We start from the raw sequence: 236,398 nt of genomic DNA, 5'->3' as shown, positions 1-236,398 counted from the left end.
GAGTAGTATCGTAGAGCACCATCTCCCCATTTTATAGATGAGGAAAACGAGGCTCAGAGAGGTGTAGTGACTCACCCGGTTCACACAGCTGGGGAGGAGCAGGGCTGGGTTTGAACCCGGGAAGCCTGTCTCCAGCACCCATGCCCGCTGCTCACTGGTCCACGGGCCAGCCTGGTGAAGCTTTGCTTGCGCATCTTTCAATCTTGCTCAGTGACAGAGAGACGTCTGCTTGCAGCTGGTAAAAGCAGGAAGCTGTCCTCGGGCCTTGCTCCCAAGAGGGCTGGAGTGAGGTGAGGAGGGAAGGCAGCTGGCCCAGGCCGTGTCCTGTCACGGCCACTTAATGAGCTTAACTGATAACCGCAGGCTCAGGCAGGGTGCCAGCTGCGCCCGTCCATTTGGCCAGGCTTCCTGGCCTCGAACCATCTGCTGGGGGAGGGTGGCAGTGGGGCCAAGGGAGGGCCCTGAGGATCCCCAGTTGTTTGAGAGAATAGCAGGCAATCATGACACAGCTGTGTGACCTTGGACAACTTCTTTGACCTCTCTGTGCGTCCTTCTCTTGTTTGTAAACTAGAGGTGAGCATGGCAACGTTGGAAGATGCTACAGGGACGCAGCAAGATGCTGGGGGCAGCGGCCTTCAGTTCAGAGACTCCCTGGGGCATAGTAGGCACTCAGGCAAATTTCCACCCCCTCCCTCTTTGGAAGGTCTCAAGAAAAACAATCCCAGACCCAGGACCCTTGAATAAAGCAGAAAAAGGCTGCCGTGGTAGGGTGGAGACAGACTCTCATCTGGCTGGCACTAACTGAGGGGGTGACCTTGATCCCACGGCTCTCTGGGCCTCAGTCTTCTCATCTGCAAAATGGTACGGTGCTGGTCTCCACATCACAGGAATGTAGCGGGGAGTCCGTGAAATGGTGCCCACCAAGCGATCGGTACAGAGCCAGGCATTCAGTTGGTGCTAAATAATGTTGCCGACACTACGGTGGTTCGGGAGGGCTGGATCTGCTGATCCCGCATGACCTTAGGACAGTCACCTACATTCTCAGGGCCTCTGTTTTCTCATTTGTAAAACTATCTGACCCAAGGTCCGCTCCCTGCCTCCTCGCCCCGCCCCCCCCCCCCCCCCCCCCCCCGCCCCCGGCTCTGCTGTTCCTGGATGTCAGCAACTGTTGATTCCCGCCTCCTCTGAAGCCCATCTGATTTGTATCAGTGGGCAGGGGGCGAAGCCCCGGTAGCCTGGGGGAGGGGCTGAAGGCAGGGGCGGGAATTGTGTGTCTGATTCCCAAGGGGAGCGAGGCCCCCGGTTTCCAGTGGCCACATGGTCCGGCCCACGGCTAATGCTTGGCTGTTCTCGCTGTGGGGCTGGGGCAGGAAGGGACCAGACTTCTCCGGGGCCCCAGCAAGGCCTGGGTCTGGGTTCTCCAGGGAGTGGGGCTGAGCGGGCCCCGAGTGGAGGCAGGGCCCGGGGGTGGGCGGGCAGGTTTATTGCAGCCATTCCTCTCCCCCTGCAGCGCCTGCTTTCTAATGAAATTTTACGGCAGGTGGAAATGATACGACTCCGCCAGCCCTAAAAGCACTTCTATTTATTCATTAAAGATATTTATATACTGAGCAGCTCTCTCTGCCGGCCCCACCCGACTCTGGTTGGGCCGTGAAGTTGGTCCCAGCCCTCGGTGCTGGGCAAAGGCTCCTGGGGCAGGGGCCCCTCTCTGCACGGTGACCCATTGCTCTACCTCAGTGTGTCCCAGATCTCGTCTCTAACAGACCACTTCCTCCTGGTCCAGGGCACCGGCACCGCCTCCCTGGGTGCCTGCACCAGCCTCCTCCTGGGGTCCCTGCTGACACGCTGTTGTTGTCCACGAGCCCTCCACCAAGCAAAGGGATCTTTTCAAAATCAGATCACATTCCTTCTTTGCCAAAATTGCTCCGCGGTCCTCAGGGCCCTGCAAGATCGGGCCCCTGCCCACCTCTCTGGCCCTCTCCCCCGGCAGCCCCTGCCTCACCCCTGGGTCCAGCCACCATGGCCTCTTCTGGCTATTCTCTGGAGAATGATGGTGCTCCCTCTGCCTCAAAACCTTTGCATCCGTGCCTCTGCTTAGACTCTCTTTCCAGCTTGCTCGGGCCACCGGGCTCCTTGATGGCGTTCAGAGCTTAGCTCAAAAGCACTTCATCAAAGAGGACTTCTCAGACCACCCAGTGGTCCCCATTGCTAGTCTGTGCGTGGTGTTTGCTCTTTCATAACACCCGGTACTCAGCCTGTGCATTTGTTTACGTGTTTAGTGTCTTCCGGTCTGTCCCACGAGGATGGAAGCTCCTTGAGGCCAGGGACTATGTCTGTCTTGTTCCCTACATAGATTATGGTGGGTGTTTAGTCAATGATGGGGTGGGGGGGGGGGGAGTGGCGAATGATCACCTGGGTACCCTGAGCTGGCTGCCGCTGTGGATTTCCACAGGCTGACGTCTCAGAGACCCTCTCATTCAGTCCTGGAATGAAGGAGAGCCGAGACTCCAAGAGGGGGAGGGGCCAGGCTCTTGTCTCATGGAGGCTGCACCAGGGGGCTCAACGTCCTGCCCTTCTGTTCCCGAGCATTTCCAGGAGCCGGAGCCAGGCTAGAGCCTTCCTCGGCTGTGGCCAGACCTTGGCCCTGGCTTCCGCAGACCCACCTCTGGTGGCTTTTCCCATCTGTTCCCTGGAGCTTCAGAGCAAAGCCGCTTGTCGGCAAAGCGTCTCTGGAGGCCTCCCACGGCCTTCCCGCTGCCTTAGACCCGGTGGCCTGGCTCATTGAGCAGCTACTACCACCGTATCTGGGGCCTGGGTACCCCCTGGAACAAACTTGCGAGGCCGGATCTTGCTGCAGGGGTCAGGGTCGGTTTCCCCAGCATCTGAGGACTGGGAGAGCCTGGAGGAAGTCGAGGAACAAGCTCTGTGACCGGACAGGAGCCCAAGCTCCCAGAAAGCACAAGGAAGCAACACGCACGTGGCTCAGCTGGGTTCTGCCACAGCCAGGAGCTCACTGAACCTGTGCCCTGCTGACCCCAGGGTCGTCGGGGCATCCCCAAAGTTCCCGTGTTTTATCCGGCCCCCGCCCCTTTGCCTGTGCACTTCCCTCTGCCTCGAATGACTTTCTACCTCTTGTGTTTTGAGACTCACGGCCATCCTAAGACCCCCGTGGATGCCACTCAAGGTACAGATAATGGTGCAGTGTCCGGTCTTTCCTGATCCCTCCTGCCATGTTTGGGGCCCCGCTCTGTCCCTCATGTCTTTTGAAGCTCACCACTGCTTCCTTTGTGACGCCCTGTTGGGCGACCGTGGGGAGTTAACACTGACTTTCAGCCTGGGGTGTGTGCCCCCCACGCCCCGCACGGGGCCCGTCACAGAGCAGGTGCGCAGCAGACATGCCCTGGGAGATAACTGGAAGGAGGCAGTGACACCTAACACGGGTTGGGGGGGTGGAGAGGGAGGGGTTCAAGCTCAGTGGACAGGTGGAGGCGGGTAGATGGGGAAGGTGAGCAAGGACCCTCACTATACAAGCTGCTTAAAGGCGGCTCCTCCTCCCCATTACTGCAGAGAGAAAGCCTAACCTTCCAGAAGTTTCTTGGACTTCCCTCTTCCCACGGTAGAGCAGCCAGGGCCACGTTCACACGGCTGCCCATCCCCAGCCAGCAGACCTGCGCCGGGGCCCCCACGCAGGCGAGCACTGCAGCACCTGTTCCGATGTGGGCGTGAGGAGCTCAAGGAGCAGGGCGAGCACCCTCTCTATGGAGAGGAAGAGAGAGAGAGAGAGGGAGAGCGAGAGGGAGAGCGAGATGGGGCTTCAGTCAGGAGACTGTCAATGGGCGGCTTCTCTGGGGCTTCCTGCACAGCCGCGCTGAAGGCTTCTGCTTCCGGTGCATTCTGCGTGGACAGGGCGGCTTCCCAGCCACCCGCAGCCACCTCCCCAGCCCCGCTTGAGCCCCTTCTCTGCCAGTCGGTTGGGACACCGTGCAGCTCCGGGGTCAGGAGCGTGGGCCTCGGAACCAGCTTGCTTACGTTCCCGGCCCAGCTCTGTCACTTTGTGAGCCACTGACCCTGTCATTCCGGGTCTGTGAAATGAGGCTGATGATAAAAGTACCCCGCCCCTGAGGAACTGAGGGTTGGATGAGCTAATTCGAGCGAAGTACTGAGCTCATAGAAAGAGCCGGATGAGTATTAGCCGATACACGGCACACACGCGATAAATCCATTCTTCTGAAACACTAAATGACTTCGCTCGGAAGAGAAAGGCAGATGAAGACAACAAACACTGTTGCCGTCGGAGGGGCAGAGACACGAGGGCTGACGCTGCGTGGGGGAGGGTGCGGGGCGGCGCGCGCACACGCGGGCCACGGAGGGCGGGCGGCGTGGCGATACGCATCACGGTGGAAAATGCACATTCTGACTTCGCAATTCTGCTTGGGAATTTAAAGGCACACACGTGCGGAACCACGTTCTCTGCAAGGACGTCCACTGCAGCACTGTCTTAGCCAAAGATCGGAGACACCTAAACGTCCGTGCACGTGGTTAAATTCGGCAGGGCCATGAGGGTGGCGGGGGGCGGGGGGGTGCTGTGTGCTTTTGGTGGCTGCAGAGCGAAAAGCAAGGTGCAGGGCAGAGAACAGGCTATGCTACCCTCTGTATTAAGTACGTTCACTCACTTGAAAACACGTCCCCGAAAGGATATTCTAGCTATTTAGCAGGGGGTGGCCTCCGGGGAGGGGCGCTGGGGGCCAGGGGGTGCAGCTGGCTGATTCACACCCCGGATACCCTTACGGACCTTCTGAAGTTTATACCGAGGGCACGTGTCACCTTATCAAGGAAAAGGTGGCTGGAGATCACTTGCCTTTTCCTCAGCACAGAAAGACGGGAAGGCCCACCGCTGAGGCACCAACCACTTTGTGTGAGTACCACGGAGGAAGGCAGATTGAAAAATGTGGCTCTGCTCTTACCTCTACTGTTGGGTAAGGAAATCTAATCAAGAAGTTTTTGCCTTGAGGAAAGTGAGTCCCGTCTCCCTGTTGACACTACATTGATGCTCTTGGTAATGACAGAAGATGCCACCTGGGCACCGGCGCTGCTGTGGGGGTGACTGAAAGGTGGCTCCCAGCTTCCCTGACAAAGCACTTCCCCCCGCAGATAAAGGAGGAATGCGGCCTGCATGCAAATCTCTTTAAATTACACATGGCCCATCTTGCTGCCACTGAATTCAGGCGTGCTAACCACTAAAAGAGAGCAGCAAGCTGTGAAGGAAGAGGTATGTGAAATCCTCACTTCCGTCGTGAAGAAATTCTGGCTAATTTTGCTTAAGGGCTACCTTATTGCCATGTTTCGATAGGAAAGGGCGTTTTGTCCTGCTGGGACGCGAGGATCAAGTTCAGAACCGCAGGGCCAGGGTGGCCTTTACTGGAAGCCCGAGAAGTCCTTCTGGAGGGGTAGGGCTGCTTGGTGAGGCAGACAGGGTCTCAGCCTCAGCAGAGGGAAGAGGCAGGACCACACCCCAGGAGCCAATGGGTTGGCAAGGTCAGTGATGAGGCTCTTCACCTTGTTTTCATTCAAAGCTTTTCTTACTTAGCCTTGGGTGGTGGGTTGTTAAGATCAGAAAGTAGAGGGTCAAGAGGGCTCCTCATCCCGTCTCCTTGACCCCTGCACCCCTGAACTATAACCGCTTCTGAATCCTAAGGGGTTATATACCTCTTGTTCCCCACAAGCCCTCCTGTCACCAGACTGATGGAGGGGGACCATGTCCCCATTTGTAAGGTGAAAGCAGTTCAAACTTGCTGTTAGCAGAGGGACTTGTCTAACAAGACCTCAGGAGGCACCCCCCCATACAGGAAGCAAGGGGGAGAGGAGCGACCGTAGGTGAAGCAGTGTGAGTGGCCCAGAGCCATACGCACCCTCCCTTCTTCTTAAAAAAATTTTTTTTAATGTTTGCTTATTTTTGAGAGAGAGGGAGAGAGAGAGAGAATGCGAGAGGGGGAGGGGCAGGGAGAGGGAGAAAGAATCCGAGGCACGCTCCAGGCTCTGAGCTGTCGGCACAGAGACCGATGCAGGGCTGGAACCCACGAACCACGAGATCACGATCCGAGCCGAAGTCGGACGCTTAGCTGACTGAGCCCCCCAGGTTCCACCCCCTTCTATGCTGGCGGCTGATGTGCTTGTGGGAAACCTGGAGCTTCGGGAGAAGGCGGCTGGAAACCGCTGGACAGAACTGCTCTGGATGGACGACCAGGTAACCGCGGCTGCCCCCTGGGAAAGGGAGGCCCAGGGGTCGTGAGATGGGAGAGGAGACTCTTCCCTGCAAAGCTTTTCGTTAGATTTGGAACTTCTGTACCACGTACGAGCAATACCTGGCTGAGAACAAACACAATTTGAGAAACAAAGGAAAGCTGAAGGACTAATGCTCCCTGAAGTACCATCCTTAGCTCAGAAAGCCCATGATTCTGTAGTTTATACCCGGACGTGCTCTATTCTCCGAATCCATCCCACCGCATGCCGCCAGCGGGATGAAGAGTGCCGTCCGTCAGTGATCGTGGTGGTCTCCCAGACAGAGCCTGGTGGCGGGGAGGGCACGGACTGCGGGCTCAGGCAGACCCTGCTCTGAACGTAGGTGCTGCTGCTCACTGGCCACAGGGTCCTGCACACGCTCCTCACCCTCTCTGGGACCGCGTCTCGGCTTCGGTAAACTGGGGATAACGACGTGGCCCACGGTAAGAGACCGGATGCGCAGCAAGTGGCACACAGCAGGTGTCCGATTCACAGTAGCCGCCACCGTTAGAGAGAAAGGAAATGAAAAGAACCCAGACGCCTAAACCCGACAGGAGCCTGTAGGGCAAGGCCGGTTCTGCGCTAGGACCTGCGGTCGCCACCCGCCACCTCTCAGGTGGGACACCCGCCTCACGGTAAGGACGGACGCACCGCGTGTCACCCCGCCAGGCTGGCGGGGGTCGTCTCGCTCGACGCTCTACCGCCTGCCCGGCGCCGTCTTGTTCGGAGCCCTCTCAGGCGGCCGCCTGCAAGGGCGGCCGCGTTTCCCCTGGCATATGCCCGCTCTGGCCGTCGGTGCTAGCCACAGGCCCCGGCAGGGTGTGCCGCCCTGGGCCGGACCCTTCGGTTTAGCGAAATACTGCTTTTCTGAGCTGGTTGTTCCCCCTCCTCCTCCTCCTCCCTCGTGAGGACTCTACTCTGTGTGACAGACTAAAACACGCTGACGGACCGCTGACTTCCGCAGAGGAGGCCGGTTTTCTCACAACCCCCGAGAAACGGGTGAAATGGCGATTCTGAAGCCCCAGCCGTGTGAGGAAGAACAAAAGGAGCCAGCATCGCTTAGATGGCTTCGTTCATCCTCCCGGCGCCAGATGGGCAGAGCCGCCCCTACTGCGCGGACGGAGGCAGGCAGAGTCGGGCATCCGAGCTGCCACAGCCGCCGGCGGACCCGAGGCCTGTTTGCTCTCCGGAAGCGGTGCTCAGTCCGATGCGCCGAACGGCCCGCCCGGGAGCTTAAAACCACACCGGCATTTGGGCCACACCCGAGATTCCGATTCCCTCGTTTTGGGCGGGGGGGGGGGGGGCGGGACGAGGACATTTGTTCAGGCTCCCCTCCCAACCGGTGGTGCTGGCGTGTGGCCGGGCTTCCAAATGCTGCTGCAGGGGCTGTGCTCCCCGAGGCTGGCCCCACTGTGCCCCGGAAGCCTCCCCACGGGCGCTTCTGCACGAGCCACGTGCCTGGCATTACCCGTCACTCTTCGTGTCAGGGTCGGCAGCCCCACAGCGGTCCCCGGTCCACGCGCCTCCCCCGCCCCCAGCTTCCCAGCTTCAGGCTGGCGGCCTCACGGCGGCCACGCAGTCGCTTTATGCTGACCCGCTTTATCCCTGATCTGCTCTCCGAGCCTCAGTCCCCTCACTGGCAGAGTGAGGCCAACCACTGACCTTCCTCAGCTGTGTCCCATGACGGCTGCTGGAAAGTGCCGGGTGAACGGCACCGGCATACCGCTCTGCTACAAAAAATGCCAGTCAGGGCTACCAAAACTAGCTTTAATTCGTCCAAAAGTCACATTGAGCTGTGTAAAAACTTTCTGGGAGGGAGGCCCAGAGAGAGTCCATGCTGCCCCCCATGGGGCCGAGGGGTCTCTAGAAGTTCTCCAGCAAGCCCAGGATGCGCTTTTGCTCGTTCTCCCGGAACTCCGGGCTCCGGCCGTCCCCGATGTTCTCCGCGTACTCTGGGGAGACAAAGGCAGCGTTAGGCATGGATCCATGGATCCGAGGGGTGCGCTCCGTCGTGGCTGGGCCCCTCCGCACCCCTCCCTAGATCCCGGCTCCTGCCGAGGCACGTGCTGTTCTAATGCCTCTAACGGCCGCCACAGGGGCACCTTGGCCAAACTCATCGGTCTTGTGTTCGAGGTGATGAGTGAACCCAAGTCACCTTTGCCGACTCCCAGTCCTCCCCGGCCACACCCTTTACTCACTCACGTGGTCACTCAGTGCACAGGCAGCAGATGCCTGCGTGGCCAGCGTTTGTCAGAGCGTGGGCCCTGACCAGCGGCAGCACCATGGAGGAACTTGTCAGAAACGCAGATCTGGGGGCCAACCGAGACCTACTTGGTAGCCCCAGCAGAGTCCGTCTGAACAAGCTGTCCAGGTAATGATAACGCACACAAGTCTGAGAACCACGATTTGAGGCAATGGGGATAAAGTAATGATCAAAATACACGAAGATCTCTGCTCTCTAGTGGGGGAAACAGCCCACAAGTAAGCGACAGAGGGTGGCTGTCAGAAGGCCTCACGGAGATTTGATCGGAGACCTGAAACAAATTCATGTGGGCACGTCTGGGAGCGAGCGGCAAAGAGGCTCCGAGCGGGGAGCTCACCCGGCCCGGTGGGGAGTGAGTGTGGCGGTCCCTGTGGCCGGAGCTCGGCAGCGGGGACAGGAAGGGGCAGGCACAGGCCACAGGGCCTTGGGGGCCGCTGCAAGGACTCCGGCCCTCCCCCCCCCCCCGTGACCAGGGCTGTGGGAGGGCTGTAAGCAAAGGAGTGACGGCTCACTCCAGCTGCTGTGTGGGAGATGCCCCGAAGGGCACAAGGGCAGAAGGGGAGATGCGATTTGATGGTGGCTGGGACCAAGAAGGTCACAGAGGGGGTGAGAAGTCTTCCGATTTTACATGCATTCTGAAGGTGATCCAGCAGGACTCACAGACAGGCTGGAGGCAGGGTGCTAGAGAGACATGTAGATACCCACATCACCAAGAGGTATGACAGAGTAGTGAAGGATGAGGGGAGCAGGCGCTGCACCGAGGGGGGGGTCAAGGTACAGTCCCCGGACATGAGCTCAAACAGCTGGGGGTTTCAGGTAAATGGGCTGGTGGGACAAAGAAGGATCTCGAGGTGCGCCTCCCACGCCTCCGGTGGGAGAAAACAGCCAGTGCCAGAGAGGGCCCCACCCCTGGGAGAGGTGGGTTTCAGTCAGAGCGGGAAGGCAAGGAAAATACTCCAAGAAGGAGGAGGATACAAGGATGACAGTGAGGACAGATGTCCAGAGAACACAATCAGAGCGTCAGACCCGTTACCCCAGCTCTCTATTTCGTGTTCAAAAGTATCCCCTCAAATTACACAGTCACCCTGGTTTTAGGAGGAGGGGGGCTACGAGGCAGAAACGATGTAGAACTTAGGGACTGGGGCGCGGGGCATGGATGGGCTTCCTGTAGTGACCCGGGTCCAGGAGCAGGGACACAGAATGTGGAGGAAGGGAGGACAGCACTCTTCTTGCCCGCAGACCCACGGCGGGGAGGGGGTGTGACGTGGTGGGCTGGGTTTGGACCCGTCTCTGGCGCACCATCCTAAGTGACCTTGGGGGTGTCCTCTGAAAACGTAGGGAAGGTACTTGGCAAATAACCGAAATTCGAGGCACACTCGTTCCTTCCCCGAGCCTCCTTGGCTCTAGCCAGCAATGTCACACGTGGAACCCCACGCACCCCTGCAGGCCCATCTTAAGAGGCATCTCCTCCGCGAAGCCTGCCCGGTCATCTCCTCCTCCGGCTCCTGTCCTCGGGCCAGGGTCCCCATCACGGGCCTGACTTCTGGACCACCCTGCACTTGCTCTCCTCTCCCTCTAGGTGGGGAGTTCCAGGAAGGCAGAGGCGTGTGTGTGTCTTACTTTTAGCTAAACGCCCAGCAGAGTCTGCCGTCCGTGTGGTGCGGTAAAGCGGCTCTCAGAGCAGGTGGATCAGGGTGACGGCCTGCATCCCTGCCCCGCTCCCTGCTCCCCAGACTGGGCAGTTTCAGGTAGAATAGACAACTCTGGGCAAGAAGCTTTTACATAATAAAACATCTGCTGATCCAAATCAGACAAAGACTGGGGAGAGACAAGAGAGTGTGCAACCCCTCCCCTGCTCCCCCCCACTCCCCCCCCCCCGCTGGGGAATAATTCTGCTCCTGCCACTTCTTCATTTTTCCTCCTTCCTCTTTATTACTTTGGACATGTGCCGGAAAACGGGATTTGGGATTCAGACATGTGCCAGCTGTGTGTCTCCCCCTGGAAATCATCCTCTTCCGTTAGATGCATCCATCACCTCCACTAGCAAATGGTTGTGATGCCTTCTATTAAGGCCTCTTAAAGAGAGGGCTGGGGTGACGGGAGAGCAGGATCTGGGCTGCGGAGACAGCTACGGGGCTTTACATAAATGCTATCTCTTACTCACGTGTGAATGATCTAGTCGCTGCCCCAGGAGAGACAGAAGTGACCATTACAGCATTTAATACCCCCAGAGGCATGGTCTGGAAGCAGGAGTCTTAATGGATTGAACTAACACTTTGCTCTCCTAATGTATTCTCAGACCCAGGAGGGAGGGAAGCGGAGAAACAGTCTGACCCTCTGGGGCAGTGATTTTCCAAGTCAAGCCAGCTTCCCTGTAGGGACCTAATCTCTTTCTAGAGACCCACACGGTAAAGGAAACCAAAGTCTGTATCAGCGCCCTTGCTGATACAGGCCTTGGAAAGCACACAAGCCACCGCAGCGCACAGAGCACCCCTCAGACGGCCGGCCTCCCGTCACTCTCTGTGGGGAAGGACGAAACCACCGGAGTAGCTGTTCCCTAGAAACGGGCTGTGAACAGTGCAGGTGCAGCGTGTCTCCCACACAGCATGTGCCGGGCAAGGACGTCCGGCGGCTCGCCTGATCTTTGCGGCCATCCCGCAGGGATGGAAGCCATCTCTGTTTGCAGACAAGGAAACTGAGGCGTGTTAGAGAACTGGGGCAACCGCCCCAAGTCCGGGACAGCAGGGAAGCTGAAATTCAACCCAAAACGTGTGTGAAAAAGGCACCTAAAAGAGCTGGGGGGAGCCAGTTCCCAAAGTGGCATCCTCTCACCTAAGCAACATCCCACCCTGCTGCTCCCCATCCTCTGGGGGAAACACTGCTCTGTGAGTACTCCAAAGCAGTCCAGCCCCACAGGGCTTCTGGCTACAAAGTCCTCCTAAGGGTACGTCTCTAGACGCCACGTCCCGTGGGAAAGGGCCTCACTGGCCCCAGATGTGGAGCGGGTCAGAATGTCAGAACTGCAGAGCTCTCAGAAATGTAGGACAACTCTGAAGGGCAGGTGACCAGCCAGGGTCCCACAGCAAGCCAGCCACGGAGCCAGGCCCGGAGCCAGGTCTGCCGAGGCCCTCATGTTCCTCCACTGCCACTGGCAGCCGGCAGCGGCTGTGCCCTGCGCCCTCTGCCCCTTACCCCTGCTCCTTCTTTGTTTCCAGAGGAGAATCCTATTTGGAGCAAATCTGGGTGGTGCCAGCTACCTCTGGTTATTATAGCTGCCGCAGCAGTTTATAAATATTGAACAGATTCCTCCCAGAGGTCTTGGGGAAGAGTTCTCTTTGCGTGTGTGCGTGTGTGTGTGTGTGTGTGTGTGTGTGTGTGTGTGTGTCTAAGAGGGGAAGAGTGAGTACGGGAAAAAGATGCTAGATGGAGGGGGAACTATGAGTGGCGGGAGAATGGGAGAGAAGAGGGTGAGTCGGCTGGGGAGAGTGAGAAAGAGGGTGCACACCTCAACTCCATTCTCCACTTCCCCAGCATTTTCAAATGTTCTTATAATAAAGGCTTTGATGGAGCTCAAAAACAGGCAGCAGTGCTGAACGCATAAATATTAAAGCAAACTTCAGACAGCAGGTTTACTCTTCAGACATGGAATACAAGCTGTTCTGTTTATGTTAAGAGGGAGAGGGAGGGGCCTGGGCTGGCGGATGGGGATAAGTGTCTTCAGGACAGGGACCTGGGCCGTGCTCACAAGCCTGCTTCAGACCCCTGAACCCTAAGCTTTAACTGCTCATCTTTTAAAAAATGCAGGACGAAGAGGGAAGGGGAGGGAAGAAGGATACCCAGAATATTTTCACACTGAAAACTCTGGAAGACACAGACATCACCACAGACGAGGACCTGGGAAAGGAAACTCCATGTCTAACACCTTCCTTAATGACAACGATGAACTTGGAAGGTCTGATGCCACGCTTCCCTAGGAGAAGAACACTTATCTGCAGCAACGGGACATCAGGGGTTTCATTAAAATGAAACCCATTTAAAGGAGAAAGAAACATATCCTTTGCTCATCATGTGAACAGGGTCATCTGGTTGGAAAAGTGTCCCCCGCCACCAGGCCCTGAGGAGTCTGGTCTGGGTGCTGGTCCACCGGCTTTCCTGCCCGCCCCCGAGTCCAGGCTGCTGCGAGCTCCAGGTCAAAGGATCAGGCCAAGGAAGTTGGAAGGAAGGAGCCTCCATTTGCTGAGCACGTACTCTGTCCCAGGCACCTGACTGTAGTTCAACTTCAGCCTTCCCGAGGGACAATAGTCACTTCAGGTTTGTTTTTCACAGAGAGGAAACAGGCTCAAACGTATTATCTACTAACTTACCCAAAGTTACACAGACAGAATCATGCCGGTCTGTGTGTCTCAGATCTATTTATCGCTGGAAGGGCTCACACACTGATGGCAACAGTAAAGGTAGCTAATGTTTATCAAGCACGTACTATGTGCCAGCCCCACGTCCGCACTACGCGTACGGTACCTCTCCTGATCCACACAGAACCTTTTGAGGCAGGTTATCTCCATCTCACAGACGAAGGACTGTGGCTTGGAAAAAGTAAGTAGCTGCCGAAGGTTAAATGCAGGCCTCTCTCCAGGATTCTCTCCTGACTCCAAACGCCCTAGTGGTCATAGTAGCCATGACCTGGTACAAGTCACACACACACCCACATGTCATCAAAAGAGAAATCCTGCCAGCTTCTGCAGTTTCAAAATCGCAGACAACGCTCAGGCTACCGAGAGCCCCAAATCAAATGGAAATACATGTTTAGGAGCTTCTAGAGGAGATTTCAAGCCATAAAGAACAAAAGCAAATCAAAGGGCCAGGAGCCAATTTCTGAAAGCATTTTGAAGTCTTGGGCTCCGTCTTTCTGCCACCAATGAAAGAGTTTTTGAGTCAGGAATCCTCTGAGCTCTCCCCGGCACAGCAGCCCAGCAGCCACGTGGTCCTCCGGCAACTTTCATCAGTGACTATGACACTGAAGAGACCTGGCCCGCAGCTTCCACGGTAACCCTTGGCACAAGTATTTATACTAAAAGGTACTTCCGGGTTACAGTTCCTAGGCCGCATCCAAGGAGATGCCTGTGCGATGATGGACACCCGCATCTGCCCACAGAGGGCCTTCACGTGCTTCCACAAGCCACCTTCTTGGCCAGTCAGCTTCATAGGGACATAAAGTACAAGGGTGGCTACCAGGGACTGGGGGGAGGAGAGTATGGGGAGTGAGGGTGTACAGAGTTTCAGTTTTGCAAGATGGAAATTAATTCTGTGGACAGACGGTGGTGATGGTCGCAATGGTAAATCTGACCAATACTTTACCACTACCACCAAAAAAAAAAAAAAAAAAAAAAAAAAAAAGTGCCTCCTCTGTGCAGCCTCTCTGGATCTTTAGGCTCCTTTTAAGGTGCAGCAGCATTAACTGTGCCTTCGTGATTCACACTCTGTCTTAGCACGGACTTCATTCTGCTTTGTGTAGTGATTAGTTTCTTCACCTGTGATAGGACTGTGTGCCCCTGGGGAAAGGCCCTACTAAGGGTCTCATTCATCTCAGGAGCCCACCCAGTGCCCTGTGACGCCAAGCAGGTGCTCTATAAAGGCAGCCGCCCTAAATTTTCTTTTTAAAAGATGGTAAGACTGCATCAGGCAATCCACAACGTTAGAGGTTTTCTTTCTGCCAAATGGAAAACCGACTGTGTATAGTTCTGAGTTTCGATCCAGTCTCCAACATCACTAGCGACTCGGGTAATGTCCCTTAACCTCCGTAAGCCTTGGTTTTCTTATCTGTAAAATGGAGATTGTAATCCTGCTTCCTAGGACAGTTGTGAGAACCAGAGAAGATACACGAAAAGCCTGGCACACAGGAGTACAGAGGACGTGCTTGGGGGCAACCACTCTACCTACTGTGGTCCTGGATTTCTGGAACAGCACAAAGAAGCCAGAAGCACTACCTCAGCGCGTGCCCCCAGGAAGCATTAACTGAGCCCCTGCTCTGCACTGGTCACGGGCCAGGCACAAGACGAAAGGCAGGAAGACTGTCACCGCCCAGGCAGAGTACATGGTGTGGCCTGCCCTTCTTCAGCAAGGAGACCATCATCTCCTATGTGGGCACCACAGTCCTCGGGCCCGGAACCGCTGCCAGCTCCAGGCAAGGCTGGACTTTGGGAGCGCCGAGTAAGCAGTCTGCAGAAAGAGGGACTTTAATGAGCCATCAATTATTCCCAGCTCTCTTGGCACCCCCAATAGAAAAGGAGGGAGGAAAATCATGAGAAAGGGACTGAGATACAAGGGGAAAAGTCCCCTGCTGGGCTTGCCTCATCAGCGTTTTCCTGAGACCTCAAGGGATACATCAGCTGTCATCCTGCCAGCAAAACTTAGGAAATATGTAGGCCATAAAATCAAAGAAAAAGCTTGCATCTAATTAGTATGTTAAAAAAAAAGGAAGCAACCCAAACTGAAAAACAAAATTAAAATCAAAGAGGACAGACTGATGAGCTGGTTTTCTCTACGAGGCTTTGTTTTTTTCATGCTTTTTGATGGAGTGAAGGGTGGAGGAAGAAGGGGGAGGGAGTGAAGGCCTTTGAGGGAGGGCTTGAGCAGAGCCTAGCCGCCACTCCCCGTGGTAGCCTGACCCCTTTCCGACCTCAACACTACCCTGGGTGCTCTACGGGGAGGCAGGCCACAGGGCTCAGGTCTAACACCCAACACCACAGGCCGGAGGGCTTCCCGAAGAGGGAGCGAGCCAGGGCGGGGGCACGCAGGTGGAACTGGGGTCAAGAATCCTTTACTCTTAACCTTCCATCTGGAGAGAACAGGGATTTGGTTTTCTCAAGTGGTCAGTGTCCTGTGAGAGCCTCTTTGACCTGGGCAGGGGCGCCCTAAGTATCCCCTCTATATTCCTTACACAAGTCACCGATGTCCTGTCTTACCCCTGGGCCTCTGCTTTCTCTGCCTGGGATGTGCCTGTCCCTCTAGGACACAGTCCCAGTCCTGGGGAGGAGCCTGTCCCTCCGTGGGATTCCACAGTAAGGCCTGGGACTCCAGTACTGCTCCTTACCACCCCGTTAGCACACCGTTCGCAACTTCAACTAGCACTTACCACGTTATAATTAGTTTCGCGTAGCTCTCCCCACCAGACTGTGAACGCCTCAAAGATGCAGCCCTTGCTTATTCTTTGCACCTCTAGTCCTGAACACAGAGCCCGGCACCCAGCAGTGCCACCGAGTAGCTGTTGGAGCGTGTGTTTCATTCGGCTTGAATTATGGCTGGTCACCTATGCGTCTACGTTCCCTCGAAGACTATAAACTCCATGAGGGCAGGTGCTCTGTGACACGGCAGCAGAGTATCTAGCACCGTGCTTAGCCTTGAGGAAAGTGTCGGCAAACATTAGCCAAATGAAATGTGCCCCGGGGTAGGGCCGAATTCGACTGTATGTAAAATATTCACTGGGTTCCCATCACGCGCCCCACATTGCTCTGGGTGCTGAGGAGACACGGGTGAACGGGCCAGACAATGTCCCTACGTCACAGAGCTTCCATTTTAACGTAGGAGACACACAAAGCGAGTAAACAAAGACATAAATAAAAACAATTACAGACTGTGATAAGGGCTAGAGAGGAAATAAACTGGGTGCTCTGATGGGAAGGAACAGATGGAGAGGACGGCGCGGATTCAAGATGGTGTGGGGAGGCAGCCCAATTTGCCCCCCCCCCCCCCCCCCCCCCACCGCGGGGCTGGGCCACGGAGGGAGGACTGAGGGCTGGCCTGGGGCTGTGGCGGAAGAAAGCAACAGAGGAGAGGACCAAGGGTGGCGGAAGTGAAAGTGGCATCTGTGCAGGCCGCTCAATCAGCGAAACTCCACTCGGCACCCTGTGCGTACACGAGGCATCGGGGGGGCTGGACTTGGATCCCGGGGAGGCAGAGGCTGGCTCGCGAGGCTGGCCACTCCGGATAACCTCAGGTATACGTGTTAGGGTTTCACAAAGAAAAACACCCACCTACTACGTGTCAGTACCCGTTAAAAACACCTTTTCTTCCTCAGAAGATCCCTGTTTTGATTACAGGGATGGAGGTGCAGGGAGGAGCCTAAGCGTAAGAGAGGAGAGCAGAGAGCAATAAAAAGTTCTAATTGAACAAGTGGGCGTTAAAAGTAAATGCCATTTAAAAGCTGGAGCTGCAAATCACCACAGCTACACCTTAGGGAGGAGGCGGCGGGACATGCTGAGCAGTAATTCATGCGAACGAGACGCTGAGAAGGAGCACCCGGGATGCCACTGCGGAAGGCAGGATGCTGGGCTCGGTTCATGAACGGCTTTTCCTCTTTCTCTGGGAGAGAAAACAATAGATTCCAGTACCTCAAATTCTCCACCTGCAAAGTAGACACGATGGCCCCATGGGGCGGCTGGGCTAAACATGGGGTTTCCAGCTCCCACATCTGAGTCGTCCTCGTCTCAGCCTCCAAGACCCAGCTCGATGCCACTTTCACAAGACTTCCGTAGGACTTGAGCCAGGCCTCACTTATTATAATGACGATGACAATTATCATCACCGTATTTCATAATACTCATAATAGCTGACATTTACAGAGGACTTACTGAGGGTCAGACATTTTCAATCTATCATCTTTTTTCATCTTCTCACTCATCCTATGAGGTCACAGAGCAACTGGGTATCTCACCTGAGGTAACACAGTAAGGAAGAGAGCCAGGATTCAGTTCCGGGAGCCGGATCCCAGAGACCATGGCTCCTAACTTCTCTTCACTTTATTACATGTACCATTTATCCTCACCTTTCATCTCCCACCTGTAATGGGAGTTATAGGCCACCACAGGCAACACCCTTGAGTAAATCTAGCCTAATCCCTCACCTTGGAAATGGGCAGAACGAGGGCCGGAGAGGGAAAGTAAAAATCTGCCCGCAGCTACCAGCCCATCCGGGCTCTCCCTGAACTCTGTCATTATCAGTTCCTCGAAGCCTGATACGGGCCTCTACTGCCATGCGTGTAAGTCGGGGCTAAGTGGCCGGCGGGCGCGGCTGCACCCGAGTCCAGTTCGGGTACCCTTGTGATTGGGAACCTGCCCAGCAAAGGAGGCCTGGGGAGCCACTCCAGCTGAGCGAGGTCCCAAAGATGGAAGGGCATCGGAGGCACTGACTCCCTGGGGTAGGTGAGGGAAGCAGGGATGCTCACCTGACAAGAGCACTATCTGAGAGCCGAGCGCTAGACCGGACGCGGTCACGTCGTATCTCCTGAGCCTTTGCAAAATTTCTTCTAAGTCACATTCGCACAGCTGGGGAAGGCAGAGCCAAGGCGGGAAGGCAGCTATGCTCTTTCTGCTCCCCCACAGTACCTAAGCCTCACATCCTTCTGTCCTGCCTAATTCCGGGTATTTCCTGTTACTTCCTTGTTTTCTTTCTCCCAAGAAAGCAATTTCCTTCCACGGCACACAGTTTGGAAGTGGGAGTTTTTGTTTCGTGTTTTGTCTTATTTCTTTTTAATTTTTAACAAATGTTTCTGAGCACTGCTGTCTCTGATTTGTGAAGCATCTTTTAAATCCTGGAAGTGAAGGGTCAGAGGTACAGAACGCGCAGGCTAGTCTTCGGTATCCTGACAAAGACGACCTGGACACACGGGGAACACGACGGCACACCTAAGCCTGCAGTGCCGAGAATGCTGTGCACCAAAATCCAGGGGTAACGACAGAGACTCAAGAAGTAAGCATCACCTAGTTCTCCCAGAGCCCCAGACACAAGCAGCACCCAACTCACCCTTGATGATGTGCCTGACGATCTTGATGGAGCTCCCTCGCATGTTCAGGATCTGGTGAACCCTCTGGCGAATCTATGAGGAAGGGGAAGAGAGGGGAGAGAAAGGAAAAGCACCGTTTGTCCCTGCAGACGCCGGCATACATCGTGTAGCAAGTAAGCACCTCACGCCCACCCCTGAAGAAGAGGGCCCCCCCCCCGCCCCGCCCCCGGGAGTACAGGGAGCCAAGGAGAGTGAATCGGCTTCTTTCTTGGAGTCTCTGCCCCGGGAGGGGGCCAGGAGGGAGGCAGGCTCAGCCAGGCCCGGGCACGGCAGGCCCTCCTACCTGGGGCACACTGGCGTTGCAGATCTCCGCCATGATGTAGCAGATGTGCTGAAGGACAAAGAGCCCCGCGTCCAAGCGCCGGAGGTAGAACTCGTCCTCCGTGTCGTTGTCTATGATCTCCCCACGCCGGACCATGTCCTGGAAATGAATGAGCATTTGGGAATAAAAGCCGGACGGTGAACAGGGATAGACGGCAGGCTTGTAACATATAAAAGAACAACGGCAACAACAGAAGACCATTCTGCCTCGGATGTGTCTCCTCCTCCTCCCCCACTATATCCTAAAGTACCCTTCTTATGTCTTCATTTTTAATGGACTGGAGACCCAGGGGGTCAGGTTAAAGCCCAGTATTTTCTGTGCAATGAGTCAAGGCCAAAATGATCTCATCCACATATTCAACCTTAAAAACAAACAAACAAACAAGCTGACGGGGACACAAATCTCAGCTGTGTATCTGCTTCCACTCATTCTTTCCTTTGTGGTTCCGGCCTCTGCAAATCACCCCCAGAAGATGTACAGAACTCTCTTTCCCTTCCCAGTCAGGTGAAACTCGGGAGGAGAGGCCCTTTCTCCACAACTCCGTCTTGCTACCCTGGTGACACTGATGTCACAGCCACCCTCACGTGCACGTCCCTCACGCCGCGCCAGTAGCCAAACGCTGCCGCCCCTTCCGCTCCGCTCACGAGTGGGCACTCCCCCAGGCCAAGTCCCAAGGAGTGACAGGAGTCTCTTTCCTCACCCGCGGCAACCCCAGACCTAGCAGATTCGCTGTCCCCAAATCTATTCCTCTCCAGTGGATATTTTTTTTCTCTTTTTTGAACAGCTTTATTGAGATACAACGCACAACCCATACAATCTGCCCATTTAAAGTGTACAATCTGCTGGCTTTTAGTATATTCAGAGCTGTGCAACCATTGCAATTGCTGCGGGACATTTTCATCACCACCGCCCCTAACCCCCCCAACTGGTGGATTATTAACACCTCTGCCCACAGAGTTCCTCTCCCCACCTCAGGGCCTTTGCCGTCTTCCTTCCCTGGGATTCCTGGCTATCTCTGAAGCCAGCACTGTCTTACGCGCCCTCTACCACAAAGCCTTTCCTGATTATTCGAGGCTAGCCACTGCTCCTCTCCGAGTTCCCGAGAGCACCTCAACACGCCTCTCCCTGACACGACCTCTTCTCACACATCACGCTCACACTCATTTGCACCATCACCTCCCTCTGTTGATAACTCCCACCTGCAGCTCCCTCCGTCTCATGAGGGTGGACCATGAACTCTGGGAAAGCAGGGACTGAATTCTGTCTTCATGTCCCCGCTCAGTAAACATCCACGCGGTGAATGAAAGGGAAAAGACATCTCTGTTTTGGGCTGTCAGCTCTCAGGAGTAAGAACTGGGTGAGGGACTCATTCTGCGCGACTGGCAGACTGGTTTGAGAAGACAGGTGCTTGATACATGCTTTTGATGACAACAATCCATTTCTTAATTCCGTCAGTAGTTTTATGGCCATAGTTCCCTCTGACAACTCAGGCTCCTGTCACTGACAGAAGCCCTTGGGACCCCGCTTTCCACTCTCCCAAACTTGAAGGACTTACCACTTGGTTATCAATCTCCAACAAGATCCTTCAGAGACTATTTAGACGCAGATAATGCACTCCTTTATTTGCCCAAGGGGCCGGCCTGTAGCAACACAAGGCTACTTTTCATCTCCCTCCTAAAGGCCTCTGTCTGAGGCAAAGGAGGGCTATGCTGTCTGGCAAATCACCACCACTAATTCCTAGCTTCATTTAGTAGCAAATTCCTCGGTAATCTGGTAATAGTGTTAATGTTCACGAGGTAGTCATGGAGCACTGGACTGATGTCCAAGGAGTTTAAAAATAGAAGGGTCTCTTTAGTTTCTCATTTACTCATAATCATAACTTCCTGCTCCAGAACGCCTAAGTGTTCAGCAGCTGGGGACACAGGAAGCAAAATTACTCCTGACTTCCACTCAAGCAAAAAGCATTTGCTGCTAATACTTTACATTTCTGTAATGCTGTAGAGTTTAAAGTGTTATTATATATATGGTCCTTACTACCAAATTTAAAGAGAGCAGGGAAGGGATTATTAATCCCATTGTACAAATTAGAATCCAAGGCACACAGAGGTTAAGTAGGTTGCTCATAATTACATAATTACCGGTTACTAGAATATGGACTCCCTGGGGACAGGAATCCTGTCTGAATCACCTCTGAGGTAGAAATGATTAACATAATGCCAAGCGTTCAGATCCCAGCCCAGCTAAGCGCCCAGTGGCAAGGATGCCAATCTAAGCATTAGGCAGAAGAAGAGTAAAAACGGAGGTAAAGGGGAGGCCCTGGTCTTCTTGGTCACGGACAAGTAGGCTGTCTGGGGAGGTCACAGAGGCACAGGAAATGACCAGAAAGTAAAGGCATATGTTGCACGCTCAAGTTACAAACAATTACAAGTGGCAGGTGCCTATCAGGGTTGGTTAAGATGGGAGGGAGTCTGGGGAGAAGTGACTTCTGGGTAAGGTTTCAAGGTTCACGAGAGGGACAGCAGAATGAAGGCCTAAGGATGACGGCCTTCCGGGGATCTGAGGCCTTACGCTGTTCATGCTCTCTGCTCGCCAGCCCCCCCACTCTCCTCTTCATGCATAGCACAGACTGGCCTGCCCTCCACTTTCTGGCTTCTTCATCTCTGCTTGTAATGTTGGTACTTTCCCCACCACTCAAACACTATCATAATATATTCAAAGTCTAAAACGTGATATTCCTTTCAAAAGTTTTCTTGGCATCTTTGAAAACTTTTTCCAGCTTGAAAAGTTTTCCAACTAGATACTAGCATTTTTCAGTCTGTCAAACCCCTAAGACTTGGATTTATACCTCTTTTATGGCACCTCCCGTGACCTGCCTTGAACAGTTTTTCAGATGGGTGCCTCTTTCCTGTGTAGGCGCCTTGAAAGCAAGTGGTGAGTTTTACTCTTCTTTGTATCCTAGAAAGCACCTTGCATGGCACTTTGGGCACAGAAGGCTCTTAGAAAGCATCTGTCAGGATCGAAAGAAATGCAGGTAAAAGTTCAGTGCTGTTTAATGAGCTGTGTGTGCTAAGATTCTTGTGGACAGGGAAACAGGGAAACATCAGGGAGTCGTGAGGGCCGGGACCTTGGAGGGCCAGCTGGTGGGAGGCCGGAATGCTGGCCAGAGAGGTGGGACACAATGGGCTGCAGGCCACACTGTGCAGGAAAATGTAACGAGACTGCACAACACCTGTATGATGGACACGCTGGCTTAGAGCCCCGAGAGGCAAGCAGAACACACGGCTGGGAAGCCAGAGTATCAGCGGCCTGTGTGAGGAGGAGATCAGATGGAGGGGAGGAGAGGAGAGAAGAGGTGACGAAACTTCTAGAGGTTTGCAAACATGGAAACTGGGAGTGGAACACATTTCATTCATCTACCTGATCAGGATTTCCTGAACACCAACTCATGGGCCAGGTATCGTATGGTGTGCTGGGGGTGGGTGGCAAAGATAAATAAAGTGGTCTACATAATCAAGGAGATTACGGCTTCATGATGTTGACAAATATGAACAAATTATTAATTTTTAAAAATGCAGTAACGACTATTATCATGGACCTCTCAAATTGTACCAAGTGCCTTGGGAACCCAGGAGAAGGACACGCCACGTCTGGGGGGTCAAAAGACTTCGAAGGAGATGTCCACTTGAGGTGGATTCTGAAAGGTGCCTGACACGCTGGAAAGGATATTCTAAGCAGGTTGAGTAATAGCATGGATCGAGGCCTAGAAAAGTCAACCTGGCGAGCATGAGGCAGAGCAACAGTGGAGTATCCGTATCACTAAAAGAAAGGTTAGAAAGGAGTAAGGGAGTGTGTTTTTTTGCTTATTAGATCCTAGCTATCGGCAGATGGTATTGTTTTTGATTGATTGCTATACACGAGGCATCGTGTGAGGCAGTCTGAATAAAAACCACTGCAGCCACCATCTATCCACCTAGGGCGAGCAGCGAGTGCTTACCGAGGGCTTGTTATGTGTCAGACAGAGGTCTAAGTGCTTTTAAATTCCTGGAAGGCAGGGCTCACTACCCTTATTTTAGATCAGTAAATGGACTTGGCAGAGCAGCCTCCCCAAGGCTAGTGGGGGGCAGAACCGGGATTCAGACCCAAGTAGGTGTTCTTTTCATACGACCATGTTTGTGTGGGTACAGATTTCTGAGTTGTCAGAGAGAACAAAGGAAGATGCTAGGTAAGAGTGGTAGAAAGGCTCAAGAATGGAACTCAGCAAAATGAGGCTTCTTCATTTAGGTCTGAAGAGCCCTGGTGCTTTCTCCTTTTTCATACTCTTCCCCACAATCTGATCTTCTTTTAACCGGTTAAGGCAGGTACATACTGTACCTTCCCGTTTCTCTAAATACTGTCATCCAGAAAGGACGGACCCAAGAGGGCAATGCCAAACCCCATTTTTTCGTCTTTCCTTAGAACTTCAAGACTCTGACAACGTTCAATTCAACATTCTACTTTTAGATATACGGCCAGATGATTTGAAAGTGAAAATTTCAAATGTAGATCTGAGATACGACTTTAGCTCATCTCCAAGAAAGGCATCGCCATCGCTGCGTTGAACATGCACAAAGATGAAACAGAGATTGGCTTCTAAGATGAAGTCTCTGCCCTGACAGTTTTAGAAGCATCATAGAAACCAGCCAGCAGAGAAGGTGACTGCTGTCAGGATAGCACCTTATCTAGCCTGTTACAACTCTGTGGCAGGAATATTTACTGCTGAATGGATTCAGGGAAGTTGAACACAAACGTGTACTCTGTGTTTAAAGGGAAATAAAGGGAGGAGGATGATTATGTATCATTCTGATGGAAACTAAGAAAGTGTGGCTACAGTTCTTTTAGGAACATCTTCTTAAGTTTTGGTCTGTCTTCAGAAGTAGGATCATAGATCACCTTAATTATCAACGGATTACTGAATCTCTGGCTCCTTTTCTGGGATTCCAAAACACAAGATAAAAAACTGATGTGGAGATAAGGACGTAGAACTAACCTCTGAACGACTCTCAGGGTGTCTGAGACTCTAAAACGGCTGCCCGTGTGACACAGCTCGTGACCGTTTGGCTAGGATTCAGTCTCCGAAGTAATGTGAAAGTAATATAAACATTCGAGGAATGAAAAAAGCCATCATCACGAGCTTCTCTCCACCCTATTATTTCCCTCACAGAAGGTTCCGGAAGAACTGAAGGAGTCTGATTTAGAACACTCTGATGGGTATGTACTTGTGGGCACACAAGTAGCACACTTGCTTCACTGCCTGGCGGTAGGGAGGGAATGACTTATGCCCAAATGACCAGTAAGACATGCTTCAAAGCCAAGCAGATAAAGAAGAGGGTGAAGCTAGCTGGCCCCTGCAGAGATTAAACCTGCAGCTCCGAGTCCTTAGCACATGGGTGCTAAACTTAGTACATGGGTACAACAGGCCACAAATACCTCATTCTAAAAAAAGATACCCAAGCTCTCTTGCCTTCTTTCCCTTTTAAGAGACACTCTGACATTATAAGAAGCATTTAATTAGACACTGGGACTTCTCTGAATTGTGATGTATAAATTCTACAAACACGTTCCTCGGCCAAAGCAGGACAGAGCACTATACAAAAAAGATCGGATCCCACTAACACTAACTTACCAGCGTCCTTACACAAGTCATCTAACTTTTCGTGTCTCAGTATCCTTGCCTGGAAACGAGAAGCCTGCACTGGATCAGGGAGGGAAATAGGTTTTCTTCAGAGCGTCCCCTCTAGCTCACTGCAATGGCTCTCAAGTACTACATGGAAAAGGGCTGTGAGGCCAACTGGAGCTTGTGGGGCAAGAGCACTGAGATCAGTTGTCTATGTCTGTGCTGACTGCTGGACGGGGAGAGGCAGTGGGCCTTCTTCTGGCTGCCCTCATCTGGTGCTCTAGAAAGTTCCTTTTAGCTTAGATAACGTGTGGCAAATCTAGCAGTGAGCCACCTCCACAACCAGATGTGATGGATTTCTGCTTGTATCTGGGTATATATACGGACAGACTGAAGCTACTGACTAACGTGCTCCCAGACAGAAGAGCCACGGTCAGAAACGCCTCAAGCAGGAGACATGAACTGTCACCTTGATGGACACAATGGTCGGCACTGACGATCAGCTGATCCTCTCACAATAAATTAAACTTCCCTGCAACAAAGAGACAAGCCCCGGATCTGCTGTTCCATTAGATAGGCCATCCTAAAACAATCTGGACACGTAAATCGAGTGCTCTTCAAATGGCAATATGACTAATAGGGATTAAAGAGAAATCCCCCAAACCCACTAACTTCCTTCAGTAAACGTATCTTACTTTAAAAATTTTCAGGGGCACCTGGGTGGCTCAATCAGTGAAGCATCCGACTCTTGATTTTGGCCCAGGTCATTCATGGTTTGATCTATGAGTTTGAGTCCCACGTTGGGTTCCCCACCTACATTGTGGAGCCTGTTTAGGATTCTCTCTCTCTCTCTCTCTCTCTCTCTCTCTCTCTCTCTCTCTCCCCCTCTTTCTCTGTCCCTCCCCTGCATGTACTGTCTCTGTCTCAAAAAAAATTTGTCAGAGTGCAAATCTATCGGTACTTTAAACTGTATCTGAAATGAGGCAGGAGAGTTAAGTTAAAATTTAAAGGAAGTCTTTCACAAATTCATTCATTCAACTCTCACCTCTGAGGAGAGAGAAGGTGATTGTCTTCTTTGTGAAGCAATGACAACTCAACATCCACATAAGCGCTTTTTACCTTTGAAAGCAGGGTATCTTCATTAACCTCACTTGCCGTTTGTGCCCTGTGTTGGGCACGCACATTTCAAATATCATTTTCAGATTTCACAGATGGAAAAATGGAGACAGATGTCAAATGACTGTCACTGAGTTTCGGTTAAAGACTCTGGTGGAAGGTGATTTCCTCATCCAAGACCTTTTTCTATTTGTCTCATCCCTCTGGTGATGGAGGCGGGAGGCAACAAACGGGTAACGACAATAGCAATATTTCCAGAGGCCTCACTGTGTGCGAGGCACCGGGCTAAGCACTCCATGGATTTCTTATCTTTTCCTCAAAAGCAAGCACCCCAGGAGGCAGGAACTTTGACTATGTCCACCTTTCAGACGGGAAACAGAGGCTTAAGGAAGTGATATATCTCCTAAGGCCACAAAGCTCATGGCCGAGTAGGAGTTGGAGACAGGATAAAACCCACGGAAGTTTGGCTCCAAGCCTGTGATTACTTTCATAGCTCAAAGAAGGAAAAAGTCTTTGTTTTATAGACCTTTTCCAGTATCAGCATACGAACAAATAGATAGGATTTTTTTTTCTTGATGCCTTATCTAGGGACTGATGCAAACCAGCAGCATTAAATATAAGGTCATCTGGTTTCCTGGGCCTGTCTTTTCCTTGTAAATTGAAGAAATTTTTTTAAAAAAGAGGACAGGGGCAGGGGGGCAGGAAGAATTTATAGTTGGCCGGCAAATTCCACATGCAGTTTGGGGGAGTTGGGGGGAAAAAAAAGACACTCTGAAAGGTTTTGTGTGGTTCATTCCATGAGAGAGGGCTAGAATAAAAACTTAGATGGTAATTCAGTGAATGGCGCATTAAAAGTAGAACAGATTGCAATTCGCAGCAGCATAAGCCTGTTTGGGGGCTGCTAAAATAAACAGATTCGTCTCCAAAGATACACAAGGAGGTGGTGCGTGTGGTGTCAAGGTGTCGTTTCTGCAGGCCTGTGCGTTGTCCCTCCCCTCCCCCAGCCACATCCTCACTTTAAATGGTAATCTGTCGTCAGGAGCACTACCAAATCACGACCTTTCCGCGCGCCTCTCTCTCTCTCAGCAGGCAAGTCGCAAGCCTCCAAATGAGCATGTGGATGCCATTTCTAATCTGCCCCTGACAGGCAGCGAGCTGCCCCTCACTGATGGAAGGAGACAGTCATAAAAGAAGCTGCTACGAAGCCAGTAAGAATCCCTCTTGCCTTAATAAGAGGGGACGTGACTCAGAGCCCCGACGGGTCACAGTTACTGTCTGTAGTCGTGGGCAAGAACTGCCCCACCATTTAGAAAAGTCCCATTTCTTTTTTTCTTAAAAAGCAAGGGGGAGAGTTTAAGCCATGGGAGAGACAGGTAAGTGGAGACGTGTGGTGGGGGGAGGGGGGTTGTGCACAAACAGCGGCAAATAAAACCCCCTTCTAAGAGCTTCTAAAAAAGGGCAGGCTGTTACAGGAGGAACCTAGACATTGCCAGTCATTTTTAGCCAGGGAAACCGAGGCTGGAGAATTAATAGAAGGGATTTTTTTTTTTTTTTTTTTTTTTTTTTTTTGAGAACACATAACTAACTGACACCAGCTCTGACAAGAATCCAAGGATCTCAGGCCAGAGCTTTGCCCACACAGCAGAAACAGACTATGTGTTAGGCCAGCCCAGCATATAAGCATAGGACTGGTTTCTACAAATAATCTCGTTAATCTTCAAAGTGACCCTCTGGTAAAAGTGCCATGAAACTTAAAACATGCATAGGGCAAGTCATTCCCCAAAAAACAGAGTTCACTTGTGGCTAAGCTGAGATTTAACCTTGGGCCATATGACCTCAGGATTCATGTTCCTTCCACATTACCATGATGCCTCCATGACTGGTGTGCCTTCAATTTCTAAATGTACTGAAAAAGCAAAACAAAACAAAAAATACTCATGATCGCTCATTTGAATTTTGACAACATTTAAGCCAGCCTTGAGAGAACCGAGAGCTTCCCTGATAGCAGATACAAGAACACAAGGCCAGAGAAGAACAATCCTGTTGGGGGTGCTGAGAAAGTAAGATGGGTCCCTGCTTGTGAAGACTTAACTTTAGAGGGAGACAGTGACGAGTATACAGGCCAAAAAACACTTACAATAACAGCTACCACTTACGGCGTACTTCCTCGTGCCAGAAACTATTCTAAGTGATTTAAACGTATTAGTTTATTTCATCTTCCCTGCAACCCTTCAAGATACGTATGATTATTCCCCTCCTTTTCCTGATGAGGAAACTGAAGCAGAGGCCAGATGTGGGTCTGTGTGGTGCAGGCTGGAGCGCACAGGGGGCCCTGAGGGCCCTGGGGGCCCCGGTGGGGCCAGGAGGGCAGGGGAGGCTTTCTGCAGGAACCTGCTCAGCAACTCTGAGCAGCATGCTTGGCACACAGGACACATTCAACCTGCATTTACAGACTGGCTTTTCTGCCAAAGCTCTTAAGGATACGGAGGAATAAGCCCATTGCAGGGAAGGGGTGTGAGGAAGACGGCATGGAGAGGAATTCTGGGCAAACAGCAGAAGGCTGGAGGAAGCAAAGGTTACGCAGGCGCAAGCGGTACAGAACGGCGTTTGCACATCCCAAGGGGAAGGGCGGTGAGGGAGGGCTGCAGCTGGGCGGCAGGCAGGGCCCGGGAGGAGTTTAGAGCACAGCCTGCAGGTAATGCAGAGCCAGCGTGTCCTGGGTCTGGGTGGAGGAGTGCCGTAATGTGCTGTAATTTTAGGAAAATCTCTGGTTACTGTGCAGGGAATGAATCGGAGAGGACGGACCTCTGCAGGGAGACTGGCTGGTGAGGAGGGTGCGGCACTAACACGGGAGGAAAAGATGCTGGCTGTCCGAGTGTGAGTAGCGGTGGTGAGGACAGGGGAGCACGAAGAGCCTGGACAGAGGGTGGAGGTAAAACTATACCAGATGGACGCGCGGTGGGAGGAGGAGGAGAGGAAGGAGGAAGAGGATGATGCCCAGGTTTCGACCTGGTTAAACTGGTGAGTGGCCCCGGCACGGCGGGGGGCGGGGGGCGGGGGGAGGATGATACACAGTTAGGGCCACAGACTGGGCTCTGGACTCACTGAGCCACAAAGCCTACAGGTGATGTCCTGTGCGAGTGGCTGTGAGAGTCTGCAGACACTTGGGGAGTCACCAGCGCATGGCTCTGATCTTACCAGGCCCGCATCAAGCCTGTGAGGATGGCAGGGGGGAGCCCACAATCCCACTGAAACCGGGGGTCAGGGAAGATGAGAAAAGCCAGAGTGCGCAAGCCCACACCGCGAGGCAAGTGGCAGGGGCACAGGACCAGAACTGAGCCCCTCTGACTTCCTTTCCGGGGGTAGGGAGAAAGGCGGACTGATTGGGAAGGGGGCAGGCAGGGGGCCACAGAGGATGAGCAGGCATATGGCTAAGTCTGTGGGTGTCTAAGCGACAGGAAAAAGCACCAGGACACGGCCTCCCCCACCATCACGGGCTTCTACCGTCGGCTGTGTTCTGGCAAATTCATGGACCGAACATTCATGGAGAAAGTTTTGGGAACTGGTTTAAACAACAGCCGAGAGGAACTCTTAGCAATATTCTCCTTTTTTAAGGATGTCCCGGAAGCTTGCAGCACAGTTAGCATAAGAATCAACGGCGGTCTCCGACTTATCCTGTCTATATCCTTACCCAGTGCTCTAGGACCACGTACCCCACGCATGCATTCCTGTCCTCTACCCACTTCTGTACAAAACCTTAAATGAGTTTCAAATGCTAAAGAAATAGCCCAAGTCTGTTTCAGACATCAAGTCCTGTGGATACTGTTTCATCACAAGGAGTCCATCTTTCTCTTTCCAGGATAAAGCCTAGAATGATTTAACTGTGGCAAAATTAGCATGCAATTTGTAAGTCATTACAGTGCAAAGTATGTGGTGAGAACACTTTATTGAATAAACCTGCTGAGTATAATTTTCCCAGGAACTAAAAAAGGGAAACCTCTCTCCAAGGCTCTCCTCCCTCTTTTAAAATCCCTGCCAGTACCTATATAATTATGTCTCACTTCTGACAGTCAGGAGCCAGGCGTCTCTGTACATTTAACCAACAGAAGCCAGAAGGAACCAACGAGAAGTCAAGACAACTTTCCAACACCAGGGATCTCGGTATTTTCTGGGCTTTGTGTTGTTGGGGGAGTCAGGTGAAATCTGCTGAGACAAGCATCCTGAATATTTACAGATCATGGAGAACTGCTGCTCACCAGAAGAGTCTAAGAACTGCATGCCCTTTAAAAGTTCAGGTCAAATCTTGTAACCAGGAGCCCCGAGGGCAAGTCCAGATACACTGTGGCCCTGGAATCAAACAGTCGCAGAACAAAACATGGAAGCAGCGTGTCACTGTGCCCGACATGGAAGTCTTTGACAGTCACAAATCACTGCAGGAATGCGATTCGAACTGAATTTGTGTGGAATTACCAGGTTGTCCTGTAGACTCTTAAGTAGGAGGATTTCACCTTGTTGAACTCTGCCACAGTAGGCCACAGAATCTACACGGATGTCCTCAGATAAGTTTGATGATGGGACCAATTATAACCATTTATGTATTTTTGAGAGAGAGACAGAGAGAGAGAGGGAGGGAGAGAGAAAGCAAGCGAGCATCCAAATAGGGGAGGGGCAGTGAGAGAGGGGGCAGATCATGTCAAGTGGGCTCTGGGCTGGCACCAGAAAGCCTGACATGAGGCTCGAACTCACGAACCGTGAGATCATAACTTGAGCCAAAGTCGGACACTCAACTGACTGAACCACCCAGGATGATGGGGCTAATTATAGAGCAAAGAAAAATTAGGGTTAAAAATGAGAGTCAAGAAAAAGAAAATGAGAGTTACGGAATAATGTAGAAAAAACCTAGGACCCTCAATTTTCCTTCATACCCAAGGACAAATGTTAATTGCATCTCAGGAGCAACGGTCCTTCGTTTACTGCATGTCGGTCACTATGTAAGACCTGAGAATATGCTGAACGAGAGAGACTACAACACCAGAGACACAGTAAACAAATAACTTATGACAGGCTGTGAAGAGGCACCGGGGATGGGGGTGCTGCTTACATACGGTGATCACTGAAAACCTGTCTGAGGAGGTAACATTCAGGCTGAGACCTGAAGGTGGAGGGAAGCACCACACGAGAAGAGCCAGGACGGAGGGGAGAAGCAAATGCAAAGGCTGTGGGGCAGGAAGGAGTGCACAGTGGCAGGAGAGGACCTTAACAAAATGGGGAGCACCCCGATCGTGCAAAATCTCGCCGCGCTAGGAGAGTCGGAAAATGTGAGTGCACGTAGGGGCGATGGGGATGCAAACAGGCCTTAAAGAGACGACGGAAGATTGTCTGGCCACCGGCTATGTGCCAAACCCTGTGAATCAGCTTTCAGCTTTCGCCAGATCGCTCCTTTTGTAATTCCCCTAAGTACACAGGTTGGGACACACACCTTGAAAAGAAAACAGCACCGAGGAAGAAAATAAGGCAGGGAACTTAAGCTGTGTGTCCAGTCAGAAACAAGAAAGAAGTCGGGCTCTAAAGCCCATGCTCCCCCTTCTCATCCTGGGCTCCTGTGGTTTAACTTACCACTCACCCCCCACTGGCTTCCCGCTGCCCCTCCGCTGCTCCTGTTTCTCTTTAGTTGGATATGCCTGACACGTCTCCCATCTTTTCAAGTGCGGCTCAAGTCTTGCCTCATGCGCAGAACAGCTGAGGGTGCCCCTAGGCGCAGCCGACTGCTCCCCGCTCCCCGGGGGCCTCCGGCCCTCGCCAGCAGCGCCGCCCCTGGGGCCCCTTCTTCCACTGGCATCTCTGACTCTCACCCCTGCCGGCGGCTAGCCCAGTGCTTCGCACAGAGCAGGCGTCTGAGAAGTATTTGCCCAACAACTGGATTCTCTCCAGTGAATCTGGGTCAATTGCAAACCACGGCCATTTGCACTGTGCCCAAGGAAGTCTGAAGTTTGCAGTGAAGAAGGGGGCTCTGAGACACTAAAAATGTCAATACCTGACCCCCAGTATATGGGTCAATACCTGACCCTGTTATCTAAGGTCTTTTTTGTTGCAGACTTGGCGAAGTGTGTGAGATATTTATTCATTACTGATCTAACGGTCAATGTCATCAAATGCCTGAGAAATAAGCATTCAATTCGAGTCAACAAATATTTGCTGAGTTCCCAACGGGTGTAGGACATCCAAGTTTAATGGAGACGGGGTGGGGTGAGGCAGCAAATTGCTCATGACTTAAGAGAGAAGACTGCATGCGGGAGAGGTGAAAAGGAGGTCGTTTTGTTCCGAGCCACCGTCCACCTGCGAGGCGGCTGCATCTGCCAGGATGGAGCTGGAGTGCTGGCAGAGAGCGCTGCTCACGCATGCATCCTTCGCCCCCCCCACCCTGCCCTGTCTCTCTGCGCAGCACCGAGGCTGCTGGGCACTAATGGCCTTGGAATGTTTGCCAGTGCCCAGCAAAACGGCCTTGGCATCAAGGAGACAGAGGTCTGTCAGGGAATGGCAGGGGCCCCGGTGCCCGTGGCACACAGAAGCTCGGTGAATGCCGGGGCAGAGTGGCTGCAGCAATTACTCTCCGTCGGTGCTAATCAATTTCACACCCTCTTCGATGCTGATAACAGATAATCTGGTGGGAAGCAGGCCAAGTTTCCCACCGGCCGCGAGCAGGCTGCCCCCCCTCACGCCCAGCAGCTTACTCGGTCTCCATCGGCAAAACGTCTACTCCAGCTTCCCCTCAAATGACGTAGATGACGGTGCCAACTTTGGTCTGGCAGGGGGACTCCTTCTGGGACAGATGGCAAGGGGGATGCCCTCAGGAAAAGGACTGCCCGACTAACTTAAAAGTTGACAAGAACTGCAAAGGAAGCTAGGAGCACCAAGCAGGGGCCACGGTTCCTCCAAATTCAGCAAGGTGCTTTACATACTTTATGCTTAGTGTTATAACAACCCCAAGAGGGAAGTGTTATTTCCATTTTACAGATGAGAAAACCGGAGTTTAGAGACGTCAGCTCATCTGTCTGAGGTCTCAGAGCCAGGACGTGGCAGAGCTGGGATTCAAACTCGGGGTCCTGCGACTCCCCACTCACCAACCTTTTCTCCGAGGCCGCTGCTCCTCTGTATTCGGGACAGTTCGGTCACTGATCAGCCTCTCACTCTGCTTGTCCTCCACCCCGCTGCTGAAAACTGGCAGGGTCCCTAGAGGATGTTCACTTGAACCTGAGGCACTACTTTAAGCAGAGGAGGACCTGAGAGGTCACCTCTGCTGCTACATTTCAGTTAGGGAACGGGCTACATGAAGCATGGTTTGACGAGCCACGGCCAGGCAGGGACTGAGAGGCGGTGCTTGCCTAAAATTCCAGGTCTCTAGACTCCCAGGTGCTCTCTCTCTCCCTGAAAACTTCCTCTAGCAGATAACACGGGTCTTCAGCCAGAGCTGGAGTTCTAACTGTCTCATGGCTGTGTCCCTCCAAAAGTCCAGGGAAATTTCAGTTTGTTTCTAATTATCATTCAGATGAAGAAAAAGAAGCCATCACTCTGGCACTTAAATAGTCACTAAGCGGCCCTCCTCATAAGTTACCGGAAAGGGAAGAAAAGACGGAAAAGGAAACCTCAATCAAAGGACAAAATAAAGGCAGTGGGAGGGTGGAACGAAGCAACTGCGTGCGTAACATGCTGGCATCTGAAGTCCAGCCTCAGAATTCAGTCCCGGCCTTTTATCTTGCAGTAGCATCAGCGTATAAACGAAGAATGTCCCAGGCAGTCAATTCAATCAATCAACAAACATCTGAGGACTTACTAGGTTTAGGCAAATCACAAGAATGATAACCACAGCTATCTGTCCACTGGCATTCATAAATGGAGGTGCATATTTTGTAAAAAGGGAGGGGTAGATACGAGGGGTGAAGAGAAACAGGACAGACAACAGGGTCACCGTCTCCCCTCCAAGCTCTCGCTCTGGCCTGAGGCCTAGCTTGAGGGCAAATGCTAGTGTAAGTCCCTGTGCACACGGCCCGCCCCGCAGCCGGACTGTCCCAACACGATGGGACCAGGCGCTGAAACTGACTCTCCCACCAGTGAGGGTCAAAAGCCTCAAGTGCGCTTTAAGGCAAGAAGAATGAAAAGAGAATGGAGTGATACGGCAAATCAAGATCACAAGGAAAATGAAGTCTATTACAGACTTTGAAAAAAGCAAGGAAAGGATCCTCTTGCAATGTGACCAAAGACTGAGGAATGTCTCGCAGGGGTGAGAATACAGATCGACATTAAACAACAGACAAGAGTCTCTGCCCCAGTGAAGGAGACAGATGAGAAAGACAGAGGCCAGAGATGGCAGAGAACAAAACGGAATCAGGTGGAAAGTACGGAAGGCAGGACACCAGCACAGCAAACACAGTCCCTCAAGACAAAAACCTAACAAATTTCATTTTCAGCAGCTGCCAGCGGAAGAAATTAGGGTCGGTCCTCTGGAACCTGCTATGCAGGCTCCGCTGCGGTGCCTCTGAGTCTCCCTTCTCCGGGTCTCCACTTTTTCATCTGGATTCAGTGACCTCAGACTTCCTTTCCAGTTCTTGTCCCCTGAGATCACCCTTCCCTCGGGTGCTCCCCTTACGACTACAGCAGCCAGCAGGAGTTTGAACTAAGACAGACTCTGCCAGCTCGGCCAACGTGGTACCAAGTCACAGTCCTGCACTTTGCTCGTGTCAGGGGTACTCGTGCTATCACCCAGACCCTCAGGTCAGACAGGGATCCCTCCTCCGAAAGCACTTCCACTCCTATTAGAAGAGCGGTTATAACCACTGGCAGACGGTCATCCGCTCCATGCTAACACCAGGCTAGGTGGCATGGGGGGGTAGGTGGCACCTGTGCCCTTGCCTGTCCTGCGGGGAGAGAGAAGGTACAAAGAGACCCGAACGGCATGCAAGTCAACAGCCGGCAAAAGACAGGCAGGGATACGTACATGCTTCTCCCCTTCAATCTTCTTGTCGGCCACCTGCATTGCGTCCAGGTATTTAAAATGCAGCTCCATCAGTCTGTCAACCTGAAAGAGAGATGTTTCAGACATGAGTGAGAAGGAAAAAGCACACCAAGGCAAGAGAACAGTGGAGCCCCTCCCAACAGGAGGCCCCTCTACCGCTTGCTTCCGACGTCGGCTACGAGCTCTGCGTAGGAAACCAGCAGGAATGGACGGAAGAGCCAGGGCAGAGCGAGCAGACCCCTGGGGCGGATGCAGTCTGAATGCAGGCCTAGTCCCACAGAGAGGCTGCGTTTCCAGCTTGGCCAGGGCTCCCGCGAATTCAAGTTGTTAAATATAAATAAATAAATAAGAATTCAAGTCCCTTCTTGCAAAGAGAAGGAGCTTGAAGTTACATACTTGATATTCACTTAGAACTTTACAGAAATTTTTTTCCAACTGAAACCTTTCATGTTCGGATTCTACCCCAGAGCTGATCTTTTTTTAAAAAGGTCTGCGTAAAATCTCTTTAGTTGCTTTCGAGTCAGAAGAGAGTACAAGAAAAAAAAACTCTTTCAGCAACTTAAAAAAAGGCCCTGACTTTTGCTCAGCGATAACTTAAAAATCAGTTTTCAACTTAGCAAAAGTCATGCTTCAAACATGGCCTGAGGAACACTCAGTGGGTTTGAAAAAGTTTCATTTTTGCCTAAGACTTCCAAAAGACTGAACAAACACTGTGAAACCAGCCTAGACTTCTAACCTCTCTCTTTACTAGGCTGGCACAGCCACGGCTCTTGGCAACCCTGGTATTTACTCAAGAGCTTACAGTGGTTAACAGCAGATGGTGCTTCAACACGGCATCAGAGTCCAGGAGGACTGTGCCCAAACCCTCTCTGGATAATACCGACGCCCCCAAGATCTTGTATATTTCAGTTTACCGAATATTTTCGTGTCCATTATTTCCTTACACCTTACAAAAACCTGAGAATGTGGGCAGGAAAGACAGACAGTGACCCTAATTTTAAAGATGAAGAAACTGAGGCACAGATGTTAAATGTCACCAGGGTGACATGACTGCTAAGGTGTTCTACGCCTGACTTTACGATGGCCTCTTCCCCATGCTATGCTGCCAGTGAGGCTGGAAAAACTGGTCAGAGAGACAGTCATAAACCTCTCTCCGAAGTACAACAAACTTTCAGCCTTACCTGGCAGTGGGAAGGAACGAGATTATTGCATGTAATCAAAGGGACTTTCGTCCTTAATGTCATGCATCTAGAATGATCTAACTTGTGACTAGTGAGTGGTGGGATCATCGTTGAGAGTGATCGTGGGCAAATGACATGACTCTAAGCATCGGCTGCTTCTTCTGCAGATGTGAACAATACCTACACAAAGGGTAAACCACACGGTGTTGTGAGAATATAAGGGACAATATATTGTCCCACAAGAATGTAAGGGACCTGCTGAGTCACCCAATCCACAGGAATCATTAAATAGACGGTGGGTCCTATCACTGTTAAAAATCTTTTTTTGGTATGGCACACTAGATAACAACATAATATCTACCTAATCTCATTTACGTGATCATTCCCATGTTCCACAGTCCCTCTAAGGACAGGCTCAACCCTTTCCTTATGTCCACAACGGAGCCTTCATTTCCATCACCACCACCTAGTAAGGACTCATTTAATCTTCCTCTCATTGACTCTTCCTCAAGATGGGAATTAATGTGTCCATCCTACAGATAGGGAAAATGAGGCTCAGAGTGGCACACATCTTGAAAAGAGCAAAACCAGGTTCAAATCCAGATGTCGGAATCCAGAGGCTATGTTCTTAATCGCTTTGCCATGCTGTGCAACCCTTAACCCAAATGCTATTACAACCCACTCTGCCTGGGTCTAAAAATCTTCCTAAGGTGCTGGTTGCTGCCACCCTAAGGGGTTACTGTGCCCAGACGGATGTATCTGGAGATGACAGGCAGAGTCACCAGAACAACCTCTAAGACCCAAAGCAATGCTGGAGAAGGTATTTTAGGGCAGGAGCTCAGCTCAGCACTCCTTTTGCCCTGACGGCCCTGGGCCCCTCCTTACCGCGTAGCAGGCACCCACCTTCTCACTGTCATTTTCAGTGAATTTATTCAGAAGCCGGGTTCGCTGCTGTCCTCTCAGGTTCCGCAGAAGGGAAGCCAGGATCGAACAGACGTGCTCTGGGTTGGGAAGGAGAAAAGAGAACATGCTGTGATCAGAGCAGTAATTATTACCTCTCTCCAAGCCTGCCCTGGTTCTATTGGAGGAGGAGTAAGTAGGCCTCCCTGACTGCCGCTATTGATTAATAAGACAAGAACCTAAACTGTGTCATTGCAAACCTGAACTGATCTTCACATACTGCACAAGAAACATATTCAAAAGCGATGATATCCTCAAGGACAACTTGAGCAAGTGAATCAAAACTAAGTTAGAATTTCTAGTCTGCCTGGAATTAATTGATTTTTATTGTCCACAACAGAACCTTAAACTAATCTCCCATTTGCAGAAATAACCTGTGAACAGAGTATGAATATCAGCTTTGAGATGAGTATATAAAGAACAAGTAAAATGTATTCTATCATATTCTCAAATTACCTTATACTCTTCCCAAGTAAACATCCCAGAATTAAGCAAGAAATATGATAGGGTTCCAGGGTCGCCACTTCTGGTGCAACTAAAACTCCCTACTTCAAGTTCGAAAGCAGCTGGACAGTAAGTACTTCAAAATGGTGACAATGCTTTTTGAGTTCACATAACCCACAGGCTTCTATTATGAGCTACTATTTTTCTACCTTGGGAAGAAGAGGGTAATTGAAGGGTATATTATAGGCTTTAGCTGTGAAGAGATTCTTTTCTTTAAAAAGAATTTTTTAAAATCAAGAATAATGACCTTGAAAAGGAGGCAGCAGAAGTCTAGTCGTGGAGAAATGGCAGAGTGAAGTTTATTCTGAAATAATGCCCACCGTGTGGGCAACAAATATTCTATTTGGAGAGGGACTAAGAACATCTTCACAGGTCAGACTTCCCTTGAATTCTCAGAAAGTCACTTGACTATTCATTAAAGCCACAGGTCGGCAATTACCATAGCACAGATTGAGTCTGTTTTTTCCTCACGTATGTCAGAAGTGTTCCTGCCTCTTCACGTCCTTGATTTCTCTCTTCTTAAAACATTTATTTAAAAAGAGAGAGAGAGAGAGAGAGAGAGAGCGAGCACGCACACGCCCAAGCGCATGAAGGGGAGGGGCAGAGAGAGAGGCAGAGAAACAATCCCAAGCAGGCTCCGTGCTGTCAGCACAGAGCAATGTGGGCTCGATCTCATGAACCTTGAGAAATCAAGAGTTGGACGCTTAACTGAGCTACCCAGGCGCCCCTATGTCCCCAATCTCTTAATGCTGGAGTAGGTTGGCATTCTATCTTCCACCTACCTTCACTTCCCTGGGAAGCCCCATGCTAGTCCCACGGCTTTTAAAACCACTTACAACGCGGGTCTGTGGGCCAGTCTTGTTCTCTGAACACAGACTCACGTGTCTGCCTTTCTACCTGCTTTCTGCACGTGGTTGTCAACAGCTCCTTTAAACCGAATACGTCCCAAATCAAACTCCCGATCTGCCTCCTCAGATCTGTTCCCCGCGGTCTTTTCCACCTAGTTAATGGCAACCAGGTTCTCCAGTTCCTCAAGCCAAAAACAGTGGAGATGTCCCTTATTCTCTCTCTCTTTTCTCACAGGTCCCATAGGAAAGAAACCTTGTCCGCTTTCTCTTCACATCATACCTAGAATCCCACCTCTTCTTTCTGCTGCCCCCACTGTGGCTACTTTGGTCCAAATCACCCTCATCCCTGGATGGAATACTCAACAGCCTACTTGTGGGGGTCTCTCTGCTTCCACTCTTGCCCCCCCCCCCCCCGCCCTGGCCTAATCTCCATAGAGCAGTCAGAATGATCCTTTAGGTTAAAACCCAAAGTCAGATCCCCTCATTCCTCTGTATAAAACCCTCTGATGGCCCCCAACTCACTCAGACTAAACACTGCTTCTAATGTCAGGCACACTCCTACTCTGGAGCCTCTGTGCCTGCTGTCTCCTCTACCCAAAATGCTCTTCACCAGATTATCTGCACGGCTCAGTCTTCACACCCAGTTTAATTCAGCTGTGATCTTCTCAGTGAGGCTTCTCCTTGACTCCCCTACTCAAAAAACACTTGTTGGCACAGCTAGTTAACTGGTGAAACAGGCAGAACTCAAACTTCAGCTTACTCATTCAGTCATTCACTGACCACTTGCTGGTCTTTGGGCCTGGCAAACGCTTGGTGCTCATGGCCCCCAAACAATCAACACATTATCCCTAACCTTGAGGAGCTCCTTGTCTAGTGGGGAAAACAAAACAATAATTACAGTACAGTGTGACAAGTTCCATCGCTGAGGTAGGCACAGGGGACGTGGGGAGCACAGATAAGGGATATCTGACCTAAAAGGATTACCAGTGGAGGTAACTAACAACTGAAAATCTTTAAAAAGCCCAAAACAACAGCCATGGCTGACAACCAGGTAGAGAAGAGGAGAGAGCACTGCAGGCAGAAGGAACAATATATGCAAAGGCCATGTCATATCCACATGGAAGAGGGGAGGCCAGTTAGGTGGCAGAGGTTGGATCATGAAGAAAAGTGGCAAGAATCTACTCACGAATTTTAAGCTGGGGAGGACAAGACTAAATTGGGAGTTTTGACCAACCCTTAGCAGCTAGTCCTTTTAGAGATGAAGATTAGGAAAATGTTTCTCTTTCCTGATGAATTTATTGTGCTTATCAGGGTTCCCTCTTTGCCTTGGCTGCTGGGAAGCTCAAAGATGAATTTATGCTCAACTATAGGAAACAATTTCTTTTACCGCCTTATTAGTGATTCCCTCCATGCTCCACCAATGGATTTTAAAACAAAAGTAATGGACGCACATGGTAAAAACCAGACTATACACAAAGGTATAAAATGTATTCAACAAATATTTATTGAACACCTAATATTTGTCTTTTCACAAACTCCTCTCACTACCCTTTTCCTCTTCCCAAGGGGAAGAAAACCTATAGGTAGGTATCTTGTGTACATTTTCAGAGGAGAGGAAAAAAAAAAATTATACCTTTCTATATCAGCACATATTTAGTTTTTTTCTAATGGCCATCTAGAATTCCACTGACATTATTTATCATAATTTAGTGCCTCACCCAATCATTAATACTTCAGGTGGTTTCCAGTTTTCGGTTGTTTGTTTGTTTTTGCTATTAGAAACAATGAAGCAATAAACATCCATGTGCACATATTCTGGCAAGTATACTTTAATTTCTGGTAAGGAATACACTTTTGCACGTGTGCAAATTCCTAAGAGTGGAATTGGGGGAGTCAAAAGCTATTTGCATGTGTCAAAAGACACTGACAAATTATTTGCCAAAAAGGTTGTACCAATTCTATGTCCACTCTCAGTGTATACACACACACACACACACACACACACACACACACACACGGATAATGGAAGCAGAATTACATATATATTATAAAAGAGTATCTGTTTTCCTATATCCTCGCTCAGATTGGATACTATCCAACTTAAAAATTATGACAACATGGAAGGTGAAAAATGGGATCTTTTTTGATTAGCATGTTTTTGTTCTTGTTACGCACAAGGTTGAGCACCTTTTCTGATATTTACTGACCCCCTGTATTGCTTTATGGGTGAACTGCCTGGCCTTATCCTTTGCCAATTTGATTCCTACAAGCTGTCTGTAAATGAAGAGCATTATCCTTTTGTCATGTATGTTGCAAATATTTCCCCCAGTCTGAATTTGTGTTTTGACAAATTCTTATTCAAACCTAAGGTTTAGTACCACCAGACCGTCCGCTGTAAGTGGCTTCAAATACCTAGTGGCAAGAAGTAGGGTACAATAATAATTGCCACCTATTGTGTATCTATGACAGTAGGCTGATTTGAGTCTGTACACAATTTTCTCATTGAATCATCACTACTAAGCTGTGAGAAAGGTACTATTCTCATCTTGTAAATGTAGAATCCAAGGCTCAGAGAGGTTAGTTAACTGACTTAAGGTACATGTCCTTCAGTCAGTGGTGGGAACTTAGGTTTGAACCTAAGATGCCTGACTGTAAACAGTAAGCTTCCCTCCTATGTTGTTATATGCTTCCCACATATAAAAGGTAAACATCAAAGCTTTTATAGATGAAAGATAAAACAGACCAGAAACTAAACCATGCAAAGCCTGACAATGTACTTCATGTGGCGCTCATTGTGTCCAAAAGATTGGCACTATGTAAATGTGGATTTAAAAAAAACTCTACAGTTTTAATGAGAGGAAAACGAAGCAAAAGGCCATATGGAGTAAGACATGAATAACAACCCCTCTTTCCTCTCTTTTACTGAATTACTCTTTCCAGAAGCGGTTTCTACCAGATTCCAAATAAAGAAGAGACTTTGGGTTTTCAGCAGCTCTGCAGATACTGAACCAGAACTTCTCAATTTTCCCTTTGACTCTTGCTGATTGAATGGACGGGAAAGAGCTACAAGAGACCATTCTCTGTATACCTGAGCAAGGCGGGGGGTGGGGTGCTGGCGGAACGGTGAGGTATCAGGAGCTGTAATTTTCAAAGAGGGAAATGTAATACACAGAATAATCTTTTTGGCACTAGGTCATATTAGCATGCATTCCTATAGCTCATCCCAGCCTGGAGCAGGAGAGATCTTGATGAACTGCAGGGGTATATACTAAGAACAAATGGCATTTACCTATTTGTTTGGGATTCTAAGTAAAGAACAGGTTGTCAATTTCAGGAGACCTGAAGCTGCTTATGTACCTTCCATCTCTCCGGGCGCTGTGGCTGGCTGGTGCCTGCCAGACAGGAAAACACTTCAGCCACCTCAAGTTTTACACTTTCTTTCCCTCCCTCCCTCTCTCTCTCTCTCTCTCTCTCTCTCTCTCTCTCTCTCATACACACACACACACACACACACACACACACACACACACACACACACACACACAGAGTTTCATTAGCCCCTAATAAATGTAGCTTCCCTAGGAACAGATTTCAGCCCAACGTGGTGTCAATTTTTCATGCACCAAGAAGATGGGGAGAGCTGCTGGCACAGAGAGCAGGGGAGATAACAGGTTTATCTGCTGGCCAGCACCGCTCAGCTGCTCTGTCATTTCGACAGGATAAAATGGAGGCGAAGGATGGCTATGGAGCTGTCAACGCAGATGGGGTGGATGTGGGGACTCCCACTGTAGAAAACAACCTCTAAGGCAGGGCCCAGGGAGAACAGAACACACACACACATATTAAAGGGATCCACAAGGCTCCCGAGGGGAGAGGCCAAGCATATCTACATTTTCAAGTCACTAAGTAGGAAGGTTGGGGTCTTAGTGGAGTATTAGAGAGCTAGTACTGAAATTGTGCCAGTGTGAGCCCCTGCCTGCCAGTGCCCTGCTCAACAGTCAGACAACTGCCAGCCTCAGACCCTAATTAGTGAAACTGCCTAGAGGGGTGGTCCTGGGCCCTCTTCCTTAGTTCAAATCTCTTTAAGGGACTTTCAAGGGTGATTAGACACAATGGGTTAGACCCCTCGGTATCTGCAAGAGGACTAAAAGTTTGATTCTCTAGGGTCAGTTAGGATTCTGTAATTTTCAGAGCCGGAAGAAGAATCAGAAATCTTTGTTTCAACTCCACTGGAATTTCAAGTATAGAAGCAGTAACCCTGATATGGGATGTGATTTGCTTCGGATCAAAAGTACCTTTGTGGGCCACTCGAATCTAGATGTGCAGTTTATCTTCTTTTAAAATCATGACAGAAACTTTTAAGAATCTGATGAACCCTATGTATGCCATCTTTTGCAAAATATCTACACAAATGTAACATCTCCATGGAATTTCAGCGTGTTCCCATCTCTCAAGGATGGCTCCTTGGCTAAGAACCCATGACCTAGTATATCCAGATCAGAGGTCTTTCCAGAATGGCACAAACCACACCGTGGCAGTCACTCCAACTAGCCTCCCACAGTGTTCACTGTTTTTGTAAAGAATGGGATGGGTAACATTTCCCATCGTCATTCTTAAAAAAGGGTGGTCCAAATCCCAAGCGGTTAAAACAACACCTCTCTCTGTGAGGAGAGCTATTTACCCACAGACAGGCCCATTAACAACCAGGCTGACCAGTGGTCCACCGCTGAGAAAGACACATGGATACACCAAGAAGTCCAACTCCTGGACCCTGTTCCAGAAAGGCCAACAAGTAAATTAACTAATTAACTTTATGCGGGGCTTTTAGGATCAGACAGACTTGGATTTGAATCCTGATGCTGGCACTCACTAGCTGGTTAAACTAAACCATGGGCACACTGTTTAATCACTAAGTCTCAGCTTTCCTGTTTGTAAAGTGGGGTTATCCCCTCCATCTATTAAATCCATTATGCCAAGCGAGCTAGGTACATAATAGGCACCCAACAGACATCCACTTGAGAGTTGCTGTCTTGAAGAAGAATCTCAGAGGAGATTCTCACCCATGCACTTGTCATAGATCACCACCTAGCCCCTTCCACACCACATCCTGATCACATGCCTACCACCGAACATGTTTCAGTCTGCCTGCACCATCCTCATCGGCCTGTGCTGAGAAAAACAGAGACTCAGGTGGCCCGACGTTCTTAGCTGGTAGGGTTATCTCCTATAACTCAAGATTTGTTCTGACCCTAAAATGGAGTAAGGCCAACCTCACTCAGACTCTTTAATCCTACGATAGATGAAAATAAAGTTCTTATGTGCGACTACCCATAAAGCCAAATAATAGAAGTTCTGGGAGACTTGCGGACAGCCCTAGCAAGCTGAAGGACACGGCGTCCATAAGCAGGGAGGGTCCTACTTTTTAATAAAAATAAATGTAGTCGGCCTGGGTAATCATTCACCTTTTGCTCTTGCTGCAGAACTGAAAACACAGCACGTGGTCTGTAGAGGGAATGAAAAACACCCTCTCTTTTAGGAGTTTTGTAACCACAGGACAATTAATAACAGGGCACGAAGTGGTGCCCACACCAGTGATTCCTTTTCGCAGACTTCTGAGTACCTACTACTATGTGCCAGGCAACGTACGAAGTGCTGGCACTACGGAGGTCAAAAGACACTCCATTCCAGAGGAGCTCACTGCCCTGCGAGCAAGGCTAAGAAACAGACAGCTACAATCGAGTACACAGTTAACTGGCACGTGTGGAACATGCGTAGCACTATGTGAAGCGCCCTAATTTAGTTGGGGATGGGGTAGGAAAGAGGAGGAAATGTAAGGAAGGGTTGGCTGTATAGATCGAGACAAGAGGAAAACATTGTTCTCAGGGACCCCTGGGAGTGACACAGGGCTGTAGTGTTATGCTGGCAAGTGAATGGTCGTGCAAGTTTTCTGTGATAAAGTTGGTAGAGAGACAGTGGCTAGGATTTGGGATTCTATGGGCACATTTAGTTCTTACAATGCAGATCTAGACTGTGTTCCTGAAGTCAAGGATAAATGGACTGTGCTCCATTAACAGGTCTCTCAAGGTGGGGAACGGGGGAAGAAGGTGACAAGGAACACAGCAATAATCCCGAAACGACTTCCTTATCCTTCTGTGCCAAGAGATTTCAGAGGTGTCCTACTTGCATCTCTTGAAGTTTGGGTTCCGTGCGTCACGGGAAGATTACATTCACCGAAAAGGAAGAAGAGGCACTGGTAAGCAGAGCTGGGCCGCAGGAGGCGGCCTCCAGGGGTCTTAGACACCAGAACTGACACGGATTCATTCATTTATTCATAAAATAGAATCCTACAATGTATAAGATACAGTGTTTGAAGACAAAGACAATCAGACACTGATCCTTCCCTCCAGGTGCTTGTGGTCTCTTATGTCTAAAATTACTTGATAGAAAGTGATAGTGCATGAAAAAGAGGCAGAAACTACTGAGGAGGCAAATCCTCCCCTAGCCAGGGTATCTGGGAAGACTGGTGGGCAAGATACTACTGCGCTGAGCCTAGGAGAAGAGAAGAAAGCAAGAAAAGAGCCTTGAAGGGAGAAGGGGGCAATGGGAATAAGGGCATGTCAAGCAGATGGAGAAGCATGAATCGAAGACATCAGGCTGGAATGCACATGGTATGGACAGAGAACTGGGAAGGGATCCAGTGGCAGAGGGATGGGAGGATGAAAGGTGAGGAGGTTGGAAAGGTGGGGGGGGGAGGGGAGGGGAGGGGGCGGATAGTGCAGACCATGGATAAATACAAATGCTGATCAATATCCTCACAGCCTGGCATTTAAATACTGGCCCAGCCTGGCTGGTTGGACAATGAATTCAGGGTCCCTCTGCCCACCCAGCTTCAGAGTCTGCACCTGCCTTCCAGTGGTCCAAATGGTTAAGAAAGATATGGGTCAGCCAGAGCTCTATACTTAGGATGGAAACAGTCCCTGTACCTCAACCATCAGGCCCATGTCTTGGCAAGATCTTGCAGGGCCACTTTAGAATTCAAGGCCATGCGGCTGAGCTCTTTGTTTCCATGGAACATCTAAGGCCATTAGCTCTTTTGTTTTAAGGAGATCATACGAAGTGTTCTTCTCTCATTTCTAAAATTAAAACCATCTCTGTTTTATTGCCCATCCTTGCTCCCCACCTCCCCCTGAACTTCCCCAGACAGACAGACATCCTGCTTTCTGGTAAGATTCTCGATGCAAACAGGATGTTTAAAATACCCTAATTAAACCGTCTTGACTTCAGCAGTGGTGTGTTGGAGTACAGATTAATCTGTTTCATGCCTGGCACTAGCAGCTGAAGTAGCAGGAGGCCCTGTCAAATCAAGCCACAACATTACATTCCTCTGCCTTTATTATTATTTTTTCCCTTTTTGCATTTCATTGTAATGGACATCTGCCTAGCAGGGGACGTGGGAACCCAAGAAGAGTCACGCGTGTGTGCTCAGCCACTCTGGTGGAATATTGATGCAAGTCAAATCACTCTTCTCAAGACAGATGGATCTGTGTTAGCATCTATATATAGCGCCTTTAAACACACATACAAAATACATATATTCCTATTTTTCACACACATTCACTGAATCCTGAATACGTGGCAGGCGCTGGGCTGGAGACTGGGGACTTAAAGCAGCAGTATTTGTTACAGACCTACTGTGTGCCTCTGTGTGCTTCGCATGCATTCCTTCACTTCATTCTCACAGCAAACCTATGAAACACGTGCGTTACTCTTCCCATTTTATAGATAAGAAACTAGAGACTCAGCCAGGAAAAGAAGTTTGCCTCCCAGGGTTTCACAGCTAGGAAGTGACCTAATTAGTTCCACTATAATAAAACTTGATTATTTTCCTCCTGAGTTAAAAATACCCAGCAAGCATATTTAAACAGCATTCAACCTCACTAGTACTGCCGATAAAGCCATGAGGTAGTTTCATTTGATGAGCTTTTCAAAATACTTGATGTCTGGAAGGCTGTGGGGAGGTGGGCTCTGCTAGACTGCTGGCCACACGGGTACCGGGGATGCAGTATTGAAACCACTTTGCTGTATGGATCTCCCCGACAATGGTAAGCTCCTCAAAAGTGGGGCCCACGTCTTATTCATCTGTCTACCTTCAGCATCTAGTCTTGTGCCAGGAAAATTCAACTAATACTGAATATGACATCCTGTGAAAACACCATGGTTTAAGAGTTAGCTGTCAGAGATACACATGCATAAAAAAGGAGTAACTGACTCCCTGAGAGGGTCTGGATGAATGAAGGAATCTTCAGAGTCTCCTCTTTAGAATGAGGAGAAATTTATCAGAGAGACAGAGGGGGAATGTCATTCTAAACAATACACAAGAGATTAAAGATACAGAGATACGGGGCACCTGGGTGGTTCAGCCGGTTGAGCGTCTGTCTCTTGATTTCAGTTCAGGTCATGATCCCAGGGTCATGGGATCGAGCCCTGCTGAGCTTGGAGCCTGTTTAAGATGCTCGTTCTCTCTGTCCTCCCTTGCTCCGCGCCCCCCACTCATGTGCACATGCATGCTCTCTCTCTCTCAAAAAATAGAGAGAGAAAAGAAAAAAAGGCATAGGGATACGAAGGAACACAACCAGGAGAGGCTGCAGGGAGTGGGTGACGAGATGTAGGACGAGGCGAGAGAAGCAAGAACGTTGCACACTTTCAACTAAAGAGTCAGGACTCTATCCCATTGGACTTATAGAACACATGATGGAGAGGAAGCAACCTGGTCAAATTTGTGTTCCAGAAGATCATTCTGGAAGATTTCTTGAAATGTACAGTGGAGGAGAAACAGGACCATATTCAGATTGTTACAGAAACATCTGAAAGAAACACAGCATTGGGTCTAACAGTTACGTCTCCTTTAGTAAAAACTGAAACAGTTAATGATTTTTCAGAAAGAAGCCCAGTTTCCTTGCCGCCTTCTCAGGGGAAGTAAAGTGTGACCTAAAGAATACCAGAATAGAGGTAAGAGACAGGGATTTCAGTCCAAACTTTGTTTTTTGTTGTTGTTGCTTTTAATGTTTGTTTTTGAGAGAGAAACAGAGACAGAGACAGAGACGAACACGAGCAGGGGAGGGGCAGAGAGAGAGAGGGAGACAGAGAATCCCAAGCAGGCTCCGCACCGTCAGCACAGAGCCCGATGCGATGCGTGGCTTGAACTCATGAGCGGTGAGATCATGACCTGAGCTGAAGTTGAATGCTTAACCGACTGAGCTACCCAGGCGTCCCTTCTAATCCAAACTTTGAAAAAAAATCTTCTATATGGCTCTGAATAGGTCTCTTCTCCACCTACTCTCTGGGCCTTGATATCCTTGTTTGTAAAAGGAGAAAAGTGGCTTTATACGGTCCTCCCTTAATTGAATTACAAGATTCTATCAAAAAGGGATGTGAACAACTAGCAAGTGACCCAGAGATTCCACTCCTAGATATTCCCTCAAGAGACAATGAAAATACATGACCGCAAAAAGACTTGTACACGAGACATTCTACAAAAACAATGTTCACAGCATTGTTTTAATGGCTATAATGGCCACAAACTTGAGATTGTTTGTCAACAAGAAAAATGGAAAAATACACCCACATCATGGAATATTACACAGCTCCAAAAAAGGACAAGGCATTGATGCACTCGACAACATGGGCGAATCTCAAAAACAGTATGCTTAGTGAACGCTTTATCCCCAAAGCGTTTCTGGGTAGTGATAATGTTCTGCACCTTACAAGAGTATGTATTTGTCCAAATCGCCAAATGGGGCACTTGAGATGTGTGCATTTCACTGTGCGATTTTACATTATTTTTAAAAATTGAAGTCAAGGCTAATGATATTCCTCCCAAAGTGTTCATGGTGAAGCGTACTGATGACTGCAACTTAGTTCCCGCATCAAAAAAATAAAATGGACAGATGAGATGGATGGAAGTGACAAAGCAAATACAGTGAAATGTTAACTAGAGAGTCTAGTGGTGGGTATGTGAGCACTGTACAGTTCTTCCAACTTTCCTGTAGGTTTGCAAATTTCCTTAAGAAAATATTAGGAGGAAGAGGCAAGAAAAAAAAGGGAGAAATGAGCACTTGGAATATAAATGATGAGATTCCTAAAGGTTATTTTTCCAAAAAGTAGTTTTTAATATGTCTGTTGTTTGAAATTTTGAATGCATTTTCCATTGAAATAGGCCCACTGAAACCCATTTAACCTGAAATATAGCCAAAATTAATTCAGTATTCTCATTTTTCAGTTGCGATGAGATTCCACAAACATTGCCTAATCACCTACTGAGTGCAAAGCAATATGATAGGTGTTGCTTTTGGTTGATTTATTTTCTCTTTCCCATGGGATTTCCCCCCCTCCTTTCAGAGTCTGAGCACCACTATGGATTTAAAAAAGTGTTTAAGTGCTAGCTTAACTAATTTACAGCCTTGAGTTTGTGGGAAAATATGCCTTGCAGCAAGAAAGGGATATATATGTTCAAAAAATACTTCTTTCTGCTACACAACTATCCTCCAAGGGCTCAGAGTGAAAAGAACAGAATGAACTGGTAGCTAATATTCCCTCCCAGGGTTTGAGCTGAAGGCATGAAGCTCCCTAGGTCAAGTGTTCGTGTATCAGGGAAGGCCCATACCTCAGATGGGTTGAAGGAGAGGTCCACGAAGCTTTAAGTGTCTGCTGAGTGCATGCACAACCATCTCCAGCGGCAAATGACTCCGATCCTTAGTTTTCTGTGGTTCCTACACAATGTGCTTGGTCAGTGAAACCAACCCCATCACTCTGGTGGCAGCAGTGTGGGTTGGGCAACGATGCGGGGGGCCACCGTGGAGAATGAGCTGGCCACCACTGACTTCAGGAACTCTGAGAAGGCCTAGACAAACTTTGCCCGAGAGAGATGTTCTCTCTACACCAAGTGGCAGCATCCTGACTACTTAAGACTGCCAGTTACCTGCCCATTTCCTCCTCTTATTTCTTCCTAATGATTGGACCCATATCTATTTGGTAAATATACCTGGCTTAAAAAAACAAAAACAAAAACACCCAAACTACAGCTTCCCTTATAGCTAGGTATGACCACGTGGCTCACTGGGGTCAAGACTCAAGATAAACTGCTATCTGGAACTTCTAGGAGGGGATATGTCCTCTTCAGCCCTGCCCCCCTCCTGTTTTTGCTTTCCTGCTGTTTGGAATCCAGACCATAGTAACTGGAACTCCGGTAACCACGGAGACCATGAGGCAATCTTGAAAATAGAAGCCAGGCACACTGATATGTGCTTGGGGGCACATTCACAAGCAAACAAATACCCCTGGTCCTGTGATGACAATGGCAGAACAGAACGACAGAAGGGACCTGGGTTTCTGATGACATCTTGAAGCTGCCAATCCAGACTTCTGGTCTTGTTTTATGTGAGTTCTGTGTGTTCTATTTTATTTAAACCATATTATTTCCAGTCTCTGTTACTAGCAATCAGCTGCATTTCCTAACCGATAACACTAATCCAGTAAATTCTTCTCTAGGAAGTCCAAAGATACATTGTGTCCCAGAGTTCAGGTATTCACTCCAAGAAAATGGGCTGTTCAGCCTCGCCTGCTTTTGGAACCAGCCACACATCCCAGTGGGGAAAGTCCTAGAACCAGGAGGAACTGCTAGTAAAAAGTATAGTCGTTTCGTTTTACCTCACTATCTTGAAGGGTCTAAACGCTTTTCCGTTATATTCTGCAGAACCTGGCTGGAAGGATTAACTTAGCTGGGTTTTTTTGTTCTATTTTTTGTTTTTTAATTATCAGCCCTCATCCTTGTAACGACAGAAATAAATGCCTGGTGTTTCAGAACCTCTGTTTTCTCTCTGTATTGCCACCAATACTTAGGTTAGTAACACCCACTCGTGGCAGTACTCTGAAGAACTGCTATGAGATGGCCCAGATGCAGGGTTTCTGACTCACCAGACTGATACCTCTAGTGACCCCCTTTGATGAAGACAGCTGAATGTCAGGCGTGGCTGGTTACGGCTTACTTTTTTGCAGCGTATCACTTTTAGGAGTATTGCATCTAAATTAATTTAAACTGATTTTGTGGCCTACAAGCTCTCTTGGGGTTTGAAAAGGACATGACACAGTTACCATGGTCTCCCTACCCACATCCAACAAAACACATTAAAAAAAAACAACAACTTGACCGTGAGTTTGAGCCCCGCGTCGGGCTCTGGGCTGATGGCTCGGAGCCTGGAGCCTGTTTCCGATTCTGTGTCTCCCTCTCTCTCTGCCCCTCCCCCGTTCATGCTCTGTCTCTCTCTGTCCCAAAAATAAATAAATAAAAAAAAAAACGTTGGAAAAAAAAAAATTAAAAAAAAGAACAAAAAAACAACTTGAGATCTTTAGATCCTAAAATAAAGATGATCCCGCTGAATATCTGTACTGATTTAATTTTTTTAAAGAGTCCTTCTCAATAGTTAGCTCACTATATTTTCAGATGGTGCTGAAAATCTAGAGGCGCACAGCCTGACCCACCACCACCAGGCTCGGATATACCTGGGGCTGAGCATGGGAGCCAGAATCCCCCCCACATTCTCCCCTCTCCATGACCTCTCCACTATTCCAATTCCCACTTTCCAAGAATCCACCTGCCGAGACACAGCAGAGCTGATCATCACGGCCCCAAAGCAAGGGCGGTGTTTTTACACTCCTCTGAATGCCATCCTTGGATGACTGCTTTAGATTAGAAATTCAGTTTAGAAAAGAAAAGAAAAAGAAGAGCCTGTTTCCAGGACCTTCGGGGAATGATCTAAACCTACCTCTTCACTCCTTTCATGTTGCTCACCAGGCCTGCCTTTGCACTCTTCCAGCAGCCCCGGGCTCCTCCTCCCATTCTGCCCACCGTTAGCAGCCGGGTCCTCCTTCACGCTCCTGCAGCCCCCGCCAACCGCTGAGCTCCACACACTCTTCCTCCCCACTTCAGGGCTTCAGCTGATTTCCACAGAAACCAGGAAACCCTGCTTGCAGACCCAAGACGGCCTTATGTTCATCTTCTTGAAGTCTGACTTCTTAACCCCGCTCCCATCAGCCAAGAACACAGCACAGCGAAAGGACAGAACTCAGCGCTGCTTAACACAGTTCTTCCGTTTCCAGTTTGAGGCTAAGGAACTTAACTGTTCTACAATCTTGCACACACAGAACCACTGCAAAAACATGCAGTGACCTCTGTGAAAACGCTTGCCGATCATATTCTAACAGGATTAGACTTATCATAGGGAGGAGATAAAGGAAGCTGGTTAGTCCTAAAAAAACACTGCATTTGTGAACAACAACTCCATGCTCTGTTTTACTAACAGGAAATAATCAACAACTGGCAAATATATGAAGTACTCTGCCATCATCACTTTCTCACATGCTAACCTTCCTGTACACCCGGTGCAGCCATTTCATTGTTGTACAAATAAAGAATGAGGGGCCTGAGATCTATGTGCCTTTCCCAGTGGGCCTTTCTCAAGAGGAAAGAAGTACTTATTAGTGTTATGTACCCGGTTACTGTGCTCGCTGCTTTACATACTCTTTCTCACTTAACACTCATGACCACCCTTAGAGTGAATTATTCTCCCCATTTTACAGATGAGAAAAAAATAAGGCCCGGAGGGGTTATGTGCCTTACCCAAGTTCTCAGAGCTAGCGAGAGCCAGAGACCGATCTGACCCCCAAGGCCAGCTTTCTTTCCATTGCCCCAAATCTGCCTTTGTAGTGGTGAACTAAACTTACCAGCACCCAAATTTCCAGAGTACTTCTTAGCAAACGCAGTTGTGAGAAATAAGCAGAGAGCCCATTTTGAACAAAGCTACAAACGGAAACACCAATGTCCCTTTGCTTTACATAAGACAGATGGCTCCTGGCAAAAACTGACTTCAAAGTAATTTCTGTGAAACAAATCCTACTTGTTTACCACTGTGGATCCCAAGACACATTCCCAAAGAGAGAATTCCCTAGCCTGCTTCATCATGAATGTGTGGTGAAGGCAAATGATGAGCAGCCTCGGTGGATACTGGTCATGGCCACAAATCAGCAGAAGTGTGTCCCCGCTGGTCGTGGTATTCCAGAACTCCCCCCGGCCTTACCACGTGACCTTCCCTACTCAGTGAGACACCCCCCGCAGGACCACAGGAGTTCTCCCTGCTCCTGGGGAGCCTCTGGCATCACCCTGGTAGCCCTGAGTAACCACGTGTGGTAGAGTGGGACACCCACTGGCACAGAGACAGGAAAATATTTTATTCTCCAGCGCGATACTCATAAGCACAGTAATAATCAGAGTGGCAAACTTCCTGTCTGGGACTCAGCTTCCCCAACTGTCTTTTGAATAGTCCCTTCAACGCTCACATCTACAAAATTCTTCTCTTTCTCTAGGCCAAAGGTTCTCCGTGGAGGGGTGGGGTGAGAGAAAGACTGCACTGTCTGAGGCATTTTGCAAGTTTTATGTGCGCGTGCTTGTGACAACTGAGGGGTCCTACTGGCACCTACTGGGTAGAGGCCAAGAATGGTGCCGAACATCCTACGAGGCACAGGACAGCCTCCCACCACAAAGAGTTATCCAGTCCAGAGTGTCAACAGTGCCAAGGCTGAGAATCCCCTCAATCTAAGCTACTTCTGACATCTATTAGGATGAGGTTAACCTACCAACGGATCCCAATGCTATCATATATATTCTAGCGAGAAAAATGCCTAAATCCAAGGCTCTCATTCATATAAGTTACTAATTTTGTAAATTACAAATTCCCATATAAGGTGAAATTATACAATACCTAGTGTTACCTTGAAACATTCCTGGAAAGGGGTGCCTGGGGGGCTCAGTCGGTTAAGTGTATGACTCTTGATTTTGACCCAGATCATGATCTCACAGTCGTGAGAGAGAGCCTTGCATTGGGCTTTGCACTAAGCAGCATGGAGCCTGCTTAGGATTCTCTCCCTCCCTCTCCCTCTGCCCCTCCCCTGCTTGTGCTCACATGTGCATACATGCTCGCTCTCTCAGGGAAGAGAAAAAAAAAAATTCCAGGGGAAAAAAGAGGGGCAAGGAAACAAGGTTGGCAAATGTTAATTGCAGAAGTTGGGTGATGGGTATATAAAGTTCAATGTATAATTTTCTCTACCTTGTATTTTTGAAATCTTTCATAATATAATCTTTCTTTCTTCCTTTTTCTTTCTTTCTTTTCTTTCTTTCTTTCTTTCTTTTCTTTCTTTTTCTTTCTTCCTTTCCCTTCCCTCCTTCCTTCCTTCCTTCTCTTTCGTTTCCTTCCTTCCTTCCTTCCTTCCTTCCTTCCTTCCTTCCTTCCTTCCTTCAAGTAAGCTCCACAAAGTAAGCTCCACAGTCAACATGGGGCTTGAACTCATGACTCTGAGATCAAGAGTCCCATGCTGACTGCTCAGTAGACTGAGTCTACTGAGTGAGCCAGCCAGGCATCCCTGAAATCTTTTATAATAAAAAATATTTTGTTCTTCCGAATGAGTTTTTATCCAAAGGGATATAGAAGATAAAAGGGATTCCTCCCTGCCCCCCTCAGCCCCTCAGCATAAGACACAGTCCGTGCCCTGGCAGAGCTCACAAATGAGTGGAAACAAGTCAGCCAACGACTGCCACACACAAGGAATGATACTGGGAGCATAAGAAAGGGATCAGTCTAAACACAAATGTGGAAAATCGGGGCAAGCTTCAAAGAAGAAGCAGAATTGGGAGAAATTCCAAAGAATAAGCTACCTGTCTCACAGAGAAGGGAGTACAGGAGTAGCTCAGTCAAAGAAAAAGCATCAAGTATCAACACATGGAGGACAAGACATGGAGCAGCTACCACAGTTCAGGCTGGAGATAAGTGACGTCACCAAATAAACTCCAAAGACACAGGGAGGTCTGCCTTGAGGATACCAAAAGTGGGATTAAGAGAGAAGAATCTACAAAAGGTCTAGAAAAGTGAAATAAATTTAGTAGATTTACAGATGACAGCCAAAGAAGATAGCGGTACGTGGACTATGGCTCCTTTCTTTCTCAGTTTTTGAAGGTTTTAGGCACATATAAATAAGAGCTATGATACTGTGACTAGGAGTGTCTGCTTGAGCTGCTTTAGAGGCTGTCCTGGTCCAGGTCCTCTGCCCTCTTGTCACCCCAACTAGTCTTGACAAATATAGCCAGCAGTCCGGCTCACTGTGCTTAGACTCTCACCCTAAGACCACAACACTGAATGCCTGCTTTTTCCAGAGCCCCACATCGCATTCTCTGGTGCCTCTGAATGTGCTGTTCCCCCCGCCTAAAAGCTCTTCCCTTTCTTGTCCACCTGGGACATTCCTACTCACTTTCAATCTTCCTAACCTCTTCAAGGAAGATTTCCAAGTAGACTGGAAGCCTAGTCCTTCCTTCAGTGCTTCCAACTTGCAACTTATACCTACCCCCCTACCCCCCGCCTTTATAACCTCTACTGTATCACAATCATTACGCGCATGTGTTCTCCCCACCACAGGTGAGTACCTCCAGGGCAGGGAGCCTGCAGTGGTTCATGTGTGTCTAAGCATGTCTGGCACCATTAGGTATTCACCAATATTGCTGAAGAACTGAAGAGTGAATGAACTCCCAGGAGATGGCAGCTGAGGTTCCCTTTGGGCCACCTTCCAGGCAAAGGTTTTCAGAGTTCCTAAAGGACAACTAGTTCCAGGTGAACACCTTCGGGTGAGCCTCCAAAGCCATCAGGCTATGCTCGGATGTGGACATCTCTCATCTTAAAGCTTAATCCTGAACTTATTACTTGTGAAATGCCTTCTGCAGCCTGGGACTTTAGACAGAGATAAGACATGCTGGGAATACGTATTTCCAGATGCACTTGTTAAATAAAGCAGCCCCCACCCCAGGTAAGTCAGAAGGAGAAGGGAAGAGTGTAGAGGGTGCTTTCAGGCAACAGGCTTGAGCAATGGAAACCCGAGCAAGGCAAAAAGGGCCCACAGCGAGCCCTGAGCTGACGCAGGCTCACTGAACCACACGCCCCAACCAATGAATGGGCTACTTACAACTGGGCACAAATACCAAAAAAGGGGGAAATTCCGCACGTCCCCATCCTCACTTACCCTGTCCTATAACTATAGCCCCTCACTGCTGCCTCCTGGCAGACAGTCTCTCCTTTACTGTCCTGCCCACTGTTCCCTCGCAGTATATTTAGTAAACTTTCTCTTTTACAGCCTGTCCCGCCGGCCCCCACCCAATTAAGCCCCACAAAGATGGCTAACATTTGTCAAGCACCTACTTACTACATGCCACAATCAGAGAGGCAGATAATACCCCATTTTATGGATCCCTGCTACTCAAAAGTGTAGTCAGAGGACCATCAGTAGCAGCATCCCCTGGGAGCTGGTAAGAAATACATGATTTCAGCCCTCACCCCAGACCAACTGAAAGCAGAATCCGCATTTTAAAAGATCCCCAGGTGATTCGTCTGCAGTATAAATCCTGAGGAGCACTGTTAAAGATGAGGAATGTGGGATCAATGAAGGTAATTAATATGCTAAGGTAATGTGTGATACTGTGATTTATAATAAGATACATATATTTGGTCTTTGCCCCCCTTTCTGTCACAGAACTCCTGAACTCTTGGAATTTTCCAAGTGAAGCGACAGCCATAAAGGTATCTTTTGTTAATTAGGTAACTTCCAGTGTGCCAAAGGACGAAGGCTGGTTGCCAGGAAAACCAACACGTGATTAGCCGGTTGTAATTTTCAGTCCCACCCCCAGATCTCCTGGGAGGGAAGAGGGGCCACTGGTTGAATCAGTCTCTAAGGGCCAATGATTGAATCCAGCACGACTGTACCATGAAGCCTCCCTAAACGCCCGAAAGGACAGGGTTTGGAGAACTTCCGGGCTGGTGAACTCACGGAGGCGCTGGGAGAGTGGCGGCTGGAGAGGGCACCGCGACCCTTCCCCTACCCCTTCCCCGCCTCCTGCAGCTTTTCCATCTGGCAGTTCCTGACTCATCCTTTGATAATTAACTGGTAACCTAGTAAGTACAATGTTCCTCTGAGTTTTGTGAACTGTTTTAACAAATTCACCGAACCTCAGGAGGGGGTCTTGGGAACCTGTGATTTTATAGCCACTTGGTCACAAGTACAGGTAATAACGTAGGCTTGCAAATTGCATCTGAAGAGGGGGGTGGTCTTGTACGACTGAGCCCCCGACCTGTGGAGTCTGAAGCTATCTGTGGGTAGAGAGTGTCGAAATTGCGCTGAATTCTTGGGGGTCTCCAAGAATTGCTTGTTGCCCTGGGGAACCCCCCCTTCACCACACTGGAAACTGCATCTCAAACACCAAATTTAGTTACACAACTAGTGTAAGCTGGGACTTGAACTCAAGTCTGCATGTTCTTTCTATAAGGCTGTGCTTTTCCTACTATTCTGCTATTAAGAACCATGCCAAGTTTACAGTCCAAAAAAACACTTCTAGGGGCGCCCCGGGGGGGCTCAGTCAGTTAAGCCTCGGACTCCTGATTTCAGCTTCAGGTCATGATTTCACAGTCATGAGATACAGCCCTATATTGGGCTCTGTGCTGACAGCACTGAGCCTGCTTCGGATTCTCTCCCTCTGCCCCTCCCCCACTTGCACTCAGTATGCACTCTCTTAAAATAAATGAACTTAAAATATGTAACTTAATATAGAGAAAAAACTGTATTATAACGAGGTTCATTATTTCAAAAATTTAGGTTAAAGTCATAAAAAAACCTCACATCCCACATTACCAAATACACCTGCCCCTAAAACAAAACAAAATAAAACTAACAAACAAAAAAAAAGAAATTCACATCCCATGTACCAAATACAAAAAAACTTGGTAACAGACCTTTCTGCCCTGCCCTGCCCGTATTATAACTTTTCCTATTTTATTTTTAGAAATAACTAAAGTTGCTGGATTGTTGCTTTGGTGATTAGAAGTCATTTAGCTTTCTGGTTTTCAGATGTCTCTGTGGGCAGCTGAGGTGCAGAATCAAGAACGTGGGCTCTGGGTTCCAGCAGACTCTGATTTTAAACCATGTGCCTGATTTGAAAAAGCACTTAACTTCTTTGGGGCTGTTTCCTCAGTAACAGAACAGGCTAATGGTACCCAACACGGGGCTGATGGGAGGAGTACTGACATCACACATACACGGGAACACAGCAGATACTCCATTAAGTATGACCCTGCTGCGGCCATCTTCGGCAGCGGTAACCTCACACTAGCTGACACGTCTCAGGAGAATCAGCCTGTTACAAAGGCTAGCAAACATTGCTATTCCACAAGTTTGCCAGCCAGAAGGCGTACTTAACAGAGACATGATTTATTAGTAATCAATACGTTTAAGAAAGTTGTAGGCATATTTTTCAGCGATTATCAAAACGATACGCTTGATTTATTTTATGGTAACCCTGCAGCAAATAGGGAACAAATTAACAATCCTTTTCTTCTATTTTGGAACCAGGGACAAGGGAGAAAAGTGTTAAAAGGAAAAAATGTAAGGCACGTAGGAGACCAGGGAAAGACCATGTAATACCCACCATCACACACTATTCACGGCTTAATTTTATGGTATACAAAGCACTTCCCCCATACGTTATCTTATCCGGTTCTCACACACTGAAATGTTATTGCTTCCTTCTTAAAGCTGGGGAAACTGAGGTGCAGAGGGGGGCAAATGACTTAACCCAAGTCACAGGGCCTGAGCCTGCGTTACAGAAGAAACACAAATCCAAATCTCCCGAACCCAGCCCAGGGCCCCTTTCTAATAGGCTACTTAAGGGATTTAAAGTTACTATGCTCACAGAGGCACTCGGCTGTAGAAAATCGCCCCCATGATGCTTCACGGCAAGACTCACCAGCCCCATCCCCAGCAGTGATCTTCCCCGCCAACACTCCTATCTTTTAATAGACCCACACCTAAAAGAGAAAAGAGCTGCTACTCCAGGACCTCATACCTGAGAATAATTTCTGTTTGGGGATCCTTTGTTTGGCTACCAGAAAAGAATGTTCGACATCTTTCCAACCTCCTTCTTATGCTAATTACAGCTCATCAGCATCTGGACACCCACAAGCAAAATCAATCTGACTATAAAAGCCAAAGACATTTTCTTACCATAAAAAAACAAAACAAAACAAACAACAACAACAACAAAAACCAAGCAAGAATGCAACATGATTAAATACACAGAGCATTTCCCCAGCAACCTGCAAGCTGCTGCATATCAAAATCACAACCAGTAACACAGGAGTCCGGAAGGTGGACACTAACAAACATCTCACACGTGTAATTATATTCTTCAGGAGCAGTGAAATGTATACAAGTTTATTTTCAGTTTATCCCCTTCCACATTATACCTACTGCTGGGTGCCAACATGTCTAACACATTCAAATAGTCACACATTAAAAACAAAATACCATTTGAAAGGCCTCTCGACCGCCCCTTACACTGTAGCCAAGTGAACTCAGATGCCGTTAGCCTTCAGTCTGCACCTCATTTCCTCACCAACCTGAAGTCCCAGCAGTTCACCATCCTTGGAAGAGCCACACTCACCACAAAGCACAGCTTACCTTTCCAAACGATCACCTCTACAACCTGATCACGTAACCTGAAATCTAGCCTGCCTTCTACAAATACAGTCTAGCTTCCTAACTATATTAAAAGACTCACCCTGACAAATATGCCCAAATATGCCAAGACCGAGTAAAAACAGGTTACAAAATAGCATATACACCATGATTCCATTTATGCAAACTTATATACACATACACACCGCCCTTCCCCTCACACGGATGTTTGAATGGATGGTGTCCATGATGTGTCCAGTAATTAACTCTGGGTGGTGAGACTGGGGTGATTTTTACTTTCCCTCCACCTTTTCCACGATGCATGAATTTTCTACGTCAGGTTATTTTATTCATACTCCAAAACAACAACAAAGCCATTTTTAACAAGCCTCCCCCTGAGACCTACCACGTCAAGAATCTTCTCCTGGCACAGAGAGAAAGCGAAGAGGATGCTTATCTACGCTTGTACTCCGAACATCCCGGCCAGGGGTTCTCAGCACTAGCTGAGCAACAGGCGCTGGGGCTTTTTAAAAAATACAGATGCTCCAAGTCCCAGTCCTCAAAAATTCTGCAAGTGGGGCCCAGGCATGTGTATTTTGTTAAAGCTCTTTGAGTGATACTGATCAGAGGGGGTCAAAAACTACAGATTTATGTCTCATTCTCAAAAGGGGCCCAACAGGAGGAGCAAATAGACTGGAGCTGAGTCAAGTGTCTAAAGGCAGGCAACTTCAAGGTAAGCAGTCGGGAATGCTGAGGAACAGAAACTGAAGGCTTAAGCTGTGCTGAGCTTCAGGTCTGAGAGGCCACGAGGAGAGAGGAGGCTATCGTTATGGAGAGAACACTCAAAGTTAGAAGCCAGGAAGAGGGGAGTAAAGTGTGGCCGGGCAAAACGTTGGGGACCAAGAGACGGAGGTTATTTATGCAGTACTGGGGGCAGGACTACTGAGGACTTACAGAAACGGAACAGGAAAAGACAGCGAGCAGTTTAAGTGAGGCCTGCTACTACAGGTGAGCAGCCCTGATTCATGTTTGAAAGAAGGAGCAGAGCACTGCTTACTCATGACTCAATTTTCAGAAGCCACAGAAAAATCCTAGTAAAGGCCATGTACTAGCTTTGAGATTCTTCAAGACAACTTCTGTAAGCCTCAGTGTTCCCACCTGTAAAATGTGGCTAATAGCACACGTTTCATAGGGTTATTGTGGGCACAAGGTAAAATGAGACAATGAATGTAAAAACCTTCCAGAGTACTCAAAACAAGACTTGCCCCCAAATGATAACATTAAGAAGCACATCCAATAAAGATGATATGTTGAATTTTAATAAACCAGGGCCCACAGTTGCTGCCTGGACCCCAAGTTACTTCCTCATCTTGGGACCACCTAAAAATGCCGGAGAAATAGCCTAAAAAGGTTTGGCTCTGTCCCCACTGTTGCTTCTACATTCCTGGTATTTGTCTTACTTCTATAAAGGAGATGCATTGCATACTCAACTATTTCTATAAAATTTAATCAAGATTATAAATGAAAACTAACAGAGTTATACTGACAAAATAATAAATGTACTGGTGGAAAATTCTACATCCAAAGTAAGAATTCAGCTAATACTGCCAACTAAAAAACCAAGTTTCTACCTGGCAAAATGCAAACCACAAAAAAAAAACCAGGAGTGATTAAATGCTTCTCCTTCATCCTCTCCACTCAGGCCCTCAATAGCAAAACTGAATTTGTGCCAAATTAGCTGAGATAGTCAAAATAACTCAAATTACTACCATATCTATGAGCTGTAAAACTTTGGGAGAGTCTGTTTCTTAGTATAACAGAATAAAATGAGAACAACAATACCTACCAACATCAACGAATGCTCATTACCGTGTGCCAGCTACTGTCCTGAGCCTTGTACAGAGATTAGCTAAGTCAGGCCTCACAACAGCTCTGAAGGATGCTTCACGGTCTGGCTTCTGCTTAACCACCTAATCTCCAGTTCTAGGTGCTTCTCACCGAGGGCTGGTGCCAGACTGCCCTTGGAGGGTACTCCTGGGAAGGCTGATGAAAATACAGCTCTGCCGACATTATGCAGACCGGTGGAACCCGAAAGTCTGAGAAGGTGCCCCCAGGAGATTACATCTTAAACAAGGTTCCAGATGATTCTTCTCGGCAGCTAGGTTTAAGGCTCTCTGCAATCTGTCCCTTCCAACTTTTATTTTATACACGCTACTTTTCTCACTTGACATTCCTTCACCTGGCTAGCTCCTACCCAAGGTTGGCTCAAGAGCCACGTACCTGAGGCGGAGCGGTTTCTGATCTCCACTCGTTCCCTCACCACCCAGGACAGATGGGAAGCCCCTGCTCCCTGCTCCCACGGTGCCTCACGCTTGCCTCACCTTTTACCCTGTCATATAAATACAGGTTTCTAGGTCTCCCCCCTGGCTGAGCTGGGAGCTTGTTCACTTTCCCTCCACAGCACCAAGTCTGGCACAAAGCAAGGGCTAGTGGTTTGTTAACAAAAGAATGAACGAAGCCTCACTGACCTACCTTTAGGGCTCTTATCCATAGAAACAGACCCTCTACATGTGAGCCAAACTGAAATAGAAGGGTCCGGTACCTCATTCGAGAGGTGGTGTATTTTACCAGGGCTAGCATAATCAGGATTCTAACTGAGGGTCCAGGTTAATAGGCCATTGTGATAAACAGTGGCTGTCCTACCTCTTTGGTAGCTCTTTTTATGACCCAGCCTGTCCACACATGTAGTCCCTATCCACAACTGGGCTTCACCCACAAAAGCTAACTAATTGGCATCCTACATGTATACATGAAAACTGCAAGAGGCAGAGATGACTGTTTTTGAAAGGAGACTATGCAGTAGCTATATTATCATTTATGAAACTGTCACATGCCAGGCTAGGTAGGATGCTCATGGTCATCATTCTTCACACCATTCTCTGAGAAAGGTTTTATCAGGCTTGTTGATTGAAGAGGAACTCAAAATCCAAAGAGGATAACTTGCTCAGGGCTACCTGCTAGTTTGGGGGTGGAGCTGGGATTTGAAGCCAGGTCTTTTTGCCTCCAAAGACAATCCTCCCTCCCCTGCTCTGTGCTGCCTCTGGATGTCAACCAGAAGACCACTGGAGCCACCTTGGTGTGGGCTGGGAAGGAGCTTTGGAAGAAGACTTGGGCTCAAATTCTGCTTTTGTCATTTACTTACTAAAGGCATTTGATAATTAAACTCTAAGACTCATCTCTAAAAAGAAGATTAAAATGCCTAATTCATAAAGTATGTACACGTGTAAAGCCCCGAGTCTATCAGTAGATGCCCAATAAATGTGAGCTGGCCATGAGCCTATATTCCCTCTTCCTCCCCACAAAAGAGCAGTTTCTGGATGGCAAATAAATCTTGTTTCACGGTCTTCCTCGCCGGCAAACAAGTATGTTGTGCTCTAGTTGGGAAAGGCCTGTGGGTAAATCCTTAATATGACTGGAACCAGTTAGCAAACCAGATGTGCAACACACAAAATCATCCCCTCGAGCCTGATGAGAAGAACCCAAACACATTGCTTATTTCAGCATCCCCACATTTTGTCATCTGAGGTCAGGAATGAGACAAGCAGCTGGAGGGAGAGAAAAGGAATTGATCCAGAAACTGTTCAATTATGAGGTTTCCAAATAGCAACAAAAACAACAGCAAGACATTTCCATCCTTGTTTAACATAAAGTGCCTGTTAGTACATGACTTAATGCTATCCTTAAAATTAAATACCGTTTGCTCTTCACTTGCTCATTGTTCTGACCACTATAAGCAACCCTTTGTAATTTTCAAGCTTGGGGAACACAAAAAGGCGGGGGGGATCTTTGACTTCTCTGTTTACAGACGATATGGAGACGTGGGGACATGGGGCTCCTGGTATGTCCTCTCTGGGGCAGGTTTTTGTCTTACATTCCACATAGGATTGACATGCTTACAGTCTACCTCTACGAATGGCAGATTCGGGGAGGGACAACATTTCTTTAGGAAGATACTTTAAGAAAAGGGACATAAGCAGGAAACCCATCTTCACCCCAGCCACTAATATTAAGGAAGCAGACACTGCTGAGCACTTGATCTGTATTATTTCATATAATATTTCATATTTCATATAATTTCATAATCCTCTCACAGCACCCTTATGAGATAGATTCCAGTATCATCCCAATTTCACAATTGAGGAAATACAGGGTCAGAGAGGTTAAGCAGCTTTCCTGAAGTCACACAGCTAGTAAATGACAAGACTGAGATACCAACATAAGTCCGGTCTTAATCCAAAGCCCATATTCTTAATCACTCACATCACAATAACTAGCTATATATGCCTCAGCGCCCACTGTCCCCTCTGCCACTCCCCTTACTGGTGTAAGAAAGAAATACTATGTATCTTTCAAGGAACACTCAAATGCCATCGCTTCTCTCTCTTTTTTTAAAATTTAAATTTTAGTTAACATATAGTGCAATATTGGTTTTGGGAGTAGAATTCAGTGATTACCATCTCTTCTCTTAAGCGTTCCCAGAATCCCTAGAATGCGTCTTCCTCTAGGCTTCTACAACCTCGAGTGTAACAAGTATTAGTACAGTATAATGTCCGGGGTCCTTATGAAAATAATAATCTAGAATAAGCTAACATTTCTCAAGCACCTGCACTATGGCAGACCTGCATAAGCCAGCCCATCTCACAGTGGTAGTTCTCACACTAACCCAAGGAGGTCGGCATTAACCCTATTCTCACAGATGAATAAGCAAATATGTTTTTATTTTTTTAAGTTTATTTATTTATTTATTTTGAGAGAGAAAGAGAGAGAGAATGAGAATTGGGGGGGGGGGGGCAGAGAGAGAGGGGAAAAGAGGATCCCAAGCAGGCTCCATGCTGTCAACACAGAGTCCAACACGAGGCTCGAACTCATGAACCATGAGATCATGACCTGAGTCGAAATCAAGAGTCGTATGCTTAACCTACTGAGACACCAAGGTGCCCTGCAAATATGTTTTAAACACTACTATGGGACAGAGGCTGAGTGGCCTTGGGGGAGAACCATAAATTGGTTAACATGGGAAGAATCCTTTGAGTTCTGCAATGCTCTGAACTACTGGTATATGCCTCAATCCTGTTGATGGCTAATGCTACACTGGTGTTAAATAAATTCATTTATTCATTCAACCAATATACACTAAGCACCTCCCATGAGCGAGCCCCGTGACAGGCACTAAAAATGACTAGACATGATCTCATGGCGTCATTTTGCCATTTGCTCCTAATTGCTTGTACCATTCGAAAGGATAAGTAAGAGTCCCCACCATCACAATGACCTGTCCTGGGGCAAAGCACCAAGATTAGAACCAAGGGCTTCTGATCTAGTTTCTCATTTCACCAGCAAAGCAACCCAGAGAAGAGCAAGCTAGCCTAGATCCAGAAGAGCAAATACCGATGGCATGACTTCGTGAAATGAGTGTGAGATTTGTGATCAGAAGCCGAGGTCTGTCTTAGTTTAGACACTTACCCATTATAAGACTTGAAGTCATGATTTCCTTGAGTCTTATAATTTCCTCATTTTCAGAATGAGAAATAACACCAACCTTCGTGGGGCAGCTGTTAAGACTCAAACGTGTTCAGATGTGTAGACACTCCTACAGATGCTGGATATAGGTAGTAACAAACTGGAAGGCTAAAATCCCAGTGCCTCTGTTTTAGACTATGCCCTCATCTCCCTTCCACCAGAAGTGCCTTCCTCACTAAGCATTCCTGTTCTCCTGTTCCCTTTAATAATGAAGTAATTCTTGTTTGGTATGTTTTTGTACTTGCTGAGATGATTTTTTGGTAAATACATGTGCAATTGCTTTGCTCCCCAGGATTATTTCCCCCTTCTGTAAACTGTAAATTTACAGTTGAGGACTGAGGGTGTCTTTCTCACTTGGGTGGTGGCACGCAAGATAGACTCTGAGAGGACAGGAGGGCTGAAAGTCTAAGGCAGAGAGACTTATTGAGGCTGCAGTGATAGCTAGCAGAGGTGATGAGGGCAGAATCAGCGGAACCAGAACTGAATAAGGCAGAGTTTATAGGACTTATGATCAATTACATGTGGGGACTATGAGAGTTAAGTATGGCGCATGGATCTCTGCCTTGGGTGGCAGGGTGGAAGGTGGTGCCGTGACCATTACTGGGACAAGAAAAGGAGAAGAGCCTTGGGCAATGGAAGGACTGAGTATGGGTTTGAATGAGCTGAGATGGCCTGTCTGATGGAGTTGTCTGCTGGTTAATTAGCTGGGCAGACTAGAGCTTGGGAGAGACGTTGAAGATTTGGGGATCAACGGCAAAAAGATGTAGGTTAAAGCCGTAGAAAGTAGTTGAAATCAAGGAGAGTATGTACAGCAAAACACAGACACACACACAGACACAGACACACACACAGACACACACACAGACACACACACACACACACACACACACTGGGGGAAGACACCACCGATCCACGCAAAAATGAACACCTGAGGGACAGGGACAAGCCACGGAAAAGGATGAGATGAACACCAGGGAAGAGCAGCCTCCCTCAGGATTTTGCTCCTGTCTTTGTTAAATTTTGAACATAGCAGGAGCCCCGATACAAAGCGGCCTCGAACGATGCCATGTCATTGCCATGGCCTACCATGGAGGCATTAAAAATGTGTCTTTTTCACTGACGCTGGCCAAACTCCATTGTCCTCTGACCAGAGGAAAAGTTTCGCCATTCCCCTCTTCCAGCGCCGGCAGGTGGCAGGAGCCCTGGTCCGCCTTTCCTCGCTAGTTGGGAGTCCGAGAAGCACCAGGCCACCACACACTTCCTGATGTGTGGGGTCCACCAGCGTCACTTACAATTCTTTGCAGATGACAGAAAAGTATTCTTTAAAGCACTGACCTGTTAGCAAGCGCTGTCGCTTTTGACGAGGTAGAACGTGTGCCTCTGCCCAGCACGCACACCACACACCTACACACTGCTTCGCAGCTCACCCCCTTAGAGCTCCTAACAGCCTCCAGGGGAAGCATGTTAAAACAGCGCAATTAACTAGAACTGCTACAAACTCAATAGCTCACCTACCTAATGAAGCAATACAAGGGAAATTGGACCTATTTTAATAAGAATTTTAAAAGAGACAAGAAGTAAAGGTCAAATGCCATTTCTGGATCCCAGCTCTTTTCTTCTTCCCTCCCACTCCGAAGCAGTTAATATCAAGGAGACTACGCATGCCGTACTAATCCTTATAAAACCAAGGGGGCAGCCAATCATGCTATTATACCCAAGGGCAAATTTTTTCTTTCCAACCCAACCCCCCAAGCTAAGTGCCTCCCCTGATCTATTTCTGAAGGTTTTATTATGCAAACCTGAAAGGATTTCAATTACAATAATTCTTGTCCTTCTCCAGCCCAACTCACAGAAGCGGAACTAAATTACCAGCAATTCTAGGGCTTAACGGTGGTTTTGCTTCTTCCCTCCTCTCTAGAGTCACCTTAATCTAGAGATTCTCCTCTCTCAGCCCCTTCCGTCAGCTTGGGGAACACAGCTGGTTTTATGCCACCCACTATGGAGCACATCCTGATGCCGGACAGGCTCATCACGAGTCCCCTTGCCCAGTAAAATCCACTCCTCCTCACTCTCCGTACCTGCCCCAGCCAGGTGTCAGGTCAGCCTGGCTTCCCACTGACCTCTTAGGAGGATGGGTGCGTGGACCAAGGCAGAACCGGAGACAGGTTTGGTAGAGGTGAGAACTTAAACTCCTTAATAACAAGCCTACGCTATCCTGGGGTCTACGCTAAGTCTATGTGTGTCACCTCACCTGACCCTCACAACCACCCCATGTGGTAGGTCTAGTATTTCACAGACAGGGCAACGAAGGCTCAGAGAGTTTAGAAAGGTCACGTGGGTGATAGGCAGTGGCTCCATCTGTACCACACCAGGCTCTGCTGCTGCCCTAAGAGTCTGGGGAGGTGCTGAGAGGTGCCAAGTGAGGAGACTGGACCAGGATGAGTTACAGCAGTTAACGCTCATATGTGACAAGTCCCTGGGGTTTGACCATAAAGGGAAGAGTGCAGGGCAGCCCTCCAGCGGATTTCCAGCCTGTAGTGCTTAATTAGAGGAGTTGCCGGATTACCAAAAGAAGCTTGTCATAGGGTGGCCTCACTTATATAAGGACGTTCTATCCATAACACGTGTTAATGTTAAAAATAAAACTGTCAGTTTTTCACCAGAAAAAATGGGTTTACCCGGGAATAGAGAATTGCAATTCAAGTCATTCAAGCTACGGCAAAACTATAGGCGAGTCCAGAGAACAAAGGAGAGGAACGCTCTTTTATGGGGGTAGAGGGGGTTCTGAGGGGCTGTTATAAACCAAAAGTCCACCAGAATAAAATGGGACTTTGAAGTGTAGTGGCTTTTCACTGACTGGGCTGTTGCTGGGCAAGGAGAAAATCTTTCTTCCTCCCGCTGGGGTAGTCACAACGTACAGGCTTCTTCCTGTGGGGAGTGCAAGATAGGTCTCTTCCTGTTGGGGTCTCAGCTGAGGAGGACTGATGGGGGTGTGAGAGCTCCCCCTTCTGGCCTCCTCACTCCATTTTAAAGGAGGTTTCCTTTATTTGATTTCAGACGTGGCTCTTAAGGGCATGCATGGCACTACAGGGGGGCTTCTGCCATAATTTCAAAACCAATGAAACAAAGCAAAACCGTGGCTAGCAACCCGTTTGTTTTTACTTCCAAACAAGGTGGGTGAAAGACCACTCACCAGGTGTATGACTGACCATCAACCTGCTGAAGTTAACTGTGCTGACTTCCACCTTGCCGGGTTCTAAGGTAAGCAGAGCCCCAAACTCCATGTTTGTTCTTAGGGATCAGTCCTTTAGAGAAGTGGTTGTTCATTCATGCGGGCAGTAAACATCTACTGCGCATCCACCACACGCTGAGCACCGGGCTGAGCCCTGGCACCCAGAGCTGACAAGGCCAATGGTTCCATAATCTTAGGGCTATGAAGGCAAAGTCCTAGGACCAAGACTCCATGCAGTAGGAGGCTCGGTTCCAGTCTCGGGGCTCATCAAATGCTTCCCCGAGAAAAGGTGACATCAAAACTAAGGACCTGAAGGGTGACTAAAAGGTATCCAGGCAGGCAGGCCAGAGAAAACAGTTGCGGAGGGAAGAGGACAGTAGAAGCCTGGGGGCAAGAATGAGCTGGGCCTGGCGGTCTGAGGCTGCTGTGCTCTAGCTGACCACACAGACCCGGTCCACTTGCATTGGGAGGGCCGGCACAGGGACAAGAGCCCGGAGGACAGGACAGGACAAAGAGCTTGCACGATGTGCCCCTGTCCTGCTCCGCCTCCGTTCTCACACTCGCATCAAGGCTCGAGGGCCAGTGTGCCAAGCGCAGCGGCAGCTGGCAGGGGCGGGAGGGGCCGGGAGGGGGCCCAGGCCTGCATTTTCTCCCCGGGACTCACTTCTTCCCTCTGGGTGCTGGTGTATTCAGAAAGCAGAGTTCATCCTCACCAGCCATTACAGTCCAAACATGCCTTCCAGGAGCTGTCTTACCAAGCCATTGCCCTCGCTAATATAATGTTATCAAATTTCTAATGCGGGTACTCTAAAGCAAATGTACTGTCACCGGCACGCCACTGGGCACATTTTTCCGAAGGAAAACAGCTGCTCACTGAATCTGTCGCTTTTCCTCTCCTCAGTACCATGCACACAGAGCAAGAGCCTGCTAAGGGCTCTTCTCCCACCCCTTCTTCAAGCATGCTCAAGATGCAGCATCAGGTGTCTCCACAGAAGCCAGCAGGTCAGCCACAGCACAGTTCCTGAGGAGCTTCCTGGATCACAGGACAAAGCCCTGACAACTAGAGCCTGTGCCTCAGAATCTTACGCCACAGACAGACGAGCTTCCGGCTCACTAGTCTGCTTTCCTCATTTTATAGACCAGAAGGGAAAATGCAGTCCAGAGAAGTTAAGTAAAAGGTCTGAAGTCACACAGCCAGTGAGCTGTAGAAGCACGGGCCGGTTCCTATCTAAAAAACCAGATCTACTACGCGGGTTGTGAGGCCTAAACAAGAGAGCCCTCACACAGCAGTGCCAGAAACGTGGGAGGTGTTCAACGAATGGTGACTGACTGCAAAACTTTGTCTCTTAGATCTCCGGAACAACCCACTCCCCCTCTCCCGGGGCCTCATTCTGCTGACTTCCCATGGAGGAAAGAAAACAGACTGGCAGCGGGGTTAACGTGTTCACAGCTGGTGTTTGGCCAACAACTGACAGGAGGTGAGCCAAACTCCCTCCTGGTTCTCAGATCTCTAGTCCCGTTCCCTGCCCTGCCAGATCCACTCCCGCCAGACTTTCTGTTGTCTCTGGAGAGCTGATGTGATCAGAGAAGACACCGCTGCGGCTGGAAGTGACCACTGAAGGGACTCGTGTCACCTTCCCTTTAGCCACTCCGAGTTGGAAGGGACTGCGCAAAGTCCACTTGAGAAGGGACAGACAGGGACTCGCAAGCTTTCTAGCCGGGAGGGTGAGGAGTACAAAAGATCCCGTAGTCAGTCACCACAAATCTACCAATCGCTGACAAAAAAATCCCCCAGACCACAGGACAAGTGTTAACTTCCGACAAGACAACTAAATTGGCCAATCAGCTCCGGTTTTGCTCTTCTCTCACCCACACCAGCTCCTCTGCCCCCTCCCAGCCCCCTCCCCACACTTTAAAACAACCATCCAACCATGTAAATTCCCCAGTGTAAGTGTCTGTTAGTCTCCAGCAGAACTGTCAATGCTCATAAATTCCTGGCCTTCCAGATTGCACTGCGGCTATTTACTGGGGGGAGGGATGCAGCAGCCACTAGACAATAGCAGGAAGAGATTGGCCGAGCAGTAACTACTCTGGTTACAGCATCGCAATTCATGGCAGCATTTTGCTGGGAGTGTGCATCATCAGGGAGGAGAAACATAAAAAGGGGAACCTGGGCTGTAAATAGTTTATTTCGGCAATTCCTGATGTTGGCTGAATCATACTTTAATACAGAAATACATGAAAGCACCACTCTGGCGGTGACATGTGTTGCCACCTCATTACTCTTTTCAAAAGGGTCTTCCATCAGAGAGACACCTCGCTACAAATTATAGTGAAGAAAACAAAACCCTCACGCCCAGACTTATTAATAGGCCAGAAGGAAATGGAACCGCTAGGATTTAAGGAAGCAGAGAACCCATGCAACAGAGGCCACGGGTGATCTGGGGTCTCTGGGTTGTGTTTCCATGCAGAGAAAATAGGACGAAAAGAAAAAGCTAGCGCTCTTCTGCCTACGAGTCCGCTCCTCGACTGCACGTCTCAGCGTTTCACAGTAGCTCTCACTTCCCCCGTTCCTTAGGTGCATCCTAACGCACCGGAAGTAGGCTGACTTCTCCAGGGCACCCTACCTTCGTGCTCCTTCTCGGTGGTTCCCACTTTCTTGATCTTCCTGGGAGATTTCATAAAGAGGGGAAAGATGGTCCGTAAGCCAAGAATATCAACGAACTTATGACAATTGTCTGTACCCTCGGGTCCGATCATGGCATGGTCCAGCACTTTCAGGGCACTGCTCCGGGAGATCTTCTTTTCTCTGGGAACAAAAGAGGTTTCACATAAGGCATGGGGATGTTCTAGTCTCAGAAAAAAAGGGGGTGGGGGGCGGATATACTGCAGTACCCATTATAAAGGGGGAAAAAAGAAAGAAAGAAAAAAACAAAACAACTTGCATGTCCACCAATGAGAAAATTATTGCATAATGGTAGATCTACACAGAATATTACACACTTGTTAATAATTAGGAAAGTCTATAATAGAATGAACGAGTTCTTATGGTCAGAATGATAAGCACAAAAGGTAATATTCAAAATTCTATATGAGGCATTACCTCAATTATGTGAGAAATATGCATTAAAAAAGACTAGAAAGACATAGATCAAAATGCTAACAGAGGTTATTTCAGGGTGGTGGGATTATGAATCACATTATTCCTTTTTCTTTTTTTTAACAGCTTTATCAAAATGTACTTCACCTACCATACAATTCACCTATTTAAAATGCACAATTCATTGAATTTTAGTATATTCACAGATACGTGCAACTATCACTACAGTCAATTAAAGAACATTTTTATTATCCCGACAAGAAATCCCCTACTCTTTAGCTGTCACCCCCCTACTCTCCCCATCCCACCCTAGCAACCACTGACCTACATTCTGTCTCTACGGTTTTGCCTATTCTGGACATTTCAAGTAAATGGTATCGTACAATAGGTGGCCTTTTGTAACTGGCTTCTTTCCCTCAGCACGACGTTTTCAAGATTCATCCGTGCTCTAGTGTGTGTCAGTATTTCATTCTTTTCTGTAGCTGAATAGTCCATTGCATGGATACGCCACAATTTGTCTATCTGTTCATCCACTGATGAACATTTGATGTGTTTATACCTTTTGGCTATTATGAATAGCGCTGCTAAAATAGTCATGTACAAGTTTTTGAGTGGACATATGTTTCATTACACTTGAGTGCATGTAAACCAAGCAGCAGAGTTGCTGGGGCATATGGTTAACTCTACGTTTAACTTTCTGAGGAACCATCAGACTTATTTCCACACTGGCTACACCATTTGACATTCCCACCAGCAGTGTGTAAATGTTCTGACTTCTCCACATCCTCACCAACACTCGTCAGCTGACTTGATGGTGCCAGCCATCCTCATTGGGTGAGAGATGGTACCTCACTGTGGTTTTAATTTCCGTTTCCCTGATAACTAATGCTGTCAGCATCTTTTCATGTGCTTACTCGGAATTTGTGTACCTTCTTCAGAGAAATGTCTATTCAGATCCTGTGGCCATTTTAAAATTAGCTTAATTATCTTTATTATTTAGTTGCAAGAGCTCTTTGTTCTGGAGATACAAGTCCCTTAACAGATATATGATTCGTAAATATTTTCTTTTTTCTAGGGGCTGCCTTTTCAACTTTCTTGATGGTATCCTCCGAAGGACACAGGTTTTCAATTTTGAGGATGTCGAACTTACCTGTTTTGTTGTTGTTGCCTGCACTTTTGGTGTCAGAGCTGATTCGATAGCATGAGGATTTATACCTATGTTTGCATTTAAGGGTTTAATAGTTTAAGTTCTGATATTTAGTTCTTTGACTCGTTTTCTGTTAATTTTTGTATGTAGTGTGAAGTAATGATACAACTTCATCTGCATGTGGACATCCAATGGTGCCAGCACCATTTGTTGAAGACTATTCTTTCCCCGTTCCAGGTTTTTGGCATTCTTATTGCAAATCAGCTGACCCCAGACACAGTTTTATTTTTGGATTCCGAATTATATTCTGTCAATTTATGTCAGTAACACACTGTCTTGATTACCACTGCTTTGTAGTAAGTTTTAAAATTGGGAATCCTACATTGTTCTTATCTCAAGACTGTTTGGCTATTCTCGGTCCCTTGCGATCAACTCCATATGAATGTAAGGATCAGCTTATCAATTTCTACAATGATGTCAGCTGGCATTTTGATAGGGATTGTGCTGAATCCATATAACTTTTGGGGGAGTACTGCAATCTTTCATTTCTTAGCTCTTCCTTAATTCCTTTCAACAATGTTTTGTAGTTTTCAGGGTATAAATTTTGCACGCACTTCTCTTGTTAAATTTATTCCTAGGTATCATACTCTTGATGCTATTGTAAATGGAAGTATCTTCACAGTTTCACTTTCAGATTGCTCATTGCGAGTGTACAACTGATTTTTGTAAATTAATCTTTATATTATCCTGCAACCTTGCTGAACTCACTTATTAGTCCTGATAATTTTTTGGTGGATTCTTTAGGATTGTCTACAGACAAGAGAACATCCTTTGTAAACAGAGAGAGTTTTACTTCCTCCTTTCCAATCTGGATGCCTTTTATTTCATTTCCTTGCCTAATTGCCCTGGCTAGAACCTCCAGTACAATGTTGAATGTAAGTGGTGAAGTGGTGTCTTGTTGCTGATCTTAGGGGGAAAGCATCCAGTCTTTTAGCATTCACTGTGATGTTAGCTGTGGATTTTTTGTAGCTGCTCTATATCAAAGGTTGGAGAAATTCCCTTGTATTCCTAGTTTAGGTATTTTTATCATGAAAGATGTTGGGTTTTGTCAAATGCTTTTTGCATCTTATTATTCCCTTTCCTGTTTTTCGTGTTTCTTTAATTTAAAAAAAAAAATTTTTTTTTTTAACGTTTATTCATTTTTGAGAGACAGAGAGAGACAGAGCATGAGCAGGGAAGGGGCAGAGAGAGACGGAAACACAGAATCCAAAGCAGGCTCCAGGCTCTGAGCTGTCATAACAGAGCCTGATGCGGGACTAGAACTCACGGACCACGAGATCACAACCTGAGCCAAAGTCGGACGCTCAACCGACTGAGCCACCCAGGCGCCCCATGTTTTTCGTGTTTCTTAATTAACATGCATTACTTTGAGAATTACAAAAGTTAAATTATTTTCAAGAAAAAAATACAAGTGATTTTCCCCCTCAAGTCCAAAGGTCATAAAATAATTATGCCACTGTCTACTGCTCTTGCAAATAGTTCTCTAAGGAGTATAATTTTCTATAACCTTCCAGTGTTTTCTTTAACACTCTATGAGATAGAGAGGAACAAGTCAGTCATTTCATATCTTGGTAATCAACCAAGTAAATCAACCAACCAATCCAATATTCAATATTTACTGAGCACTTACTCAGTACTGTGGAAGACACAAGAGAAAAACAAAAATTAAGACATGGCTTCTGCTTTCAAAAACATGTAAATCTATTTAGGGAGACTAAATTAATATGAAATAATCAGGCAAAAGTATAAGTTTGCAAATAACCTTTTCCCCATTCGATCTACAAACATTTATTGGATACCTCTCATGTGACTACGATAGACCAAGTCTCAGTCCTCATGGAGCTTACACTCTTACTGCAGGAGACATACGGAAAATCGAGGCACTTGATAGTGTTAGGTGTGATGGAAATAATGCAATGTAAAAGAATGAATGAATGGAGAGGATATTTTGAGTTAGGTCACTGCAGAAAGCCTCTTTAGGGGTAACATTTATATTGAGATCTGAGTGTTGACATGAATTGGTCTGGAACATTTTAGGGGCAAAACATTAAAGGCAGAAGGAACAACAGGTGCAAAATCCCTAAGGTGGAAATGGGCCGGCATGGTCAGAGAACAGACAGAAGACTGGCATTTTTGAAGCATAAAGGAACAGTATTCCTAGCTTAGATCTGAGGGGAAAACATGGGCCATATCAAAGGCCATGCCACCTTGTCTTGTATGGCACAATAAGGCCTCCAAGTAAAGAACTGGTTCTAGGAGTTAAGCAGATCAAATTCAATCATGTTTGTTCTGAGACTATTATGTGTTAGTTACTTTAGAGGGAGAGAGAGATTAGGTACATCTGGGGGAGTATAGGAAAAAACAGATATATATGTAAATATTTGAAAGCAGGTGAAAAAGTAAGACGGGTGACTGTGGGTTACTCCTAGTAAAGCCTGGAGAAGAAAGTCCATCAGCTTGAGGAGAAAACAAGGGTAAAAATTTTTCAAAATTATATTTTGAAGAATATGGACAATTCAGTCATATTTTTAGGGTGTCAAGAAGCCAATGGTGATGAGGATACTAAAGATATAAAAGGGGAGAATGGACAGATGGAGCAAGGTCACTGTCAGGCAAGAGGAGGCAAGGCCTGACCAAAAAGGGCCCAAAGCCCTTCACCCAGTTTCTCACCTGAAAGCCAAAGAAAAGAAATTGGAAATAACCTCCCTTAAAGGAATCGGAAATAACTTCTCGTTGATAGCCTTTTGCAGAGGAAACACTATTAAGACATCGCATTATTTAAGTGCTAAAGATGACGAGGCACGCTTATCCTAGGTCAGACTAGCCAGCCCAAATTGGGTCCTGATGAGTTAAGAAAAGGAGAAGAGGTAAAAAGCTTGTTGACAGAGCCCCTTGGTGCTGGCCCATCCTGGCTTACCTGAGGCTGTTCCATTTCTAGCATTGAACGTACCACAGCCTGGGAAACCTCTCAGTCCCAGGCAAACCAAGACAGCTAGACATCTTACTTGGTGCCTACCTCAAAAGACCAAGGATGTACTGTGAATACAGTACCTTTATTCCCTACCTTTATTCCCCTGGCCACAGAATTAATCAAAACAACCCACAGATACTCACAAGTGACATTCAACACAACTACTGAGTTTAAAAGAAAAAAAATGGCTACCACTGAGCACGTGCCTTCACGCAGCGGGCACGACACTAGCTGCCAGGAAGTATACACTCCCTGTCTTTAAGCAATGTAAGGACAGTTACATAAAAGTAATTTCAAAAGCCCAAAGCAATAGAAACTAAGTCCAAGGAGGTGAAAGGTGGAGATAATTAACTTTATCTGGGAGAAGTCAGTGAAGGTGTCAAATGGACAGTAACATCTGAACGGAGTCTGAAGAACGAGCATCTGCCAGGCAGAGAAGGGCGTGCGGCGCCACCGGGGGCAGTGTGCGTAAAGAGCATGCGCGAAGGTACGGTAGGCAGTACGAGTGCGCCACGTAGGGGACCAGAGGTAGCTGTGAATGACCTGGGTTGGAAAAGGACGAAGGGGAGGCAGGCGGAGGTCGTGACAGGCCCTAGATGTGCTGCCGGGCCCCTGGGCTCCATGCCATAGATGTTGAGAAGCCATGAGATGTCGAAAACGAGGACACTGGATGGATACACTCTAGCAAGCTTACTCTGGCAGCAGTGTGATGAAGGGACTGGAGCGACAGAGCTTGGAGGCAGGGAGGTCAGTCAGGAGCCCACGACAAGCTAAGTGAAAAATGACAAAGAGCTCTGAGTACCATAAAAAAGGCACGTTTGTGAGACATGAAATCTTAAGTATCAGGAGCAGAGTAAGCAAGGTTCCAAATTCAGCAGGAAAGGGTTTTCTGCATCAAGCTAAGTCTATCAGGAAACGAGACAAATAATATATTTGTTTTCACTGTAGCTGGACTTAAGCACCCTACTTTACAAACTGAATCTGCAAAGGTCATGACTAGGGCAGATAATGATGTGAGCAGAAATTAGGAAACTGAGATATAACATCCTCATTGTTCAGTCACTCAGGAAAAGGCCTCTCGAAATGAATGATGGTCATGTTCCAGGGCACCTTCAGTTACCACGCAGCATACATTTAAACCATTTCACAAATAACACAGAATTGGTGGAAATACTAAAGGTAAAAAACTCTGATTCAGCCAAGCCTCGCTCTTTTTTCCTGCCTAAGCAAATTCAACAAACAAAAGATTTAAAAAGTAAAAGCCTTCTTCACATAGGCAGTGTGAGACACGTTTAAAGGGGGCAGTAATTGCATATTGATCACCATTTAGGCAAGCTGCATGGAGGTGAACTTTGGAATATTCATTGGGCTTAAGTTCAGGCTTTTAGCAATCAATAGCTGTTTGGCCTGACTTTCTTGGGTTGACTTTATTTGAAATATTTATTCTACTGGAGGACAAGTAGTTTATCTTAGTCTTGTCTGGGTTCATCAGGTTGTCGATCACGCCACGACCAAAGTGAAGGTTAGCCTCTGTAAAAGTGGGTGGTTGTGGGAAATGACAGAGTCATCTACGCTCCTCATTCTGCCAAAGTGAAGCTTCTGATGAGGAGGAAGGGATGGGGAGAGGGAAGTTTCCACTGTTGTTTTAATTAGCTTGTTCTTCTTCATTATACAAGAACGCTTTTGCAATGAACATTCATTCTGAGTATACTTTTTTCTGTTCATTTATTCTTTCATCAGATATTTCTGGGGTGCCTAACAGGCGCCAGATAGAAGTTGAGGACACAGAGGCAGGCCCAGCTCATGTTTGTGAGGCACTCAGTTCACAGGTGACACAGATAGGCAGACAACGGGTATACTGAGAAAAAGCCAAGCACCACAGTGGAGGTTTTATTCTACAAAATAGAATACGAATGCGGGAAGGAGGGCTGACTGTGTCTGAGTGGGGGAGGCCTCACAAAGGAGATGATGCCTGAACCGAGCCTCACTGGATGTCCTTCCCAGACACGCAAAAAGGGAGAGGGGATTTCAAGCAGCAGGAAACAACAGCACGCGCAAAGACACGAGTAAGCATGGACCATTCGGAGAAGCGGGGCATGGTGTGGCTGCAGTACAAACAGCAAGAGGGGCGGCAGCAAAATGTGTGTTAGATTACACTTGCCTCACTGGATCGGGAGGGATTCGGTGTGGGATTCGGTGTGGCGGGGCGGGCACAGAAGAAAGGGGGGAAACACACCACAGGCAGAGATGGGTAAAAAGGGCAAAGTACTAACAGACTAGGAGGGAAAAGGACTGAATTCAGATTGAACCTGAGGTACCTGTGAAGCATGGCAGTGATGTCCAGCTCAAACTTACAGGTCTGAAGTCCAGGAATGATATTAAAAATAGGGGGAAATGTGGAAGAATTATTAAATCTATGGGCAGTGTCTAAAGCCATGGCATGAATAAGACTACCCGGAAAGGGTGCAGATAAAAGGGATCCAACCTTGGAGGAAAGTTACTTGCAGGACAAGTAAAAGAGTTGTGAACTCCACTCCCTCCCTAACCAAGAGACTGATGAATGGGGGGGAAAAAAGAGAGGTGACAGGCAGTCTTTAAAAGATACTGTGAACCACAAACTAATCCCGCAAGAAACTTGGATAATGCCATATGACATCACTATTATTCGCTTTACAATACACATGCTAAAGTTCACTTCCTTTTAGCTCCCAAAATAGAAGATCACTTTCCAGGATCCAGGATTTCTATGAATTAGACCGTGAGATCAAGGTAACTAAATTCATAGTTGCTCTCAAACTATAGTGCCAAAGAACTGGTGCTCTGGGAGATGCTGAGATATTCTACCACTAAAATAGAATAAGGGTGGTCTTCTATGTTCTGGACACAGTCTTTACAATTTTCCATTTCAGTTCCCATCCGTTTTTCATAAACTGCTGGTACCAATCACTGCTTGACTGCCTGTGCCAGAAAACAAAACAAATATGTGGGAAACAGAGGTTAAGATTTTGGTTTGTAGCACTATGGTGGGCCAGTTATGCAGAGAAACCACTCACAGCAGAGCTGACGGTAAAGTAAGATGAACAATCAATGACCAAAACCTAGGGCTCTAAAGAGCACAGGCTGACAAACTTTCGGGAAAGGGCCAGACAGAAAATACTATAGGTTTCATGGGCCATTATGGTTTCTGTAGCATCTTTTTCTGGGTGTTTGTGTGTGTCTAAAAATATATACGACACTTTAAAGATATGAAAACCATTCTTAGCTTGCTGGTCACAGAAAAACAGACCTCAGCCAGATTTGTTCCACAGGCCTTAGTTGCCAACCCCCAATAAAGAGGGTCAACAAAGCTCAAATCTGGTTCTTCAAAAAGATGAGTAAAATCGACAAAACTGTGGCAAGAGTGATCAAAAAAAAAAAAAAAAAAAGAGAGAGAGAGAGAGAGAGAAAAGGCACACACACAAAAAACAATAACAGGAATGAACTAAAGGGGAAAAAACTACAGGTACAGCAGCTATTAAGACAACAGAAGGAAAAACTGCATGCCAAAAACTTGGAAAACAGGTGAAATGGACAAACTCCTAGAAAAATATGAATTCCCCCAAATGACTCAACAAAGTAAGAAAACCTGAATGGGTCTATAAGCATTCAGAAAACTGAATCAGTCGTTTAAATCTTCTCTCAAAGAAAACTTAAAGTCCAGAAGCAATCACTATCAAGTTCTACCAAACATTCAAGAGGGAAATAATTCCAGTATTACTTAAACTCCTACAGAACACAGAAAAATAAGGAACATTATTCAGCTCATTTAATAAAGCTCAAACAAACAAAAAACAACCTCTGACACCAAAACCTTCCTGAGAGTAAACTTACAGGCCAATCTCACTCAGGTATAGATATAAAATTCCTAAATAAAATACAGAATCCTAGAGAACATTAAAAAAAGATGGGCCTCTTCCAGGAATGCAAGGTTAGTTCAACATCAGAAAACCCATTCATTTTCCCTCTATTAGCATTAAAAAAACCATCTCAATAAATGCAGAAAAAGCATTTGATAAAACTGATTGATCAGTTATATAAGATCTGTGACATCAGAAAGAGAATAAATTTCCTTAATCTGATAAATGCGATTCCCCCCAAAACTCAAAACAAACATTATACTCAATAAAATATATTCCTTTTAACAGCAGGAGTAAGACAAGTTTACCCTTGATCACTGCTCCTTCCTATTCAACACTGCATTAGAAGTCATAGCTAGTAATTTTTTAAAAAAGTGTTTATTTACTTTTGAGAGAGAGAGAGAGGAAAATAGAGAGAGACGCAGGGCTCAAACTCACAAACTGTGAGATCATGGCCTGAGCCGAAATCAAAAGTTGGACGCTTAACCCACCGAGCCACTCAGGCACCCCATAGCTATTAAAATTTAAACATACACACACACACACACACACACACACACTAAAATGAAATGTGATAGAAAATAATCTTGTTCCCACCTATTAACTTTCTACTCCCTAAAAGAGGTAAACAGCCAGAGGTTTGCTACTAAAGGTTTAACAACTAGCTCCCCAGGAAAAAAGTGCTGATTTGTTGTATTTTCCTACTTACATGGTATAAATACTCCCACCATAGCTGATTTCAAGTTACCAATGCGATACCACTAAACATGGTATTGGAAAGAGAGATGTATAGTCAGCTTTCATGACCTTATATGAGCTAACTCAAACATATCACTGCTTATACATCCCTCCGCCCACTATAGACATCAAGGTTGGCCATGTGACTTTGTGGCCAATAAAATGTAAGTGTAAGTAACATATGTGCCTTTAGAGGAGAAGTTTTAAGATTTATTGCATTAGTCAGTCTTTCCTCTCTGCCACAAGAAAGTCACGTCCCACTGAACACTGTTCCTTTAGCATGAATCCCAAAATAAAGACGTGAAGCAGAGCTTCAGATGGCCAGGGATGGATGTATCGGGAGTGAAAAGTAAACATCTGTCACTGAAAGTCCTTGAGGCTTCACAGTTGTTACTGCAACAAAATTGGACTGATACGTGACATAGCAAAGTTGCTTAAGGTAAGATCAATATGTAAAAGTTAATTGTATTACTGTCCACTAGCACTAAATAGTATGAAACTGTACGTTAGAGAGTATTTTTTAAAATATATAATATGCTCTTGCCTTCCACTTTGGGCCAAGATGGAGTAACAGGGACTAAATTTATATCTCCTCTCACGCCCAAAACAAAGGACGAAACGTAAAACAACGGTTTTTGGACACTTGACATCAGGTAGCACCAAGACAGTGATTCCTGAGACAGGGAAACACATGCCATGAGCCCAACTAGCTGCTTGGAGAGTTTCCAGGCCTCCAAGCAGGGAGGAGACATAGTGCAGAGGAGGGCAGCCCGATGAAGGGGAGTTCATAGGGCAGAGTACCAGACCAAGAGCTGCACAGGGGTCTGCAGAGGGCCCTCTCTGAGTCCTCAGTTGAGTACTTACTAGAAATGCATGTGAGGAAACTAACCAAGGCTGCGGGAAGGAACCACCTAGAAGAAGAAGGGGCAAACAATGCCCAGAACTCACCGAGGGCCAGGAATAGTTTGGGTTCCCAACAGCTGGAGTGAAAAAACTTTCTGAATTCACGGTGCATCAGGTAGAGCACTAAGGAGGGCACGGTTTCAGTCCTTCAGTCCTGAGACAAAATCAGCCACAGACTAAAGGCTAGTCCGGTCCCACCTAACAGAGCTTAAGAGTAGGCCTCCCGGGGCGCCTGGGTGGCGCAGTCGGTTAAGCGTCCGACTTCGGCCAGGTCACGATCTCGCGGTCCGTGAGTTCGAGCCCCGCGTCGGGCTCTGGGCTGATGGCTCGGAGCCTGGAGCCTGTTTCTGATGCTGTGTCTCCCTCTCTCTCTGCCCCTCCCCCGTTCATGCTCTGTTTCTCTCTGTCCCAAAAATAAATAAAAAACGTTGAAAAAAAAAAATTAAAAAAAAAAAAAAAGAGTAGGCCTCCGAAGGAGCAAACTACTCCCAGTAACTTACCTGTATCCTAGAACAAAGCTCAAAAATATTTATAAGGAGACACACCCACACACCCAGCATCCAATGAGGTAAAAGTCACAATATCTTAATTTCAGAAAACAATTAACAGGCATTTAAAGAGGCAGGAAAATATTAACCATAAAGAGGAGAAAAATAATAAAAATAACAGTGATGACAGAATCAGAAGACAAGGGCATTAAAAGTTATTATAACTATACTTGATTTAGTCAAGGTAGAAAAAAGCTTCAGTATGCTAACTAGAAACAGGGAAGATATCTAGAGAAGAAAAATACAATGTCTGGTGAAAAATACATGGGATGAGAATAAGTGCAGAAGAAAAGAGTGAGCTTGAATACATAACAATAGAAACTACCTAAAATAAAACACGGAAAGAAAAAACAGACTGGAAAAAATTAATAGATTACTAGGGAATTGTGGTTGGATAACTTTAAACAGCCTGATATACATGTAACTGGAGTTTCTGAAAGGAGGATGGGGCAGAAAAAAAAATATCTGAAAATACAATGATTGAAAGATTTCCACATTTGATGAAAACAATACACCCACAGATCCAAGAAGAACCCAAACACAAGAGATAGGAAGAAAACTACATCCAGGTACATCATAACCAAACTATTCAAAATCAGGGAGAAAAGATCCTAGAAACATCCAGAAAAAAGGGACACGTTACATCCAGAAGAACTAATACATAAGGATGACAGCAGACGTCTCACTGCAAACCAAGCAATCCAGCAGACAGTGAAGCAACACTCTTAAGAGAATTGAAAGAACTCCTACCTCCCCACCCAGTAACAAAGAATGCTATACCTGCTGAAGATATCATTTAAAGGAGAAGGCAAATATTTTTTCAGACATACCCAAGTTGACAAAAGTCATCACCAACAGACCAGCAGTACAAGATGTGTTGAAGGAAATCGTTTGGGAAGAAAGAAACTGATACCAGATGGAAATCTGGATCTACAGAAGAATGAAGAACACTGGCAATGGCTAATATGTTCATAAAAGTAAAATACTTTTTTCTTACTTTAAAAAAATCTCTTTGAAACATGATTGATTATTTATGGGGCACCTGGGTGGCTCACAAGGTTAAGCGTCCAACTCTTTTTTTTTTTTTAATTTTTTTTTTTTTTTAACGTTTATTTATTTTTGAGACAGAGAGACAGAGCATGAACGGGGGTGGGTCAGAGAGAGGGAGACACAGAATCTGAAATAGGCTCCAGGCTCTGAGCTATCAGCACAGAGCCCGACGCGGGGCTCGAACTCACGGATAAGCGTCCAACTCTTGATTTCAGCTTGGGTCATGATCTCTTGGTTTGTGAGATCAGGCCCCACATTGGGCTCTGGGGTGTCAGTGCTTGGGATTCTCTCTCTCCCTCTCTCTACCCCTCCCCTACTTTTGTGTGTGTGTGCATGTGCATGTGCATGTGCGTGCTCTCTGTCAAAAAAATAAACATTAAAAAAACATAATTGATTATTTAAACAAAAGATAAACAATACGTATTAGAATTTATAACATATGTAGAAGTAAAATATATGACAACAAAAACATAAAAACCAGGAGGGAGAAATGAAAGTTTACTGTTGCAACGTCCTTACACTACAGATGAAACAGTATACACTACTTGAAGATGGACTGTGATAAGATGTATACCATCAATTTGAAAACAACCACTAAAAAAGCAAAGAGAAAGAGCTAAGAAGCCACCTAAGAAAATAACATGGGATAAAAAATGTTAACCTAAAAGAAGGCAGATGAAGCAAAAATGGGACCAAAAAAGAGATGAGAAAAATAGAACAACCTGCAAGAGGGTAGATCTAAACTCAATCAGAAACCACCATATCAAGGGTCACATTAAATGTAAATGGCATAAACATTTCAATTAAATGGCAGCAATTCTTATGGGGTTAATAAAGAAGACTCCAATGTATAATGCTCACAAAAACCCCTACATCTTAAATATAAAGACACAGGGGTGTCTGTCTGGATAGCTCAGGCGGTTAAATGACTGACTCTTGATTCAGGCTTAGGTCATGATCTCATGGTTTGTCAGTTTGAGCCCTGCATCGGGATCTGTGCTGTCAGTGTAGAGCCTGTCAGGGATTCTCTGTCTCCCTCTCACTCTGCCCTTCCCCTGCTTTCTCTCTCTCTCTCTCAAAATAAATATATTTTAAAAATATAAATAAAAAAATAAATATAAAGACACACAGGCTTGCAGATGGCTATCTTCTCACCATATCCTCATAGGGCCATTTTCTCTGTGCGCACACCCTCCTGATGTTGTCCCTTCCTCTTCTCATAAGATCACCAGTTCTACTGGATTAGGGGCCTACTCTTATGACCCTATTTAACCTTAATTACCATCTTAGGGCCACCTTGGGAATTTGGGCATCAACATATGAACAGGGGAGGGGACAAAATTTATTTCATGATAGATGGTAAAAGATATACTATGCTTATATGAATTAAAAGAAAGTTGTGGTGGCTATATTAATATCAAACAAAGTAGATTTCAGATCAAATAATATTATCAGGGATAAAGAGAGTCATTTCATTATGATAAAAGAGTCAATTAAGCAAAACAGCATATACTCCTAAATGTTTAACCACCTAAAAGAATTTCAAAATACATAAAGCAAAAACTGATGAAACTCAAAGGAGAAACAGACATACTCACAACTATAGTCAGAGGTTTCAACACCCCTTTTAATAACTGATAAAATAAGTAGACAGAAAATATTTAAGGATATAGAAGACTTGAACATGACCATTAACTTAACCTGACATTTACAGAACATTCTTTTCAAGTGCACAGGAATATTTAACAATACAGACTGTATTCTGGGCCAAAAACCAGTCTTAATAAATTTAAAAGGGTTCAAATCATATAAAGTATGTTCTCTGACCACAATGGTATTAAAGTAGAAATAAAGAACAGAAAGATATGTGAGAAATCCCCAAATATTTGGAAACTAAATAACACACTTCTAAGTAATTCATGGGTTAAGGATGAAATCAAAAGAGAAATCAAAGTATTTTGAACTGAAAATACAATATATCAAAATGTGGGGGCACCTGGGTGGCTCAGTCAGTTAAGCATCTGACTCTCAACTTTGGCTCAGGTCATGATCTCACAGTTGTGAGATCAAACCCTGCCTCAGGCTCCGTGCTAAGCATGGAGCCTGCTTAAGATTCTCTCTCCCTCTCCCTCCTTCCCCATTCATGCTCATGTGTGCAAACTCTCTCTCTCAAAAAAAAAAAAAAAAAAAAAAAAAAAAAAAAAAAAATATATATATATATATATATATATATATATATATATAAAAGAAAGTGTATACAACAAGGCATAAAGCAGCAATTAGAGGAAATTTTATAGCATCATATGTTAAAAAATAAGATCTCAAATAAATGATCTCAAATTCCCACCCTGAGAAATCAGAAAAAGAATATCAAATTAAACCACAAGTAATCAGAAGCAAAAAAAAAATTGATCAGATCAGAAATCACTGACATAGAATTGAAAAAAAAAGCACAAAAAACCAGAGATAAATCAGTCAGAAAAACTTGATTCTCTGACAAGATCAACAAAATTGATAGCCAGACTGATTAGGGAAAAAAGGAGGCATCAATGGCTAACACTGGGAATAAGGGAGGGCACATCATTACAGATTCTATAGATTTAAAAGGATAATAAGGGAATATTCATGAACAACTTAATGCCCATAAGTTTGGCCACCAAGATAAAATGAATCCTTGAAAGACACCGACTACCTAAGTTTACTCAAATAGAAAACAATAAAAATCACTGGAACAAATTTAAAAGTTATATTTCATCAAAATGTAAAACTTTTCAAAAGACTACTTTATGAAAATGAAAAGACAAGTTATGGACTGGAATAAAATATTTGTAAAACATATATCTGACAGGGGCACCTGGGTGGCTCACAGTCAGTTAAGCGTCTGACTCTTGATCTTGGCTCAAGTCATGATCTCACGATTTGTGGGATCGAGCCCCACATCAAGCTCTGCACTGACAGTGTGGAGCCTGCTTGGGATTCTCTCTCTCCTTCTCTTCCTACCCCTTCCCTGCTCGCAGTCTCTCTCTCTCAAAATAAATAAGCATTGAAAAAAATTATTTTTAAAACATGTATCTGACAAAAGATTGTATCTATGATATATAAAGGATTGTTATAATTCAATAATAAGACAAATAATCCCTCTCCCCCCAACCAAAATGAGCACGAGATTGAACAGACACCACCAAAGAAGACATGTGGATGGCAAATAAATACATGAAAAGTCACCCAATATCATCAGCCACAAGGGAAATGCCAATTTTTTTTACAAGTTTATTTTTTGAGAGAAAGACAGAGAGAACACGGGCACAAGCAGGGGAGGGGCAGACAGCGAGGGAGACAGAGTGGATCCAAAGCAGGCTCTGTGCCGACAGCAGAGAGCCCCATGTGGGGCTCGAACTCATGGACTGTGAGATCATGACCAGAGCTGAAGTCAGACGCTTAACCAACTGATCCACCCAGGAGCCCTGGGAAATGCAAATTAAAAGCACAAGACATCTATACACACCCACTAGAATGACTGACACAAAAAACAGTGACCATACCAAGGATTAGCGAGGGTGTGGAGCAAATGCCAGTCTCATACACTGTTGGTGGGAATATAAAAACGGTACAGTATGACAATTTTGCAAACAGACTGACAGTGTCTTAAAAAGTTAACCATATACCTATTACATGCCCCAGACTCATAGGCATTTATCCAAGAGAAATTAAAAATACATGCACCCAAAGGTACGTACTTGAATATTCATACTTTTGTTTACAAGAGCAAAAAACTGGAAGCCCATATGTCCATCAACAAGTGAATAAACGATCTGGGATATATTTCTAAAATGGAATGCTACCCAGCAAAGAAAAAGAATTAATGATACACATGGAATGAATCTCAAAATAATTATAGTTGGTTAAATACGCCAGACCAAAAAGAAGAGCACATACTGTATGACTCCATTTGCATAAAGTTCTAGAAAATGCAAACTAACCTATAATGGTCAGAAAGCAAATCAATGGTTGCCTGGAGACGTGAGGTGGAGGGAGAGGAGTTATAGATTACCAAGGGGTACAAGGAAACATTTGGGTGTGATAAATATGCTTATTGCCATGCTTGTGGTGATGGTATGATAGGTCTACACATACTGCAGAACTCATCAAATTGTATACTTTAAATCTGTGCAATTTACACTGGAATGATGAATAGCTATGAAGTCTGAAGGAAGGGCTCAGACAGGTCCTCCACCATTTCGTGCCAAGTAAACTTGCTTCAGTTTAATCTGCCTTCTCAGCCACAGCACTTTCCATTTATGAAGAGGTAACGCCAGCCTGGAGGGCTGTTGGAAGGATTACTTTGTGCTCTGAAGCATTTTTCTGGTTCCCAGAGAACAGGTGCAAACACTATTCTTCGTCGAAGAAAGAATGGTAATATTCAGTGTGCGGAGAAAGGGAATGCTTGCTTGTTGGACAAACAGCAAGCAAGGTGTGTGTGTGCAGCTTGGAGCACAAACCCTATACAGCCCCATTAGGAAGCACAGCTGATTTCTAAAACATTTGCATTAGTGTTTTGCTTTTGCAGTTGAATCCAAGAGACTGAAAGTCCGAAGAAAAGGCTCTCGTTCTCCAAAAACAACAACAAAAACCTGTAAAGGACCACGAGGATAAAAATGCAATCAAGTTTGGCCCTTCACAGGTTCATGAAGAACAAAACCACTACGGAACAAGCCAAAAAGCAAGGGAATAAAATTTCAAGGTTTAAGAGTTCCCCAGTCTGGCCTACCTACCTTTAATGCTCTGGTACGAGCCCACGGTCCAGAACCGGGCCTGCAAATGCTCACTCTGCAGATGATATACCATTGTCATTTTATTTATGTTCTTTGTCAGAGACAATTTTCTTTAGATTAAGGAAAATCTTACTGAAAAGCCTCAGAAGAAAAAAAATCGGTGGTTCCTAAAGAGATGTGTCTATGTACCCTTCTCTTTCTTTCTTCTTTCTCTCTCTCTTTTTTTTTGTCTATACAGTTAATAACCAAGATGGGTTCACTGTGTTTCTGCTACACAACCCCAAGCTGCATTTGTACACATCCCTTGGGATCTCAGTGGTCTCTTCTCTTTCTAACTGGAACAGGGTTTTACAACAGAAGTAATAAGCTTCATGTCAACATTTTCAAGGAAACTGACAATGTAATTCTTCTGTCTCCCACTGGCTTTGTTGTTTCTTAAAGAACACTGAACCACTGAAACAAGGACATACTGTTAAAAAGTGCTCTGCAGTGGCAAGAAGCAAATGATCTGGAGTACAGTCTATAATTAAACCTGATATATTGAAATCCTCTATTTGCAGCAACCATCCTACCAAAGAGAGACAGCTGTAACCAAGAATGTGGAAATGGCAAACCAGGGGGCAATGAGGGCATTTTTATAGCTCAATCCTCATGTCTGGATAAATTCTAAAAGGGCCATCCCCCCATAAGTCAGTCATTTTTTTTTAAGTTTATTTATTTATTTTGAGAGAGAGGCATCTAAGGAGGGGCGGGGGGGGGGGGGCGGGGAGGGGGTAGAGAATCCCAAGCAGCTCCGCGCAATCTCATGAACTGTGATCATGACCTGAGCTGAAATCGAGAGTCGGACGCTTAAATGACAGAGCCACCCAGATGCTCCAAAGTTAGTCTTATTTCTGTGAATTGGTCTCTCTGAATCTGATCATTCTGTTAAACTGCACAATAAATTGTGGCTTTCCTAAATTTTCTTTTTCTCTCAACTATACCTGACTACAAAAATACCACTTGGCTTCATTATTCATATCTTAACTCTTCTGCTGCCAGCCAAAGACCATGCAAACATCCTCACTGTACTGTAATTCTTGCAATCAAAGCAAAAGAATGAGACCAAGTTGCTTGACCCACAAGGAGCAGTATTTTCTCCATCAGGGGAGTACAGACCATATACACACAGTATATACTGCCCACGAGGTTCTGCGCCTTCCACCCTCACCCCACCTTTTCTCTTTCCTTATCAAAACATTATGACTAAATGAGAAATTCCTTTGGGGGGGGTTCCTATACTCTAGGATGGCTAGCTGCTGCTTTTTCCACGGCATGAGTTCATTTTTAAATACCACCTCAACAATCTTTTCTTTCCCAAAATGTCTTCATCTGTCCTTTGACAGAGAAAAAACAAAAAACAAAAAGCTTTTTTTTCCCCTCATTGATTCTGTCAAGCACTGTGAAGTCCAAACAGTCTTAACACAGGAGTGAAAGAAAAAGTTACCTGACAACTAAACTAACACCTGTGTGGGAAGGTAAGGCGGAGAACAAAGGCCTGTCTGGTAAGGGCGAAGAGGTAGGAGACCTCCTTACAGTCCTACAAACAAATGCCGAGAGACTGCAAATCTGCATGAAGGAATTCTCTGGACCTTGAGCAGAAAGGTTGTAAGAAATGAATGCCTAAACCATAACCCTGAAATAACTAGGAGGCTGGTGGGAGAAGAGTGTTGAGAGGTTCAAGTGTCCCAAAGCGGGATAAAGTGAAGTGCGGACACTTGTGTGGGTTTCTGCTCTGCAGCACAGCATGAGCACAGGCCAAACAGGGCAGCGAGCCCGGGACTACAGCTGATGCCTGGCTTCTCCGGAGCCTTGAAGATGAGGTTCAGAACCACCCTGTGGCCTATGTTGTGTTCTTCGGGCATTAAAAAATCTGATGGAGAAAAACAGGGCCAAATATACGCAGGCAGAAGACTGAGCTCTCAGCTATACGGCTTTTACGAAGTCACTCCTCATTCTTTGGGTCTATGCATGGGGTTTGCTAGAAATTCTATAAACCAATGATTTTAAAAAGCAAAAATGTTTCTCAGATCTTTCTCATTCACTTAGGAAATATTTACTGGGCACCTAATGTGTATCTGTGGCTAGGCACTGGGGATACCAAGAAGGGGACGACCTAGTTTCTGTTCTCGAGAGTCCTATAGTACAGTCAGAGACCAGCAGATGCCTACCACACAGGATGGTAAGTGCTCCCACAGAGGAAAGCACAGGATGCTAGAACCTAATCCTCAACATGTGAGAGTGGGTGGGTGGGTGGGTGGGCGTAAGGGCTGGGCTGGGGAAGTGACACAGGGGGAGGGGATTCTTAAAGAAATTTAGTTTAATCATCAAGTGTTGAGGAGGATAGGGAGCAACTGGAATTCTCACGCCTTGCTGAGGAGGGGATATAAAATGATACAATCACTTTGGAAAACAGCTTGGGAGTTTCTAATATTGAACTTACATTTCCAATATGACCTAGTCATTCCACTCCTTAGGTATTTACCCCAGAGAAATGAAAATATGTATTTCTCTAAAGACTTTTAAGCAGCTTTATTAACAAGAGCAAGACACTGGCAACAACCCAAATGTTCACCAACAGGTGAATAACAAAAACAACAGACACACTGGAATGCAGAAGTATAATGGAATATTACGAACACGGACAAGAACCAAACTACTGGCAGACACAAAATGAACGAATCTCAAAAACAATCTGTTGAGTGACATAGGCTAAACAAAACACATACTAAATAAGTTCAAATTTAAAAACTGATACTTGATTCAGTCATTAGGAAGCATTTAAGTCTGTTTGGAGAAACTCAGGTATGGGAATCTACTTTTTCAACTTTAAATTGTACGAAATCTAAACACACAGCAAGTACTTTATGAAAATTTAACACTGAACTGAGATGTAAATATGCACTAGGCTGCAAAGACCTAGGATGAAAAAAAGTAGAATGGTTCAATAATGTTTTTTTATCGATTACCTCTCGAAATGATTTTTAATATATTGGGTTAAATAAAATGTTATTAAAATTAATTTTCTTTCTTTCAACCTTTTTACCATGCTACTACAAAACAGAAGCTTATATATCTAGCTTGCATTCCATTTCTGTTGGACAGGGCCATTGTGTACCTTCATTGTGTTGAAAACAAAGATGCATTCAGCTGTCAAAACTAAAACTGTACACTTAAAATGGGAGTGTTTTATTATAAGACAATTATACTTCAATAAAGTTGATAGATATTAAGTTGGGTAGTATATACCTTTGCGTGTGTGTAATATGTGTGTGTGCATAAATGACTATCTTGCTGATGACCTTTCCTTATCAATAATCAGAAACGTAAAGAAAAAAATTCATAGACATGCAAACTACTAAGAGGAACGGTTAATTTAACGCATTCAATGATACTATAGTTATTTAATGTCAGCCTCCCTGACTAGCGGTGGAGTTTCTTGAAGGCAAGAATCCTGTCTTGTTCCTCTCTGTGTAAGCCTAGCACTTAACGTAGTAAGTGAACACAGTACTTCGCCAGTGTTTTAACAGCTGCAGAATTGTCCCAGACACTTTACATATAGTTTAATTTCCAAAAAATCCCTGCAAATTTGGCATTGTTACTCCCATTTTTCAGATGAAAAACTGAGGGTCAGTGGTCAGAAAGGTTAGAAAAACTCACCGAATAACCAAAACTAGTAAGTGAAAGAGCGATGTTCCAAACCCACATGTACCTCAACTCCAAAGCCCATTCTTCCATGCTGTCCCACACTCCCACCTTTCCAGGTGGACATTTCATGACTGCTGAATGCCTGAATCACAGTGAAGAGCAGTACTCAGGGGAAACGGAACCACAGAAATTTTCCTGAACTTCTAGTGTTACAACCTCCAAGTTTGAATGGGCTTCTCTCTCTAGACGCAGAGCACCTTGGCAGCTCCTGCTAGAAGATCAGGATGAATCTAGTAGGGAAAAAAAATTCCCTCCCAATTAAACTTTCCATTTGGGAGTCTGAAGAAGAAAAATAACACAGAACAAAGAGCATGGGAAAGAGAAAAAAGGGGAATGCTGAATCTGCTAAAAAAAAGCTAGTTAATGCAAAAGAATTAATCTAACAGTAACTTCAGCATTCAAAAATGAAAAGTTAGAAGATCCTACAGAGGTGCAGTTTCTAAGGCTTTGGGAGCACCTCCTTAATTAGGCTCCCAGAATCTCAGCATTCCGGTTTGAATAATCCATATTTCTGGTTATTTATTCAGCTCCCCACTGCTGCACATTACCAAGCCATATGCTACAGGAATACATCACTTCATATTTGCACTCAACCATCCAAAGACACTGGCAGTTCAGACCTTTAAGAAGCTTAGGGAAAAGTCCCTGTAGAGTACAGTTTTAAGGTTAGAAGGCCCAGGAAGCCAAATGCATCTTCTTTATATGCTATTTACTCGAGAGAAGGTGGGTCATTTCAACAAAAGGACAGGCAATTAGAAGGGTAAAGGAGATAAACAAACAAAAGACTCAAGAGAGTAAAGCTAGCAAAAATCAGCTGAACGCTGAAGGCCTCTGAACAATTCCAATGGCCCTCTGTGCACTTTAAAATAGATTTTTTAAAGCAATTCCACAAAGGAAGATTTCCAATCAATCCAAGGTCTGGTATGCACTGGACAAACGAAAAGGTCTACTGTGCCCCCACCCAGCCCTACACAGGCCTTTAAAGAGAAGATATTTTAGAAACATATCCCTTGATAATCTTAAATACAAAAATAGTTTTAAGCAAAAGATGGTCATTGTAGAATCTGTTACAATATCAAAACAATGGAAATAGTCTCAATATCACCAAAAGAATACTAAGAAAGCTCTATCTCCTTAGAGTCCATGATGCAGTTGTTGCAAATTCTCACAAACATTATGTCACAGCACGGGAAAAACTTTTTAAAGAAATGGTTTAACAGAGTTTTCAATTTACAGGAATACAAGTGTAAAGACCGCAGGCTCTAGGTCAATTTCATACAGTCATAATGAGTAGAGTCTTCTGGCCACACAAACATGCTCTAGTGGCTCTCAGTTTGCAAAACAGTCCCTTGACCACACACAACTCCCATTTCTGGTTACCCCCTACTCCTATTTCTCTACTCCTTTTCCTAGCCAGATTTCTCAAAAGTTATTGATACAAGCTACCTTCCATTTACTTCCAACATTAGGATTCTGTGAAATATACTAGACATGATATTCACTTTAAATATTTTAAGGAATTAGAACATAAATAATAAGAAGATATGTAAGGAAAGTACTGTAAAGTTCTAGAAATGTCCTGCACGTTTTCATCTCCCATGCTAGCCACATAGCACATGTGCACCTCATAGAAAATGATATTAATGAAAACTTTGTATAAATAAAAAATCTGATATTCTTCTGTCAACCACAAAAATACAAACATACAGCATAGACAGGTCTATGTGGGATATAAAGAAAACTAGGCCAAGTTTAGAAATTAACGAAGGTATGTTTAGAAGGTCATAACTAGGCTTCCCAAAACCAACACAGTAAGAGAAGGAACCAAAAGTTACTTCCCTTCAATGGAGTGGTCATATTACCAACTGACATAACAATGGGCACAAACAGAACAAAATGTACTTTCTATTTTCTACCCACTCTAACTTGAGAGAAGACCACACACATGCACGCAGGTGCGCGCGCGCACGCGCGCACACACACACACACACAACCCCCCCCCCCCCCCCCCCCCCCCCCGAAGGCCTTACTGTTTTACATTATCTAGGAAACTCAATCGACTAAAAGACCATAGGTACGGGATCTGGAATTCAGACAACAGTGAGGAGCTGGACAAAAAAGACAGAGTGCTAGGAGATAAGAAACGTACCTGAGCATGAGATTCATCAGCTGCAGACCCTCGCCCTTCAGGAAGCGCTCACGATTGGAACTGAGCATTAGGCAGGAACAGAGTGAATCAAACAGATTCTCCATCATCTCCTGCTCCTCGGCTGTGCTAGGATTGTGCCTTTTAAACACCTGTCAAGCAAAGACATCAGAAAGCACAGAGCCATAAGAGAATGTCCTTTCATCAGCCAGCGCTTGACAACTTCCAAAGCCTACCTGTCACGATAACCCCAACAACTGAGGAAACACAAGCTCGCCATGCAAAATTCTCATCAGTTTCCATTTTAGAGAAACTGAACTTCTTGATTCACAGGTATTAAATAGCTACCAGTTCACACAAAAAAACAAAACATTCAACTGACCACTGGGTCCATGAGTGATTGACAGTTCCAAGGAGCCAGATTAACACACACACACACACACACACACACACACACACACACACACACACACAAAACAAAACACAACAACAAAACCCTTTTACTGTGAAATAGAACACAGGTGTAAAAAAATTCCATAAAAGACACGTATAGCTGAAACCACCATCCAGGTCAAGAAACCACTTTGCCAGCTACCTCCAAAGCCCTCCCACAACCCACCCACAGCCCATTGCACACCTAAAAGAAACTACAATCCAGAATGACCACAGCCTTAGGAAGAGTTTCCTCACCATCGGGGCTATTGAACTACCTTCACACAGCAGTTGTGGCTCTAAGTCATGGGAACAGCTTAAAGCAGAAGTCCTGTCTCTGCCAGAGATATATGGCATGTTAGGAGGAAAGCCTTTTTAACAGTATATGCATACCCATAGAGCCTACTACAAAATGAACAACAATCTTGCAGGAACAGGACGAAGCACCTTCCCAGAAAACTGGAAACAGATTCGCATTTCAAAGCTCTACTTTTTTGGGGCGGAGGCCAAGCCACTCCGGCTGCTGGCACCACGACGGCAGCTGTATGCAAACTGACAGCTCAGACACTCCCAACACTCAAGATTTTATCCAAATGATCTATTTTCAGTCCTGGTTTTGGAATAGCACGGATGAGATTTGTTAGAAGACATCTTCACAGTATTTCCAGAATGCCGGCAGAACAACAACATTTCAACCAGATTTACATTTCTTACAAGGAGAAAATGGCATTTTCTAATGTCCTATTCCAGCTTCTGGTACCACGTCCCTCCCTGTCCTCCTCTGTGACCTCTGTCCCACTGCACTGGAACTTGTACTCCTTGAGCTTATCTGGATTCTAAATGGATAGAATGCATTTTACTGGCAGATGGAAAGGAAAGGAAGTAAATAATCTTGGGCGTGGGTCAACTCAAAATAATTCGGTATTCTTGGCCCAAGAACACACACTTAAGCAGGAAGCACACTTCTTTTGGATTGACAAACACCAGAAGACGGGGGAAATCCAAGCAGATACACAGCGATATCTGGTCATAAAGAGCAAATGACTAAGAAAAGGAGGCAGACCACGTAGCTCCGATGTAACCTCAAACCCGCCAACATACTCCATATGGCTTGCATCACATGGCTTCTTTCTTCCCACAATTTCCAGCTCCACCTCCCATTTAAAGCAGGCCATGTATCTTCATGGCAGACAGGAAGCATAAGAATTACTCACGGATAACTGCTGAAGAAGCACATCGATTCCATCCAGCTCCCCAAGCAATTCCCTGTTTTCTAAAAGGGGAAAAAAAATAGAAGGAGAAAAAAAATGAAGCTAACTGTCAGATTTTACAGCCGTCTAACACTGATACATCAGCAAACAAAATCAATACAGCTTGACAGAGTACAAAAGCTGCACAGAGCGCGAGAGGGAGAGCAAGGGGATGCCAAAGGCAAGAGAGCTTGCTGTCATGATCTGAAACAAGACTGGCTCCTATCCTAACAGAATATCAATACCGAGAGGGAGCCTCACCGTCATTGTCCTGGAGCAGTATGGCCAGCACTTCACTACAGTACAGTTTGTTGGCATCGAAAGGCATCTTTGCCTGTGGGGACATAGGAGAAATGAGAAAAAAACGTTAAGGGGCCTTGCTCCCCTCCCCTAGTTCACAAGAGCTAGGATCTAAGTTCAGGAGAAGTAGAACTTAGAAAGCCAAAAGGCAGGTTAAAGGTAAAAAAAAAAAAAAAAAAGAAAAAGAAAAGTCTGCCTCTGTTCTCAAGGGATCAGACTCAAATACTACATAGTACAACCATAAATGGCAGATGTACACAATGGCTCTCTCACTGCTAATGCCCAGGTATGAAAGTCACCTCCTCAGTGAAGCCTTCCCAGATTCCCCACTGTGAGTCCAGAGACGACTGTCCAGCACATAGTATATACTCAACTGTGAACTAGATGAATGATTGAAAGTTTGTAATCAAGACTAAAATCCATTATGAAGCTTCGTTCACATATTACAATCATAAAATCAGGCTATCAATTAGCCGACGGATGATCAGAGAAGGTGAAAAGAAAGCAAGTTCTTGTTTAGATTAGTTGAATGCATTTATAACAAAGTAGTTCCTTTTGGATTTTTTTTAATGCTTAAAATTTAATTTGAAATCATAAACCTATCTGCTTGTGTGCCATAATCTGCCTACTATTTAAAAAGGAAACCACATTAAAAATGCAGAAATGTGTTAATATTTTAACACCCAAATTACTACCCACAATTCCTTCCCCACTGCACGGTCTGGTACTTGGTGTTTCAGAGGGGACATATCTACTATCTTTTACAGCTGTCCACCGCGTTGCTTCGGTAGCGAGACTCAAATATCTCACCATTAACAAGGCACCGTTGCATAAAGGTGCACAGAGAAGAGCAAACCTCATCGATGTGTTTTTATTTACCGTACCCTTGATCCTTAAAATGCAGGCACGCAGATAACAATTGTTAATCAGCAGCAGCCTTGCTACCTATCCAGGTTTTTGAAATGACAAATAATTTCTGTACCTGGAAAGGACAGGGAAGTGTTCATCTTGGAGCTAACACTTCCATCACCTTAGTGCTATTCGCAGTGCTGTTTGGACATTAATTTTGTACTTAGGAAGGAAGAGTGGCCCCTAGTGAAGCAACACCCAGCAACTTTTCAGTTTTCTATGCACGTCTTCCTTGTCAGGCCTTAGTGCACCCCACAGGGTTTCAGGAAGCTGACCATCCTAGGTTAAAAGATCTGTAAATGCAAAGTCTTACGTGTACTGACTGCAAGGTATGCTCCCTGGGCAAGCTTGAGGCCTTCTTTCAAGAAATTCAGTAGAACAACCAGAGTTTAAATGCAATCTGAGGTGTGTTTCACTTTAAGGAAAGCAGTTTTATAAAGACCAAAACACAAAAGTGAAAGGCCGAGGGTGGGCATCTCTATAAGAATCAAGGACTTGCTAATCAAATTACTTACTCGAATTATTTAAATTACAAGTATTGGTATTTTAAATGATTTAAAGCCACACTAACTTTGTTATATGCAGCTTTTCAAGGGCCAGCGTTCTTGTTTGAAACTAGACACACTTAACTAAAAAAAAGCCAAAAGACACGAGGCCACTAGAATCATACTTAGCCTTTCTGCGGTTTCAAGGCCTCTTGTCCTTTATGTGATTTTATAAATCCTGTCTCCAAGATAAGGGGAAGGTTTTCTCTTTTTTCTTCAATGAATATTTATTGGGCATCTGCTATACACAAGACAAAGAACTGAACATGAAAGCACACAGGTGAATTAGATGTGAACCTTGTCCACTGTTACGGCATTTAAAGATATTACACTGAATTAAAATTAATTTTATTAAGTAATACAGTCACGTTAAAAAAAAAAAAGAAGAAGAACATGAATCTAGGATCGATGCACCTCAGTCTGACTCACGAGCACGTACTACCTATGCGACAAAGTCTGCAGTTCCCAAACTGTGTGCCGAGGTACCTGGGGTGTCAAACTGAATTCACAGGGGCACTGCAGGATTCTTTAAAATTTCCAAAGAAAGCACGGTGACAGGTGACATCTGTTGAACACTGAATTAACTACTAGCTCCAGGTACACTCTTTTGATGACCTCCTATCTTTGTGAAGCTGGGTTTTGGTGGTTGCTGTAATAAAAGAACTGTGTGCAAATCAATGTGCAACAGGAATAAGGGTGGTGGTGTTCAACTGAATTCCAAGATTTTAGAAGTTGTGCAGTTACTCAGAAGGTACACACGCTTATTAGTAAGTGTGGCATTTAAGTCTAAAATAAAAATAGTTTTCTTTTTTTTAAGCGTTTATTTATTTATTTATTTATTTATTTATTTATTTAGAGTGAGAAACAGAACACACGCTAGAGTGTCAAGCAGGGGAGGGGTGGGGAGAGAGAGAGGGAAGGCCAAGCAGCCTCCACGCTGCCAGTGCAGAGCCCGACAGGGGACTCGAACCCACGAACTATGAGATCAGGACCTTAGCCAAAGCCAACAGTCAGACACTTAACCGACTGAGCCACCCAGGTGCCCCAAAATATTTTTTCTTTTAATTCCTGTGTATGGCTACTAATTTGTTATGACATAAATACATATTTGGACCTAACTACTTAATCAACAGGATTGTTAGGTCCTTTTTGGCATAGGGGCACTGTAAAAATGAAATTCCTAAGACATTAGAGCATCATGAGCTGAGAGAGGCACCTATGATCCAAGAAAAATCTCTCGGTCTCAAGTTTCCTTACCTGGAAAAAATAAATAATAAATAAGGTAACATCCTCTCAGGAGAATTACTATGATTAATATGGAAGTACCTAACATACAGTAGGTACTAGAAGCTTTTCTTTGACTGGAATCAGAAATATCCAGGTTAGAATCTCAGCTCTAATGGTTACCAGCTATGGGATCTTGGCCAAATTACTCTGCCTTTCTTACCTGATTTCTCTTAAGTTAAGTGAAAATAAGTAATAATCTCCTCATGGGGTGGTTGGATTATATTAACCAGTATATACATCACAGGCACCAAACAGCTGTGTTCCCCTCTACTGAGAATTCCTAATCCCCCTCAGGAAATCTCTAGCTTTTGCTGTGACACTTCAAGGAGTTTCCAATTTGCCCAAAGTACAGTTTTAAAAATCAAAATCATAATTTCATCACTTTTTTCTGTTAAAATATAGGTCCTTTCAAAAACTGGCATGAAGAAGGAATCTAATCAGAAAGTCAAAATGATCAGGTCCCATGACTCCCCAACACTGAGCCCTAAAATGCTTCAGAGTCTGAAAGGGGTACCAGCTGGGAAGTAACCTGGCAAGAGGGGGAGGCTTTGGAGATATCCAGGCCCAATATCACAGGTTCTGCCACGTACTTCCCACGGTGTCTGGGCAATCACCTCCCCTCTGTGCAATGCCTTTTGCATCTGTAACTGGGGACAGCAGCACCACTTGGAAGGCTATTTGTGAGGATGAAAAATGACATCTATGAGGGGCACCTGGGTGACTCAGTCGGTTAAGCCTCCGACTTTGGCTCAGGTCATGATCACGGTTCATGAGTTCGAGCTCCACATCAGGCTCTGTGTGCTGACAGCTCGGAGCCTGGAGCCTGCTTCGGGTTCTGCGTCTCCCTCTCTCTCTGCCCCTCCCCCGCTTGTGTTCTGTCTCTCTCAAAAATGAACAAACATTAAAAAATTTTTTTAAATAAAATAAAATAAAATAAAATAAAATAAAATAAAATAAAATAAAATAAAATAAAATAAAATAAAAGATGTATTTGAAGCATCTAGAACAATGCTTTCCACCTAGTGAACAGCCCACAAACGACATTCCCATCGGACGGGGAAAACTTCATGGTGATGAGGATGACAACCAAGTATTTTAATCTTGTGGAAAAGAAATGAAGGAAACTGTGGGAAACCGTGGGCCAGGTGGGAAGGAGGGAATTTAACTCATCTTCCATGTCTGGCCAAAGTCAAAAATCACCAAGGAAGTTTTATTTCTATTTAAATCTCAGCCAGAGATGATGGCCTCCAAGTTTACAAAATATCAAACTGCCAAATTACAAGGACATTCAGTCAAAATCAGGAGAAAGGAGAGGTTCATTTAGTGGGTATAGTCTTTTGGAGTTTGCAAAGTTAGCCAAAGGGACTTGAAGCTTCTGGACTCTGCTATCCAGGAGCCTGGTGATCCTAAATCTTTTAGCTGTCAGAGTAATTACAGAGTCAAGCATAGGTTTGGACTCAGCATGTACTAGCTTTGAATAAAATTAAACTTCACCTTTTTGCGAGCTGCTGCTTTTCCGGAAAGTAAGAAACAATTATGTTACCACCCGCAGCCAGAAGTTGCAGGTTACTTCCACGGCTCACCTCTGGTACCTGGTACCTGGCACACGGGGCAGGTTCAGACACATCTACAGCCCCGTACAACTGCTGAAGCAGACTGTGCCCTGTAAAATCCCAACTGCTGGTCACAGGAGGCTAAGAACTTCCCATCAACCAGTTGTGCATGTAGTATAATGCAGCCGATTCTCAATTCATTAGCTCATACACTGAATGTTGCAACTGTTTCTGAAACACTGATTTAACCGGGAAACCAAAGAGAATCTTAATGTTGCTTCTTTAGAAAAGAAAAAAAATAAAACTTTGGGTTTTGGTGTTATTTTCAAGAGTACACAATATCCTAATGTATCTGTATTCCCCACAAAAATGAACTGTAAAGCAATCTCTCTCACTCCTGTTATCTGCTCACCTGCTAAACCATTTAATGAAATCATCTGCAATGGGTTTCATCCTCATTAGCACAAATTAGTGACATTTCATTCAGAGAAGAAATCTATGAGTATCTCTATATACTGCTAGGCTACCAGTACAAAAAGCAGACTCACCAAGGTGCCACTCACTGAAGAATTACTCAAAGACTACTGAATCAATATGGGATGATCAGTTAAACAGCAGGGTTTAACAAGCAGTGTAAATATAAGTATTCCAGGAGGGTGGTTCTCAGATGTTGGCATGCATTCAGATCACCTGGAGGGCTTGTTAAAACAGATGGCCAGTCCACCCCAAGATGGGCGGATTCAGGGAGTCAAGGGGTAGGTTCAAGAATCTGCATTTCTAACAAGTTGTCAGGTGATTCTGACATTCCTGGTCCTGGCTGCGAACCACACCTTGAGAACAACTGGGTGGAGTCGCAAATATGATGGAGACACAACACAGTCCTTGCTTTTAAAGAGTTGAAGGCCATTTAAAGAAAGACAGTGAGCACATACAATATGAAAGTCTGCCAGGTGCTGAAAAAAAGATGCTTCATGAGGAGAAATGTCATAGTTATAGGCACATGTTAGAACACAGATCTGCTAACTCTCGTGAGAGAACCAGCACAGAAAAAGTAAAACGGTTGATATTCAGAAAAGAAAGAGCATGGGATGGGCTGGGGGCAAAGCAGTGCCATGTAAAGGGTGCGTGGAGAAAGTCAGGACTCACGGGTTTAATTCCAGCTCTCTCTCTAACTAGCTGTATGAAGTTGGGCAAGGCACTTAATCTCTATATAAGTCTCGACTTTTTTTTTTTTTTAATCTGCAATAGAAGTTATAAATTTCCTTTCAGTCCTAAAAATGATGGCAGCTACATGGAAGAGTAGGGATTTAAAGTGGTTAATGAAGGCTGTGTATAACTGAGAAGTATATAAGGGAAGACAGAAGTCATTCCTGGTGGAGGGAGGAGCATGATCAAAGACAGATACAGAGGTCAAAATAATTCTGACCTTTGCAGAGCAGGGGCACGGTAAAAAAGATGTCTGTCTGAAAGGTAATAAGGCAAACAATTTAAAAACTGAGAAACGAGGGGCGCCGGGGTGGCTCAGTTGGTTAAGCGTCCGACTTCGGCTCAGGTCATGATCTCATGGTCCGTGAGTTCAAGCCCCGTGTCGGGCTCTGTTCTGACAGCTCAGAGCCTGGCGCCCGTTTCAGATTCTCTGTCTCCCTCTCTCTCTGCCCCTCCCCTGTTCATGCTCTGTCTCTCTCTGTCTCAAAAATAAATAAACGTTAAAAAAAAAAATTAAAAAAAAAAAAACTGAGAAATGAAAAAGTCAGACTAGACCAGGCATAAGGGGCATTTTCTTTTCTTTTAATTTTTTTTAATGTTTATTTATTTTTGAGAGAGAGCAAGAGAGTGAGCAGGGGAGGGGCAGAGAGAGAGGGAGACAGAGAATCCCAAGCACTGACAGTGGAGAGCCTGATGGAGGGCTCAAACTCACGAACTGCGAGATCATGACCTGAGCTGAAATCAAAAGTTGGACGCTTAACAGACTGAGCCAACCAGGGGCCGTAAGGGGCCTTTGTAAGTAGGTAGAGAAGGTGGGATCTGATGTAAAGGGCATCAGGACTGTGTAGAGGGAGATTCTTGATAGGGAATAGCACATTGAAAATGGAGTTTTAAGTCAGTCCAGGAGTAGTGCAGAATAAAAACAGGTAATGAAAATGTTCACGTCTCCAGAGAGCAGAGGGTATTAGTGAGGGTTGTCCATTAGAATCACAGGTGGAACTTCCCTCAAACAGAGACAGAGAAGACAGAGACTGAGACAATGAGTCTAGAAATGTCTAATTTTTTAGAATTCCACTGGTGAAAATCAGGCTCTAGGTCCGGCATTCAGATTCAATATGTTTACGATGGTGAAAATTTTAACGAGCACTCTCCCAGATTATGAGGAAAAAGAGCAAGGCATTGTTTTTATAAAAATATGCCTTCTTGCTGGCCTCACCCTTAAGCAAGATTCTCTCTTATTAATGTTCTAGGAAACACAGAATTTTTCTAAGGGCACTTGCTTACTAATAAAATAACCAAATAGCATTTTAATGTTTAGATACCCTGAAACCTTGAAAAACTGTTTTAGAGACAGCAACATGGCTATTTATGCCCCGAGGATTACAAAAACACTATGCCTAAAAGGAAACAGTCAATAGCTTACTAGACTATCAAATGGGACTCTCTATTACTCTCAGAAGGAAAATGGAATCCAAGCCAAACCCCCAAAGGTCTCAATTCTCCTTCCTGTTACCAATTCAAAAAAAGACTGGCAAGTTTCAACGCTTTTCGAAGGGCAGAGGAGGCCTGACATTCTGGTTTAAGGAAGGATCCCTGAAGCAGTACCAAATCTCAAGGAACTGAAAAAAAACTAGTCTTGACCTCGGAGACAAAAGCTATTGGATTATTCTGTAATCCAAAAGTTTGGAGCTCTCACCTATGGCCACCCTACCAACAACTCCAGTCCTTGCCATCTATCCCATCTCCTCAACTCTGTTCCTCCCCTCCACTCCTCACTCCCAAGATGTATTAAGGCTTTGGAGAATAAAAATGTGTTGAATGTTGAGGAAAGATGGGGAAATAAGTCTAGTCCTAAACTCGGAAGGCATTCAGGCTCATGAGAAAAGGTCAAAAGGAACTTAAAAGATGACAATGCATGAATTAATCAGACCTGATTTTTTTTTCCTGAAAGGAAGGTAAGGGTGTGTAGGTGTGCACGGGTGCGTGTACACGTGCGTGCGTGTGTGTGGAGGGAGTTGCAATCTACTGAACCGCATACTGCGTTTATACTCTGCCAGGCAAACGTGCCCAGACCCACTGACGGTAGTACCTGGGCTAGCTGAATACCCTCAGGTCATGTTACAGAAGTCCATGTTGTAGATTTCCATGGGAACAGATGGTTAAATAAGTAGGACTGGGGAAGACTTAGATGGTCAGAAAGAGGGGTAATCACAGGGCATACGCTATCATAAGCGGAACATTCTTCCTGAGCCCTGCCAAGACAGTGGGGAGTAAATCTGACCTGATGTACCTCAGACTTTCTGGATCTCTGTGACACTCTAAACAACAGCAAAGCACACTCTGAAATTAGAGAATCATTCTATCTATGAACGAATGCCTCCTTCTCAGAGACACTGGGAATCCTTGCCTGCCCGAGGACCATATAAGCAGTCCCAAACTGCCTCTCATCACACCTTTGGTTAAAACTACTCTTTTCAGAGAAGCCCTTGCCCCTCTTGTTGCTCATTTACTCCATGGGACACCACTAATTGTTAAAAAGATAGTCAAAAGGATTATGCTCATAAGGAAAGAGTAAGAAATTCAACAGAAATATAAACATGAACAAAGGATATAAATAGTAAGCTGAAAGATGGGGCCCCTGGGTGACTCAGTCAGTTGAGCGTCTGAGTTCGGCTCGGGTCACGATCTCACGGTTCGTGAGTTCGAGCCCCGAGTCGGGCTCTGTGTGGACAGCTCAGAGCCTGGAGCCTGCTTCGGATTCTGTATCTCCCTCTTTGTGCCCCTCCCCAGCTTGCGCTCTGCCTCTCTCTCTCTCTCTCAAAACTAAATAAAACATTAAAAAAAAAAAAAATTTAAATAGTAAGCCGAAAGAAATGAATACAAATGGCTAATAAACAAGTGGAAGCCACTATTCTTGCCGTGATTTTAAAACTCCAAAATACAATAAAATAAAATAAAATAAAATAAAATACCAGTTTTCATGTAGCAGATTAGTAACATTTTAAGTTTGATAGTACCCAATGTTGCTAGGGGAAACAGACACTCTCAAGTCAGTGAGGCAGCCTTTATGCAGGACAGCTTTGCATTGCCCACCAGATGTGTTAATGAACATATATCCTTCGATCTATCAATTCAACTTCTAGGAATTTATCCTACAGATAAACTAACGTAAGTGTGCAAGAAAAAAATGTGTATGTGTATATGAGAATATTCACTGCAGCACTGCTTGTGACAGTGAAAAATTGCTATACAACAGTGAAAAACTGTCATAAAAAGGGGACTGGTTAAACTAATTTTGGTATATGCATAAAACAGAATACTAGGCAGCTATTAGTTCAGTGAAAAAAAAACAACCTGCAAAATAAAATATTGTAAAATTCTGTTTGTGAAACACACCCACACACTCCTATACACACAAAATGTGTGTACAGGAAAGGAGAGAGAGAATATTGTTAACACTGGCTGCCTCTGGGAAGTGGAACTAGAAGGAATCTGCTGAAGGGAGATTTTACCTCCGGTTTTATGCCTTCTGTACCAGTGAATTTATTTGTATTTATAAAATGTTCATTGGGGCGCCTGGGTGGCTCAGTCGGTTGAGTGTCTGACTTCGGCTCGGGTCACGATCTCACGGTTCGTGAGTTCAAGCCCCGCGTCGGGCTCTGTGCTGACAGATCAGAGCCTGGAGCCTGCTTCGGATTCTGTGTCTCCCTCTCTCTCTGCCCCTCCCCCGTTCATACTGTCTCTCTCTGTCTCAAAAGTAAATAAACATTAAAAAAAATGTTTATAATATTTTCAGAGGTATTAAAACGCTACCTTTAAAGGCTTTTCTCTTGAAACAAAAAGAGGAGAAGCAAAGAAAGGGGCGAGAGATCCCAAAAGATTCCCAAAGGAGATCACACAGCAAAGGGATAAAAATCTGTGCCAGTGACCTGGCTTGAGCCACGCCCAGAGCGAAGACAGGTTGGAGCTGCAGTCCCACAAGGCCAAACTTACCTTCAGCCTCTTCAACAGCCACTGCAGAAGACCCTGCTGGGCGGCCTCCGTACACATCTCAGGCCGGAACTCTGCCATGTTTTCCACAATAGCTGCAGGGAGACGGACAGCAGTCATCAGGGAGGGCAATTACGTTTCCGTCTGCAACAAGCTTGCCGCCCTTCCCACGACAGGCACCATATTCCTCTTCCCACTTCCTGTATGCCTCCCAGCCAGATGCCGTGTTGTCACTTCTAGATTAACCAGGGAGATGCTATGGGTTTGCTTTTTTTTTTTTTTTAGGTTATGTTGCAAGTAAAACGTGTAACTAAAAATGATGAAATTCACAGAAAGAAATAAGTAACAGATGTTCTGTGCTAATAGGGAACAACACCAGAGCAGGACACAGAGAAAGGTGTGTATGTGCCTAGGAAGGCCTTCTCAGTCCTCACTGTGCTGGTGTCCCGGAGGCCTGTAACTGAAGGGACAGGGGACTAGGTAAGAAGCCTTAGAAAAAAATCCAGGGATGGTGAATTCAGAATCTCTGCCTTTCCAGAGTCATTCATTTTCAGTCCTCTTTCTCTGGACATTACAAGGGAAGCAAGCATGATCTTAATTGAACACAATAATATGCATAGAGGGAAAAGGCCATGCTGGCAGAGTTAACTGTCAGGTAGGCGGAAACAAATATAATTGGTCCTGCTATCTTTTACAACAGCCAAATTGCTGCCTAATAGAAAAATTAAACTTAGGAGGCCAAAGGAAAATAAAGTTATTACATGACTACGATACTAAAAAAGGACACTTAAAAAAAAAAAATCCCCTATAGTTCCATTCTAACACATCCAATGCGTTCACTTCCTTCAGGGCCCCTTCTGCTCCATAACCCAGGTTATGTTACTATTATAAAGGAGACAGAGTTAGTTCCAGGTTCTCTAACCCAATGCCCAGAACACATCAGGTCTGAGTTTTGAAGGAGAAAGGGCTGAAGAAATCACTATGCCTCTTACATTCTTCCTCACTCCTCTGCCCCTGTCAGCCTCGCCTGTGGCCAGTTAAAGACTCAGTGGGCCACCCCCTCAGGGAATGGAATTCAAAGTCACGGAAGCAGAGTAGCAACAAGATCCCTGAGAGACGAGGACCACCGCAATACCCTAGGTTACTTTCTAGGAAAGCCAACTCCTTCATTTTAATCTTCTATGCCCTTACCTTATTCCTCTGCTTGCGCTTCAGATGGCTTCCTGCTGCCCACCAGAGTAAAATCCAATCATCCTGCCTTGGTTTACAAGGTCTTCCATGATCTGGGCAAACCCCTGCCTCCGTGTCCTCTCCCACTACTGCCACAGTCCATTTCTCCTCTTTCTCCAAAGCCCAAGCCCTTTCATGGCTTTGCAAGTGACTCTCCCCCACTCAAAGGCCCTTCTCTCATTTCTCTGTCAAAATGCACCCGGCTTCATATTTAGCTCCAATCAGCTACCTTTGCAGACCCTCCCCTACTTCCATACTGCTCTGCACTGACTCCTATTATACCATTTCTCACCCTGTATTGCCTTTCCTTTCTGTTCAAGGCTTTCCCATCAGTCTGCTTCTTCAGGAGTAGGACCATGCCAAATTCCTCTTTAATCTACCCCAGTGCCTAGCACAGTGCCTCACAGACAGCAGGTGCCCAATAAATGAGAGAGGGATAAATCTCCTGGGCTGCTGGTGGGTGACGAAGCTGAAACTACACAGATCTCTACAGACTGCCAGCCCGGTGCTTTTTCCATTATACCAGGCCCCTTTTTTGTTAACAGTCAGTTAAAACTTCTGATAAGCTATCTACTCAGCAAAATCCAGTACTAGGCTAACAGATGGCAATGCCAAATTCTAGCTCTAGACTAAAGCCAACCCCCAAGTTACAGATTATTGTGTTCTCTCTTCTCTTACTCCCTAGGTGCTATGCCTCCCCTCTTCTTTGTGATAATGGTCACAGAAGAGAATATAAAACTACGAGAGAAATCTGTGGAAGACAAAAAGAGCTGAGAGAAAAATCTGATCTCATCAAAATTTCTGCTTCAGCTGGGCCTCATTTATTTCTCAAGCTCTGCTTAAAGATATGTCACCGTTGTTTTGTTTTGTTTTTTTTTAACAAGACATGACTAGTGATAAGGAGGACTACCCAAAAGCACAATTTTATTTTAACATCAAAAAAATTTTTTTTAATGTTTATTTATATTTGAGAGAGAGAAAGAACCAGCAGGACAGGGGCAGAGAGAGAGGGAGACAGAATCTGAAGCAGGCTCCAGGCTCTGAGCTGTCAGCACAGAGCCCGGTGCGGGGCTCGAACTCACAAGCCGTGAAATCATGACCTGAGCCAAAGTTGGACGCTTAACCCACTGAGCCACCCAGGCATCCTGCAAAAGCACAATTTTAAATAGGCTAATGGTCCAACAACTTTACAGGGAGAAAGAGCTGGGAGATTCGAGGAGGAAGAAGGGAAATACTGCAGAAGAGTCCACCTAAACTAACACTGATGAAGGTGCATGCAAGTTAACAGCAGTATTTCAATCAGTTTACGTGGTAAACTACACATAAAAAGACAAACACTTAACTCGTTTTCAAATAAACTGTCTTATAAAGACAGTTCCAAAGTTTCTAGTCTCACTGAAGGAAAGTAGGAAGAAAAACCAACATACAGGGCTTAAAAATGGTAAAATACACGTTCTAAAGCTAAAAAAATCAAAATAAAAAAGCAAAGCGCTGCTAAAAGGAGCCAGTTTTTGTCCAGGAAGGTTATCTACTTAGTGGATTTCTGCTTTTATTACCTGCAAGCCAAACCAGAGCTGCAGTTATATGAAATTTACACAAGGGTCTTCATTTCTGGAAAGGCAGTCTGGGAGCAGAAGGAAAGAAAACACCTGCTGTTGACTCGATTATGAAGGAAGAAGGGAAATGAGCACCAAGCCCCAAAACAAACACAGCGTCTCAGGATCAGCGGTCACCTGCCCCTCACCTAGAGTGTTGTGGACACCGTCTGCCTCTTCTTTCACAGACTCATCCAGGCGCTCCAGATTCTGCACAAGCAGCGCTACCACCTGCCCATCCACCTTCAGCAACAAGGAAGCAAGAGGAGAGAGGGATACATGTCACAAAACAGTCCGCCAAACGTTCCCATTCCCATCCTCACTTCTCACCCGCATGAACGAAAGAACTAATTGGCCACCTATGGTTTACAGTGTGCTCTCCTGTCCCATTACCTCTCTGAGTCTTGAAATGACCCCCAGGCAAAGAAAGGGCAGGCACCATTATCCTGAACTTAGGATGAGTAAATCAAAGCTTAAGGAGACAAAGTAGAATTCAAGGTTACAAAGTTGGTGAGTGGCAGCGCCAGCACCTGAACCTAGGCCTTCCGAAATCAAGTCCGGTCCTCTTTCTACCTCTCTGTGGTATTTAAACAAACACCTGGCAAAAGTCCCTTCTTAAGTCAGGTCCGTAGTTTGTTCAAGTCAAAAGTCTGTTTCTAGACCACAGCACCAAGGGGTGTTTAACTGGGAAGTTTACTTGCCATAATTTACACTGACCTCAATTTACGGTTAAATTCAAAACATTCCTAATGTTCTATGCTAAGCTCTAATGAAACTATTCCTTCTGATGAATTTCTAATTCCTTCTTGAGAAGAGTATTAACATAATAAAATGTCTCACATTTTATTGCATTTAGGGCATAAGACAGCAATTAAATTTCTCATTTGTTTCACGCAACCCTATAGGAAACTTTCAGTAGCCACATCACAGAGCTGCTATTCGGAGATTATCAACTTAGCCAAGACCAAACAGCCACTGAGCAGTGGCAAAAGAAAAGCAAAGACCAAGCTTCCTTCTTTGGTGAAATAATGCTGACACTACTTCATGCTGCTCCCTGTACAATCTGTACTCTTAGGGAGATGGTCCTTGGGGCAACCCTGATGCACACCAAGGAAAGTAACTAAGGAAACTCCCCGTAATCAAGAAGTGAGAATTCATCCGGTAGTAAATTTCTAATTAGTAGTCAGTAAGTAAGCCTGTACATGTACAGGAAGATAAAACCTGCTGTATACCCGTGGCATATCCTCTCTCTCACTGCCTCAGTTTCCTCACTTAGGAAATGGGAATAAGTTATAAAGATTAAATAAAACTATGTGGCATGTCTTACCCTGGGTCTGGATCAAAAATTAAGTAGAGAGTTGTTGTTATTGTTGTTTTTTAACGTTTATCTATTTTTGAGAGAGAGAGAGAGAGAGAGCAAGCAGGGGAGGGGCAGAGAGAGAGAGAGGCAGACACAGGATCCGAAGCAGGCTCCAGGCTCTGAGCTGTCAGCACAGACCCCGACGGGAGGGGGGGACTCAAGCTCATGAACCTCGAGATCATGACCTGAGCTGAAGTCGGACGCTTAACTGACTGAGCCACCCAGGCGCCCCTAAAGTAGAGAGTTTGAATCTAGCTCTTTACCCCTTCTGATATCTGATCATTCACTATTCGATGTGAATATCGAGAAAAACCAAGAAAAACTCCGGTTCTTTGAAGGCAGCCACCCAACCCTGGCTCATCTCGGTCTACTCTTCCAAGTGGAGAGCAATGCTGTAATAGGCAGACGCTCCATCATTTTGCTAAATTCACATAAACTGACAAAACACTCCCTCTGTGTACTGCAATCAGGTTTTTCTATAACTTGCTCCATTTACTCTCAGGTAATCCTCATAGCTTTCACAGGTGAGCAAACAAACGTCCAGAGAGGTTAAGCAGCCAGCCTAACCAAAGTCACAAAGCTTGTGGCAGAAGTGACTGACTCTATGCCTCTCTTTTTTCCCCACCACACCCTGTCGCTTTGGGGAGGGGAAAAGAAAGGAGAGAGACTGACACTTCCCTGAGCACTTGTGAATAGGGCACCCTGCGACCCAAGGATGCAACAATGGCAAGAAGGACAGATCTTGAAATAAGGCCTCTTTACTCTTTCTCGGTGATGCTTAAAGGAAGCATCTGGCAAGGGGGGAAAAAGCTGAAATTATTGAGTAATCTGTGAACCTGAATCGCAAACGAAGTAGAGTTTCTCCCCTTTCGGCCCTTGATGGTGTGAAGAACAACGAAAGACACTAGCTGCAGATCTGAGAAGACACTGCTGCCAGAATTGAGCGAGGGTGCCCGTAAATACCAGAATGAGCCGTTTTCCCCTCTTATCCCAAGCAGATATGCAATCTTGCTCTCAAATCTCACAGCCAGCAAAAGCTTCACCAAAGAAATCCACTGCAAGGTTTTCCTTAATTAATTGGACAATTGGAGTATATGTGAGAGGAAACAGAAAACCATCTGGGGGGGAAATATGAACCATGTCACAGTTTGTTTTTCCCTAAATCACCCTGATTGACTTATAATCTCCCTCAATCCTAAAGCAGCAGACACTGCAAATCCACTGGGTATCACATTCTTGTCGGTTCTGCAAACAGCTTCACCCGTTTCAATTGCTTATTGCTGCTTTATCTGCTTTATTTCTCCTCCTTTCCTTGATTCTTCGCCATGTTTCCCATCTCTGCTGTCTGGAAAATGGTGGGGGGGATAGTGGCAGTAAGCAACGCATTCGAATCCCAGAACAGAATGGTTCCGGACAGTGGGTATTTGGCTGGAGGAAAATCTTTTTCTTTTTCTTTTTTTTTTTTTTTTTGGCTACAGAAATCTAACTTCTGACAGGCAGGCTTTTCAAGCTTGCAAAGTATGAAACTTTATGTGGAGCTGGGTTAAATGCAATTTTACCTGATTGTAGAAGGGTCAAAGCAGTCAAAATACATTTAGCTCAGCAAACCCTTGGAAAAATATTTATATTACGCATAGCTCTGGATATCACCTTAAGAAGCACAAATCAGCATTCCGTCTTACTCCTTCCAGCCCCTTGGGTCTACCACCATCACGCCAATTTTACCTGTGACTAAACCCTGAAACGAAAAACAAATCCTGGTCAGGGATGAAAGTGTCAGCCAGAGCAACCCTGGCCTTGGAAATCATGACTGTCTTCAGCCTGACGTCTTCTGGGAAGTCACTGGTTACTTCTGCTCGTTAGGAGGTCTCCTGAACAATATTCCACGGGTCCTACTCTGACAAAGTCCAAGGACATGATCAGATCCTTTTCCTCTTGACCAGGGAAGATGGATACAAGAGAAAAGGACAAAAGAAAAAAATAAAGGGCAGATGAGAAGGTCTGAAGGATTCTCTTTCTATCTTGGATAGTCTGCCAATAAGCTTTCCTAAGAGTTTGGAGTAAAATTTTGTATCTACTATGAGTTCTGGAAACGTCATATTTAAAAAATTAAGAAAAAACCTCCCACATCCACTGAATCTTGATCAAGAAGTAAGTCTGGAGGTTGCATGTGGTAATATGGTCAGAACACAAAATTTATGCCTGTTACCACCTATCTAGTAATATTTTAGCTTCCGCTCTTGCTCCCTCCAGGTTCACGGTCCCAGGAGTGGTCTTCCTAAAATGTTAGGTCAGACTATGTTACTACTCCCTTGCTTAAGATCCCCCAGTCACTCCCCTTCACACTGCCAATTCCACCCCAACTTCCTACCAAGGCCTACAAAACCCGGAGGAAATCTGGCCCTAACCGCGCTCTCTCCTCTCGCCCCAGCTGTGCTCGACCAGTTTTCTGCTCCTTGAATCTGTCAAGCTCATTCCTGCCTTAGGTCCTTTGCACTTGTCCCACCTTGCCCTTGGTCATTCTGAATGGCTGGTTTCCTCTTGTCATCCCACACTGAGGCCTTCCCTGACTATCTAACCTAACGTGACTTCCCCAGTCATCGTACATCACATCGTTCTATTTTAATTCTTTATGTAACAGAGAATCACTACCGGCTTGCGGGTTTGTTTACTGCTTCTCCCTACACTGGATTTGAGCTCCACAAAAGCAGACTCTGTCAGTCTTGCTCACTGCTATATACCCCATTCCCAGAGTCCAGAATATACCAAGCACTCAATAAACATTGAGCGAAAAGATGAACACATGAATTTTGCTTGGGAACATACAAACGCAGGTGAAGACATTCATTAATAGAAATGGGGAGGGATAAAAGTGATAGGATCCAGAAACTTACATAATAAATACCTTTAGAGCAACTGAAAACCCACCAACCTCAGCCTCACCTGAGCAGCACAAATGCACTGCCAACCGGCCCAAGACAAACCACTACAGAACTTCAACGTGCAATGTTTAAGTAGGGTTAGTTGAGTGCAAGAATGGGTACGGAAGGCAATTCCTGACTCCACGCCAAAGCCACTTTTGTGAAACTCCTTCTACCAAACGGTGGCTCCTAGCCATTACGGCCAATATCATGGCCCAGCCACATTTCCACCTCCTCTGGTTGGGACACCTGCACACATCCTCCTGTGAAAGCCTCCCTTTGAGGCCACAGACAGTGCCCTGCAACTCTGCAGACCTTCCGGATTCTTCCCCCTCACAAGTGAGTGCTCCCTTCTTCTCACTTCCACAGTAGCTGACCCCTCTCACAACCGTTAATATTTTGCTTTGCGTGATCATTATTTATTTCATCTTTTTTTTTTTTTTAAACTAAACATCTATCCTCCCATGTCTTATTTAGGTCCATTCCCTTCAAAAGTTTTTCTGAGTATTTGTTCAAAATGTTTTTTGAACATCTGTCAAAACGGGAAAAAAAATGTTGAACTCAACAAATACTTACAAACATCTCGCTGCATGGCAGATGACACAGATCATTTTAGCTTGACATTTGCTAGGAACTTAGTACGCACCAGGCATAATATCTTTATGAAGATAATGGCCAGCATTTACTGGGTGTTTACTCAGTGTCGGACACTGTTCTAAAGATTTATTAAATAGCATTTATTCCTCAAGTCGGTGCTATGCAACAGGCACTACTGTTACCCCCATTTTACAGAAGAAGAAACAAAATGCAGAGAGATTAGGTAACTTCCCCAAGGACACACAGTTGGTAAATGACAGACCTACCACTTTGGCCACTCCCTTGATGGGAATCACATCTCAGGAAAGACCAACCTACAGACAGATGTCCGGAAGCCAATGTGACAAATGCTAGGACATACAAAGTGCTAAAAGAACACAAATTCTGCCGGGGGGATGAGCCTTAAAAAAATTCAAAAGAGATAAGCTTTAAGCGGCTTTAAAGGATGACTGGGAGCATTCCAGGTAGCCCAGGAGAAGCAAGGCCTGCCAAGCTGAAGGCACATGTGAGCAAAGTCCTAAGACTTCTTTAGAGAGGGATGCCAGAGAATTGCCATCAAAGCAATATACCCTCACATTTAGAACTCCTCGGAAAAGATCTATCTTCCAGGCTACCAAATCAATGCATTGTAAAGCACAGATATTCACCTTTTGCATAAATAATAGCAGTGGATGTGAACCAAATGTTAAACCCCAAAGATCCCCAAGAATGCCAAGGCAGCACTCTCTCCCCACAAATGTGCTTGTCTATTGCTTAGGACTTCCAATTGGGAAAAAGACCAAGGCAATAACTGCAAACTGCACACCACAATAAATTCTGCTACATGCCCTCTAGCCTCTGTTCATGCAATTCCAGGCCTCTGATATTGGCCCCAAATTAAAACTACAAAGACAACTCAACCCTTGTAAAATGAGAATACTTATCAAACTTCTTCCTGGATGCAGCACAAGGGCAAAAAGAATAAATGAAAGACCACCCACCAGTTCTGCTCTGTTATTTACCGACGGCTTCTGACTGGCTGCAGACAAGCAAATAACATATAAGAGCCTAGGAATGTTCAACTGTGGCTCACACCAGCCCCACCAGTATAAAGCTGTAAGAGTCAAAATCTTAAAATGATTATAATAAAAAGAAAAAAAAAAAAAAACTAAACAAACAGAAAACCCTTTATAGCAGCTACCTAACGGCTCCCCAGACTGAGGATGAACTGTTTCTTTCCAAACAAACAATAAAATCTGCACGATCCAGCTTTTGTTGGTGGGCTTAGCAACACAGAAAACACAAAGGGGGCTTTTGTGTGAATGGCTGTTTCTGGGTACGTTTTACAGGCAGCAGCCAGGCTCGCTGCTCCTCTCTCGTCTCCCCTATTCACACAGGCAAAGGATGGTAATTAAAATCAGCCCAGGGACCAGGCAGGAAGCCTCAGTCGGGGCCACTGTAATTAACCTCTGGAAGGTAAGACCGCACAAATGACACTGTGGGGACACAGAGCAGGAGCAAGTGCCACAGCCTTCCTTCAGATGCTCCTCAAAACAAAAGGACAACCCAACATCATCCTTTTCTTTCTGCACAGTGGTTCAAAGGGAAAATAAAGGTCCTGAATTGTACAAAAGTGGCAGCTCGCTCTAGGAAGGAGCTTGAAAGAAAAATGGCACTAGAAATTTTCATCATACTCAGCCACAAATAGCCCTGCTGGACTCCAGCCTCACTCTCTGTAAGAGACAGTCCTTCATATCCAGTGGGTTCACAACCTCTTCGTTCACACCAAATGCCAGCAACAAGCATGGCACATGGGAAATTTCTAGTGTCAAGGACCCTGAGAGAGAAAAAGTGAGGAGAGGGTGGGCAGAGCAGCAATGGGGTCTCAGAATCATTTGGGGCCCCAGTCCCAGCCATTCTGATTCAGTGGGTTTTGGATGGGGCCAGACTACACGCTTAACAAACACACCAGTGCTTCTAACACAAGTGACTGCAGCGATCTTTGATAAACTGTAAACTGCATCAAGACCAGTACTTAACTCGCATCCTTAGCAGAAAAAAAAACAAGACAACCGAAGGCAACAGAGAGGAAGGAAAACTAACAGAGCCTTGAGGAAGCAGAGAGCTTGGCGGGCGGACGAAGCCCCACAGGTGTCAGGGTCAGCGGCTGGACTAGCTCCCTCCTGGACTGGCCAGCTGTGGTGCCTTCCTAGTCTTGGAGGCCTCTGTGATCACTGATGAGGGAGAAGCTGGTGTGGCGAGACAGGACACGCAGGCTCCCATCTCGGCTGTTCAGGACCTGGCCAAGTGACTCAGGAGAGGGCTGCGCTTCTGCATCTGGGTCACCTCACGTGTAAAGTGAGGTGCTGAGAACAGATCGGTTTAACTCACAAATAAACTCCTTTCGACTGTCTGCTGCCTGGAAGATTCCGAGGCCTTGCCCAGGCGTCACAAAAAAGGTGCACAGAAATCCACCGGCCCTGCCTCTACGGGCGTCCAACTCTGGCTGGATGAGTTGGAAGGTTTGTTCTTGCTTTTAACATTCTCCGGTTCCCTGTCTGTAAAATCATAATGGTATCTGTCCTCGCTGGCGCTTGGAGAGAAGAAATATCTGTGAAAACTCTTTGTGAAAAGGTCAGTAGCACCACAGTTAGGGGTAGGAGAACAGAAACACGGAGTCAAAGAGAACACAGGTTCCAATCCCAGCTGTGTGGCCACGGGCAAGTCGTTTCGCCTCTCTAAGCCTCGGTGTCACAGCTGGAAACGGGAATAGTGGTTGTTAATACCCATCTGAGAGGGTACGGTGAGGATCACGTAAAGCGAAAAATAATGAGAAAAGGCCTGCCTACAGCAGATACTTAACAAACACTAGGCCTCTACAACCCCTAGCAACCCCCTCCACGCAGTTCCAAAGAACAAAGTACCCCACAAGCTGCACTGCCAATGTCGGACTCTCCTCCGGCAGTGCAGCCTTCCCACAGAGCTCCCACCCACCCGGCTGCCACCACGGAGACAATGGTGATGACGGCCAACACCTTACACACGCCTACAGAACCCCAGCCGGATGTGCAACTTACCAGAGCATCGATGAGTACTTCCGCTCCCTCTTCACTCTCGTGGAGGGTGTCTATATCTGTTAATTCCTGAAGCAAATCAACCACAGCTATGGACACATCTGAATAGCGTTAAGGGAATCACGTGCATACTGAAACCCTGACATTTTATTAAAATCTGTGCTTCCCTTCTGTTTCCTTGTCAATCATTTTATCACCATTCACCCTTAATACACTGTGGTTTTATTAACATCTCTTCAACAAGGTTCTACTCACAGTGGGTGTTCAGTAAATGTTAACCGGCTCAGTCTTCTTCCTTCTGCTGCCTTCCTGGTCACGTATTCCAGAAGTTCGTTTTCCCAAATTTCAAACTTTCAAATAGATTGCTCAGGAGGTTGCTTTTCCGGGGAGAAACAGGCCAACACCCTTCACCCTATCACAGAATTTACATTCTTGGAACTCAGTATAATCTGAACTACCCCGTACAGTTCACCTTCAAAGGCGGTAATGATTTCTGAGATGAGATGGCTGGTGTTTACCGAGAGGTCCGCAGAGAGCAGGGCATGGCAGAATCAGTTTCAAGATGTAGACGGAAGGCTTTACGCTGGACTACACTACACATCCCCACTTGGGGCTCCCTCCCCTCAAACACCGAGCTGCTATGGACACAAAAGGAAGAACGATGAGAATTAAACAAAGCGAAGGTGAAAATACAAGGAGGAAAATGCACGAGAGAAAGAAACATGAAAGAGGGAAAAAAAGGAGTTATGTTTGGAAACTGGAAGGCAGAACTAAATAAACTAAGTTTCCCTTCCCTCACCCTGGAAACTCTCTCACACATACACACAGACGACCTACGTTTCTGCGGTGAAGAAAGCACTGTGATGGTGACAAAGGCAAATCTGTTTTTCATTCTTGGCCTCAGTTCCCCCCTCTACCAAAAGAGGAAGTTCAATAATCAGAGACATTTAGAAAATTATACACCACAGGCAACTGCCAACGTGTAACAAATAAAATACAGACGTCCTGAAAAGGGGGCCATCAACTCGGAAATCAGGAATGATCTGCTAGAAGAAGACTGGTCAGAAAACAGTAACTAAAAACGATGAGGGCAGAGGGGCCAGAAAGCAGAGCCACAGAAGTAAAAGCCAAGAGACTGGAATATACAAAGACACATGAAGAGGACAAGAAAGAGCATCAGGGAAGGGAGGGGAGGACAGAAGAGAGGGGAGAGGAAAGAGAGAGTCAGAGCTAGAATTATATGCAAATAATATTTTGAAAGAATAACCTAATAGCCGCGTGCAGGGTGCAGTGCACTAAAGCACTGAGTGCCGGGCGCGGGGATGGGCAAATGGAAAGCAGGATGAGCAGAGAGCTAGAGGGTGAGGGTTGGGCGGGGGGCCAGGTCTGGAGGAGAAGATTCCACACACAACAGTCCAGGGCAAGACAAGGTCAGCATCAGGGCAGTTTCACTAGAACTGGTAAGAAAAAAAAAAAAGGAAAGATACAGGACATGGTAACAAGAAGGATAACACTTGCTGACCGCCCACTGAAGTTCCAGGCATTTTATGAACATCCTTTGCGGAAAGAAAAGCTATTGGAAGGTTTGTCTTATTCATGTATAACGGACCAGGCGACCATCACACGTAAGTAATTAAGCTGTGTCGTCTTCTTCCTCCACTCTTTAAAGTGATATTTACCCCAAACACCAGAGTGCTATGAAACTTAATATGCGTCAGAGCTTAAAGGTCTTTGGACAAAACTCCTTGATGTGTCTCGTCTTCATCAACAAAGTAACCAGAATGTGGGTGACACAGAAGACCGCGTTATCAAACTTGACATACAGTAAACCAAAATACGGAAGTTGTCTGCGGTAATTTTAAAAAGCAAAACCTGGCTACCGAATTAACCCTAGAAAGCCCGGGGCCACCCCTGACTAGGAGGAATTAGTGGTAAAGACTGCGGTAGCCACCACCGTCACAGCCACCGTGTCTGAGAGTCATCATTATGCTAAGCGCTGGGCTACCGAATCCTCACAACAGCATTATAAGCGTGACATCCCCGTTTTACAGACAAGAAAGCTAAAGCTCAAAGTGGTTAAGGACCTTAGCTAAAGGTCACTGCAACATTAAGGGAGAAGGTTAGGCTCATCTGATTCCAAAAATGATGCTTTTGCCACCACACTTCATAACACGGCACAGGGGAACACATGCCAGGTTTAAACGGGGCTAAGTTCTGGTAAATTCTAGTTATTGATCCTACTGTAATGACACTGTCACGTATCTCCAACAAAAATTATTAAAAGTCTCAGGAAAAAAATAAGATGCTGAAAACTCCCCGCTCATCCTCCTCACCTAAGAAACTCCCAAATATATTCTCTTGAAAAGTTCTTACATATGCGATGTAAAAATTGTATTATCTATTCACATGCTTATTTAATACGCATGACATTTGATCTATCTGTCTATCTATCTACTCATCCATCCATCCATCTACCCAATGTAGAGTCAGACACCTATGGGACAGGAATATGAATCGGGCAAAACAACAACAACAATAACAACAAAATAAAGAATATAAATCAGGCATGTAGCAAGTACTATCATTATATCCCTTGAATAATACCATGCATAACTAAGTAATTATTAACTAGTATGCAATGACTGTTAATTAAACAAGAGCCTCAAGAGACAGGTGGGGGACACGTGAAAAGAACAATGATGAAGAGTCAGAGCAAACACGAGGATGGGGTCATGTCATATTCATGTTTGGTTCACATCTTCAGTGAACTGAATTACCCCCAAATTATCACTAGCCATGTAATCTTGTTCAAACCCCTTTACTTCCTTACAGCTTAGTTTCCTCACCTGTCAAATGGTGGCAAATGGTCTCTGCCCAGCCCATCTCTCTGAGTAGCTAGAAGGAACAAATTAGGGCATGTACATCGAAGGCCAAGGAAATCAAAGTACTAAGAAAATATGAAAGCATTTTATAAGAAAGACTGTTAGTCAAGTCTTCCCACAGAATGGCCAAAGCCCTCACTGTTGCCTTCACTCCTCCCCAAAGCCTCGAAAATCTAAAACGTAAGCTAACAACAGCATGGTCTCCCTTTCTGGGTCACAATGGGTTGGAAGATCTAATTTTATATTTCGGCTGTGCCACAGACATTCAGATTGATCAAGTCCTTTTTCAGCCTCTAAGGTCTTATGGGCCAGGTATCATATTTTTCTTTGATTAGTCTTAATACCATGCTCACAAATGTGTCACATTAAGCCTAAGAACTCTTCTTAAAAAGGAAAAAAAAAATTGACAATGGTGGTGGTTTTATATAGGACAGGATAAATGTCTAACTTTTATCAAGAAAAGTCGTTTCTAAAAATGTTCCAGTAGTTATTTCCCTGCCTACTCTCCTGCCTCAGCTGAGAAGTCAGACACAAAACCAGTTACCAGCTACCAGGTCTGGTAAACATCTCATCAATTCCACCACTAACTGATTTTACGTAAATTCCTAACTTTCACCAAAGAACATTTCAGCAAGGCAGTAATGAGTCCGTAATTGTAATCATCACCTCCCGGGTAATGTAGTATGACCCGGAAGACAGAGGTCATCTGAAGACTGAGAGTGGAATAAAAACCCGAACTAAAGACAGGCAGGCAGACTCTCAATTTGGATGAGAAAATGCAGCATGGTCTGCTGCCCATCCAGCATTTCTTCACAGGCCGACTCTGGGCATGGGTGATAGGTTTTTCCACTGTAGTTACAATTTCATTTCACAAGGTAAAAGGCTCTCCCGTCCAAGTATAATAGGAAAACAGAGAGCCTGTCTCTCTGTGAATTACTAAAACACAGTTTTTGATAGCCTATTTTGTCATGTCGAGTAGAAAGGCCACCCCACACACTCCCTCTGTACCTGTCCACTACTGGGGCAGTAAGCTAGAGTAATAAGAGGTGACATAGAAAAGGCCAGCTGGGCACAAAATGGTCCACAATACAGCAGCTCTTGGAAAAAGAGGGGTATTTACGTCTGGTTGGTTTTTTTTGTTTTTGTTTTTTGTTTTTTTGGCACGATCCATGTAGTTTTGGTACAGAAACTGAGCATTAATCTCATTAATCTCCAATGAGACAGGCCCATAAGGAGAAAATTTATTAAAAAAAAAAAAAAAAAAGATTAGAACAAGATGGTAGTAAGCAGATGGTTTTTTTTTAAAAAGTCATTTCATAAAGGATTCCTTAAGAAAAATGAACCAGTACAGTATAGATTCAGAGTATATAATTGATTTAATGCAACAAATGTGGGTTTTTATAAAAAAATTTTTTTCTTTTGTTCCTAGACTAGGACAGTGAGATATGGCTCAATTAATGCAGATGAGTTTCAAAACACAGACAAAATGGTCTTTTTCTCCTTTTAAAACAGTTGGCACAGAACGACCTAGAATAAACCTGTACTCTTAATTCTCTCCCAGTCCTAGATCAAACTAATATGAGGGAGAAAATGCACTCATTCAAGATGCACTAAGGACCTACTAAATGCTAATGGGCACTATTATGCCACAGGGGAGATGCCCAAAGCAGGCTACCACCACCCACATCTTCCGGGGGCAAGATATTCACCTAAACTCATAAACAAGATCAAAGGTTACATTAAGAGGTCCTTTTCCTAAATTGCCACTTTGGCACTTTTAAGTAACCTGACTTTCTTCAGAGCATATTTAAATGGCTTTAAATACGGGAGGCTTATCAGTGCAGATTATCAGACATGTCAGCCTACTGATGAGAAAAAGAAGTACCTTCCTTTCAGGGTAGTTTTGATTCTGGAAATATCAAGATGAGAATAGCTTCCAGCAAAACAAGAGCTCAAGAGACGCATGTCTTGTTAGACAGCGTTTGCAGGAAAGCTCTGGAGCAACAGCCGACTCCCTCCCAGTCCAATTAGAAGAAAGCCCCGAGGAAGCTCAGACCCTTCCCAGCCCTAGTCCTGCTCAGGAACATGGGGACTCTGACGCAGAGCCCCCCTGACTACTGCACACACCCTCCAGGATAATATGGGATGCTGCACTCAGTTTGCTCCACTCTAGCTTTCTCAGACCCAAACTGCTCAAATTCAATTGATCCCTGCTGGTCTAAAAAAACCTCTGCTCTTTATTTTCCAGTTCCCACAGTAATTCCTCACAAAACCCAACGGGACAACTTTCCAGGTCTTCCTGGCTTTATAGAGTCTAAGAAAACTAAGCAGTAATTTAGGGAAGAATAGTGCTAACGACCACTCCCTAAAATTATCCCAGACCAAAAAAAAAAAAAAAAAAAAACAAGCTGTCCCATCAGCACCAAAATTCTCCTCTATAACTAACAAATCTCTCCCTTCCTGCATATTAGCATGCAGCTCACTGTAATAATGCCTGAAATTAACATTACAATGAGGCCACATTTTTCTGAATCACCAAAGTCTGAAAGCAGACTTTGGATAAATGTGGTTTATTCAATACATACATACATATATATATATATATATATACATATATATGTTTATATATATAAATTATATGTTATATAAATATACAATTGTATAATAAATATACAATTGTATATTTATGTAACTTATATATAATTTATATATAATATAAATACAATTTAAATATAAAATATTTATATATTTGTATATAATATACAAAACATATATATTACATATAAATATTATAAAAATAATATAAATATATAACATGTTTATATAATTTATATATAACTTACACATCGTATATATATATATATACATACATATATACATATATGTGTGTGTGTGTGTGTGTGTGTGTGTGTATATATATATATATATATATATATATACACACACACATACATATATATGTAAAAGAATAGAGCACTTACCAGGGAAGCAGTAGTGGTGATTTTTTTTGTGGGGGGGAGGTGGGAGGGGAAGGGGAATCATGAGCCTGATGTCCTGGTAAGTTTCTAGTGACTACAGGAGCATGTCAGCTCCCAGCATGTGAGGCATGGCAATTTCCACTGCCAAGATACAGACCATGAAAATAAACTTGAAACACACTCTAATCTCCACATCTGTCAAAAGCTTACCCATCTCCAATACCCAATTCCCTAATCACCCCCAAGCCAGAAGTGACTCATACCTCAGAACTCCAATGGCATTTCCTGAGCACAATACTCCAAGGGCACTTACCGTGCATAGTAAGTAACTTGTAAGTGAGTAAGTGTTTGCTATCGACTGGAGTTATTATTTCTTGCTTCCCCAACAGCACCCAATAGGGCTTATCACAAAGAGGAGAAACCCAGTAAATGCCGTGATCTACCATAAGGACTTTGGAAAGGATTGCCCTGAGTTGTCACTCAAACTGAGAATGCAGCTAAAGACATACAAAAATAGGATACTTATGGATGTTGGGCTGTGGTGATTTATTTTTTTGTTGGTGGTGGTAAAAGGGGTGATGAACCATCATCTGGGGTTTTTATCTTCCCCTTGTTTCATTCTTCCTTGTTCCTTTAGGCAAAATGAGTAAATATGGCTTACACTGGGCCACAAAAACTGTTTGTTTAGCAGTACCTTACGAAAATATCTTTAAATGTAACTTTGATTTTATGATTCTGTAGAAACTCCAAAAGGTTCACAAAAAAGGGGCTCTAAACATATTTAAATGACTTACTTCAAAGGAAAAAGCAGTAATTCTAAAAGGCGGTAGCTGTTGGATCCCACCTTGCCTTCCCTTCTAACACAGAGTGACTCTCCAAAGCTGTGTGAGAGGTATGCCCCTCCCTCTCAGCCCCTCGTCCCCAGAGGTGCTCTTCACAGACCAGAATTCCACTCGTGGCCAACGGCCTGCTGGGCTGCTGGGCTCCAGCCTCGGGGGGGGGGGGGGGGGGGGGGGGGGGGGCGGGGGTGGAGACGGGGCCCAGAAGCGCTGACAAGCCCTCACCAGCAGCAGCGATGCAGAGCGCCAGAATAAACTCTGAAGCTGCCTCTCACGGTTGAAAGCACGAGGCACAAGCTGTCGTCTCGCATCCTCTGCTCTTAAGGTTACAACAAACCAGCCTCTGATCCAATTAAAATCCCTATAGTTTATGTTTTCTCAGAGAAGGACAAAGGCAAAGATGACCTGAGCTTGTGGGGGGCATGACCAGCCACGTATGGTCTTGGTTGATAAATGAAGAGTTAAAAAAGATGAAAAATCTAAGTCATGACTGCCATGAAATTGTTCATTCACGGTACGGTGTTTCGGGCAGTTACAGCTGTACAACAGTAAATTGTTAACAAGCGTCTCCTGAAGAAAAATCTCCATTCTAGACCACAGGTAAGACAAGACGCAGGGTGCAAGGCTATGGGGAGACCACCGTCCCGAAACGGGAGAGGATGCATCAGTTCCAAGTCAAGAGGGCCTACCCTTTCCTGAAACCACTTTCAAGAAAAACTGTACTTTGAGGAGGATGACATTTCCCCTAATTGCTTTAGCTAATTAAAATTAGGTAATTAAAAAAATTTCAAATGCACTTTAAATTTGATGTAGGGCATAATTAAAAATCAGATTTAAAAAAATATCATTAGGGCAGTAGGGTGAAGGCTGGCATACTAGAGGGGGAAAAATGCAGCCTGGCTCTCAAGAAAACAGGAGGGAAGTGGCAGTCTGTCAAAGTTATTATAGGGGGACTTGTTTTTTTCCTTTTTAAAGACCAGAACTTAACAACTTGGAACATCTGTGCCCTTGCCTTTCCCAAGTATGCCGATGTCGAACAGCGCTCTCGCGTCAGTCTTCTCCCCAGCAGGAACCAGCCTGGTGAATCAGCAAAGTGTCAGCATCTTCGGAAGGCTGCTACTATTAGACTTAGCAGGGATAGAAAAAAGAATGAGGGCCGTGTCTGCAGAGACAAACTTGGTGCTGCGTGTGTGAACACACAAGGGAGCAGACGACTGGGCGAGGCCGTCGGGGACGTGGCAAGTCGTATGAGGAGAGGACTCAAAGGGCGCTGGAGAGAGCACTGGGCTGGACATCAATCAAGGGCCTAGAGTGCCAGCCTCAGCCTCAACAGTTGGCTGTCTGACATCTGGACCTCAGATGCGTCACTAAAGAAATAAAGAAGGCACTGGGTTAAGTCATCTCTAAGGTCTGTTTAGATTCAGAAAATCTACCATTCTGTAGGTGAGTTAAGATGTGAAGTCACAACTAGAACTCTCCCTTACCGACACTGTGAGGACTAGTTAGTACCTTGAATGGGACCGATCAGATGGTCGATACCCAAATATGTGTTTCTTGCCTGATGCTGCTTGATAATCCAGTATAGTCCACTGTTCCTCAGAGTCTAGTACAGTGCCTGGTACGTAATAAAACACTCAAAGCATGTCTACCGAATGACTTCATGAGACCCTATACTCAGCTTACCCAGAAACACGCTAATTGCCCAGGGTTCTCGTACAACCCACAATTCAGCAGAAAACCCTGGGGAACCCACTCATCAATGTGAGGACTTACGGAGTGATTCTTAATACTCTCAAACCTAACATGAAGTATCAGAAATGGTTTAAGATCACCCTTCAAGAAGCCTGCATTAAAATTATTCCCTGATTTATTTCTATGAGAAATATCAGGCAGGAAAGAACCTAGTCAGACATGCTCTCAGGAGAGAGATTACCAGAAAGATGAAAATAACATGAAGCAGCAGCAGATTCCCCGTGAATATCACTCAGGCAGACTAACTACATTTGTCTCGTACCTTCGGAAATCTGGATTCAAACAGAACAACTATTGGAAGAGAATTTACTTTAATGAACATATCCCCGACCACAGGCACATCAAAAACCGACTGCAGAAAGCTGCTGCACATCTGAGAGCAAAGACAAAGTATAAGATGGTTTTGGAAGTCACGGTTCAGAGTCAGTTAAAAGTAACATCTAGTAAGTGCCTACTGTGTATCAGAAACTGCTTAGCCCTTAACATCGTCTCCTTTAGTACTCTCAGTAACACTGCAAGGCAAAAGTTATTAACTCCACTTCTGCAGGTGCCAATAGTGAGGGCTGCGGGGGCATCAAATTTCACACAAGAAATGAAGCTGGGAGCCAAACCTGGATCATCTGTTTGGATCTAATGCTCATTCAGCAAATAGTAAATGTTTCTGTGCACTGAGCCTGTTTTAAGGAATAGGGGTTGCAGCAGTGGACAAAAGAGATTAAAATCCCTGTCTTCCTAGACATTCCAATGTGCTTTCTACCACGGTTCACTGCCTCCTCTGGTCTCAAATCCGCTGGGCCGCCTGTTAGCAGAATGATGTCTAGATCAACAGATTCAGGTCCTATCCGGCCTTGCCGCTATCATGGGCCTGGAAATCAAGATCCTGAGAAATTAATGCTATTAAGGTATGAATAGATACATCATGATGAATTCCAGCACTAACAAGAGAAAACAGGACAATTAAGGACTGCCCAAGATGTATTCGTAGATAAAAAACAGGTTTTCAAATGAGTAAAGAGCAGCGTGTTTCAAGACCAGAGGTAATTAGAATGAAAACAGAACACCAGACGTGACAGGAGACATCAGCAGAGACAGACAGAAGAGAGTAAACAGCATTCCCCCACCATGTCAGCCTTCCTACTGAGGACAGATCTGAAAGGATATCTGTATTATCGTGTCCAAGTAACCCAAGAAGAGACTGCACAGCATTCAGCTCCACCAGCAGGTGGTACAGGTCCGGCATGGTGGCCACCACGTGCATCTCCTGAATGATGTCATTTAGGTCCAGCTCGGATTCCATAAACCTAGGAGAGGAAAACAAGACAGCATCAGTGAAAGGAAAGCAGGGAGGAGCAAAGAACAACATAATCCAGACAGAGAGACAATCTGTCAAAGTGTCTGCAACAGACCAACCAGGAAGTACACTCATCCAAACATCATACTGTCACACAATTTCCTGGAGAAATCGATTTCCTCATTACAAAAATCAATCTTGGATTCAGATCTCATTACAGGGTTCCCCTTATTCTTGTAGTCACAAGTTGCCTTTTAGAGGCTCCTGAAGCATTCTGTAGCATTAAGTGATCTGCCCACCAGCAGACGAGCTGTGGATGAGCTACCGTCACCACTCGGTGTGGCAATCCACTATGCTGCCCTGACACAGTTATCCTACTAATCTGGAAAAAGTTTCTCTTACCCGCCACTTCAGATCAAGGGCCAATTATTCCCCTTCCCCACAGGAAGATACCGAGATTCTGCTGCCATCCAAAAATACCCTCCCTTCCTCCAAACCCCTCCCTTCAGTCCTTCAGTGAGCCGACTAGGGGGCAGACCCAAAAGTAAAGCAGATCTAGTCTCTGGCATCTGTAATCACCACCACACCTTATGCAGCATGATACGTCATTCACATTTTCACACCTGAACCTTTCAACAAACCTATGCCCAGGCGCTAAGTACAAAACTTCTCTGCATTTGCCTCTCCCTGCCTTCCCTTAGTGTTTGACATATAAGAAATGCCCACTAAGCCTTTGATGAACAAGATAGGAAGCTTTGTTCCGAGGAGGAAGGGAGCCAATCCATGTAAAGCAGCTGAACAACACCTGACTGAGAGTAACCGAGGGGCAGCAGCTCCAGACTCTGGAGCCAGATTGCCTGGGTCTGAAACTGAGTTAGCCGCTTACTTCACTTCTCTGTGCCTCCGTTTCTCATCTGTAAATAAGATGATAGTTACCTATTGTTCCTGTAGGAACGAAAGGGTTCCTGTAACGAGTCAATGAATAAGCACATATAAAACACTTAAGAGGCGCCTGGATGGCTCAGTCAGTTAAGTGTCTGACTTCGGCTCAGGTCATGATCTCACAGTTCGTGGGTTCGAGCCCCGTGTCGGGCTCTGCTGACAGCTCGGAGCCTGGAGCCTGCTTCTCATTCTGTGTCTCCCTCTCTCCCTGCCCCTCCCTGGCTCATGCTCTCTTTCGCTCTCTCTCAAAAATAAATACGCATTAAAAAAAATTTTCTAAACACTTAAGAAAAAGTGCCTGACATATAAAAAGCACTCTACGTTTCCTCTCATTTGTTCTTTTCCTGATACTACTATTTTTTTTTTAATTTTTTTTTTTCAACGTTTGTTTATTTTTGGGACAGAGAGAGACAGAGCATGAACGGGGGAGGGGCAGAGAGAGAGGGAGACACAGGATCGGAAACAGGCTCCAGGCTCTGAGCCATCAGCCCAGAGCCCGACGCGGGGCTCGAACTCACGGACCGCGAGATCGTGACCTGGCTGAAGTCGGACGCTTAACCGACTGCGCCACCCAGGCGCCCCCTGATACTACTATTATTAATATGTCTATCTGCCCTTCTAGAATTACATCTTTTGTCTCTACATATCCACCGACGCCTGCTTAATTAAAATGAGGCCATAAAGAAAAGGAACATAAGCCGGGACTTTTGAAGTCATATAGGCCTCATTCAGATGCCTGCGTGGCTGGGCTCACACTACCTCTCCAGAAATCTGGACTCTGTGAGGAACAAAATCTGGAGACTATAGTTCTTTAAAACATGCCTGTATTTCAGACAATATCCCTTACCATTGTTTTTTCCCATTACTTTTTTTATTCATAACATTTATAGATCTATTTTCTAATTATAAAATACTTTTTATAAAAAACTGGGAAAAGAAAGATAAGCTTTCAAAAGGTAAACAGACGTCGCCCATTATCTTACTGACCAGAAATAACCACTGCTAATACTCTGGTAGGTTTAAGCAATTTTTCTTAACTCCCAGCCTTTTCCTCCCCGAAAGCAGCCCACATAGTATATGGTTCTATACTCAATTTTTGCGGTTGTTGTTAACATAGGCTGAACAATTTCCCTTATGAAACATTCTGCTACACCAGGAAAAGCCAGTATCTGATGCTGCTGTCAGTCCTTCTCCCGTGGCAAAATCCATCTCTGAGCCCAGCACTCTTCCCTGCTGAGCCCAGACATGACTTCAGAATCCTTCTCAACACAGCGCTCCAAAAAGAGACCAGCAATCAATCCCAGTGTGGGGGTAGGAGATGAAGCCATCTGAAATTCCTAATCTAAATAATACCTTTTAGAAAAAGCTACATGGTATTCCCTTGCATGGATCTATCATCATTTATTTTACCAATCCCCCTTTGTCAGACATTCAGATCGTTTCCAATCTTTTCCCTTACAACAAATGACACTAGGATGCATGTATTCATAATTACTGCGTTAGGGTAAATTCCCAGGAAGGTGCCCAGTCAGAAAGTGTGCATAACTTAACAGATTTTGCTACAGCCCGCTGGAAAGGTACCAACAGTGTGTGAAGTGCCTGTTCCCCCCGCCCTCCTCAAAACCGGTATTACTTAAAATCTCCTCCAATTGGAGATGAGAAATATAACTTATTTTTTACTTTGCATTTCTGATACTAAGACAGTTCAATTTTTGTTAATGTTTACTGGTTGTGTTTCTTCTTTGATCATTTTTATATCAGGGTGCTCATCTAATTTGTCGATTTGTAAGCACTCTATATTAAGGAAATTAACCTCTGCTATATGTTGCAAAAAAAAAAAAAACAAACCAGAGAAAGATATTTGCCCTTTGATTTGTATATTGTACTTTTTAAAATAAAAGTTTTTAGGGGTGCCTGGGTGGTTCAGTCGGTTAAGCATCCAACTTCAGCTCAGGTCATGCTCTCATGGTTCAGGAGTTCGAGCCCCCGCATCAGGCTCTGGGCTGACGGCTCACAGCCCGGCGCCTGCAGCCCACTTCAGATTCTGTATCTCCCTCTTTCTGCCCCTCCCCAGCTGGTGCTCTCTCTCTCTCTCTCGCTCTCAAAAATAAACAAACATTAAAAAACAAACTTTTTTTTAAGTTTTTAAAAGTCTAAGTCATCAAATCTTTGCCTTTATGAACTCTATTTCACATGTAGCCTGAGCAAGGTTTTTCCCCTATGCTAAGATCGAATATATTTTATGATATACTGCTTTTATGTTTGTACATATTTCAGTGTTTAGGAGTAAATAATTCCGAGATACACTTTAGCATATGATATGGAGCAAAGATCTAACTTTATCTACTGCTAGTGTTTGGCCGGTCGTCCCAATGCCATAACCTATCCTTTTTCCACAGATCTGAAGAAATGCCACCTTTACCATGCACTAAATTTTAATGTGTCCTCTAATCTTTTTACGGGCTTTTCACTCCATCTCAGAGACTGGTTTACAAATTCCTGAGCCAGGAAGGACCACACTTCCACATTATTACAGTCTATTTTTCTCTGTTCCAGCAAAATATTCTGTTTTTCTTCTTTTCCAACACTTCCTTGTCTATTCTCAACCTGCTTATTATTCCAATTTCAAAATTATTTTTCTCAAGATTCTCCCCCATACCACTTTTTTTAAGGCTCCCTCCACTGTGCTTATAAGCACAGATTACCCTTCCAGGTCACCAGGTTCCCTATCACCTAGCGTGTGGAAGCCAAGTGAGAATCACGATGTGGGAGAGCTGGTGCAGAATCCAGACAGTGGGCAGTAGATCTGTATCATCTCTGAACCTAACAGGCTCAGCAAACCTCTCAGGCTTACAGGCCTTACATGCGTGCTTTTAAAAAATCTAATTTGTAGGGAGTAATGTGACAAAAGATTTTTACTGGGAAGAACTGGCAAGGGCACTAAACAGTACTAAACAACGTCATGTGGAGTACAAGGAAATGATTTGGGGACCTGGGGGATAATCAGTGAATGAATGTCAGCCTGGAGACAAGCCTCCGGGGGTATCCTGCAGGGCTCCGCTCCCTCCTTAGGCTTGCTTTTGAGGAACAACTTGGTGGTGAAGATACATAAACAACAAACTTAACAAATGTCATGTAACGCAAAGCTTATGGAGACAAGGAACACGGCAGACGACAGAATCAATTCAAAAAGTTCCTAACAGGCAATAATGATGGGCCAAATCCTACAGGAGGAAAATTACCCAGGATCCACACAGAGCGCCGCACTGAACCACAGAGCCACACAAATGCACACAGTGAGACAGATACAGCTTAGTAAGAGCACATGTGTAGAGAGGACAAGATGGTTTCAGTTCGCTGTAACCGCGATACAAGTCAGACCATGAGAGAGTCCTGCCAGGACAGAGACTCCTCCTCCTTCATCTCCAGACACCCAGCGCCGGGCCCACTCCCTGGTCCGCTACAGAAATTTAGCAGATGCCTGGCAAAGGAGGGAGCAGACGAAAGTGGCCGCCACAATGCAGCTGTGGTTTTTGCCTGCTTAAAAGGAGACACTGCAGGAGTTACCACGCAGGGGCACCCGGGTGGCTCAGTCGGTTAGGCGGCTGACTTCAGGTCATGATCTCGCAGTTCATGGGTTCGAGCCTCGCATCGGGCTCTGTGCTGACAGCTCAGAGCCTGCTTCAGGTTCTGTGTCTCCCTCGTTCTCTGCCCCTCCCTTGCTTGGGCTCTCTCTCTGTCTCTCAAAAAATGAATAAAAATGTTTACAAAAAAAAAAAAAAAGAAGAGGAGTTACCATGCAGATCAGATGACCGTTAAAGTCCATGACATCTCTTATGGGAACCATGCTTTATTTAGGAGGGCTATGGAAACTAATTCAGGTAAGATTATAAGGAGTCGAGACATCCTCTCATAAGAGAATGTGCTGAAATTCTTTTTCATTCTGAGCTGAAATCTTAGAAATCAGAGTGGCCAAATGATGTCTTTGTAAAGTCAGGCGTCTCTATAAAGTCAGATCCTTGTCACTGGGGGTAATTAATAAAGAATGATATGGAAAAAAAAATCAAGAAGAGAGAATGGGCTGCAACTTTCAGTCCCTTCCAACTTGGAAATTCTTCCAATTATGCAGTTTTTGGTTTTTTTTTAAGCTATACTCCTAGAGAAGGGGGGAGGAGGTGATGAGAGGGGAGGGGAGGGGAGGGGAGGGGAGGGGAGGGGAGGGTAAGGGAGGAGAGGAAGGGAAGGGAATCCCAAGCAGGCTCTGCCCTGTCAGCGCGGAGCCCGACGCAGGGCTTGAACTCACGAGTGCTGAGATCATAACCTGAGGCAAAGTCAGACGCTTAACTGACTGAGCCACCCAGGCACTTCTCCAAATATGCACTTTTAACCCCAAATTTTTCAGTTAGGAAGTCATAAACTTATCAAAACAAAACACACAAAACAAGCAAAAAGTCAAAGTCAACTGTGAGTAGGGAAACATCACAGAAATGTCACTGGGGTCCAGTATTCCTTAAGTAATGACCTGGAGTGGGAAATGCCTGCACTTGGGAGTGAGACTGACCTGGGTCAGCCCCACTATTTGTAGGACGTGTAACCAAGAGCAGTGTGTCAACAAGCATTTGTGGGGCATATACTAGGTACCAGTCACTGTGCTAGGTCCTGAGGATGTAACAAATAACAAAACAATCCCAGCTGCTGTCTCCATGGAGCTTCTAGCCAGCCACAAATATAAACAATCTATACAATGCAATTCCTTGTAAGGATGTCCAGTGCTGACCAAGAGAACTGTCACTGGAACACAGAGCACAGGGCCCCAATTTGGTCAAGGGAGGCAGAGAATATTAGGTAGCCTATCTCTAAACTTCAACTCCCTTAAACTTCCTAGCTAAATTATAGTGAGGATTAAAAGAGATAATAAATATAATATGACTAACGACAGTTGGCACATAGCAGATGCTCAATAAATCTAGGCACCCTCAAGTCTGCTCTGCTGTAACAAAGAAAATGTTCTTCTCTTTTTGCTGACCAAGAATCGGCCTACTCATTTAAAGCGCACACTATAATATTTGTAGAGGACTGACTGTCTAGGGATTAGGTATACCTTTGGCAACAGCTGACTCACAGCTGGAAGAAAGGATCAAGTTAGAGGTCAATGGGAAAGCAATAGAGTAACATATTAAAATAGTAAGCCAGGCTGAGGCGGGTCGTGGATTCCATCTGGTATGAAGAATATTCTGCTAGTCTGCCTATGTACATTTGCTTCAGACCAGCAGGACATTCTCCTTCAGCCACAAGAATGAATATTAGCAGATGACCAGCAAAGTTAAAAAAAAATACCAGAAAAGCAAGAGAAACCAAGGAGTCCTCCTACAATCATAAGACCAGCTATCGATGCACAGGGAACATAATGTTTCTTCCACTCAAATGAATCGGCAATGCTCAAAGTGTGGCCCTGGGGTCCAGGGTGAGGTAGGAGGTGGCTGGAGATCCCTTTAGGAGTCTCTATGATCAAAACTATTTTTACAGTAAACCCAAAACATTATTTGCCTTTTTCTCTCTCATTCTCTCAGGAGTGTAGGGTGGAATTTTCCAAAATGCTATACAACACCTGATGCTATCATTGCCCTGATGGCTAATGAAACGTGTGCCTGTATTATTCCAAAATTTCCTAGATCAGCACTTTGAGGCACTCAATAATCTAAGAGTGCAAAGGGGTCCTGAGACTAAAGAGCTTGATAACCACTAAACTAAGTAATTCTGCCCCTACAAAAATGAAGAGAAGGACTACTAAGGACTTACTGCGGAAGCAGCACACTCTGCTCAACGTGATGTTTGGGAGAACGATCACACGGTGTAGAGACTGCATAAGGAGAATTGTCAATTGAATCTGAAATGCAGCCAAATGAAGAGAGGCATTTTTGGGTATGCAATCAAAATGACAATTGCATATATGGGAAAATAAATGTGAATGTTTCTGATCTCAACCGGAAAGTTTCGTTCAAGTACGCTCCAGCAATTTTCATCTTAATTGCACCTTGCTGGTCTAGAGAATTATAAAAGACACCGCACCAGTAAGAATTCAAGAACTCAAGGTTAAAACACAATGTAGTTTCCTAACTGCTTTTGGACATGAAAAAAAAAAATGTTCTTTAGGCATAATGTCAATTTTTGAATGTTGCAACTTAACTAAAAATAGCGTATAAATTTGTGTGAACGGAAAACACTGTGGTTGTTGCTGTTGTTTTTTAGGAAAATAACATTTTCTTAAAACCACTGTATAGACTGTAACCCTGGAGCATTTGTGGTACCTAAGACGTAGGTGGTGAAACGACCCGCAGAAACTCACTGCTCTGAACTGACAGAGGCATACGTCCGGGCGGACACAGGCAACACTGGCGTTCCAAAAAGCACCGTGGTTCTTAAATGTCTAGTGTTCTCAGCCTACAGCACAGCTTCCTCAGAATGTCTCCTTGGGTTCCAAGGATGGGAAATTAACAAGGATGACCTCAACTACAGAAGATCCCTCCTGTTCACTGAGCACCTACACAGTCTGGCAGGTGCTGTGCTAGGTACTACAGACAGAGACAAACAAGACAAAGTCTACAGACACAGAGACACAAGAGACACAGAGAAACAAGACACAGAGTCTAATGCGGGAAGACCACTAAGTAAAGAAATAGCTATAAAACAAATTTCAAAGATGTTAGAGACTGAGCACACTCACTGTGGGCAAGAATTTAGGGAAAGAGGCCTGCCAATGGGACAGTAAGAGGCCACGGTGGGGAATCTGGCTATCAAATTTGGCTATCCGTAGCTATCAAAGTTTAAAATACATCCCCTCAACCAGAGACTTCCACACTCAGGTATGCACCCCAAACAAACAATGTGCACTAAGACATGGGGACTCCGCAGGCTCACTGCAGCATTGTTCATAAAAGTCAGTACGTGAAATAGCCAAGTGTCCATCCAAAGAAAAATAATAAATAAACTACAGTATCTCCACACCATGAAATACTACGCGCCAGTCAGAAAACAGAAGGTAAACATGCATGTACTAACATGGAAAGATCTCCTGTAAACATCAAGGTTCAGGATATGTACAATATGACTTAGGCAGGGAAAACATTACATATGTAAATCTATGAACAGAAAACAATCTAAAAAGATACTCACAGAGACCATGTCTAGGTAGCAGAATGGAAAGAGGGTCAGTGCAGTGAAGGAGAACTTTCATGTTTTACTTTTCTTACGTACTGTTGCCATTTTTTATAACGACAATCTGTTTGCGTATTCCTTGTATGATCAAACACACACGCACAGCGTGCAGTATGACAAGTGCCACCATGCGGTGGAGGTTAGCACAGAACCTGACGGGACTCGGGTGCTGGGAAGGCTGAGCTCAGATGCAGCTACTCCTCCTGTCAAAGAGGGCTGTGGCCTGGGTGCGGTAACCAGGCTCTCCTCTCTGTACCTCACCTGCAGTACAGAGAGAGTGTAATGAATCGTGTTAGCCTCACTAGGCCGCCATGAGGACGATGTGTCCTCTGCTACCCCTGTGCCCTTCTTTGTTCATGCTAATCATCCTGGCTGGCAGGCCTGTCCAAGTTCTCTCCTGACTCTGAAAGCAAAAATCACTCTTCAAGGCCCAGCTCAAATACCACCTCTTCTGTGAAGCCCTCAACAGCCCCCAACTTGGTATTCACTTTCTTTCTTCCGGATGTTCTCACAGCACTCTGCTTGTATCTCTTTTAAAGTGTATTTCCTTCTACCCTGCACTTATAGCCAGTCTCCCTGTTAACCTATACACTTGAGTACAAAGACTGTACTAGTCAACTCTTAATTGCCTAGGGGCCTCGGGCCTATTAAGATTCATTAAAAGTGTATGTCCTGGGAGGCAGAGAGACAGGGAGGGAGGAGAGATTTAGAATTAAAATCTGTATAAATATGAAAATCCCTTTAGTTAGAATTCACTTTTTTTCCCTACCTAAATCATACCGTACACATTCCACACCCTGATTTTCTTGGTCACATCACAGGAGATCTTTCCATGCTAGTACTTGTCAAGATGGACTGAAAGACATCGGATTCCTCCCTATAGCACCTCACAGTACACAGTGAACAATCACATGAACGATCACATCATGAGCACTTACCGTGTGCCAGGCACTAGCTAAACACTTGCCATTATTGTCACTGTGTCTTCACAACAGCTCTGTGAAGGAGGTACTACCTCCTTGTACAGATCAGACGCCTGAGGCTAAGAAAGGAGAAGTGACTTATTCAAGGTCATGTGGGAGTCACGCCCATATCTGTCTAACCCCAAAGCCTTTGACGTGTCCTCAACAGTAGAGCTATCACTAATGACGGGCATAAGCAGTCTTCTTCGCACCCTGAGAAGAATAATGCAGAAAAGAGTTTAACAGAACAGGACTGACTTTTGGAAGAGTCTAGTCCTGGGCTGGTATCTGGGAGCTTGGCTTTTAAAAGGTTCCCTAAGTGATAAGGGTGTTTTGTCCACCTGGAGCACTGAACATGTGCTTTCCTCCTGGGAACGTAGAATTTTGACAGCCATTGCTGACAAAGGCCTACATAACCTGTCCGCAACAAATATCCTAGACTCTAAGTCTCAGATGGTCTTCCCTGGACAGAAGCAGAGCACACAGGTTGATGCCTTTCACTGCTGGGAGAAAGGAACATGTCTGCATGTAACCCGGAGAGAACATATAGGGAGGCTCCACATGAATTCTCCAGACTCGGCCCGGTATGCCTTTCCTTCTTGCTGATCCTGCTACGTACCCTTGAGTACCACTGACTCTGCGCCCTAGGAGTCTTTCCAGTGGTTTCCCAAACGTGTGTCTTGGGACTCCTGGCACAAATCACAAAAACCAAAGCAGGCAAAACAAATGAAAAGCAAAACAAAAACGACAAACAACACGCAGGAGGAAAAAGGGTATCACCGAAACAGAGCCTTACTTCTCTGGGTTGTCTGGAAACTTGATCCGCAACTCTTGGTTTTTGTATGATCTTTTTTCAAATGTAAGGATCATTTTCTTCACTGAGCTTTCGTCTAGTGGTTCCTCCTGGTATAAAGGAAACGAACGGCAACAATTTCAGTCCAAAGGGATTTCTTATTTACTAAGCACTACTTCTTTTCCATGCTCTTCCATGCCATTCTGCCACTCACCTTTCTGGGTTAAACCCTTAGTACATACTTCGTCTCCCTCCCTGGAAAGAAGGTTAAGGGTCTGGACCACAGGCCGCTTTCTTTGTATCACTCTGTGTGTCTCACATCCAGCTCAGGAAGCTCAGTTTTAAGGTTTTAGACACTAACCCATTCAACAAATGATTTCCTGAGCATACTATATGGCAAGGAATAAACAACAACATTAGAGAGTTTTATTTAATATTTACCTATCCTTCTCCTCTGCTGTACAGAGGAGGCTTAAAAGAACTTGTTCTTTTAAGGCTCGGAGGCTTAAAAGAACTTGTTCAAGGTCAGAGCCTGAGTCAGTGACAGTGGACCTCAATCTTCCCCACAGCAGGGACCGGCAAACTCCGGTGCACAGGCCAAGTCCAGCTCACCGCCTAGTTCTGTACAGCCCAGACTGTAAGAATGGTTGTTGACCAGCAGCAGTCACTGCTCTACATCTCTTACACATCACTGTTTCTGGTCCTTCCTTACTGGCTGCTGAGAAGGAAATCAGAGAGGCACTCGCAGGCCTAATACAGCATCAAGAATTTAATAACCTCACTCAGGGGAAGCATAAAAAACTAGTAGACCATACAGTTTTCTTATTTCAAACACTCAAATAATAACTACAAAGGTAAATAAAACGAATTTTTGAAAACGGAATCATTTTCCCCAAAAACGTCTGCAACAATTTCAGGAATGTTTTCTCCTCAGTTTCTTGTCGAGGTTAAAGTCACATGCTGCAGTGCGTTCTGTCTCTCTGACACCCTCCTGACTGCTGGCTCCACAGCTCTGTGGTCACTGACCACAACTCACCCCTAAAAGCAATAAAGGAACTGCTATTAAGAGAGCCGGTGGGGCACCGGGGTGGCTCAGTTGGTTAAGCGTCTAACTCTTGATTGCAGCTCAGGTCATCTGTCGGTTCGTGAGTTTGAGCCCCCCGCGTAGGGTGCTGCACTAATAAGGTGGAGCCTCCTTGGGATTCCTTCTTCCTGTCTCTCTGCCCCTCTCCCACATGTCCTCCCTCCCTCCCTCCCTCTCTCTCTCTCTCTCTCTCTCTTTCCCTCCCTCCCTCCCCTCTTCTTTCTCTTTCTCAAAAGTAAATATACATTAAAAAAAATTTTTTTTAAAGCGCTGGAAATGTCCCCTTTTGGAAAGCACTGAATCACCCCATAATTGTGTAAATACTCTAAGATGTTAGATATAATTTTATTAAATTTCTATTTTCATATATTGGGTTTTAACTGAGAGATACCTATAAATTTGTTTTGGCCATGACACATTTCTTTGATGTTATCAATGACTCCTGGGCCTTGAGAGCCTCCACCGGACTCCCGCCCCATCCTGGTATCTACAGCTTAAAGAGATAGTATAAACTGAAGTTCATGCCCCGGCTCAGTCAGGACTCAGAGTCTAGCTTCGCTACTTACTAGCCACATGGCGATGTCACTTTGCTGAATATAATCCTCAAACCCTCACCAAGTCCAACTGACTCTACTTAAGTCTTTCTTGAATTCATCCATTTGGTGTTCGGAATAAAATCCTAAATCCTTCACATGACCCATATAAGGAAGGTCTGGCAGGATCTGGCCCAGACAATCTCTCCAACCCTAAACCAGGGCAAATACCCCTTTCGATGGCCCATGTCTACTTGTTCACTTCTGATTCTCCAGTGCCTGGCACATAGCAAGCAGGCAGCAAAGATGTAAAGGAAGGAAGGAAGGAAGGAAGGAAGGAAGGGAGGGAGGGAGGGAGGACAGAAACATTACCTGTATCTTTCAAGGTCATAGAGATGACCTAAAGAGATGAGGTAGGTAAAACTCTTTTACAACCACATGAACATAAACTCTTAATGTTACTATAAGCAACAGCCACAACGTACCCAATGTATTACTAGGATTTAACTAACTGATCTAAATTTCTAGGAACGGTTAAATCACAGTCAAGCAACCTCAACCTCCATTTTCTTTCTTTCCAAGGGCTAATGACGTCTTGCCCGCTCTGTAGGAAAAAAAACCGTATTAGTGTTAATACAGCTCTCAGAGGATTCCCAGAACCTTAGCCTCTCCAGGGTCTGGCCTTCCCTCCTTTAATTTCTCTTCAACACTGGGGGAAAACTGAATTATCAGTCTTAGTCATCGACCACAGCAGTATCTCCAATAGCTCAACGTCAGAAAGCAGAGGGAGATTTCAGAAAGATGAATGCTGGTGATGTAGCACAAAAAGGACAATAATATTTTACAAGCTCACGTGACTTCACAGGGGCAAACATCACTTGCTTTTCATCAAATGGGACTTTGGTGGCAGTGAGAAAATAACTCCTGGACTTGCAGTCCTCCATGTGTCATTTTTACAAAGCGATCTCTTTTTCCCTGTCCCTTAACAGAAGGCCTGGTCCCACATTACATTTCTGTCTCCCAGGCTAGAAACCACTTACCCATGACAGCTACTATCCTAATCCTCCAGTACCAGCCTTGCCCTACATGGGAATTATACCTGCCAATTAACTGCTGCTGCAGGGCTAACAGATTGAGCAGAACCTAGTGAGGGAGGGAGGAAGGAGGGAGGGAGGGAGGAAGGAGGGAGGGAGGGAGGGAGGGAGGGGAGGGGGAGGATGCGCTACACACACTGTTTGTCTAAGCCTAGCAGGGCCGCTGCCCTCAGAGAGGAAATTCGGGCCTGTCTGCCACCACAGATTTCCAAAGTGTCACCATCTTTTAGGGGCAGACCCCCAAATTAGCACTGGTACAAATCCCAATGAGGAGAGAGTTATTGTCACAACACAGTAAAGACCTTTCCGGAATATGAATCAATTTTTTTTTTTTTCCCTTCTCAGATTCACACTCCAGCTTCATTTTTTAAATCCAAACTTAGCATCAGGTCTTTCAGGGAACCAAAAAACAGCTGGCTCTTAAGAATCTATTTCCATAATTCATATTGAACAAAATGCCAGAGTGAAGTAACACACAAGTTAACACTTAAGGATATAAAAAGACACTTAGGTAAGGTCATTTTATTTTTAATCACTGATATTTTACCTCTACTCTTTTTAGCCCCATTCATTTATTCATCAATAAATACTTATTAAGGGCCTACCAAGAGCTAGGCATGGCACCGAGTGCTAGAGACACAGCTGTGAGCAAAACCAAGGCAGTCCCTGTTTCACAGGAGGTGGGACGAGGACAACAAATGAATACAATAAACAAGCCAGGATTTCAGATCAGAAGTGCTGTGAAGGCAGTGTACTGAACAAAGAAGTAAGACAATGAGAGAATGACTCACAGGGCTACCTCAGAGATAGGACAGGTTTCTCTGAGGAGGAAACATCTGAGCTGAGACCTGAATGAGAAGAAACCAGCCATGCAAACAAAGCATTAAGGGCAGAACATTCTACAAAGGGCACAGAAGTAAAAAGGTCCTGAGGCAGGCATGAGTGGGCCTTTAAGGCATCCTTTGGAACAGCAAATAGAAAGGCCTTTAGGCACCTCTTTTCTTAAACTGTATTTTTCAGTCACACCTAAATACCTCATCTCTCAGCTCCCCCTGGAACTTCACCTTTGTTGCTTTGTTAATGCCATTTCAACTGAAAAGCCCTTCTTCCACTTGTCTGATAAAATTCTATGCCTCTTTCAAAGACTATGGACTACAGTAAAAAATCTAAGTGCCTTCAATGTGTCGGGTCTAGGAAGCCTCCCTGACCCTCCTCACTCAAGACCAAGAGCCCCACAGTTCAGTGTTCGGGTCTCGATTGCAACACATAATCCAGAATAATTTTAAAACTCTACAACGATCTTCACACTTTGAAAAATGCTTTCCCAACTCCACTATCCCACTTAACCTTCATGTCAATACTGTGCAAGAAGTAATCTTAACTCCATTTTACAGGTTAAGCTGAAAAGCTCAGAGAAATTAAGTATTCAGCCTAAAATTACACTCCGTGGATACTGTGTCAGGGCCAGCCACACCTGCCACCTTACCTCTTCCTCTTCCTCCTCACCCTCTCTATCAATAATCTGAAGCAGTCTTTTTTTGTCATCATCGGCTTCTTCTGCCACACTCATTTCCTCTTCCCGACCGCGGCTGCGGTCTCGAGTGCCAGCTTGTCTCCGACGCATTTTCAGTTCTTCCTCTTCATCATCCCGGGGACGTTTGGTGCCTCTGTTGGGCTGAAAAAGAGAAAAAAGAAATACAGGATTCCAGAGCTGGAAAAGACACAGAAGGGCCTACATAGCAAATACTCTGAAAGCTTTCAAGAATTCACCGATTGAGGGGCACCTGGGTGGCTCAGTCGGTTAAGCGTCCGACTTCGGCTCAGGTCACGATCTCGTGGCTTGTGAGTTCGAGCCCCGCATCGGGCTCTGTGCTGACAGCTCGGAACCTGGAGCCTGCTTCAGATTCTGTCTCCCTCTCTCTCTACCCTTCCCCGCTTGCACTCTGCCTCTCTCTCTCTCAAATATAAATAACCATTAAAAAAAATTTTTTAAAAAATTCACCATTTGAGGGGCGCCTGGGTGGCGCAGTCGGTTAAGCGTCCGACTTCAGCCAGGTCACGATCTCGCGGTCCGTGAGTTCGAGCCCCGCGTCAGGCTCTGGGCTGATGGCTCGGAGCCTGGAGCCTGTTTCTGATTCTGTGTCTCCCTCTCTCTCTGCCCCTCCCCCGTTCATGCTCTGTCTCTCTCTGTCCCAAAAATAAATAAAAACGTTGAAAAAAATTTAAAAAAAAAAAAAAATTCACCATTTGAAAAGCACCATACAATACGATTTCTCCCACAACATGAAGTAAAGCTCTAAGCGGTCATTTTTCAGACCTTTAATGTTCCATAAATACATGACTGAAATCACCTACAAGGTAGCTGGCTTTTTTCTTTTCTTTACAGAATTTTTTCTAACAGGCAAAGTTTTACCACTTTGCAAAAGTTCCTGTGTATACAGAAATCCCAGGGAACACAGCCACTTTGAGATAGGTTAGGCTCAGCTCACTAGTTATGATACAATCCCCAACACCAATCCCTTCGCACATGGTTTTAATCCACGTCTAAGACAGACTACAGTCACTCACGAGCAGCTGAAACAGAGAATATTACATACGGAACATCCAAGGGTCTACCGCACTCCGAAGTCCCCGCCTTAGCGAGTAAGGCCCAGACGCAGTATTACCCAAGGTCACAACACCAGCGGCAGCACTGAAAACAGAACTGGCACTTCCTGACTTCTGGTCCAGGGCTCTGTCCGCCGTACGGTTAGGTCCTCATTTTGCCTTTGCTACTGCAGTCCCCGTTGGAGTTCTTAACAGGGACTTCATTACATTGGAATAAAATGGGGGCACTCCTGAAATGGGCTTCAGAGCCGAGGAGAAACAGCACTGCACCAGATATCAAATAGCCCACCGTCTCCCACCAGCTCAGCTTACCGCTGATGCAACTTTGGGCATGTCATTTAACCTCTCTAAACCTCAGTTTTCTCTCTGCAAATGACAAACGGAAATGATAACCCTTTTCCCTGTGAACTTTAAAGGATGCTTTTGTGTGTGTGTGTGTGTTTTTACCATTTTTCCCAGCTTCACTGAGATGTAATTGACATGTAACGTTGTGTCACAATGTGATTATCTGATTCGTGTGTGTGTGTGTGTGTGTGTGTGTGTGTGTGTGTATTGCAAAACAATTACCACATAACACCTCCATCACCTCATATAATTACTTTTCAAAAATGATATTCATTCTTTCTTTCTTTCTTTCTTTCTTTCTTTCAGTGGTGAGGACATTTAAGATCTACTCTCTTAGCAACTTTCAAGTATACAATACGGTATGGTTAACTGTGGTCACTCTGCTCTACACTGGATTCCCAGAACTCATTTATAACCGGAAGGCTGTACCAAAAGGTGGCAAACTTTAGTGAAAGCATGCTAAACTCTAACAGTACTGAACAAATGTAAGACATTATTACTATAAGGTAATCCACATGATTCTGTCGTCCGCAACACAAGACATCTGTGTTAGGCTCAATGAGCTTTTCTTTATTGTTAGGATAACTAGCACACCAAAAGGGCGCTAGGTGCAACATGGATTATTACTACCAACAGAAGAAAATGCCACATTTGCTGCCAAGCCGCTAAGCTGTCTGGTGATGAGACAAATTTCTACTAAACACATTACACATCTCACCTTGTGACTTATAATCCACACCGCTGCTGAACTCCACTATCCCAGCAGTGCAAAGTCACTCCCCTCTGTATTCACACACCCTGCTGGTTCCACATACCAGGTGTGCCAGTAAGTCTGAGCATATGACACTGCTTAGCAAACTCACGTTAGACATTTCGGTTTGTGGGTTACCACCCGCTATTTTTCACTCTGTTCCTAGCCTCCGTGAGAGAGATTATAATTTCACATGATAACATTCTATTTCCATAAATACAAAAATTACAAAAATCTATTGTCATCATTACTGGTCTACACTAAGAAAATCAGCAGAGAAAGAAGAAAGAAATCAATATGCCAGTTACCAGGGAGCACAAGAAAAAGGAGGCGGTGGTTTTCAAGTGAGAAAGGAAGGAAAGGTAGCTTGATCCTAAAGGAGGGCAGGCTTCAAACCAGAAATGTGTGGCTCCCCAGCAGGTAAGGAACTTCAGCCCCCTGGGAACACTAATTCTTTCAGGCTCATAACGCGAGCCCTGCTGCGATTCTGATTAGCGCGAGCCTGCCGCAGCAGTCAAATCAAAGCATGAGCTCCATAGTTCTCCACGGAAAGGAGGTTTCTGGATGGTGTATCTCTGAGGGCAGAGAGAAAAGGCAGTGGACCACAATTCAAAGGAGAAAGCTAAATACCTCCCCCCCGCCCCCGCCACCCCGACCTCCCCGGTTAAGAAACGTAAAACTGAGAGAACACCAGCAATGTCTCTCTGGAACACACCTTCCGATCTACTTTTTTAAAACAAACATTTCAGACGTAGGGGAAGAGTTCCACTTTTACCTCTAATCATTTCCATTGAAATAGCATTCTCCTTCTGCAGAACTTAAAGCACCTATTTTAATCTCCACCACATCTCTGGGGAAGAGAAGTAGGTTAACAGTTCTATTTTATAAGCGGGGGAGACGGGATGCCTGAGATGCTTCAATAAACTCTTGCAAAGACAACCTGGCCCCTTCTCAAAGTTGAACCTGATCTCTGCGAAGTTTGCTAATCTACCATGATTCCAAGACCCTAACTGAGACAGGTCTGAGGGACGTTCAGTCGAGAACATATACCCATAGATAAAGTCATGGCCACGTAAGAATAGTATTTGTTAAACCATTCATTCAACAAATAATGTATTAAGGAACTGCAAGGCTTGAAGGGCCCTCAAGTAATAAGCTGGCCCAGTGGTAGTCCCAGGCTTCCATCTGGGTCATGTCTAAATGGGGACACAGGGACAGACAGGGCCAGTATGGATTCTTGAGACAAGAACAGCTTTGTTCATCTTTAGGAATAGTTTAAGCAGAACACCCCTAAGGGGGCAAACTTCAGGTTCAATAACTGTTTCTACAATTCCCTTCCCTGTCACACAGGGCCTTCAGCTTGAGTTTCTCTTGTGACAGCTCTCCAGCAGAGCAGGGCAGAACCCATTAGGATGCTCTGACATGGCTCTTTCACCAACATTATCAGCTCCCACCTCCAAAAGATAGGTAAGCCATTCGGGGGCACCTGGGTGGCTCAGTCGGTTGGGCGTCCAACTCTAGGTTTCAGCTCAGGTCACGATCTTGCAGTTTGTGAGCTCAAGCCCCACACTGGGCTCTGCACTGGCAGTACAGAGCCTACTTGGGATTCTTTCTCCCCCCCTCTCTCTGCCCCTCCCCTGCTCACTCTCTCTGTCTCTCTCAAAATAAACTTAAAAAAAAAAAAAATTTGTTTTTCTCAACTCTCAACTGTCTCTTTTTCAGACACGAACACTCCAAAGGGTGAAGTTTCTACTCATCTCTGAAATTTGACTACTCAGAATAAAGGTTTAGATTCATTTCTTTAACAAATATTTATTAAATGCCAACTACGTATAAGGCCTGTGCTGGCAACTGGGGACTTGAGTGTGAATAAGATAAACCCTGCTTGGGGCGCCTGGGTGGCGCAGTCGGTTAAGCGTCCGACTTCAGCCAGGTCACGATCTCGCGGTCCGTGAGTTCGAGCCCCGCGTCGGGCTCTGGGCTGATGGCTCAGAGCCTGGAGCCTGTTTCCGATTCTGTGTCTCCCTCTCTCTCTGCCCCTCGCCCGTTCATTCTCTGTCTCTCTCTGTCCCAAAAATGAATAAACGTTGAAAAAAAAAAAAAATTAAAAAAAAAAAAAAGATAAACCCTGCTTTGTTGTCTAGGGGGCGTAACAGTCCAGGACGTAGCTGCCCAATCAAAATGTAATGCAAGCTATACATGTAATTTTAAATTTTTTAGGGGATGCATTTTAAAAAGTAAAAAGAAGCAGGTGGCTTTAAATGTAATGTTTTTCAAGAGAATATATTAAACATATTATCATTTCAACATATAATCAATATTAAAAAATTACTAATGTGCTATTTTACATTTTTTTCATACTCAGTAAGTCTCTGGAGTTTGGTAGACTACTTTACATTTACAGCGTGTCTCAGCACAGATCCAGCTCCATTTCATGTACCTATGAGCCAGATACAGCTAGCGGCTACCAGACTGGCTACCACAGATCTAGAGGATTTTCATCCGAGGGATTCCTATTCCCTGATAAAGCCAAAATGGAACTGTCCTTCCAGCAACACTGCATAAAATATGGACTCACAAAAAGCTGAAGTCTTGTTTGTGAAAGGTTGCCCCCCTCCACAAAATTATGAAGCTAACAACACACTGAGCTAGAAATAAAGATCTACATTTACCAATATTCACTACCGAGAGGGTGATCAGTTACGCAAGACAAAACAGGAATATGTAAGTGGAGAAGAATCTCAGGGCTGTCAAACTGATTCCACTACAGAAGAGCCAAAGGCCTCTGGATTCAGGAAGGGAATGTAACACTCCCAGCCTGTCAGAGGGGTCAACAGCTCAGGCTGGAGCTCTCCTTGCAGCTTACAAAACCAAGCCCAAAAGGATTAAGCCATTCTTACCAGTCACCTTCGGAGATTAATTTGTTGTGGAATCTGAAAGGTGTTTGGGATCCCTCAAGATGAAGGAATGACAAAAGAAACTATTCTTCATCAAGTCATTGCTTTGTTTTCTGTTGCCCACAAGACTAGAGAAAAAAATGATTATATATATATATATATATATATATATATATGAAATGCTTTTACTTTCTGAAAAACCTTGAAGCCTATTATGTGTGTGCATGTGTGATGGATGACTTATATATCTATCCCCCTGGAAGCAGAAATCAAGACATCTCCATGAAAGCTTTGAAAGAGTTAAAAAATTAAATAAGTAATCTGCCTAGGAATACTCCCTGTGTACCCAGACAATATCCAACCTAAGCTTTTGGTTTCATTTTTCCCTCTCTCCCTCTCTCTCTCTCTTTTTTTTTTTTTTAATTAAAAAGCAGTGAGAAGCTGTAGCTATAATGAGGAGCTGTGGGAAAATGCAGTTATATTGGGCTCAAAGTAATGTACCATAGGAAGAGGCTACATCACCAGAACGAAGCCTAAATTAAAACTCCACTATGAAACCAACTCCATTTCCTCTGAGCATGCAATCTATATTATCGCATTTATGGTCTTGTCTCGACCTCAATTAGACTTGGGGGTGGGGGGGAAGAAAGGGGACTTCTATAATAAGCAATAATGGCATCATTATGATAAATTATGAAAACACACAGTGCAATTATTAATGTGAAGAGCACATCTATACTAGGATATAACGGTGGAGATGTGTACTGTGGGGGGCGGAGGGGACGTCTAAGTGCGTTCAATATTGTAAGTTACCTCGCTTAGAAAGGGGGTGATTTCCATAAAAATGTACTTTCGTGTTAATGGGAGAAAAAAATACGTTCAATTCTATTAAAAATGGAAAACGTCAAAGGAAATCTTCTATAACCTTATAATAAAGCAGGAATTTATAAACCAGGACTTTTTCACCTAGCACCAAGAAACTCAGGTAACTTTGGAAAAGGGCCTTCTAAGTAGGGACATCAAGTACTATTTCCTAAGTATCAAACAATGGTATAAAGACTCAGAAATTTGAGCTCAAAGGGATAATCTAGTTTATCCCTCTCTTTATAGAAATAGGGAAATCTGAGCCTAGTGACTTTAAGCAATTTGTCTGCGATGGGCAATAATACAAGGCTTCTAATTCCCAATTTAGTGCTTTTCCTATTTTGCAACACTAACTAGTCATCGTTAACCTGTTTGCAATGGTGATATCCTATACAGAGAATGAGTTTTGGAGTCAAATTTTCCTAAACTCAAAGCCTAGTCCCTCTGCTTAGTTAGCAGCCCTGGAAAGTAACTTATACTCTCTCTAAGCCTGAGTCTTCTCGCTCAATAAGCTAGGAACAATGACCACTTTCACACATTTAGGTATAAATGTATATATATGTATGTAAGTACATGAAGGCCAATGTTCTAGAGTGCCCAGCAGAGTCTGGCTCATAGAAGACACTACATGTAGCTTCCTACCGCTCTTTTACACAACTGATTTCAAAAATCAAAGAACCTCAAGGTTGGAAAGGGAGGTTACCACTAACAGGTTCTAACAGGAGGATCCTTTTTTTAATGCCAATATATGACAGGCCCCACCCCCTGCCATACCTTTTAATACCCAATGATTGAGAAAGGACACAATGACAACAAATACGTTACTATCTATTTGGTGATACTTTTCACTGAATTTGTGTTTTTTAACTCCTACATTTATGAGACAGAGAGAGAGAGCGAGAGGTGGATTAATTTTGAGAGATTTGAGATTCACTCTACAGAAAATGCCTGTTTATACCTGTCTGGACTCACAGCCTCCTGCAGTAATTCTGAGGAGCTAGAGACACCCAGGCTTTAGGAAGCCCTGATCTAACCCAATCATCTATCTGAGATTTGAACCCCCTTTAAAACATGTCTGCTGGGCATCGGCTGGGGCTTTCCTAACACTTCCGGTGACCAGAAACTTACCTCCTCCCCAAGTCGTGCCCCTTCCATCTTTGGATCACTCAGAGAGTTTGTTAAATTGAGGAGAAACCTTTCAATTTACAATTTTCTTCCTCGGTCCCGAATCTTCCCCTCTCTCTTTTTTCTCCTAATCTTTCTAAAGCAATATAAACATGATTAGTCTCACTCCCACATTAAAAAAACAATCTTCAGATTATTTCAAGACAGTAATCCTGTCTCTTTCTTTCTCTATCATTGCCTTTTATTTTTCAGAATAAACACTTTTAATATGGGGGGGGGTGTGCAACACAGGGGAGAAAGGTAGGTATATATACACAATTAAATTCCTTCTTGCCGTTATTCTGAGGTTTCATAATTTTAAAGCTTTCTGATACCTCTTAAGGTAATTGGACATATGGAACGTCACAAACCCAAGCTTGTGGACGGACTGGTATAACCGATTTGAAATGCTCAGAAATCATCTGTTGTTGACCTCGCCTGATTACATTTTGTCAGAATAAAAGGGAGTTTTCAAACATTCTTTTTTACCAGATGGTAGTGAGTGGCCTGACCCAGAAGTTACAGATGAGCTGCAGTAATGAGTTTTCCCTTCCTTTTGCTGGCTGCACATTCACGGGTGACATTTTACAACTAGGACTTCTGGCTCAATCAATATTTGCAGGCATGAAACCTGCCAAAGTTAACATCAGGGCTCCCTTGCAAATTTGCTTAAGGCACCAGAACTGTAAAAGCTCACCATCTCTAATTCTGCAACTACCGTCAGCCAAAATTCATAATCAGGGATCAAAGCCATCAGGGACAGAAAATTCTGCCTACCTCAAAGGGTCGCTGTGATGACTAAAACAGCTTATGAAAAGGTTGTATGTAAACTATAAAGTGGTATACCAACAAGGGGTTATCATATTTTTAAGAAATGTCTGAGAAATATTCCAATTATTCATATATAATTACATATTGTGGCTTTAAAAGACTTGAAGCTTTAAAAAAATGTAATGAGTCATGGCAATTTACTACCTTTTTTTCTGGGAGAAAAAACAAGTACCAAACACTAAAAATCTCAAAGCAAAGTTATTGCAAATATAAAATAGAACTCTCATTTACTTAATTCACACACACACACACACACACACAAATTACAGGTACTGAGAACACAATAATTATGGAGAACATGGGTTTTAACAATGCCCACAAGGAGTGGGGAAAAAACCAATGTGTCAAAAATTAAAATCACCAACACTCTCACTTAAAATCTGTAATCTGATTGGCCGACAAGTAATATGGTTGTGATTTATGATTTAAATCACTAGTCATTTAAGACTCTACTTAATCAATTCTTCCTACCAAAAAAAGTCTTACTTCTTGTTAAAGCCTGAATATATATATATATCCATCTCACCTCCAAAGGGTGTGTAGATTTCTTTTTTAAAAGTACAAACCATACTTTAGCATCCATGATTTACTTTGACATCTTCTCTGATTAATTCTGCAGCTGCATCAGAAAGCTGAATGTTGATTCAGTTTCTTTATTTATCAAGGCTAACAAAGGCAGATACTTGTAAAACCATTGGAAGGTAAACCACCTCCATTTTAGCAGACTTATTATGAATGTTTTTTCAGTTACACCAGAACCATCATCATTCATTCATTCACTCAGGAAGTGTTTACTAAGCCAACAGAACCTGAACATCACTCTATTAGGTGCTAGAGGGAATATTAGACATCACTCCAACAACAATAACAACATAACTGCACTGATCTAAAAGTAGCATAGTACAATGCAAAGAGCAGCAAACCAATAAGCAGAAAAATCTAGGTTCTTGTGAATCACTCAAGAGTCATATGACCTTAGATAAAAATGCTCTGCCCTTACTCTGCTACCTCACAGGATTGTCTTTAGTAAAGGAGAGTAAGATTAAATAAGACAAAGATACAGCACTTTGAAAAGAAAACAGAACCTAAGATTCAATTTCTCTTAATGATTGCTAATGCAAAGTCCTACATCTACAACAGACTTTTATAATTACTTAACATCAGCTTCTGACAAAGAATAGCATTGCAATTATGATCACAAAAGAAAAAATACTGAGGAGCCCACAGGCATATAAAAAGGGACCCAATGTCACTAGAAATCAGAAAAATCGTAAAATAGCATCAGATTGGCCACAAATGAAAAAATTAAAATATAGCAATGTGTTGGTGAAGAGGTGAAGAACCAGGATCTGTTAAAACTTACTGACAGGAGTGTAAAAATGAGTATAGAACTACCTGGTGATACCTAATAACACCGGAAATACATATGTTCTGACTACCCCAGCAATTCTACTCCTAGGTATGTATACATTACAGGAATTTTCAGACATATGCACAAGGAGATAAAGAATGTTCACTGGAACATATTTGTAATAAGAAAAAGGAAAAGAAAATTTCAGCAATTACTGGTTGTACACATAAGTAGTAATAATTTTTAAAATGTGTGGGAATAGTAATCACTATTTGAGGATAGTGACTGCTTCTAAAAAGGGTAATAAAGAAATTGGATTAGGGAGAGGCCACAATGAAATGGAATTACATAGAGAAGGGTAAACATACAGGAGACTTCAATTGTATTTATAAAATTTTATTTCTTAAAAAAAAAAGATCTTAAGTAAATTTGGCAAAATGGTATGGTGATGCACATGCTTAGAGGAAAAAAACGGGGACCCCTAGAAGCTAGCCGGGAATCATTCAGAACAAGTCACACCCAACTGGTTACAGTTCTCAGAGTTTACTAAGGTTAAGGGTTTACAACACATACTGGGTATTTTTATCTCAACAAGATCCTTCGCAAAGTTACTCAAGCGGGCAGATAGAGAAATGTGGGCAATTGGCAGTACAGACAGGTAGAACCATAACTGTTTGAACCAAAAGAGTATAAGCACCATGGAGTCCTTTGCTTAAATTCAAAATGGCAAATATGTAAAGTCCCTGCCAGGGGAAATGTGACTTAAAAGCAATTCATTCAGAAAAGAGCTGATGACTTCAGTAAATCTCAGGATTCAGTGAATCAACAAGATGACCAGCTTTAAATTTTTTTAAGTTAATGCATATTAAGGTCACCTAATTAGAAGCATAACATCCCATGTGGCTACAGTCCCACAGCACTGAATTAGCCACCGCACTTTAAAAACAGGCATTAAATCTAGACAATGCCTGAGCAGGACAGCACATGCTCTGGAAACCCTGCTATAGGAAAAACTAATATGGGAATCAGAGAAGATTCAGGAAGGGACCCCGGAGTCACCTCAGGCTATTCAAACCATGCCCTAGAAAGGGGTAAATACATACAGCTACGTCATGAATGGCAGATCCCGTTCCTTTCCTCCTTCATTCTAACTAGAGAAATCCTACTCAGCCTTAAGCTCCAGCTCAAAGGTCACCTTCTCTAAGAGTCTTCCAAAAACTCCAGTAAGACCTCTGGGCTTCCTCAGCAGTGCATCAAATCATACCTCTATCAGCACACAACCGTGCATTAATAAATCTCCATCTCCTCTACAATGCATATGCTAGGTCCTCAAGAGCAGGAATGCTGGGATCTGACCCTTGCCTCTCAGTGCAAACACCTCTCAGCACCCAACGGTGCCCAACACCAGAGTAGGCACTTAACCCACGTTACTAAATCAGCAGGAGATGAGGGGGAAAGGACGGCTAAACCAATAAACTACCCACGAATCATAACTTACTATTAGCAAATGTATATAACGTATACATATTCTCAGAGTTCCTTGGATCGTTACGGTGACTGCAGCCAGCCAGAATTCATACACACCTATATATTTGATCATTTTATGCCATTCTGGGTTATAGTTTATGTATCCCTTAGTAAATTCTCTAACAGTGGCACCAGGTGATATAAAGGGTAATAGTAAAATTCAGATTCAAAGAATATCAGTACAACCTCCTAATTTACAGATGAATAACTAAGACTCAAGGACGTGACAGGACTTGAGCCTGGAGCCAAGGACAGAGGAGGATCTGAAATCTCTCACTTTTGCAGGAGCCGTACACACAACCTCCAGACCCCTTTCCTTAGTCACAACCTCAGAAACTATCATCTTAAATGTATAATTTGTATCGTCTGTCCCTGCCGTCATCTTTCAACTGACATTAAAATCCCTTCTGCGACTTTTCTGCCCATGCCTTTCACCAGGAAAGCTCTCTTCTGTAGCTGCTCCTTGCCCATTTGTAAAAGCTTAGTGCCATCTGTCTATATGGAGATTTCAGGAAGAACTTCCTCCCCCAGACCATTTGGATAACCCGCCCAGTCCTAAGTAACAAATTAATATGGCAATGCTGTTTTAAATTATTTATAGTTTTATTATTTTTTTTTTAAATTTTTTTTTTCAATGTTTATTTATTTTTGGGACAGAGAGAGACAGAGCATGAACGGGGGAGGGGCAGAGAGAGAGGGAGACACAGAATCGGAAACAGGCTCCAGGCTCCGAGCCATCAGCCCAGAGCCTGACGCGGGGCTCGAACTCACGGACCGCGAGATCGTGACCTGGCTGAAGTCGGACGCTTAACCGACTGCGCCACCCAGGCGCCCCAAATTATTTATAGTTTTAAACCAAAGCTCAGATACAATAAATTCACTTTATTATTTGGGGTGGCACAAAGGTTAGCTGCTTTGTAAGTGCTTGTCGCAGAGGTTGGGGAGAGGTGGAGTATTCATTCAGCAGCCAGCAGACCCACAGAGTGGTTTTGCAAGTAATATGGCACACCTGTTATGTGTAATTATGCTGACAGAGACGATTCCAGCCAGTGGAATATTGCCTCTAGCAATGGACAATTTCATTAAGACTAAAGTGGGGCAAGGAAATCTTTAATTACTTTTGCTCTAAGCTGCCTCTGAGGTCATTGCCAAGACTCCAAACTTCATTCCTCTTCCAAACAGAAAGAGTGGTTCGGGAGAAAGGATGTATACCCCAGGAAGACAGATAGGAAGGAAAAGAGGAAAGTGAAGATGTTTTGAGAAAATGGGATGGGGAAGGGAGATGAATAACCCGGGACTGAATTAGTGAGAACCAGATCATAAGTGAGAAATGAATAATTTTACTCATTTACATAACCTAGGTCTTTCACAGTTGCTCATTAATTCCTTAACGGTTCTGACATGGTTTTGATCTTAGAAGCCTAGGACATTAACTATCATCACTTTTCTTTAAAGGTTAAAACTTATCCACATAAGTCTGTTACAGAACAGCTCACACATTTACTTCAAGGAAGACACAACTCACATGAAACTCTACCCTGAGTATCCTGTTAAAGAGACTATCTTTCAACATTATGGGTAATACTTTAAAGTCTGAAAACATAGCATCATTATAGAATATACTTTCTTTCTAGGGCCGATTTACCCCTTTCAGCTTGAATGAAGTATCTGGTGTTATGGCCTCAATACATGCCTGTTGATGAGCCCATCAAAAACAATGAAAAGAGATGGTTTCATGTCTACTCTTGTCTAAGATGCACTTTATTTTCCTCAACTCAAAGGTTTTACTATTTCTACAGGCTTTAGAAACCACTAAAGTTTGCCAAACACCTCTGTTCCCCATAAAGACAAGTACGATGAATGAGTTATTCTCAGAGTCAGAAATAGTTTCTCCACCCAGAAAACAGAACACTGACCACGTGGCCACATGGAATATGATCGAAAGGAATTCTGTGGGAGCCTGGGTAAATGCCTCTTGCCCCCTACAAATTCCTCCTACAGGCTCTATCCCCAGCTCCACGACTCTCTCTCAGGGAGGCTATAAAATGGCTTTAAAGTGATCTTAAGCTAAAAACTGTTCACTTCAAGAACATTTTAGGACACTCAATTTCCTAGCAGTAGCATCTAGTAGACAGAGCAGATAAGGCGAAACGCCTATTTTGCTGGGCAGGAAGGGACTCTACCAAAGATTAAGATAATTAATTAACTGTCTTATACAGAAACATAAATAAAAGAATAAAATAATGTGAACCATCCCTCCCCTTTTTTAAAGTTTTCGTTGAAGCTTGGCAGGCTTATGGTATCAAAAATAAAAAGCCCTAAGAATTGGCTGCCTTAGAAAAAGGTACCTTAAAACAGTGCAAAGGCCACTGTTTTTTGCATAGTGCAAAGACATTATTACATGTTACAGGAGCTTTACTCTCTGAGAAAGGAAAGGAAAGTGAATTTTCATAAGCAAGGTTCCTCTGTGGGTGAATCTCTAGTCAGTTCCGACCAGCTCAGAGAGAGCCATCAAGGCTAGCCATTAGCTGTCAATTTAGAACGACTCCAGAAAGCCAGTCCCCGAGCTCCACGGATACCTTCTCGACAACCTCTTCATCTTGTTTATAACACCTGTGTTAAAGCAGCCTGACATCAATCCAACTCGTCTCAGGCTGCAATTACTTAGAAACTTGAGAATCCTGGCAAACATACCAAAAAACACAGAGAAACACTGGCCGAAAAACCCTGCACATGAGGGAATTCGGCCACCTCCTTTAAACAAAGCCGTGTCAGTAAGCCGGGACGGGCCTGAATAGGCAAAGTCAGATATAAATCTCACAAATCGCTTCTTAGGAGGCACTGAGGTCAGAGAATCTTAGGGTTTAAAGAAACCATAAAGAATTCCTCTACAGCCTCCTCACCAAGTGATTATCCATGCTGTGCAATAGTCACTATGAACTGAGTGTTTATTATGTACCGGGACCTTCAACATTTCATCATCTTTTTACTCCTCAAGCAGCCCTGCTAGGTAGGGAATACCCAGTCCCTGGTTTTTCAAGTGAGGAAGCCAAGGCTCAGGTGGCTTGCTTAGTGAACTGCCTAAGGTCAAACCGCTAGAAAATAGCAGCGACGGGATTTAAACAGTCTAAACCTGAAGCTCTTTCCAGTACGTCATATTTCCACCCTGTGATTGGGAAATCGTCCTGCCTTCACTGGTTTCTGTGCTTGCTACAGATGTGTTTCCCGAGGCTACTTAAACTTAAGTGAACTGTTAGCAGCTCTACTACTTTTTGTTTTAGAAACCTATGTGTGTCCCAGGCCTGTACAAAACAAAAAGCACAGAAGAAACTGATGCGAAACTAGAATCGTTAAAAGGGGAGCATAGGAGCACCGGGTGGCTCAGTCAGTTAAGCGTCCGACTTCGGTTCAGGTCATGATCTCGCAGTCCCTGAGTTCAAGCCCCGTGTCCGGCTCTGTGCTGACAGCTCAGAGCCTGGAGCCTGCTTTAGATTCTGTGTCTCCCTCTCTCTCTGCCCCTCCCTGGCTCATACTGTCTCTCTCTCCCTCAAAAATAAATAACAAAGCATTAAATAATTTTTAAAAAAAAAGGGGGGAGAATAGTACAGTTAGAAGAAAATGGACTTTACTAGTAGACATCAAAGTCTGTTATTACACTGTGACCCTGAGCATATCACAGTCTCATCCCTAGAAAAAGCCCTCATACTGAGGATGTGCCTAACCCAGAAAAAGTAGTTAATAAATAAGAAAAAAAAAAAGAAAGAAAATGGGTATACCAGGTACAATCAACATGAAATAAAAACTCATCTTGTTGTATTATCTCTTTTTGCCTAGAAGGTTGGGTAAAGAGAAAACAGCTATTATGGCCCACAGTAGACCAGCAGCAAATCTTTGGCAAATAAAGAGATCAATCCATTTCTTGCTTTGGAGTCAGAGGCAACTCCAGTCTTAAAAAAAAAAAAAAGCCAGTCAACTCTCAGGCTACACTGTAAGAATCGGGCTTTTTTTTAAAGTTCATTTATTTATTTGTTTTGAGAGGGTAGGGAAGTGGCAGAGAGAGAGGAGAGGGACAAAATCCCAAGCAAGCTGTGTTGTCAGTACAGAGCTTGATGTGGGGCTCAAACCCACAAACTGTGAAGTCATGACCTAAGCCGGTATCAATAGCCAGACACTTAACTGACTGAGCCACCCAGGCGCCCCAAGAATCGGGCTTTTATGAAGATCATCTATTGTTTTTAAGGCCATGATAGGGCCACTGTCATCCACAGACAAAGCTTAATCCACTCTCCACCGAGAAAGAAGAGACAAGAAAGAGAAGGCAACTGTGGAGGTGCTAAGTCTCAACATAAAAAGACACCTAGAAGAGAACCAAATTCAGCCACCAATCATTGATTCACTACTTCATTCATTCATTCATCTCTCATTCTTTCCTTTATTCAAAGTCGAGAGACATTTATTGAGCATTTACTGCACAGCATGCCCTGATCTGGTCACTGTCCTTGAGGAGCTCAAAGTCCAATGGGAAGAAAGACATATAACCAAGTAATGTCAATACAGAATTGCTGGGAAAGGCAGTCTCCTGCACGCAGTATTTCCAGCCCCACTCAGCTGTGTAAGAATGGCCTCAGGCCTGGAACACTCCCTTACCTAGAGATAAGGAGCCCATACAGCTCGTGCCAGGCTTATCACCTTGTGTGGCAATATCATTCTCTGTTTCATGCTCGACTAGAGTTCCTACGCTCTGCTTAAGCATGTACGTCAGTGCCCCTCAGGCACACCACTAGCTTTCGGGTCGGGGTCCTTCTGTTGCAGGAGAGGGCTGCATGTAGGCCACCTGCCCTGCACCAGCTTCAGAGGAAGGGGGAGGGCCCCACTAGCCACAAGGGACAGACATACATTCCAGGGGCTGATCTTGCTTTGTCTCTTCTCTGTGTGAGTAAAGCATCAGTCCATCCGGTAGTTAACTGTGTGCTGTTTTCACTGGCAACTCCAAAACCAAGATGCAATGGGCAGAAGTGTCTGGAGTCTTCCCCTGGATTCGTAACCCATACAGTGTTCCACTCTCCTGGGTTTGATAACCAGTGTATGGTGTTCTGTTGGGTGTAGACTCAAGGCAGGTACGAGATTGGGGGATGGATGGTAGCATTCTGCTACATTCTATTTTCTCGGGATTTCTTGGTTTTCAGCTACCTTCATCCCCCCGAGCCCTCTGTTAGGAAAAAGATTCTGCCATCTACTTCCTCGTGTCTTTGGGCAAGTTACTAAACTTCTGTGAACTTCCTTTCTTCGTCAATAAAATGGGAATAAGAATACTGATTTCCCAGGGTTGCTTTTAGGATGAAATGGAATGACACATATAAATCAAATAGCACAATGCCGAGCTCTTAGTGGGCCGGCAGTTCCTTGCCCTTTGGTCTTTTTCTTTTGGTGGGGTGGCATAGGGAGGAGAAAACAAATATTCTTATATTTCACTAGAAGTATGACAATTTCTAAAAGCTCCTTTATGAGTCGCTTTTCATTTACTTCAAATCAGGACCACACCATCCCTGTAAGTAACCCTTTTCCCCCATAAACACAATCTTTCAAGTGACGGCAAATCTGCCATTAACGCAGAGGCAACACTTCAAGCCCAGCTGCGCCCTCCTCCCGATAGTATCCTGTTAGGCTCGGTGTCACGCTCCTGAGAAAAGCTCTGCTCACTGGACTCAGCAATCGAAAAGTTCACATGGTCAGAAGTGCCTCTGCCTCACACAAGGTGAACCATGGTCAACACTGCTTTTCTAATTGAAGTAAGACTTCCTCAACCTCTTGCTGACGATCACAGACTAGCACGTGGGGCCCGGTATCAGACAACCAGACTCCATCTTGTTCTAATGATGATTTTAAGCACACACAGGAGGTAGGGGGAAATTACTAATTTAAACAAAATGTTTAATCTTCTAATTATGGGATAGGCTCCAAGAAGACGGAAAGTGATTTGCAATCTTCATTATGGAACCCGCACGCAACCACTGGCACAAGGCATGTCAGCCAGAAGGCAGATACCATTTCTTCTCCCACTGAGCCTTCTGTGTCCTTGTAGGTTCTGTGCGGATAAAAGAAGAAATCTTTGGCCAAAAGGGAGGGGGGGGGGGAGAGGAAGAGAGAGAGAGAGATCACAATTTGTCTTCCCAAGTTCATTATGCTAAATGAGGTATCAGGGTCCCCAGTAAGAAGCCAAGGAGATAATATTCAGTGACTTCACATTGGCAGATTGAGCAGCCTGAGGGCCTTTGAAACTCAAAAGTCTTATAAAAACTGCCCAGCTCAGGTGGTGCTTAAGCAATTCTTTTTATTTGCTGAAAAGTCCTGTCATCGGTGGTAAGAGATGCAGTGCGAATCAGGGTGGTGCCCACCAACGGCACCTTTGGTCAGAAGGAAATCTGTTCCTCTGCAGATATGCTTGTACCATTGCTAATTTGTGTTATCTCTGCCCATTCAGATCTCTGTGCTAACTCAGGAGAAAAAGTCCCTGCCAACCAAGTCTGACAAGTCTGATGGCAGAACTCCCACTGGAGAATCAGCAGAGAAAGCAAAGGCAATTATTCCCTTTCATTAGAAAGAGTTCTTTTTAAGTTTGGTTGGTTTGGGGGGGCTTGTTTTTGTTTTTGTTTTTTAATTCTGAAAACAAAAAGCAGCCATTCATAGCCACTGCTCACTGCAGTCACTTACACAACTGGCAGACACTGAAATTTCCCCTTAAGCCAACCAGAAAGAGCTGTGCCCCTTTAATTACCCGCTGTAATGTAAAACCAGACGTGGAGAGGACAGCCACAGTAGATCTGGGCAAAACAGCACTGATATTTCACCATCAGTCCAGACCATCTGCAACTGTTTTGCAGAAGCACATAAAGTTTATGGATTCCAAAGCTTCCTACAAGTCACCAGGTGCTGAAGGTCAGCTGCATTGTCCTCAGGTCCACGGGGGCTCCTTTCTTCATTCTCTCCAGGCCAGGGTGCTCAACAAAAGACACCATGCCCACATTTTCTGTGCCAAGCCTGGCATGAGGAAAGCGTTGCTTCTTGATTAAGCCACAACATAGATTAAATGTTTAGAACTGGGAGATTCTGAAAAACACCTAGGTGGGAAAGCAATTATCCTAGGAAGAGCACAGCTTCAGCTATGGCCCTCTGCAGCACAAAGGTGAGTTCTGCCCACTTTGCACATCTAAGCTGGCCAGACCGCTCCCCTCCAATGTAGTTTACATTCGGGGGACACAGTGATCTTTTCAAACGTAAACCAAATTGTGCCACACCACAGCTTAAAACCCCTAATGGCTTCCCATTGTACTGACAATAAAATCTACACATTTTAGAGTTCCCCCACCTCCCCACAGCTGACCTCTGTCTATCCTTATCTCTGCGTCTCTTTCTCGTTCACCATGCTCTAGCCACCTTCCTCAAGCATGACAAGCTTGTTCCCACCTTAGGGCTTTCGTACTGGTTTTCCCTGGGCCTATGTCGCTATTCCAACAGCTCCATGTAGCCAAATCGTTCTCATCAATCAGTTCTCAATTCAAATGTTATCTCCTCAGAGAGGCCTTCTAGAACCTCCTGATGCTCCCCCATCACTCTATCAGCCCATTTCCCCTCTTCATATCCATATCTGAAATTATCTTGGTTTTGTGTGTGTAGTATTTGTTTGCTTGTGTGAGTGTTCTTATTCATTTGCATTTGTTTTTCTCGTTTATTGTCGGCCTTGCCTCCCTGGATATAAGTTCCATAAAGCCAAGGGACTGCAAATGTCTTGTGCATCTCTATTCCCAGTATCTAGCATAGCAACTTCCATTTAGTAGGCAGTTAATAAGTATCTGTTGAATAATTAAAGAAAGGTTCAAAGAAAAAAAAAGAAAAGAAAGGTTCAGTATGGATCACTAATCTAAATGAAATTTCCTAAGCCTCAAAAATCTACACTGGCTCACAGCCTGACTGTCAGCATGTGTCACAATGCCCTAGAAACACTGGTTTGTTCTTCATCAACTCCTGCTGAGTGATCAGGAGACAATGGCAAAGACAAGACTAAGATGAACTTGCAGACTCTCAAAGTTGCAGAACTTGAAAATCTGCAAGCCTCTCAGGTAGAGTCTTCCCCAAGTTGTCCTTTCCGAGGAGGATCAGACGGGCTAGCAACGGGGATTACCAATGGGCTGAGGCCAAAGGCTGGGTCTTAAAGGTCCAGCAAAGGCAGGGTATAGCACATGAGGCAGCCCGAGTCCCAACCAGCCAGAGTCCTTCTGGATGAAGCAGCAGTTGGGAGCCAGAGAGCAGATGTACCCTTCCCCAGGAGGGGCGGGGAAGGGGAAAAGAAGAAATGAGAGATAAAGCCAAAGAGATAAAGAGAGATGGCCTTCAAGATGGTAGGCAAAGAGATCTAGAAGAAATGCTGGATGAAAAATGAAGACAAGTGACACTGATATGATTAGTATTAGTTACAGACTTCAGTAACTAAGAGTCCTAAAATTTTACAGTTCATCCAAAGATGACCAAGAATACTAACGCTTCATTCATCAAACCACCTCAACTTTTCAGGACACCATGAAAAGAAAGCAAAAAGAGCCTCAGAGGTTAGATTTTATCCTATTTTATCCTATCAAACAACACCACTAAGGAGTGAGAGCTGACACCAAAGAGAAGCAAGAAAAACTGTAAACAATAGGCACAAGAACTCAAAATCTCTCTGTAACACTCTGAAGTGTTTTAATACAGGAGTAAAAACTTCCCACACCTCAAAAGACCGTAAGAGAAATCTGGGCACAATTAACATGTGTTCATAATCATGACCCTAAGAAAACAGTCTGACCAATTGAGAATGGCAAGAATGTTTACGTTTTAGAAAGAACTCCACACAAAACGAAAATTCAAGTTTTAAATACAGAAAAAGCACCGTTCTGAACTCCATTTTATCAATCAAGTACGTGGGATCCTGAGGCAAGTCGCTTTCCCTCCCTATGCCATGCCTGCCCCACCTGGAAAAAGAGAAAGTTCTTATTCTAGCACTCCCGCTCCACTTAGAAGTTTCTATCTGGAAAATCTATTTATGAGGAACACCACATTTTCCAAAGACCAGACAAAGAGGAGTTAGTGCAACTCAATATAACTCATACCACCTTTTAAATTTTTTTTAATGTTTATTTACTGAGAGAGAGAGAGAGAGAGAGAGAGAGAGAGAGAAGCTCAAGCAGGCTCCATGCTGTCAGTGCAGAGCCCCATGAGGGGCTTCATCTCACAACCTGTGAGATCATGACCTGAGTCGAAATCAAGAGCCAGATGCTTAACCGACTGAGCCACCCAGGCTGAGGTTCCTTTTTTAAAACGGTGATATGAAGGACACCTGGTGGCTCAGTCGGATGAGTGTCCAATTCTTTTCTTTGGCCAAGGTCATGATCTCATGGGCCGTGAGATCAAGCCCCACCGGGCATGGAGCCCGTTTAAGATTCTCTCTCTTCCTCTCCCTCGCCCTTCTGCACTCGTTCTTGCTCTCTCTCTCTCTCTCTCTCTCTCTCTCAAAAATAAGAAAATAAAATGAAAAGAAACCTCAACGTGGGTTTCTTCCCATGACAACCCCCAATTCATCAATGGTGATGTTGTTTCTTATCCTCCTTTCTTGCTGAGTGTTAGCATTCTGTTGATTTTCTGGCATTTCTACCTTCCTCTGCCCAACAGCTACTCCTGGCCAGAGTTCCCATTCCATGTTTCAGCTTCTCTGTCAATGATTACATAGCCTTGAAATGCTCAGATTTCCCTTATCATTAATATGAGACGCTATTAGCTATTCCCATGGAAGTATTAATGTTTGAAGAGGCCAGTAAAAGATAACAGGACAAACTCTAGCTACAATTCTTTTATTTTTATCCAAAGCTGCAAAGAAAATAGCATTCCAACATGATAGATACACTAGAAGACTGATGTACTGTTAATGTTTACGTTTATTAAAAATCCCAAAAATAATTTTAACTCCGATGCTTTTAACTGGAGAGAGGTGGGTCAAATAAAAAATGTAATCAATCCTCAAGTTTATGTGTTAACAAAACAAGCACATAAATAATGCCAAACAAACTGTTCAATAACCAAGCATATGTGCCTCTGGAATACAGTCAGACACATTCAGAGAGAAGCATCATAACACTCTCTGCTTGATTTCAAATCCTTCTCAGTTCAGTCAATGGCTTTGGACATTGCTGGGGAGCTGACAGGAAGGCTAAGGAGCCCAGGTAGATAATCTGCTCACAGGCAACTGATAATCTAAAACGAGTTAAGAGATGAAAATGCACTGTGGTAGTCTCACTAGATCTTTCACTGAACTCAGGATGAAGATAATCTAGTTTCTATTTACCAACCCACCATGGAGATGGGGTTGTAAAGTTTAGGCCAACATACTTTCAGATCAGTCACTCCTAGAACACTGCAGAAAAGAAAACGGCTTTGAATCATTCAGCTGAAATACTAAAACCAAATGGCTGACTCCGGAGAAAGCAAGAGAATCTCAGCTATACCTTCTCCTAACTCCAATTTCTCTATAGCTATGTAAGACTCAGACCAAAACAACCACTTCCTTCAGGAACCTTGCGGGGGTGGAGAGAGAAAGAAAGAAAGAGAAAGAAAGAAAAAGAAAGGAGTAATTTGTAAATGAGATTTCTGGCACTAGAAAAGGGGAACAGTGAGATATCTCAGCAATATTAAAGAGACCTGGGGAAAAGAATTACTGTGTTGATGACATAATTCTTGATATCAATGACTGCTAACTGTGGCAGAGTAGGGTTGTGCTTTAATCTATTGAGAACAGTTCTATACTGTGGCATGTGTGGGTGACAAACTGTTCTCATTTCCTTTTATAGCACTCTAAACCTTAATCTCCAAGGGACCAATGACCTTGGGAATACTGAGGCAGCTTTGCAGAATTCAAAAAAACATTTTTTTCTTTTGCTACAGCATGTGTGTTGTTTGTAATTATATCAATAATTAAAAATCAAAAGCTAACATTTACTGGGCACTTATGTGTCAGGCACTATACTACTCAGCACTACCCACTCTTATTTAATCCCGTATTTTAAAAAGGATGTAAAATGGAGTTTTGTTCTGTTTTGTTTTTCTACTGGCGGGCAGAGATACACTATTATAAAATCTCCATTTTACAGATGGAGACCTGAGGCTTGAAGAGGTTAATAACTGACCCAAGGTCACACAGCCGGCAAACAGCAGAGGTGGGATTCAAACATGGGCAGTCTGACCCCCAAGTGAGTGTTCATTCATTCACCACACTAACACCTAGTGAGCACACGCTTTGAATTATTTTCTCCAATAGAGCTGACAAGCTTCTCTGAGCCATCTACATTCTCCAATGTAGTCATTTTTACATTTGTAAACTTCTCCATTGGGGTAAGCTTTATAAATTGAATTTATCAATCCCCCAATTTATGTACTTATTTAAGTAAGCTCTCACCCAACACGGGGCTCAAACTCACAACCCTGAGATCAACAGTCGCATGCCCCGCTGACTGAGCTTGCCAGCGTCCTGCAATCCCCCAATTTAAACGACACCTAGTGAGAGACTGCAGAAAGTTATGGCTGTCTTCTTCAAGTCCACTGCCAAAATCAGGCATCTCAATAACACCCACCTCCAAGGAAGCTGAAATAGGTAGGACTGAAGTCTATGACCAGAGAAAACAGTTCTGTTGGCCTATAAAGAAAATAAACCCACATTCACCATGCCGCTACAAGATCCACAAAAACAAAAAAGACCAACTGGAAACTACTTATTTGACAAAGTCCCAACGGTCTAAACAACAATGGTGGCAACTGAAATAGAAAGGAAGGAATAGAGAGAAGACTGAAGAAGCAACACTTTCTCTGCAAAGCTTTCCCGACAGCCGAGATGCTCCTGCCCGTGCCACCCGATTTTGTTCATTCTTCTATAACGCCAACGATGCTGTGGACTGGATCATCTGTTTTCAAATCCGTGGGATGCCCCCCGCCCCTTAGACTGCAAGCTATGCGAGCAAGAGCTATGTGTGGCTTAAACATTTTCAGAGCTCAATACCCTCCTGACTCCTGAGAAAGGAGCTAGACCTCTTTGTTCACAAGATCTTATGATCCACAGGGAAAAGAACCTCGTCTTTGATCTTTGAGAAGTATCTCCAAAGCTTCTTTAAAATCTGCTGAACAGAGACACCCCTGACTAAAATGCAAAATCAGGCGTAGGTGGTGGGGCAAGAGTAGAGATACAGAAAATCATGTGATACCAGAACATCTGGTCAGAATGTTAAAAAGACACATGAAACTAGACTAGGGCTAGTGAGCTAACAGTTGTCTACACCTAGGTGATGAAAGATTGAAGAATGGATGAGTTCATCTAGGATGGAAAAGGATTATAGAATCAAATTCCAATGAAAAATCAAGAGTAATGAGGCTCAAGAAAATCTTTGGGACAGAGAGAGACAGAGCATGAACGGGGGAGGGGCATTGTCAACCTTCAAGAATGTAGGTTTTGGACATTCTAGAAAACAACTGACCAGTACTCTTCAAAAATGTCAAGATCATACAAGACAACAAAAACGACAATTAAATGCAATGCGGGATCCTGGATAGGATCCTGGAACAGGAAAAGGGCATTAGTGGAAAAAACTAATGACATCTGAATTGAGTCTGTAATTCAGTTACTGGCATATGAATGTCAATTTCCTGATTTTGATCATTGTACTATGCTTACAGAAGATGTTAACTTTAGGAGACGCTGGGTGAGGAGTAAATGGAAACTCAAACTCTCTTCACTATTTTTGTAATTTCCTGTAAATTCAACATTACTTCAAAATAAAACTTTTAGGGGCACCTGGGTGGCTCAGTTGGTAGAGCATCTGACTCTTGGTTTCGGCTCAGGTCATAATCTCACAGTTTTGTGAGTTTGAGCCCCACGCTGGGCTCTGCACGGGCAGGGTGGAGCCTGCTTGAGATTCTCTCTCTTTCCCTTTCCCTCTGCCCCTCTCCTGCTTGCACGCTGTCTCTGTCTCCCTCAAAACAAGTAAATAAACTTTAAAAATTAAAAATAAATAAAAATAAAACTTTTAAAAATGTAGGTTTTGCAGCAAGAGTAGCAAGAGATGATATGCAAGAGGACAATTCAGAAGCTGAAGTAACATATTTGAGTCAAATATTCTTGAAGTCTAACACGAAAGCAAAGACATACGAGTCAGCAAGCAAACGAGATAAGAGGGAAACAACCAGAGCATATCTGAAGGTACGTCCTGGTTCACTCACCCAATCATTAAACAACCATTCTTTAAGCATCAGTTATAGGTGAGGCAGCCTGCTAGGTGCTGGTCTAAGTTAACGGCCTAATGTGCAAGGAGGCACATAAGTAGGTGTTTTGTGAGTATGAAGAGAATGCACCAGGAAGAAAGAGGATGAGGAAGCTGCAAAGAGAGGAAACGAACTTAAGAAAAAAGCACTCGAGGGGCGCCTGGGTGGCGCAGTCGGTTAAGCGTCCGACTTCAGCCAGGTCACGATCTCGCGGTCCATGAGTTCGAGCCCCGCGTCGGGCTCTGGGCTGATGGCTCGGAGCCTGGAGCCTGTTTCCGATTCTGTGTCTCCCTCTCTCTCTGCCCCTCCCCCGTTCATGCTCTGTCTCTCTCTGTCCCAAAAATAAATAAACATTGAAGAAAAATACCACTCGGGAGATGAAACAGAAAACACTCTGAAATGGGAATATCAATGAAAACAGCTCTTTATCTGTTGTTTATAGTCCCGCTACGAACAAAAAACAACTGTGAAAGCCCTAAACTGTCATGCAAGAAAAGCCTATTTCACGATACTGTAAAACAACATCACGATTAGGATAATATTCTCAGGACTGTAGGTAAAATGGGGCGCCACAGAATGAGCACAGGTGTTCAGGCTTCCAAAATGCTTCTTACATCCACACCACCAACAAAAACGACAACAGGAAAACTCAATTACAAACTACAACACTACCTTGTGGAGAAAGAGGCAGATGATAAGAAACACAAATGATAAACACAGGGAAAAAAATGCCTATTACAGCAAACCTGAACTAACACTTTATATACTTACTAGATTAATGAGAAAAAATCAAATTGTGACAACTAGTAGTATCGAGATTGTGGTAGGACCGGAACACGCACGCTGTTAGCACCGTAAACTGACAAAGGATTAATTCCATAGGAGCACTATGGGTTTCTTAATGTATTTGCAGTCGAGGGACACCATCATCTGCCACTCCCCTCCACTGACTCAATGCTCGGAACATCTCACTCCCATGCTTCTGCTCTCACTAATCCTAGTCAAGAATGACTCTCCTCAGCCTCCTTCATTGCCCACAGAACTCCTATTCATTCATCGCGGCTGAGATTCCAACATCTCCCTTTTCTTCAGTGACCACGTCAAATTCATCCCATGAATACACCCCTTCTCCGGGCATTATCCAATCATTCCTTCCATGATGCTCCCATAATCCTTTATTCACACCGTTTGTTGTTGAAATATCTGTCTCATTCCTTAGCTTATGAATTCTTTAAAGTCCAGGACCATGTCTTAATAAGTTTTGTACATGCAATACTTAGCACAGGAGATGGCATATGGTAATTTCTAACGGTAGGTGGGAGGGGGAGAATGCCACACAAATAAAGAAGTTCACTGCAAGAGTATCTCCAAGAACGAAAACCTGGAAACCAAATAATTATAAAATAATTACAGATAATTCTTCTAATTACAGAGGAACAATTTAAGGGAAAATAGTCTATCGCTTTAGCAAAAGGTACGAAAACATTAAAAATAACACGAAGACTATGCAGAAACACAGAAAATATTTCTGGCAGCGTTAAAAAGATAGAATACATGGGGCGCCTGGGTGGCTCAGTAGGTTAAGCGTCCGACTTCGGCTCAGGTCAGGATCTGGCTCAGGTCATGATCTCGCGGTTCGTGAGTTCCAGCCCTGCATCGGGCTCTGTGCTGACAGCTCGGAGCCTGGAGCCTGCTTCAGATTCTGTGTCTCCCTCTCTCTCTCTGGACCTTCCCCTCTCGAGCTCTGTCTTCTCTCTTTCCCTCTCTCTCAAAAATAAATAAACATTGGGCGCCTGGGTGGCGCAGTCGGTTAAGCGTCCGACTTCAGCCAGGTCACGATCTCGCGGTCTGTGAGTTCGAGCCCCGCATCAGGCTCTGGGCTGATGGCTCAGAGCCTGTTTCCGATTCTGTGTCTCCCTCTCTCTCTGCCCCTCCCCCATTCATGCTCTGTCTCTCTCTGTCCCGAAAATAAATAAACGTTCAAAAAAAATAATAAATAAATAAACATTAAAAAAAAAGATAGAATACAAAACAGTATATACACAATGATTATAGCTATCCAGCATGTAAGAACTGTGGGAATATAAAAATATTCGTTAGATTAGGGTACTTTTCCTTCTCTCAAACACTTTCTTTTTAATACTATTCCTGTCAGTTTACTGTCATTAAAATGTTTTCACTTCAAAGGGGAAAGGAGCAAGATTATAAATTCCTGTAAACTCCTGCAATCCAAGGAGATGCTACGATATCACTGATAGCTAACAAGAGGAGTGGGCATCTGCAGTATTGCTAAAACCAAGGGTCCCTGACCCCAATCTGCCTCACAGAGCACACTTCTCATGTCACAAAGCAAGTCATTCCCACTGAGCCCAGCTGCACTTAATGTGAATTCTTTATTGCAAAACTTGGAAGGTAAGAACTTTTCCCAGACATCTGTGGAATTAGTATTAATGAGAATGCCCTGAAGTTCATATACACGCCTATGCAGCAGACACTTCTCAGCCAAGGAACTGCTGGACACACTTCTTGATGAGATGTCTAAGCCTGAAGGCATCAAAAAAGTACATTTCCATATTGGGAACATAACTGGCTTCCTCTTTAAGACTTTTTCCACCACCTCCTGTCCACACTGTAATTCTCCTGTCTTCTTAAATGAATAGTTAACGTATGTCAAGGATATAAGGCATATACTGAGGCACTCACTGCCTAACTCTATTACTAGTAGAACCAATCACAGCAGAAAATTGGAATCTTCCCACCAAGCTGCCCCAAAAATGAAATTCAGGAAGCATCCCAAAAATATGAAAATACTTTTAATAAACATTTTTCTTGACATTACATATTTTCCTTGCTTACCTTAATCTCTTAATTCCAGGAAAAGAAACAACCAGAATTCTTATGGCTCAAGTCCTTCATTTTACAGGTGGATAAAAAAAAATGATATACAGAGAGGGGAAGTGACTTGTCCTGAGTCACCCAGATAAGTAACGATAAAGGGAGGATTAAAACTCAAATCTCTCAGATTTTCAGCCCCGATTCATTCTCCTACATCAAGCTTTTTTTATCCCTTGAAATCTCTAGAGCTCTTGGCCTAAATAATTAGTATCACAGAATTTAAAGTCAGAAGGGAGCTCAGAGAGACTTACTTAATCCCTTCATTAGGCATATGAGGAAACTGAGGCCCAGAAAGATTAAGTGATTTGCTCTCCATATCTTGGATGGCAGGGAATAAGTATAACTTAAGCTCAAAAAACTGCAAACTAACGGCTATGAGAAGGGAGGAGAATCTCAGCTGAGAAAAATTTTAAAAGGAATGTAGATCATTCTAGACCAGGGACCGGTTTCAAAATGTAATCCCTGGACCCTCTGCTTCAGCATCACCTGGGATCTTGTTAGAAATGCAAATTCTGGGGTGCCTGGGTGGTTCAGTCAGTTGGGTGTCTGACTTAGGCTCAGGTCACGATCTCATGATTTTTGGGTTCAAGCCCCACGTCAGGCTCTGCGTTGACAGCTCCGAGTCTACAGCCTACTTCGGATTCTGCATCTTCCTCTTTCTCTCCGCTCATGTTCTCTCTCTCAAAAATAGATAAACATTAAAAAAATTTAAAAAAAAAAAGAAAAGAAATGCAAATTCTAAGGTCCCACAGGAGGCACTGAATCAAACTCTAGGGGTGGGGATGTTCAAATCAAACACCATGTCCCTGAGAAACAAACTTCAGTGGTCACATTGAGTCCACTTTGTAAATCGTAACTATCATCAACGGCATTTAAATTTTTCTATACTACATTCTTCTATATGTATATCATACTTCAATTTTTAAAGTTTTTAAAACTCTGAAGACAAAATGGAAAACTAGATTTGGGTATTCATTTGGTTCTAGTTCTGGCTTTGCTTCTTACCGACTGTCTTTGAGCAGGTAACTGACCTCCCTTGCTTGAGTTTTCTTTTCTATAAAATAGGCATACCACCCCCCTCAAAAGGCATGTCGAGAATTAAATGTAAGAACTCATCGGGAAGCACTTTAGTTCAGCATCAGGCACAGAGTAGGCAGCAGTCCAGCACAGTCATTAAGAGCTTCAGCTATGAGGTAGGTGCTTTTTTGCGCCTCAGTTCCCTCGTCTGTACAACCAAGGTTAAAAACAGTACCTTCTTCGTAGGGTTGTTATAAAGACTTTGAGAGATCACACAGGTAAGTAATGCATCTTGCATATCTATAAAATGTTACTGTTTTTGAAGAGCTTTTGCATCCATTAATTCAAATGATCCTCACGCATTGCCACAAGAGGATGGGTGCATTCGATTGATTATGGACTAGATTCCAGACTGTACCATCTTTTAGGAACAGGAGGAGTGCACATCAATCTTACAGAAAGGAAACGGCACGCATGAATAGTGCATGTGGGGAATGAACGGGGTTGAAAATAAGATCAGGATTCTGGTTTCAACTCTGCCACCCCCTTAGCCCACAACCTCAGGGAAGTGCTTTACCAGAATGGGGTTCGCTTTCTATATGTAAACAAGTGGCGTGCATTAGGTTATTTATAACATGTCTCCAAATAAAATTCCAACTCCTTGTCATGGCCTATAGGAAGGCCTACATAGTCTGTCGTCTGCCTACATCTCTTATCCATCACCTGCCATTCTCCTGTTCACCCATGTTCCAGCTACATCGGTCCTCTTCCTGGTCTTCTAACAGGCAACACCAGCTTCTACCTTATAGTCCCCATACCTGCCCTTCCTTCTGCCTTGATCATTCTGCCCTTTTCCATGATTGGCTCCTTCTCAACCTTCAGTCCTTTTAACATCCATTCCTCAAGGTCCTTCCCAGACCATATTACCAAAGGTAACCGGTCCTGTCTCCTACTGCCAGGGGCTATTTTCTTTAGCAGCACTGTCTAATAAAAACATACTGAAAGCCACAAATGAGCCACATATATAACTTTAAATCTTCTAGTAGTCACATTTAAAAAGTTTTCAAAAGGTAACATTAATTTTAATAATATATTTTCTTTAAGCCTATATATCTAAAGTATTATATCTCAATATGGAATCAATATAAAAAGTATTAATATATATTAATTTGTTCATACTAAATCTTGGAAATCCAATGTGTACTTTACATATACAGCAGATCTCAATTCCAACTTTACACATACAGATCTCAATTCCAACACATTTCAAGTGTTCAGTAGTCACAGGTGCCCAGTGACAGGTGACCACACCAAACAGCACGGTTCTACCACATACCCTGCTTACCCTTCAAAGCACCTATCACAATCTGAATGTTTATTGACCCATTATCTTGCTACTTCCCTACCAGACTACAGGCTCCACAAAAGCAAGAACCTTGTCTGTTTCCTTTAATGCCTTATAGTCAGAGAATTTGGTGCATTATACAGTAGGCATTCAATACATGTTTCTTTTTTTTTTTTTTTAAATTTTTTTTTTCAACATTTATTTATTTTTGGGACAGAGAGAGACAGAGCATGAACGGGGGAGGGGCAGAGAGAGAGGGAGACACAGAATCAGAAACAGGCTCCAGGCTCTGAGCTGTCAGCCCAGAGCCCGACGCGGGGCTCGAACTCACGGACCGCGAGATCGTGACCTGGCTGAAGTCGGACGCTTAACCGACTGCGCCACCCAGGCGCCCCTCAATACATGTTTCTTGAGCAAATGAATGAACCTCTTCTAGCTTTAATATTCTGAGTCAATGGACTAGCCATTCTACAACTCTCAAAGAGACAACCCTCCCATTTCCTTTCTTCTTTCTGGTTCAATAACTGTCTTAAAGAGATAAATCTCTTGGCTATTTATCTCCCATTGCTTATGAGCTCTTTTCTACGATGTCTACAGTCTTCAAGGTCCATTCTTTGTATATTGGCTGAGGGAGTGGCGTGAATATGATGGCTAACATTTCCTGAACCTTCACACTTTGACAAGCATTGGCCTAAGCACTTTGCAACAGGCTTATGTGGTAGGTACCATCTTTGCCCTCATTTACAAATAAGGAAAACAAGGCATAGAGAGATTAAGTATTTTGTTCAAGGTTACAGCTGCCAGTTAGTAGCAAAACAGACTCCAAGAGACATGCGGCTCCAGACTCATGGCTCTTAATCACCTGTTCTCTACTACAGAGCTGTCCGATGGGAATAAAGACCAGTTATATATGTAAATTTTAATTTTAAAAGGCTAGTAGCTACATAAAAAAAAATCAACAGAAACAGGTAAAATTTATCTTAAATACAATTTTATGTCACCGATTACGCATATGATTAATCAACATAATCAATAATCAAGGTAATTGATTTGATCAATAAGATCATAGGATCGGTTTAAAAATGTTATTTCTCATATGAATCTTCAAAATTCAGTGTGACTTTACACCTAGAGTACTTTTCAATTCATACTAGCTCCGTTTCAAGTGTTTAATAGCCATATGAACAACTACAAGGGACCTCTTTAGAAAGTCAAAGAGGGGGAAACCTTTGAACTGGGAGCCAGGAGACCTTAGCTCTAATACCAGCTCTTACGTGTTGAGTGACTCTGGCTAAGTCCTTTCTGCCCTCTGGGCCACCGTCTCCCACTAAGTCGCCTGAGCAGGGAAAACAAGATCCCTAGAGTCCCATCCCATGCTAGAATTCCAAACATCTCCCAACAACAGCAGTTAACACAGGTACAGCTTTTACACTTTAAAACCAGCTTTCACACCCAATAGTTAACATACTCCTCAAACAACCCTACTAGGAAGTTATTACTGTCTCCGTTTTATATATACAAAAACTAACGCTCCAAGAGGGCAAAACGACTTGTCCAAAACCCACAGGGCCAGTCAGTGGAGAAGCCGGGGCTCAAACGCAGGAAAGACCAGGGCCCTCCCACCACCACCACCAACTCAAGGACGGCGGACAAGAGAGAGTTGAAGGAAGATGGTTGTGAAGATGGTCCGGGGCCTTCAGAAGAGTTGAAGGGAGCCAGGCCCCGGAGCAGGGGAGGGTGAGAAGAGGCCCAGACTGGAGTTGAGAGGGAGGGGCCTGGGCTCTAAGAAGGAATGAACTGAAAGCGCCCAGGAAAGTCTCGGGGGAGTAAAGTGAAAAGAGTAGCCGGTGGCATGAGAAGTGAGGGGACTCGGGCCGGGGACAGAGGTGAGAGGAGGTGAGGAGATGAGATAAAGGGGCTCTGGTTCCCCGACCACGCGACCGCTTCCCGGGTGAGGGGACGGCCCGCCGGCCCTCCTCGTCCCACATACCTGGTAGCTCAGAAGTTCGCCCACGTCCATGGTTTCAGGCCCCGCCAACACCTGCTACTCGGGTTCTCTCCACTCACGCCCAAAACGCGGCCCCCCTCCGCAGGGGCTCCAGCCACACAGCCGTAAAGCGCCGAGAGCGGGCCGCAGAGCCAATGAGCTGAAAGTTCTTGTGGCACGCAACCTGGCCACACTGCGGGAAAAGGCAACGCCACCGTAAAGCGCGCTGCATTTGCGACGGTACCGCTTCCGCCCGGAGCCTGGAGGGGGCGGGGAAAGGAGGCGGAGACTTGAAGGGGGCGGGGCGGTGAGGGAAAAGACGGAAAGGAGCCAAGATTTATTGGGCGCCGCCTATGTGCAGGGCGGAGTGCTGAGTGTTTCACAGGTGCTCTCCTTCCAGTGACCTAGCCAATTTTATCCCCGTTTCACAGATCAGGAAACTGAGGCATAGAACTGCACTATCCAGTTCTATACCCGCTAACCACATGTGGCTACCGAGGGCTTGAAATACACTAGTCTGAATTGAAATGTGCCATAAATGTAAATAAAATACACACTGGATTTCTAAGACATATTGGTTACATGTTGAAATTATATTTTGAATATATTGGGTCAAATAAAATATAAAATTAATTTACCCGTTTCTTTTCACGTCTTAACCGTGGTTAGTAGAAAATGTAAATTACCTACGTGGCTCTTTTTTTGGCTCCCTTTGTATTTTTTAGGACAGTGCTGGCTCAAAGTGTATTGCCCAATGCCTCCAACTATTACTGACAAGGAAACTGTTGGTGATCACATCTCCCTCTCCGGGCTTCTTCTTCATCTATGCCAGGTTTTCTGGGAACTGGATGATCTTGTTTCTACCTGAGAGATGTAGAAAAGTTTTCTGTGGGAGGAAGATGGCCATGATTGGAAGAGAATCTTCAAAGAGTGCATCTGAGCTCCTGGGATTTAAATAAGGCTCTATCTTCAAAGGGTGTTAAACTTCCCTCTTAGTCTTCTTAGCAATTTAGCCCCTGATCTTCACATCCGTGGTATTTGTCTTAGTCCATTCAGGCTGCTGTGAGAAAAATAGCATACACTGGGTGGCTTACAAACAACAGAAATTTATTTCTTCACAGTTCTGGGGCTGGGAAATCCAAGATCAATAAACCAACAGATTCGTTGTCTGGTGAGGCTACAATGTGGTTCATAGACGGTGCTTTCTTATTATGTCCTCACATGGAGGAAAGGGGTGAGGAAGCTTTCTCCCGCCTCTTTTATAAAAGCACTAATCTCGTGCATGAAGGCTCCACCCTTGTGATCTAATCACCTCCTGAAATCCTCACTTCCTAATACCGTCACCTCGAAGGTTAGGATTTCAATTTATGGATTTGGGTGGGATACAAACATTCAGACCACAGCAATATTCTTAACCATCCTCCCCATCCCATCTCCGCTTGTCTCCAATTATACAGAAGTTATTTTAATGTAACTTTTCAGAGCTCCAAATCGTCTCCTCTTCTGCCTGGCCACCAGCCCCATACCTCATCCAACTCTTCCTCATCCTTCAGGTCTCAAAGGGCACTTTCTTAGAGTAGCCTTCCTCAACTCACGTCCAGTTCAAGGAGGCAGTCCCTTCTCATTCCTCATTATTCTGTTTTCTAGCACCTCCTGTATGGCACATATATCTCCATCTGTAAGTTTCTACTTAATGGTTGATTGCTTATTTATTGGCAGCCTTATTTGCTGGACACAGGCTCCATGAGAGCAGGAATTGTGTCTGTCGTGTTCACCATTATACCCTGGTACAAAAAGCCTCATACAGTGCCTGACACAGGAGGAGGTTTCATGGGCCATGGTAAGGAGACTGAGTTTTACGCTAAGAGCATTAGGAATCAATTGAAAAGCTTTAAGCAGGAAAGTTTTGTGATTGGGTTTGTGTGTGTGTGTGTTTGTTTTTTAAGAATCACCTATGGGGCGCCTGGGTGGCGCAGTCGGTTAAGCGTCCGACTTCAGCCAGGTCACGATCTCGCGGTCCGTGAGTTCGAGCCCCGCGTCAGGCTCCGGGCTGATGGCTCGGAGCCTGGAGCCTGTTTCTGATTCTGTGTCTCCCTCTCTCTCTGCCCCTCCCCCGTTCATGCTCTGTCTCTCTCTGTCCCAAAAATAAATAAACGTTGAAAAAAAAAAAAAAAAATTAAAAAAAAAAAAAAAAAGAATCACCTATGCAACCTGCTTTGAACTGAATTATTTAGGTGTCTCTCCCCGCCTCCCTCCACTTAGCTGTATGGACTTGGCCTTATTCAAGGAGGGAAGGTGAGTAATGGTGGAACGTACCCTTTGGAACTGTGTACCCTTTGGAATTATGTCCCAGTATTTGGTGTGCTGGAGTCAGCTCATATAAACAGGACAACAAGAGCCTATAGTTAAATTGTCAGGAAATTTTCAAGGTGATTGACATCAGGTTGGTTGCTTGAGATTGGTCACAGTGGGAGTATTTACACCATGGAAATCAACAAATGCTACAAACAAATGCTACAGGGTTACTGATGTTTCAGAGAGTTGGTTGTTACACATTCACCGACACACCACTGATTGTGGTTCTCCTCAAAGTTCCACCACATCTACCTGTGTGCTCTGCCTGTGAGTTACTTTCTCTCTCTAAATTGTGCTCTCTTCCTCTGTAAGGTGACTCATTTGGTCATTCATCAAGTATTTGCTGAGTGCCTACTCAATGCCCGACACAATTCCAGGCTCTGAGGATAAAGAAGTTTGTACGAAAAAAAGTCCGCCCTCTTGGAACCCACATGCTAATTGGAGAAAACCTAATGAGGAATATAACATTATGATCCTCATTTCACAGCTGTGGAAACATCGTCAGCCAGCTGACTTCACCTCTACGTGCCTGATCCCCTTGCCTGCAAAGTGGAGATTCAGTCGAATTTACCTTGTAAGATTATGGGGAATTTACATAAGATGCTGCATGCAAAGAGCACTTAGCAGGTGCCTGGCACAGAAAAGTACTCCATCAATGTTTGGTGTTAATATTATGTGGAGTTAAATGGGAATTGGAGGGGCAGAGAGGCAGGAAAAATGAGATCATTCCTATACCCTTTCTTTTGCAGACATCCCATCTTGTCTGTGTGTTTTTGGAGACCCGGCCTTAAAACACAGAGTCATAAGGCAAAACCCTATGAGAACCAGATTTGGTGAGCACCCTGCAATGGGTTTCCCAGAGAAGGTGCCATTTAGATTGGGGCTTAAAGGATGAGAGGAGTTGACCAAGAAGATATGATGGGAGACTGGTGACCCAGGCAGAGGAGGCAGCATGAGCAAAGACATAGAAGTTGAAACATTTCTTATAGACAAAGCATAGGATGTACGGAGGGAAAAAGTGGGAAGTAAGTCAGGAGAGGGTGTCTGGGGAAGATCGTGGATAAGGTTGCCAAATTTAGTGCATACAAATATAAGACACTCAGTTAAATTTGCATTTCAGCTAAACAATGAAATTTTTTAGTATGAATATGTTCCATGCAATATTTAGCAACATACTAAAAAGTTTTTGTTGCTTCTCTGAAATTAAAATTTAACTGGGCATCCTTTATCTTGATTTGAAGGTCCATTAATAGTTTCTTGGGAATCTCCAGGGGATGGGGCTTGGGAGGCTCACCCTTCAGGTCTCAGCTTAATGTCACTGCATCAGAGGAGTCTCCTCTGACTTACGAGATCTAAGACAGTCGCTCAGATTCTCTATCAGCCTTCCTCGCCATTATCTTCAGGACACTTCTGATTGGTGCTTCTATATTTATTTGCTTTTCCTCCATTTGGAGCCTGTTTTCTCTTCCATATTCTAAGTTCCAGAAGGCCAGAGATTACTGTATTATTCACCACAATAACGTCAGAACCTTACACAATTCCTAGCGTTTAATTGGCACTCGCTAACTAGTGGTTGGTTTAATAAATGAGCCAATCAACCCACAGATTGACTCATTCCCAGCAACAATACTAACAAATACCTTCAAATCTCTACCCCCCAATCCTAATGCTACGGTCTCCCAATTTTCAAGATGTAAAATGGAAGTTCAGAAGAACTATGTGAAATAAGTCAAACAGAAACAGATAAATATGATGTCACTTATATGTGGAATCTAAAAAACAAAACAAAAAACAACAACAAAATAGGCTCATGGATATAGAGAACAGATTGGTAGTTGCCTGAAGTGGGGGAGTGGGGGGGTCAGAGAAATGGATAAAGGGTGACCTCTTCCAGGTTTATAATTTCTGGTTATAAAACGAATGCCGTGGGGATGTAACACATAGCATGGTGACTGTTGTTAATACTGTACTGCATATTTGCAAATAACCAGGAGAGTGGATCTTGAAAGTTTTCATCACAAGAAAAAAAAATGTCACAACTATGTATGATGACGGCTGTCAACTATACTTAATGTGGTGATCATTTTGCAATATATACAAATATAAAATCATTACATAGTGTCCTTGAAACTAATGTAATGTTATGTCAAGTATACCTTAGAAAAAAACAAAAGGGGCTACGGGCTATGCACCAAGCAGTCCAAAAGCATGTGGTGGTGGTGATGATGATGGTGATTTCAGAGTGGCATCCACAGAGACGGGTGGGGGAAGGGCACCACCCAAGAGACCAACTGCTGAGCTGTAATCTTTTTAAAAAATTTAACTTGGAAGAATGATCTCTTCCAGAAAGTTTTTAAATAGCTGTGGGCTGCCTAGCTTCCTTAAACTTCAAGCTTTAGGTATTCCAAGAAGTAATCAGAGTCGCTTCCTCCATTTCATTGCCTCAGTAAATTATTTATTGGAACAGCCTTTAAGAAAATATCCTCAAAAAACACTCATAAAAGTATATTTATCACCAATATGGAGCTCCTACCCTGCAATTGTGGGCTGATTGGAAACATATAACAGTGCCTGACTCCTCTATTTAGGCACTGAATGAGTGGGAAAGAGTTACAGGGTAGGCGGTGGAAAGGGGGTTGTGCTTTCTGGGGAGCTGAATACACTTGCTGGGGTTCAGGAGAAATCCCTGTTCTCTCTGCCTCTCATTCCCCAAATCCAGGTCCTTGGATCCTCTCCACTCTACTATTTTTAAATAGTTTTAGAAACGGAAACGTAGAGAGTTTAGTTGCTGGCCCACAGTCATAGAGTTATTAACTGGCAATACTCCAAACCAAGCTTGTCTGACTATGCATTTCACAGTAGGGATTTGGGCTCAGTTAACCTTTCAAATGGTACTGACACTTATGATCCAGGCACAGATGATTACTGAATGCTAAAGAGTAATTATCTCTCCCAGCAGATCTTGGTCTCGATTAGACACAAGAATTTATATCCTTCCATATACTGTAAGCCAAGTAAGAACTCAATAGTCATGGATATGCAATGGAAAGGAATTATTTCAGGGTTTTTTGAGGTGTGATGATAAAATTGGATTATGTTGTTGAAAGAGTCCTAATCTTTTAAAGATCCGGGCTAAAATCTATATATGAAATAATATGATTAACTAGAATTTGCTTCAACATAATCCAAGGTGGGGGCCAGCGTGGGTGTGGATGGAGCAGAGATGAGAGGGTTACTGGTCAGCTGATAATTTTAGAAGCTGGGTGGGTGATGGATACATTGGAGCTCATTTTATTATTCTGCCAACAAGATGGCAGCAGCAGTCTTAGGCACAATAACATCATGAAGAATAAGAGAGATCAGCTTTTTCTAAGGCTTTCTCTTAGGAATAAGCGAGAAGGAAGAAAGGATGCGGGTACAGACCAACTATGTCCATTGCACAAAGAAAGGATTCTGCAGCCAAATATGTACAATTGGAAAAGCTATGAAAACCAGCACTCACAATGGCTCATAAGAATGTGATGAGTTTCATAAACCCCTAATTCTGAGCCCCCCCCCATCAGTGCCCCACACCAATGATCCTCATGAGTCAGACCATCCAGAGATGCTTTCATAATAAGAGATGGAGAGAATTATTGATGCAATCACTCTTTGGGGTCAGTGAAAGGACACTGGTTAAGACCACGTCTGGCTTGGGAAATAAGCGATCCCCTTAACCAGTGAGCTGAAGCAGCTGTTTATTACCCAGACCTAGCACTAAGGACGTGTATTAGTTATCAGTTGCAGTGTAACAAGTTACCCCAAAACATAGTGGCTTAAAATGACAATGAACACTTATTATTTCACACAGTTTCTGTGGATCAGGTATTTGGAAGCAGCTTAGCAGGGGATTTCTGGATAAAGATCTCTCCTGAGATTGTAGTCAAGATGCCAGTCACTTCCAAGATAGCTGGCACAAAGGTTGGTGCTGGTTCTTGGCCAGAGACCTCACTTCCCTGCCACATGGACCTCTCTAGCTGGCTGCTCTCATAACATGGTGGCTGGCTTCCCCAAGAGCAAGTGATCCAAGAAAGACCAAGACCAGGGGGAAGCCAGAGTGTCTTTTGTGACCTAGTCTCAGAAGCCACAGTCCATCATTTCTGCAATATTCTATAGGGTGCACAGGCCAGACTTTTCATTGTGGGAAGGGACTACATGGGGCATGAATGCCAGGAAGCAAGATTCATTGGGTCTAACTTAACAAGTGAAGTCTCCAGTTCCGGTTAAGCTTTCAAATGACTGCATCCCCAGAGGACGTCTTCACTGCCACCTCATGAGACATGGGAGACAGAATCACCTATCTAGAATGTTCCTAACCTCCAAATCCACAGAAACAGTGAGATAATAAAGGCTTTGGTATTTTAAACTCCTCAGCTTTTAGGTACTTTGGCAGGTAGCAATAGATACACGAGATCAAAGCAGCTTAGGTACCGAAGAGTGACATCCCCATCGTTGGCAGCCACTGTGACCTATTGATAAACTGAGCATTTGATTAGTCTCCATTAGACTCCATGAACCTTTGCCAGCAGACATCAATAAGGCAGAGAATGGCCCTGCACCCCAGATCGGCTAGAGGGGCAGCTGCTAAATTTACACTTTCCCAGAGAGGATCGCAAGGCACCACGATACAGTGAAAGCTCCCAGCAGTCTTGCAGGGGGAAACCTGTTTAACCTTGTTCCACCCAATGTTTTCCAAGCCCATGTGAACACAGAAGGCATTTTTCACATAACACCTGTTAGTATCCTGCGGAAATAATGCCATGAGAAACACATGTTAAGAAAACCTGATCTGGGGGCGCCTGGGTGGCGCAGTCGGTTAAGCGTCCGACTTCAGCCAGGTCACGATCTCGCGGTCCGTGAGTTCGAGCCCCGCGTGAGGCTCTGGGCTGATGGCTCAGAGCCTGGAGCCTGTTTCGGATTCTGTGTCTCCCTCTCTCTCTGCCCCTCCCCCGTTCATGCTCTGTCTCTCTCTGTCCCAAAAAAAATAAATAAAACGTTGAAAAATTAAAAAAAAATTAAAAAAAAAAAAGAAAACCTGATCTGCGTCGGTCTCAGAAGTTTCAGAAAATCCTCTACTCAGATTGAAATCTCAAATTTTTGCTTAGAAAAAAATCTGTACAGGGCATTGCTTTCCGGCGCTCCAGGAGCTGCGGGCCCCTGGAGGTGTCATGGTCTCCTGATTGTGTCCTCACAGCAGGAGAGTCAGTGTCTTCCACGGGTATGGGTTCTAGGCGTTTCTCTTCAGCGCTGGGTGGCACTTGTCTGGGCCCCAAGGCAGTTCAGCTCATACCCCACATCTCACCTCTGTCTGCAGCACCTCTCCCAAGGAGGGTCAGACTTCATCCATGAGTCAGACTAGGCAGTAGACACCACCTTGGCATCCCAACTACGTGCCCACCCCCGGAGATGCCCACGGACAAGATTCCTTCCGTTTCTGTTGCTCCCCCCTTCTCTCCCTCCTCTTCTTTTCTCTCCTCCTCCTCCTCCTTCTCTTCCTCTCCCCCATCACCTGGCTGTGGAGGCGGGGGGAGCATTAGTCCATCAGACTGTAAGCCCTATTAGATCTGCTGGGACCCCCCTCTCTGAATCTTTCACAAAGAAAACGCAAAGGTGGTGATGCTCTCCGAGTCGTGGGCTCTCAGTGGCTTTAATTTTCTTCCTTCCCTTTATTTGTGTTTTCTCAATTTATATCCTGAAGAACTATTACAGAAGTAGATAATAAATGTATAAAATACATATATATCTATATGTAATAAAATAAAACTAATTTTTTAATCTTCATGTGATTAATTAAAGTTATTTACAATGCCATACCTTAGGCTTCATATAATTACATAAATCTGCCCCCTTTGGATGCACAACACCCCCCCCCCAGCATACCTCTAATCATCTTCTTTCCATGATAAACAACCACGGTTGGTATTTTAGAAATAGGTTTTTATAGAGCTTGTTACATTTTATACTTAGGTTACATGTTTTTATTTATACCACCACCTTCTTCCAGAAAAGATTTAAGGTGGCTTACAAAGATACATAAAACACAGCAAGGTAGCATAAATTAAAAGAAGGTGTAAGAAAAAGAAAAACATGGAGAAGAGCATAAAACAGATAGAAATGAGGCTAATACAAAAATGCTTTTACAGAGTCCCGTTGGTTTCCTCTGGGGCGGCCGCCAGTTGGTTTTAAGCGGGTAACTAGCAAACATGAAAACAGAAAATGTATCCACCAATAAATTGGTCCCTCTACTCTAACCGACTCATCTAGTGGCTTTCAAATCGTACTCCTGCAGGGCACTTCTATGAACTGGACCCACCTGTTCTAAAATTCAGCTGCGGAGGAGTGGCCGTTGTAGGCCAATTCATGGAGGGAAGGGTTAAGGCGAAGAATTGCCTTTATTTGTAATTATTCCCCAGTGCATTTCCCCCAACTTTAGTACCTGCTTCTACTTTTTATGGCAGAACCTAGCACAAAGTGGTACGTGGTTTTAGCACAAAATTATATAAAATTTACGCCTTTTAAAATTAATCTGTCACTGCTTTATGGTATTCTGCAAGAAGGACAGTGATTTCAAGGTATTTCTCCACCGTCTGAAAAAGTTGGGGGAGCAATCAGGTTATGCCACCTGTGAGAATTCAGTTGAGCAGGCATGTTTGAGCACCCACAAAGTACCAAGCACTGTGCCAATGAGTACAATAACGAGTACAATAAAGCACGTGCCTTCCAGAAACTTACATTACAGGGGAGAAGATCCATACATCTCAATCTTTCTTTTTCTTTCTTTCTTTCTTTCTTTCTTTCTTTCTTTCTTTCTTTCTTTCTTTCTTTCTTTCTTTTTTCTCGGTCATTCTGCAATTTATCTTTGAACTACTTTCCCCCTAGGTTCTTAACATTTAGGCTAGGGAATGAAGACTCTTTTTTTTTTTTTTTTTTTCATTTACAAAAGGGAGACTATGTTTATTTAGAGTCACAAGCAGTTAACTAACTCAGTGCGACTCAAACCACAAGGAAACCATTCTACAACACTCCATTCTGAGCCCTGGGGTAGCCCGGATTGGCAGGAGTGCTGCTTGGGGCCCATAGGGAATTAAGACTCTTAATTGCATCCATTCAACAAATATTTATTGAAAGCCTACTAAGAGGAAAGCAGCCATCAGTTACATTTTAAACATGTTCTGGACTCGGAATCCCAGCCCTGCAGCGTCTGGCTGTACAACCCTGGGCAAGTCATTTGATCTTCCCGAGCCTCTTTTCCATCATCTTCAAAATGTGGGTAAAAATAGTGGAATAATCGAAGCAGTCTAATTTCTGTAATAAACAACAAAATGGATGTTTATTTCTTGTGGATAAAATAGTCCAAAGTGGGTATTTGCCACATGGCCTTTCACATCACCTAGATAATTCCTACATATCCTTCAGATCTCCGGGCATCCCAGTACCATCTCCCAGGCTGGCCATGTTCCCTCTGTTCTCCACTGAGATAACTGGTTTCCTTCTCCTCTGAGTCTATAGTTGTGCAATTATGCAATTAATGCCTGTCCTTCCTACCAGAGTCTGGATTCCAGAGCCCGGAAGACTGCCTGGTGTGTAGCAAGAACTTGATAAAGATTTTGTTGACCGAATGAATGGCTGCATGAGGATTTCATGGAGCCCTTTCTTGGGCCAGTCGGAATACCGGGAACAGAGATGAATTGACTCAGACATCTAGTTGCTTTCCACTTTGTGGCTTTGCCAGCCCCTAGGGCCTGGAAGAACTTAGCCTCCAGTCAGTGGGGGAAAAAGAGAAGGTGGAGATTCATGAGAGATGTACATAGGAGTCTACCTGGAAATGGTGTGTTTCACTTCTGCCCTAGTCCACTGTCCAGAAAGTAATCACATGGACACTACCAAGTACAAGAAAATTAGGAAATGTGGTCTCTCCATGAGCTCAAGAAGAAGGAGTAAGAGTCAGTGAACTCTTAGACGTCTTCCTCAAACACTTAGCCTCGCAGTGTTGCTACAGACTTGAGAAGAATGGGGGCGCCTGGGTGGCTCAGTCAGTTAAGCGTCCAACTTTGGCTCAGGTCATGATCTCGCAGTTTGTAAGTTCAAGTCCCGTGTTGGGCTCTGTGCTGACAGCTCAGAGCCTGGAGCCTGCTTTGGATTCTGTGTCTCCCTCTCTGCTCCTCCCCTGTTCTCACTCTGTCTCTAAGTAAACATTAAAAAAAAAAAAAAAAAAAAGGACTTAAGAAGAATGAATATGCCCGGCATAGAGTAGGTGCTCAGTTAATGTTGGTATATGAAGTCATGTGCTATGTTTGGGCCACAATAGCATTATTTATCAAACATCCAAACTGTGTATCAGGCACTGGGCTTCTGTTTGGTCCCTGAGCCTCCCAACAACCACACAAGGCCAGATGACCCTTTCTTTACCAATGAGAAAAACCAATAGTCAGAGAGGCTAAGCGATCTGTCCAAGGCCACACAGCTAGAAAGAACTGAGCCAGGATCTAAGCCCAAGTTTAGTGTGTCTCAAAAGTGATCTTTTTATCAAATCATGATGTTGATAAAACACACAGAATACACAGGTGTGGACCACAGAGGAAGTGAACTGTCTTGGGCCAGTCTTTATAAAACGTGACATATACAAGAGAACCCATACATACAAAAAAAAAAAAAAAACAAAAAACAAAAAACAAGCAGACCTTGAAAAGTTCCTGGTGAAACAGCACAGGGCCATTATTGAAGAGCAAGAATGGAAATGTCCTAACAATCCTCCTCACCCATGTCTAGCCCCACTGGCTGGAGTGCACACCACCTGCCCAATCTTTCTTCTCTTATCCTTCCCTCTGGAATCTTAGTCTGCTTCTCTCTTGCCTCCTCTCCCTAGCTATGGCCTTCCTATATGAATCAGCTTAGACTCTTAATTTCTTTTGAATTCTTCTCTGTTCCCAGTATTCTGACTGGCACAGGAAAGGGCTCCATGAAATCCTCATGCAGCCATTCATTCGGTCAACAAAATCTTTATCAAGTTCTTGCTACACACCAGGCAGTCTTCCGGGCTCTGGAATCCAGACTCTGGTAGGAAGGACAGGCATTAATTGCATAATCGCACAACTATAGACTCAGAGGAGAAGGAAACCAGTTATCTCAGTGGAGAACAGAGGGAACATGGCCAGCCTGGGAGATGGTACTGGGATGCCCAGAGATCTGAAGGATATGTAGGAATTATCTAGGTGATGCAAAAGGACCAGACAGTGGAATCAGCACATACAAAGGTTCTGTGGTGGAGAAAGCACATATGAGGAACAGAGAACAGGCCAGGAAGGCTGGAGCCCAGAGAGAGAAGGAGAGCTGTGTTGAAGCAGCAGAGATGGGCAGGGGCCAGCCCACTGAAACCTTGTAGAACGTAGGAAAGCATTTGGGCCTTTACCCCCAGGAGCAAAGGGAAGCCATCAGGGGGCTTTAAGTTAAGGGACATGCCTGTATGGAAGACATGTTGTCAGCATCTCCTACCCATAGGCCCTTGCCTTTCCTTACATTTCATTGGTCACTGGGCAGACTTCCAGTTCCAAACGCCAGCACTTGTGTTTTTGGTTGTTTATTTTTTTTTTTAATTTTTTTTTTTTTAACGTTTATTTATTTTTGAGACAGAGAGAGACAGAGCATGAATGGGGGAGGGACAGAGAGAGAGGGAGACACAGAATCGGAAGCAGGCTCCAGGCTCTGAGCCATCAGCCCAGAGCCCGACGCGGGGCCCGAACTCACGGACCGCGAGATCGTGACCCGAGCTGAAGTCGGACGCTTAACCGACTGAGCCACCCAGGTGCCCCTGGTTGTTTATTTTTTTAACCTGAGGACTTTCTCTGACCACTGGAATCTGCTTTCCTGCCTGTGGCACAGGTCCGTGATGCCAGAGAATTAACATCCCTCCCCATCCTCCGGAACAGTGCTCAGCCTGATAAACTTCGTAGATAAATACCCAGCTCCCTCACTCCTGAAGTGGGACAACTCTGAATGTTGCTCACTGGCTCCCAGAAATGTGCAGTGGGGATGCAGCCCAGGTATCCGGGTAACCCTTGCTTTGCGCAGTGGGATCGAGCCCAGGTAACCCTTGCCTGGCTGCCTTCCTTTCCCTGTCCTCCTTTCCCACTTGCCTGCCAGGGCTTCCTGGGATCACTCTCCAAATAAACTCTGTACGTCTGAATCCCTATATTTCAGGAGATCCCAAATAAGATCATCTGTCATAGGGACACTGGGTTTGAGGGCAACAGGGGAGGATGGGGTAGACCAGTTGTCGAGGTAGGAGATGCTCGGGGTTTGGACTGAGTGGCATTGGGCACAGGGCAAAGAGGAGGTAAACTCAGCAGGATTCTGATGTATGCTGGATGAGAAGCGAAACGTAGAGGAGGGCAAAGCTGCCTCCTGGGCTTTGTCCTCCCTAGAAGGGAGGGCAAGTGAAAAGGTCAAGAATACATATGTTAATATTTTTGTGCGTGTCACTGAACAGCTTGTAACCACCAGATTTTCCGGAACCCTCTGCTGTCTTCTCGCCCTGCCTTGACTCATCAGACTCTAGAACAACCTAGCTGCCATCGTTCGGGGAAGCCTGCGTTTTCTCCTGCAGGGCAGGATCCAATAACAGTGTTCTCATCCAATAAAGGAGTCTGGCGCACAGGGACAAAATATTGAATTAAAAACAATACCGGAGCCGCTGAGCTCGCACCACCCCTGAACTGCCTGTGCACGGCTTTGCTCTGCAAATTGGTAATGGGAGCCCCAGGGAAATACTGTCCTGGAGAGCAGGGAGGAGAGAAGGTGGGGGGAGGGGGAGAAGCAATGTCAACTCTCAGCCACGCTGGGCTGAGCCAGCACCCAGGAGCGAAGATGCAGCTGCCAGAACCCCAGCCCCGAGCCGTAGGCCCTGGTCTTGGTCTTGTCTCCGTGAAACTACGTTCAGGGAGGGATTCGGAGATCCTCTGAGATCACGCATTCTTGGGTTTGCAGCCTGCCTCCCCCATCCTGGTTGACTCTGTGGCCTTGGGTGAGTCCTTAGATACCCTGAACTTCAATTTTTTTGTTGTCGATGTTGTGCCAAGGCCCGGCACATGCCAGCACTTACTTAATCCTAACACCTACTCTATTCTATGGACGATGGGACCAAGTCTCAGAGGAGTTAGGTAACTAGCCCAGGGTCACACAGCCAGGTACAGCCAGATTTCCGACAAGGCAGTATAAACCTTGAACATGCTCTGCTAACTATTACCTGCTACTTTCCTTCTGATAAGAGATCCCCCCACTTTCAAAGTGTTGAGCGATCCCCATGCTACTGGAGCGGGGGGTGGCTCTCTCTCTTGACCTTTCCTTAACATAACATCAAGTCTCACACCTCGCTATGTTGACTCCACCCCCCTCCACCCCACTAGTTCTTCACCCCTGCCCCTGAACTCTTCACTTCTTTCCCCCAAATTGCAAATCCCTCCTCCATACCTGAGGTGAGCAGCTTCCCACCTCACCACCTTCCGGCCACTTGATACCTTAGTGCTTGCTCACTTCCAGTCCCTAAGGGCTTTACCTGCTCCCCAGGAGGCTTATCAAGGTATCCCCTCCACCCAAATAGTTGTTTTCAGGAAGAACCCTGATACCCACCGTGAAGGTGACCAACATGTCTCCACCATGTTTGAAAAACCCAGAGCTCAGATGGGGTCCAGAATGGAGCTAGGGGTTTGGAAGTTTTAAGTTATAAGGAGGTTGTGGAGGCTGAGCCACAGAAGCGAATGAGGTCATCCAGGGAGAGCGAGTGGGGTAAGAAGGGCAGAAGGCATGCCAGCGCCTCAGGAGCCGGTTTGGACTCCTGGCCGAGGTTGGAAATGGAAAAGGGCTGAGACTCTGAAATGGGAAGGCCAAGCCAGGCTCTGGGGCCGCGCAGGGACTTGGGAGGGTGTCAGTCAGAGTGCTTGTCGCTGGGACAGAAGTTCCACTTGAACTAGTCAAGGAAAAAGGACAATGTATTGGCTCCTGGTACTTAAGAGAGATCGACTACTCCTGGCTGAGGTCGGGCACTGGTCCCTTTTGGGACTCAGGAAACCAGGTACCATGGGCTCAGAGGGCGCCGGGACCATATTCCCACCATTTGTTTCTGTTCTCCTCATCCTCTCGCGTAGCATTCTGACCCCTTCCATATAGTGGGAGGCATGACTTCCCGTAGCCCCCAGATTTAAATCCCACGGCTTCTACCTTAGGGATTGGCTCTGCCCTTAGGTTTGAAAATCCAATGGAAATTTTCTGATCGGCTTAGCTCTGGTCAGGTGCCCACCTCTGGCCCAATTAACTATGACCAGAGGGGCGGAGCCAAAGAAAACCATGCCTGCTTCTTTGGGAGCCAAATGGATAGAGGCGGGTATGGCAGGATGAAAGTAGGCCCAGTACAACAATGGACATCCTCCACACTTGGAAAGACCGACTTCAGAATTAAGTCCAAGGGTGTGCCTCTCAGAAATGAAAACCACCACCACCGACGGTGGGGAACGAAACAGAGAGTCAGACAGAATAAGTGGGGAGAGCGAAGGCTTGATCCAAGTCAAAGAGGCTCAGAGAGTGTGAGGTAGGCCTAGGGCTTAGCTTTATTGTCTGCTGGGCACAACGGGGTCTGTTGTTAAGGCCCCGGTTGGGGTGGACATGCTGCTCTATCTGCCTGGTAAACACTTCTCCTTTACTGACACCTGCTTCTCTCTACTATCAAGGACTTTGAGACGCAGACTAACTTAGCTGCTTGGGATGTGAAAGGTCCAAGCAGCGTTGGCCAAGGGGAAAGGCCCTTATGTAGGTCCATCTGGGGCCGACCTGTGGCCACAGAACCTTAACCCTATCCATGATAACCCTAGCCGTGACCTGACTCCAGCTCCTCCCTTCTCCTCCTCCAGCTTAGAATATAGTTCTAAGACCTCAAAACCTACACAATCACAGTATTAAGGGGAATTGAATTTGGGCAAGTGCGGATGAGCCAACTCTAGTGTTAGGGTGAGTATGAGTTAGGCAAGTGTATGAGGCGAGTATAAAGGCTTCCACGGGGGCCCAAAAAGTCAATAATGACAGGACAGCTGCCATCAGGATGATATAATGAGTACTTATCCTGTACCCTGTCCTGTACTAAGCAGCCCTTTTTGTGCATTTCCTTATTTTATCATCAGAGCCCTATGATGTATTATTCTCATCCCCAGGAATTGAATCTCAAGGACATTAAGTGACATGCCTAAGGTCACACAAGTAGGAAGTGGCCAAGCTGGGACTTGAAGCCAACTCTGTCTAACTGCAAAGCCTATACCTTTAACCCTCACAGCTTTATCTCTTCTCCAAGCCTGAGCTGTGGAAGCAACAAGGTGTCTTGGCATCCTCTTTAGCTCTTGAATCAGTCAGAACCTTCAGGCTGCAAAAATTTGAAGCCACCAACTCAGCTGATCAACAGCGAGAAACGTGTATCCACTAAAGACTAAGTTCCTTGGGGCGTCTGGGTGGCGCGGTCGGTTAAGCGTCCAACTTCAGCCAGGTCACGATCTCGCGGTCCGTGAGTTCGAGCCCCGCGTCGGGCTCTGGGCTGATGGCTCAGAGCCTGGAGCCTGTTTCTGATTCTGTGTCTCCCTCTCTCTCTGCCCCTCCCCCGTTCATGCTCTGTCTCTCTCTGTCCCAAAAAAATAAATAAACGTTAAAAAAAAAAAAAATTAAAAAAAAAAAAAAAGACTAAGTTCCAAGGTTTGATAGCTACAGGAGCCATTAATTCAGCAGCCCAGTAATGTCCTTTCCATCTTCCCACTGAGCCAGCATCAGGGTGTCAGTTTCTCCGCCCGGTCACAAGATGGCTGCCACACCTCCAGGCGCCAAGTACAGACATGAGTACATCCTGCAAAAGAAGAAGGCCTTTCCCTTTCTGGGAGCAAGAAAACCCTTCCCCAGACTTCCCAGGAGTCCTTGAGAGAACATTCCCTACATCTCATTGGCCAGAATTGTTCCCATTCCTGTTTCCAAACCAATCACTCACAAGGCAAATGGAAACTTCACAAAATGGCTTCATAATGCCTCTGGCCATTGTAGCAGGATGGTTCTGGAAGCAGGGGGAAAGAGGGCAGTGACTGCTTTGGGGCAAGTAAACGAAAGTGGATGCTACTCCTCTCTTTTCCCTTCCCAATCCCCAATATCCTCTTTCTGTACCCATGAACATTTTATTCATCCTTTAAGAATCAAGCCAAATATCTTCTCTTCCAGGAAGACTTCCCCGACTTTTTTCCCATCAGATTAATTGCTCTCTTCACTGTGCTTCCAAAGACTTTAGCACATGCTACATACATGGTCTTTATTACATCGTTATGCAGGGAGATCAGGGTTTGGAGGAATTCGACCCAGGTTCAAATCCTGCCACTTCCTTCCCAGGCAATTTAGGATATTATACTTTCTCTCCTCAAGCCTCCGCTTCCTCGTCTATAAAAGTACACATTCCTTTTTAGGCAGTTTTAAAGATTAAGGCAGGTGATGTGTCTGAGATTATTATCAATAGTCTCCTTGGAAGGAAGGGAGGGAGAAAGGAAGAAAAGACACTATCAGGCTGGACTAGGCAAAAGTCAATTCTCAGGGAGGGAAGCAAAAGTCGCTCCAAGGTGCCAACCACATGGCCCCCTTCCCTGAAGTTCCCCTCCCCCGATTCTCCCAAGAAAGTCATTTTTCATCCCCAAAGTCATTTGGCTTAGAGAGAAAGGGGAGGTGCAGTGGCAGGGTCTGTACTGTGCCTGCCCCTGCACCATCCATCACCCGGCCGACAGGAACTCACCTCCCACAAATAAAGTTATGACAAGCGTCCCCAACCCATTCTTTCAGCCATCGCCTCCCTGTTTCCATCATCTCTGACATTATAAGCCGTCAGCCAAGCTGTTTGTCATGCCTCTGACAGGGCCTTGGCATCACGGGCAGGACAGCTGTGCTGAAGTATGGCTGAACTCGAGGCTGAGTGTCCTGCCCCCACCCACCACTGGTGATCTTGAGCTATTTCACCCGTGTTCCCAGCGAAGGGTTACTCCCCCAAGGGGCAGAGGTCCATATGGAGCAGAACTGGAGGGGAACTGAGCATTCACTCGTTTATTCACGCAGCAAACATTAGTGAATAGCCCCGCTGTGCCTGAACCTGTGTCAGGTTCACAGCCACAGAGAGGAATCGGGTGCAGTCCTTGCCTGTGAGCAGTGCCCAGTCCGGCGGGAGAGTGAAAAACAAGCCATGTCAACAGGCAGTGCCGGCACAACTGTGGCAGAGGCAGGTCAGGGGACTGTGGAATCGCAGAGAAGGGTAGGAACATGGGGAAGTCTTCCTGGAGGAGGTGGTGTCTGAGCTGAAACCTCTAGGTCAAGGAGGAAAGACGGGAGGAGGCAGCGTGAGTGATTCCTCGAAAGGTCCCCTTTCTTCTGTGCAGGTTTATTTACTTCTAAACCTCAAAGGGCAGAGTGGAGTGCAGGTTTGGGGAAGGGAAGAGGATTATATTACAGGCCAATGACATGGCATGTGCAAAGGTCCTGTCCAATTTCCTGGGGCTGTCATAATAAGTTAGTGCAAACTCCGTAATCCAAAACAACAGAAATTTATTCTCTCACAGTTTAGGCCAGAAGTCTAAAATCAAGGGGATGGTGGGGCTGGTAGTTTCTGGAGCTCAGAAAGAGAATCTGTTTCATGTGTTTCCTAGCTTCTGGTGGTGGGAGGCAAGCCCTGGTATTCTTTGACTTACACATGCGTCACTCTAATCTCCGCCACTGCATTCTGTCTTCACACGCCCTCCCCTCTCTCTGACTCACATCCCCTTCTCCTAAGGGCACCTGTCACTACAATTTAGAGCCCACCCCGAATGGGTGAGATGAGATCCGGGATGATCTCATCTCAAGATCCTCAACTTAATTACATTTTCAAAGATCCTATTTCCAAATAAGCTCACATCTGCAGGTACTTGGAGTTAGAACTTGGCTTTTTTTAGGCAAGGGGACACTCTTGAACCCAGGAAAGATCTGGAGGCAAGAGAGTAGGGCATATCCAGGAGACAGAGAGTGGCTAAATGTGGCTGGACCGAGGTCAACTCCCATCTCTGTCACTAACGAGCCAGACGTCCTAGGCCAAATCCCTTAACCTCTCAGAGCCTCAGTTTGCTCACCTGCAATGTTATTGCCCTGTGGACCCCTTAGGACTCTGATGAGCGTGAAATGTAGTCATCCCATTAAAGGACCAGCTCCTCCTTGTGCGCCTGGGTGGCTCAGTCAGTTAAGCATCTGACTTCGACTCAGGTCACGATCTCACGGTTTTTGGGTTCGAATCCCACAATGGGTGGGCTCAAGCCCCGCCTCTCTCTCCCTGTCTCTCTCTGCCCTTCACTCACTTGTACCCTCTCTCTCTCTAAAAAAAATTATAAATAAATAAATAGATGGCCGACCCCTTGATGACAGCACATCCGTCAGGGACGCTGTGATCGCACTAGACCGAAACCAACCCATACGGGCCTAGGCACTAAAAAACAAAAACAAAAAAACATTGATGAGCTTTACGTAGGTAAAAAAGCCCAAGAATAGAGCTGCTTCAGGCTTTGCGGGATTCAGAAGCCCCGATGATATATCCAGTGTCTTTCCACTTCGCCTCTTGGGCTTGTGCTGGGCTACTACTGCTGTCCCAGAGGAACCATCCCTTGTTGAATTCCCCGGACAACTGTTGCCACCTTTGCAAATAGCCCCTTTATTAGAGTCTCCCGAAATAAAGGTTTGAGTGCGTCTGTCTCTTTCAAGGACACTGCCTGATACACCCCGCGGCTCAGGGCTCTCCTTGACCTTCCTTCCCGGGCAGGAGGCAAGCCCCACGTGGTAGACTGCTACATTGGTGGCCTATGACCAACCATGCTTCCCCGTATTCATGCCCTTGAGGGTCCCCTCCTACATTTAATGCAGGGCTTGACCACATGATGCGCTTTGGCTGATGTCATAGGAGCGAACGTGATGCAAGGAGAGGCCTTAGAAGCACTTGGGCGGCTGTGCTTGACTTCTTGGAGCGCTCCCTCTGGGAGTCCCGTTGCCACACTGTGAGGCAGAGGCTGTCGTGCTGAAGAGAGAGACCGTGTTCAGGAGTCGTGAAGATGGCACGCCACATGGGAATAAAGGCTTCACAGAGGAGATCTGAGGCGTCCCAGCTAACAATCATCACAAAGATTCCAGACTCTGAGAGAGCCCTTTGTACTAAGGGGGGGGGGGGGGGGTGGAGGTCTGCCTTCGTGGGAGTATTCAGCACTGACATTGTTTGGGATCTCCAGCATGCTGATGATAAAAAGCAGATTGACTTTCAGGGTTATCATTTTCTTAATTTCCTTCCTTCTGCTAACTTTGGGCATAATTTGTTCCCTTTTCTTTCGTTTTAATGTTTTTTAGGGTTTTTTTTCTTTTTTAAATTTTCTTTTTTCTTTTTTCAAATCTACATCCAAGTTAGCCTATAGCGCAACAATGATTTCGGGAGTAGCTTCCTTAGTGCCCCTTCCCCATTTAGCCCATCCCCCCTCCCACACCCCCTCCCGTAACCCTGTTTGTTCTCCATATTTATGACTCTCTTCTGTTTTGTCCCCCTCCCTGTTTTTCTATTATTTTTGTTTCCGTTTTCTTATGTTCATCTGTTTTGTCTCTTAAAGTCCTCATATGAGTGAAGTCATATGATATTTGTCTTTCTCTAATTTCACTTAACATAATACCCTCCAGTTCCATCCGCGTAGTTGCAAATGGCAAGATTTTATTCTTTTTGATTGCCGAGGAATACTCCATTGTGTGTATATATATATATATATACACCACATCTTCTTTATCCATTCAACCATCGATGGACATTTGGGCTGTTTCCATACTTTGGCTATTGTTGATAGTGCTGCTATAAACATGGGGGTGCATGTGTCCCTTCGAAACAGCACACCTGTATCCTGTGGATAAATGCCTAGTAGTGCAATTGCTGGGTCGTAGGGTAGTTTTATTTTGAGTTTTTTGAGGAACCTCCAAACTGTTTTCCAGAGTGGCTGCACCAGCTTGCATTCCCAGTGTTATTATCATTTTTAAGCTCAGCAAAAAAAATGCTCCTTTTTACTAGCAGCACCTGGGGCTAATCACTCCTACCTCCCTATCCATTACCCCCCACCCCAACCCCCACTCCATTGCTTCTTGGCCCTTCCAGTACAGCCACAGCTGAATGCGGCCATGAGTGACCCCAGCCAACACGTCTGGATGGGACAAAAGCACCACTGTCACCCTCCAGAATCATAAGAAATAATAAGTCGTTGTTGCTGTAAGCCACTAACTTTTGGGGTGGCTTGTGATACAGGGATTAAAAACTGAAACAGACCAACAGCAACCATTCTACACTGTGGGAGGTTCAAGTACACCTAGAAGGGGCAAGACTTTTCTGGCAGTTACTGCAAAAGTCCTGGAATTCACTCTGATTGGGTCCCCTCCTGTCATGTGACAGGTGTGAACCAACTGCCCAGCTAAGGGAATGCTCTGCTCTGATTGGCGTAGCCTGGTCACATGCCTTGTCCTGGAGCAGGAGCTGGAGACCCATGTGGACCCTGCAGATAGGGGGTAGGGAGGAAGAGGGCGCTAAAGGTAGACGAGGGGAGAGGGAAAAGACAAGGGAAGAGGGATGCTAAGATTGCTTCGTGGGGGTGCAGGTGGGGGGGGGGATTATCCTTCGCGCTCCCCATCCCGCCAACCGTTTGCACCTGCAAGCAACGTATGAAAATGAATCCCCCGCGCAAAGTACGGCTATCCTATGGCGAGGAGACCATAAAACCCTGGCCATGGACAGACCTGGCTTCCGACTCTCCCTTCCTTTCTGGAAGCTGGTTTGGGCAAGTTGCTGAACCTCTGTGAATCCTCTGTAAAATAAGTTTGTTAATTCCTGCACAGATGGGTTGCGGCGCGGGTTCGGTCGGATCATGGATGTTCGGTGGACAAAAAGAGGGACTCTGCCCAGACACCCCTTCCGGGAAGGGCCTGCTGCCCGGCGCGGGGAGTGCGGCTGACAACAGTCCGCCGCCTTCGGCTCTTTCGGGTCTGCCTCAGCTGCAGAGAGCCTGTGGCCTGAGGTCACACCCTTCCCAGGGCAGCCTGCATCTGGTGACCGAGGCTTGGGGTTTAAAGGGTTGGCCATTTCGGCTGATGCAGAACGGTCCTGCCAGGCGGCAGGGCTGGCTGAGGCTTTGCAGAGCCGGGATCAGTTGACTTCACTTGTCTCATCCTGTTTCCTCCCTTCCCTTTCATACGTGTTAATCCCCAATAAATACCTTGCCCTTCATGCTCTGCTTACGGAGGTCCCAATCCGTGAGAGGTGTTTCAAACGCTTAACCTAGCACTTGGCACTTAATAGGCAGCTGGTAAAGGTTTGCTGAGCGAAAACTGGCTCCTTGCTCGGGAGGAGAAAAGGAAACGGTAAGGATGGGCGAGGGAGGCCGGTGCGGGGATTGCAGGCGGGAGGTGAGCGGCTGTTGTCGGGGAAGGGGACTGCGGGCTGGCAGAGGCGGCTCCTTCCTTGGAGGGACCGTGAGGGTCTCTCCAGGGGACCCTCTCCGCGCCCGCGCGTCCGCAGGCCCCCGCTCGCCAAACACCTGGACCAGTTATGAATGAGGCCTCAACGTGTCACAGCAGGCCTGAAGACAGGGGCACTTCGGGCTGTCCTCCAAGCTGGTCCATGGCCCCAGTGGCCTATCTGGGGTCCTGGTGGCCCTTGGTAAGATGGCCGAGACCACTCAAGTCCTACAGCCGAAACCCGCTCCCGCTTAAAAGTTCTAGAACCTTGGAAGGGGAGAGTCAGCATTCTGGGGCCATCGTCACAAAACTGCAAACAGATTCTGGAGTCTTAGAATAAGGGAATGTCTGGTTTAAAGGGTCCCAGCGTCTTTAATCTGGAAGGGGACAGGCAGTCTCTTCATTTGAGCTTTCCTCCCTCCAGGGAAGGGAGGAAGGAAAAAAAGAAGGGCCACGGAGGTTGGGCACCCAGGCAGGAGAGCGTCAGGGGCAGCAGAGGGGGGAAGATGCTGTGGGTGCCCCGTGCCACGCCCCATATTCGCTTTTCAGCTGCAGCCGTGGCACACAGTGTCCAGGTGACCTGGCAGCGTCCTCCCTCAGGTACCCAGCCAGTCTCTTAATTTTTCCACCCCAAAGCTTTTCTGGAGGCCCTGGTCCCTTGCTCAGCCCACCCGTAGGCCCAGCCCAGAGGTGTGAGGGAATTAATGCCCGCTGGGGCAAAGCTCAACCCCGAGAGGCATGGGGGTTGGTGGGTAAGTGCCCCGGGCTCCCGCCCTTTGAGTGAACGATTCTGCACAGCAAAGCAGAGGGTCCCCCAGGATTGGGCCTCAGTTATCCTTAGCGGCAACCAGCTCCTTCTCGATCTCCCCCACTCCTGCTTCCTGTGATTACCTCCCAAATAAATTACTTGTACCCACATCCTTGTCTCAGGCTCTGCTTTAGGGGAACCCAATCAAAGACAGGCTGGGTCACTCCCTAAAATCTCTGAAATCCCCCCTCATTCATCCTCCACACTGAATCCCAAATTTCACCTGCCCTCCTATTCCCAGGTGACTTCGAGAGAAATGCCCCCCACCCCACCCCACCCCACCCCCGCAGCCTCCTCCCTTTGTCAGGCACACAGACTGGTAGGCCTTGACCACCTTCCAACCTGGCCCTAGTTCTGAGAAATTTTAATGAAGGGATTTGGCTGGGCACCTAGGGGCCCAGGTGCTTTGGAGGCAGCAACGAAAGGAAGGGACTTCCCTTAATGAGCCTATAATGATTAAATCATCCACGGTCCCCTGTGCACCTCCCCGCCTTTTGCTCTCTGGCTGAGACGTTGCCTCCAAGCCATCATGTTCCCTTTCTTCTCTCAGCTTCTCCAGCCTGCAAGCCACCTCGGCAGGAGTGCTGAGCTGGGCTGAAATGGTAGGAAAGCCCAACGCGGGTACAGAACTTGACAGTTCTTTGCATTTCTGCAAAGAAATGTACAGTCTCGGAACTATGTACAAAGCCTTTTCTTTTTACAGGGTAGTTCGTTAGTGTCATTATCGTTATTGTTTTAAGCCAAACATTTATCAATCTCCGGGAGCGATTCTTTCTCCTTATGCCCTCCCTTACGAAGCAAGAGGAGAGCCTGGCTAGAAAGGTCAGTTTGCATTCATTCACTCATTCATTCACCTCTCGGGAGCTTCTCTGGGTCCAGGCCATGGGGGTACAAGATGGAGCCCTTTCCACCAGGCACTGGTAGCCGAATAGGGAAGTGTACTGGTCGGTGTCTAACCAGGAAATACGTGAATATTCATAAATTAAGAACTTTAATCTAAGAAGTGGAAGGTGGTGGAAGAGGTGAGAAGCAAGCCAACTCAGCGAAGCAGCTCAAAGTCTAGTAATGGCAGGAGGCTGCCACCATGCCCAGACCTAAGACGGAGGCAGGGGTGGCGTTGAGCAGGGGGGAGCAGGGGCACTTGGTGGAATGTGAAGCCACAATGGAGCTACAGGGGAGCTAGAGGCATGGAGGAGATAAGCCGCTGCTGGATTTGCTGCCCACGGCCGAGAGGGAGACATACCCGGCTTCTCTCTTCCTCCCTCCCACCCTCCAGTCTCCCAGCAATGCCTCCCAAGGGGCCAAACCCAGCCGGAAGCCAGTCATCCCAGAAGCCCGGAAAACGCAGCCTACAGCGATCAGCCCCCAGCAACACGGAGCAGAGTTAACCCTATAGGGCTCCACCACAATCAGAAATAACAGCAACATTAACCGAAGCGTTGCATGACTGAGCACTTATCACGTGTCGTGTCGGGTACTGGGGTCAACATTTTCGTTTACAACGAAAGCCTCTGAATCTCCTTACGGTGAAGTCCCCGAATCCTCACAGCAATGCTGCAAGGGGGACATTCTTATCTTCACTCTGCAAAGCAAGGAAACAGAGACCCAAGACTCAGTCAGTCAACAAGTCGGCAAGTACTTGTGAGGCACCTCCTCTGTGCTGGGCCCTGCTAGATGCTCACACCACAGGGACGGCCAAGGACAGCCGGGGGACCTGCCCCCACAGAGCTGGCAGTCTACTGGGAGAAACAGACCCTGAAAAACTAATTAGAAACCACTGGGTGAATACCCACATCCCGGTTGTAAGAGAAGGTAACCTAGTCGAGGGGGCTAGAGAAAGCTTCCTGGGGGTAACAGTTAAGCTGAGGGTAAAAGATGAGCAGGCCTTATTTAGATCTCGTGTCACAAACTCTTAACCTCTGTGGGGTCCCGTGATCGAGTGTTTGGCCATGTTGCGTGTTCAGCTTGGGCCACCCCCCAGGAAGGCCCCACCTCTGGCCAGCTACTGTGGACACGCTCTTGGTTGGGACGGTGTCCTGGCCCACCGCTGAGCCTGGCAAGACCTCCTAGGCCACCACCGATGGGAGATTCCTGCCGAGGCCCGAGCACCTGGAATGCATTCAATCCCAGCACAAGCCAGTGCCTCCAGGAACAGCCTGACAGGCACTGAGGCTTGTCCTCTAAGCCCTGCTGGCCGCCTGGAGCCTTGGCAGACAGTCAGGAGGAGGCGGCTGGGAGGGAAAGACAAAGAAAATTTGATTTCCATTTTGCTCCTGGTTCCCTGCTTCCAGTCCAGATGCCTCCAGATCTAATTCCGAATAAATAATTGTACTGAGTAACCCGGGTCCCTTGGTGATTAAGTAAACACGCCGAGGCGGTGGAAATTGAATTAGTGCGGTGTGCTCAGCCATTATTACCCGCCCCTTCTCATGAATATTAATAAGGGGTTATTAAGAAATGTAAATGCTGCCTCAGGGGGTGGGAAGATGGGGAGGGGGGTCAGGGTGAGAGGATGCAGTGTTCAGAAGGCGGTGTGATTGAAGGCATTTAAAAAATTATGTCAGATCTTTCTCCTCCGTGCCGTGGCAATGTTTCTGGATGCTTCATTTTTATGAAAACGAGGGTAAGGGAACAAATTTTAATTCGAGGGTAAAATTAGCATTTTCCAAACAGCCTTGGCGGCCGCAAGGACATATTTTGCCAGAAAATGGACATTCGGGGCGGGGCGGTGCAGGGTTGGGGGAGCCGTGGCTGATGGACGATTAGTTCTCTCAGTTCATCTCCAGGCAAGGGAGTAAACAAATTAATCTCGGCACAGGGAGCAGCCTGGAAGATGACGGAGACCTGGAGGCGTCCTCAAGGCCTAGGATCATCTTTACTGCCGGTTCAGAGAGGTTAGGCACTGTCTGAGGTCTCCCAGCAAGGTAGGGCACTGCGCCTGGGTTCTGTGGGCCAGATAAGAGTAGGGAATAGAGCCGAGATGTAGCCCCTCCTTCCCTACCCTCTGGTTGTCTCAGGTCTGTGGCTCCAGCTTCTTTCCCGATCTGTGCTGCCAGCTTCCTTTCCACTTTCACTATGTCCTGTTTCTGCTTTGCAACTCTCAGTGGCTCCCTATTGCCCTCAGACTGAAGATCAACCTCCTTCCCCTGCCATTCAAGTCCCTCTAGTATCTGACCCCAATCCAATTTTCCAACTTAAGCTCCCGCTGCCCCTTGCAGCTACAATCAGATGCATCTAGAAAGGTAAGAAGTGGAGATGAAAGGAAGATGGGAAGACAGGAAAGAAGAGAGGAAGGAAGGAAGGAAGGAAGGGAGATGGAACTAATGTTAAGTATCAAAATATTCCAGATTTGCTATAAACTTCACATAATAATGATGACGGCAGTGATTCTAGTAATTTCTGCCTTCTACTGAGCATTCACTCTACACCAGCCACCGGTTCAAAACCACCTCATCCTCCTGGTGTTCCTGTGAGTATTGTTATCTCTCCACTTTACGGAAGAGGAGGCAGGCATCACACACGTCGTAAATGACAGAACCAGGCTGCAGGACATCAAAACCTGCACTTTCCACTACTGCACCTCCTATCTCATGCGCAAGTCACTATTATCCCCGTTTTATAGATGAAGAAAAGGAGGCTCACCGAGGCTAAGTGATTTCTCCTACAGGTACAGAGAGAAACAAGAGGAATTCAAGTTCCCCAGGCCAGCTTTGTTCTACCTTCATAAAGGCTGCTCCTGGAGAATACAGGTAAATGTACTGCACAGGCTGGTCCCTACTTCCTGCAGACAGCCCAAGAGGAAACTCACAGGCCCTCAGGGACCCAGCCGAGCCATGCCGCTGACAATGTTCACCAGGCAAAGCTGCAGATTGGTCTGGCGGGTTCCCACAGGCGTCCTCGCTTAGGACCACGAGCCCCAGGCCTGCGGAATGCAGCCCAGATGCGGGGCCCAGAGACTCCGTCCCCTGCACTCAGGACCCGAAAGAGTGAATATGATCAAACTCATGCATTTTAACAACGTCTCCAGCACGCCTCATTCTACGCACTCGCAGGAATAAAGGCTGACAGGTGCAGCTGAGTTAATCAGAGTAGATAATAGAGGAAAAGACGGGAACCACTGGCCAAATTGCAGCAGAGAACAATGGGGCAAAATCATGAAACGCAAGTCAAAAGTGTCCAGTTAAATGCGATGGTGTTTAAAGGGCGAGAACCACATTCTCAACCCCTTGGAAGTTCTAATGCGACACCTACCATGGGGGTGCATGGGTCAGGGGTACCTAAGATAATTTCTGGCTATATGCAAATGGACTTTTCTCATTTGAATAGGTATGTTCAGTATATATTAGGAAAAAATATAACTAGCCCGTGAAACCTATGATTTTACGTGTATCATTGCCTAGAATGAATCCAAATTTTGCCTAGAGAAGCTATTTGATTGCTAGTCAATTAAGAGAAAACAATTTCTCATAGTATAGAGGGAAGAAGAATATGGAAAAAAAATATGAAGTTGGTACTCACGTGACCGAAGTTTGGGAAACAATATTCTGGTTCCCGAATTACTCAAAGTGGAGTCCGTGGATCAGCAACCTCAGAGTCACCAAAGAGCTGGTAAGAAGACCCTCCCTAGACCCACAGAATCAGCATCTGCATTTTAATGAGACTCCTTGGTGATTCATATACATGTTTATATATGCTTTGTTTTTAAAGCACTGACCTATTTTATTTATCAGTGGGGACAATGAAGACCTTTTCAGACTTGGTCCCAGGGGAAGAGCACAGGCCTGGAAGTACATTCCAGCCATGGACTCTATGACTCTGAAGAGTTTACAACCTTGTAATTACGGAACAGGAGACTGAGGTCCGCAGAGGGCAAGTTCAAGATTACAGTGTGTGATTGTGTCAACACTGGAGCCAATCCAGATCTGCCAACATCTAGGCTCATGCAGGAGGGAATTTCTGACAACACAATTGCTGTCAACACTGTGATGTGGCTTTCTAAAAGATGATTGTTAAAGATATCACAAGGAAAGAAAACTATAGACCAGTATCTTTTAGGAACACACATATAAAAGTCCTCAACAAAATAGTAGCGAAGCAAATTGAACGACATATAAAAAGGACTACATGCTATGATCAAGTGGGGTTATCCTAGGAATACAAGGTTGGTTTAATACAGGAAAACAATATAATCCACCATATCAATAGAATGAAAGACAAAAACCACATGATCATCTCAGTAGATACAGAAAAACATGGAATAAAATACAACACCCTTTCATGATAAAAACATTCAATAAACTTGGAATAGAAAAGAATTTCCTCAAAAAAAAAAAAAAGAAAAGAAAACAAAGAAAAGAATTTCCTCCATCTGCTAAAGGCCATCTACAAAAAATCCACACCTGACATACTTAACGTGACCAGATGTATCTCCCCCCCTGAGATCAGGAACAACACATGGATGTCTGCTCTCACCACTTCTATTTAAGATTATACTGGAGATCCTAGCCATGGAAATTAGGCAAGAAAAAGAAATAAAAGGCATTCAGACTGGAAAGGAAGAAGTAAAATTCTCTATATTTGCAAATGATATGATCTTGTATATAGTAAATTCCAAGGAATCCATGTTACAAAGAAATATTCTAACTCACATATAAATTTAGCAAAGTCACAGGATCCAAGATCAAGTTTAAAAAATTCATTGTATTTCTATACACAAGCAATGAACAATCCAAAAATGAAATTAAGAAAAGAATCCCATTTACAATAGCAGCAAAAAGATTAAATCCTTAGGAATAACCTTAACAAAAGCATGAAACACTGGTAGTCTAAACAGTATGAAACGTTGTTGAAAGAAATTTAAAGACCTAAATAAATAGAAAAACAACCCATGTTTATTCCACGTTCTTTTTCTTTTTTTAATGTTTATTTTTGAGAGAGAGACAGTGTGAACAGATGAGGGGCAGAGAGAGAGGAAGACACAGAACTCAAAGGGGGCTCCAGGCTCTGAGATGTCAGCACAGAGCCCAACACGGGGCTCAAACTCACAAACCACAAGATCATGATCTGAGTCAAAGTCAGACGCTTAACTGACTGAGCCACCTACATGCCCCTATTCCATGTTCTTAAGAAGACTTAATGTTATTAAGATGGAAATTTTCCCAAACTGAAATACAGATTTAATGCAATTCCTATCAGAATTCCAGCTAGGAATTTTTCCCCAGAAAATGACAAGATATTCCTAAAATTCAAAAAAAAAAAAATTTTTTTTTCAAGATGCCTCAAATAGTCAAAACAATCTTGAAAAAGAAGAACCAAATCAGAGGAGTCACAATTCTTGATTTCAAAACTTACTAGAAAGCGACATTAATCAAGACAGTGTGGTACTGAATAGACATACAGATCAGAAGAACAGAACTGAGAGTCTGGGAATAAACCCTGACATTTCTGGTAAATTGGTGTTCAACAAATGTGTCAGTGGGAAAAGATTGTCTTTTCAACAAATGGTGCTGGAACAACTGGATATGCACCCCCAAAATACTGAAGTTGGACCCCTGCCTCACACCATATACAAAAATTAACTCAAAATGCAACATTGTCCTAAGTGTATGAACTAAAACTATAAAACCCTTAGAAGAAATTATAGGAGCGAATCTTCATCACTTTGGGTAAGAACCTAGTCTCTTAGATACAATACCAAAAGCAAAAATAACAACAACAACAACAACAACAACAAACAGATAAATTTAACTTTATCAAAACTAAAAACATTTTACTGTAAATGATACCATCAAGAAAGTGAAAAGACGATGCATAGAATGGGAGGAAATATTTGCAAATCATACATCTGATAAAGGACTTGGGTCCAGAATGTATAAGAACTTTTACAGTTCAATAATAAAATAACTAACTCAATTTTTAAAACGGGAAAAGTATCGGCATAAGCATCTCTCCAAAGATATATGAATGTCTTAAAAGCACATGAAAAGATAATCTGTATCATTAGCCATTAGGGAAATGCAAATAAACCCCAGGAGATACTACTTTATGCTTACTAAGACAGCTCTAATTAAGGTCGCCTGAGTGGCTCAGTTGGTTACGTGTCTGACGTTTGGTTTTGGCTCAGGTCACGATCTCACAGTTCATGGGGTTGAGCCCCACATCAGGCTCTGCACTGGCATTGTGGAGCCTGTTTGGGATTCTCTCTCTGCCCGTCCCTGCCCCTCCCCCAAAATAAACAAGTAAACTTAAAAAAAATTTTTTTAAGATAGATAATAACAAGTGTCGGTGAAGATATGGCAAAATTGGAATCCTCAGACATTGCTGGTGGGAATGTAAAATGGTGCGGCTGCTTTGGAAAACAATCTGGTAATGCCTCAACATACTAAACACAGAGCCACCCTAGGACCCAGTAATTCTAATCCAACGTGTATATCTAAGAGAAATGAAAACATATGCTTACAGAAAAACTTGCTCACAAATGTTTATAGGAAGATTATTCATAGTAGTCAAAAAGTGGAAACAACCCATATGTCCATCAACTGAATAGATCAATAAAACATGGTATATGTATGTAATGGAATATTATTAGGCAGTAAAAAGGAACAAAATGTTGATACATGCTATAGTATTATGAGTGAAAGACGCCAGTCACGAAGGACCGCATATTGGATGATTCCATTTATATGAAGTGTTCAGAACAGGCAAATCTATAGAGGCAGAAAGTAGTTGCCCAGGTCAGGGTCGGGGAAGGGCTTGTGTGGCATTGGGGAGAAATGGGAGTGACTGCTAATAGGTACGGTTTTTCTTTCTGGAGTGCTGAAAATGTTCTAAAACTGCTTTTGGTGTTGGTTTCAACCACTATGTGAATAAACTCAAAACCATTGAGTGGTACGCTTTAAATAATGAATTGTACGGTGCGATGGGCAGAGTAACGGCTCCTCAAAGGTGTCTGTTCCTAATTCCAGACCCTGTGACTATGTTAGGTTACATGGCAGAGATGAGTTAAGATTGCAGGTAAAATTAAGACTGTTGATCAGCTGACTTTATAACAGGGGAGGTCGGGGGCACCTGGGTGGCTCAGTCGGTTACGTGTCTGACTGCAGCTCAGGTCATGATCTCATGGTTCGTGAGTTTGAGCCCTGCGTCGGGCTCTGGGCTGACGGCTCAGAGCCTGGAGCCTGTTTTGGATTCTGTGTCTCCCTCTCTCTCTGCCCCTCCCCTGCTCATACTCTGTCTCTCTCTCTCAAAAATAAATAAGCATTTAAAAAAAATAAAGGAGGTCCATTGGGCACAATGTAATCACTAGAAACCTTAAAAATTAGAAGAGCGATCTGAGGAGAGAACAAAAAAGCTGACGTTGTAAGAAGGACTTGTCCCAGGGTTGCTCGCTTTGAAGATGGAAGAAAGGAGCCCATGAGCCAAGGAATGCAGGCAGGCTCCAGAAGCTGGAAAAGGTAAAGAAGTAGATTCTCCCCTGGAACTTCCAGAAAGGCACACAGCCCTGCTAACATCTTCATTTTAGCCCAGTGAGATCTGTGTCAGACTTCTGATCTACAGAAGTGTTAGATGATGATATATCTGTGTTATTTTAAGCCACTAAATGTGTGGTAATTTGTTGCAGTAGTAGTAGAAAACTAATACATACGGCATGAGAGTTAAAGCTCAATAAAGCTATTTTTAAAATAATTTTTGTCTTAGGCTGCATAAATAGAAGTATGGTGTCTAGAAGGAGGGAGGTGATAGTCTCCTTGCAACCTAAGTCTGGAGCTTGGGTCTCAATTTCACACTATAACAGAAGTGTAGAAAAACCAGGGTGGGTCCAAAGAAAGCTCGATGTGATGGTGAAAAGGCCTGAGATGATTTGGGGTGAGGAATCGTCAAAAGACTTGGGGGAGGTCAGCTGGAAAAAGAAAAGCCTGAAGATCCACAGCTGCCTGTCCCTAGAGGCTGTTGTGGGACACGGAGGTGGGATTACATTCCGTGGGGCATGAGAAGGCCGAGGTAGGGACAATGGAATGTGTTACCTACAGACAGGGTTCAGCTGGGAGTGAATTTCTTCTTCTTTCTTTTAAAAAACGTTTTATTTCACCCACAATTCGTGCTTGCCTCGAAAAATTAGAAAATGCAGACAAGCAAGAAGAAGGAAGACCGAATAATCACTTAACCTGCTGTTGCCGAGTCGTTAATGCTCCCAGCTCCCCAGCTCTGGGAAGGTACAAACCATGTCTGTCTTTCCCGTTGTTGGAGTCCCAGAGTCTCGCTCCAGGCAGATGATCGTGGAATTCTTGTTGAATGAATACATAACGCACACACACATTTTTAATTTACAAAACTGGAATCCTACTGTACAGATTGCTTTCTAGCCTTCTTTTCCCCCATTTCCGATATATTATGAGCTTCTTTCCGGTTCAATACATATACATTTGCACTAAGGGATGTAATAGATACGACCAAACTACGAATAGAATTCACGGGGGTCCACGGATTTGAATGGGAAAAAAAAAAACCCATTCTTATTTTCACTAACCTCTAACTGAAATTTCAAATTTTCTCCGACTTGACTGTCAACAACGAGACACGGTGGTGTCAGCAGTGCCTGTGACTTCACCATCAGTAGCGATGACCGATGTTTTCGTATCAGATGGCAATTATTGCAGATACCTCGAAATCTGTTCACGCTCGTCGCTACTTTGAAGTTACAATGGTTATCCCACCGACTCAAGATCCTGTTCCTGAATGTGTTAATAAAGGGGCATGTGTATTATTCTATCAGAAACTTTAAGATATTTCGGTAACCTGTATCTGAAGATGGCTTTCTCGGAAGGCTTAAACATTTTATTTTGTGGGTTTAAATCCATTGCTCAGAGAAAGTGTCCGTGGGTCTTACCTAAAAAGTCTGTGGCACAGCAAAGGTTAAGAAGCTCAGATCGACACTATCATCTTTTCTGCTAATTTTTATTCTGAAATATGTTTAAATGTATAGAAACGCTGCAGAAAGATAGTACATTTCGTTCCTCAGCCAGCTTCCCCTAATGTCAACATGTTATGTAATCATAGAATAATTATTGAAGGCCAGAAATGATCACTGGTGCCTTGAACAACATGGGGGAGGGAATGTTCAGGGATGCCAAACCCCTTGCACAGTCAAAAATCCTTATATGATTTTGACTCGCCCAAAACTTAAGTACTAATAGCCTTCTGTTGACTGGAAACCTTACTAATAATATAAACAGTCGATTAATACGTATTTTGTATGTTACATGTATTATATACAGTATTCTTGCAATAAAGAAAGCTAAAGCAAAGAAAATGTTTTTAAGAAAATCATTTACAGGGGCGCCTGGGTGGCTTAGTTGGTTGAGCGTCTGACTTCGGCTCAGGTCATGATCTCACGGTCCATGAGTTCGAGCCCCGCGTCGGGCTCTGTGCTGACAGCTCGGAGGCAGGAGCCTGCCTCGGATTCTGTGTCTCCCTCTCTCTCTGCCCCTCCCCTGCTCGCGCTCTGTCAGTCTCCCTCCCTCATTACAAACATTACAAATATTTTAAAAAGAAAAAATCATTTACAGTACTCTGCTGTATTTATTGAAAAAAACCTGCCTGTATAAGCGGACCCACGCAGTTCACACCGATGTTGTTCAAGAGTCGACCGTAATCTTCAGATCGAATTCAAATTTTGCCTGTTTTCCACTATGTGATGTCCTTTTGCTGTTCCAGGATCCTCCATTGAATCGATTTGTGATGTCTCCTTGGTCTCCTTCATTCTGTGATAACTTCCCAGTCTTACCTTGTCTTTCATGTCCTTGACACTTGAAAATCACCGGTCAGCTAATTTGTAGATTGTCCATCAATTTGGGTTTGTCCGATACCTCCTCATGACTAGACTGAGGGTATGAGTTTTTGGCAAGAGTAACACAACAGCGATGTCGTGCCTTTCTCGGGGCGTCTCCTCGGGGTTCCACGATGCCAGTGCGCCTTATTCCCGAACGCAATGGCTGCAGAGTATCCATTATATATTTAATTAGCTGTGACATAATTTACTTAGTCGTTCCAATGGACTTTTTTTTTTTAAGTTTATTGACTTATTTTGAGAGAGCGTGAGCAAGTGGGGGAGGGGCAGAGAGAGAGGGGGAGAGAGAGAGAGAGAGAGAGAGAGTCCCAAGCAGGCTCTGCACTGACAGTGTGGAACTGTGAGTTGGAACTCATGAACCGTGAGATCATGACCTGAGCTGAAGCCGGAAATTTAACCGACTGAGCCACCCAGGCGCCCCTTGGACTTCTAACTTATTTTCAATTTAGGGCTGTTACAAATAGCACTACGCTGAACGCGGAAGTACCATGTAGCTGGCAGAGCTGCCTGGAGAGGCAAGCAGCAGCCACAAGAAGTGACGAGCCTTCTGCAACAGCGGAATGGCATCGGATGTTGCTGTCATTTCCCCACCAAAGAGGGTCTGGTGACCCAGGACACTAACAAAATGCACAGGGGCAGCCATAATAATGAATGTTCCCTCACCTGGACCCCCACGCAGTTACCCCATATGCAAGGCAGGGCCTCAGCCTGGGTGGATGGCAGAATATGCCCCCCAGAATACACCAGGGCTGGTTAGTATTCTGAGCTCCCTGCTCCACTGACGGCTAATTGCCCCTAAGAGCTGAGATCATTGGAGGGGAAAATGCAAGGCGGCCTAACCTTTGCCGGGCTCAGTGAGCCGGCCGGCCTCCCCGCAGAAAGGTCTGCACAGCCGCTCAACTTGACCCCCCCACCCCTCCCTGCAGTGACTGCTAATGGAGCAGGGTGGCTCAGGGTCCCAGTGCCCGGCAGAGGAGTAGCTCTGAGATTAACCGGAGATTATCCAATTTCAGGAAGGCCGGAAGCTGCTGGGTTCCTAAAATGTGCAAGGCACAACCATTCTGGAAAACTATTTGTCAGCATCTAGGGGAGCCGACCACATGCCTACACGGCGACCGAGCCATTCTGTGGGCCAAAATGAATGCTTACATCTCCCAGAGGCGTGTTCCTAGAAGCTTGATTCACAATCGCCAAAACCTAGAAACAACACAAGTGCTTATCAACAGAACGGGTCAACAAATCGTGATATACTCATACGATGGAATACTATATGGCAGTGAAAAGAGCAGGCTCCTGCTGTGGCCAGCAACGTGGACGGATCTCCTCCACCGTGTGGAGAGAAGTCAGACACAAGGGCACATTCTGAGGAGTCCATTTACGTGACGCTCAAAAGCAGCCCAACCGTGGTCACAGAAATGAGAAGGTAGCCATGGGGAGGGATCCATCATGGGGGTTTTAAGATGCTGGAATGTCCTACATCTCAGTCAGGGGGTGGGTCGGGTCAGTGTATACCTAACGAAAAACTCATCCTACTGCGCACTTTGGTTTTAAGGTGCTTAATTTATGCTTCAGAGCAACAACAACTAGAAGAAGATGGTTGAGACGCAGAGGCAGCTTAGCTGACCCGGGGAGGTGGGAAAGGGCACAAAAAAGGTGGTGACGGGTCTCAGCTCTGTCGGGACTTGCCATGTGATGCGGGCAACCAGATCCATCCTCCAAGTTCTTCAGCTGGAGGGCTCGCCGCTGAGCCTACGGTCCTTGCCAAGTTAGCCCGAGGGGTGCCCGAGGACATGTGTGAGAGCCCGACTTCTAAACCGGAAACCGAGGTTCGGGTACTGACTCAGCAAGCGTGTATTAACTCCCTGTATGCGCCAAGCACTGGACTGGGCCCCTGGGACGTGCACGCAGGTCAGGCCCCGTCTCTTCCCCGACAGGAAGTCTCAGACTAAGCAGGGATCAAGGACCAGCCCCCAAACAAACCATTACAAAGCACGCAGGAGGGTTATAGAGAGCCCCCACCCCCACCCCGGGCACAGAGATGGTAAATAATCGAGGGGTGGGTGTTTGGGGAGGGCCTCTCAGAAGAGGTGACAGAAAAGCAGAGGCTCAAAGGACAGGATGGAGCCAGGCCTGCAGAAGGACGTCCCAGGCAGAGGAGTCCTCAAGGGCAGAGACCGCACGGCCGGAAAGAGCCACATCTGCTCACAGAACTGGAAGGACGCTTGTGTGGGTGGAAGGGGCAAGCAGGGAGTGGGGTTCACGGTGGGGACCCACGCTGCACAGCCTGTTGGGCAGAGTAAGGCTTTGGGGTTTGATCGAAAGCTCATTGGAAAGACAATGGAGAGCTCTTTTTAAAAAACTTTGTAATGTTTGTTATTTTTGAGAGAGAGAGAGGGAGAGCGTGAGCAGGGGAGGGGCAGAGAGAGAGAGGGAGACACAGAATCCGAAGCAGGCTCCAGGCTCCGAGCGGTCAGCGCAGAGCCCGTCGTGGGGCTTGAACCCATGCACTGCAAGATCATGACCTGAGCCGAAGTCTGGCACTTAACCAACCGACTGAGCCATCCAGGCACCCCTTGGCTAACACTTTTAACCGGTCCATTGAGGTATAATTTCCACGCAATAGAATCTCTCCTTTTAAAGTGTGCAGTCGGATGACTTTTGACAGACATGTACAACCGTCGCCACAATCAAGATATAGAACATTTTCATCACCCCGGAAAGTTGCCTCGAGCTCCTTCACAACAGATCCCCTCCTCCAATCCTAGGCTCCTGCTTTGATTTCTGTGCCTACAGCTTGGCCGTTTCCAGACTGTCATGAAAAGGAATCATTTGGTATTTAACCTTTTGAGATTAAGAAGATTCTGCGTCTTTCACATAGCAGAATGCTTTTGAGACTCGTCTATGCTATTGTGACTATCAATAGTTTGTTTCCTTTTTTTTTTTTTTTTATGCCAAGTAGTATTCCAATGTATGGATGAAGCACTATTTATGTGTCCATTCACCAGTCGATGAACCTTTAGGTTGTGTCCAGTTCAGGGCAATGACGAGTAGAGCCATTATAAATATTTGCATACAGGTCTTTGGCGAACATAAGCTTTCATTTCTCTCTTTTTTTTTTTTAATTTTTTTTTTAATGGTTATTTATTTTTGAGACAGAGAGAGACAGAGCATGAACGGGGGAGGGTCAGAGAGAGGGAGACACAGAATCTGAAACAGGCTCCAGGCTCTGAGCTATCAGCACAGAGTCTGACGCGGGGCTCGAACTCACGGACCGCGAGATCGTGACCTGAGCCGAAGTCGGACGCTCAACTGACTGAGCCACCCAGGCGCCCCGCTTTCATTTCTCTTTTAAAAAAATTTTTTAATGTTGATTTTTGAGAGAGACAGAGAGAGTGTGAGCAGGGAGGGGCAGAGAGAGAGGGAGACAGAATCCGAAGCAGGCTCCGGGCTTCAAGCTGTCAGCACAGAGCCTGAGGCGGGGCTCGAACCCACAAACTGCGAGGTCATGACCTGAGCCGAAGTCGGACGCTTAACCGACTGGGCCACCCAGGCGCCCTAGCTTTCATTTCTCTTGAATACATATGTTAGCACGGGGTTGCTCCAATACAAAAGTGTGCGTTTGACATTATGAGAAACCGCCACAGCTTTTTTCAGAGTGGTTGCCAGGTACTAAATATATTATCTCATTTTATTTTCAGAGTAGGTGAGGAAAATGAGGCTTAGAGAGGCTAAGCCTTTTGCCCAAGGCCCCACAGGAAGTAGGTGACAGTGCGGGGGCCCCAGAACCCCACAGGCACAGCCCCACTCTTAAGGCCCCCCACCCCCCACCCCCTGAGTGGCTGCTCCCATGAGCAAGGCCAGTGGGTGAGCACTGCTTTGCTAAAAGCCAGGCAGAGACGAGTCCCGGACTAAAAATTAGGACCGTGACAGAGAAGACAGCGTCACCCTCCAAAAAATAATGAGAGGAAGAAGAAGAGCCAGGTGACATGAAATCGGAGAAAATTGCCAGCCACAAGCCAAGTATTAATTCATTTGAAGTCAGTCGTTTCCTTCGGCTCCCGATGTCCCTGGGTCCCCTGGAAAGTTTTCAAATTAAAGTGCTGAGGCTCCACCTCTCTCCCCTGACCCCCCTCGGGCAAGGGCTGACAGGGCTGGGGGCTGTGGCCAGGGTATTGTTGGGGACCAGCACACCAGAGCCCCCACCCCCACCCCGGACAGACCTGCCCGCCCCCCCCCCCCCGCCCCCCACTTGCTGGGAGGTGGCTTCCCCCAGCCCAAGGCGGGCCTGACCCCCGCAGGGCCACTAGGGGGATGGAGGTTAATGAGATTTTGATGAACCTGCAGAGTTTCCATTTTGTGAGGGAAAAGGCTCAGAGCCTCGCTAATTAAAGGGAACTGACCTGTAAAATTAGTCTGGGGATGGATGACAGGGCAGGGAGGCCAGCTGAGGGAGGAAGGGAAGAGAGGTGGGACCCCAGCAGCTTTGTCAACACATTCTAGTTGGAAAGGCAGAGCAGGCCCAGACACAGGAAGGTATTTGCCTGAGGACACACAGCAAATCAGACTAGACCTGGGTCCTAACGGAAGTAGGGAGAATGGAGGGGGAAACACGAAACACAGGGAGATGGTTAAGAGACAGACTGGAAGAGAGTAAAGAGAATTCCACTGATTGCATCTTGGACAGGGACGTCCAGCATTCACGGAAGTTTATGCTGAGGAAGCCATGCTGTCACCTCACTGAATCCCCACAGCGCCAGGAGGTAGGTATCATTGCCCCTCATGTGGGGAAACTGAGGTTCAGAGAAGTTAAATGACTTGCCCAAGGGCACTCAGCCAGCCAGGTCTACCTGCCCGTGCTCTCAATCGCCTTTCTCTATGGTGGGGGTGACCTCGGGTCCCAGTTTATACACGTGGCCCTGGTACAAATGTGAATCGTGCCCCTTTCACTGTCCAAAGTGACTCCGCTTAGGCAAGGTATTAAATGGCTACCCTACCAAGGCTGCAGCTTATGAATTCCTTCCTGTGTGACATGGCTAGTCCGAGATCTGACACGCAGCTGTCACACCTAGACACAAACCCTATTCTGTCCCATCTCAGAGACGGGGCAGGAGAGCAGAGCGACGAGAAACTTTAGCTCTGGAGTTAGCCAAACCTAGGCTCAAGCCCAGCTGTGTGACTTTGGATTAGTCACTTGGCCTCTCTGGGCCTCAGTGTGCTCCTGTTAAGTAAGGTAACCGTGGCTACTTCCCCAGGCTGTGGGAACGACATCCAGAGAAGGGTTTCAAGTGCCAACACATGTTTCTTATGATTATCTGGAAGACGCAGGAACTTACCCTATGCCCTTCTGCTGCTATGTGCGGGCTCCACAGAGTGTACGTGGTTTGTGTTTGTTCGAGGGTTAAGCTTGTTTCAAGACCTTTCTCCCATCCCTCACTTTGTAGTTCGCTGTCTCGGGGCCTTTGTACGTACTGAGGCTTTTTGTTTGCTTACCAGCTAAAAATCACATGCCAGGCATCTTTCTGAGCATATCATATATGCCAACTTACTTAATTCTCACAACAACCCTAGGTTTATAAGTGAAAAACCTGAGGCACAGATAGGTTAGTCAACTTGTCCAAGATCACACAGCTAGTTAATAGCAGAGCCGAGATTTAAACCCAAACGGCCTGGCTTAAAGGTCTGCCCTACACAGCACTTCCTTCTCCTCTGAAGGTGCTACTCCACTCCCAGCACTGACCGCCCTTTGCCTTTGCCTGAAAAACTCCTGCCCGCCCTCCGTGTCTCTGCTGAGGCAGGACTCCCTCCCGGAGACCCTCCCTGATTGCCCAGCCTAACTCACAATTCCCACCCGTGTCCGAGGCATGACCACTCATCCTCTCTTTATGTTCCTTCAAAGCTGAATTCAGCCTGTTCCTCCCTATTTACCTGATCATTTGTCTTCTCCACTAGACAGGGTATTCCAGGAGGGCAAGGACCATTTTTATATCCCAAGCATCTGGAACAGGGCCAGACACATGCTAGGTCTTCAATAAATATTTGTTGAAGGAAGGAATAAGTGAAAGGAGGGAGAGGAGGAACTCGAAGCCCCTTAAGGACACCAGCTGCCCCTGACAGTGATTTATCGTCCCCAGAGCCCAGCCCAAGTCTCCTGTGCCTAGTGGGGCTCTTAGCATTTGTTGGCTGACTGTATCAGCAGCCTGGCAGACCCAGTCCCTGGAGCCCTAGGGCTGTGGGAAGCCAGCTGGGGCAGGGCTGGGGTGAAGCCGGCTGCAGACTCAGGACACGTAGGGACTCAGCCCTTCACAACCACCAGCCTTTCTTCCCGCCGCACCCCCCACCCCCTTCTCTCTTCTTCTTTTCCTTTCTGAGATGAAGCAGTGAAATGATTTTTCTACTTGAGCAGTTTTCAATTTAGATTAAGAAAAATGTGGTCTGCCGTCACTCAGCAAAAGGCCCCAGCAGCCCCGTCCCTTCGGGGACTGGGGGTTTCTCAGCCGTTGACAGAGCAGAGCTGGTTCTGGAGTTGGGGTGGGGGGGGCAGTTAGGATCTCCCATACTCTCTGTCTCCCCTCCATGCCCGTCCCCATGACTCAGCCTCCTCCTGGCCTCCTGAGCGAGGGACTAGGATCTGGAATCAGACAGAATTTGATGGGTTCGACTCTAACCCACGCAATCTGTGTGACCTTAGGCAGCTTCTGTACCTCTCTGAGCCTTCTCATTTCACCCATGAAAAGGGTCAATGATAAACCCTCTAATTTGGTCCCTGGCTCCCACCCAGATGTGAAGGTCCCCTCCCAGCCTTCCAGACTGTGGAGGAACAGATACCAAGGACAACATGAGGATCTTTAGCGGGGCAGAAAGCAGTAGAGAGGCTAAGAACAAGGGAGGCTTGACTGGCCCAGGAATAGACGGAAGGGTCCTAGGAGGCCCTCCAGGGACCGGAGGTCAACTAGGGTCAGAGACAACGGCATCTGTGTGTGTGAGAAGGCAGAGGAGGAAGGAGGCAGAACTCTGGGACCATTTAACTCCTTCCTGATCCTGCAACCTTTCTTTTAGGGATAGATTTTGTGCTATTTGTGAGTGCTGCCTTTCAGAATGGAAGATGCGTTTGTTTATGTGGGTAAATGAAGGGCAGGTATTAATCCCAGTGGACAGCACCACTTCCGAAGTCAGGCACACCAGGGTCCCTGTCCTGCTCCTGCCCTCAGTAGCCGTGTGACCTTGGGCAAGTTACTCAACTTCTCGGAACCTCTCCAAAACAAATGCACGATCTTCATACTGCTCTGCTTTTAGAGTTTCGTTTAATTTGTAAACCAACTTCGTTGAGGTGTAACTTACCAACGACAGGGGCGCCTGGGGGGCTCAGTCCGTCAAGTGTCCGACTTTGAGGGTTCGTGAGCTCAAGCCCCGCGTCGGGCTCTGTGCCGACGGCTCGGAGCCTGGCGCCTGCTTCGGATTCTGTGTCTCCCTCTCTCTCTGCCCCTCCCCCTGCTCTCTCTCACTCTCTCTCAAAAATAAAGAAACATAAAAACAAAAACAAAAAAAACAAAAAATGATGCAAGATACCCATTTCAAATGTACATTTCGATGAGTTTTGGCAAGTGTAACTATCACCGTGCAAGAAAGTGAACATTTGTACTCTCTTGAAAAGTTCTCTTGTGGCCCCTCCCAGCCCTTCTGTTGTTTTTAATGTAGAAAATAAGAGGTTCTCCAGCCCCCGTGACAACAAACCTTGGCATCCAAGAAGCAGTAGAGGAAAGTACAGTATTTACGCCGTCACCCTGCCTCTCTGCTCCCACCCCCACACATACTGTCACATAGACCCAAGGACACAGGGGCTCCTTGTTAGAACACCCCAAATCACAAGACACGAGGTGGTTCCCCCAACGCTGACTGCCCACACTGAGCCACTGGACAGCCAGTCTCTCAGATAGCAACTCCAGCTGGCAGCTGGGCTCCCTGGGCCCCTTGCCGCCATGTGTCTTTTTCTATCTGACACCTCTGTGAGTCTGTGAGCTGCTCCAAGGAGAGCCTGTGGCTGCCGCTTGTCATCCTGTGCTGTGTCCTCTGTGCCCTGCAAGGGCTTGGCACACAGTAGGTGCTCCCAGGTACCCACGATGAATGGATGAGAAGGAAGGGTTGCCAGCCAGAGGACCCCTGAGGAAGCGTGAGAAACCCCACACACCTTAATCAAAGGCTTCTCGAACATCTACCCTGCAAGTCCTGCGTTTACAAATGTCACGCGGGTACTATTATTCAATATTCTTTACATGAGCTCAATTAGTCTTTATTTTCTCTGTGCTTGTCTTGCTTAAGCAGTCTTGGCATCATGGTTTGATCTGACACATTTATATATATGATCTGATATAGATCATCTACACATATATGTATGTGTACTGATATATACGAAATATGTATCAGATATCATACGTATATGCCCTATATGCGGAACTATTAATTTTTTACACATGATCTTAGCCAAAAGGTCGAGAAGCGATGGAACTATTAATTTTTTAAACAGTTACTTTTATTTTTTTTAATGTTTATTTATTTATTTTGAGAGAGAGAGAGAGAGAGCAAGCGAGCATGGGAGGGGCAGAGAGAGGGAGAGAGAACCCCAAGCAGGCTCCACGCGGTTAGTGCAGAGCCCAATGCTGGGCTCTAACTCATGAACCATTAGATCATAACCTGAGCCGAAATCAAGAGTCAGATACTTAACTGACAGAGCCACCCAGGCGCCCCTGGGACTATTAATTTTAATATGCTTTCAAACTTTACGGGAACATCAGACTCCCCTTTACCCAGATTCATCAGTTATTTACATTCTGCCCCATTTCCTTCATCATCCTGTCTTGCTCTATGTACACTTATGTATGCATAGCTATGTATTTTTTGATCATACCTTAAAATAAATACCGTAGTAGCTTGTATTACTATTTAAAAATATTCAGGGGCGCCTGGGTGGCGCAGTCGGTTGGGCGTCCGACTTCAGCCAGGTCACAATCTTGCGGTCCGTGAGTTCGAGCCCCGCGTCAGGCTCTGGGCTGATGGCTCAGAGCCTGGAGCCTGTTTCCGATTCTGTGTCTCCCTCTCTCTCTGCCCCTCCCCCGTTCATGCTCTGTCTCTCTCTGTCCCAAAAATAAATAAAAACATTGAAAAAAAAAAAAATTTAAAAATATTCATTGCCCTCCTGGTCAGGTGCCTCCCTGCAGAGGATTACGCTTCAGGCAGGCCATGTGACTTGCTTTGGCCAATAAAACGTGGGCAGAACTACTTCCATCCTCTGGATGGAAGTTGTAAGAGTCGCCACGTGGGGCACTTGGTCTGCAGAGTAGAATCAAAGCAAACCCATGGCTGATATGCAGGTACGCAGCGTGAGCGAACGAAACCTTATTGTTGACAGCCGTTGAGATTTGGGGGAGGCTCACTTGTTACCACAGCGTTACTTATACTTACGCTGACTGAGGGGGCACCGGGATGGTTCAGTAGGTTAAGGGTCAGACCCTTGATTTCGGCTCAGGTCATGATCTCACGGTTGGTGAGATCGAGCCCTGCTTAGGATTCTCTCTCCCTCTCTCTCTGCCTTCCCCCATGCTCTCGCGCGCTCTCTCTCTCAAAACAAATAAATAAACTTATGAACATTCAAAACCATTTTTAAAGCCAAAATACATAACTAAACTTATAAGCTGACTGGTACAACGGCACCACGATTAAAATGAGACACGTTTATGTACCATCTACAAATACACAGCACACTCGAAAAACAGGGTGTTAGTCATGGCGACCCCAAAGGAGGGTTGAGTAGCCCATTTAGTAGAGGAGGAAACTGAGGCTTACAGTGGGAAATCCAAGGCTTTCAGCTATGGAAGATGGCACAGATGATTCAGGTACATGGAGGGGCGTGGGGGGCTCAGCCTAAGGGAGAGGTGACGGAATTGTCCATTGGCAACTGTCAGCCCCGTCGAGGACGTCTCTCCTGGACCATCTTCTATCCTCTCAGAACCCCTTTTTGCTCCCCCTCCTGCCTCAAGACCATGAAGAGTCCCTCTTGGCCCCATTCCTGAAGGCTCTTCTCTCAGCTGAATGCTGGGTGGTTCCTGTTAAGGAGTTAGCTGCTAACTAAAGGTGTTACTGCTAATGAAAGTGCCAGCACTAACTAACGTATTAGCCAATAAGGATTAACACCTCTCAGGGTGATGGCATATGAATAAGGAGCCTCAGGAAGACCCAAACGATTTCAAGAGACAGGGGAACAAAGCTCCAAAGGTGGCAGAATAATTTGGTCCTGCAATTCTTTGTCTCTGTTGTGGGCTGTGTCCTAGGCTAAGACGTGCAGCAAACATATGCATATATGTAAGGTTTTACAGCATGCACCGCACTCTGCAGTTTATAAAACACTTACCAGCTTACAGAGCACTTCTCCATCCATCATCTCCCTTGCCCTTCCCATCAGCCCAGTGCAGTAAGCTTGTTATCTCCAATTTACCAATGAGGGAGCTGAGGTTCAGAGAGGGGGTGTGAGTTACTCAAGGTCACCTGCTTGTGGGCGGGGGGACTGGGCTTGCTTCCAGGGTCGTCTGACTCCCGGCCCACAGTGCCTCCCACAGACCCCAAACTCCTAGCGAAAGTGGTAAGCACTAGTAAGCCCTAGGAGCCAGAGCATCTCAGTTTACTTCTGCCTCCTTATTGGGCTGAAGGTGGACTCATCCCAAGGAGTCAAGGCCAAAGCCAGGCTAGTTTTGGGAGCCCCCATGCTTATAGGGGTTCCCTTTCCTGGTAATTTCTATATACTTTTTCAGATTCCACTCCTCATTCTACTCTATTCAACTTCAGATTCAGCATCACCTCCTCCTGGAAGCCTTCCCAGGTGGTCCCACATAGGCAGCCTCTCTTTGGGCTCTCAATATATAGGACCCATTGATCCTACACATTATTGAAAGGATCTCTTTACAAGCTGGAGAAATCTCTGCGCTCCCAGTGCCAGGCATGCGGCACAGAATGGAAGAAGCTGCTCTCAATGCTGGTCGAATGAATGAATGAATGACTCGCACAGTTTGTAAAGTTACCAGAGTGAACTCCATTGCCTGCCCTCCCAGGACAAGATTTATGAAAAAATGTGGTCATTTTAGAGTGAAACAAGAGATGCACTATTTTCATTCCCTAAAAGCCCTAATTACTATTTCATCATCTAGCAGAAGTAGCTGATATTTGTATCTTTGAGGGCCTCCGTGCTTGAATGTGTATACAGATTTTATCCCCCAAGTTAGCTTTCCAAAGCCTCTTTTATGGGTGTCACAGTAAGTGTCACAGCATGTGAATGAGATGCTGGGGGAGGGGGAGAGAAAGGACCCAAAGGTCAGAGGGGCGGAGAAAGGAAGTGGTGTTATGAGAGCCCAGGAGCTGGGACTGCCTGGAAGGAGCTGGAAACCCAGAGGGAAGGGCTGTCTTTGCAGGACCAGGAACCATGGAGGAGATGTGGCTCCTGAAGATGCTTAGAAAAGTCGAGAGCAGAGAAAATAGCTTCTCCCCCACTCCTGCCCTCCCATCTCCATGTGCTATGATCTGGGGGGACAAATCGAAGAAGGTGGGGGTGTATCCTTAAAGTTTGCAGGGTAAAAAACATCATTTCACAGAGTATGTTCCTCAAGATACTTCTTGAAAAAAAGACTGAGTCAAATTAAGTTTGGAAAGGCTGTTAAACTCCTAGAGTACAGTGGGGTTCTGGAAGCCTTCTTCTTATCTTATAGTGAGCCTCTCTGGCCTAGAGGTATGCAAGCAGGGATTGCAACAGTATTTCACACAGTATTGGAAGGGAACGTCTTAGCACCAGTCATTCAGTTGGACTAAATGCGGTTTAACGCCCCCCAAAGTTCTCCTCCCCCCAGCCCTATTAATGGCTCTCCCCTCCCCGCTAGACCCTTGAAACATGAAGCCACCTGTGATGTCATCAAGACAGGGTCCTTCAAGAGCCACCTTCCTTATGAAGTCACCTCTTGACCCTTCGAGACCCACCTTCTTTATGAAGTCACCTCTGAAGCCCCAGCAGAAAGGAGAGTTATCTTTCTGTCACTCTGTGTGGCTTTTATCCCTACTGAATACGGCCAATCTTGTATTGGCTGCCTTGTGTCTGTATCTTTTCTGGCCTGCTGGACTGGAAGCTCAGAGCACGTGGAAACTGAAGCCAATTCATACCCCTTTATAACCCAACCCAGTGCCTTGTATGTAACAGATGTTCAAATAGTGTTGGGTGAATGGATAGATGGATGAGTGGATAGAGGATGGATGGATGGATGGATGGGTGGATGGGTGGATGAAAGGAAGGAGCAAGATGAAGGGATGTCTGGATGAATGGATAGAGGGATAGATGGATGGATGGATGGGTGGGTGGAAGAAAGGAAGGAGGGAGATGAATGAATGTCTGGACGAATGGATGGAGGGATGGATGGATGGATGGGTGGGTGGAAGAAAGGAAGGAGGGAGATGAATGGATGTCTGGATGAATGGATGGAGGGATGGATGGATGGATGGATGGGTGCATGAAAGGAAGGAGGGAGATGAAGCGATGTCTGGATGAATGGATGGAGGGATAGATGGATGGATGGATGGATGGGTGGATGGAATAGAGACTGTGAAGTGCTGTACAGGGGATGCCCAAGAATTTCTATGTGAGTACAATAAATTGGTTGGAAGGGGGACTTGACGTTATACTTGCAGAACACCTGACAATTTCATCGGGATACTAGCAATTGTCCCTGTGAAAGAACAGAAGAGAAGATGGAAATTACGGAGTTCAACCCCCGCTAAGCCCTCCCTCAGCACGCCCCCTGCAGGTGTGACTGTAATAGTCTAAGATAATGAGATTCTGAAAAATTCATGTCCCTAAGAAGATTCAAAGGTCTTAAGGTTCTGTGTCTCTATGACTTAGAATATAAGACTCTGTGTCTTTAAGAACTCTTTACCCACACAAGCAAGGTGCTCTGCGCCAGGCAAGGTTCTAAGCACTTCACAAAGAGTAGCTCCTTTCATCACTACCACCACCTGGGGTTATCCCCATAATGGATATGGATAAAGGATAACCTCGTTATCTTCATAATGAAGCACAGAGATGATAAGCAACTTGACTTAGATCACACAGCTAATAAGTGGCAGGACTGGGATGTGAACCCAAGAGGGCTAGGCAGGGTCCAAGAGTCCGTGTGTTTAACCACCGCACGATCCTGCCCAAAGGACAGGAGGATTCAGCACATCTGAGCTTCAAAGACTCGATGCTCAAGGCCTGAAGTGTCTGCAGCTCTGTGGCTCTGAGCGACTTCATACCCAGGAGGCCAGGCCTTGCCTCTGGGGAAGGCTGGAAGGAGACTTCAGAGGCTGAGGAAGTGGGGGGTGCTGGGTGCTGGCTGGCTCCTTCGAGCACCAGCCCTGCTGATGTCAGGTGCCTGGCCGTCACTCTTCCTGTTAACCTTGGGGGAAAAACACATTCGTGGCAGATAACAGGCAAGAGGGTGTGCCGGCCCTCCGCCCGCTCCTGGGCCTGATGGATGGGCTACACGGGCCCCCCCTGACCTGTGTGTGTACCGTTATCTGCTCGGCCAAGGGAGGCTGTTCATCATGTCGACAGCTTGGCAAGGCACACCTGCTGGGCCTGCGTCAGCCAGAGCCGCCAGCATCCCAGGAGGAGAGAGGGGAGGTGATGGGAGGGGTAGGGCAGGAGAGACACAGAGAGGACCAAGGGTCCCATGACAGTGGCATCCCAGGCCCAGGGTTGGCCCAGAGGGCGACACTGGATTCTGGGCATGAGGTCTGGCTTCTGTTTCTGATAGTACCATGGACGTGCTGTGCGACTGAGGGCTGGTCACTTAACTTCTCTGGGCCGTAAAATAAGATTTAACTTTACCAGAAGCCTGAAGGGCCTCTTTCTTCTCCTTTCCTCACATTCCACATCCAATCACCGGGTTCCGTTGGTTCTGTCCCCCAGTCCCATCCATTTCTCAGCGTCACCTGCTTACGACCATCCTGGTTCAGGCCACCATCACCTCTCACCAGGGCTGCTTGCTTCCTTTCCTGCCCCGGCTCTCCATTCTCCACCCAGCAGACAGAGGGAGCTTTATCACAAAATCGGGGCAACACGACTCCCCTGCTTAAACCCACCAGTGGCCCCCTATCACACTTGAACCCTTGCAGGGCCCTACAAAATCTGGCCTCCCCTTCCCTATACAACATCATGTCGCACCAGCTTGCTCACTTGTTCACCAAGCTCCGGTCACACTGCCAAGACCTTCCCTGCCTCTTGGCCTTTGCACATGCTGTTCCCTCTAATGGAAAAACTCTTTCCCTAGTTCTTTGCAAGAAGGACTGGCCAGCTCCTTCTCATCCACAGACGTCAGCTCACTGGCCACCTTCGCTAGGAAGGTCTTCCCAGCCTGAAATAATACCCCAGCCTCTAAGCTCACTCTATCACAGCACCCAATATATGACCTTCCCAACCCCAGGTTGTGCTGTTTATGCATTTGTGTATTTAGTTATTGTCTGTCTTGAGCTAGAACATAAGCCAGAACATAAGCTCCCACTAGAACATAAGCTCCTAAAGGATGTGGATTTTTGTTTCATTCACCACTGCGTCCGTGAATGCTTCCTCAGTTCTAAGCCAGATATGCTCTTCTACCCCAGGGACTTTACACCAACTGTCCCTCTGCTTTCTCTACTTAACTGCTCCTCATGCTTTAGATCAGTGGCAGATGGTATTTTCCAAAGATAGTCACAACGATATCTTTTATCCAACATGTTCTTCAGGAAGTGTGACCTTACACTCCTCCCCTCCATTCACAGTGCACGCATGACCAATAGGATGCAGTAGAAGTGACACCGGGACACTTCCGAGTTGAGGTCAAGGACACTGGCTCTGGAGCCAGATGATGTCATGTTATAAGGAAGCCCAAGCTAGCCTCTGCAGAGAGACCCATGGAGAAGCCCTGAGATTACGTGTAGAGAGACCGAGATGCCCGGTGGCCCACAGCTGCCCCAACCCAGCCACCATCCGAATGAAACCTCATGAGGGACTCAGCCGAGCCCTTGCTGAGCTCCTGGTCTATAGACACCATGAGCAACAACAAAATCATCGCCATTGTTTTAGCCACTAGGGTTCGCTTGTCATGCGGCAATAGGTAATCAGCTCACAATGAGGACGTAGTCACCTCCTCAGGGAAGCCCTCCCAAACCGGGAGCATTAGGGCAGGTCCTTGTAGTTCTGTTTTATGTTTCTTCATGACACATATCACGGTTGGTAATCATACAGTTATTTATGCGGTGGTTAATTTTTGTCTCTTTTCCACTAAAACGGGAGCTTTGTAAGGGGGGGGAGGGATCATTGTGTCGCTCACCAGCCCGGGACTGTTATACCCCCAACACGGTGCATAGTGCCTGACATATAACGGGTGCTCAGTAAATACCACCAAACTGATGAGCTTACTAAAATATCACACCCACCCTGCGATGTGGGCTTCTTTACCTCCATTTAGCAGGCAAAGAAACTGAGGCTCAGAGATGTTCAGTCCTTGCCCACGGACACACAGTAGAGCAGGAGCCTAGCAAGATGCTCTCTGACCCCAAAGCCAGATCCTGGAAATGAGAGCTACAAGGGATCACAAATGTCTTCTTATTTCACAGTTGGAGGAAGGGCGGCCCTGAGAGGAGAAGGAACTCCCTCAAGGTCACATAGCTCATCAGTGTTCCAGCTGGGACAAGACCCAGAGCTCATATTCCTGACCTTGAGTCCTTCTAGCTACATTCTCGAAGGCTGCCCTGAAGATCTGCTGTGCACAAAGGCCAAGACAAGACTCTAGGAGGGTCAGAGACGGGAAAATACACTGTCCCTTTGGGGAGACGAGAACCCCCATGTCGACGCACAAACCAAAGGGCAACAGAAGAACAGTTACCTATGGAAATCTACTGTATGTCAGAGAAGCCTCAAAGATATTTCCCCCCACAAGTGTATACTGTTATCACCACCTTCCACAAGAGAAACTGAGGCTCAGAGAGTTGAGAGGACTTACCCAGGGTCACGAGGCTTATAAGTGGCAGTCAGGTTTTGAAACCAAATCTGTCCGTCACCAGGCTTCTTCCAGTATGCCCGGCCGCCTCATCAAGAGCTAAGGGAGCCTTGAGGTCACCGATGCATGGGGAATCAAAGAAGGCTGCATGGAGAAGGGCTCACCTAAGTTGACCTTCTAAAGACTGAGCTGGGAGAGGGTTCCAGGTGGAGGCGGGGAGAATGTGCAAAGTCTGGAGATGGGAGTGGACAGGCAGGCCTGGTGATCCGGAGGGAGCTGTGTGGGCCGGGGCTTGGAGGGGTGGACTGTGGTGGGCCACAGCGACTGGACCCTGCCCCTCAGCGCCTCAGCAGCCCCCAGTCACCTTCCCCAGCACCCAGCCCCACCACCCCACCTCAGCCAGAACAAGGCCTGGAAAATAGATGAGTCTGTTTATGAAGCCCATAATGTTGCCAGCAAAACAAGGCACTCAGCAGAGCAGCTCGGCGCCTCTAATGGGATATTATTTATGTCATTTTCCTCCTGGCGCTGGAGCCATTACCGTCCTGGATGGCGTTCCGTCACCCTCCACTCCCCCAGCGATGTTCCAATGTCATGCTGAAGGATGTGCGCTGCAGGCAGCCGTGGCTGGCCCTGGGGGGAGGGGAAGCTGGGTGGGGGGGTAGGGCAGCCCCTCGGCCAGTCAGAGGTCGCTGGGCCCACCCCCGCCAGCAGGATCTGGCTTGTTCTGAGCTGCCTTTGGTGCAGGCCATCTTGCCGGGCATTAAGGGCCCTGCAGAAAAAGTCTCCCCTCTCCAGTCAGTCAACAAGGCCTCTCTGGGCTTTGGTCTACGCCCACCTACCCAATCTCAGCTCTGCCCCTCGGGAGGAAGTTCTGGAATCAGACAGGCATGGTGCACCAGACCCAATTCGTGCACCTTCCCAGGCTGACTCCGTCCCACCTGCCCGCTCCTGCTCAGTGCCCGGCCCGGCCTCTGCCTTTGCCTCACCTTCTAGCCCAGCGGCCTCGGTCTCCCCTTCCCCCCGGGTGAAGACCAGCCTTCAGCATGGCCTCCATCCAGCTGAGCTGCGACGGCTGACCCTTGGGTCCATCCTCATCTGAGGGAGGCTCTGGCTCCTTCTGACACTTTCGAGTTCAGGTAAAGCACCACGTGCGGGGCTTGGGGTCTGGCTTCCCCAGGGGCCTCTCGGAGGTGCCAGCTCACGCCATCCATGGGGCACACTGGGAATCCTGAAGTCAGGAGAGAGGGGGAGTCTTGAACTCACGGACTGTTCCAAAGAACGGAGGCTCCGTGTGGCTTGTGCACGTGCTACCCACACGGCCCAGCACCCCGCTGCGCTGGAGGGGGAGGCCCAGTCCTCAGTGAGAGCTGCTGAGGAGGGCAGGGCTGTTAGATGTCCCCAAGCCACATTGGGCAGGCTCCCAGCTTTATACTCACACGGGCCAACAGCCTGCAAAAGGAGTGGTCAGCTTAGGGCTGGTCTATAGGGATCAACTAGAGGTAGAAATAATCCGGGACAGGGTTTCAGGGATGCTCACTGTCGGCCAGAAGCAGTCAAGTCTGGGCTCTGGCTGTACAGGGCTGGGGCCCCGGAAGGGAAGCTCAGATGAGGCTCAAGCCCAGAGGCAAAGGAAAGGACACAGCAGTGTGGCTTGTTCCCGGGAACAGAGTGTGCGAGCCCTCGCTTGGCAGAGATGATCCTCGGGATCCTGAGATAGTAGGAGGTGACGTCTTACAATGCAAAGAGAATTGGTACATATGATAATATTGTTAGAACCACCCCCCCCACGCATACACACACACACACACACACGCGCGCGCGCACACACACGCGCGCGCAAAACTGGGGAAGTCCAAATAAGATAGGTGGATTTTATGCCAACCTCCTAGTGGTGCTGTTGCGCGTAATTGTGCAAGATGTTATCACTGGGGAAAACTGGGTAAAGGGTGCGTGTTTTTCTCTGCATTATTTCTTACAACTGCATTTGAATGTACAATTATCTCAAAATAAAAGGTTTAATTAAAAGCAGACAGAGGGAATGAGAGAATTAGAGAGGATGGGCCCTGGAGTCCTGGGCTCAGATCCCAGCTCTGCCTCTTTCTCATTTTGGGGCCTTGGGCAGGTGCCTTCACCCCTTTGATTCTCAGTTTCTTTATCTGTAAAATGGAGATAACATATGAGCCATTTAGAACTGAAAGGCAATAAGAGTATGTCACGTTCAAATTGGTGGTGTAGCGACAAGATAATATATAGAGGAAATGGTTAGCCTCTCATGCACTTGTTAGGAAGCAAGATTGAAAAAAGTAATCAATTAAAATGTCAACTGAAGGGGCACCTGGGTGGCTCAGTCGGTTAAGTGTCCGACTTCGGCTCAGGTCATGATCTCACGGTTCGTGGGTTTGAGCCCCATGTCGGGCTCTGTGCTGACAGCTCAGAGCCTGGAGCCTGCTTCAGATTCTGTGTCTCCTTCTCTCCCTGCCCCTCCCCTGCTCATTTTTGGGAGAGAGAGAGAGAGAGAGAGTGCACGCGCGCGAGCACAGACGGGGGAGGGGCAGAGAGGGAGACAATCTGAAACAGGCTCCAGGCTCTGAACTGTCAGCACGGAGCCCGACGCAGGGCTCAAACCCACGAACCGTGAGATCATGACCTGAGCTGAAGTCAGACGCTTAACTGACTGAGCCACCCAGGTGCCCCTAAAGAAATTTTTTTTCAACTTAAGATGCTAGAGATATAACAAAATATATCCAAAGAAAGCGGAAGGAAGGAATTTAGAAAGGTAAAAGGAGCAATGGATGCGTCAGAAAATTAGATGGAGATGATGATCCCTACGATGCAGAACGATGGCAAGAAATGAACAAGGGGATGCGTTCCTTCACTCAAGGAAAGGAGCTCTGCACACCACTCATATAGCACATCCTCTATTCCAGGCACCGTGCTATGTACCAGGGCGATGAAGGAGGGCAAAACCCACAGCCCTGCCCTCAGGGAGTTTTCTGTCCGGCCGGAGAGGCAAACGCAGTGCAAGGTTGAGTGAAATCAGGGAGGAGGCAAAGAAGACAGAGAGTCCAGAGGAGGGGCCGGGATCGGGGAGCAGGTAGTGCGCCCCCAGGAGACGATATCTGAGGTCAACAAGAAGGATGAATGGGTGTTGTCCCAAGAGAGCTCCTGGCAACAAAAATAGCAGGTGCCCATGTCTGACACCAAGAAAAGCGATGCCCCAGCCAGGGAAACGCAAGCCCTCTGGATATTTAACACGACGCTGTGATATAGGGACTTTTATTATCACCGTTTGTAGTTGAGGGAGTTGAGGCTCAGAGAGGCTCCTTAACTGGCCCCAGATCCTTCAGCAAGAAGAGATGACTTCGTGGTTAAATCCAAAGGTGGAAGCAAAGCTTACACACTTCATGGGGGTGCAATTCTAGGACAGCAAGAACGAAGGGGAAAGGGAAGTGAGGTAGGGAGGAGGGTGACACGAGATGACACGTGTCTGAGCTGGTCAGATTTGAGCCACGCAGCGGGGTGCTGGGCCGTGTGGGTAGCACGTGCACAAGCCACACGGAGCCTCCGTTCTTTGGAACAGTCCGTGAGTTCGAGACTCCCCCTCTCTCCTGACTTCAGGATTCCCAGTGTGCACCATGGATGGCGTAGGCTGGCACCTCCGAGAGGCCCCTGGGGAAGCCAGACCCCAAGCCCCGCACGTGGTGCTTTACCTGAACTCGAAAGTGTCAGAAGGAGCCAGAGCCTCCCTCAGATGAGGATGGACCCAAGGGTCAGCCGTCGCAGCTCAGCTGGATGGAGGCCATGCTGAAGGCTGGTCTTCACCCGGGGGGAAGGGGAGACCGAGGCCGCTGGGCTAGAAGGTGAGGCAAAGGCAGAGGCCGGGCCGGGCACTGAGCAGGAGCGGGCAGGTGGGACGGAGTCAGCCTGGGAAGGTGCACGAATTGGGTCTGGTGCACCATGCCTGTCTGATTCCAGAACTTCCTCCCGAGGGGCAGAGCTGAGATTGGGTAGGTGGGCGTAGACCAAAGCCCAGAGAGGCCTTGTTGACTGACTGGAGAGGAGGGGACAGAAACTCCAGGTTTTCTTTCGCCTTCCCTTCCCTATCCTCTTGCGGAATAGGGGTGGGGGTGGGTGGACATCGCGGGTGGTCCATGCCCATCAGCGGGGAATCTGGGTCCGAGTGCCGCTGCCCCCCTGGCATTCAGAAAAGCTTCAGCTCCTCCTACCTAGAACATCGGCTCCCTTTTAGCAGCCCTCCCTGCCACCTGTCCCCCACCCCCAAGCTCAGACAGATGTTAAAAATCCCAGAGTCAGCCATGCCACCCCCCTGCTCAAACCCCTCCAGTGGCTCCCACACCCCTGGGACCGGGTCCAAACTCCTTCACTCAGAATCAAGGATCCTTTGACCTCACCCCCGACCCCGCCTGCCCCACTCCCACCTCCTCCCTCCTCACCCCCCCCCCACACACGCATACACACCCCAGGAGCCCACCCCTCTCTGTGCCTCTGCCCCTGCTGTTTCCTCCACCAGGAACACGCTGCTCCTGGATGCCCTGTTCATGTGCTGCTTCCTCAGAGCCTATGCCCTTGAACTTCCCCTTCGGGATCACTTGCTCCTTCCCGGCGGTCCCTCAGCACATGGTCTTTTCTGCCATTAGAGCACATGCCGCAGTCATCGTAGGTCACCGTCCACTGTTTGCTGAGCTCTCCTGGTAACTGCTGCTATGCTAAAGCACATTCAAGTGCATCCCTAATTGATGCTTTACGACACCTTTGACCATCCCCACTTTACAGATGAAGAGACCGAGGCTCAGAGCTATAGGACATTCTCCCAAGGTAGGCCAAGTAAGGTCAGGCATTCTGACTCCAGAGTGAGTAATTGTAACTCCTCTGTTGTGCCACTTTGCTGGGAGACCCAAGCCCCCCACCCCTGCCTCCCCCTGAGGGCCCCCCCCCGCACTGCCACTTCATGGTGGGTGGGGGGAGGGAAGAAAAGGACTATGGTTCATTGAGATTCCACCAGCCCTTGACCCCATTCTCAGGACTGGTAGTTGCATTTATTAGCATCAATGTGCTTTGAATGGAGTATGAGAGTGAGTAAATGCATCCTGCACTTTACTGAGCACCTACTATGTGCTGGGCACTGTTCTAGGTGCTAGGAACAGAGCCATAAGCAAAACGCAAAACTCTCTGCCCTCGGGGAGTCTGGGGTGGGGGGGGAGACAGTCTGCCGGAGGGAAATAGGCCACAGCAGAGTGAGCAAATAAGGGATGGAGGCTGTCAGACGATGAGAGGGGTAAGGACAGAAACAGACTGGGAGGTGACCGCAGCATGAACGTGGGTGTGTCCACAGCCGAGGAGGAAGGCGCCTCTTCTGGAGTCCGTGAGAGGAGACAGATCTCATCTGGAGGGTGATGGGCAGCGTGGAGAGCCGCTGGGACAGGGGGTGGGTGGGCCCGCTCCCCCTCCCCCTCGCCTTTGCCCTCCTTCCCTTCACCTCCCTGCCTGGCATCTAACAGGCTCAGAACAAACGGCCCCCCGGGAGGAGCCATCCAACCTCCGCCCTGCAGCCTGGGCTGGGACGCTGGTGGCACTAAAAGTAACAGCGTGACGGGAAGTGGCTGCCGAATTACTGCTTCCTCGTTGGCCTTATTTATGGCCCTCACTGCCTTCACTCCAGCCCTTCAGCCCAGGCCTGGAGGGAGAGAGAGCGGGGCTGCTCTCAGCCTGCCTGGCGCCTGGTGACCTTGGGGACGCTGTGCTGAGGAGGGGTGGGTGTGGGGACCTGGGTCACTGCTCTCCATCTGCCAGCCCCAGGGCTAAGGTCACTTCCATAAGGAAGCCTCAGACATCTCAGATTGACACAAATCGGGGTGGGGGGGGGAGGGTTGCGGGGGGCCGCAGAGGGGCCTGACCTTTATTGAGACCTCTGTGCCAAGCATCTCAGGCACATGATTTCCTTCAACCCTCACAATCTTCCTGCTGCTTCAGTTTAGAAATGAGGAAACTGGGGCTCAGAGAGGTTAGTTAACGGGCCCCAAGTCACACAGCAAATAAAAGGTAGATCAGGATTTGAACTCAGGTCGGTCCAGTTCAAAGACCTTCACTTTCCTTTCTAGAACTCTGGGTTCCGTGATCACTTTTTCTCTCTCCTGCAGCTCCCAGCAAAGGTCAATGCAAATCAAATCACCAGAGGGCTGCAGACAGGGTATGACAGAGTGTCATAGCCGCTTGGGCCACAAGACCAAACAAGCCTCGAGTTCTGGTCTGACTGCGCCACATCAGAGCCCTGACACCCCAGGCAAGCCTCTTTCCCCTCTGAGTCTCCCCCTATCTGCAAAGTGGGCATCCTTCCTCTTGACCTGTTGCTAAGGGTGGACGAAAGTCTTTGGAGAAGGCGCTCTCTGGAAACAGCGCAGTTAGGGCATGATCGAAATCCAGGAGAGGGTTAAAAAAAAAAAAAAAAAAAAGGAGCTTTTATTACTCCAGCAACAGTGACAGCATCTTTGCAGCAAACTTCACCTGTTTACAGTCCATTAGAAGCCATTATTGCTGTGTCTAGGGCAGATGCACACCCCTGACCTTGACGCGTGTCTGACAGCCGCAGGCAGCAATCTGGGGAGCAGGAGTCATTGTGGCAGCATTTAAAGGGCCACGGGGGCCAGAGGCCTTTTCCGGTGTCCTTCTCCCTCCCGACTCCTGGGCCACAATCTCTGGCAGCCAGAGGGCGGAGGGAGGAGCCAGCCCAGGCTCCGGGTACCTCGAGCCCTCCTAAGGGGTCAGGTCACCAGCATGAGTTTGTGACCTTAGCAGGGCAATAGGGAGCGAGGAAGAAACAAGTGGACAGTAAGGAGTGCATGGACCTCAGAAGAGTTGAGTCCAACCCCCTCCTGTGTGCGAGAAAGGAAGGGACATGCCCGAGGTCAGAAGAAGAGAGCCAGAAGGAGAACCCAGCTCCCAGGAGTCCTAGCCTAGGCTTTCACATGCTAATGGGGGGGTGGGGGGTGGGAATCTCTTGCCATCGGGCAGTGGGACCCTGCAGAGAGGATTCTACATCATGTTGCATAGGCAGCTGCCTTCTCTGGCTGCCGGAAAGGCAGACCCTGGCCACGGGCAGCTCCAAGCTAAGCTTCTCGCCACCAGCTTCCAAAGCCCGTGAAAGAGAGGAGGAAGCGAAGTCCTGAGAGAAGGTGGGCAGCTGCAGCAAGATACAAAATCAGCACATTTTTCTCACAGCCCTTCCTTTTCTGCCCAGCTCCCTTTTTCTTCCTCTTTAAAATAACTTTTCTGCGGCGCCTGGGTGGCGCAGTCGGTTGAGCGTCCGACCTCAGCCAGGTCACGATCTCGCGGTCCGGGAGTTCGAGCCCCGCGTCGGGCTCTGGGCTGATGGCTCAGAGCCTGGAGCCTGTTTCCGATTCTGTGTCTCCCTCTCTCTCTCTGCCCCTCCCCCGTTCATGCTCCGTCTCTCTCTGTCCCCAAAATAAATAAACGTTGAAAAAAAAAAATTTAAAATAACTTTTCTCTATTCAGTCTCCCCCGCCCCGCCCGAGAGTGTCTCTTCATTCCCCTTCAACGCTCTTAGAAAAGAATTTAAATCTCATTCATACTCAAGCGTAAATGACTACTGACCGCTCTAAGGCAGTGGTTCTCCCTCATATTGTAGCAGAACGATAATGTAAGAAGTAGGGAGGGAGCCACACATAGCCCTACTCCACCGAATTACAAACCTGTCTTTCACCGGTAACGTCTTATCCTTCAGACCTATATTCAAAAGTCTCCTCTCCAGAAAGCCTTCCTTAAACCCGCAGGCATACCTGGTCCCTCTGTTCTACACCCTCACAAAACTGAGTTCCTTCTCTTCAGAGACCTCTGTCTTTTGGTGTGATTATTTGATGAATATTGTCACCTGCACTAGGCTATGAGGTCCCTAAGGGCACCTTTTTGCTTTCTACTGTATCTGCCGGGCTTAGCAAAGCCCCGGAACTTAGGAGCTGCTCAATCAATATCTTTCGAATGAATACATGAATTACCAAGTGAATGAAACTTGAGGCAGCTATAAGGTCTGCATTCTGACTTCAGTGCATGAGGGACAACCTCTCAGAGCCCTGAAAGCAGGAACCCTCCTATGACACTGTGGTAGGTCTTTTTGGAGCCCCATCCAGGTCCCTTCTCCCAGGTAGGCACTCCCATCCCCCTGCTCCCGTAGGGTTGATGTCCCCTCAACAGCTGCTCCCTTCTCTGCAAAATCGCCCTCACTGATCAGGGCCGCTTCTTCTGGGGGGGTCACGCCCTCCGACCCCTACCCTGGGACAGCGCATGCCAGTGATGGCTGACAATGGGGTACGAAAGGCTGGCCCCCTTATTTCAAGTCAGGGACGACCCTGAGGTGCAATTTATGCCCCAGAGCCCACTGTAGGCCAGACCAAGGGTAGACTTTACCTGAGATAACATCCCTTCCCTTTCTCGCTTCTGCTCCCCCGCCCCAACCCCTTCCTTTGCTGATTTTTCTGAAAAGCACCTCCTCAATAAATCACCTGCACCAAATCCTTCCCAGGCTCTCCTTCTATGACCCCAACCTCATATAGTCACTTCCTAAGTCTTTCACGGGCTCTAGGTTAACATCTTCCTGCTAGGGAATTGATATTTATAAAGCGCCTACTGTGTGTTTGAATCCATGCTGGATACTTAATTTTTTTTTTTTAATTTTAGTGTTTATTTTTGAGAGAGAGAGAAAGCGTGAATGGGGGAGGGGCAGAGAAGAGAGGGAGACACAGAATCTGAAGCAGGCTTCGGGCTCTGAGCTGCCAGCACCGAGCCCGACGCGGGGCTCGAACCCACGGACTGCGAGATCATGACCTGAGCCGAAGTCGGACGCTCAACCGACTGAGCCACCCAGGCGCCCCATGCTGGATACTTTATACCTATCATTTAATCCTCAAACCACCTGATGCCATGGGTCCTATTATCATCCCCATATTATGGAGGAAAAAACTGAGGATCAGAACCAGTACGTGACCTGCTCAAGTTCATACAGTTGACAAACGGTAGAATAGGGATTTGAACCCCATTCCTGGTTGGTGAGGTGATGGCAAGTACTTATCATTGTAATCCAGGGAGACTATAGTTGTAATAGTGCACGCACGTGCACATGCACGCACACACACACACACACACACACACGAGAAACCGACATCGTCAGGAGTCGGGGAGGATGCTGAGGAAAGCTTCTCAGAGGAGAGCACTCCTGATCTGGAAGAATGAACAGGCGCTCTTCAGGTGAGTGAAGAAGGAGGGAAGCCACACAAGACACAGGGAACACGTGTGCAAAGGCAAGGAGGCAGGTCTCTCGTGTGGTTCCGGCAAGGAGTTTGCGGTAGGTTGAGGGATGAGCTGCGGTATAGGCTGGATCATCAGATCTTGAAAGGCTTTGGGTGCTAAGGTAAGGAATCTGGACTTGGTCCTATAGGAACTTGGATGCCGCTGTTGGGTTTTAAGCAGCGAGGAACAAGGTGTCTCTCTGTTTAAGAAAATTACTCACGTCCGGGAGGGAAGACAGACTGGAGGGTTGTATTTTAGGGCTATGGGGATAAAGAGAAGTAGGTAAATTCAAGAGAGAGAGATTTGGGAGATAAAGATAGCAGGTAGGGTGGGGGGGGGGTTGCTGGACATGGGAGGTGGGGGAGAAGGAGGGTCTGGATAATAATGCCCAGGTGTCTGTCTCGGGTGGGGCCCCCTGCTGAAGCAGAAGACAAAGGGGGTTCAGGGAGGAGAATGAGGAGCTCAGTTTGGGACCTGGGGTTCCCGCAGGGGGCTGTTCAGGAGGCAGTTGATAAGTGGCCCATCTCCTCTGTCGCTCGGGGCAGAGATGGGAGTTGAAGTTCCGTATCAAACACTCCGACTCGCTCTTTGTGACAGGGTTAAATGGCAGGGACAGGCAGTCGAGGAGAACCTTGGTCACAAAAATATGGAGGGCAACGGGTCCTCACCCAGTCTCTGGCGTTGAACTTTCCTGTCCTGGGCGAGCAGGCCAGAGTTGAAATCTTTCAAATTAAGCTCTTTGGACTTCTTCAGCTTCTTCAGCATCATAGCCTCCTGTTGCCAGGCGTCACCTCTCAGCGTCACCTCTCAGCCTCGCCACCCCTGCCCCCTCCTTCTCCACCCCTCTCCCACATCGCCTTTCCAAAAAAAGAAAGGGAAAAAAACAAACAAACGGTGGAATGGATGATTTGGGAGCCGAAAACCTCCAAATGGGGAGGTTATATCCTCAAGACAGCAGCATCAATCACCACATTTTCATTATTAAGTAACATCGCGGAATGCTGGGCTGATTCTGCACCTTATCTGAACCTAGCAGCTGTGCCCTAAATTCCAGCCGTGGCGCCTGCCTGCAGGAATTCAGTTGCCTGTGTTTAAAATGAGTGTTAGCATCTATCATTTCCCACACCAAATGGTTTTGTGTCGGTGGTTGGCAGTGCTAATCCGTCACTGGGGTACTCCATTGCCCAGCTCGATACCCTTTCCGTCGTCGTTGGTGGGGGAGAGGACCGGGAGGCCCCCAGGATGGGGGAAATGTCACCGTGAGGACAATTGGAACGTTTGGGACTCTTTCACAGAGTAAGTTGGGGCGGTGGAGTGCAGCCATCTGTGTCTCTCATAGACTCTGCCTTCTTATCCCACTGATTCTGATCCTGGGCACTCGAGGGTCTCGATCCCCCCTCCTCTGGGTCAGTATAGGAGCGGTGGGATTTTGCCCCAGAAGGCTTCAGGTCTTGGTGCTCTGTGGGGTCCTTCCGCTCCCAAGGGTGCAGAATCCCAGAGCGTATGTGCTGAAGAGGACCATAGGCCATCTGGTCTGGTGTGCCTCAACCTTTTCTGGGAGTCAAAACCTTTTTAGGACCCTCTAACCCAGAAAAATAGGCACACCGCAAAGCTTGCTAAGACGTACCAAAACTAACCTGTGCGTTCATGGGGTTCGTGGACCCTTGCCTGAAGATCTCAGATGCAGTTTAACCTCCTCATTTACAACTGGAGAGGCCAAACTTCACGGAGAGGAGGCTATTTGTCAACGTCTTCAGAGTGAATAGGTACAATCTGGGGCAGGGTGCATGAGTCGAAGGCAGTGGGGTACAGGTGAAAACACAAGGCCTTCACAGCTAAAAGGACCTGAGTTCGATTCAGTTCCACAACTGGTTGTTACCGGTTGTGTGGCCGGGGGCAAGGGATACACCCTCCCCAATTCCGTTTTCTCCTCGCGGAAATTGCACAATGATGTCTAGCGTGCAGGACGGGGTCAGGATGAGCATTTGATAGAGGCAGCGTGCCCTGGCCGGTGCTCTGAGGTGGGCCCACATCCCCCTTCAGAGCTGAAGGGTTTATCCCGCCAATGGGGGTGTCGTGGGCAGCAACCTACCAGCTGTCAGTCCCCGCCAGGGACGCCCTCAGCTGAAGAGACGGGCAGCCTGCGTCCAATAGCTGATTCATAGGGTGGTATGAGGGCTCACCCCAACTCTGGACAACTCTGAAATCTCATTCCCGCTTGAGAACCATCCAGAGGGCTGGCTGGGGCCTCTGTGGAGGCAGTATCGCAGCTCGGCCTCCCCTCAGCCCAGTCCCAGTTCCTCCGGTGCTCATCCGCAAGTACCGACCCTGACAGTGCTCCCCAGCAAGCACCCTGCCTGCTGATCTCCATCTCGGAGGCTGCCTCCCCGGGAACCCATCTGTGGGTTCTGTGATCGATCTGTGATCGATCTGTGATATCTGTGACATATCTGTGTGTATCTGTGATGTGCGACCAGATCAGACCCCTTGGGTAGAAAGCTCTTGGTGTCTTCGTGAGGTTCTTGCTGTGGTGTGAATTTAGAAGCCAGGACTCCTGACTCCCAGCTAAGTGCTCCCCTGGACCAAAAAGCTATCAGTTCCAGTCCTTGCATCACCCCTGCCCTCTTCTCTCAGGCCACTGGCTTGGTGGCTGTTGGAAGACGAGACATGGGCTCCTGTCATTCTTTCTGTTCAAGCCTCTGCCTCCAGGCGTCAGGATGCCTCCAGCTGATCCAGCAGAAATGCCTGGGCTACTTGGCAAAGGGTCACCCAGGTGGCCTCCTCACTGGAGGCCCCTCCCTGGAGGGGAGCCTCCCTGGAGGCTCCTCCCTGGAGATGCCCCTCTTCCCCTTTTATACTCACTGCGTCCTCAAGAGATACCTGAACAGTAGCAGCAAAATCTGCACCCAGGAAATTCGCATATTCCACATTCAGCCAATGGTTGATGAGCACGTGCTGTGTGTAAGGCTCTGGGCTCCGCGGAAAATGGTGTCCAATCTTTCTCAGGGGCTCCATGAACAGACACACTCATTCATTCATTAAGTTAGCTGTTCAACCAATATTTAAGGAGCCACGCCCTCTGTTGGGCCCAGGGGAGATACGGTGAGTAAGAAAGATGTGATCCCTGCCCTAAAGGGACCATAGCCTAGTGCCCCCCATCCTGGTAGAGTTTTCCCAGGGGCTTTTTCCCCCCGTAGGTGTCAAGAACTCTTCCTTCTGCTAATCACAAACCCTCTGACTTTAACTTAAACTTGTCCTATGGTTACTTTCCCATTCAACGTGGCTCTTATCTCACCTTGGAAGAGCAAACTCCCCACCAGGTCTCAGAACTCTCTCAGCTTCTCCTTTTTTAAAAACCTTCTTAGGATAACTCCAGGCTGAATCGGATGGAAAAAGTCCAAGGTCGGGGGAGCAGGGGCTGGGGGGGGGCGGGTGGGGGAAGAGGCCAAGGTCAGAAGTCCATTCACCACGTCGGTTTATTGGCATGACTTGGTGAACAGATGGTGCCTACTCTTAATCTTTGCCCCCCCCCCTCCTGGGTCTGGGCCCAGAGGGTGGGTGAGACGGCCCATCGCTGATGGGAAGCATCATTTTCCACAGTGAAGGGCTGTCTCACTATGCTGGCCGCGTCCCTCCGCAAGGACTAATTGTACTTCTATTATAAAGATGGGAAAACTGAAGCACAAAGCTGAAAAGTGACTTGACCAAAGTCATACTACTCTCCTGAGGTTCAGATTCTTCCAGTGAAGTGTGAGAAATGGACCCATGCTAACACACAGGCCAGAAGAGCGAGTGCCAGATCAGAAGACAGGCAAAGATGGGCGGGGGGCGGGGGGTAGCAAGAAATGTAGATAGGGGACAGAATGAGAGGCAGAGGCAGAGGAAATGAGAGGAAGAGAGAGAATTCAGCCCCAGTGATGACTTCTTTGCTTTCCAGAGGCATTTATCTTTCATTTGACCTTATAAGAGTCTATTTGTGTTGAGATTTTAAATTGAGAATTTTTTCTTTTTAAAAAACATCCCTGTGCAGTTAGCACGGTTCTATATTAATTTCTATTCATGCCAGTGGCTTCAGTATTTATTCTCCTCCAAAATCATTGAGTTGGAAGGGACAGAGTGAAAGTCATTTGGCTTGTGTTTGTTTGGATTCAAAGCCTGAGGCCCCAGGGGTGGGGAGGAGGAGGGGTGGGAGTCGGGGTCGGTGCCCCAGGCCAAACGCCGGAGGATGGGAAGACAGTGTCACGAGGCACCTGAATTCTGTCCGAACCAGACTGCATCCTGCACTGTCAGCCCTGAAGTCCCCGGGCAAGGGGAGCTAGTGGACCGGCCGGAGCCACGAATCCCCTGGGATCTAGCCATTCAGCATCCTGGAGGTGGTTTCTGGACTGGATCTTGGAGCTTTGGGCAGACTGAAAGTCACTGTAACCAAGAGGTCGAGTTTGGGCCCGGGCATCTGACTGCCTGGGCATGTGTCCCAGCTTCACCACTGCCTGGCTACGGGGCCTTCACTTCCCCTCTCTGGGCCTCAGTTGTCCTCATTTACAAAAGGGGGGTCGGTACGAATGAAGACCTTCCAGCGCTAGTATGAGGATTAAGGAAGTGACTGCTCGTGAACATTCTGGCACAGGGCCTGGCACCCAGCAGCCATTCGATAAACGTTTGTGGGTCGAATGAATATAGTTCATGCACTTGCATAGGAATTCTGCAAGAAGAGGCATGGAGAGGTGAGCAAGACCATAGGCTCTGGAAACAGACCTGGCTTCAAATCTGTTGTCTATTTCCCTATGGGCTGGGATTTCACCGCTTACTGGCTGCGTAACCTCAGACCGGCCGATTTGCTTTTCCGAGCCTCTGTTTATTCATGATTAAAATGGAGATGATAATACCTGCTCCATAGCGTTGCTGGGAAGACTAAATTGGAGCTAACATCTAAAGAGCTCAGCACTCACAAGGCAGAGAAAGGCAGTGGCAGACTTTGAAAGCAGATGGACCCACAAGTGCAAAGGCCCAGAGGCATGAACAGGCACAGTGTGATCTGGAGACTGGACTAGACTAGAGCAAAGAGTGAGTGGCAGGAGGTGAGCTGTTGATGTAGGCCGAGGTGGCCATGGAGGGCCTTGAGTGCCATTCGAGGGAGGTTTGACTTCTTCATAAAGGCCACTGAGGGCCTTTATGAAGCAGGCACAGGACATGGTTCTATGGTTCTATGGTTCTATGTGGATAAGCTGGGCTCTTAGTGCCTGTGGCTACTGCCTATGAGGGCTTTAGCAATCCAGGTGAGATGTCTCATTGTATGGATGGGAAAACCAAGGCCCCATGTGGGGAAGAGTTTGCGCAGTTCCTAGAGGGAGGCCTCAGCAGATCCAAGGCCAGAATCCTGGGCTTCCGCTCACTTGTTTCTCTTCCCACACTTCTGGGCTTGGGTGAAGGCCAGAGGGGTCCAGCAACCAGGGACACCATTAGAGCAAGGAACTGGGTGTTGCATACCAAAGAGCCGGAAAAATCTCAGTGGTAAACAACAAGAAGCATTTAATTAGCTTGCACATCTGTGGGTCAGCCGGCAGCGTGGCTCTGCCCTGCTCCCTCCTCCTCTTGGGACCAGCAGGCCAGGCTGGGCACACGCCTGTGGCCGTGGCAGAGGCACAGCAGGCAAGCCCAACCACGGAAGCACTCTTCAAGCTTCTCTTGCCGCACCGCTGCTGGCTAGCATCCCACTGGCCAAAGCGAGTCAGACAGCCGAGCAATGTCAAATCAGAGGCACAGTGGGACAGCACTGCAAAGTGGCCACGGGTGTGGGCATCTAACAGGGCATGTATTCGGCAGGAGGGAGTAGGGGGTTAGAACCGTAATCCAGTCTACCACAGGCGCTTTTGGAGGCTGTCCAGGCCCCCTTCCTGCCCTCAGATGTCCGTTTTGTCACCCCCGTCATGGCCCCAAGAGCAGGTGGGGGGAAGGCCGCAGAGCTTCCTGCACACACACACCAAGGGCTGTGTTATCTACTCTGCAAGCCCGGGTTTCGATTGTACTCGCCACCCTCCTCCCAGCCTCTCGTGCCACGACGCTCCCTTCCCAGCCCGCTACTCTGTAGCTTCGCTGCTGCTCCAAGCTCTCTACGTGCCTTCCCACCTTAGGACCTTTGCGCATGCCTCCCCCTCTGCTCCCTGCCCTCCCTCCTCTCTCTCCCTGCCTAACTCCTTCGGGTTTCCTCTGAGATACCTTCCCTGACACCCCTGTCTGAGTGTCTGGTTATTACCTGTCCCTGAAGCTTGTTTATTTTCTTCACAGCTCTATTTGTTGTTTGCAATGGTGTATTAATTTATTGGTTTTGTGCCATCTCTGACTCTCTCAAGACTGTAAGTTCCACAAGGGACCCTCTCTCCGGGACCTTCCACAGAGTAGAGAGTCGATGAATATTTGCTGAAAGAAAGGAAGAAAGGAGGGAGGGAGAGAGGAAAGAGACTACGAGGTAAGAGTTCTTTGTGCCCATTTTACAGATCTAAAGAGTGATCCATTAAGCGAAGGCCTTTGCCCGTAGCCCACAGCCACACCACTAGGAGGCTGGGACAGAAACCCTGGCCTAACACGCTCCCTATCTTCCCTCTAGACTGGTGACTAAAACCGATCTTGACATGGTCAATTACATAGCGAATGCCATGTGTCCAGCACATAGCTTAAACATTAGAACATTCTGGAGAACTTTGAAGGCCCCTGGGTTTTCCTCCTGGATCTGCCTTGCCTTCTTTGCCTCCCCAGAAGTAACCACCATCCAAAATTGGCTGCTGAGCATTTGTGTGCATGTTTTTATACCTTTACTCCGGTGTGCATGCTCAAACAGTATTGTTGGTCTTTGGTTTTTGTTTTCTTGAAGGCCACTGACCTTATTGATTTAAAAAACTTTGCAAAGACAGGGGTGCCTGAGTGGCTCAGTCTGTTAAGCGTCCAACTTCGGCTCAGGTCATGATCTCACTGCTCATGAGTTCAAGCCCCGCATCGAGCTCTGTGCTGACAGCTCAGAGCCTGGAGCCTGCTTCGGATTCTGCGTCTCCCTCTCTCTCTGCCCCTCCCCTGTTCATGCTCTGGCTCACTGTCTCTCTATCAAAAATGAATAAACATTAAAACACACACACACAAAACAAAGACAGTGACTGCTTTGCCAAAAAAAAAAAAAAAAAAAAAAGGAGGTGGCACAAAATAGACCAGAGGTGGGGCTGGGGGTGAGGGAAGGGGCCAGGAATCCACTCAGAAAAGTCAATAACTGTCGATAGGAAACTGGAGGGGAAGCAGAAGGGAGATGTGGGCAGGAGCGGGAATCCTACACAGGATTGGTCAGGGCGAGAAGGCCCCAGAGACCCTGGGGACCAACGGAGGCCTGTACACCAGCAAACTTCCTCCTCCCAGGGGAGGAGCTGGGCACCCGAAACAGTTGTCACGTGTCTCTCTGCCGTTCCCAAAAGAGGTCTCCAACTTTCGAGAGCG

The 236,398-nt window shown here is 46.2% G+C and overlaps 1 protein-coding gene across 1 annotated transcript; it reads right to left on the bottom strand.

The window, feature by feature from the left end:
• Window positions 1-8,032: 8,032 nt before the first annotated feature.
• On the bottom strand, window positions 8,033-170,125 carry CTNNBL1 (catenin beta like 1). The gene is made up of 16 exons (XM_086702162.1): window positions 169,969-170,125; window positions 138,539-138,727; window positions 134,345-134,451; window positions 124,303-124,439; window positions 114,691-114,791; window positions 106,906-106,999; window positions 103,935-104,026; window positions 94,403-94,475; window positions 94,106-94,164; window positions 92,463-92,611; window positions 70,009-70,190; window positions 36,566-36,663; window positions 34,464-34,544; window positions 18,664-18,801; window positions 18,341-18,413; window positions 8,033-8,231 (listed from the first exon to the last, which is right to left on the bottom strand). Exons 1-16 carry the CDS (start codon window positions 169,996-169,998, stop codon window positions 8,143-8,145), a joined length of 1,692 nt encoding a protein of 563 aa, XP_086558288.1. The 5' UTR covers window positions 169,999-170,125; the 3' UTR covers window positions 8,033-8,142.
• Window positions 170,126-236,398: the final 66,273 nt, after the last annotated feature.

The sequence above is a fragment of the Puma concolor genome, chromosome A3 (assembly GCF_028749965.1).
Source record: "Puma concolor isolate L17-30 chromosome A3, mPumCon1.1.hap2, whole genome shotgun sequence".
Taxonomy (NCBI): Eukaryota; Metazoa; Chordata; class Mammalia; order Carnivora; family Felidae; genus Puma; species Puma concolor.
This window is presented reverse-complemented; position numbering and strand designations above follow the sequence as displayed.

Excerpts from the sequence above, each read along its gene's own strand:
- CTNNBL1 (XM_086702162.1), bottom strand. The coding sequence starts at position 169,998 with ATGGACGTGGGCGAACTTCTGAGCTACCAG. Across the intron at positions 134,452-138,538 it reads GTGAGGAGGAAGAGGAAGAG|GAGGAACCACTAGACGAAAG; the intron begins GTAAGGTGGCAG and ends CCTTTATACCAG. Across the intron at positions 104,027-106,905 it reads CGGTGTCCACAACACTCTAG|CTATTGTGGAAAACATGGCA; the intron begins GTGAGGGGCAGG and ends GTCTCCCTGCAG.